This window comes from Balaenoptera acutorostrata, chromosome 18 (assembly GCF_949987535.1).
Source record: "Balaenoptera acutorostrata chromosome 18, mBalAcu1.1, whole genome shotgun sequence".
Lineage (NCBI taxonomy): Eukaryota > Metazoa > Chordata > Mammalia > Artiodactyla > Balaenopteridae > Balaenoptera > Balaenoptera acutorostrata.
Genome location: NC_080081.1, coordinates 80,942,753 through 81,231,110, shown reverse-complemented (window position 1 = coordinate 81,231,110; position 288,358 = coordinate 80,942,753). Strand labels below are relative to the sequence as shown.

General features: G+C 41.4%; 4 protein-coding genes across 6 annotated transcripts; 3 read left to right on the top strand and 1 right to left on the bottom strand.

The window, feature by feature from the left end:
* Window positions 1–36,303: 36,303 nt before the first annotated feature.
* Window positions 36,304–64,677, top strand: ATP12A (ATPase H+/K+ transporting non-gastric alpha2 subunit). The gene is made up of 23 exons (XM_057532907.1): window positions 36,304–36,333; window positions 36,865–37,017; window positions 40,187–40,246; window positions 41,039–41,242; window positions 42,010–42,123; window positions 43,073–43,204; window positions 43,326–43,443; window positions 43,705–43,973; window positions 45,134–45,332; window positions 45,468–45,577; window positions 47,203–47,337; window positions 50,707–50,899; window positions 52,565–52,740; window positions 53,450–53,586; window positions 56,268–56,418; window positions 59,472–59,640; window positions 59,735–59,889; window positions 61,035–61,158; window positions 61,289–61,434; window positions 61,854–61,987; window positions 62,116–62,217; window positions 62,623–62,714; window positions 62,799–64,677. The coding sequence occupies exons 1-23, from the start codon at window positions 36,325–36,327 to the stop codon at window positions 62,825–62,827; spliced, it is 3,111 nt and encodes a 1,036-aa protein (XP_057388890.1). The 5' UTR covers window positions 36,304–36,324; the 3' UTR covers window positions 62,828–64,677.
* An 8,132-nt stretch (window positions 64,678–72,809) lies between these two features.
* RNF17 (ring finger protein 17) lies at window positions 72,810–196,691 on the top strand. Its single transcript, XM_057532722.1, has 37 exons — window positions 72,810–73,036; window positions 78,819–78,997; window positions 81,945–82,039; window positions 86,688–86,779; window positions 88,646–88,757; window positions 89,902–89,982; window positions 91,352–91,452; window positions 101,093–101,264; window positions 102,476–102,552; window positions 102,830–102,904; window positions 106,858–107,168; window positions 109,645–109,803; window positions 114,194–114,383; window positions 115,642–115,810; window positions 117,137–117,327; window positions 118,219–118,360; window positions 129,789–129,942; window positions 133,304–133,419; window positions 134,683–134,803; window positions 137,426–137,546; window positions 145,578–145,805; window positions 146,462–146,612; window positions 146,753–146,871; window positions 159,813–159,903; window positions 161,138–161,253; window positions 162,895–163,184; window positions 164,484–164,647; window positions 182,355–182,474; window positions 183,455–183,535; window positions 185,834–185,959; window positions 187,109–187,165; window positions 189,281–189,397; window positions 190,525–190,693; window positions 192,354–192,489; window positions 194,352–194,541; window positions 195,978–196,077; window positions 196,562–196,691. The coding sequence occupies exons 1-36, from the start codon at window positions 72,810–72,812 to the stop codon at window positions 196,074–196,076; spliced, it is 5,139 nt and encodes a 1,712-aa protein (XP_057388705.1). The 3' UTR covers window position 196,077; window positions 196,562–196,691.
* A 95-nt stretch (window positions 196,692–196,786) lies between these two features.
* CENPJ (centromere protein J) lies at window positions 196,787–260,500 on the bottom strand. 2 transcript variants are annotated; one of them, XM_007164249.2, is made up of 17 exons: window positions 260,409–260,500; window positions 252,147–252,656; window positions 251,313–251,436; window positions 245,087–245,386; window positions 235,191–235,302; window positions 234,307–234,409; window positions 232,547–234,176; window positions 230,647–230,779; window positions 226,986–227,151; window positions 212,485–212,727; window positions 209,221–209,305; window positions 202,929–202,990; window positions 202,546–202,665; window positions 200,767–200,907; window positions 200,603–200,687; window positions 200,398–200,518; window positions 196,787–198,889 (listed from the first exon to the last, which is right to left on the bottom strand). In XM_007164249.2, the coding sequence occupies exons 2-17, from the start codon at window positions 252,588–252,590 to the stop codon at window positions 198,694–198,696; spliced, it is 4,065 nt and encodes a 1,354-aa protein (XP_007164311.1). In that variant the 5' UTR covers window positions 252,591–252,656; window positions 260,409–260,500; the 3' UTR covers window positions 196,787–198,693. The 2 variants fall into 2 exon arrangements, with proteins under 2 accessions (XP_007164311.1, XP_057388735.1); XM_057532752.1 differs by lacking the exon at window positions 260,409–260,500 and adding an exon at window positions 259,999–260,334.
* A 151-nt stretch (window positions 260,501–260,651) lies between these two features.
* PARP4 (poly(ADP-ribose) polymerase family member 4) lies at window positions 260,652–286,681 on the top strand. Of its 2 annotated transcripts, none has more exons than XM_057532753.1 (9): window positions 260,652–260,876; window positions 266,948–267,023; window positions 267,801–267,923; window positions 270,595–270,744; window positions 271,239–271,349; window positions 272,194–272,367; window positions 275,675–275,830; window positions 282,084–282,221; window positions 284,527–286,681. In XM_057532753.1, the coding sequence occupies exons 1-7, from the start codon at window positions 260,866–260,868 to the stop codon at window positions 275,822–275,824; spliced, it is 795 nt and encodes a 264-aa protein (XP_057388736.1). In that variant the 5' UTR covers window positions 260,652–260,865; the 3' UTR covers window positions 275,825–275,830; window positions 282,084–282,221; window positions 284,527–286,681. The 2 variants fall into 2 exon arrangements, with proteins under 2 accessions (XP_057388736.1, XP_057388737.1); XM_057532754.1 differs by lacking the exon at window positions 284,527–286,681 and adding an exon at window positions 282,664–282,824.
* Window positions 286,682–288,358: the final 1,677 nt, after the last annotated feature.

Below are 288,358 nucleotides of genomic sequence, written 5' to 3'. Positions count from 1 at the left end.
GTGCGTCTGGGCCACCAAGAGTGGGCCGGGTGGCTGGTCCGTGGCCGCCCCCGGAGGGGTCCCACCGCTCTCTCCCTCCTTCCCCTGCTGGGTGTGAACACGCGGGCAAGGCAGAGTTTCCCGCCCCCTGGCTCCCGGATTGTGAGGAAATCCCCCCGCCACCCTGCGGCTTGCCTCCCCTCCAGACCTCGTGCGAGAAATAAACTTCACTTGTGCTAAACCACGAAACTTTGGGGTTTATCGCATACAGTAGCAAGGGTTTGAGCAATCTGTTGAATTGATGTGAATTTAACTGAATTTTTTATGCCCAGCAGTTGTACATGTCCTAGGTCTAGCTGGAAGGAGGGGCTGAAGCATCACCCCTGAGAGCATCTCAATGAAAGGAGCACTTGGAAGGGTCCCAGCTACCACCAGGGGATCACCCCGCATGGGAGGGTTTGGCCCCTTCAAGGAATTTCTTGTAATTGTATTCAAGTCTGGTCTCTAAGGCTTTTTACAAAACTTCAGGCAGATAAATCATGTGGGAGGAGATTTTGAACTGCCAATTGCCTGCAAAGCGTTTACAGGCCAAGGGCAAAGTCTTCTCAGATCCTTCTCTACCCAGTATTCTTCTGGAGGAAACAGGTCACCCACAAATCCTAACCCTGAATTCAGCATTAAAAGTAATCATTGAGCAAGACATTCCCACACAGCACAGAGGTTCCCGGGAAGTCATAGAAAGAAGCAAAAAAGATTTTTTTATCCCTTTTCACAAAAAGAATCAAGATTTCATGACCTTGGTCCCCAAGTGGTCCAGATTAATAAGTCAGAGAACCATGTCCAGCCCTTTACAGGAGAATCATCCCTACTCATTCTTTTTAAGCCAGTCTTTCTACCCGGACTTCTTTCTGCAGCTCTTTACCAAAACATCAACACAGCAGGGTATTCTTGCAGCGTGCCACCCAAAGTAAATTATTCTAGCTTGAGTGGCGGGGAGCAGGTGAGAAGAATGCATTCTAGATGCGGAGGAGTAGAAAGACCCCGAATCACAGAAATGATAAAGAGTTTGTAAATACCAGGACTCCCTCTAAAGGACGGTAGTATCACACCTAATGAAAACCAGGAACTTTAGCTAACAGCACCCAGCACAACTCTGGCACAAACTCAGCTCTTTGTGTTAGTCCCTTTCCTCACCTTTCTGTCTTCTGATTCACGGGGCTTTCAGGGGAGGGTTTATGGGGTGAAGAGACACAGGAGGTGGCCTGGCAGAAATCTGAGTTCTCTTAAAATTTGGGTCAGGAGAATCATAGAAGCTGGAGCTGGAAGGTGCCCTAGAGTTCATCCAACCCTTCGCTTTACAGATGAAGAAGCCAAGCTCCCAGGTGGAAGTGACTTCCCTGAGTTTACACAACTTGTGAGTCAAGGGGAAGAGGAGGCCCTGGACCACAGGTCCCCACTGGACTTTGCAGGCTGACAAGGAGCAGGACGCGGTGAACCGGGAGCCGTGTGAGACAAGGGACATAGCCGAATCCCTTGGATCCTCTGACCCTCGGATCCTCTGACCCTCAGCTTCCCATCTGTAAACACGTGTACGCTAATACGTGTGGGGCGGAGAAGTTGGGAGGATGAGAGGGGCCGCGGGCTGCCACAGCTCGTGCACAGAGGCTGTCACGAGGGAGAGGAGAGGACGGCGGCCAGTAGACGGAGGCAGACTTGGCGAAGCTGGGGGTCTGAGCAACCAACTGTTGTAGCTCCAAACCCACATCCAAGCGAGTCTGTCCTGACTTAACGCGACTGCTTCCCCTACTGCCCAAGGGAAACTCTTGAGCCCTTGAGAAGGAAGAATTGCTTTCATCTGTGATAATTCTCCAGTACCTTCCCTCCTATTGAAGTGGAAATGTCAAGTTCAAGATTCTTACGTAAAGTAGAAAGAGAATCACGTCAGTCTTTCAAGGTCTCCACACCCTTTGCCAGCTCCTCAGAACTTTTCCATCTTCAGCCCGGTGACTCAGCTTCCTTCTGGGCCTCTCCACCCACCGCGGGGCGGGCCTGAGTCAGGGCTTCAGCATGACTGACAGGTCCCTGGTGCTGGCTTCTCCTGGGACAGGGGAAAGATAAAGAAGATGGAAACAATGTCCCCATTCCTGTGGCCACACACAAAATCAGTTCCTGCAGGCTTTGCCACTGTCTCCTACTGCCCTGTGTCTCATTTCTCCTTCCTGGTTTCATCCCTGGTTCCATCCATTCAGCCCGGTGTTCACCAGACTGGGGTGGCACCGGAAGGTGTGAAGGGTCCCGGGCTCTGTTGCCGAGGGCGTGCAGTCCTGTGCTTGGCCCAGACTTGGCAGAGAGCCGTGCGGGCCTCTCCACACGCGTCCTGCAGAGTCACCCCAAAAGCAAGAGGCTCCGTCCCCAGGGTGCAGCGAAGGAAGGCGAGGCCTGGGGAGGCTGTCCCGTACCACAGCCGGCACGCAGCCGAGCAAGGCTCTGAACCTAAAGCCTGTGACCTCCTCATCGCCCACACTTACCTTGGATGACTCGGAAGACATAAAGCAGAGAGTCAGAAAGTTGGACTATAAAACTGAGACATTATTGAGCTTAGAGATGGTTTTATCACCAGTCTTAGTCTCAAGGGAGGAGAGGGAATAATGGCAAGAATACTTACCATTTATTGGCGGTAGTTACTATATCCAGGCACCATATATTCTTTTTTTTTTATTGAAGTAAAGTTGATTTACAATGTTGTGTTAATTACTGCTGTACAGCAAAGTGATTCAGTTATACATATAGATACATTCTTTTTTTTATATTCTTTTCCACTTTGGTTTATAGAATATGGAATATAGTTCCCTGTGCTATACAGTAGGACCTTGTTGTTTATCCATTCTCTATATAAAAGCTCACATCTGCTCACCCCAACCTCCCAATCCACCCCTCCTCCAACCCCTCCCCCTCGGCAACCACCAGTCTGTTCTCTATGTCCATGCTTCTGTTTCTGTTTCATAGATAGGTTCATGTGTGTCATATTTTAGATTCCACATATAAGTGATATCCTGTTGTAACAGGGAAGAGCTAAATCGGACTCCATGTTCTATCTGTTTCTTTGACTTTAACCTTTGCTTTTCGTTGCTTTTGTTATTATAATCATACAAAATGGCCTGCCTCAGGGAACCCTGGCCACCTGTGAATGGCTGCAAGAAAAAAGAAACTAACACTTCCCCTCACAGAGGCTGGTCATTCCAGGAGATGTTTTGCAAGACTGATGGCCCTTTTACTTTACTTCCTCATCACCTCTCCCTCTCTGAGTCTATAAAAGAAAATGGCATCCAGACCCCAATAAGGTGGTTTTTCAGAGACACTAGTCTGCCATCTCCTCGGTCAGCCGGCTTTCCGAACAAAGTCATCTTCCTTGCCTCAGCACCTCGTCTCCGACTCATTGGCCTGTCGTGCAGCGAGCAGAGCGGGTAACAATATGGTATTTGTCTTTCTCTTTCTGACTTCACTTAGTATGATAATCTCTAGTTCCATCCATGTTGCTGCAGATGGCATTATTTTGATCTTTTCTATGGCTGAGTAGTATTTCATTGACCACATCTTCTTTATCCATTCATCTGTCGATGGACATCTAGGTTATTTCCATGTCTTGGCTCTTGTGAATAGTGCTGCTATGAACATAGGGGGTGCATGTATCTTTTTGAATTATAGTTTTGTCCAGTTATATGCCCAGGAGTGGGATTGCTGGATCATATGGTAGTTCTATTTTTAGTTTTCTGAGGAAGCTCCATACTGTTTTTCACAGTGGCTGCACCAGCTTACATTCCCAACAACAGTGCAGGAGGGTTCCTTTTTCTCCACACCCTCTCCAGCGTTTGTTATTTGTAGGCTTTTTGATGATGGCCATGCTGACCCGTGTGAAGGCACCACGTGTTCTAAGCACTTTATACGCAGGATCGCATTTCATCCTCACCATGACCAGGTGAGGCAGGTGTTATTGTCCCAATTTCATATCTGGGAAGACCAAAGTTCAGAAAACAGTCAGCCCACAATCTCAAGCAAGATTAGTGACAGACCTGGGGCTGAGACCCGGAGGTGAGGAACACCCGCGCCTCTGCTCTGAGCTGCTGTGGCACTCGGCCACCTCCCCCGGGCACGGCAGGGGCACAGGGGAGGGCGTCCTCACACTTCCTGAAAGCTGGCTTGGGTATCAGCATCTCGACCTGAATAGATACAGACGTGCAGCATTTATAGCGTAGAATGATGCAAAACATGATTTGAAGACACCGGCAGCTCAATCCAATCACCTGGATTGGCCCGTCAATCCGATCACCCCTGATAAGCAGAAACAGCCATAATACATACACTTTACCCAACTTTATTGGTGAGGTTTCTATGTCTGGCGATACAGCTGACTTAAATTGCCTAAAATTCTTAGGACTGCTAAAAATAGAGCAACCTTTAAGCAAGGCTGATCTTGAAACAGGGAAGTGCGGGGCAGGGTGGGGCAGGGTAATTCCCAGGTGTCATAAACTAGGAAGGAAGTGAGAACTGGAGCAGGCAGTGTGTGCGCTGAGCTGTGGCCGTCCTCAGGGCAGCGTGGTCCCAGTGCCCTCAGAGCTGGAACAGAAAACAAGATTTAAATTCTCACAAGGAGGGCTCCCCTGGTGGCGCAGTGGTTGAGAATCCGCCTGCCAGTGCAGGGACGTGGGTTCGAGCCCTGGTCCGGGAAGATCCCACATGCCGCGGAGCATCTAAGCCCGTGAGCCACAACTACTGAGCCTGCGCTCTAGAGCCCGCGAGCCACAACTACTGAAGCCCGTCCGCCTGGAGCCCGTGCTCCGCAACAAGAGAAGCCACCGCAATGAGAAGCCCGCGCACTACAGCAAAGAGTAGCCCCCGCTCGCCGCAACTAGAGAAAGCCCGCGTGCAGCAACGAAGACCCAACGCAGCCAAAAATAAATTTTAAAAAAAAATTCTCGAAAGAAAGGTAACTGGAGCTGAGAACACAGCCTATACAATACTTAGTTCCAAAACCCCTCCTCACATCAGAGGAAAAACTCACGTGCTTAGGAACAGGCTGCTGGAAAGAAGTGTATCTGCTCTAGGCACTGGGTGAAAGAAATGTTTCCCTGAGAATTCAGGACCCCAGGCCTTCTCCTCAAAAAGAGGTGGAACTTGAATGTATGTTACCCTGGGATCCCCAAGCCATGATATTATCATAAAACTGGTTGCAAAACTGGTCGAAACTGGTCTGGGAGGACTTTCACAACAAAGCTTCAAGGGATTTTCATGGTGGAAACAAGCCCCACTAAAACAAGCTCATTACCAAAAATGAAAAGACACACGAGGAAACAGCCGATGTGAGTGACAGCACACAAAATGAACAGCAAGATTAGGGCAGTAAATACTGGAGGTAATAGAATGGCAGCGTGGAAGAGAATGTAAAAATGTGTTGAACCATTAAAAATCAAGTTTCTAAAAAAGAGTAAGGTCCTATTTAAAAATAAGAGGGGAGGGGGACTTGAAAAAATACCAAATAGAACTTTCAGAAATGAAAAACATAGGGTCAAATAACAGAATATACACAGCTAAAGAGAGATTTGGTAGAACTGATAGGTGCCTTTAGGGAAACTGCAGCAGAGAAAAGCAAAGAGATCAAAAATCTGCAAGTGACGGGACAGACATGGGAACCAGAGTGAGAAAGCCCATCACACTCACAGGTAACTCCCTGGAGAACAGGGAAGGGGCCACGTACAGAGAGACAGTGACAGACAAGTTTCTTAAATCTTCAGATTCAAGAACTTCAAGTCCAAAACAGTATAAATAAGTAGAAATCCTAACTGACGAAGTGAAGAAAAAAGGAAGCACACTTCAAAACTGCAGTCCTGCTGTTGATCAGGTGTATCTCTGTTCACTGAGGATGAATTTCCGTTTTGTCATCAGCAGGACAGACCTTGAGAGCAGAACTGGGAGGGAGAAGGGAATTGGAGTAAAAGGAGCTTCAGGAAGGCAACCCGATGGAAGAAGGGAGGAAGCAAAGGAAGGTGGGAAAGGGGTCAGGAAAGGAAAGGAGTGGAGGGGGGCTTTCTCTGCAGGAGCCGCTGAGTCTGGGTGTCAGGAAAGAATAAAGCAATGTGCACAGGAGAAGAGGCTGGGAAAAGTAGCATGGCTTAATGAAAATAACATTTTCATTAGCATTTACCAAATCTTTATTACTGGGAAGGTGGCTCTCCTCTTTGCCATACTCGCTGGGCTCCTACTGTGATTATTAATGGTCTTTATTCCTGCAAGTCTGGACACATTGCTGCTGACAGGTTTTTAGGGTTTTTTTGTTTTTGTTTTTGTTTTTGTTTTTGTTTTTGTTTTTGTTGTGTCTGTGTCCGGTCTTAGTTGCGGCATGTGGATCTTTGTTGCAGCGGGAGGGCTCTTCACTGCAGCACGTGGACTTCTCTCTAGTTGTGGCACGCAGAGAAGCCACAACTTCTCCAAACAGGAGAAATTATGTAACGATGACAAATAATTGTGCCTACGAGCCCTTTCTGTGGGAAAATGCACTGGTTACTTTTATTAATAAAAAAGCTTGAGTGAAAACGGCTACACTTTCTCTACTATGAAGTGGGGGTCAGACACGGATTCGAGCCCTGGTCTGGGAAGATCCCACATGCCACAGAGCAACTAGGCCTATGCACCACAACTACTGAGCCCACGCGCCACAACTACTGAAGCCTGTGTGCCTAGAGCCCATGCTCTGCAGCAAGAGAAGCCACCACAAGGAGAAGCCCACGCACTGCAACAGAGTAGCCCCCGCTCGCCGCAACGAAGACCCAACGCAGCCAAAAATAAATAAATTAAATAAATAAATTTGTTTTAAAACTAGACTATAAATATGTAATTGTCCCCAAACTGGCCTCTAAAGAGTGCTTTAGTCATGTTTAAATGACTGCACATAAATGTGTTTCCATTTGTATGACTAGGATTCCAGTAAGAGAAAGCGTTTCTTTCTGAAGTCAATTAACAAACTGATAAGATCACTATCATATATAAAGTAACTGCTGCCATTTAACACACAAATCTTCTGAGATGGACATATTCCCAGTGATACCTCTTTTGTATCAGATATTGGAGTATGTTTAACAGAGTTTGCTATTCTAGAAAGGACACAATAATAGCTACGTTGACGAGCTCTCACTACCTCCCAGACCGTGTGCTGACACATTCCAGGGAGGTGAGTACGTTGGCCCCTGTGCAGGTGAGGATGTTAGGTTGTGAAAGAGCCGTCTCCACTGGGCACGGCACACGACCATCTGGGGCTGGAAAGAATGTATACACGGCAAGACACAAAGACTCCAGAAAACGCTTGATTCCCATCTCCCTCGGGCTAAATGAGCATCTCAGCTCATCTAGTGAGCCATCTCAGCCCACAGCCCCAGGGACTGTGGGCTTCTCCTTCATCCGCCCGAGTCTTCAAGGGTCAGAGGACTGAGTGGGTGGGGTGATGTGCAGCCTCGCAGAACTGTCTGCATCAGGGAGAACGGCCCGCAGGAAGGCAGTGCTGCAGATCGGAGATCGCTGCTGCCTAAATGAAGCCTGAAGCAGGTGGGCCAGGAAGCACTGCCATTCCTGCGCGATCGTCCGCTGGTTCTCCTCTGTTCAGTCAACAGTGCGTCACGACACAGTCACGAAGCCGACCTAGACGGTGGGCAGCCCAGCACCGTCCGTCTACACAGCTCCCCCGCCAGGAGCGCAGACCGGACCAACTCAGACAGCAGGACAGGCTGAAGCATAAACCAGCTTCTATTCGCTGGCCATTCCTCGGGTTTGAGGCTATTTTTATAAAAACTGAGGGTAGAGCAGTTAAATCTGCTGTGGATTTAACTGGGTGAGAACTGGAGAGGAAAAACACTGCCGGTAAATAATTATTTGTGAACATTTCGCAAATGTTTAATCTCTTAAGCCCTGAAGTGGGTGGACAGGGAAGCGAAGGGAGGTGAGGTGCCTGGAGGCCTGTCCGTGGCACGAGGAGGCCCCGGACCGGTTTGCGCTGGCCTGTGTCCCCGGATGGGTGTGGGTGTTTGCTCGTGTGGACTCTCCCCATGCCTGAAACAGCCAGCTCTCAGAGAGCGGCTTTTTTCACTTCGGGGGTCACCACTGAGCAGTTACAGCACGCACCCTCAGTCTCTCTGCAAACCCACGACTTTGGCCGCCGGAGAGCTGGGGAGGGGAGAGTGGAGGCTGGGTCCCAGGGCTGGCGTGACGCACCGGTGCGCCCCGGGGGCGTTGGTTGCCACCCCTTCTGTTCTGCTCCGTATCTTACTATCAACCCTGAAGCAGGCGACCCCATCGTCCCACACCAGCACCATCCGCCAAGTGACAGAGGCTCGCCACCCGCTGGGGTGCAGGGGCCCTGCCCCTGCCCGCTCGGCCCCGTTTCCCTCCGCCTCCGCACAGAGCACCCCTGGCGGCCCTGCCTAGCCGCTGCTCAGCCCTCACCTCCTCACGCCCCGTCCTGAGAACCGCCCGCACCTGCCCGCGCTGCAGGGTCCCCCTCAGCCTGGTCCTGGTGCCCCCAGGCTCCTTTGGGGACAAGCAGTGCGGACGTCCTTCGAGCACCATCACAGCCGCAGGTTCAAATCCACCGAGGCTGTCATTGTGCCGGCTTGCCGTCCTCCTCCTGGCGCATAACGGGGCCTGTTCCAGATTCTCCAACTCAATCAAGGAGAGACCCGGGTTTATTCTGAGGCCACCTTCCACTTGCTCTTTGGGCCCACTAGCCTGTTTTCCACGTTCTCAAGAAAAAACAGGACACAATTTACAGATAACTTTAATAATGTGTTCTAGCACATTCCCTTCTAATGTTTGACATTGGAAGTTTTAAAATTTGTAGAGACAAATCTATTGATGTTTTCTTTTTGTGGTCTCTTCCATTGCTTATCCCATCCTTCCCTACCCCAAGGTTAGCCCTATTGTCTATTTTTTTGTTTCTTTGTTCGTGTATGGTATGAGGTAGGAATCTAATTTCATTTTTTTACATGTAATATTTTTCCTCTACTTTTAATACCTTCCCTATCTTACATCAAGTTCTTATATAAACAGAATATTTTCTATTCCATTGATCTCTTTTTGATCTCTTGTCTTTCATTTGCCTACTTTGATTCAATACCACTGTGTTTTAAATACTGTAGCTTAATGATAATTTCTTACATCCAATAAATCAAGCTTTCCTCTTACTTCTTCTTTTTTTTTTCAGAAACATTTTAGCTATTCTTAGATATTTTACTATTTCATTGGTGACATTCCACCAAAAATTTGTTGGAATTTTTGTTGGAATTGCGTTGGATCCACACATCAATTTCTGTAGAATCTACATTTCTTGGATATTGATTTCTACATTCATGAAACCTGGCCTATTGCTCTATTTATTTGGATCTTCCATGTCTTTCAATAATATTTAATAATTGATTCCATAAAGTTCTTGCACATTTTTGTTTGTTTTAATTTGAAGTACCTTGTAGTTTGTTGCTATTGTCTTTTTTTTTTTTTTTACTATATTTTCTATTTGGTTATTGCATTAAGGTGTTATTAATTTTTTAAAACCAACTTCATTAAAGTATAATTTACACAAAATAAAATGCACACATTTTAAGTGTACAGTTAGATGAGTTTTGACAAACATATACACTCATGTAACCGATACCTCAATCACAATACAGAATGTTTCCATCACCTCATAATGGTTCCCAATCTTTACCCATAACCCGGAGCACCACAGATTCACTGATCTGCTTTGTAGCACTACAGATCAGATTTGTCTTTGCTAGAATTCTACACAAATGAAATAATACAGCATATACCTTTTGTCTCTGGCTTCCTTTGCTCAGCATAATGGTTTTTTTTGTTTGTTTTTTGGGGTTGTTTTGGCTGCATTGGATCTTCATTGCTGCGCGTGGGCTTTCTCTACCTGCAGCAAGCGGGGGCTACTCTTTGTTGCAGGGCGCGGGCTTCTCATTGTGGTGGTTTTTCTTGTTGCGGAGCACAGGCTTTAGGCGCACAGGCTTCAGTAGTTGTGGCAATTGAGCTCTAGAGCGCAAGCTCAGTAGTTGTGGCGCATGGGCTTAGTTGCTCCGCGGCATGTGGGATCTTCCCCCACCAGGGCTCAAACCCGTTTTCCCCGCATTGGCAGGTGGATTCTTAACCACTGCGCCACCAGGGAAGTCCCAACATAATGTTTTTAAAAGTCATCCAGATTGTGTGTATCAGTAGTTAGTTCCTTTACATTGCTTCTGCTGTGTAGATGTACTGTGAATTGTGTATCCACTTACCTATTGAGGGACTTTTGGGTTGTTTCCATTTTGAGGCTATTTTAAATAAAGCTGCCATGAACATTCATGTACAAGTCTTTTTGCATAAGCAAACATTTTCATTTCTCCTGACTAACTAGAAGTGGAATTGCTAGGCAATATGCTTAACTTACAAAAAGTTGCCAAACTGTTTTCCGAAACAGTTGTTGTATCTTACATTCCACCTGTAATGCCATTTAGCTGCTCCACATCTTTGCTAACAGTTGGCAATTTGAATCTTTAGTGATTTGATTTGAATCTTTCAGGAAATTTATCCACTGCATTTAAGTTTTCAAAAGTATTAAACTTTAATATCTATCATCCTTTTCTTTTTTCTTAACCAGTCTAGCTAGATTTACCCATTTTTATCAATTAAAAACAGCTTTATGTTTTATTTTCTGTATTACTTGTCTGTTTTGTATTTCAGATTTCTATTCCTGTCTTCACTTTTCCCTTTCTACTTACTTTGGGTTTAACTTATTCTCCTAGCACCTCAAATTGGAAGGTTAGAAGGTGACTTTACACCTTTCTTTTCTTTTCTAATATAAACATTTAAAGCTAAAAATTTTCTGCTTTTATGCTGCGCCCCATAAATGATACCTTGTGATTTTAATTTTCATTTTTATTCATTTCAAAGTATTTTTCTAATTTCCCTTGTGACTTTATTTACCCATGGGTCATTTAGAAGTTTGTTGTTTGGGGGGGGGGGATGAATTGGGAGATTGGATTGACATATATACAATATGTATAAAATAGATATCTAATAAGAACCTGCTGTATAAAAATAAAATAAAATAAAATTCAAAAAAGAAGGAAGTATGTTGCTTAATTTCAAAATATTTGGGGGATTTTCCAAATATTTTTCTGTTATTCAATTCATAAAATATCTATCCAACAAATTGTTGAACTCACTTATTAGTAGCCATGGTTCATAACCAGATTTTCTTAGATTTTCCCTATGGGTAAGTATTTCATATGACAGTACAAATTTTACACTGGCCAGATCCTCCAGTGTCACGTTAAATTGCAGAGGCGATAAAAGGGGTGTCACGTCTCTGATTTTTCTGACACTCTTCTAAGATTTCACCATTCAGTATGATGTTTGCTATAGGTTTTGAGGCATTACTGTTTAACAGATTATTTATATGAGCAAAAATTGGATATTTGAGTGCATTTTCTACATCCTCTGATATAACATTATGGGTTTTTTTTCTCTTTTAATTTGCCAAAGTGATGACTTACACTGAAGATTTTCTGACATTGTATCACTTTTGTAACTTTATTGCTCATTTTTAAAAATACAATTCTGAGTTCATTTTTGCTTGCTTTTTGTTATTGTATTTTGATAGTGATTTTAATATACCTGAAATGTATTTGGGCATACAGTGTGAGGTGAAAACCAAAATATAGTTTGTTTGTTTGTTTATTTATTTTAATATAAAGCTTTTATGGTGACTTAAGGAATCACAGAGTGAGCCTGTGGCCTTCACTTCACGCGTCCTCGGCTCCCTGGTTCGGGGCCTCTGTCCTCAGGTCCAGCGACTCCCACGTGGATGTGGGCTTCCAGCTGACCGCGGGCCCGCGCGTCCAGCGGGGGCGCCCAGCAGGGGTCTCCCCGCGACCAGAGCGGACCGCCGGACCTTCGGCCGGAACCGGACCGGCTCCTCGGCGCCGCTGTGCAAGGCGCCCGGGGCCGCCCGCCCTGAACCAGCCGCCGCTCAGCGGAGGGATCCCCGCCGCCTCCAGGCACCGCTCCGAGTAGGACGGGACGCGCCGGACACGGGGGCTCCTGGGGCACCGGGGCTCCTGGGGCACCGGCTCTTGGGCCCCTGCTGCCCTCTGCTCCCGGGGTCCCCATCCCCCGATCCCCCCAGCTCGGCCTCCAGGGCGGCGGGGGCGAGGGCCGTCCCGAGCAGGACCTTCGTCGTGAGACAGTTCTCAGTGACGTGGACACTTTTCCTTCTTCGTCTTTCGCGTGCAAGTGTCCAGAAGGTAGGAAACAATTCCCGCACCGCCGGCGCCGATGAAAGGGCTCGCCCTGGGTGGGCGGAAAAGCTAAACGCATCCCAGCTGGGTGGGTACCAGCCGCCTCGAAACACCGCACCGGAAGTGGTGAAACCTTCCGTCCCCCGAGGAGGGGCCCGAACAGCTCCGGGGGCTCTGCTGCTCCGCGGGGCAGTCGCGGGCGTCGTCGGGGGCCCCTGGGCTCCGGCCGGACCGGGCCGGGCCGCCCCACCCGCTTGGCCACCTGTCGCCTCTGGGCCGCAGATGGACCTGGACGTGGCCTCTCGCTGTGAGTAAGCGCGCCCACTAGCAAGTGTTCCTCCATGAGAGCAGTGACCCGGGAATGTTTCCAGTCACCCTTGGGTACACGCGGGAGGGAGACCCTTCAAGGCTGCCGTGTCTGGTTTAGAATCATCCTCATGAAGACCGTCCAGAGAAGCGGGTCATATGCACACCTCACTGGCTTTTTTTTTTTTTTAGTAAATTTATTTATTTATTTGTTTGTTTATTTTTGGCTTCATTGGGTCTTCATTGCTGCGCACAGGCTTCTCATTGTGATGGCTTGCTTCGGAGCACAGGCTCTAGGCGCGCGGGCTTCAGTAGTTGTGGCTCACGGGCTCAGTAGTTGTGGCTCGTGGGCTCAGTAGTTGTGGCTCGTGGGCTCTAGAGCGCAGGCTCAGTAGTTGTGGCGCACAGGCTTAGTTGCTCCGGGGCATATGGGATCTTCCCCCACCAGGGCTTGAACCCATCTCCCCTGCATTGGCAGGCGGATTCTTAATCACTGCGCCACCAGGGAAGCCCCTCGTTGGCTCTTTGGTTGCTTCATCACCCATGTCTGTAACTCCCATCACGGTGATGAGGTTGCCCAGAACCCTGGTGAGGATCCTCTGAATCAAATCCAATCCAGCACACGAGCAGGTACGGCCCAGGTGTGTGTGCTCCAGACTGCTGGTCCACGGCTGCACCGGTGGGCGGCGTCATGCTGCCCGCCGTCCGAGGGTCTTCCCTCTGGGCGAGGCTGTCGTGCACCAGGAAGCCTGTGTCACAGCCCGCAGGCTGCAGCAGCCGGGCCGGCGCCCCCAGCCCCCGGCCCGAGGAGCCAGGAGTCCCGGCCGGCCGCCAGCCCCACTGAGCAAAATATAGTTTATCCTATAGCTAATTTTTCCTGTATCATCTATTGAATAATTCATGTGTTTCCCATTGGTGTGTGATCTAAATATTTTTTGTCTTTCTTTTAAAATATTTTAATTATCCTGTGGTTTTTTTTTTGTTTTTTTTTTTAAACATCTTTATTGAAGTATAATTGCCTTACAATGGTGTGTTAGCTTCTGCTTTATCCTGTGGTTTTAATTAATGTATTTTAACGTTATTGTCCACTTCAGATTTTTCTTGAAAATAGGTTATAAACAAGATATCAAAGATTTTCTCATACAGGAAAACAAAACTATCACTCTCATAAGAGTGTTTCTTGACCAGAAATACTTTTCCTCAGTGTAAAGGTAATTTTAGGTAAAAGGGAGCTCTGCGTATCTATCTCTGCAAGAATATTTACTGCCTCCTATTACCATAAATGCATTTTAATTGACGGGAAGGAAAGCAAGTCCAGTCTGGTCCACCTAAATGATAACACCGGTTGAAATCCAGCTTGAGCTGGGTCTGGGTAAGTGATCTCGTTAGGAAAAACTCTCCAAGGACAAGGCTCTGACCCTCCAGAGCAGGCAGGATTGTGGCCAGTCCCAGGCCTTTGCCAGGACGTGACCACTGTTCTCAGTTTGTGTGTATCCTTCCAGAACCAGGATGCATTCGCTTACATCTGTGTGTGTTGATCACACATACCTTCAAGAGTACAGAGGAGTGCTGCAGGGACGGGCATGGCCCGCTTTGCACAGTGGCGTTACTTATTCTTTTTTTGTTTTTAAAGCATTCCCTTTATTTTATTTATTTATTTATTTATTTTTAAATTTGGTCGTGCCAGGTCTTAATTGCAGCATGTGGGATCTTCATTGCTGCATGCAGGATGTTTAGTTGTGGCATGTGAACCCTTAGCTGCGGCACGCGTGCGGGATCTAGTTCCCCAACCAGGGATCAAACCCAGGCCCCCTGCATTGGGAACGCGGAGTCTCACCCACTGGACCACCAGGGAAGTCCCTGGCGTTACTTACTCCGGATGGTTTTACTCAACAATGCCTTGGAGATCTTTCCATGTGAGTTCACCTAGGTCCAAGTCAATCTGCACAGCTGATGAATGGTGTGCCCTCGATGGCCAGCATCCTAACTTATTTAACCACCCCTGATTGACAGCCGTCTGGGTTGTCGCCAGTCCTTCACTGTGACACTGAAAGAGCAATCTCTCAAGATGAAGTTGAAAGGTATCCCATGGCATTTGAGGTTCTCTACCATGTGTCCTCCATCTGTCTCTGAAGTCTCACCTCCCAGTCATGCAGCATTCCCGGAATAGTACGCTCCAAACTAGTCTAACACGATTTTCTGGCCTCCAAAGTTTTGTGCACATCAATCCTTCCCCCAGAAGGCCCACTCTCTTCTCCCCTTCTTTCTAAATTCGGCCTATGTTATGAAACCGTCTCACATCCCCACTCTTTGTGAAGTCTTCCCTCTTCTTGGCCTCCCAGCCTACAATAATCTCTCCTTTTACAAATATCTGCTACATTCTGTACCACTCAGTCAATATTTGTACAGTCGCTTGAATTGTATTTCGTGAGGTTAATAATCCTGGTTAATCCTGATGTCTCCAACTAGAAGTACTTGAAGTCAGAGAAATTCTCTCCCCTTTAACTGACCTGCCTGGCTCTGTTTCCTTTCCTCTCCAGGCATCCTTTTCTCTAAATCCAAACAAATCTGTCCCCATTATTCCTCTGCTCACAAACTGACAATGATGCTGTCATTCTCCTAAGGGACATTCCCAGCCTTCCTCAGATTAAGTGTCACAAAAAGGTGACCTGACTTGGGCCCACAGAAGCCCTTGCCGTTTCCATTTCTCCACCCCCAGTAGATCCCACACGCCATCGTCTGTGCACCCGAATCATCGATCTAGACAAGCTCTACCACGTGGAAACAACGAGTTCCCAGCTAGCACCACAAAGGGTTTTCCGCGTCATGCCACGCCAGGTGTGGGTCCGGTGGCCTGTTCGGCAGCTCCTCCAGTGCCTCTGCTGCCCCAGGTCCTCACATACAGCCACTCAGATGAAAGAAGGAGCATGCTGAAGGCTCACACTTGCTCCTAACTGCTCTACCCAGTGGCCCCCGGCCTCCACTCAGCCCAGCAGCACTGCCTGTCACATGGGCAACGTGACTGGAAAGAGACTGGGGCACGGGGCACAGGTAAGATGTGGGAAGGGTACCGGCCGCCTCTCAAGGCAAAAGAGCCTCAAGAAGTTGCTCGGGAGACAGTCTCCCGTGTAAGCCTGGGGTGGGACCTCTGATCCAAAATATCTCCCCCACCCGATGGGAGAACCTTGACCACGTCCGTCACTCTGCCCAAGATCCTACCAATGACAGAGGCGTTTGGCTTAACGAATTTTCTTCTTGTAATCTGCAGCAACTTTGAGGAATCTAAGTGGTTGTGTTCTCTCTCTCTCGGAATTAATTCAAATAAGGTTTTCCCCACAAGCCCTAAGTGCGGTCAGTGAGAGAAGAGGCACTTTGTTGGGAAACATGAAGAGGTCATTTTGGAGAGGGATTATGAGAAAGCAGGCACCGCTGGGCAAGGCACCAGCGGCCCAGAGGCCTGTAGGGAAACGGGAGGGAAGAGCCCGCAGTGGGAAACAGCAGGACCCAGATTTCCACGTTTCCACTCCCGCTGCTTCTCCTTCAGTCACTCACTTCCCACTTCTACCTCGTCCTCCTTCTCCTGGAGCAGATTTCAGGCCGCTCCGTAGGGAGACGGAAATCCCTTTGAGAAACATGGCAGAGCTAATAACTAGATTAGCCTTATATTCTCAATTACTTTGTAGATTATATAGAATTTTATGGTCTTGCCTGGGGATCCAAACAGCAATTTTAACTGTTTCTAGAGAAGAAAATAATAATGATCTAAGTTCCAAACACCTGGGTTACTTTTGCTTTATTTCTTCATTCTTTTCCAGTTTTATTGCAATGTAATTGATACACAGCACTGTGTAAGTTTAAGGTGCACGACATAATGATATGACTTACAAACATCATGACATGATGGCCACAATAAGTTCAGGGCATGTCCATTATCTCATATAGATACATATAGATTATGTCTCATATAGATACAAAATAAAAGAAATAAAGAAAAAACATGTTTTCCTTGTGTGCATTACATTTTTTAACTGAGATGTCTTGCTTGTTTTCTGATTAAAAAGTAATACATGTAATAATAAACGGAAAATATAAAGAAGTTAATTTAAATCATCCATAGTTTCACTTTAGAAACACAACCCATGGGGGACTTCCCTGGCGGCCCAGTGATTGCGACTCTGCACTTCCACTGCAGGGGGCACGGGTTCAATCCATGGTCGGGGAACTAGGATCCCGCATGCGCAGTGCAGCCAAATAAATAAGTAAATAAATAAATAACATGTCATATCATTAAAAAAAAAAGAGCGAAACAAATGTGCGAGAGCTCTCTCATCTAAAAGAAATCAATAAAAGTGTAAAACACAACATTGTAAATCAACTGTAGTTCAATTAAAAATTTTAAATTTAAATTAAAAAAAAAAAGAAAGAAAAACAACCCATGCTTTCACTGGGGCAGCACACACTGCCAGCCGCCAGCCAAAAGTCATGTTTTTTGCCTCCCGGGCCACACAGCTGGAACTCATTTCATCTGTTGCTGTCAAATGTGGCCACGTAACTAAATCCTAGCCGACGAGCATAAAACTACACGTGCCACCTCTGGGCCTGGCCTGCACATCAGTGTGCCCTTCCTGTCCAGCTGGCTGGAGTGGACATGGTCTCCGCGGCAACCTTGGATGCCACACATTCAGGGTAGAAGTACCCCTATCAGCCTCAGTCCTCTGAGAGCTTTATAGAGGAGGGGCCCATGCCAACCTGCACATCCACCCACTAGCGCTAAGTAAGAAAACGTAATCTCCCGTAGTACAGTCTTCATACTTTCCTACAGCTCACCGGCCCTAGTAATATACCTGAAGATTGCCTGGATCTCTCTAGTAACCTGTAAACTGTCTACCACAGGCCTAGCGTATATAATAGGCCCTCAGCAAAACTTCTTGTTTGATTACTGATCAACTGGTCGACTGAACATGTAGATTCTCAATGAAACGATTCCTATAGGATCCCTTTCTTTCTACAGCTGCAAATTTTTAAATACGAGAGTTGAGGCCTTGCTATCCAAGAGCCCCATTGCCAGCCTGGCTGGGAAGCCTTTGGTGGACTATGCAGTTCTCCAGTTCTTCATTTCCTCCACTGAGAAACATGACCGTAAACCTTTCAAAACACAGTGAGCTCTAACAAGGAAAGAGTTTAATACTTATTTTACAAATCTGGAGTGTCCAGGGGGAATGTCATATCATCACATCTAAATTCTAACAAGTATCTCCCAGTAGCAGTTTCGTACAACATGCATGCATTGATGGATCGATCTGGATACAATTTTCCCTGCTAAAGCACATGTCTGTTCCAAGCATGCAGACAGGTGGCTTTTTTTTTTTTTTTTCTGGTTGCGCTGGATCTTAATTGAGGCAGGCGGGCTGCTTAGTTGCAGCTCACAGGATCCTTAGTTGTGGCTTGCCTGCTCCTTAGTTGCAGCTTGTGGGCTCCTTAGTTGTGGCATGAGAGCTCTTAGTTGCAGCTCCCCTGCATTGGGAGCTCAGAGTCTTAACCACTACACCACGAGGGAAGTCCCGACAGGTGCCTTTGAGAATACAGACAATAAGCAAATGTCCCCCACAAGTAAAGAAAAAAACAATGGGGGGACTTCCCTGGAGGTCCAATGGTTAAGACTCCATGCTTCCACCGCAGGGGACACGGGTTCGATCCCTGGTCACGGAACTAAGATTCCACATGCCGCGTGGTGTGGCCAAAAAAAAAAAAAAGGGAAAATGAAATTAGAGGACTGAAAATGAGGAGCAAGAAAATGTAAGAAAGAAAATGCTGAAACTGAGAAAATAAAGATTAAAAATGAACAAATGTATATTTTAAAAAAATTAAAAGATGGGACATAAAACGAAAGCCAAAGATCCAGGTAAAAGCCTTGAGATTTTCCAGCTTCCCAGTGGCCACCGGCTGGGCGAGGCTGGATGGAGCCTGGTCCAGGTCAGCAGGGGCGGGTCTTTCCACAGTTGCTAGATTTAATGGGCATCCCAAGACCTTTCACCCGCTTTCTCCTCCATAAACATACCTCAGTGTGGAATTATGCTAACTATTCTGGAATTGCCTCTCCAGACCAGTTTAACAGTTTGCTTAAGTCAGAGAGATGCAGGGCTGAGATTCATGGAAACAGGAAGTGGTCCAGGATCACCACTCCTGCGGTGTTACCCCCTCTGCCACTGAACAAACATGAAGGGCATCTCCCAAGACAACTCATGGCAACCCTACGCTGCCACTATATGCGTTTGTACCAGCAGCTTGGCATTCCAAGGTCTTTCCAGAAGCCCACATCACGGCAAGGGTGAGTCTCATGCCTGCCAGACCACGAGTCTTTGAGCACAGAAGCGGGCTTGCTCCTGCCCTGATCCCCACTCTGTGTATCTCAGTGCTGTTTTGTGTGGACATAGTGGGAAGTACCTTACATCAGCAGTCCCCAACCTTTTTGGCACCAGGGGCCAGTTTCGTGGAAGACAATTTTTCCACAGAGCGGGGGTGGGGGGATGGTTTTGGGATAATTCAAGTGCGTTACATTTATTGTGCACTTTATTTCTATTATTATTACATTGTAACATATAATGAAATAATTGTACAACTCACCATAATGCAGAATCAGTGGGAGCCCTGAGCTTGTTTTCACTTGCCACTCACTGATAGGGTTTTGATATGAGTCTGCAAGCAATTGATTTATTATGGGCTCTGTGCAGTCAAACCTCTCTGCCAGTGATAATCTGTGTTTGCAGCTGCTCCGCAGTGCTAAGCCTCACCGCCTCAGCTCCACCTCAGATCATCAGGCATTAGACTCTCACGTGGAGCGCACAACCTAGATCCCTCACATGCACAGTTCACAGTAGGGTTCGCGCTCCTATGAGACTCTAATGCCGCTGCTGATCTGACAGGAGACAGAGCTCAGGCGGTAATGCAAGCGATGGGAAGCAGCTGTAAATACAGATGGAGCTTCACTCACTTGCCCACTGCTCACCTCCTGCTGTGCAGCCGGTTCCTAACAGGCCATGGACCGGTACTGGTCCGTGACCCAGGGATGGGGGACCCCTGCCTAACATGATACAAACTAAGACCAGGACCAGCCTTCAACAAAATTGGGAAGCAAGCAAAGTTTATCTTGCCCGTTCTCCCCACTTCTGTGCCCCATGACCCCACCTTCACCCTTCCTGTCATGGTCTTGTCTTCAGATGACTGGCGTCCCTCTAAAATGACCAGCTGATAAACGCTCAAGGGTATGTATGTTTCAAATAGGGCTCTTAGAAATCAAAAAGCCTTCAAGGTCCATGAAGAGGAAACTATAATGATAGGATTTCAAGCCCTTCACAGATATTGGAGAGGAATGGAGAGCTGCAGAGCCTTCCCAAACCACACCCCGTGGGTACTAATAACTCAGTAAATGTTTTAGACCATTTGTGCCCCAGGACACGAGTCCCTAGAGCCAGCACCTTTTCCTGACCCCAGATCATCTGGCCAGTCTCGCTGTGGAAGTGGTGGCCATGCAGTAGCCCTAGGAGTGCAAGCTGTTGGCTCCTTGTCCTCCCAGCTGACAAGAGAGGGCATGTGTAACACAACTGACTCTGAATGCTCCATGCAAAGAGTTCCTTGGTGAAACCGTAAGGTGACTGAGCTCAAAGAAAATGCGAGCAATTTTTATTATGGCTTCCACTCCCTCTTCCCCCTGGTCAGCCACTCCCAGAGTTATCCCAGCAGAGCACCGTGAACAGGCCCTTCCAGGTCTTGAGCCTTGCTACACTCTACAGGAGACTCACAAAAGGAGAGTGACAATCAAAGAGGAAAAGCAGGAGGAGAAGCCAAGGGCTGGTGATAGATGTGTGCGCAGCCAGCCTTGAGGACCACGGATCCACCCACCAGGTACAAGCTCTTGCAGAACACAAAGCATTCCATCCTTGTCTCATCTGATCCTCAGGCAATCCTGTGAACTAGGCAAGGCAGGTATTATTCCAGAAGGAAATGGGGTGAGTCACACAGCTACTAACTGACAGAAGAACACAGGTTTCCCAGTTTCTTATCCAGTGTTCTTTTCTCTATATTAAACTATCTCTTGGGCAAATATGTTTGACTCTGGACAACTATTTTCCCAAATGAACTATAAAGATGCCTGTTGAGAGGGTGATTCCTAGCCCCAACTCTAGCCAGAAAAAGGCCATGGACCCAAAGGCCAGGTGGGAAGGAGCCATCATCCCACCTCTTCCTCCTCGTTGCCTGTTTCTTGGGAAAGATGTATCCATCAGCACAGTTCCCGCGTGTCGGAGTCTGCAGTGATTCAGGACAGGGTGCAGTTCCAAAGTAAGAAGGTAGATGTAAGTAGCCAAAATAAGTTGGACAAAATAAAATGGACTAGAAGACTTCCCTGGTGGTCCAGTGGTTAAGACTCCACGCTTCCACTGTGGCGGGTACAGGTTTGATCCCTGGAAGGGGAACTGGGATCCCGCATGCCGTGCAGCGTGGCCAAAAAATAAAAATAAAGTAAAATGAATAAAATGGGCTAAACTCACATATAAAAATCAAACGCTATCAGTCTGTGTTGTTTTTTAAACCCACCTATGTATCACTTACGAGGCAAACCTTAAAAGAGATTGACAATGATTGAAAATAAATTAATGGAAAAAGATCTACCAGACAAATACCAACCAAAAGAAAAAGTGTGTCACAATATTAATACCAGAAAAATAGAATATAAGGCAAAAATTATTAATAAAGATAGAAGGTGCCTACCTAATGATGAGAGGGAACATTCATTGGGAAGATATAATAGCACTATTGAGACTCTAAGCCATATAGCAAAAACTGGCATAAATTACTAGAAGGCATGAACAAATCCACAAGCATAATGGGAGATTTTAAGACACCTCTAAATCAGAAACTGAAAGATCAAACATGTAAAAATAATAATAAAATTATAGAATGACTGAGCAACACAATTAATGAGCCTAATCCCAAGGTTCCCAAACTCTACACCAAGGCACCCCAGGGTGCTCGGTGCAGAAGAGGAGTTATGAGGACGCCCTGGGACAGTTCAAGCTTCAAGGAAAACAGCCACACTCAACATCCGGTCAGACACTCAAGGCCTGAGCTTGAGAGAGTTCACCGTTTCAACGTTAGATCGCATGACATTCTTTCCACAACCTCGTATCTTTGTGAAGCCGGGGTTTCAGCACTTGTCGTGATAAAAACCAATTACCGTGGGGACGTAAAGCTGGCTGGGAAATGAGGGTGGCAACAGCATTCAGTCTGCTTCCAGGGTTTGAGAACTCATGCAGGCCCAACAGGCAGCTGCATCCCATTCCTAAGCTACGTGGTGATTGAAGTTAAAAAAATTTTTTTTTCTTTCAATTATATGTATTATTTTTTCAAACAGCTACATGTTGTTAGAACACAAATACTTATTAAGTCATTTGGATCTAACTACTTAAACAGACCTAGTAGGCATTTCTTTTGGTCTAGGGGTGCTGCAAGGAAATTACCAAGACACCAGGTGCTGAGAAGTTTCGGAAGTCTCTGGCCTAATCTAGTAATATATGTAGAAACCTATACCCCAACGTCAAGAATAAGGGAATATACGTTCTTTTCAAGTGTATAAGAAATGTTTTAGAAAATCTGATTCTGTGTTAGGTCACAAAGGAAGTCTGCAGCTAGTTTAAAATTTTTTTGATACTCCACAAACCATATGTCTGATCATAATATCTTTAAATTAGAAATCAATAATAAAAATGGTTTTAAAAAGCACCTATATCTAGAAATTGTAAAGCACACTTCTAAATATCATTGGCTCAACAGAAAAACACAATGAAAGTTTTGAAATATTTCTAACTTAAAAAAGCCTGCATTTTAAGAACCTGTGGATAATACCTAAGGCAAGCTCTAGAGAGAATTTAAACTTTATATGCATTTATGTGAAAACATGAAAAACTGAAAACAAACACAGTGAACTGGGGAAAGAACAACAATGTAAAGAAAGTAGTAGGAAGAAAATAAATAATACAGATAAGAGTAAAAAGTAATGAAATTAAAAAATACAAAAATAATAGAGGAAATCAACAAAACCAAAGCTGGTTCTTCACAATGAGTATTAAAATATACAAACCCTTTGCAAGATTACAGATCTCACAAATTTAGAATGAAAAGGGTGACACACTTACATATTCAGTAGAGTTTTAAAAATCATAAATGAATACTACAAATGACTTTTATGTCAATAAATCTAGAAACTTCAATGAAATAAAAAATTCCTAATAAAGTATAACTTACCAAAACTAACCAAAAAATGAATAGAAAGAAAAATAAAAGAATAGAAAGAAATGGACTCAGTACTGAAAATATTGAAGGAAAAAAAAAAAAAGATACCAGGAAATAAATGAATAAATGGGGGAAATAGACAAATCTCTCATGCAGAAGAATCCCAAATCATTTATTTAGCTACTCCACCGTCAGGGAAGTGAATTATAACTCCCCACTCCTCTCGTGTGTGCTGCACACAATGATTTCCTTTTAAAGAGTACAGAATGGATGGCAGGGGTGGGAGAGTAACCTTACAGTGGAGAAACCTGAAAGCACGACCTCAGCCATGTGATCAAGGTCAATATCATCAGTGATAAACCATGTTGACAGTGTGTACTTTTGATGTGATGTGATGAGGATGGCACTTCACCTTTATGGTCCTCTCCCCCCAGACCCATACTCCCAGTCCAATAATAAGAAAAAGCATCAAAGGGAACCCTTGTGCACTGTTGGTGAGAATACAAATTAGCGCAGCAACTATGGAAAAAAGTATAGAGGTTCCTCCAAAAATTTTTGGAAGAACTACCATGTGATCCAGCAATTCCACTTCTGGGTATTTATCTGAAGGAAACGTCAACACTAACTTGAAAAGAGATCTACACACCTGGGTTTATAGCAGCATTTACAATAGCCAAGCCATGGAAACAACCTAAGTGTCCAACAGCAGAGGAATGGATAAAGAAGATGTAGTCTGTATTCACAGTGGAATGTTACTCAGCCATAAAAGACAAGGAAATCCTGCCATTTGCAACAACATGGATGGACTTCGAAGGCATTATGCTAAGTGAAATACGTCAGAGAAAGACAAATGCTGGGTGATCTCACTTATCTGTGGAAGCTTAAACAACTGAACTCAAAGAAACAGAAAACAGATCGGTGGGTGCCAGAGTCAGAGGGGGGTGAGGATGAGGGAAAGGGATGAAGAGGGTCAAAAGGTACAAACTTCCAGTTATAAGATAAATAAGTCATGGGGCTGTAATGTACAGCACAGTGACTATAGTTAATAATACTGTATTGTATATTTGAGAATTGCTTAAAAAGTAGATCTTAAAAGTTCTCACCACACACACACAAAAATGTGTAACTATGTGTGGTGATGAATGTTAACTAGACTTATCATGGTGATCATTTCACAATATATACAAATATCAAATCAGAATGTTATACATCTGAAACTAATATAATGCTATATGTCAACTATATCACAATTCATTTTTGAAATAAATAATTTTTAAAAAAGAAAGGAAAAACTTCAGATAAATTCCAACTGAGGGATATTCTACAAAATACCTGACTACTGTGCCTCAAAACTGCCAAGGTCATCAAAAACAAGGGAAGTCTGAGGAACTGTCACAGCCAGAGGAGCCGACAAAGACCTGACAGTTAAGTATAGTGTGGTGTCCTGGAAGGGATCCTGGAACAGTAAAAGGACACTGAGAAAAAACTAAGGAAATTCAAGTGAAGTATGAACTTTAGTGAATAATGATGTATCAATATTGGTTCATAAATTGTAACAAATGTACCACACTAAAGTGAGATGTTAATAATAGGGCAAAATGTATGTGTGGGGTAGAGGGTAAAGGGAATTTTCTGTACTGTACTACCTGCTCAATTTCTCCGTAAATCCTTAATCTCCAAAATACAAGCAGCTCATGCAGCTCAATATCACAAAAACAAACAACCCAATCCAAAAATGGGCGGGAGGCCTAAACAGACATTTCTCCAAAGAAGACATACAGCTGGCCAACAAATACATGAAAAGATGCTCAACGTCACTAATCATTAGAGAAATGCAAATCAAAACCACAATGAGGTATCACCTCACACCGGTCAGAATGGCCATCATCAAAAAATCTACAAACAGGGCTTCCCTGGTGGCGCAGTGGTTGAGAATCTGCCTGCTAATGCAGGAGACACGGGTTCGAGCCCTGGTCTGGGAAGATCCCACATGCCACGGAGCAGCTGGGCCCGTGAGCCACAGCTGCTGAGCCTGCGCGTCTGGAGCCTGTGCCCCGCAACGGGAGGGGCCGCGATAGTGAAAGGCCCGCGCACCGCGATGAAGAGCGGTCCCCGCACCGCGATGAAGAGTGGCCCCCACTTGCCGCAACTAGAGAAAGCCCTCGCACGAACCGAAGACCCAGCACAGCCAAAAATAAATAAATAAATAAATAAATAAAATTAAAAAAAAAAAAAAATCTACAAACAATAAATGCTGGAGACGGTGTGGAGAAAAGGGAACCCTCTTGCACTGTTGGTGGGAATGTAAATTGATACAGCCACTATGGAGAACAGTATGGAGGTTCCTTAAAAAACTAAAAATAGAACTACCATATGACCCAGCAATCCCACTACGGGGCATATACCCTGAGAAAACCATAATTCAAAAAGAGTCATGTACCACAATGTTCATTGCAGCACTATTTACAATAGCCAGGACATGGAAGCAACCTAAATGTCCATTGACAGATGAATGGATAAAGAAGATGTGGTACATATATACAATGGAATATTACTCAGCCATAAAAAGAAACGAAATTGAGTTATTTGTAGTGAGGTGGATGGACCTAGAGACTGTCATACAGAGTAAAGTAAGTCAGAAAGAGAAAAACAAATACCGTATGCTAACGCATATATATGGAATCTTTAAAAAAAAATGGTTCTGATGAACCTAGGCGCAGGACAGGAATAAAGACGCAGACATAGAGGTTGGACTTGAGGGCATGGCTGGGGCAGGGGGGAAGAGTAAGCTGGGACGAAGTGAGAGAATGGCCTGGACATATATACACTACCAAATGTAAAATAGATAGCTAGTGGGAAGCAGCTGCATAGCACAGGGAGATCAGCTTGGTGCTTTGTGACCACCTAGAGGGGTGGGATAGGGAGGGTGGGAAGGAGGCTCAAGAGGGAGGGGTTATGGGGATATATGTATACATATAGCTGATTCACTTTGTTATAAAGCAGAAACTAACACCATTGTAAAGCAGTTATACTCCAATAAAGATGTGGGGAAAAAAAATTTCTCTGTAAATCTAAAACTATTCTAAAAAGTAGCATAGTCACAAAAAGCCACATAAATAATCAAAATTCAACAATTATTCATTATTTGTTAGATAGTATTTTCTATTTACTGAACTATTGCTGAATAAATAAATGAATTATTTTTATTAAAGCTCTTGGCAAATATGGAATAAAAAAGAATTTCTTTAACCCGATTAAGGACATGTTCTAAACACATCAAACCTAACTGTGAACATTAGAAGTAGTGCATTTAGGGCAGCGGTCCCCAGCCTTTTTGGCACCAGAGACAGATTTCGTGGAAGACAATTTTTCCACGGATGGCGGGGTGAGGGGGGAATGGTTCAGGCGGTAAGGGGAGTGATGGGGTGCTGCAGCTGAAGCTCCGCTCTCTCACCCGCTGCTCACCTCCTGCTGTGCAGCCCGGTTCCTAACAGTCCAAGGACCGGTACCAGTCCGGTCCGTGGCCTGGAGGTTGGGGCCTCTGATTTAGGGAATTCCCTGGCGGTCCAGTGGTTAGGACTCAGCGCTTTCACTGCCTGGGCCTGGGTTCAGTCCATGGTCAGGGAACTAAGATCCCACGAGTCACATGGTGCAGCCAAAAAAAAAAAAAAGAAAGAAAGAAAGAAAGAGAAGCAAAAGCTATTAGGATCAGAGGTTGACATCTCCTTCCACCATGAGACCATCAAGGTCACGACTCCAGGACCATCCAGGCCAGGAGAGCAGTTGTGCGGCAGCCTCATGTCCCCAGGTGCCTCCCCACCAAGCCCGTAACCCTAACGATTCAAACTCAGGGCTTCCCGTCTCCCACCTCAAGCAACAGCAGGTGTCCCTCTAGGAGGACCGAAAACTCCAGGAGCAGAACCTGGAGCTGCACAGACCCAACACCAGGGATAGTTGGGATAACCCCATCATAACAAAACTGACTTTCCACCACCTGGCAAATGGATCTTGAAAGAGAAATTATACCTTAGTTATAGAAAATAAAGTTCTTTTTCTCACATGCCCAAGTTTGTGATCTGAGTCTCATTCCCACCACCTGAACACTATTGGTGCTCAATGAGTATTCAGGGGTCACGAGCCTTACCCTCAGTCACAGACGCCGCAGCTTGGGTGATCTCCATGAGTGGCAGAAATGTGTGGCCTCTTGAAACTGTCTTCCCCAGCGACGTCAAGGTGATGATTTCTGAGAACAAGGATGGAGGGGGGTGGCACTTTATACAGTGCTATGTTACTTTTGTAATTTAAAATTTTTGATTAAAAAAGAGCTTTATGTCAATTATACCTCAATTCAAAAAATTTTAATAAAGTTATATTTATAGTATACCTATCGCATAAGAGCACTCACTAAACGATAGCTACCAGTGGAAAGATCAATGTGAAACAGTGATTCTTACAAGACAGGAAATTATGTCCTTTCCAATGAAGATTCGCTTTTATTATTATTGTTGTTTATTCTGCCCAATCTTTAGAGTATTTTGACTCACCAGTCATGTATTTCATCAATTAATTAATGTAAATACTAACAACTTCTAAACAACAGAACATAATACATAAATTCAAATAAAATCTGATACTTAAGCGGGTGCTTCCAAAGATTACAAGTGTATCTCTTTTTTTATTTTGAGAACATTTTTAAAAATATTTTATTTATTTATTTATTTATTTATTTATTTGGTTGCACAAGTCTTATTTGAGGCAGGTGGACTCCTTAGTTGAGGTGGGCAGGCTCCTTAGTGTGGCATGCACGCGGGATCTAGCTCCCTGATCAGAGATCGAACCCAGGCCCCCTGCATTGGGAGCGTGGAATCTAAACCACTGCAGCATCAGGGAAATCCCTATGTATCTTACTTTATGGAAGAATGAATTTTTTTAATAAAGTGATTCCTAAAATTATTTTCTTACTAATTTCCCATAGTTTTCTATTGTAAATGGCAAGGAGTAGGAGAAATAATATGCTAGTCTGAAAATTTTTTGTCTAAGGCTATTAACATGCTTGTCATGGAAATCAAATAACTGAACACTAACCAATGATTCCAGTCGCCTCTTCACAGTTTGAGTTTCCCACAAACATCTTTGTCCCGAGCATCTTTGTTCGCTCTCAGCTACCTGTTTTCCTTCTTGAACCACAGAATTTCCCACGATCCCCAACTTTACACCCACTGCTTCCATCTTTGTGGCCTTGCCCTCCTTCATTACCTAACAAGGCTGCGTAGTGCTCTCACACCTTACAGTCTAACACATGGCATTTTAATTTTCAGGGTGGAGAATACATAAATTATTTCCCTGCTTTATTAAGCATAGAGTATTGTATGTTGTGTTTACTTAAAAAGAGAATTACTCATATTACATATAACATGCAAAAATGTTGTACGAAGGCCAAGCTTTCCTTATACAGTCAGGGCCATCATAAAATTCATTTCTATCTTTCCATCTTTCCTGGTTCTTTGCTCCCCAAGTGAGAGGATTAACTAGAGGAAACTGAATCTTCCTTGCAAATCATACATCTGGCCTTGAAGATATAATTTTCCAACCTATGTTAGAATCCATATTTACACAGACTTTACGAGAATACAGATGGAAATTCTATTTTAAGAATACAATGAACTCATAAGGAAACTACAAAGTTTAATCCTAAGTATGTATACTTGGGGCGTCCTCTCCCTTCTTACTTACGCCCAGGGTTTTTACCTGGTTTGAGAGGAACTATATCCCTCTGACGTGGAAGGATAAATTTAGTGCCTCATTACATACAAACTCATTTTTCCTGGAGGGAATTTTCCAAGACTTTCCAATCTATCTCCCTGCCTCTAGAGTTAATGAGCTTTCCGGGTTTCTGAGAACAGAATGCTGCGTGTTGCCTGTGAGAACACGGCTTCCACTCCTCTCTGCCTTGTTCTTCCGCCACCTGCAATCCAGTCAAGTCTGGGGACTGTGGGCACTGACTTTCCCGTGTGGCTACAAGGCGGGAAGCGAGCTTACGCAGCTGTAACCGCCAGCCCCCCTTGGAATCCCTCTTTGCCACCTTTCCCTCGGACACTGCCTGTCCGGTCCTGGGACCCCGCGGTGTGGCTTCCTGCCTTCACCAAGGTGAGCAGCAGTGAAATGGGTCCCTCGAGAGCCTGTGCTCTTCTCCAAGCGTGAAGCGGGGAGGGGGCTGGACACATAGTTTCTAGCATTTCAAAGGCAGTTCTATCAGCTCTCATAAAGCTTTCTGTGGAACTTTACAAAGAAGGTTCAACAAGGCCACCCTTCCCTTTTGCCCCAAGTCAGAAAAATGAAGAAGAGGCTGTATAGCAGAGATAACTCCAGGTTGCAGGTCTGGAACGTCCTCACCGTCACTCACGTGCTCTGGGCTCCCCACTGAGTTTCCATTTGCCACCTCTAACGTGCTTCTAGCAACTTAGTCCAAATTCAACCGCAGGAGTAAAACCAGTAAGAGACAGGTAAGTAAGAGACCCGGCTCGCGACATTGTGCGGGCTGGAAGGGCAAGCCTGAAGGCCGTCAGGGCGCGGGCTGGGGGCCACAAGAGCTGCTCTCAAGGCCTTCGGTCTGCTTGGACGGGGCCCACCCAGATTATCGAGGACGACCTCCCTAAAGTCAACTGACTCTCGACATCAGTCCCTGCTTCCAAATGCCTCACAGCAGCACCGACAAGGGCATTAGATTGAATAACCCGAGACTGCAGTTTCGCCAAGCGGACACATCAAGCTGACCCCAGCGTGAACGTCTGTCCTTGTCCAGCCCCAGGTACGTGAAATGACAGCCCCCACTTCACATACTTGGGAGGCTTTCCACTGGCTCTCTTTTAGAAACTTGAGTAGTTGGGTAAAAAAAGGCCGATGAATATTGCATTCTAAACCAGCAACCTCATTCAAATTCTCTCGTGTTTGCTAATGTACATACATATAATTCCGCATAACGGTAATCATTGTACACATAACCTATTTTCTGCTATTTTCACCTAACTTTATTTCATTTAAGCATGTCCTCATATTGATGTTTTCTACATGATAGCCATATTTTCCAATTAATTCATAACATTCATTCATGTTACTATGCTATAATTTTAATTCATAGCCCCTTTTTTGACATTTGAATAGTTCCAAATGTTTGCCACTTAAAAATCACAACTGTGGGGCTTCCCTGGTGGTGCAGTGGTTAAGAATCCGCCTGCCAATGCAGGGGACACGGGTTCGAGCCCTGGTCTGGGAAGATCCCACATGCCGCAGAGCGGCTGGGCCCTGTGAGCCACAACTACTGAGCCTGCGCGTCTGGAGCCTGTGCTCCGCAACAGGAGAGGCCGCGATAGTGAGAGGCCCGCGCACCGCGATGAAGTGACCCCCACTTGCCGCAACTAGAGAAAGCCCTCACACAGAAACGAAGACCCAACACAGCCATAAATAAATAAATAAATAAATAAATAAATAAATAAATAATTAAATTAAATGGAGATTTCTTTAAAAAAAAAAAAAACCAGCTTAAAGTAAGTAATACGCCCAAGAGACATATCTGGGGAGGCAAATTCTGCTCCCCTACACTATGAAAGCATTAGCGCCTTGGAGAAGGTGGCGGGTGAAGTGGGCTGCTCCTCAGAGAATGCCTCAGGGAAGAAGCAAGTCTTGGAAGGTTGAATGTGATGTTTCCAAATCCCATCCAGCCGTAGGAGTAGGGAAACCGTGACAGTTTGCTTTTTCTGGTAATGGTGTAGTTCACTGTTTCTTTGTGGTAATTATCACTGGAGTTTTATTGTTGCTTCTTTTCTTTTACTGGTGTTCTTTTTTTAATGGTTTGTTTGGGACTTGTCTTTTACCAAGTTGTCCTTCGCTCCATCAGAAATGAAGTATTTGGCACGAAGTAGCCAAGCCTGGGAGTGTTCTGTAAATTCTTGGTGCCTGAGCGACTGCAGGTGGCCTGGTGGTAGGTGATGAGCTCACCAGGGATGCCGAGACCAGGTGTGGTGGTGGGATGTGCGCCCTCTGCTGGTCGCTTCTAGAATTGACAGTTGGTCTTGAGACGGCACCGAATTCCCTCAGTTCCAAGAATGTGACCCCTGCACAGTGGTAAGAATTTTCTGGCTAAAGAGATAGGTGATTAAAGAAAAAAAAAAAAAAACTTACTTCCACACCTATTCTAGTTGACCATCTTAAGACGACTCCAGGACTGGCACGACAAAAAGAGAAAGTCTGAATGTTTTTATTTTTTATTTTCCTATCTGGTGGAGAAACGGAAGACAGGAGAGCTTGGACCAGGGTCCCTGTTGTGCCTGTTGATGAGCAGTAAGGGGCCCCACGGCATCCAGAGGGAGCCAGTTGTCAACGTTTGCAAACAACATCTGATTATATTTGCACTTTAGCTCAACAATGAATAATTGTAGTGTAAGTATGTCGTATGTGAAATTTGAGACATACTAAAGAAGTATTCACTGTTTATCTGAAAGGCAACACTAACAGGTGCCTGCGTTTTATCTGGCAACCCTAAGAGGGAGGAGAGAGAGACTAAGATGAGGAGAAAGGTCAGTCCAGAGTCTCAGAAGGCCGGAAGCTGGTGAAGGCTGAGCCATCAGACCCGAGGAGTTTCCCCGGCTGTCCCGCTGGTCGCAGGTTCATTCACACAAGCTGTGCGTCGGCAGCCGGTGGCCTCCTTTCTTCAGGGAACACTTTGGCAGCAGCAGTAGGACCTCCTTAAACGTGCTCGTGTTCCTCCTGGCTTTCCACCTCTCCCCGGGGCCCAGCGGCACGTTACCCAGCAGGTCCGACCCCTTCCCGCGTGACGGCAGACACAACTTCAGAACCTCAGTTGCGCACTCGCCGCTTCAGGGAACTTCCCAGTAGGACGTGCAGCCAAGCAGCTGCCCGTTTCCTCACGCTTGTCCCTGGAAAGCAGTTTCTCAGTTCCTTCACTTGCTTTCCTCTCCTCAGGCTTGTGTACGAAACGCCCAGCCTAGCCACGTTGCGGAGTCTGCACCACATTGTGGATGGCCCATTCCTGTGCACCTTTCTGCATCAGCAAGGACTAAGTCGGGCCCTGGTGTGAATGAAGCCGGGCATTTGGGCTGTCTTCCTTCTCTTTTATTCCCGTTTGCTTCTAGAGTAAACTTTTGGAATTTTGAAGCGCTGATCCCAGGAGAGATGCGTTCATGGAGCTAGGCCAGCTTACTTCAGGCTGACTTAAGGTGCTGGGTTATCACAGACAGTTATTTAAAGTATATCAGAGAGGACGAGAGGTAACCAAGATGAGGAAGCGACTGTCCTCTGTGCCTGGCTTACGTGGAACCCTGACCCCATAAGGGTCAGGTCGTTCTTCTCACCCCAAAACCGAGCCTGGCATCTCACAGGGACAGATCAGGCATGAAAACTGGGGGAGATGAACACAGTTCTGTTAACATCCCTGGGGAAAGGTCACACTCTTTTTTAATTAACTGAGATCTTTGTAAAGGATGACAGCCCCTCATCACTGTTATGAGGTTGGAGCTGATCTTTGTGGATGAGACAGAGCATGCCTCTTATGATATTCTTTACTCCCATAGCTCCCCTCCCCCCAGACCTTAGAACAGCTCAGTTCACCCTGGAAACACAGGATACATGTACATTTATGGGGGGTACCCAGAGGGGAGAGCCTAGAAACTCCTCTAACTTAGATTGGGTGACCATCGTTTGCCCTTCCTTCCCTTGTTTCATTTCAAAGACTCTTGACAGAACAAACAAATTATATCTGAAATAACGGTTGCTTAGGGCCTAGACGTGTTCAGGGCGTCAGGGTGCCAACACTCAAACCTCGCTGACGCTCTGCTGGCTGACGGGAGCCTACGATGGGGGCAGCTGGGCTCAGGTCTCATGTCGTCGGGGCAGCTGCAAGCCCGGCCCTCCGCTTTTGCTGCAGAACCTCTCATCTTCCCAAAACATCGTTTCCTTTATGCCATCTCATCGTCAAGCGTCCCCCAAGGCACACGGATGGAGCCCACCCTGACAGCAGGGCCTCCTGCTACTCCCTGAAACACTCTCGGTCATGTCTGTGGCATGTGCCAGTGCCCTCCCCTGCCCCCCTTGAGTCAGGTGGCCCAGCCTTCAAAATGCACTGGCCCTCAACCCACTTCAGGAAGTGCCCATCATTCCACTGCACAGTTCACTCCTTCCTCGGCTGTTCTGGAGTCTGGCTTCTGCCCACCAACTCAGTGCTGGACCTCGTCAGGCCTTTGACTGTCATATGTGAATATTCTACCTGGGGTGATGTAGCTTGCCTCCCCAACCAGGTGGAAAGCTCTTTCCCAGGAAGGACCTGGTGTGATGCAACATACATATCACAAACCTCCAATAAATATTCCAGGAATAAATAAATATCGAGTGTCTGCGTTTGGCTCCCTAACTCTGAAGAATGTGGGAGCTGGTGGCCAAGAGAGCATCACCTCACTCATCAGAAGAGGCAAATTCCTGCAAAGTTAGCCCAACATATTTGTATGAATGATATCCTTCATATCATACATATTATGCGTCTTATATGTTACATATGTATATATGTTATAACTTCCATGACAAAGATGAAGATGATTCAAGTGGGGAAAATCTGTGTTCCCCCTAAGATTAAAAAACAAAAATCAAAGACTTCAGAATGCAATCAGTATTTTTCAAACACTTATTAAAAGGAAAATGGTAATCTTCTGAAAAGGGCTCTTATTACCCAAAATTAGTCACAGAGAACGAATGCCGTAGTGCCCTAACATTTGGGGGAGCGTATCCACGAGGAGAAAGGTGAGTGTGGCTGACCCCAGCCCGCCTGAGCCCCCGCAGGAGGTTTAAGGAGCATCTTGCCCACCTGGCCCTGGGCTTCGCAGGCAGGGCGATAACCACAGCACAGGTGCTGATTTCTGGAAGCCAGTTTCCTTTCTGCAGGATGTTCATACGCCCATATAAATGAAGAAATGAGGAAACAGTGCAGAAGCCTGCTTGATGGAAGGTTTGTTTGTTTTTGTTTTTTCATTCTGACTGCAACTCCAGGAGGCCCTCACAGGTGGAGAAATGCTGTTCAGTCATAACCTGGCAGGGCGGGTGGACACAGGTGTGTGGGGCTGCCGTGTGCATGGGAGACGAGGGTGGTGGGTGTGAGGCCGGAAGGGAATCTTCCTCGTCCAGTTGTCGCCTGGATCCTCTTCCTCCACCTCGGGAGCCAGAGGGCGAGGTCCGTCCCCCAGGACTGCAGCAGGAGGGGCCTCTCAGGGACCAGGAGTAACTGACACACACAGGCCCACCTGCCTCTCGCCCACCTCTCATGGAGGCTGCTAAGGGAGAGAAAAAATCTGGATAACTAATTCTAAGTAATGAGATCTTCCCATCTTTAAACGCCTAAAGCACTTAGAACCTATACCATTTAGTGCTAAATTCTGTTCTTTCTGGGATCACTTACAGTCGTTTATTTGTTAAGTTTGGGTCTTCAACTCAAGTGTAACTTTCTCCAGGGCAGAGAATAACACAATGTTAGGACCATTTCTCCCAACCACCCCCTACGTCTAGTGCAATTTCAAATACGTTAAGCGCATTAACTGATTAAAATGAGCTAGGAATAGTTACATATATTATGACAGCCTGTCCCAATATGTAATATCTGTCACTTAGAAAAGTCCTAGAAGAGACCCAGCGTGGATATGCTTCTTTTCAAAGACAGGAGAACCCAGCTTCAGTAGAAGCTGCTACTGCAGGCTCGGGCTGAGAAGATGTCCCAGGCTGTACCTTGGCCTTTCCGGCCAGCCCAGGAGAGGTCACCAGACTGGGTGGAGGTCAGGGTCGCTAGGCCCTGGGGCCTGAGAGAGGTGAGTCTGCGTCTCTCTCAGGTGAGGACTACTCCAGGTGCCTGCATCACACACAGCCGGAGGCCATTTCCTCGCGGGACTCTGGGGCAAGGTGACTGGCAACGGCGAAGCAGTACGTCTGGAGTTAGGGTGGGTGTGGGGCAGTGGCAAAGGTCACACCCAGGACACCTGACGGCATCAGAGGCTGCCACAGGGGCCACAGCAGCAGTGGCTGAGACAGACACCTGGCGGAAGCCGGGATCTCTGCGGGACCATACAGTGTAGGACAGGGTTCTCTGCCGTGCAGCTGGTGGGAACTGAGATCTTCTCCAAACTTGACACCAACAAGATTAACAGCAGTCTTCTGCGAGGGGGTTGCTTCCACTTATTATTTATTTATTTATTTGTTTGCTTGTTTGGCTGCGCGGGGTCTTCGTTGCCGCGAGCGAGATCTTCATCGCAGCATGCGGGATCTTTTTAGTTGCGGCATGCGGGCTCTTAGTTGCAGCGTGCATGTGGGATCTAGTTCCCTGACCAGGGATGGAACCCGGCCTGCCTGCACTGGGAGTGCGGAGTCTTAACCACTGGACCACCGGGGAAGTCCCCAACTTACTCATTTTTAAACCTGCGCCACCTCCTCTCCCCACCTCCCTCTCTCCTGGCCCCCTCATCAAGTCAGCGTGAATCGGGTTTGCTCCGGGAGCGTGCACTCCACTGGAGCCCAGGGCCCTCTCTCTAGGCGTCCTCTACTCCTCGTGTCTCAGAACATAGAGCAGGAACAGCCCCTGTGTGCCTGCAGGACCCCTTCTCCCGGGTTCCCAGCAAAGTGGGAACAAGTTTCATACCAAGTTTGCCTCTCCTTACACAGACCTCCCCAGCAGTACACTGCTGCTTGAGGTGCGACGCTGGAGAACCTGTGATGTGTATCTGTAACCAGATGTCGCCGCAGTCTTCCCGTCCCTTAGGACTCAGTGACTCACTGCTGTTGCCCTGCTGCACGGGGGCGGGGGGAGTGGGAGGTTGAGGGGGTGGGATTTGAGTTCAAACTCTGCCCTTTCGGGAAGAAGGGAAGGGGGGTGATGGCGACTGTGGGGCAGCCCTTGCGGAGGAGGGGAGGCTCCGTCCCCACGGGGCGCCACGTCCGGAGCCCTCGGGCCTCACAGCGCCTCCATCCCCGTCTGGACCCTGCAGAGGAACGGGGCTGCCCGTCGGAGGGTCTCCAGGTTATCCCCCGGTTCGCTCTGACCCCATACCGCCCCCTGAAGCCGATTCTACGATCGTCCGGGGCTTCCTACTGCCGGGACACCGGGAGCTGCAATCCCCACCTGCGAGCAATTAGGTCTCAGAGAGACGGGCGGGCGGGGTCTCTCCCCGGGGCGGGGCGCACGGCAGGTCGGGGCGCGGAACCGCACTGCCCACCGGGCCCATGCTCGCCGGGCGCGCAGCCCGCTGGAGGGGCGGGGCGGGCCGGGCCGCACATTTAAGGCCGCACCGCCGCCCGAGCCAGACAGGTAGGCGCTCGGCTGCCGCAGGAGCGAGGAGCACGCCGCCGGCCTCGGCCCCCGCCCGCCCCCGGGGCCCCCGCCCGCGCCATGAGGCCGGTGCGCGCAGCCGGGGCGCGAACGCGCGGGGCGGGAGGAGAGGGTGGGCGGGCTCCGCGCGGCTCCCTCCGCTGCGCGGAGACCCAGGGCTGCCGGCGTGAAGACGCGACGCCAGACGCGGGGCAGGGGCCGCGGGGGTCCTGATTCGCAGGCGGCGCGGGGCTGGGGACTCCGCCGGGGCGCTGTGGCCCGGAAGCCGCCCCGGCCTCTGAGGCCCAGGAGTTCAGTGGGCGCCCCGCCGAGGAACGGCGCGCTGGCGTGTCCCGTGGGGACCAGGCACGAGGGAGGCCCTGCCCTCCTGGGGGAAATAACTTGCCCAGCCCTGCGCGCGTCCAGCCAGCCCTGCGCACCGCAGCGGAGGAGGGAGGCGGCGCGGGGGGGGCTGCTCGCGGGGCGGGGAGGGAGCAGCTCCCGGGAGGAGCGGCCGGAGGGAGGGCGGCGCGTCTTCCCTGCAGGTCCCGCCGGGGAGGCCTCAGCTCCGCTTTGGAGAACCCACCTCGGGCCAGCACCGTACCTCCGCTTCTCTTTCAGAAAACAGAAATTTACTCTGTGGAGCTCAGTGGAACCGGAGACATTGGGAAAACTGACACGGGGGATGGCGAGAAGTACGGGGGCCTGAAAAAGAACTGCTTGGAACGCAAAAAGCATCAGCCGAAAGAGGAGCTTAAGAAAGAACTCGATCTGGTCAGTTGAGCCAAACGGGTGCCCCTGGGCACTGCCCTCCCCGCTGAGAGCTCGCCCCTATAACCCACCTCCCACAGAAGAAAATTCAGTCTCAAGAATTTGAAAAGCCCTGAGACTTGTTTCCTTGTTTTTTAAAAAAAAATGGTGTGATAATATCTGCCCGGGGGTCAGGCCTCTGAAAGCTCCGTGCATTCAGGCTGTAGGCGCGCCCAGGTGGGACTCTCAGAGCGGAGTCTCTGATTCCAGTCTCCACCGGCATGGATGGCCCAGACCGCTCTCCTTCCCGGCGGCTTCGCTGAGATGATTTAAGCAGCCAGCTGCCACATTCTAGCTGATAAGATTGAACTATGTGAGGCAGAACCACCCAGGAGGAAAACCAAAAGCCCTACACTTGCTACGTTTCTGGGTATATTTGCCTCACGAGGAAGAATTTCAGCGGTAAGAGAGTTGGGCTTGGCTTCAGACAACCTGAGGCTCAGCTGAGGTCCAGTTCTCCGTGGCTGGTCTGTGACTCGGAGCAAACTTCTCAGCTTCGCTGAAGCTCCATTTTCTTTACGTAAAATGGGAAATAAACAAGTTTTGTGGGTCTGTCAGGGGAAAAGTGAGATAGGAATGAGAGTGTTCTTAATGGAAGTGTTTTGTGGACGTGCAACCCTGTTTCTAGTAAAGCTGGCTGCCCTGGAAAAGAGCTGCCCTAGAACTGAAATGTGACACTGCATCTCAGGAATGCCAAAGGGGAAACTTCTACCGTGAGTTTGAGATTATGCTAGATTGTCCCTGCGCTTCACTGCAGACCTTAAAGCTGTGATTCTTTGAGCAGCTGGTAGTACTGTGTGCTCACGTGTGCTACTGAGCCAATTGTTAAACACTCAGGAATTCGGCAAGCTGACTGATACTGTATTAGTAGCCTGAAGTGTGACTGGGGTGAGAAATCAGTAAATGCTACAAATCGGAGCTCTTTATTTATTTTTCCTGGAGAGCTCATTAAACAGCACACACCACTAGGCATTTGTCCATGTATCTTCTGATGACACTTAAGACCACACCCCTGGAACTGGACTGACCTGAATTGAAATCCCAGTTTGACTGAAATTCAGTTCCCTGTTTTGAAAAATTGGAATTAGAAATGGTACCTACCTCTTGGAGTTGTTAAGAGGGTTACAGAGAAAGCAGGAGAAAGAGTGAGATAGTCATTCTTATTTCCTACGTATCTCAAGCAGTTAGGGGTGAAGACATAACTAGTCTTACTTGAAATTGCTAATCATAACGTGAATATATATCCATTGTATCATATGCCTGTAAATTACAATGAGAACCTCCCTTGAGATTGGAGCATTTTGTGAAGATGTATAATACAGAAAAATAATTTCCACAGTATTGGCCAAAGTGTTCCCTTGCTTCCTTGCTGAGATACATCTTTCTTTCCCTCTTTTTTCACAACCTTCTCACAAGAATCCTATAATTTGTGACTGCATACTTTGATGCCCTTGCATCCCGACCCCTCCAGCAAGTTAGAACCTTGATGAGAACTATAGCATCCCTGGCTTCTGAAGGCCCAGGCGGATAGTGACTCAGGCCTGAGCCACCTGTTCCAGCAGAGTTCACTCCCGCACCCTGCCCTGCTCTCATCCCCAGAGCCGGGCTAGCAGGAGAGGATAGTGCAGTACAGCCCCTTAAAGTCTGAGGTCCATCCATGGAACCAATGGCTCTAATCATCCTTTAACTTTTCTCTGCCCAGGACTTGGTGTACTGTGCACAGAACTGTGTCTTAATCCTTTGACTCCCCAGCAATATCATATTCAGTTGATATTGGTACAATGAACGAATGAGCAAGGCAGATCTGGCTGAGGAGAGAGCAAAAAGTCTCTTTTGTACCATGAAACGTTTTTGCATATACTTGAGAAAAGAGATGGTTCTGGTACCAGTCACAGTATAAATTTTTGTTTCAGACAATCAGAGTTTTAGAATCCTGAATGTTGGGTTTTCTAGATGGGGTGAGGAAGACTTAGCCCTGGGTTTTCCGCCACAGGAAGAGGCTTCTATCCTTTGGCCCAGAGATTCTCAAAGGGAGAGGAGAGGGGGACTTTGCTCCCCAGGGAACATTCAGCAATGTCTGGAGACATTTATGGTTATCACTTCTTAAGGGAGGGCGCTGGTGGCTAGAAGCCTCTACAACAGAGTTATTGGCCCAAAATGTCAATAATGCCAAGGTTGAGAAACTCTGCTTTAGCCTAATGATTCTGTGGAAAAATTAGCAAGTGTGGGCCACCCCCCCCCCGGCCCCGGTATTTATTTGGCAAGTTTTTATTTTTTATTTTTTTTAATTTATTTATTATTTATTTATTATTTATTTTTGGCTGTGTTGGGTCTTCGTTTCTGTGCAAGGGCTTTCGGCAAGTGGGGGCCACTCTTCATCACGATGCATGGGCCTTTTCACTATCGCGGCCTCTCTTGTTGCGGAGCACAGGCTCTAGAGCGCAGGCTCAGTAGTTGTGGCGCACGGGCCTAGTTGCTCCGCGGCATGTGGGATCTTCCCACACCAGGGCTCGAACCCGTGTCCCCTGCATTGGCAGGCAGATTCTCAACCACTGCGCCACTAGAGAAGCCCCTTGGCAGGTTTTTAATCTGAGGGCTTCTCTGACAGTGAACTGAGTCTCAAGTACTGGAATAAGGAAAGGCATGCTTCTCTCTACCAGACCGCCTGCCCAGTGAGGGCTGCGTGGGTAACAGCTGTCAGGACATGAAGTGGTTTGGCACTGCTCATAGCCCTCCACTGATCCCACAGTTCAGGTCTGAGTTAAGTGTCCAGATCACTGGTGCCTGGACAACAGGTGTGCTAGGATTTGCATGTGCTGGAGACCAGACTGAGGTGAAATGCATTGCTTTGCTCATAAAAACTAAGGACAGCTACTTTGTGGTAAATGGCAAGTTAAGTCTGAACTATTCAGGGATGGCCAGAAAATCCCCTGGCCAGTGACCGCTCCTGCAGCCAGGTTCTCTTCTCTCACTGCAGTAGCCCCTGGGACAAAGGTTCCTTCTTTTCATCCCACACTCCCTGGCCCCTCTGCCTTCCTCAGTGCTACTCCCAGCTTTCATGGGCTTGTCAAGGCTTAGGGTTTGAGTCTCGGAATTATCTAATTCACTCTGTTCTTCTTTTCATGGGCTTCAGGATGACCACAAACTCAGCAATGAGGAATTGGAAACAAAATATGGTACAAACATCATTACGGTAAGTCATCAGAGAACCAGTGACAGGGGAGAGAATCCCGGGACTGTGCTCAGGGTTTGTGGAAAAGAATGAGTGGCCTAAAGCTGCAACTTTGAGAATGCCAGCCCCCCACATGCCCACCATGTGAGACAGGGCTGGTTCCCCTCAGGAGCTGGCCCGTCTGAACCACAGCCCTGGCCAAGCCCTCCGCTGAGCTGTGCGCTTGGTCACAGACAGTTCTTTGACTGTGACCGCAGCGAAGCTGTGGTGACCCCAGGAAGGTTTGGATGCTTCCTCGTTGTCATGGTCAGGGGTTGCTTTTAAATCCTGTGCCCAGGACGTATTAGGGTCTTATCAAGCCCTCCTTCCGGAAAGGGACAAGGCTGCAGGGCACACCATGTGCCTCATAAAATCTCCCACCGCAGAAGTAGGGCTTCCTTCTGTGAATTCAAATCTCAGATCTCAAAAGTTTTGGTGTCTTAACATCAGGAGATTTGGGTACACCTGTTCAAGTCAACAAGGACACCTGCAGTGTGAGGAGCAGGCGATGCCTGGGTTTCAGGAGTTCGCAGTGGGCGGGGGAGGCAGACGTGTAGGAAGGCACGCAGCAGCCACGCTGCTCCCCGAGGCGGCATCTGAGAGGCCGAAGGGCACGCTGAGGGAACGGCGGAGTCTGACAAGCGAGGCTTCCTGGGTGGCGCAGTGATTGAGTTGGGACATAGTAACCCTTACCCACCCTCTGCAGAAATGTGACATCCAACCCAAGGCGGGGGAAACATCTGATTTCTGTTTCTTTTGGCTCTGCTTTCTCAGGGTCTCTCCAGCACCCGGGCTGCTGAGCTCCTGGCTCGGGATGGGCCCAACACCCTGACCCCCCCCAAGGAAACCCCGGAGATTATCAAGTTCCTCAAGCAGATGGTGGGGGGGTTCTCCATCCTCCTGTGGATAGGAGCCATCCTGTGCTGGATCGCATATGGGATTCAGTACTCCAACGATAAGTCCTCCTCCCTGGACAGCGTAAGGCCCTGGGGCTCCTCCTGGGTTTGCTGGTAACGGGGTGGGGGGCGGTGAGGGGTCAGCACCGTAACGCAAGGGCAGAGCATTGGGCTGGGGTCAGGGGTCCACCACTGATCAGTCACCACATGAGTTTGAGAAAATCAGTCATTTTCCCAAGTGTAAAACAGAAATTATATCTGACTTTCTGGTGTCTCAGAGGCAGTATGAGCATGAATTTTTCAGAGAGAGAGAGAAACACAAAAGTTCCTACGTGGAAAAAAAAAAATCGATATCCACGTGAAGTGTTTTTAGGCTTTCTCTCCTCAAAGCTAATTCTCTCCCTTTACTGTGGAGAGTTTCTGTGCCTGCTGATAACGGAGAACTGAAACACAAAACTGTATTGGCCGACATGATGCTGAGAGAAGGAAGCCAGATGCGAAAGGCCGCATACTGTACGATTCCATTGATGCGAAATGTTCAGAGCAGACCCGCCCTGGATTCAGAAAGCAGATCAGTCAGTGGCTGCCAGGGCTGGGCTGGAGTGGGGAACGATGGCCAGTGGGCTCAAGGGGACTTATGGGATGATGGATTGTGGTGATTGTCGCACAACTGTGTACATTATTAACGATCACTTAATTATATACTTCAAATGGGTAAATTGTGTGGCCTGCGCATCACACCAGGACACTACTGCCATCTCTCTCACTGGCCGTGGAGCACCCTGGCCCTAGGATCTGGCCCATTCCTGATGCTTGTTTTTCTGATTGACGCCTGTCCTCCTCACCCAGGTGTACCTGGGCTCCGTGCTTGCCCTGGTCGTTATTTTAACCGGGGTCTTTGCCTATTACCAAGAGGCGAAAAGCACCAACATCATGGCCAGCTTCCACCAGATGATTCCACAGGTGAGTGCGGCACCCTCCGTGGTGTCTGCGAGACTCGAGATAAGCGAGCGTCAGGCTGGGGGAGTGGAGGAGCTTGGAGGCCTGGGCCCCCTCCCTGCTGTCTGCAAAGTCTTGGGCAAGTGACCTAATCTCTGTGGAGCCCCTGTTTCCCCCCAGGGTTTTGAGATGATCAGTGAGATAAGATGGAGAAAAGTGCTTAGTCGAGAGCAAAGCGGGGCAGGAACATGAGTCGTTGCACAGCCTCTCCTGTGACTGCGCCTCAGCGCTGGTGAACTGTTTAGACAAAAGCAGTTCAGGTGGTTCTGAGCGTGAACCGAGGAGGCCGACCTCTGATTCTTTAAGTGTCACCCTCTTTGCTCCCATTTCTGAGCCTCCCCGCGTGTTGCCCCAAAGTGCCCTCAGTATGGGAGGCCCCCCATCCCTCCGCCCACAGGAACCCAGGAGGGGTCCCCTGGGAAGACTGCGCACTGCTGTCGGCACGGCGGGAAAACCGCTGCCTCGCTGGTCTGCAGGGCTGCTGGACAGAGGGGACTTCGGTTGGGATCCTTTGTGCTCGGAAGTGGAGAGCCTTCTCTCACTCCATTAAAGTTTTCCCGACCTGAGCAACATGATTAAACCCTTTGGCTCAACCTTCAGGAGCCTTCCTGGACCTCCCAGCAGGATCGTTCATCCTTAATGGTCTCCCTTTCCGCCAGGCCCAGGGCTGTCGCTTTGCTGGGCCCTCCCATGGCAGAATTTTCTGGGTCGAAGAATATCTCCATGAGCTCCTACTCAAGAAAAAATAGTCTTAGGGTCTTAAGGCCCCAAGTAAAAGTCTTTGTTTCATTTTCTGCTCTTCTGACAGCTGTGGATCCTAGCGCCTCCCTTCCTGAGGTTTGGGGAGGGTGCAGGAGGGCCAGCATCATTCCAGGAGGGAATCTGAGGCCTGGGTCATGATTTTCTTTCACAGCAAGCGCTTGTCATTCGAGATTCAGAGAAGACAGTTCCTGCAGACCAGCTGGTGGTGGGGGATATAGTGGAGATTAAAGGAGGAGACCGGATCCCTGCGGACATCAGGTTGCTGTCTGCTCAGGGGTGTAAGGTGAGTGTCACAGGCACCCTGAGGATCGTGCTCGTGACCAGCTGGCTTGCTGTGGTCTTTCCAGGTCTCGGTGTAACTGGGGACAAGGTGCCTGATCCTGAGCTTGTTTCAAAACTTCTAGGTAGATAACTCATCTCTCACTGGGGAGTCTGAGCCCCAGCCCCGCTCCTGTGAGTTTACCCATGAGAACCCCCTGGAGACAAAGAATATCAGCTTCTTCTCCACAACCTGTCTGGAAGGTAAGTCCAGCTGCTTGCGGGACCGCATGTTCCACTCATAGCACTTCTCCGTCTTCAGGCTTTGTTTTTCTCTCTTTACCGTCACTTGCTGCAAAGGCTTCTCCAAGAGAAAACGAGGAATTGAAGAACCCAGAGAGCTGGTGTTCGGCCTTAGTCATGTCATGTGCTGACTGGCCACGTAAGCCACCAAAGAGAGGTCCGTGAGGCTGTGGTCCCTCCTAGCTGAGGAGCCCTGGAATAAAGTGTCTGCTCCACCTGTAGGCACAGCGACGGGCATGGTCATCCACACGGGCGACCGCACCATCATTGGGCAGATCGCCTCGCTGGCTTCGGGGGTCCAGAACGCGAAGACGCCCATTGGCATCGAGATCGAGCACTTCGTTCACATCGTGGCAGGAGTGGCGGTCTCCATCGGCGTCCTTTTCTTCATCATCGCGGTGTCCATGAAGTATTATGTCCTGGACTCCATCATCTTCCTCATCGGCATCATCGTGGCCAATGTGCCTGAGGGTCTCCTGGCCACTGTCACCGTGAGTCCGCGCTACTAGTGGTCGCACCCTGACCCTGCTAACGTGCCATTCTGCTGTGCTGGGTGGGCGCCCGCCACGGCTGAGTCTGCTCCGGCAGGGGCGACCGTGGTACATTCTGAACAGACTGTTTCTTAGAGGGACAAAAAGCATTGTGGTTTGTTAATATTTGAATGCATTGTCCTTGAAAACTTACATTTTCGTTTTCAGGAGATCTGTCTGCAAATCCCTTAAGATCTAGATAAGACAGTCTTGAACCACCATTTACGGATTTTCTAGAAGCCGGATACCTTCCCCCACATTTCCACTGTTCTTAAAAGGAAAACAAACAAACAAACAAACTCCTTTGGCAGTTTCTACAGCTGAGGGACTTGAGCACACTTTTCACCTCGCTTCTCTTCCCTCTCAGACTCGCACGGACACACGCAAATGCCCTCCGTGTGTTCCTGCAGAGCAGTTCAGCCCTTCCCTGTGCTGACGTCCAGGTTCAGCTTCGGTTCTCCCTGCTTAGCTCACCCTTGAACGAGGCCCTCCTCTGCGGTGCAGGCCCTACAGGCGGGGAAGAGGGCTTCGTATCTTCAGTCCTGTGTGAGGGTGGCTTGGCGCCATCCTGAGCAAAGACACAGGTTTTTGATTCCAGGTCTCCTCTGACTCCAGCAGAGAGTAATTTGACAGAATTGGAGGCAAACAGAGCCCTTTGAGATCTGCAGGGTTCAAAGAGAGCGAAGAATGTTTGCATATGGAGCTCTTAAAGTGAAACAAATGCTTCCTGATTCCCCAAAGCAACAAGGTAGCCCTTTGGGACAAGCCCGTTGGCAAATAGCGGCCGAAGTCCGTCTCACGCGCTCTTGCTTGTGAATGACAGCCAAGGCCCCCTTTGTAATTACACGTGACTTGCCTGGCTCTGCGACCTGTGGGTGCTTTAGGATCATTTTCCTCAAGGGGCAAAGGGACAGAAGAGTGTTCCACATTTAATAGAAGAAAGGACTGTGGCATATCGTGTATAGGGCTTTGTATGCTTTCTCAGTCACTGGGGCTGATGCAGCTTTACTGCATCTGTAACCATACCTGACACTAGGCCAGCTCTACCTGTTTCTACGTTATTGAACCCGAGTTCAAAAGGGTGGTTTTTCTCCCAGCTTCTCCCTCTCTCCTCCGTCTAGGTGGCTCTGTCACTGACGGCAAAACGAATGGCCAAGAAGAACTGCCTGGTGAAGGGCCTCGAGGCAGTGGAGACTCTTGGCTCCACCTCCATCATCTGCTCAGACAAGACGGGGACCCTGACCCAGAACAGGATGACCGTGGCCCATCTGTGGTTCGACAACCAGGTCTTCGTGGCGGACACTAGTGAAGACCAGTCGAGTGAGTCTTCGGGCGCATCCAGCCGGGCCCTGCACTGCGGACTCAGCAGCGGGGCTGGTCTGCAGCCCTGGGTTGAATAGTGCTGTTCGTGGGTGCGAGCCCAGCACCCTTGGCATCCACTGTTCTTCTTTCCAGATCAAGTCTTTGATCAAAGCTCTGCAACCTGGGCCTCCCTGTCAAAGATCATCACGCTGTGTAACCGCGCTGAGTTCAGACCAGGACAGGAGAGCGTCCCCATCATGAAGGTGAAGGCCCTGCGCACGGTCTCAGTTGCAGCCAGAGCCAAGGCACTTTCTCTCTTCTGATTTGGTGCTTGACTTAATCTCTCCAGCTGAGTAGGGTTTATACTGTAAGAGCCAGTCTAATCACAAGACCTGTAGAAAATTTTTTTCGCTGTAACTAGCTTCGAGAAATCTAAAAGTTCTCAGAATATTCACGTGGGCCTTTTGAAAATTCTGTCTCTTTCCAGAAAATGAATGTGCCTTTAAGTTACTCTCCTAACTTCTTTACCAGCTAAGAAGATATAATCAAAGGTTCCTTATTACATAAATGCCATTCACTGATGGTTAAAATGTAATCGGCTAGAAATAGAAGGAGGGGTCTTAGAGCGTATTCCTCTGGGCTGCGTGGAGCTCTTGTATAATTGCAATATATGAAACTTCTCTCTCTCCTCCCCTCCTTTCCTCCCTCTCCCTCTCAGGAGTCACTGAATCTGTGCTCTCCTGGCTTTTCTGTTTGCCATCTGTTTCCTTCATTGACTTACTTATATTTTTTGTTTGCTTTTCTTTATCAGCCAGCTCATTAATTGGCCAATCACTTCTCTGTATCTTTCAAGTCCTTATCTCCAGTTCTAATTTCTCACCCAAACTCCATGCATCTCCAGCTAGCTGTGTGTTTCCACTTAGAGGTTTTGCATGCTAGACACTCTAACAAATTATGTTTTTCACCTTCCACCTGTACCCAAACTTGCTCCAAATTAATATCCCAAATTTTCTATTTTTCTATGCCATAACCATTTTACTTGTCATCCTTTTGGAAGTCATCTTTAACTTTCTCCTTCCCAAATATCTAGTGAGTCACCAAGGCCTATTACTCTTGTTTCAGAATATCTAACTTTACATTTCTGTTATCACTAATACCTTGCATTGGAACAATTGTACCAACCTCTTAATTGGCCTCCATGATTCTGGTTTATCCCTCCCCTGTCTTTCTTGCATGCCACTAATTTTCCTTAAATACTTCATTAGTTAGATGGACTACTTCATCTAACTTTGCTCAAGAACTTTCCATGCGTCTGTATTTTCTGCTTCTCGAGTGTAGGTCTCAGCTTGCCTTTTGGGGTTCTTTACATCTGCCACATCCTCCGTGTCCACCTGTGCTTCAGCACTCACGATAGAGTTTCCCCAACACGTGCCTTCCTTCACAGCTTTCTGGTTTCTAGAAGGCTTTCTTCTGCTCCTCTCTCTGTAGGTAACCCACCTGTCTTTCTTTCTCTTTTTTTTTTTTTTTTTTTTTTTTGTGGCTTGCGGGATCTTACTTCCCCGACCAGGGATTGAACCCGGGCCCTGGCAGTGAAAGCGCTGAGTCCTAACCACTGGACCGCCAGGGAATCCCCACCTGTCTTTCAAGATCTAGTTCATAAGTGCTTTTTTCATGAAAACTTCCTGCTCTCAGAGCTCTCACTTTTCTGAACTCCCCTAATGCCAGCAGGTGGCGCCCTGCGGTTAACAGTCCTAAGTCAGTCACCAATTGTGGGGTAACTGTTTTCTCTCTCCAGTAGACAAGAAGCTTAGGTTACGTGTTGGTTCGTTGCAAATGATCAGAGAAGAACCAGATTATGTGCTGCAACTATTTATCTCTTGATTCGCAGAAAGCTGTGGTTGGAGACGCCTCAGAAACTGCTCTTTTGAAATTCTCGGAGGTCATCTTGGGTAACGTGATGGAAATTAGGAAAAGAAACCGCAAAGTAGCCGAAATACCTTTTAACTCGACCAACAAATTTCAGGTGAGTGTTTCGTCACAACTGAATCTTTATCATCACTAGAACGGCATTTCCACCTGTGTAAGTATCTTTTGGTTAATATGTATTGTGAATGACACTTGACTTCAAAAATAGTCCTCAGAGATGCAGGGCCTGGACGTCTGGTAAACCCAGAACAGGTGTCCCTGAAGTAAGTACAGAAAAAGAACGGTGAAGGTCCTGCCGTTCCCACGCGTGATCCGTCTGTGTGACGTGCACGCTCACATGCGCACAGACGCACCGGCGCCCGCGCTGGGTAACTTCGGCCAAGGACGGGCAGCGGTCACATCCCAGAGGACGGGAGAAGGGTGGGGCGTGGGGAGAAGCGGCGCTGCCCCTCGTCTGTGTCAGGCACTTTACGTGCTTTGTCTCATTTAATCCTCATGATAAGCCTGTGAGGTGGGACCAAGTAACCCCAACTGAAGGGTGAGGAAACAGGCCTTAGAAAGCGCTGAGGTGACAGAGTCACACAAGCATCTAAGTGGCACAAGCAGTTTTCACACCTCTGACTCCTGAGTCTGTGCTTTTTCTACCACAACACAGAGTCTGGGCAGTTCAGTTCAGGCCATGTTGGTAAGCCTTGCCCTTCGTGAAGACCACTGGGCACCCGCCACACTGCTTTCCCCTTCTGCCCCATGGGCAGTGCATGGCATCTCCTCTCCCCCGTGGCTCAGGAAGAGAAGGGCGATCCTTGCCTAGTTGTCACCCCTCATGCCAGGGGTGCCCAGCAGTCAGGTTAGGACAAAGGACAGTTTCTAGCCCAAGGTGCTGGCACAGGTGGGATTCCCTGTAGACTCCAGAGCTGAGAGTGGGGCATCGTGACTTGGTCTTTGCATAACAGTAAATTATATAAATAGGATAACCATGTTTGTGTACAAGTTTCTGGTGATTACCCACACATTTTCTTTTTTTAAAATTAATTAATTAATTTATTTTTGGCTGCGTTGGGTCTTTGTTGCTGCTCGTGAGCTTTCTATACTTGCAGTGAGTGGGGGCCACTCTTTGTTGCGGTGCACGGGCTTCTCATTGCGGTGGCTTCTCTCGTTGCGGAGCACGGGCTCTAGGCGCGCGGGCTTCAGTAGTTGTGGCTCGTGGGCTCAGTAGTTGTGGCTCGCAGGCTATAGAGCACAGGCTCAGTAGTTGTGGCTCGCGGGATCTAGAGTGCAGGCTCAGTAGTTGTGGCCCACGGGCTTAGTTGCTCCGCGGCATGTGGGATCTCCCCGGACCAGGGCTGGAACCCGTGTCGCCTGCATTGGCAGGTGGATTCTTAACCACTGAGCCACCAGGGAAGTCCCACCCACCCACACATTTTCTTTGGAAGGAATTTAGCACTGGAAAATAACTGTGGAGCAAACATCTTTGTGGATGATTGACCAGTAAAAAATCATGGTTAGCAAAACAGACAACTAACAAAATGTATGATGTAAAATGTAGAGGAAATCCGATCTCTGTTCAAAACAGTGAAAATAGAATGAGTAGCAATTCTAAAATAATAATTGTAACAATACCTATCATGTGCTAATTTCCACACTTCTCACAACAATTCTGTTAGGCAGTAGAGAAGGAGGAAACAGGACACAGCCAGCAAGGGCCAGAGCCAGGACTCAGGCAGACCCAGGGGACCATGCTCTTAGGACTAGGCAGGATGGCCTTCCAACCTTGACCGAAACTCAGAGTCGCCCCGGGGCTCCGTCTCCTCCAGGGAAGGCTTCCTCGTCGTGTGAGATGTGAGGAAAAGCGGGTTCTGTGAGGCCTCGTGTGCAGAATGCTGAGGGAGAAGTGGGTTCCCCAGAGTTGGTCTACAAGGAGAGGGTCCTTCAGAAGCGGCCAGAGAGCCTCTGGGATGCTATTAGTGCCATTTTACATCCACACACGAGCAACACTCAGCACTAAGCAAGGTGGCTGGGGGTCATGACCTTGGAGGGTCTCTGGGGCATCGTTCAACCGAAGGAAACAAAGTGGACAGTCTTAGAATAGCAGTTCCCCAAACTGAGACTGGTCCATTAAAATATTTTCCATAGTTTATGGCAAATTGGAAAATTAGGACAATATTTTATAAAATTTTATATGGAGATGAAAGTATTGAATTTAGAAGATTATCCTTTATGTCCTGCATGGTTAGGGCAGGGACTCTGGGGCCTGCTGGCCAGAATTCAGGTCCCAGCTCAGCCCCCTGCTAGCGGTCACTGAACTCTCTGCACCTCAAATTCCTCCCTTGTAAAAGGCAGTAATCATGGTACCCATGGCCATAGTTTTGAGGACAGTTTTGAGAATTAAATGAGTCCATTTAATTTCTGGGCACTCAGAACAGTATACACAGTAAAAGTATTTATTATTCCTACTTTAAATGTTAAAATGCCCTACCTTTCAGAAAATGATAGTGACAGTAGATGGAGGTTTTTGGTTTGGTTGGTTAGTTGGTTTTTTTAATGTCGCTACTTGGCCATGTGAAAAAAGTTGCAACCTTACGTTTGCCCTCTATGGTTTGTTTTTTTTTTTTTTGTACTCATCTCTGATATCCGAAAGTCTATAAACTACTGGTTTAGAATCAACTGGTAGACCCAAAATGATAGAATTTTTCTTTGTAACTTACTCATTCTCTCCCAAACACTCCAGCTTCCTAAAATTCTTTCCAGGGCTTAGAAGGGTAAAATAAGGTCTAGACTTAGCCACTTTATTATTGTCTATAAATTTTTTCACATTTTTCCCGATTATCTTATTAGGGTGCATCTAGAAGTAGAATTGTGAGGTCAAAGGGTAACGATGATAAAGTTGTGATTCCTGTTACTTAGTTGTCCCCCCGGAGGCCCGTGCATGAGAGGCCGTCCTCACAGCCCTCGCGTCCTCTGTCACATCCAGGCAGTGACACTGCCCACGTGCCTGCCTGAATGCAGGACGGCTCGGGTCTGCAGGGAGGGCAGTCAAGGCAGGAGGTGAGACAAGGCGGCTCCCAGCCCTCTGACCCCACGGTCGCCCCAGGAGATCGTGTTCAAGGCAGAAGGTTTCACAGGATGACAGCGCATCTGGCCTCCCTAAAGCAGCCAGTTTCTGTATGAGAGACAGGCTGAGTTTCCCCCTGCGAGACACCCTGATTCAAATTCAGCGTGTCCCCCTGGGCTGGGACAGAGTCTAGCTCTCTGCATATTGCTTGGGCACAAAGTGGAAAGGACAGAACGCGCCTGCAGAGAACACTCGTTCTTTATAGATCAAGGACCAGTAGCCAACAGAGAAAGGGGTGTTTTTAATCTTGTCGTGTTGCTCATTTAAAGATCTGTCCAGTTCAGGCCCTCAGTAGTAAAGACGGTGTCATTGCCCGACGCCACACTGAACATGCTCGACCCCTGTCCCCCGCAGCTCTCCATACACGAGACAGACGACCCCAGTGACAAGCGTTTCCTCGTGGTGATGAAAGGGGCCCCCGAGCGGGTCCTGGAGAAGTGCAGCACCATCATGGTCAACGGCCAGGAGCAGCCTCTGGACAGGAGCACGGCCAAGGCCTTCCACACGGCGTATATGGAGCTGGGCGGCCTGGGGGAGCGCGTGCTGGGTGAGCAGAACCCTGATCCCGCCCGTGAGGCCCGCGGCTCTCTGCCGGCCCCCGGCACACGAGGAGACAGGCCTGTGATGTAGCGGAGTAGCTCTGGCGTCCACTTGAGTCATAAAGGAGAAATGGTCAACGTACAAGAGACACTGTGTGATGGATAGTGGGCGGGGCGGTCCCTTCCAGGTCAGGGAAATCTGGGAAGTTACCGTGGGAGGGGTTGCATTTCATTCTGGACCTTGAGTGAGGGAACTTGGAGGGAGGGAGGGAGCGCACTCACGCAGAGGGAACCTCGCGGGCCAGAGCACAGCGGTGGGAACGGATGGAGTGGCGCGCACCTTGTCGAGGCTGCAGGTGGACGAGGTACCACGGTCCTGGGAAACAGGGCTAGAAGGGTCGTGTGGAGGTCGGCTTGCAGCACCCTTCTTGGCGGGGACAGGAGCGGAGTGGGTCTCAGCAGGAGGTGCTGCCCTCACTCAGGCGAAAAGCGATTTGATCCCAGACAATGGGAACGTGAAGGTCACACACAGAGACTTTGTGGAGGCAGAAATGGTAAGACTTAGCAGCTAATTAGAGGGGAAAAGTAAGTTTAAAAAAAATGTTGACGTTTCCCACTGAGCAGTTAGGGGAAAAGTACTGCCAGTAACTGAGAGAAGGGGGCGTTAGAGGTGGAAGGAACCTTAGAAGCACAGCCACCGTGGCAGAAGCCTGTCAGTGGCAACGTAAGGGGTATCACAGGACATGTTCTGCTCGGAGAATCGGGGGCCGACGAAACAGCAGCTCTGAACTACAGGGTGATGGATGGGCTCAAGGCAGCAGAAGTTCATACTGACGATAAGGCTCATTAAACATCGTGAAAAAAAAAAAAAAAAAAACATCGTGAAAGCTCTTGCCAGTAGAGATGGAATCTGTGGAATGTGTGTTTCTACAGGACATTTGAGTCTGTAAAGCAAATAAAATACATAAATGAGTTGATAATGCTTGAAACGTGCCCCACAGCACCAGGTAGTCTTTCAAGGCGGGATTGCTGCCCGTCTGAGTTGCTCTAGGACCCTCACGTTTGACCTCTCCCTCACACGTGACTGAAGGCTGAACACCATGCCCTTCCCCTGATGCCCCAGTTCCTTCCCTGGTTTGTGCAGGAGCACACGCTGTCTTCTCTGCCGAAAAGGGCCTTCCCACCGCCCATCCGTCCCCCCTTCTTTCCCCGGAAAACAGCCGGCTCCTTGCTCAAGAGTGAGCTCACATGACCTCCTTGGCGCAGTCTTTCCTGTTCTCGGGTGACTGAGCGTAGCCCTGCTCTGTGATGCTTGCCACGCTCCGGGCTTTTCGTCTCTTTGTGTCTGTCCCCCACTAAACTGCAACCTCTTGAGAAGTAAAGGCTGTCCGCTTCTGGGCTTTCTGTTTCCAGAACATAACAGAGAACCTAATGGGCACAGAGTAAATTATTTGGGGATGAAACATGTCTTTCCTAAAAACAACATGTGTTATGGAACTGAAGGAATTAAACAGTCCTGGTTAAACTCTAAAGTATTGGTAAAATACAAAAGACTGAGAGTGTATGAAAATGTTCCTTCTTTCTTTCTTTCTTTCTTTTTTTTTTTCATTCCCTCTTTCTTGTGTCATTTCTTATCCTAGTTTCATTGACTCCCAAATTTATACCCATTTCAGGTTTCTGTCATCTCTACCTGCCAGCAGACGAGTTTCCAGCAACCTATTCATTTGATGTAGACACAATGAACTTTCCCACTTCCAACTTCTGTTTTGTGGGCCTCTTATCGATGATCGATCCGCCTCGGTCCACGGTCCCTGATGCGGTCACCAAGTGCCGGAGTGCAGGGATCAAGGTGGGACTTACACATTCCTGAATTAACAAGTCCTCCATTGATGTTGGATCCCTTTCTAGGAACATTTGTCATGGGAGAGTCAGTATTTAGGTCTCTTCAACTAAATGTCATAATTCCCCTTTTTTTAGTCTCCACTTTCACTGTACTAAGATTTCAGTAACTGTCCCATAAAAGCAAGGTGATTGTGTCTGTGTGGCATAAACCACAAGAGTAACTGCAGTGAGCAGAAAGCTGTGTCCCTGTGCCATGAGGTGGTCACATCTTGCCCTAGACTGTGATAGACAGTAATAGGTTTTATTACTTAATCTCGAGGTCCAGCTTCCATACTCCATTTCCCTCATGATATAAAAGCCAAAATATGAATTCCATTACCGTGTGAATTCCAAGGCTGTGGAGCGTCGTGAAGCTGCCCAAGGAGACATCCTGTCAGCCCTTTCACAGATAAAGTTATGTCCAAAGGAAAGGCTGGATGTCAGAGGAGGAAACGTAAGAAGCTTAGGAGCAAGGGTAGATCTAGTGGGATCAGTGTGCCCTTCAAAGACAGCTGTTTCTTTGACCTAAAGATCAAGGACGGCTCATTAGGGCAAACCACAGTCACCCCTAGCCGTGCTGTACGGGGCCGTGGTGGAGCAGGCGATAGCGAGCTGTCCCTGCTCGGGTACCTGAGTCCCTCACCGTCCACATGCCCTTCTCGTTGTTTGTGTCCTAGATCATCATGGTTACAGGCGATCATCCAATCACAGCCAAAGCTATTGCCAAGAGTGTAGGTATCATTTCCGCCAACAGTGAGACAGTGGAAGACATTGCAAAACGCCTCAACGTTGCTGTGGAGCAGGTTAACAGGCGGTGAGCTCGGAACCCACCCCCCCCCCAGCGGAACTCGGGTTCTTAGCCACGGGGCCCTGTTGCCTCTAAAGAGCTGTGCTGTGGGTGCAAAACCCCCTTCCTGCCAGACATCCTCTCAGGGTTATGCGAGGCTGCTTTACTCTCTAACGTATGTATCCATTCCTTCCTCAAAATTTGATTGAGCACCGAACACGTGCCAGGCATGGTACTGATACCATGAGGGTTACCTGGATGCATGTCTTGTGTGAAATTTCAGCCCAATGAAGTAGATCTGAAAACTTCAGTGCCTAACTTAACGTGAAGAAACTGAAGCAAAGACTTTACAGGAAACTACCAGCCATTGATGCAGTTGTATAATCAGGAATCTTGAGAACCCTTTGCGTTCCATGTGCCCTCCTAGTCTGCATCTTGCGTATTTATTCCGTTGGCGTCATAATGTGTAGCTATGGAAACATACTTCTCTTTGCTTTTTACTTGGTAGTAAATAGAATGGAAGCTTCGTAAGGAAAGACTGTTCTTCTTGTGTCTCCTAATTCTTTAAACCATGTTCATCCTTTAGTCCAGTCATCTGTCCATTTATTCTGTATTCTTTCAACAAATGATTGTTGAGTGCCTAGTGTGTACCAGGCACTGTGCGAGACACTGGAGCTATAGCAGAAACAGACCAGACACTCTCCCCACACTTGGGGAGCTTTCCATTGAGCCAGAGGGGAAGAAAAATAAATTAATTGTGATGCGGTAAGTTCAGTGAAGGACGCACAGGGACAAAGGAGCTGGCAGTGGGAGCCTGGACTGTTGATCATTTAAATGAGTCAAAGGCTCCAAAGTGTTAGTTTGGAAATTAGTGTCATTGGCTTTATTATACTTTCATGCATGTGGGGAAAAAAGGGAAAAACCAAAGAACCTCTTCTAGTTTACCCAAGCATTTATGCCTTTTAGGAACACAGAGCTGTCAGGTAGTGAGTTACTACCAGGGCAACAAATTACCAGTTAAGACAACCGAACAGTTGAACAGCCTCTGGGCACAGCAGCAATATCTGAAGTCTAAGGGTCTTCCACTGCTCCTTTGTGTAAATAGCATTCATCTATGAAGACAGGTTTGGTGCTTTTGTTTATCTGTTTGGATTTTTTAAATAGTAGGATTATACTTTTTCCTACAAGTTACCACACAGGAGAGAGGGGTGTATGCTTTGTGAATGTTTTCAATTGTCCACTTTATCAACTCCAGCTTCATGATCATAGAATAACTCTTTTTGCAGCTCTGGGGGGAAAGGAAACACCCTTTCTTTCTTAACTTACTTTTATTTATATATATATATATATTTTAATGAATTTATTTATTTACTTTTTTATTTATTTATTTTTGGCTGCATTAGGTCTTCATTGCTGTGCGCGGGCTTTCTCTAGTTGTGGCGAGCAGGGGCTACTCTTCGTTGCGGTGCATGGGCTTCTCATTGCGGTGGCTTCTCTTGTTGCAGAGCACGGGCTCTAGCGGTGCGGGCTTCAGTAGTTGTGGCACACGAGCTCAGTAGTTGTGGCTTGCAGGCTCTAGAGCGCAGGCTCAGTAATTGTGGCTCGCGGGCTTAGTTGCTCCACGGCATGTGGGATCTTCCCGTACCAGGGCTCGAACCCGTGTCCCCTGCACTGGCAGGCGGATTCTTAACCACTGTGCCACCAGGGAAGCCCCATATATATACGTTTTCTTACCAGAATATAGGAAGACCTGTAGTTTGAGTCAAGTGCTAGAATTCCAATATTTAGCACCGATAGGAAAGAACAGACCTAAAAAAAAAGAAAAAAAGCTCAGAACTTTAAGAATGAATAAGGCATGCAGTGTTTTGTACTTAAGGATGTTTAAGCTGAGATTGGAAGGCTGGAAGGCTGAAATGTGGAGTGTTCGCCAAGGGAAGGGAAGTCGAGGTAGAAGGACGTGTGAGGCCTTTGCGTGGAGAGTCGGGGGGCTCAGAACTGAGAAGCCCAGTGGGCTGCGGGCAAGAGTCAGAGGGGACAGATGGTATGGGCTGCACCCAGCCCTGCAGACCGAGTAGGGATTCCAGGGTCTGCTCAAAGCACTGCAGACCGAGTAGGGATTCCGGGGTCTGCTCAAAGCACAGCAGAAGCCTTGGAAGAGTGTTCACAGGGGACAGCACAGTCAGATCTGCACACTCAATAGTTTCTAGAAGCTCACTTTTATAGTCAGCAAATAAAAGCTTTCCTCAAAGAAGACCTCAATAAACTTTTCTCCCTGCATAGCTCATGGCATAGCAGACACTATAAATAGGAAATAAACAACAATAAAGAATTGTTACTCATGTGTTTAGGCATACGCTGGATTCTAGGACCCAAAACGTACAAACAGGCAGTTTTTTTTACCCTCCTTTTACTTGTTAAGTAAAGCATTGCCCCAGGAAGTACCACCTCTCACACATTCCTGGAAGGAAATGGCTAATTGGCTTTTTCCTACTGTTGAGTGACGCAAGGAAATGCCTTATTTGTCAGCCTTAGTTCACTGTCTTGAAATGAGACCAAAGTATCCCCAGTACCCACACGCCCGGTTATCCCACCAGAGGACTGGGTGTCAGGACTTTGGGTTCCAGGTAAAATCAAAGAGGTTCAGCCCACCTCCCGCCCAGAACAGTGTTTCAACCTTGGGCCTCAGCCAGTTCCTGCTGCCCTTCTAGGGACGCTAAGGCCGCTGTGGTGACCGGCATGGAGCTGAAGGACATGAGCCCGGCGCAGCTGGACGAGCTCTTAGCCAACCACTCGGAGATCGTCTTTGCCCGGACGTCCCCCCAGCAGAAGCTGATCATCGTGGAGGGCTGTCAGAGGCAGGTGGGTGGACGCAGCGCCGGGGGAACCTTCCAGGTCTGTCACCATCCCGCGGGGACATGCAGCGCTGAGCGCTGGGCCCCCATCCTCACCACCCCACATCTCCACCCGTCGGGGCTGGCTGTCTGCTCACTTTGGGGCCTTGCTGCAGGCTCCCCAAGGGCCTTGCGACAGGGAAGTTTGGAGCTATGGGGGATGTGAGTGGACGCAGGACAGAAAGCTCAAAGCGGTAAGACAGGGTACCCACTGTCGCCTGCACACACACTGGGTTGTTTCCTTCCAGTTTTGTCGAGATCTAATCGACACACAGCACTGTATAAGTTTAAGGGGTGCAGCATAGTGATCTGACTTGCGTATGTCATGAAATGATTATCACAGTAAGTTTAATGAACAGCTGTCTCATATAGATACAAAATTAAAGAAAAAGAAAAAAAATTTTTTCCTGTGATGGGGACTCAGGATGAATTCTCAACAACTTTCCTGTAATGTTGTATGTTACATCCCCAGCACTCCTTGTAACTGGGAGTTGGTACCTTTGACCCCCTTCCTCCAGTTCCACCTCCCCTCACCCCCCCACCTCTGGTAACCACAAATCTGATCTCTTTTTTTAATGTGTTTGTTTGTTTGTTTGTTTTTACGTATAATTGACCTACAACACTGTTAGTTCCTAGTGTGCAACATAATGATTTGATATTTCTTTACAATTCAAAATGATCACAACAATTTATTCGATTACCACCTGTCACCTTACAAAGATGTTACATATTGACTGTGTCTCCCATGATGTACATTTCACCCCTGTGACTCATTTATTTTGTAACTGAAAGTGTGTCTTCATCCCCCATGCTTGTTTCACTCAACCCCTCAACCCTCCCCTCTGGCAACCACCTGTTCTCTGTATCTATGACTGTTTCTGTTTTGTCACGTTTGTTCATTTGTTTTGTTTTGTAGATTCCGAATATAAGTAAAATCATACGCTATCTGTCTTTCTCTGACTTATGTCACTGAGCATAACACCCTCTAGGTCCATCCACGTTGTTGCAACTGACAAGATTTCATTCCTTTTTTTTATGGCCAGCATATTTACACATCACATCCTCTTTATCCATTCACCTGTTCATGGGCATTTGGGTTCCTTCCATATCTTGACTATTGTAAATAATACTGCAATGAGCATTGGGGTGCATGTGTCTTATCTAATTGGTGCTTTTGTTTTCTTCGGAAAAATGCCCAGAAGTGGAATTGCTGGATCCACTGGTAGTTCTATCTTTAAATTTCTGAGGAACCTGCATACTGGTTTCCACAGTGTCTGCACCAATTTACAGTCCCATCAACAGTGCACAAGGGTTCCCTTTCTTCCATACCCTCACCAACGCTTGCTATTGGTTGTCTTTTTTTTTTTTTTTTAAGTCTTTATTGAATTTGTTACAATATTGCTTCTGTTTTATGTTTTGGTTTTTTGGCCACGAGACACGTGGGCTCTTACTTCCCCAACCAGGGATCGAACCCGCACCCCATGCACTGGAAGACGAAGTCTTAACCACTGGACCGCCAGGGAAGTCCCTGGTTGTCATTTTGATAATAGCCATTCTCACAGGTGTGAGATGGTACATCACTGTGGCTTTGATTTGCATTTTCCTTATGGTCAGTGGTATGGAGCATGTTTTCATGTGCCTGTTGCCCACCTGTATATCTTCTTTGGAGAAATGTCTATTCAGGTTCTCTGTCCATTTTTTAATTGGATTGTTTATTTTTTTAATGTCAGGTTGTATGAGCTCTTTGTATAGTTTGGATATTAACCCCTTGTCGGATATATCATTTGCAAATATCTTCTCCCATTCAGTAGGTTGCCTTTTTGTTTTGCCGATAATTGCCTTTGCTGTGCAAAAGCTTTCTGGTTTGATATAGTCCCACTTGTTCACTTTTGCTCTTGTTTCCCCTGCCTGAGAAGAGAGATCCAAAAAAATATTGCTAAGACTGATGTCAAAGGTGTACTGCCTATGTATCCTTCTAGGAGTTTTACAGTTTCATATCTTATATTTACATTTAAGTCTTTAATCCATTTTGAGTTTATTTTTGTATATGGTGTGAGAAAGTGGTCCAGTTTCATTCTTCTGCATGTAGCTGTCCAGTTTTCCCAACATCATATATTAAAGAGGCTGTCTTTCCTCCATTGTATATTCTTGCCTCATTTGTTGTAGATTAATTGCCCACATTAGTGTGGGTTTGTTTCTGGGCTCTCTGTTCTGTTCCATTGATCCATGTGTCTGTTTTTTGTGCCAGTACCATACTGTTTTGATTACTGTAGCTTTGTGGTATAGTTTGAAATCAGGAGGTGTGATACCTCCAGCTTTGGTGTTCTTTCTCAAGATGGTTTTGCCTATTTGGGGTCTTCTGTGGTTCCATACAAATTTTATAATTACTTATTCTACTTCTGTGAAAAATGCCATTGATATTTTGATAGAGATGGCATTGAGTCTGTAGATTGCCTTGGGTAGTATGGTCATCTTAACAATATTATTCCAGTCCAGGAACACAGTATATCTTTTTATCTGTCTGTGTCATCTTCAGTATCTTTCATCAGTGTCTTATAGTTTTCCGAGTACAGGTCTTTTACCTCCTCATTTAAATTTATTCCTAGGTATTTTATTCTTTTTGATGCGATTGTAAGTGGGATTGTTTTCTTCGTTTCTCCTGAGAGCTCGTTGTTAGTGTATAGAAATGCAACAGATTTCTATTTACTAATTTTGTATTTATTCGTTCTAATAGTTTTCTGGTGGAGTCTAGGATTTTCTTTGCTTAGTCTCAGGTCATCTGCAAACAGTGACAGTTTCACTTCTTCCTTTCCAATTTGGATTCACATTGGTTTTAATTATTCACACACATCTTGTTTGGAGCTTGTTGCTCTTGCTTCTGGGATTTCCTGCCTTAATCTTTCCCCCCAAACCCAAAGTGGGCCTTCATTTTGGCTCTGGCTGACCTCGCAACCTCAAGACAAAGGGAGTGGGTGGCCCCTGCCCAGGCTGCTCACTCACCTCCTCTTGGTGTCCCCACAGGATGCTATTGTCGCTGTGACAGGGGACGGAGTTAATGACTCCCCGGCTCTAAAGAAGGCAGACATCGGGATCGCCATGGGGATAACGGGTTCTGATGCAGCCAAAAGTGCAGCCGACATGGTCTTGCTGGATGACAACTTCGCGTCCATCGTCACAGGGGTGGAGGAAGGTGAGTGGGGTCTCAAGGGGTCTTAGCGAGGGCTGGGGCCACCTGCGAAATCAGAAGCGAGTCCTATAAGGAGAAACGTAACGTCTTTGCCTAGGTCGCCTGATCTTTGACAACCTAAAGAAGACTATCGCGTACACCCTGACCAAGAACATCGCTGAGCTCTGCCCCTTTCTGATCTACATCATTGCTGGGCTTCCTCTGCCCATTGGCACCATTACTATCTTGTTCATCGACTTGGGCACAGACATAGTAAGTAGCCCTAAAGGGAACAGCGTCTGATAACTTCCCCAGGTGATGGAAACTTCAGAGTCATTACCTTCAAGAGCAAGAGATGCACTAAATCCATGCTTCTCAAACCTCGACGTGATGGGGCCTGAAGTTCTGCCTTTCTGACAAGCTCTTAAGTGATGCCGAGTCTGCAGGTCCGCCAACCACACTTCAAAGCAAAGGACTAGAGAGATCTGTCATATGTTTGAAAATTAAAACCACTGCACTCCATATAAGAACTTTTCAAGACATAAGTTCTTCACCATTCCAAAAAAGCATGCCATTGGTCAGTTTCGGCTCACATGCCTCCCTTTTCTTTTGAGAAGATGCATATGTCACCAAAGTAGTCCCTGTACTGCTGGGGGGCCCAGGGGCTGAAGTGATAACTCACAGCCGCCCCTTGTTAAGTAAAGGAATCTGTGACCTGGAAGCCCCTCACCAAACACAGTAAGAAGTAGCCATGATTAACACTCTGTAAAGCTGCACACTGACCTACAGTCACGTCACCTAAACCCTCTCCCCTTCTAGGACGAATCCCTTTAAGAAAGCTTCGTGGCGGTTATTCCCGTGGCTCTGGCTTACACAGGGGACAGGCCGCGAGCAGAACTCATAGCCCTGCAAGTTGCCGTCCCTCCCTCGTCTCATAGGACACCTGCAGGGCACCCTCCACGCTGCAGGGGGCTGGGGGTATCTTTACCTTAGCGGGGAGCTGAGGCCCCAGAGCCTGCAGTCAGATCACTTTCCAGGCCGTTGAACTTTGCTCATTTTCTCCACTCTAGTGGTTCTTCCAGGCATCACCGGGGAACTGGTTAGAAATGCAGATTCTCTGCCCTCCAGTGGGGAGGACCTGTGAGAGAACCGCTGGTGAGTGGCGGGGCGAAGCGGGAGAGGACAGAAGCAGAGGAAAGTGCTTTATAACTAGCATTGTTTAGAGCTGGAAGCGCAAGGCAATGATCAGAAGCAGACTGATTCTGAAATTCTCTACGGACGCCGCACCCCGTGGCCTGCACCCTGGAGAGACCAGTTCCCTAACCCCACTGCCACGCCCAGGCCCCTGGCTGTGCTGCCCACATTCCCTTCTGTCATAGTGTTTCAGGCCGGGCCTCACGGGGTCTCTCTCCCTCTAGATTCCCTCCATCGCCCTGGCTTATGAGAAAGCTGAAAGTGACATTATGAACAGGAAGCCTCGCCACAAGAAGAAGGACAGACTGGTGAACAAGCCACTTGCCGTGTACTCCTACCTGCACATTGGTGCGAGGAGGGGCCGCCCAGAGAATTCTTTTTGCCTTGTGGGGCGGGGTTGGGACGTGAGGAGGAACCCAGAGGAGAATGAGGTCGGGGCAATTCTGAAGTCATTACAGAACCTCTTCTGTTCTTTCAGGCCTCATGCAGGCCCTGGGAGCTTTTGTTGTATATTTCACCGTGTACGCACAGGAGGGCTTTCGACCCAGCACTCTCCTTAACCTCCGGGTGGAGTGGGAAAAGGGCTACGTCAACGACTTGGAAGACAGCTACGGACAAGAGTGGGTAAGGGCGGGGCCTCCAGCAGTGTCCTCCCGGGAAGGCCGGAAGGGTGCAGAGCAGGTGACAGCCTTCTCGGTTGACAGGGCTTGCGGGCCCCTTGGTCACGGCGGTTTGCCTCTGTCGGGGCTCAGCTCATCTCTCGAGTTAGGTGCCTAGAGCTCACCTTTTCACATCAGCTTTGCGATAGGTGTGTAAGAGTAACCAGCCGACAGTGCCACAGTTGGGCCAAATTCATTAAGTTAGCGTCTTTTCCTACTCACCAGGTTAAAGGAAAGAAGGGTTTCTTTCCAAACACAAGGAGGTGATCCTCCCTCAGTCTTGGTGAGGGGGAAAGAGAGTAGAGGCTTACAGAAATGGGCTGATGCCTCCCTAAAGTTTCCATCTGGGGCCTCATGGTCTTCTCTTTCTCTGGCCGTTGACAGACAAGCTACCAGAGGAGATACCTAGAATGGACGGGCTACACAGCATTCTTTGTTGGCATCATGATCCAGCAAATAGCAGATCTGATCATCAGGAAAACCCGGAGGAATTCCATCTTCCAGCAGGGTCTCTTCAGGTACTGCCGGCATCCACCCTCGTGCTTCAGCCCGGGCCTCTGCTGCCGGGATGGTGAGGCGTTGACTGCGCTGGGTGCGTGGGGCTGAGCCCGGGAGTTCAGAATCTGTTCGCCTTTGTGTCTTACAGAAATAAAGTCATCTGGGTGGGGATTGCCTCGCAGGTTATCATCGCGTTAATCCTCTCCTACGGCCTTGGGAGTATCGTGGCCCTGAACTTCACGATGCTCCGGTGAGGTTCCCTTCAACAGTGGGGAGGGAGGAGCGAGCCCCGATCTGCTGTCACGGCCTAAATAATCACTAGGGTTCCAGAAGCTCTTTTCCCTCAAGTCTTTCAAAAGAGGTAAAATGGAACCGGTTTTATATTCAGTCTGAGTCTTTGGCCTGCTAGTTTATTCCAGAAGAGGAGGTGGGTTTTCCATCCCTCACCATCCCATCTCTACCCTCATCCGGCGGATCACTTCCCAGGCAGGCATTGTTTCTAGTGGCCACAGGCCAGTGCAGTTTCACGTTGTGTGACACAGTGGAGTCGTTCTCCCCAGTGAGGCAGGGAAGTGAACGGGAAGCTCGGCCGCCTGTGGGGCGGGCCCCCCTCTGGGTGCGTGGGTCTCACCTCCCTCCCTCTGCCCCCTCCCAGGCCTCAGTACTGGTTCGTGGCTGTACCACACGCTGTTCTGATCTGGGTGTATGACGAGGTGCGGAAGCTTGCCATCAGACTCTGCCCTGGAAGTAAGTAGTAGTATGATTTGGGGGACTCTGCCTAGTGCAACAGAATCCCCTCCGTTTCTAGCTTACTGTTTTCTACCTCTACAGGCTGGTGGGATAAGAACATGTACTATTAAGACCACCTTACTTCCCGAGCCCACAGCTGCACGTCAGAATGTTCTTCATCTTCCGGCCTCCAGCTGGGCGATTGCAGCCGTGGGGACATCGTCAGTACGCATTTAAGAAATGACAGAACTGTAGGAAAGATACTCACTAATGTTTTGTAATTTAAAGCAGAGATTTAACTGTTTATACATGATTTTAATTTATATATCTATCTCCTTATTTTAAAATATGTGAATTTCAAGGTAACGGTGTAGGGAAGCATGGCGTGTTTATATGTATGTAAAGGTCAGTCGTGTTAGATAATCTCGGGTAATCCAGACATCTGCTGGGGTCTCGCTGTCCCTTAATTCTAGACAGGACTGCTCAAACCTCCATTCCACACTCTATTAAAAGTCCAACGACCTCCCTGAGATTCCTGTGAATTCCCAGGGAATTTATTACTTCACAGTCACCTTGCTCAGAAAAGGCTAATTCAGCTAGAGGTTTGCAAGGGATGAAGCGATGGCACGTTTACATCACAGCAACTTGGACCACCTCAGTTTGACCCTGAGGCATGCTGAAAGGTCCGCATCCCACCTCTCAGCTCCTGGCGGTCCTTTGATGCCCTCCCTCCTCCCGAGCTGCCCACCCTGACCACCAGCTCCAAAAGGGAGCTCCCGGGGCGTTGGCATAGGCTAGTTCCAGGGGCTCCCCTGGCCCAAAGGGGTTTTCATTTACCAGGACTCATCCTCAGTGGAGGACCATGGTGACTTAACACGTAATATTTATTTCTTGTAAGACAGTCGCAAAGCACTCTGCAGCACTAATTTTATGTTTCACGCTTTAATTTAGGTTTATTCATGTGTAACATGTGTGCTCACACCCATATTGACACCCCAGAGAGGCCTCGTTTTTAAGTAAAAGTTGTTTTATAAAACTAGGCCTGAGAGTGGTGTTCTAATTAGTTTGAGTTTGTCTAAAATGCACAGCATAGGACAGAAAAAAATGAGATGTGATTTCAATTTTCTTTTTTTTTTACTTCTTCTGGTCATTTTACTTTTCCATGGAAGGTCTGAACTCTTCCCTCACCAACATCGCTGCTTTGTCCCCTCTCTGACGTGCGCACACTTTTAAGGCAGAATTTCTGTGGAAGGGTCTATCTGTCAGCAGCAGCGCAAGAGAAAGCTGTTTTCACAGCCTTTCCGTCATCAGCTGCACGCCCAACACAAACTGATTTGACAGGATGACACTTGGTAAGCTTTTCCCATTCAGTAGCTGCCCCTCCACCTCTTCTCCATCGTTCATGCAGGCAAGGACATTCCGCTGCTCACGGCGCTAGGTTGTGTCTCTGGAGCAGGAAAAGGGAGTCTGGGATCCATGGTTCTCTGCCGTGTTCTCAGGGCCATCATTGTGACTTCATGTAAATAGATTTTAATGTACTGTGTCACTGTGTATATTTAAGTTAAAATAATGTATTTAATCTCGAGGGTTTTAATCTCTGTCTTCAGCCACAATTATCACTAGACTAATCTGACGTTAGTCATTCAGTGAACCGGAACCCTTTCCAGGCAGCGTCATGACAGCCTTCTCTTTCCAGTCCTGGCAGGGCAGTAATGCTTCCTAAACTTCAACTAAGAATAATCTGTCCTCACTCTTTTCCCTGCCAGGCTGTCCAAGTGCCCCTAGCTGTGATGGCTGGCAGCTCATGGTCCTGCCAGAGCCAGTGGGAGAAGGCTGTAAATAGAGCACAAAGCTGTAAGGGGTTTATGGTGGGTTGGATTACACTTGAAAGGAGTTAAGTTTGAAGTAGAAGTCTCTTCACAGCAGGAACCCTGTCTGGAATAACTTTCATATTGTACGCACCTACCCTCGCAAAAAGCTGACACTCAAATGTTTGTAAAATGAATAAATAACAAATTTAAGGAATCACAGAAATTATATCAAGTTATATCAAGTAGCTTGATTAAGTTTTAGACAGAAAAGAGACAATAAAATCTCATATCAGAGGGTTTTTGTTTTGTGTTGTTTTAGAGAGACTGCTTCATTGACCCGCTAAGGCCTAGACACTTTTTAGAAAAAATAACAGTTAATTTTAATCTAATTGGTGTGGCAGAGTAACTCAGAGATACAGAGATGAGGCTGGATTTACAGAGCATTTTTTAAAACAATCTGTTTTATTCTGATTATAAAATTGTAACTCATTTTAGAAAATTTGGAATATCCAAGAGTAAAAAGAAAATTAAAACCACCGAGAATCTCACTACCTAGTTATATACCTAAACAAGAGTAGTTATTTCTTTAGGGTTTTTCTATACATATATTTATTTTTAGGCAGAATTGAAATATAAAGTTTTCCATTCTGCCTTTTTATTTAACATGGAGGGGCTATGGTTCTAATGACTACACATTATTCCATGTTGAGAGTGCTTTTACCATATCCCCACTGTAGGATGGCTCATCTATTTCCTACTGGTCATCCTTTTTTTTTTTTTTTAAGCTTGCATCTTGTCACTAAATCTTATACCACATCTCTCTTATTCTTTTCCATAAATTTATTTATTTTTGTTTATGATTTTTGGCTGTGTTGGGTCCTCGTTGCTGCACACAGGCTTCTCTAGTTGTGGCGAGCAGGGGCTGCTCTTCATTTGCTGTGTGCGGGCTTCTCATTGTGGTGGCTTCTCTTGTCGCGAAGCACGGGCTCTAGAGCACATGGGCTTCAGTAGATGCAGTGCGTGGGCTCAGTAGTTGTGGCTCACAGGATCTAGAGCGCAGGCTCAGTAGTTGTGGCACACGGGCTTCTCATTGTGGTGGCTTCTCGTCACGGAGCATGGGCTCTGGAGCGCACAGGCTTCAGTAGATGCGGCACGTGGGCTCAGTAGTTGTGGCTCACAGGCTCTTGAGCACAGGCTCAGTAGTTGTGGTGCACAGGCTTAGTTGCTCCGCCGCATGTGGGATCTTCCCGGACCAGGGCTCAAACCCGTGTCCCCTGCATTGGCAGGCGGACTCTTAACCACTGCGCCACCAGGGAAGCCCTATACCACATCTCTTATTATTTTATAATAGATTCCTCGAAATGGAATTAAGGGGTTAAGAGTATTTTTAAGGCTCTTGATAAATAGTGCCAAATTTATTTTCAGATAAGCTGTAGCAATTTATATTCCTGCCAGCAATAATAAAGTGAATATCTTGCCTGTCAATAGGATATGAAAGATCTGTCAACTATAAGAGATTTTTATTCATTCAGTGTCTGCCGTGCAGTCTGAGAAAACAGCAGGGGCAAGACAGACTCATGGAACTGGTGCTCCAGGGGAGGGGCAGAAAAAGTATCATAACTTGCGATCAGGGTTTTAATAGGTGGAAAGAGGCTTAGACAGTTATCGGATGGGGCAGTGGGTGAGCCCCCTTTAAAGGGGTGGTCAGGAAAGTCCTTTCCAAGGTGAATGAGCACAGAGCAGAATTCCAGGTGTGGCAGGAACAGGGATGCAGCAGGAAGACTGGTTCACCAGGCAGCTGGAGAAGCAGGTGGGAATCTTAGAGCACAGGGTCTCCCAGGGTTTCATTGCAAACACCAGGCTGCTGAAGATTATTAACAAAGGCAGGGACTTGCTCCAGTTCACATGTTCAGGTCACTTTGGCTTCTGTGAGGAGGGTGGGAGCACGTCCAGGCAAGAATGGACACGAGCAGGTGAGTTAGGAGCAAGGGAAATGATGATTAGACTGTGCAGGTGTGACAGGTGTGAGGCCCACACGTGAAGCCCTGGGCCCGTGTGTGTGTGTGTGTGTGTGTGTGTGTGTGTGAGATGTCTCCTAACAGGACAGTGTCAGCAGCTGGTAGTTATCAGATACCTATTATGCCCCGGGTGCTGTGATAACCTAAAAGCACCGTCTCCTTAATGCTCACAACAACCCCATCAGTTAGTAGTGCCAACCTTGCACGACTGTCCAGCACTGTCAGTTTCCCTCCACTAAAGCGGCTCAGCTTTAGAATCTGTGAGGTCGTGTCAGGAGAATCTGTGCTTGGACAGAAAACTGCACACTGCACAAAGCACACCCTTCAGGCACGCTTTGCAGATCCGAGCTTATGGAGAACTGATAGCAGCTCAGAATAGTCCGTGTCTGTGATATGCAAACACAAGGGACAGCCCTCCTTCCTCTGGAAAAGCCAGTTTTGCTGCACTTGCACAATCCTCTGGCATCTTCGACTCCAGATGAACGTGTGCCTCTCTGCTCCCTTGAACCACTTCTAGCAACTGCCTAGTTGCCACATGCAACTATGAGTGGAATAAATTTAACACTTGTTCATTTTATATCTGGATGGGAGCCATGATTTTACCTTTTCTTTGAAAATTATCCTTTCACACTGAAAAGAGCGGCAGAAAACCAGTATTTACTCCTTTCAGGGGCGCTGGGCCTCGACACAGACACCTGCCCGCTCCAGCTGCTGTGCAGGATTGGGGCTCCCCCCGCCGGCACCCGCGCGGGCTCCGGGGCCGGCTCTGTCCTGCACTTTCGCTTCACTGATGCTGCTTGTTCCGCTTCAGACCAGATCTCTGGGCGGGCTCGCTCTCCTCTGTCCCCATTCCTGGGTCCCGGCCCTCCCCGCGACATACCAGAACCCAACTCAGGGGATTTTATCTTTTTGGTCCAGAGGTTCTAAGATAAAGCGTAATGGAACTTTAAGGCAAAAGCCTGATTCATTTTAAAGGGATAGAAACTCCCTTCTACGGACTTGTGAAGATGAACTGAGATACTGCGGAGAAAAGTATTTTGTAAGCCTGAAAGTACTCGAATTTATTAGTTGGTGTTTTTGCCTACATTTTATATTTGCAACATGGGATTTCTTCCTCTTGCTTTCACTTGTCGACAAATGAAGCACCTGCAGGACAGGGCACGAGGCTGCAGGGTGCGAGCGGCGCTGAGGATGAGCAACGTGGTGCTGCCCCGGAGGAGGAACGGTGAGCCGGGGAAGGCAGACTGTAAATAAACTGGAGACGACTGGAGGCCACAGCAGAGACACGGAGGGTTGTGGAGTTCAGGGGCCACCCTCAGGGGCCCAGCTCAAGTTTTACGAGGTGGGATTTCAGTGGCAGAGATAAGGGAGAGCCTCACAGGCACCGGGAAGGGAAGGGGCAGGGACCAGAGGTGCACACACGGGGGGCTGTGGTCACTGGCCCTGGAAGCCGGCGCCCTCGGGGCAGCTTCAAGCTCCGGGGGGAAGTGACGGTAGGGTGGAGACAGCTCCGCCCTCAGAGCCCCCGTGAGCCTGGACCCATTACTGCCCCCTGTCGTCCCTGGGGGGCTGCGGTATCTGTGACCCAAACCCCTGAGAGACAGAAATGAGCTTCCCTGTGGGGTTAACACCCTAACCCACGCACCCAGAGCCGGAGCAGGGATGGTAGAGCGTCCCCATAAATCGGGAGGCTGATGGCAAAGCCTGTCGGTCAGAAAGCGGCCATCCTCAGTGGCCTCCAGCCCTGCAGTGAGCCTCTGACCCCTCCTGACCTGTCCACACAGGCCCTGGTCGCCCAGCTCGGGGGGACTTGAGCTGGCTGCTTGCTCCACTGAGACGCCTTCTCCCAGACGCCCCCCAACCCCCGGCTCCTTCCCCTTCCACCCCTCCCGGGTCTCCTGACGAGCACCCCTTCTCCCCGACACTCCCCTCCCCTTCCCGTCTTCCCTTTTCTCCATAGCAGATCCCAGCATCTGTCCTCACGTTTTACAGTTGATCTGCTTTTAGCCGGGAGTGTAAGCTCCAGGAGGGCAGGGACTGCTCAGAAGAGGGCCTGCCTGGCACACAGTACAAGCTCAGGAAATGTTTGATGAATGAATGGCTGGGAGAGCAAGGAACAGACCGTCAACAAGAGAAAGAGGCAAGGGACTTCCCTGGTGGTCCAGTGGGTAAGGCTCTGCGCTTCCACGCAAGGGGGCCCGGGTTCGATCCCTGGTCAGGGAACTGGATCCTGCATGCCGCACGGTGCAGCCAGAAAAGAAAAAGAGAATGAGGCATGAAAAGAGGCTGAGAAACAGAAACATGTAAAGACCTACACTCAGAAGGCAAAGGAAAGAGGGGGCGGACTGATCCCACAATTTGCGAGCAATTTTTCACAGAGTAAAGTGTCCTGGGCACTGGCGCCAGATAGAGCTGGTTTGAACACTCGTTGTCACGTATGTAGTTCTGACGCTCTCCTTGGAGTGTTGTCAGCTCCAGCAGAGGGATAATAATACCTGCCTCATGGGGCAGTTGAGGGAATTAACTGTGAACACAATACCTACTCGGCACCCCACCCAGTATCTGTCCTCTGCTCCTCCTTTTTTCACTCTATGTCATCAGATATAGATTTATTTTTTCATTAATGCTCATATACACATATAACTTTAATAAATGGGGTCATGTTATACTACGTATATTATACTTTTTATATATGATCTTTTTCTCTCTTTTGCTTTCTTCTCCCTGCCGCTCCTCCCCAAGTAACCTATATTAACAAATTTGTGTGCAGTCTTCCTCACTTTCCTTCATGCTCATATAATCACAAAGAAATAAAATTCCAAGAGTAGCAGTAACACAGCATTAACTTGAAAGCACTCAGAATGGAGTAAAACTTAACTTAGCAAATATGTAGAAAGTAGCAAATACAGGTAATGCCCTAACTTCCTCATTCACCCAACTCCGGACTTTGAGGAAAATCTACTCTAGGCCATCCCAGGGGTGACAGCCTGTGCATGCTTTCCTTCAAGGGGATAGAGAACAGATTTATTCAACTACTTGACTAGCAGGCATAGTGCCTTTGGGGAGTTCCCTCGTGGTCTAGTGGTTAGGATTTGGCACTGTCACACTGTCACTGCTGGAGGCCCGGGTTCAATTCCTGGTAGGGGAACTGAGATCCCCCAAGAGGTGCGGCCAAAAGAAAAGAAAAAAGGAATAGTGAGTTTAGTTCTTTCACCATCCTCATGTAGCTCGGCCTACTTTTAGACAAATAATAGGCTCTCAATAGTCATCAAAAGAAAGTGAACAAGTCAGAAAGTACACTGAACCCAGACTGGGGGTGACAACAGGAAGGGTGTCAGCATTGCATTGCAGGGGATAACGTATATGCTGGCTATCTTTAGGAAAATGCAGTTTGCCTCAAAAAGCAAGGCTAATCATGTGAAACAAAGACCAGAAAAAAAGAGAGTAATTGAACGCTAAAATGGATGGTGCAGAAAAAGAGATTTGAAAAGAGTGTTTGGTGCTGCTGGGAATACACCACCCGGGTTCGGCCCTGGTGGGGAAGGTTTGTGTGCAAAAGGAAGCGGCTTTATGTATAAAAACCATGCTGAAATATGACATTTAATATACTGTTTTCACTAAAATGAGATGGGCCAGTGAATATAGGAATGAGTGTACTGGTTTCCAGAAAATTCCTGTCAGTTCAGATGTGAGTTTTATTTGCCATTCAGATAAAAGGTGAGGAGGTGGGAGAAGGTAAGAGGAGAGCGTCTGAGACAGGCTGAGAATTAAATTTCCCTGGTGAGCCTCCATTCCTCATAGCTCTCAAATCCCCCTTCACCACAGCGAGCTTAATTAAACACGCCTCCATCGTTTGTTCATCTTCTCCCAGAAGCCATCATCCAAAGGGAGGCCATCCCGTTAGAATCAGAACCAGAGTTTGTGAACCGCATTTAATGGCATATCTGACTAGAGTGTGGGGAGTAAGGGTGCATTTACAACCAAAAGTGGCAGCTAGAAAATACCATGGCAGGACCACATCCTCCCGAAGAGGTGACTGTGCTTCTCGAGCTTTGCGTGAAGGGTTTTTATTCCATCGAGAGCCTCTGCCTGTGAGAAAAGGGCAGGTCAGAGTTCGTAAAGGTCGAGGGCACCCCTCTGGCCAGGTGCCTTACGGCTAACAGCACAGCAGCGCCCTCAGGGATGGTTAGAGCCTGAAACAAGGGGCTGTCGACCCCAGCGCACTCCCCTTGGCCTGCCTTACCCCTGAGGGATCGCAGAGCCCTGGCTTGTTGCTGACTCTGCCCCCTGGGGATTTCCTAATCATAATTCCTTGCCTCAACGCAAGCGAGCTAAATCTCTGAAAATATGAGTGTTGTTTCTTCCTTGGTGTCTACAGCTTTATGTTTCCAAAAGAAGAAAATCTGATAGCAGTGAATGTATGTCTTGGAATGGGAGTCGCTAGAGAAATGCACGTGGGCCACAGAGGAGTCAGGAGAGACCTCAAGAGTGTAAGGCGAGGCGAGTGAGAAAATGTCGCTGCCACGTCAGGAAACCAAGCGTGCTGCAGCCATCAGGCCGTCACAGTACAGCGGCCCAGCGGTGAACCCTGAGGGAACCAGGATGGGCCACTGCAGCCCTCCCGCACAGCGAACCAAGAGGAGTTTCCAGATGGGAAAACACAGGGTACTGGCCCCAGGTAGCCGAGGAATGATTTCAGGGAGCCCAGACTTCTGCATCTTCCCATACATAGAAAAGCACCACATTCATTACCTTGAGGTGTCTGGTTTTCTTTAACTCATAGTCATCGTTTGATGTTCCAACTACCTAGTCTTTGTGGCAAAAATGCCCCGACCCCTTCAGGGCCGCCTGACACCTGCCTCCCCCCAGGCTGAAGCCCTCAGGTTTGTTTTTTGTATTTTTGAATTAATAATCTAATCTATTATACATTTTAGAAGAACTCATAAGGCTTGTATTGTACTTTATTGTTTACAAGTCCATTCATCTATTATCTTGTTTAATCGGCACAGTACCAATATCGGCCCCATTTAGCAGCGAAGGAAGCTGACTCTCAAAGATGCAGAAATCTTCCTCCAGGTTGCACTGAGAAGGGAGGATTTGAATACAGCCCCCGGCCCTCAGGTGCCAGGGTTGTGACCAACTGATGAGGTCTCTTGATAAATTTTTTGCATATCTGGGAGCTTTGTTTTAAAAAAATGAAAAAAATACCTTCTTATCTTTATTTAGCAAGTGCCTTGCATTGGTCTGAATGGTTTTTGTACTCTAGTCTCATTAGAGTTGGGTGATTTAGTTTCTTTTGCTGACCCTTGATATAGTTCTTTAGGGAATTAATTTCTCTGGCATTGTGAACTTGAAGCCCTCAGTTTTGTCCACCGAATAGAACATAACTCTCAACTTTTAGGTTGTGCATTTTTTTTTTTCCCGTCGACAGCAATCTGTCTCTCAGTGTGGGACTCGGTCCAATTACAGCCAGCCGCAGGACGGCTATTAGATAGCACAGGCCTGGGCTTCACCCTGACCTTCTGAGTCAGAACCTCTAGGTCCTAGGCCTCTGCATTCTCATAACCTCTCAAGGAATTCCTAAGCTCACCAAAGTCTGGGACCCACAAGTCAAGCTCTGCTGGTTAAGTTGAGGCCAGAAGTGTCTTGAGCTCTGCAACTGAGGGCCCACACGCAACTCACCCAGGCAGGCGGCCACCTGCCCTGACGGTGACGAATGCAGGTGGAGACGGCTCCCAATTAACAGACTCCTGAAGACAGCAGGGGAGGCGCTCTGGGGGCCGCTAACACCCTGCTGCCCTATAGGGAGGCTCACGGGGGTACATTTCCTCAACTTTTAGGGCCCCAGAGCTCTCCTTGGGACTGTTTTTCAAGAAAGGACACTGCAGACCCCATCCTGTCCCCTAACTCTTCATAGCAGCAAGGTTGAAGCTTGCTCATCCCTACAAGGGCCCCCAAATCTGGCCTGGAGCAGCACAGATCATCTGTCCATTGGTCTAAAATTTCATGTCTATGCAGTGCATCTCTGTTATAATTCCCAAAGTAGAGTTTTCTGAAGGTGGACATGGGAATTGGTGTAGTAAAGTCCAGGAGCGCGGTCCAGAAATCAAAACACTGGAACTCTAGCTCTACCCAGGAAGGTCAGAGCCTTGGCATCCCCGTCCTCAATGAGGATGTGGGATTCAGTGATCGCTAAAGGTCCTTCCTGCCCCATTGCCCTGTAATTTCTCGGGACAAAGCCAGAGTCACTTCCTGAAAGAGGGGAATTCTGCCCCCTCCAGAATATGCATGGAAGACAGCTTGTACCTTCTCACTGCACACCTCTGCTAGCAGTGACTCAGAACAGAAAGGTCAGAGGCAAAGGAGCAGAAGACCTGAAAACCACCTCCAAAGGTAAGAAAGCCACCAAACTGCAAACGCTGTTTGGCATGGGCCTGGCGCCCTCTGGTGCACTTGGAGACCGTGTCACGCTGGCTGGCGTGTCCTCCCTACTGCCGGGTTTTGACACCAAGTGAGCGTTCGCAACTACATTTCTACTGGGCACATACCGTGTACCAGCCTCTGTGAATGTTGTATAATCAGTTATTTTCATGACAACCTGATACTTTTAGTGAATCTAGAAGGAAAACCCAAGGTTTTATCGAAACAAAAGCAGAATCGAAGTTAAAATATACTTGATCCTTTTTTAAAAATCATAATAAAATGCCATCGTGGAATATCTGTCTCTATGTTCTGAGGTGGCACTACACCAACAGTGTACAGGAAAAGGGTAAATCAAGGTTCATGACCCTGCCTATCCAAATTACTGGGTTCCATCGCACCCCACTTCCTCCCACTCCTATGCATATACCACCAACAACAAAACTGAATTTTAAAGTAGAAGGGAAGGTAATACAGCTTATGGAAGATAATGAATCACATGAATGTTTAGCTTGGGGAAAGACTTCTTAAACAATATGCAAATATTGAAAGTCAATGAAAATACCATAGTGAAATAAAACACCTTGGGACAACAAGAGATATCAAAGTGAAAAAACAAGTCACAACCTGAAAAGGATGTTTGCAATGGAATCCAGAATAAATAAGGAATTGCTACAAATCAATAAGAAATAGACAAACATGTCCCCCCACCAAACAAATATGAAAGCCTGAGTGACCAATAAATATGGCATGATGCCAGCCTTATCAGTCTTTAGAGAAATGCAAATTAAAGCCACAAGGAGATATCAAAGTACAGCCATGAATTAGCAAAAAATAAAACTGATGCTAATCCAAGCATTTGCGAGAAGGTTCATACACTGCTGGTGGGCGTGAACAAGTTGGCTAAAAGGCAAAGAAGTTTGTCTATCTTGTATACTTTTGGGTGGGGAAAATACCTCCCCAGGTAATCTAGAATACACACCTGCCTTCAGGGGGGCTTGGGATTCAAAATATGCTATTGGAGTAGTCTAGGAAAACACAAGCCAAGAAATTAAAGTGGTCCTAGATCCATAGTTCTTTGGGAACTATGTTCTACAAGAAGCAAAAACATGATCTGGAGAAATACATCCTTAATGCTGGCTTCAAAGGGTTCCCTGGGAATTCCCTGGCAGTCCAGTGGTTAGGGCTCTGAATTCTCACTGCCAAGGGCCTGGGTACAATTCCTGGTCAGGGACCTAAAATCCCACAAGCTGCACGGTGTGGCCAAAAAAAAAAAAAAAAAAAAAAAAGGATTCCCACAGATAAACACTCCCAAACGTGAGTTTAAAATCCAAAATTACCAAACACGTGAGGAAACAAATCACCATGAATGAAAATCAGTAGAAATAATAAATTGCAGAATTAGACCCTTCAAGAATGTCAGAGAAAGAAATTTGGAGGTACATAATGAAATAAGTGTTTAAAATATTAAATTAATAAAAGATAGAATCAAAAACATGAGAAAGGTACACAATACTATCCAAAAAGATCAGGCAAATTTGGAAATTTAAAAAAAAAGAAAAAAAGAACATCTAGAATTAGATTAGTCGTTGAAAATTTAACTCAATGGTCAGATTAAATGCAGATTAAATCCAGGTGAAGAGAGAACTGATTAACTGGGAGATGCATCTGAAAAAAACCATGCAGAATGCAGCACAGAGAGATAAAGAGTGGAAAATATGAAAGAGAGGTTAAGAGAAATAAAGGATAGAAAGAGAAGGTCCTGTTATTGTCTAAAAGGAGTTCCAGAAGAAAACAACAAGGAAGAGGTAGTATTCAAAAAGACAAATGGGGCTTCCCTGGTGGCGCAGTGGTTAAGAATCCACCTGCCAATGCAGGGGACACGGGTTAGAGCCCTGGTCCGGGAAGATCCCACATGCCGTGGAGCAGCTAAGCCCATGCGCCACAACTACTGAGCCTGCGCTCTAGAGCCCGCGAGCCACAACGACTGAAGCCCGTGTGCCTAGAGCCCATGCTCCGCAACAAGAGAAGCCACCTCAGTGAGAAGCCCGTGCACCGCAACAAAGAGTAGCCCCCGCTCGCCACAAGTAGAGGAAGCCCGCGCGCAGCAACAAAGACCCAATGCAGCCAAAACTAAACAAATTAATTAATTAAAAACAACAACAGCTGTCACTTGAAAAACCTTCTAAAAAAAAAAATGACAAATGACTGAGAATTTTCCAGGCCAGTATGATAGGAATGAATTCCTCAGATTGAAGAATTGCAATCAATCTCAGGGAGGGCAAATAAATATCCACACCTTGATATTATAACGAATATATAGAACACCAAAGAAAAACAACAACTTACCTATAAAGAATGACAATTGGATTTACAGTAAACTTCTCAATAGCAAAAATAAAGGTCAGAGATCAAAATGATGCTATCTCCAAAGTCTGAAAAAAAAATAACTGTCAATTTAGAATGTTATGTTACTAAATGATCATTCAAGAATGAAGATGAAATGAAAGTATCTTCATTCAAATAAAAGCTGAGAGCATTCACCGTTAAGATACTTTCACTAAAGACATTTCTTCAGGGTGTCCTTGAAGGAGAAAAATTATCCTAAAAGGAAGGTATGAGACACAGGAGGAATAAAGAATTGGCCAGTATGTGAGTAAATGGCCAGACATTATAAAACTAGATTACCTGAATAAAATTAGATTATTTCTTAAGCTAGTTGGAGCATACACGATCATTCATAATTTTATTTTTTATTTATTTATTTTTTTGGCCGTGCCATTCGACTTGCAAGATCTCAGTTCCCCCACAAGGGATCAAACCTGGACCATGGCAGTGAAAGCGCCAAATCCTAACCACTAGACCACCAGGGAACTCCCCATAATTTTATTTATTCCTTATTGTGGGGCTAAAATATTTTATAATAATTTTTTTTAATAGTGCAGGGGAGGGAATTCCAGGCAGAGGCCCTAAGGTTGGAAAGAGCTTGACCTACTTACAGAAGTGAAAAAGGCCGGCGTATCTGGAACATAGTGAGGAGTAGTGGGGAAAATGAAGCTAGAGAGGAAAGCAGAGGCCAAATCATAAAACCTTTGAAGGCCGTTTCAAGGATTTGTCCCAGTCAGTGGGAAACCATTAAAGGATTCCAAACAAAGGATTTAAACAATCTAAATTAAATATTAAGATAATTCTGGCTGCTCCATTTGAAAGGTCCAGGAGGTACTAAGACCTATTATATGAGGTCTAAACGTGTCATTGTATTTCTCACTGACCCCGATTTACCCAGAATTTATTCAGCTGGGATTACCAAGGCATAATTCCCTCCATTCGGCCTGGTGATAATCAGAGTTAATTCCTTTGTACTGCACCACATTCAATTCACCTTATGGCGCAAGAAAAAACCCCTCTGCAATGAGATTGTCATTCAAATTACAGTGGAAAAGGAGATGTGGCTAATTGCTACAATGTTGAGTGCAGGGAGAAATCTGAAGGTTTCGAGGAGGGGTAGGTGGCTCTAAAGCTGACCCATGAAGGATGAGGAGAATATGAATTGATGAAGAGGAAAGAGTGGGCATTCCAGATGAGGGGAACAGGTAATACCACTCACAAAACTGTAGAAAAATTAGCAGGCTACGTGGGAATACTGGCTTGATTGGTACTCAAAATTCCGTTACGGATTAGTAATAGAAGCTATTGGTTGGGCAGCGTGGAGATAGGTTAAGGAATCAGTACTTTTTCCTGAGGGCAACAAAGTATAAGGATTTTTGAGTACGGGTGAGCTTTTTTTAAAATTGAAATATAGTTGACATACAATGTTGTGGTAGTCTCAAGTGTACAGCATGGTGATTCAGCTTTTGTTCTTTGTGGGGTTTTTTTGCAAATTATATTCCATTGTAGGTTATTACAAGATATGGGGTGTAATTCCCTGTGCTATGCAGTATATCTTTGTTGACTTTCTACTTTATGTATAGTAATTTGTGTCTGTTAATCTCATAGTCCTAATTTGTCCCTCCCACCCCGTCCCATTTGATAACTGTAAATTTGTTTTCTATGTCTGTGAGTCTGTTTCTGTTTTATATATAGATTCATTTGTATTATTTTTAGATTCCACATATAAGTGATATCATATGATATTTGTCTTTCTTTGACTTATTTCACTCAGCATAATATTCTCTAGGTCCATCCACGTTGCTGGAAATGACAATATTTCATTCTTTTTTATGTTTGACTAATAGTCCATTGTATATATAGACCACATCATCTTAAGCCAATCGTCTGTTGATGAGCATGGGGGTTGCTGCCATGTCTTGGCTATTGTAAATAGTGCTGCTATGAACATTGGGGTGCATGTAACTTTTTGAACTAGAGTTTTCATTTTTTCCAGATATATACCCAGCAGTGGAATAGCTGGACCATATGGTAGTTCTTTTTTTAGTTTTTTAAGGAATCTCCATGCTGCTTTCCATAGTGGCTGCACCAATTTACATTCCCACCCACAGTGCAGGAGGGTTCCCTTTTCTCCACACCCTCTCCAGCATTTATTATTTGTAGACTTTTCGATGGTGGCCATTCTGACTGGTGCGAGACAATTCCTCATTGTGGTTTTTATTTGCATTTCTCTAATAATTAGCAATGTTGGGCATCTTTTCATGTGTTTGTGAGCCATCTGTATGTCTGCTTTGGAAATGTCAATTTAGGTCTTCTGCCCATTTTTTTAAATTCAGTTGTTTGTTTTTTGATATTGAGATGTATGAGCTGTTTGCATATTTTGGAATATTAACCAGGAGTGAGCTTTTGAACAGAATACCTGTTTCTATTTCCAAAAAAACATAGAGGGAAAAAGAGAAAATGAAGCCTATGTGCTGGTTTTTATTCTTAGCAGCTGAAGGCACCCTGCCATCCCCAGGTGCTTCATCCACAATATAGTTGCCAAATTGCTACCAGATTACTTCATCCCTTGCTCACTCAATTTCCCCAGGACGCTACTGCTTAAAGGGTAAGTCCAAACTCCTTAGCCCAACATTCAAGACTCTTTAAAATTCGACCCCAATATACCTCTCCAAAAAAGCTCACTTTAAGGAAATTAAAACTCTGGCCAAATGGTCTATAAATTCCGAATAGGCCACAGCATCTCCCACCTACTTTCCCTTGTTTACGCGGTTCTTTCTCCCTGCAATGCCTCATTTCTTCTGTTTACCTCTGTAAGTTCTACCCAGGTTTTAAGGTCTAGTGCAAACCCCATATTCGCTAGGAAGGCTTTTCATACAACGCAGACAATTCTTATTTTCTCTAACTTTCCTCTGGCATTTAATACAAGCTGCCTTAGTAGAAGTTACCCTTTTAGGTAGAGGGCTACATACCTCTCAAGCAGGAACCTGTTAGTTTATAAATTCTTAGCAGCCCCAAACTTTCTCAGCAGAAGGCCTTGTATATATACCATTAGTGTCGACAGCTGTTAGTAATAATGACCACCCCTTTGGTTTGAAATTGTTAACCAAATCTCCCCACCGATGGGTAGCTAGATTGGCTTCTCCACTAAGACCGCTACGATCCACTAGGGAAGGAAGTCAACTTCAACATAAAGGATCATTCGCTACTTGCGACGTGAAAAGCAATATAATGAGTAATGCGTGGTGGTGATGCTTTCGACACTGGTTGGGCATGAAACGCTTCCTGAGGACCACGCGGCCTTGTGTGGACCCCTCAGGGTCCAGGGGGTAAAACAAAGAACAGCTTCGGGCAGCCGGCTGCCCCGGGCTGACTGGGGGGAGGGCTGACTGGGGGGAGGGCTGACTGGGGGGAGGGCTGGAGCTTCCTCGCCGCCGATTGGCTCCCTGGAGCCGCCGCCTCCGGTGATTGGCCACTGCCGCGAGGGACGCCGGGACGGCACGCGGCGCGGGGCTCACATCCGAGGCGGCGACGAAGGAGGCCGCGGCGTCGAGGGCTTCGTGCTTCGCGTCCTCTGGCGGGCAGGTGGAGAGCAAGGGCCAGGCCTGGGGAGCCGCCGAGGCCCTGTGCAGCCGGTGTGGAAGAAGGTCGTCCGGAGCTCCGGGTGAGGGGCTGGCGGTCAGCCCTTGGCCCGCCGGCCGGCGGGGGAGCCGAGGGACAGGCGGGTGGGCAGTGGCCGCGGCAGCGAGAGAGAGCGGGGGAGCCTAGGCCCCTAGCCCGAGTCCGCAGGCCGCCTGCGAGGTCGGGACGCAGAGGCCTGGAGGGCAGCCCTCACCCCTCCCGAACCCCCCCTTCACCCTCCCCCTCAACCCCCTCACCGCCCGCCCCCACTCCCCACCCCTCCCCCTCACCCCCTGCCCCCGTCCACTCAACCCTCACCCCCCCAACTCCCCACCCCCCGCCCCGCCCCCACTCCATCCCCCTCCTCCCCCCACCCCCACCCCTTGCGCCGTCCCGTTCCTCACCGACCGGTTCGAAGGTTCGGGAAAGGGGGGATGTGGGAATTTGGCCGTCATGCTGTGGTGAAGCAGCAACGACCTGTGATTTTGTTGTGTGGCTCTTTTTGTGGTAACGAAGTGTTCCTGAAATTAACAGACGGGGCGGGGGCGGGGGGGCGTGTTGCTCCGTTTGGCTTCAGGCGTTGTTTGGAAAACAGCCCGTCACTTTTGTGCGTCTTGTGTTCTTCTGTCCTGGGCCGTCAGGGGCACCGTGCGCTCTTGACCCGCCCACCGAGACTCTCCTCCGCTGAAAACAGGTTCAGGTTACTTGAACGGCACCTAACGGCACCTCTGCCGGGGTGAGTTGTTGACTGTCAGCGCCTGGAGCTGCCAGAAAGTCTTAACGTCGCCCTGTGTGACTTGTCACATCTTTGTACTTGCAGAGCAAAAGTCAGTTTTCGCAGTCTCTCCGGGACGGACTCCGCTTGGGAGACCTGGGAGTGTAGAGAAAGTTGGTGTGTTTTCGGGGGGAAGAGGCAAGTTTCTCCTGCCCGGATTTCGATCGCTGCTGTTCCGTAGAACATCTCCATTATTTGAATGATGTAGTACTGCAGAATAGAGTTTTAGAACGTGACATTTTTAAAACCACCGGTTCTTTCATACATTTGTACTGTCGTGCTGAGAAGTACTCAGTTGGAAAGATGGCGCCTCTGCATGTAGAATTGTCAAAGTGCTTTGTAAGCTGTAATGCAGCACACGTTATCTCGACTTGTACAGTATCAGAAATCTTATAAACGTAAAAGCGTTTTGATTTCCTTAGTAACATTATCTCTGGAATTTAAATAGAGCTTTAAAATTTAGCTTGGTTGTGAGAAAGTTTAAGATGTTTCCTTGGCTTAAAAACTAAAGCTCTTTTTTATCAAAAGAATGCAATTATTATAATATAAATCAGCAGGAACACTAATTTTATAGTAAATGATGACTAATTTTATTTAGCTACGTTTCCCTTTTTCTTGCGAAGTCTTTTAAAATGACAACCGTTTGAAGTGACATAGCTATAATAATTGTTTATTATGATAAAGTTCTGCTTAGAGTATTAAAATCTTGGCATTAGATTTTTAATCAAGATTATGGTATTTCCCTTCATACATGCTAAGTTTGTGAAAATGATCTTTATGTGGGTCGTGTGTGTGACAGTGGTGGCATCTGACTTTTGCCCTGGTTTCTGTCTTTGCCAATGTCTTAGATCATTAAGGGGGGGGGGGGTGTCTTTTTTTTTTTTGGAGTATATTTGATTTACAATGTGTTAGTTTCAGTTGTAGGGCAAAGTGAATCAGTTAAACATATACACATATCCGCTCTTTTTTTAAGATTCTTTTCCCATATAGGTCATTACAGAGTATTGAGTAGAGTTCCCTGTGCTATACAGCAGGTTCTTATTAGTTATCTATTTTATATGTAGTAGTGTGTATATGTCAATCACAATCTCCCAATTTATTCCTCCCCCCCATCCCCCGGTAACCTTAAGATTGTTTTCTACATCCATGACTCTACTTCCGTTTTGCAAATAAGTTCATATGTACCCTTTTTTTAAATTTATTTTCATTATTTATTTATTTTTATAAATCTGTTTATTTATTTATTTTTGGCTGCGTTGGGTCTTCGTTGCGCGCGGGCTTTCTCTAGTTGCAGTGAGCAGGGGCTACTCTTCGTTGCGGTGCGCGGGCTTCTCATTGCGGTGGCTTCTCTTGTTGCGGAGCACGGGCTCTAGGTGCGCGGGTTTCAGTAGTTGTGGCTCGCAAGCTCTAGAGCGCAGGCTCAGTAGTTATGGCTCATGGGCTTAGCTGCTCTGCGGCATGTGGGATCTTCCCGGACCAGGGCTCGAACCCGTGTCTCCTGCATTGGCAGGTGGATTCTTAACCAGTGTGCTACCAGGGAAGTCCCTATACCCTTTTTTTTAGATTCCACATGTAAGCAATATCATATGATATTTGTCTTTCTGTGTCTGACTTAACTTCACTCAGTATGACAATCTCTAGGTCCATCCATGTTGCTGCAAATGGCATTATTTTGTTCAAGAGCGGGGTTTTGCCAGTTTCTCATGTCGGCTCTCACTGTCCCCTTCACAGGATGGGAAATACAAATTAACAGAGGGAAGTGTGATCAAGTAGAAAGAACATTAGACTTGGAAACAGAACTAGGTCGGAGTCTGGATTATGCCATTTACAGATCACCAAAATGTTTATCCATCTCTAGGTCGAATAAATATTCCCAGCCTACTTAGCTCTGATATTTACAATGACCAAATGAAGTACGTCAGAGCACTTTATATGATTATAAGAGATGGCAGATTCAAAGTATTATAGGTACCAAATAACTATATAAACAAAGGCAAACAATATTACATAGCTCTGCCTGTTTTTTCTTCTGATTTTTCTCCCTCCTTCTGAGTTGTATTGTTTCTCCTGAATTTTGTTTAATCATCCATTTCTAACTAAGCTAGATATCCTTTCCTATACAAGAGAATTCCCTTTAATTTTCTCCTCTGATTATACTGAATATTCAATGTTGACAAACTGAAAAGTTTAATTCACAATAGAATTTCATCAGTAGGTCACCACCATGAACTTCAATGTGGACATGCTTTTTGTGAACTGTGCTTGTTAATAACTGAAGAATACAGCACAATTACATGCCCTGATTGTGAGGTAAGTTTTATTGTCTTTCATACTGAATGCATTACAACCTAACGTTAAAGGTAAAAATGTTAGAGAAATAAAACATACTTCTAGTTAGGAACTAGAAACTTGCATTTTTGCTGCTGAGTCTTTTAAGTAAAGAAACCTAGCAAAAGGTAAAGCTTTTCACATCCATTTTATAATTGTTCAAAGAGATCAAGAAGAATGCAAGGTTAAGGTCATACACTTATTAGCCTACATATTTTGACTCTGGAGATTTCTGTGGAATATTTCCTTTTTTTATTTATTTTTATTTTAATGTAGTATATTCCTTTCAAATCTCTACACCCCCCGCCCTTATTTTTTGGCCGCGCAGCGAGCGGGATCTTAGTTCCCTGACCAGGGATCAAACCTGAGACCCCTGCAGTGGAAGTGCAGAGTATTAACCACTGGACGGCCAGGGAAGTCCCCAAATCTCTACTCCCCTTTTCCACACCAATACCATGCAAGCAAATTTTGAATTTCCCCCTGACCCTCAACCTTTGTGTGTCATCTAATTTACATTTGTGGAGATGTGTAAAAAGCCAAAACAAAACAGGAGGCAAACAACGGCCTAAAGTTAATGTTAACTTCAGAAGCGCTAAAAATAGTACAGTTGCACTAAAATCTGTGTGCCCGTAATAATGAGAACAAATTAAGGATTTAAAATAAAATTTACTGAACATTCTTTGCATTTACTACAAATATAAATGTTGCTCAGTTTATATAGTATGTTCCTGGAAAGTTGTCTTAATCTCTAAATTCATAATGTTCCACTTGAGAGATCAGAGTTTGGGGATTTGTATCCATTGTTTTCTATGGCAATTAACATAGAGGCAGAAGACCTGGAATGCAGTCCTAGTTCTGTCACCCTAAGGCTGAGTTTCCTCATTTGTGAGATGGAAATAATACCTGCTTTTTTTATCTCATAGGATTGTAAGAGTCAAATCTGAATTATGTGAAAGTTCTCTACAAGCTTTAAAATAAGTGTGATAGTCGACCCTTGATTATTTAGGTGTGGATTAACTGGTTTGCAGGTTAAACGTGATAAAAATATATATAATAATATGTATATAAACATATAAATGTATAATTTGTGAAAGTTTCAATTATAGCATAAACATTTACATATAAGAAAACATCTGTTTTGGAATTACATACTTTACAAATCATGGCCTTTATTGTGGTAAATTCCTGTCCCCTTTCCCTTTTTTTTTTTTTGACAGTCGGTTCCTCAGATGTGGCTAGCTACATAGTTAAGACAAAGGGGAACCTAGCTCCTGTGGTTGAAATGGAATATCCCTGACACATTGAGTCTTGTGGTGGGTTGACACATTGAGTCTTGTGGTGGGTAAAGAGTGAAGGGAAAGGGAAGAGGCAGAACTGTCTCTGCTCATATCCATCCTGTTCTGATATTCAAAAAACAGCAAGTTTATTAGAACTGTAACCTCTTGCCTTTTGTGGCAAATGACTTTGTGTTTAATGGTCTCTTAAGTCAGTATACTTGTATTATTTTTATTGTTTTGGGTAACATATAATGAAGTGTTTATAGTATATTTACAAATATTGGTTTTTGATTTTAGGGTTGTAACAAATCTATTTTGTATCATTTGACTAGTTCTGACTCTTACTTTGGGGGATATGTGATCTGTCCCATCCTTCCCTCCTTTTCCCCTTTCCCCCTGTGCTGAGTCCTTCAAGAAACCGTCCTGAAATTGTTACCACTCTTTTATTAGTTTTTAAAGTTTAGATTTTTCCTGATATCTTATATTTGGAATAAGAGATAATGGAAGAATCACATCTAAATTAGTGAAAAGTCTGAATTTATAGACTATTTCAGGATTGAAGTTTATTACTTTTAAATAATGTATATTGCTCTAAAAAGTAAGATTTAGGTACCTATATTCACATTAGACATATTTATAATTTATCTTTAATGTTGAAGGCCTAGGTAGTGCAGATTATTTCAAGCTTAAGCCTAAAATGATTCCATTCGGGGTTAATGGGTATACTTGTGTTCTTATTTCTGAGTTTGGGTGAATATGAATTTATCTATCAGTCTTTATCTTTTATAGTTGTATGGGTTTTTTTATAACATCCCTTCTCTGCTTTTGATTGATATTAATGGTTAATAATAACCATTCTATAATTATATACAGCAATATGGCAGGTTTTGTTCAAGGATAGGATCATACTTAGGTACCATTCCAAAAATACTGGCATTTTATTGATAATTTAGACCTGAGTCCAAAAATATATTGGGCCATGAGGAAATGATAATTTATCCAATCAATAGGTAATTAATATATATTAAAATCCCATGTGGATTGGAAATGTTAATAACATGCAAATTGAAAATGTAGAATAGAAGAGACTATAGATAATTGTGTGATCTTGGATGGGGAAGCCTTGTTAAATGTATCACTGAAGTCAGAAACCATAGAAGAAATGCCGGTTAAATTTGACCGCATTTTTTCATTTACAAGTAGAAAAAAACAACCAAGCAAAAACACCACCATACATAAAACTTAAGTGACAAGCTGTGCTGGGGGAACGGGGAGAAGATCTTTATTATATATATTAGAAGTTAAGACTCTTTACACAACTTTAACTGAAATCTTTTAAGTCAGTTGTATTTAATATTTTCTTAAATTTCCTGGGAGAAATGTCCTGTATCAAATGTACTGGTAGTAACATTGACTTCTTACTATGAAATGACAAGCCAAAGGAGCATAAGTGAGAAGGTGGATAGAAATTAAGGTTTTAGCCCCCAATTTTGGGGGGGTGCTCTTAAAAATAACATTTGATCCAATGTGATTTTTTTAAAGTAACGCTTTTCTCCTAATTATCTAATAATAACTGTCTTTGGTACATTATACTTGAAACTTGCTAGGACATCCTCTTCCCACCAAAGACACATATGGGAGACTATAACATTTAGTAGTCTGCTTTATTTCTCTCAGCATTAACCTATCCTCATGAGAGTCTCCTACGTTACTTTTAACGGCTGCATAATAAACCCTGGTACATAAGTGCTGTAATATAATCTCTCTATGAAAAACACTTAGGTGGTTTTCAAATTCTTTCACTATACTTTTGCATAATTCCTCAAACCCACTCCCACCAAAAAAAAAATCCCATCAGCAGGTTCTGTTAATTTCTATGTCTTAAAAAAAAAATAGGTGTTTGTATTTGTCACATTTTAAAAAAATGTTTGGCAATTTAATGGGCAAAAAAATGGGCATCTGCTTGTTTTAAATTGCAAATCCCTGATTACTAGTGAAATTGAGCAATTTTTCATATGTTGACTTCTCAGCTCTTCTGGGAGGATCTTTAACAGATCCTTCCAGGTCCTTGCCATATTTTCCTTTTGAATTGTCTTTTTTCCTAACTTGTAAGAATACTTCATGTGATAGAAATATTAACACTTCGTTCTGTGTATTTTAATTATTGATATTTTCTCCCAATTTTTCATTTTTAATTTTATTACATTTAACCATTCAGAAATGTTTCCTTTTTCAGTTGTTTTTTTTCCCCCTCCTTCATGGCTTCTAAGTTTTCTTTGATTAGGCAGACTTTTCATTTCAGAGTTATACATATTTATTTTTTTAATACTTATATACGTATTTTAAAAAGGTGCATATTAAATCTCTTTCTGTTCTATATGATGTAAGGTGAGTATGTAACTTTCTTCTTCAGAATGATTAGCTGGCTTTCCCACACGATTTATTGAATAATCCTTCGTCTGTTTAATGAAAATGCCATTTATAGTCTGTATGGAGTTCCCGTATATATGAGGATCTGTTTCAGGGCTTTGTTCCGTTCATGTACAGTTGACCCTTAGACAACTCAGGTTTGAACTGTGTAGGTCCATTTATACGTGGTTATTTTTCAGTAGTAATTACTACAGGACTACAGGGTCTGTGGTTGGTTGAATCTGAGGATGCAGAGGAACTGCAGATATGGAGGGCCAACTGTAAATTATATGCAGATTAACCCCGCATTGTTCAAGGGTCAACTTGTATTGTGCCACTACCCTAGTGTTTTAATACAGTAGCTTTATTATCTGGTGGGATAAATCTCCACTGAATGGTATGTTAAAATTTTTGTAATTCTTGCACATTATATTTTCCATATGAACTTTAGGTTTATATTAATTTTATATTAGATGTGTTTTAGGGTATTAAATCTTTGTCTTCAGGAACCTAACATAATTTTCCATTTATTCAGTTTTTGTTTTATGATCCCCAATAAGTTTTTTTGGTTTTCTTTTCTTAGGGCTTATATTTTTCTTATTAAAGTTATCCCCAAGTATTTTAGAGTTTTGAACATACCTTAAGATAGCACTGTAAAATTTTTACAGTAAATTTTTAAAGTAATGTTCCAAGTATTTCCTTTATAAGTGTGGTAAATATTTTAGTTAATGTTCTGTTTAATTAATAGCTGCCAAATTAACTGATTCCCTCAAAAATTAAAATAGGATAAAAATATCACATAAGTACAATTTTTCTTTGATTTAAAGAGGATTTAAGGATCTTTTCATTTATCTATGAATGGCTCACTAGTTTTTTGAATTCTGGATAAACAGAATTTATTGAATGACTTTTCTGTTTTTTTGTTTTTAATCTTTTGTCCTAAGGTTGCTTCAACTATAAATACAAAACAAGAATACTGCCCAATAGGTGGATGTATTAAAGAAGATTCTTTTATGGAAAAACTTCAGCCTAAAAAGTATGTTCCATGTGCACTTATTTTAGTATTTAAAGTTCAGTATGTTTCTGAAAGAGTTATTTTAGAATTATTTTAAAGGTCATTCTTAGTGTTTCTAACCCATTGTTTACAGAGAGCTCTTTAAGTTTATAATTTAAGCTGTTAATGAAATGGAGAATCCAGCTCCTAAAGAAGCAGCATTAGTTTGTCCTTATTTAAAGTGAGGCAAAAAAAGAATGCAAGATTTACCATTTCTACACCCTATTTAATTGTTTTAGTCTCTTTTACCTACCTTGAGCTCTTCCAGACTCTTCCTGTTCTGTGGTTCTTCATTGCCTGTCCAAATAAAATCCAAAATCCTTTAGGCTAGCAGTCATGACTTTTCACATTACTACTGCAGTTTCTCTGTCCAGATTTAAATGGGTGCTGAGAAACCAACAGAAGAGTTATTTCTTTGGGTACTAAAACCACTTGGCTGAATTCTGGCACCTGGTTATTGATAGAACCAGAGGTAGCACTCAGGCTCATTGAATGCAGGTACTGATCCCAGCTCCTCTCTTTGTATTCCATCAGTCACTTCCTCCATAAGCTCTGAGTGGAGTGATTAGAATAGATCGTTAGGAATCTTTGTGGCTCTGTGTGAGTCATAACATATAGGAGCACCTACATATCTAGCAGATGACTTACTGTGTGAGGGAGACCGACTTTAAAAGGGCAGTAAAGATTGTGCACCCGCTCCAGAGGAGGGAGCCCCTGCTCAGCTCCAGCCGGTCACTGGAGCCGTGTGTTGAGACCATCCCAGTGGTCCCAGATGATCCTTTTCTTTTCCAAGACAAAATAGAAATCTGGACTTCTACGTGAAACTTCCTTACTTTTTAAACATCATGCAAGTCAAGTCTGATTGTACTTGTCTAGATATGCGTAATGTCAAATACAGTTGCAAAGTAAAATTTTACTTTCAGAAGTAGATGAATCTGTTTTAGGTACCCCAATTTTTTTCCAAATTGCCATTTTTTAATTAGTTCTCCATGTCGAGTGTACTTACGTTAGAAACTCCTATTTCCTAATTTCGGTAGAGTTTGGTTTAAATAGTCATATATTTTAAAATAGAAGTATTCCTTGATACATGATATATTTCCTTCCTGATTTGTCTTTAATATTTTGAAACAGGAATTGAATGATGGACTCCTTATGGCTAATGCATTCACATATGTTTTCAAAAACATAAATATCCACTTTTTAAAGTAATTGAATGTTTAAAAATTACCTAGTGTATTATTTCTTTCTGTGAGAGTAACATTTAATCATAGTAAACTATCGTAGGCTTATGATTAACTTATTCAACAAACACTGAGTGCTTACTGTGTGCCAGCCAACATAGGGGTATAAAGATAAAAATAGGCCGAAACTCTAGCATCTGTAGACGAGAAATGCAGCTTACTCTTCGGTTGAAATTAACTTGCCTAGTAAATTCATTACCTTTATGTACATTAGGCAGGCCTATAAGTACATTTTTTAATAGCTGGTATTTGTGTGTATAAATACTTTAATTGAGCTTAGGACAGTTCAATGATTATCAACATCTCTACCAAAAACTTTCCAGGAAGGAGAGATGATTAGGAAATTAAAGCACAATTTATACTGTAAGCTGTTATTTTTAGAAATTTGTTAAGAAGTTGAATTCTTGATTAAAATTGTTTTATGTGAAAGCATATTTAGTCATGGTTTTCCTCTCTTTGCATATCATAGATGATTGAGAACCCACTGTAAGTGTTCTTATAAGTCATCATAAGAATTATTTTTGATAGAGGGTAAAAATCAGAATAGAAGATTTAAATCATTATATAAATGTTGATACTTAAAATAATGTACTTGACATTTTTCCAGGATGAAGAGTTGTTCTCAAGACTTCAAAAAGACTGCTGATCTACTAACTGTTGGTTTAAAACATTCAACCTCCACACACAGGACTGTTTTGAACCCATCAACTGTAATAGAGGTATGAAAAATGTAATTCATGAAGTGAGATGGGGCCAAACATTTTTACTTTTCTCTGGTAGCTTAACTTTCCTCTCCTTTCAAGGGTCCTATAATTATAGATTGTTTTGGAAGCTTAAAGGTAACAGAGGTAAACCTACACTCCTTGCATGAATCTCTTGTTTTATTCTAAACTATGTCTCAACAGTTCTCTTTTCTTCCCAAGGCAGCCCATTTTACCTTTGACCAACTCTGTTAGTGCTCTTGATATTTACCTGTATGTAGCTGCTTCCCTTTGAACCTAGTTACTGAATTCAGATTCTGTGAAACTTGTATAAAGTACAAGTTTCTAAATTCGTTTCTTCTTTAAGATTTTTTTTTTTGATGTGGACCATTTTTAAAGTCTTTATTGAATTTGTTACAATATTGCTTCTGCTTTATGTTTTGGTTTTTTGGCCGCGAGGCATGTGAGATCTTAGCTCCCCGACCAGGGATCGAACCCACACCCCCTGCACTAGAAGGCGGAGTCTTAACCACTGGACCGCCAGGGAAGTCCCACAAGTTTCTAAATTCTAAGTGTGATTTTCCAGTTGTTTTAATGGCAACTAAAAGGCCTAATGGCACTTGTTGATGATGATGTAATTGTTGTTGGAAGATTTGAATTTTACCAGTTACTACTTTTGATGACTTTAAATAATGTATTCTTTTAATTGAAGGTTAGAAACAGAATAAACTCCAAAATGCAGTTGAATGGAGTATTAAGTTTTTTTGTTAAGGAGATCATTAGTGGGCTGGGAGAGGAGAGAGCACTGTCTTCCGTGTTTAAATCTTAACGTAGCCTAATCATAATCTTGTTTTCTTAAAAACTATTACTTTTTACATGTATATATTTATGGCCGCGATAAAATTTTCAGGTAGTTTTAAGTTGCAAAATGTTTATAGGACATAATCCCATTTATTCAAAAAGACAGCTAAAAAAAGAAATCTGGAATGCTATCACCAAAACTCTAAAATGTTCACTGTTGCTTGTTTTCAGATTTCTGTAATGGGTCTATGTTGCTTTTGTAACCAAAACGGTAGCTTGATGTTTCTGCAACTAATACAGTATATCTAAGCATCTATTTTTATATTTTGTATTTGTATGTGGTCCTCCTCCCCCTTCTTAGGAGACTGAAACTGGGGAAGAAATTGATGAAGCATTGAAGGTGGCAGCCCAAAATTTTGAACAATTAAGTATTGCTGTAAAAGTAAGCATTCTGAATGATTAAATTCTATCATAAGTTAAGGCATGTTCTCCTTAAATGTGTATATTTAGATGTAACATCACTGAAGGTAGAGCTTAGCACTGAGTTATTAAGTATGATAATCTAATGAGAGAAACGTACATAAGAATGGAAAACTGTAATGGCCTGCTAGGATTAGTCTCCTAGCATTGTTGTGCTAGCAACCTACTGAAATTGGAGCTCTATTAAGGAACTCTCATTTCTGCTTGTTGTGAGCTGAATTTTGTCTTGGAAGCATTGCAGATCACCCTTCTAACATTGCTCATTATTTGGCTGTATACTGCTACACTGAGTCTTATGCTCTTTTCTTTCTTACCTCATCACCCAAGAGAGAGACTCCCTCATTTATTGACAAACAGCAAGCTCCTTGAACCTAGCAATGGCAAATTTAACAACCAAGGCATTCAAAAGGTTATAGCTGATATGAAATTTAAGACTTCAACAGATGAATTTGGGAGGGGGGTAAAAATTCAACCCATAAAAGGTTCATGTCCTTCTCACATGCAAAATACATTCAGCACATCTCACACCCCCAAAATTCTTAACCTATTTCAGCATCAACTCTAAGTCCAAAATCTCATCTGAGTATCTTCTAAGTCAGGTATGGGTGAGACTCAGGGTATGACTCATGCTGGGGCAAAATTCCTCTCCAATCTGAATGTGTGAAACTAATAAATTATCTCCTTCTAAAATACGTTGGTTGGGCAAGCATAGGATAGACATTCCCATTCCAAAAAAGGAAAAATTGAAAGGAAAAAAAGAAAGATCTCAAGCAATGATTCTTTGTTTAAAAATATAAAGAAGTATGTAGAAGAGTCAACATTTTAATTCAAGTATTTTTAAAATACTTTATATAGGTATAAAGGTTTTTTTTTTGGCCGCGGCATGCAGGATCTTAGTTCCCCGACCAGGGATTGAACACATGCCCCTGCACTGGGACCGCAGAGTCTTAACCAGTGGACTGCCAGGGAATTCCCTAATATTATATTTTAAGTTTTTATGAATTTAAGGAATCCTGCCAGAGAGAAACTCAGCTATCCAAAATGATCCATTTCCTGTACTGATTAAAAGTGATAAGAAGTTTAGAAAACTTAGTGGATTTTCTAGGCCTTTTTGCTAATTTATCAGTACAGAGTGCTAACAAAGATGTGATCTTGTTGACAAGTACCAGGATTTAAAGTTTAACCTTGTGACTTATTTTTATTATCTGATCTCTTGTGTTGTTATTTTGAAAGGTCCAAAAAGTACCTTTTACTTTCAAAATTATGTTGAATAGTACAGTTCCTACAAAATAAAAATACCAAATTAGGTCTTTGTATTATGTTCTTCCCAGATGCTCGAACACATATACAATCAAACAAAAGAGGAGACAGTCAGTCTTATAGAGGTTCTGGAGAAACAGTTTGATCAGCTTTTCACTTCTCTTGATTCCAGGTAATAAGTTAAAAATATAGACTCAGTGCAACTGAAGCTTTTAACATTAACTTGTCATTTTATTCCTTTGTACAGACTGAAGAAATGAGTAAATTTTAAATGAGTTTGGAAGGTAATGGGTGGTCCCTACAGGCTGATGTTTACAGCTTCAAAATGAAGAACTATTTATTTATTTATTTAGGCTATTTGTCTTCTGATCCCAAAGCTGTTAAAATAAACAATTTCTTTCTTAAAGCAGTTAGCACAGAAAAGTACTTTCTAATTCTGAATCCTGTTGTAGAATTCAGCATACTTGGGAAAATGCAAACATACATTTTCATGTGGATAGTTCCATCATTTTTTCAGGTATTTGCATCAGAGCAAATAATACTCTAGTGATTTTTCTAAACAAATACCATACTGTTACATATCCATTCTTTTTAAAAACGTTGAAATATATGATCTCAAATAATCTTTAATCACACTTTGCATTTCAAGAGACAGGCTCATAAAAGTTGTGATAAATATATTTAGAAATGGTACTTGTCTATTTGGCTCTTAGTTCTTTTTTTAGTCTGATTAGGATGACTAGAACATATGCTCAACACTGAATGAATCAGTTGATATTCTTTATTCCTCAATGCTGATGGTATCTCACATTTGGTATTTAATTATAACACTTAAGCGATAGGTCATGTGCATGCATTTAAAAAATATTTCTTAAAAGTAGTAAATATACGTAATGAAGTTTACCTTTTTAACCATTTAAAAATACAGTTTAGTGGTGGGGGGAGGGGTAAATCGGGAGCTTGAGATGAACATACACACACTATATAAGATAGATAACCAACAAGGACCTACTGTATAGCACAGGCAACTGTACTAAATATTCTATGGTAACCTTTTTGAGAAAAGAACCTAAAAAAGAAAGAATATATGTATATGTATAACTGAATCACTTTGCTGTATACCTGAAACTAACACAACACTGAGTATCAACTATACACCAATAAAATTAAAATTAAAAAAGTAAGTTTAGTGGCATATGGTAATTTTATGTTTAACTCTTTGAAGACTGCCAAACTGTGTTCTGTGGTGGCTACACATGTTACCTTCCCACCAGCAGTGCACAAAGGTTCCAATTTCTCCACATCCTCACCAACATGTGTTGTTTTTTTTTTTTAAAGATGAGCCATTTTCAGAATGTGAAGTGAGGTCTCATTTTTGGATTTGACTTACATTTCCGTAATGGCTGGTATTGTGGAGCACATCTTTTCATGTGCTTATTAATTGACCATTTGTTTATTTTCTCTGGAGAGGTATGTATTCCAGTCCTTTGCCCAATTTTGATTTGGATTATTTATTTTGTTGTGGTTGGAGTAGGAGTTCTTTATACATTGTGGATGTTAGTCCTTTATCAGATACATCATTTTCAGATATTTTCTCTCTTTCTGTGGCTTACCTTTTGTTTGTGTTTTTTAAAAAAGTTTTTTATTGGAGTATAGTTGATTTACAATGTTGAGTTAGTTTCAGGTGTACAGCAGAGTGATTCAGTTACACATACATGTATTCTTTTTCAGATTCTTTTCCACTATAGGTTATTACAAGATACTGAATATGGTTCCCTGTGCTGTACAGTAGGTCCTTGTTGTTTATCTCCTTTATATAGGGTAGTGTGTATCTGATAATCCCAACCTCCTAATTTATCCCTCCCTCCCTTTCCCCTTTGGTGCCATAAGATTGTTTTCTATGTCTATGAGTCTGTTTCTGTTTTGTAAGTTCATTTATATTATTTTTTAGATTCCACATAAAGGTGATATATGATACTTGTCTTTCTCTGACTTCACTAAGTATAATATTCTCTAGGTCCATCCATGTTGCTGCAAATGGCATTATTTCATGCTTCTTTATGGCTGAGTCGTATTCCATCGTATACACATATCACATCTTCTTTATCCATTCATCTGTTGATGGACACTTAGGTTGCTTCCATGTCTTGACTATTGTAAATAGTGCTGCTATGAACATTGAGGTGCATGTGTCTTTTTGAATTAGAGTTTTCGTCTTTTCCAGATATGTTCCCAGGAGTGGGATTGCTGGATCATATGGTAACTCTATTTTTAGTTTTTTAAGGAACCTCCATACTGTTCTCCATAGTGGCTGTATCAATTTCCATTCCCACCAGCGGTGTAGGAGGGTTCCCTTTTCTCCACACCCTCTGCAGCATTTATTATTTGTAGACTTTTTGATGATGGCCATGCTGACCTATGTGAAGTGATACTTCATTGTAGTTTTGATTTGCATTTTTCTAATAATTAGTGATGTTGAGTATCTTTTCATATGCCTGTTGACCATCTGTATGACCATCCTCTTTGGAGAAATGTCCATTTAGGTCTTTTGTCCATTTTTTGATTTTTTTTTTTTTTTATATTGAGCTGTATGAGCTGCTTGTATATTTTGGACATTAAGCCTCTGTTGATCACATCGTTTGCAAATATTTTCTCCCAGTCTGTAGGTTGTCTTTTGTTGTTTTGTTTATGGCTTCTTTTGCTGTGCAAAAGCTTGTAAGTTTGATTAGGTCCTATTTGTTTATTTTTGCTTTTATTTCTTTTGCCTTGGGAGACTGACCTAAGAAAATACTGCTTCTGTGGCTTGTCTTTTCACTCTCTTGATAGCATTCTTTGATCCAAAGAAGTTTTTAATTGATAAAGTCCAGTTTATCTGTTTTTTCTTTTGTTGCCTGTGTTTTGATGTCATATCCAAGAAATCATTGCCAAATCTAACATCATGAAGCTTTTCCCCCCTGTGTTTTCTTCTAAGAGTTTTATAGTTTTAGCTCTTACATTTAGGTCTTTGAGTCATTTTAAGCTAATTTTTGTATATAGTGTAAGGGAAGGGTCCAACTTATTCTTTCCCATGTGGATATCCAGTTTTCCCAGCACCATTTGTTGAAAAGATGGTCTTTTCTCCATTGAATGGTCTTGGCACTCTTGTCAAAACTCAGCTGAACCATATATGTGAAGATTTATTTCTGAGCTCTCTATTCCTTTGGTCCATCTGTCTGTCCTTGTGGCAGTAGCACACTGTTTTAATTACTGTGGCTTTGTAGCAAGTTTTGAAATCAGGATGTGTGAGCTCTCCAACTTTGTTCTTTTTCAAGGTTGTTTTGGAAGTTTAGGGTCCCTTGAGATCTCATGTGACTTTTAGGATGGGCTTTTCTATTCTACATGAAACATCATTGGGATTTTGATAGGGATGGCTTTGAATTGTAGATTGCTTTGGGTATTGACATCTTAACAATATTAAATCTTCTGGTTCATGAACGTGAGAGATCTTTCCATTTATTTTGTCTTCCTTAATTTCAGCAGTGTTGTGTAGTGTACAACAAGTGTACAAGTCTGTTGCATCCTCGGTTATGTTTATTCCTGAGTATATTCTTCTTTTTATTCTGTTGTAAAGTGAATTGTTAATTTCCTTTTCGGACTGTTCATTGTTAGTGTGTAGAAATGCATCTGTTTTTTTGTGTGTTCATTTTGCATCCTACATCTTTGCTGAATTTGTTTATTAGACCTACTAGTATTTTTGTGGCATCTTTACCTATAAGATCGTCATCTGCAAAAAGAGATCATTTTCCAACTTCTTGTAAATTTGGATGGCTTTTATATCTTTCTTTTTTTTTGCCTATTTACTCTGGCTAGAACTGACAATGATATATTAAATAGCAGTGGCAAAATCTCACATCCTTTTCTTGCTACCGTTCTTAGAAGAAAAGCTGTCAGTCTATCATCTAATGTAATGTTAGCTGTGGGTTTTTCTTATATAGCCTTTATTATGTTGATGTAGTTTCCCTCAATTCCTAATTTGAGTGCTTTTATCCTGAAAGGTGTTGAGAACGTCACATCCTTTTTCTCTATCATTTGAAAGGACCCTATGGGGGGTTTTACTTGTTTCTGTTAATGTGGTGTATAACATTAATTGATATTCATATGTTGAAGCTTCCTTCATTCCAGGGAATAAATCCCACTTGGCAGGATGTGGTGTTCTTTCACTATACTGCTGATTCAATTTACTAGTATTTTATTGAGGGTTTTGCATTAATACTTGTAAGAGACGTTGATCTATAGTTTTCTTGTAGTGTTTTCATATGGCTTTGGTATGAGGGCAGTGCTGGTCTCATAGACTAAGTTAGGAGATGTTTTCTCTGGCTCTTCAGTTTTTTGGCAGAGTTTGAGGAGGATTGGCGTTAATTCTTCATAAAACTTTTGGTGAAGCCATCTAGTCCAGGGCTTCTCTTTCTGGGGAAGCTTTTGATTACTGATTCAATCTTATTACTTTTTTTTGGTCTGCTCAGATTTTCTATTTCTTCATGATTCAGTGTTGGTAGGTGGTGTGTTTCTAGGAATTCGTCCATTTCGTTTAGGTTATCCAGTTTCTTGGCATACAGTTGTTTACAGCACTGTTTTCAAATATTTTTTGTTTCTGTAAAATTGATCATCCTATGCCTACTTTATTTTTGATTTTAGTAAGTTGGCTCTTCTCTTGTTTTCCCAGATAGTGTAGCTGAAAGTGGTCAATTTTGATCTTCTCAAAGAATCACCTTTTGGTTTCTTTGATTTTTCTCTATTTTATCCTATTTATTCACTTATTTCCACTCTAATCTTACTACTTCTTCCTTCTGCTAGCTTTGGGTTTAGTTTTTTCTTTTCTGGTTCCTAAGGTGTAAAGTTAGTTTGTTGGTTTGCCATGCCTTTTTTAGTGTGTTTACAGCTGTATATTTCTCTTTTAGCTCTGCTTTCACTGCATCCCATAAATTTTGATACTTTGTTTTTCCATTTTCATTTGTCTCAAGATATTCTCCTTGTGTTTTTTTTCTTTGATCCATTTGTGTTTAGTAGTATGTTATTTAATTTCCACATATTTGTGAATTTTCCAGTTTCCTTCTATTATTGATTTCTAGTTTCACTCCCTTGTGATCAGAAAAGATACTTTGTATACTTTCAGTCTTTTAAAATGTATTAAGAGTTCTTTTTTGCCCTAATATGTGGTCTAACGTGGAGAGCGCTCCATGTATGCTTGAGGAAGATGTGTATCGTCTGTCATTGGGCGGAGTGTTTGTATGTTAGGTCCAGTTGGTCTACAATGTTGTTTAAGTAGTCTGTTTCCTTACTGATATTCTGTATGGTTTTTCTGTCCACAATTGGAAGTGTAGGATATTGAAGTCTCCAACTATACTTACAGAGCTCTCTATTTTTCCTTTATTACATCAATGTTTGCATCATATATTTTGGGCCTCTGACGTTTGGTACATATGTATTTATAATTGTTTTATCTTATTGGTGAATTGACCCTTTTATCAGTCTATAATGTCCTTCTTTGTCTTGTAACAGTTTTTGACTTAGTGTCTATTTTGCCTGAAATTAGCATAGCCACCCTAGCTCTCTTTCAGTTACTATTTGCATAGAATATCTCTTTCCATCCATTCACTTTCAACCTATGTTTGTCTTTAGATGTAAAATGAGTCTCTTATAGACCTAACTATATGCTGTCATTAAAAAAAAAATCCCAGGCTTCTCTGGTGGTGCAGTGGTTAAGAATCCGCCTGCCAATGCAGGAGACACTGGTTCGAGCCCTAGTCCGGGAAGATCCCACATGGCGTGGAGCAGCTAAGCCCATATACCACAACTACTGAGCCTGTGCTCTAGAGCCCACGAGCCACAACTGCTGAGCCTGCGTGCTGCAACTACTGAAGCCCGGGCCTCTAGAGCCCGTGCTCTGCAACAAGAGAAGCCACGGTTATGAGAAGCCCGTGCACCACAACAAAGAGTAGCCCCCGCTCACCACAACTAGAGAAAGTCCACGTGCAGCAACAAAGACCCAACGCAGACGAAAATAAATTAAAAAAAAAAACAACTCACTTTTCTTCCCTCTGTGCCTTTTTTAAAATTTTTATTTATTTTTATTTTTGGCTGCGTTGGGGCTTCGTTGCTGCACACGGGCTTTCTCTAATTGCGGTGAGCGGGGCTTATTCTTCTTTGTGGTGTGCGGGCTTCTATATATGTCTCATAGCTTTTTTTGTCATTCATTTCCTCTATTACTACCTTCTTTTCTGTTTACTTGATTTTTTTTTTGGAGGTGACACATTTTGATTCCCTTCTCATTTCTTTTTTGCATATTCTATAGTTAGTTTTTTTTGTGGTTATCATGGGCATTACAAATAACATCCTCACATCTATTTCGAATTGAAACCAGCACAACTGAATTGCATACAAAACCTCTACTTTACATTTCCACCCCTTCTTTATGTTTTGTTGTCACAGTTGCGTCTTTATACATTGTGTACCCATTGACATAGCTTTATAGTCATTTTATGTATTTGTTCTTTAAATGCTGTGGAAAATATAGAGGAGTCATAAACCAAAATTACAATAATAATACATTTTGTATTTGCCCATGTATTTACCTTCTCCAGAGATGTTGATCTCTTTCATTTTAGCCTGAAGGGTTCCCTTTTGGAAAAAACCCCGAACGATCTGATTTAAAAATGGACAGAGGGACTGAATAGACATTTTTCCAAAGAAGACATACACCTGGCCAGTGGGTACCTGAAAAGGTGCTCAACGTCACTAATCATCAGGAAAATGCAAATGAAAACCACAATGAGATATCATCTCATACCTGTTAGTATGGCTATTCTTGAAAATATAGGAGATAACAAATGGTAGCAAAGATGTGGAGAAATGCAAACCTTTGTGTATTGTTGGTGAGTATGTAAATTGGTGCAGCCACTATGGAAAACGTATGGAGGTGCTTCAAAAAATTAAGAATCCACTCATTCTAATTCTGGGTATTTATTCGAAGAAAATAAACACACTAATTCGAAAAGATATATGCACCCCTGTGATCAATGCAGCATTATTTACAACAGCCAAGATAAGGAAACAACCTAAGAGTCCATCAATGGATGAATGTTTAAAGAAGATGTGGGTGTGTGGGTGTGTGTACGCACACACACGTATAGATGTCTGTGTACGTAATGGAATATCACACAGCCATTAAAAAGAAGGGAATCTTGTCAGGCCCTAGATGCAGAGAACAGATTGGTGACTGCTAAGAGGTGGAGGCGGGTGGGCGAGGGGGGTGAAAGGAGGCAGGAGGTGCCGCCTCCCAGTTACAAAATGAGTGCGCCGTGCGGGTGCAGCGCAGAGCGGGTGGCCGCAGTTGCTACCGTGGTGTCACGTGTTTGAGAGCCACTAAGAGAGCAGGTCTCGAACGTCCCTGTCACAAGGGAGACCTCTGTAACTGTGGTGGTGGATGGCAGCTGGGCATTTTGCAGTATATGCAATTATCAGTTCATAATGCTGTACCCTGAAATGAGCACAATGTCATGGGTCAACATACCTCAGTTTTTTTAAATAAAATTTTTTAAGTTAAAATTAAGTTTTTGAAAAAGAGAATTGGACGTTTGCAAAAACAGCCACCTCTCCCAGTCTTTGCAGACTGTCTGCCTGTGCAGCTGAGTTTTTGGATCAGCCTGGGTGAATGCTTAAGGTACTTTCAGGTCTTCTCTGAACATGTATCTTGCATAAGTGTGGCTTGTTCGACTCCTTTGTATTCTTAGCTGTTTACAATGTCTTAATTTCCTAAAGCATCTCACCCCAGCTTCTCCTTTGAGCCTCAGGCAGGCTGTTGTGTGTCTGTATCTGTGGTCTCTGTTGCCAGAGCACCTGTAGCTGTTAGTCTCTCTGCAGCCTTCCCAGCCCACTTTCTCTTGCTGCCCGAGTTCCGCATTAGGTAAAACAGCTCTTCAGGCAGCCCCCAGACAAATGAGGACGTTGCGAATAAGGTTTGCTGCGGCCCCTTCGGAGGGAAGGCATTGGGAACTGCGCTACTGTCTCCAGACCAGGACTGCAGCACACTGAGCAGGGGTCTGGGCGAGGTCAAGAAATGAAATTTCCTAGTGATTTGACTGTGGGTTTCTCTCAGTTGCACATTTGCTTCATTGCTGTATACCTTTGTCCACTTCCCAGAGTCCTATAAGATTGTTTTAACCAATTTTTGGCTCTCATTTGAAATCTCCATTGGGGAACGAGGGCTTAGAGTTTCCTAGTCTGCCATTTTGCTGACATCACTCCCTAGGCATGATTTTTTTAGGAATCATCTGGAACTTACCAAAATGACCACTTATCCCCTAAAGAAATGATTTTCATAAAGTATATATATAATTGCTAAAAGTTTTTTGGAATACTTCTTCACCTTCAGAGCCTTGTCACATTCTTACTACTCTTCAGTGTGGCAAACTCTCCTTTTTTGAGGCCAGATTTGATTTTGAGGAAATCGTTTTATTTATTTGATGAATAAAATAAGCAAGTTAGACACTATAATTTTTTTTTTTTTTTTTTATGACACTATAATTTTTGGTCAAAATATCTTAATTTCCATAATAATTCCACTGTAGGCACAGAAAAATTTTTGAGAAATGCACAAATAATGAAGGAATAACTCTGTAAGCTTCGTAAGTGATTACTTTGAAGATTATAGTTACTCGCTACCGAAGTTTTGGTTTGGTGAAGTCTATTTTAAAGTCTCATTTTATTATTTTTTATATAAATTTATTTATTTTTAATTTTTGGCTGTGTTGGGTCTTCATTGTTGCGCGTGGGCGTTCTCCAGTTGTGGCGAGCGGGGACTACTCTTCGTTGCGGCGTGCGGGCTTCTCATTGCGGTGGCTTCTCTTATTGTGGAGCACGGGCTCTAGGTGCACAGGCTCAGTAGTTGTGGTGCACGGGCTTAGTTGCTCTGTGGCATGTGGGATCTTCCCGGACCAGGGATTGAAACCATGTCCCCTGCGTTGGCAGGCGGATTCATAACCACTGTGCCACCAGGGAAGTCCTGAAGTCTCATTTTAAATTCATGTAATATGTATCTGCTTATGAAATTCTAAAATGTGCAGTAGGTCCTTGTGAGAAAGGAGTACAGATATGTCTTTGTAATGGCACAAGTGACTGCAAGATAGCCAGGATTTCTCTCTTACTTTTAAAAGTGATAGAATCGTCTGGAGTCTGTCATACCTCTGCAGTTCTGTGACAGCTGTATCTGTGACATGATAACTATATCCTTCTACAAAATTTACCTTTTTTCTAGTTATACGTACGTAGCTTTCAACTATAATAGATTTCAGGGCTTCCCTGGTGGCACAGTGGTTAAAAATCCGCCTGCCAATGCAGGGGACACGGGTTCGAGCCCTGGTCTGGGAGGATCTCACATGCCGTGGAGCAACTAAGCCCATGCGCCACAACTACCAAGGCTGCGTTCTAGAGCCCATGAGCCACAACTGCTGAAGCCCGTCCACCTAGAGCCTGTGCTCCGCAACAAGAGAAGCCACCACAATGAGAAGCCCGTGCGCTGCAACGAAGAGTAGCCCCCGCTCACCACAACTAGAGAAAGCCCGCGCACAGCAACGAAGACCCAACACAGCCAAAAATTAATTTTAAAAAAAAAACTGTAATAGATTCCAGTTCAATTGAATGCCTCATTAACCATGTTATATTATTTAAGTTCGTAAAGTAGTGGATTTACCTTTTCAATACTGTTGAGTTACTTTAAATTTACTTTCATAAAAATGTTTATGAAATACTGAAAAATAACTTTATCTTAAATGAAGGAAAAAGAACCTGTGTGAAGAGGTAGTAAGAAATACGGATGATTACTTATCAAATATAATAACGGCTAAAAGATACATTGAAGTGAAAAAAAATGATTTGGATGCAGCTATGAAGATAGCAAGAGAATTAAAATCCACACCTTCTCTAAGAATATACTGTGACCTGAATCAGGTAGTTTTAACAGTTCATAATGTGAATTATTTCTGTGATGGCTTATATTACCTACTTTGGAATATAATATTTAAGACTTAACAAGAAGAATTTGTTTTTCAGTTTATCCTAATTTGTATTGGCATCAATTTAGAATTCTTAGGTGTTGGAATTCTAAGATAAACATTAATAAACTTCTTTGACCTTTTATTATTTTTTTACCACTTAGAGAAATGGTGCAGTAAAGTCTTTATAACACACAGTCTGAGAACAAGTAGGATGACATTGAGTCGAAAGTTGTTTCTAGGACAGTTGGATAAAAAATGAGACAAGTAAGAGTAGCAAAGTAAATAGGAATATTTTCTTTTTATAAACAGTTAGGTTTGACTGTCAACTCTTGACTTAGAAACTTATCAAGATGCCATTTAGGTTTTTCTCCCAACCCCCAGCTGTGCACCTCAGGAGACAAGGTGATTCAACTCTGCCCTGTCATCTAATCATGTGCCTAGAATTAGGCAGCAATAGAAACATGTTTCTTATGAGATTGTTTGGCAGGACGGGGTTATCCATCGATCCTCTTTGCTAATTTCTGTCTTGCTCCCTTGGGGTGTAGATCCTACTCTGTTGTCTTTGAATCTTCAGGGCCTCATGACCCGTAGATGATCAGATATTTGGATTGAACTGAAGTATAAAATAGAAGCCATTGGTTTACCTGCCTCCAGAGTCTTGAACTTTGAAGGAGAAGAGTTTGCCATCATCTTACTTGACCAGGCCTCCCTCCAGCTGTAGTTCTAAGAACAGTAATAGTTCCTGTGTATTACATGTGAGGCATTAGGAGGTGAAAAAAAGTAAAATTTGGTCTTTACCCTAGTTAGCTGCATTAGGAAGATGGGGAAAAAAAAAAAAAAGAAACGTTTGCGAACAGCAGTGCAGGTGCAAAATGAATCTGACCAGAATTTTCCCTGATCATGTAGCTGTGTCCCATTTATTAACTAGTGTCTTTTGTTATCTGTTAATACATATCTTCAAAAGATTTTAAATTTCTTTTGGGGAAAAATTCATAAATTCTTATTTGCATCCCTCCCTTTGCTTGCCTAAAATCAAACACTGAGCACATTAATTAGTGAAATACCTAAAGGGTATAGTTTTCTTTCTAAAATCTTACTCTGTTTCAACGGTATTTATAACAAAGCAAAATGCACATATGAGTGATACTTCTCTTTTGATTTTAGATTATCTGGACTTTGAAATTAACATTTGAGAGTGAATTGTCACAAGTCAGCTCTCTAAAACTAAGGAACTCTCCCAAGTAAGTAAGTTATAATTCAGGAGAGCGTGGTAATTAAATATAAAAATGTATTAGAGGCTAGATTTATTAAAATAACAAGCAGTTATAAATTGAAAATTTGGGTCAAAAAATGTTTCCCAAATTAGCAACCAAATTAAAATAAGTGTAATTTGTAATAAATTAGAAAGTTATTTAAATGTTCTGTCTTTCAGAGTTTTTAATGTTAGCAACTAATTTTTATTAGGGAAAGTAATAAACTTGTATTAGAACATTTTTTATGCTAAGTATTTAATTTTAGGTTGAATATGAATTGCAGTGAGATCATCTGTATGTTCAACAATATGGGAAAGATTGAATTTGAGGATTCAACAAAGTAAGTATGAGAATGGCAATATGCTATTAGTGTCTGACATGGCGTAAGGGACAGACGTATTATTTGAGACAGAGAAATTGATGTTCAGTGTAATATTTATGATTCAAAAGCTGAAAAATAATATAAAGGGCAAAATGGTTTCTATCAGTTAAATTCCACATAAAATATTTAAGAATGAAAAGACCTAGAAGGGGTCAGTATTCAGTGATATATGTCGGAGTCATCTTTTTTTTTTTATTTATGTATGGATGGATGGATGGCTGGCTGGCTGCGTTGGGTCTTCATTGCTGTGTGCGGGCTTTCTCTAGTTGCGGCGAGCCGGGGCTACTCTTTGTTGCAGTGCGCGGGCTTCTCACTGCAGTGACTTCTCTTGTCACGGAGCACAGGCTCTAGGCACACGGGCTTCAGTAGTTGCAGCATGTGGGCTCAGTAGTTGTGGCTCGTGGTCTCTAGAGTGCAGGCTCAGTAGTTGTGGTGCACAGGCTTAGTTGCTCCGCGGCATGTGGGATCTTCCCGGACCAGGGGTCGAACCTGTGTCCCCTGCATTGGCAGGCAGATTCTTAACCACTGCGCCACCAGGGAAGTCCTCCGAGTCATCTTTGAGATTCATTCATTCAGCTAGCATTGAACACTGATGTTGTGCTAGGCACTAACACCCTAGATACTGAGATTTATGCAGAGAAGTTAAACTAAGTAGAGAATGATACACATAAATAGTAAAGTACGTAATTGCTATGATAGTAGTTTGTGCAGAATTTAATGGAGATGCAAAGGAAGGGAATGATCAGTTCTTTGAGATGTAACAGGGGTCTTGGAAAGAGGAGATTTTATTTTCCCTCATCCATGAAAAATGAGTAGCAGTTGGAAAGGAGGACAAAAGGGAGGCAGGCATCTTTGCAGAAATAACTGTATGGGTAGTGAGATCACATACTACATTCAGGGACCTGCATGTATAATTCCATACGGCAGAGGATACATAGAGGCTGAATCCTAAAGACTTTGTCTGTTGTGTGGTGGTATTTGGACTTTATTTCTTAGACCTGTGCTATCCAGTATGGTAGCTGCTAACCATGTGTGGTCATTTAAATTTAAGCATAAATTAATTAGAACTAAATAAAATGAAAAATTCAGTTCTTTGGTTGCAGTAGCCACATTTCAGGTGCTCAGTAGCCATATTTGGTTAGTGGCTATCGGATAGTGCAGCACAATTTCATTATTGCAGAAGGTTCTGTTGGACAGCACAGCTGTAAATAATAGAAAGCCACTAAAAGATTTTTAGCATGAAAATAAAAATAATTAGGTTACATTTGTAGAAGATAACTCTAGTGACCATAGAGGGTTCTTTGGAAGAATATGAGGCCGAAGGCTGAAGGATGGGTTAGGCTGTTATATAAATAGTCTCATCAAATGATGAGAAACCAAATGTAGGTAGTAGCACTGGAGAGGAACAGATAATGACAAACGCTGAATAGGGAAAAGTGGTGTAACTTAGTAACTGTTTGGGTGTGGGGAATGAGGAAAAGGGAAGCATCCTCAGTGATTTATAGTCTATATTTAGTGATGAATTGTGGTATTATTCACCAAGTTTGGAAATACAGGAAGAAAAGAAGTTGGGAGGGGGAAGATAGTGGGGTATGTTGAGTTACTGTTGTTTACTAGCTATCTCGGGAGAAATGTCCAGAGGGAAGTGAGTGTATGTGCTGAAACTTAACAGGAGGTTCTGGATTTCATTCTTGGTTTAGGAGTAGTCAGAATGTAAATGGTTTAGAAACCCCCAAAAGAAAATAAGTTTATTCAGTTGTAGGTGGTATGACCCCTAAGGAAATCATCCCCTAACAAGCATCACGTTCATTACTCTGAGGAAATAATGAGGGTCCAGCCCCCAGCCTTACAAGTTGAGAAACAGACATGAGCAGATCGTACTCTAAGCCAGGTAAACTCATGAAAGCCAAGTTCACAAAACTGACATATAGTCAGAATGCCAGTTTATTAACTTAAGGGGCAAATATAATTGCCACAGGGACTAGAATACTTATGTTGGCATTCTTTTCCAATATCCAGACAGACACAAGAAGCCAAATCATCAGAAGTTGCTTTGTTTGAGGTGTTTTCCGAATAAAGGGAATAAGGTTTATCGAATAGCTGAACGGTGTTGGTCCTGGACAGCCCGCTACATTCCTTTCCTCCCAGGGGAGACCTTGCCAGAGGCCTCGAGTACCAGTCTTTTGGCTCAGCTCGTCTTCCCCACATGTGGAGCCCTGGCCTCTCTTTGCCTCTGTGACTTGACTTTTTGCGCTTTCGTGGATGATCATGCTTTCCAGTCAGTACGTTCTTCTAGGTATTTTCATAACTTGAATATGGTTACTCTCAAATATTTTTAGTACCGAAGGGTATTGTCTCTTTAAGAGTCTGTATTGATCTTGCCTTGGTTTTAAATTTAACTCAGAAGTCTTTTAAGTTTCTTCCTAGTTTTTAGGGAAAGTATCACTGTAGCCTGCCTCTACTGATAATGGGTGGTAATTAAAGAATGGGTTTGCCCAGTGAGAGCAAGTATTGCAGTGGGTCAAGGACAGTGCCCTGGAAAAAATATTAAATTTTAAGACAGGGAAAGGGTAATCTGCAAAAAAACAAAACAAACCAAGAAGGGGTAGGAGAGAGTCGTGTTCTACAAGTAAGAGGAGAGGTCTGTGAGACAAGTTGATTGACGGCGTTAAATGTCTCAGTAAAGCCAGACAAGAGTTACTGTAAAAAGAAATGTTTTAGGTTACAGAGTTGTCATCCCATATGAATCCTCAGAAGGTGTTTGGACCTCCAGTCAGTGTGCATCAAGAGATGGGTAAGATAGGTCTGCTGAGTCCAGTTGGCTTTCTAGGTTCTTATTTCTCATTTCATTTGGCTTCTTTTTTTTAAATTTATTATTTATTTATGTTTGGCTGCGTTGGGTCTTCATTGCTGCACGTGGGCTTTCTCTAGTTGCAGCGAGCGGGGGTTACTCTTCGTTGCAGTGCGCGGGCTTCTCGTTGCAGTGGCTTCTCTTGTTGCGGAGCATGGGCTCTAGGCGTGCAGACTTCAGTAGTTGTGGCTCGTGGGCTTAGTTGCTCCTTGGCTGTGGGATCTTCCCGGACCAGCGCTCGAACCTGTCTCCCCTGCATTGGCAGGCAGATTCTTAACCACTGCGCCATCAGGGACGTCCTCACTTGGCTTCTTAAATGGTGATCTGTGAAGAAGCTAAATGTGTCATGGGTTAACGAAAATTAAAGCTTTTGAGAATCTCGTTTTTTTGATAGAATATCTATACTTGTAGATTTGATAGCCCATATCTGTGTGGATTTATGAAGAAGATAGAAAAATTTGTAGATTAGTGGCTGTTGAATAATCATACCCAAAGGATTCAGACTGATGGTGATTTTTAGCCTAGATGGAGATTTCTAGTAATTTTCTCAGGATTGTACCTCTCACTGCTTCCTACACTTTATTTTTAAGCCAGTGAATTAAAAGAAGAAATAATCTTAGCATAGTTTAAAATCAAACACCTAAGCCAAATCAAAATTTGGATAATTGAAACTGAAAACCTATATCCACTGTTCTTTTAGGATCAGATCATTGTGACATGACTGTATATCAAGTTCTTTCTTCAGCTTCTCATTGATTTTACCTCTTGTTGACCTTTTAAAACCCTTGGGCTTGGGAATGGGCAGAAGTTTCGGGATAATGGAAATGTTCTAAAATTAGATTGTGGTGATGGTTATCCAACTCTAAATTTAGTAAAAATCAATTGGATTTTATAGTGTGTAAATTTTATCAATACAGCTGTTTAAAAAAATACCTGTGGGACACCTATATAACTTTAACTCTTTGTATGTGTCACAATACTGTCATGTGGAAAGGAAATGGTTTTAAGGTGGTTATAAAAAATTATGAAATGATTTAAAGTAGCCTCTATTTTTAAACAGATTTGATCCTCAAGAAAGTGAAATGGGACAGAATGTTCAAAAGAAATATAATCGTAAAAAGGAATTTTCTTGTAGTGGTACATACCCATCACTAGAAAAGAAAAAGGTTGACATTTCTATCCTAACTAGTGCAGCTCCCCCACCAACTCCTTTGCAACGGGAAAGCAGTGATACGCATTTAGAAGCAAAACACTTCCCACCACAGAACGAGGTTGTTGCAATAACCCCCTGTGAAACCGTTGCTGCTTTGCCTCAGGCGGGACCGAGCCCTGATGTGATCATCGAAGAAGTCATCGAAGAAGACCTGGAAAGTGAGTGAAAATAGAAAAGCAAGGAAACAATATATTGTGTCTGGAATTAGAAACGAAGTTAGTTCCTTTTTGTCACTATACTTAACAAACATATTGCTGTTACCTTACACCGCATTCTGAGTTAATCTGTTGATTGCATGACCCTACTTTCACATTTTCCAAAATTAGGATAATGTTTAATGCAATAATATAGCTAAACTCTAATATTTGGTTTAATTAGGGCGTTTGACTGTTTAATGTTCCACATACAAACCTCTATAAAAGATGAAAATACTATAAATAAATGACAGCCATATTAGTAGAAGCAGTCTGATGACTTTGTCCTTAAATTTAAGAACAGCATATCTTAAATCTTTGTTCTGAGATACAGTCCTTTATAAAATGAACTATCATGAATGTAGTAGCATCTGTTAATAATGTTTGTTAACGTTTAAATGTGTCATAATTGTTTGATTAGATTTCCAGTGTTGGTGTTCTCCCCATCAACATCAGGGTGAGATACTACTGTGTGTAGTTACATTGTCAGTCTTCTTTAGGACCATTTTCAAGATCTTTGGTTTTCTCCTCCCCCCTGCTCCCAGTCTATTTCATTGATTGAGTTTCCAGAATGGTATTTTGAATGCAAAAAAAAGGACATGCTGTTTTCTCTCATTTCCACAATGTTATTATTATCACTGATTATCTCAGTGAGTTAAGAGAACTATCTGGACTTTGCCTGCTGATACAAGGGGGTCTTGCCCTTCCAGTATTTTGCCCATTCAAGTACAGCTTTTTAAACAGTATGTTAAGTATGCCATTGTCAACGTAATAAAACTAATAACAGTTGCCTTTATTTTCTCTTTTGACGAAGCATGCTTCACAGATTATCTTGTGGAGACACCTAGATATCCAAAAGAGCCTCTTCAGAAAAAATCGTCTGTTCCTTTTGGATCAAAAGCAGGTATGTTAACAACTCTGAACTTGATGCAGCAGAGTTGATACATAGTAACTCTTATGGAGAGGGAGGCAGTGAGTAAAATGAATTTTACTAATAACTAAAACGTATTTATTTATTTATTTTTGCCACGCCGCGCGGCTTGTGGGATCTTAGTTCCCCGACCAGGGATCAAACCCAGGCCCACAGCTGTGGAAGCATCGAGTCCTAACCACTGGCCCTCCAGGGAATTCCTAAAACTTCTTCCTTTTTAACGTTAAAAGTTCTGGCTGTTACTGGCAAAAAATATTTCTGAAATTTATAACAGTGCTCTCAGCTGTCTCCCCAGTTACACATACTTATCTCTTTACCTCATCCTCAGTATGGGTATTATTCTGTGTGATCTGTATTGGATAGGTAAAATGATCTATTTGTTCAATTTTTATCATCTATCTATACTTCAGTTCCTCCTAATCTTTGTTTTTTAAACATTTTTACTAGATATACTAGGACACCTACATTGTTCAAAAATTAAATATATATATATTAAAATACCCTGTGAACCTTTTCGCTTAACCTATTCCCATTCCATTTGTCTCTTCCTCCCTTCCAGTTTCTTTATTAATATTTGAACAAATACACATATATTATTTTTCTAATTCTCATTTTTGGTTGTTTTTGTACACAAAACACAGCATGCCATATACACTGCAGTGTTTTTTTAATTCCTTTCTTTTTTCCTTTTTTTTTTTTTTTTTTTTTTTGTCTTTTTTTTTGGCCACGTCACATGGCGTGCAGGATCTTAATTCCCCGGTCAGGGATCGAACCTGTGCCCCCTGCAGTGGAAGCGTGGAGTCTTAACCACTAGACGACCAGGGAAGCCCCTTAATTCTTTCCTTAACATTATGTTCTGGAGATCTTTTCATATCAGTAGAAACACTTGGCTTAATTACTGCTGTATACAAAAAGTTTCTCACTGTCTTTTATTCTGCCCCACCCTTACTTCCACCAAAACACACATATCTCCCCCTAAATGCTGCTCAGTATGTTGGCTTTCCCAGACTTTTTTTCATACTTCTCCAGCCTGATAAGATTTAAGATTCAAAGTGGCTATGAGCTAATTATTAGTTCTTTCAGTTTAGTATAGTTTAAACAGGATTTTGGGGGCTATATTAGAAACATCGTTATCAATGGGGTTCTGAGTTCCAATTATGTTTATAAATAAATTCTGAAGTTTTGTTGTAATACAGTAGAGTTACAGCATATACTCTGACTTTAGAACCTAACTAACTACTTGAACTTCAATTCCACTTATTTAACATATTTTGCAAATAAAATAAAATGTTTGCAGTTCAGGTTGCTGAAGAAATCATTGTGGAAGTGGGATGTGTTTGTTTTATCAGTCTAGTTACTGTTTGGGGTTTGGGTTACCTTTTGTGGGCCTAGGTATTCTAGAGTTTGCAGTGCTACAAGACATATTCTTTCAAAGGATACTGCATTCAGTTTCTGTGAATTCTTTCCTGACTTTTGGCTTATTAATGTGGTTTAAATATTCTCATCCAGGTTCTCCAGAGCTAGTTTTTGTAAGCCACGTAATACATCCTTGCCACTTCTACATTCGGAAGTATTCACAGATAAAAGATGCAACAGTATTGGAAAAGAAGGTGAATCAGTTTTGCAGTAAGAGTGCATACCTTGATCCTTCAGACATTTTGGAGCTAGGTAATGAAATATTACTCTAAGTTAAAATATGAAGCTTATTTAAATATTGTAATATTGGCCAACCCCTATAGACTTTTTGTAATACAGATTTGTGCAAGCATAAAGGTTTTGGAATTATTTAACATAGGTTAAATTTTATTTAGGTAACTTAGCTAAGTATAAAAATCGACTGTTGTTTTTTTTTTCTGCTCAGAGATACCTAGTAGTAATAATATTACAGTGTACAGTATACATAATTCCAGTATTTTTAATGTCATTTTTAAATGATTTTTAAATATTTTTAGTATCATTTGCCAAGTTTAACTGGAGTCATAGTAATTTGGAACTTGCTTTCTTTTTTTTAATGTTCTTTTCCATTATGGTTTATCGCTGAATATAGTTCCCTGTGCTATCCAGTAGGACCTTGTTGTTTATCCATTGTATTTGTAATAGTTTGCATCTACCAACCACAGACTCCCACTTCATCAAATACCAAATATGGTATTTGTCTTTCTCTTTCTGACTTCACTTAGTATGATAATCTCTAGTTCCATCCATGTTGTTGCAGATGGCATTATTTTGATCTTTTCTATGGCTGAGTAGTATTTCATTGACCACATCTTCTTTATCCATTCGTCTGTCAATGGACATAAAATTGACTGTTGAATGAGATATACACAAAAACTCCATTATGGAGTAAGGTGAGATATTTTTTAAATTACAAAACCCATGATGGGTTATATAACTTGTCCCCTCATCTCCAGAGGAAAGTATTCCTCTAAGTGTTCCTTGTAGTATGACTACCATCCCTTGCTGTCTGCATGTGAACGTTGAAGATGTCATTGAACACCTGAGTGAGATAGATGCAGGGCAGTGGCATCCGTTTCCTAGGGCCACACAGAGGGTAATTGGTAAATTTAATCAGTCCATCTTAATTCTAAGGCTGTGTGTAATTTGCTGTAATTTAGGCTTTCATTACAAACGTTTTCCTTGTAGCACTTGATTAAATTTGATTGTACTCTGTAATAAGATGAAGCTATGATTTGTTTGATTTATTAATAGAGCATTTTTCTCATTCTGTTACTATCAATGCCTATATATAACTAATATCAAAAACTACTATATTGTCTGTTCAGCTTTATATATTAGGTTTTTTTAAAATTTTTTTTAATTTTTTGGCTGCGTCAGGTCTTGGTTGCGGCACGTGGGACCTTTCATTGCAGTGCGTGGGCTTCTCTAGTTGCAGTGCACGGACTTCTCTCTAGTTGTGGCATGTGGGTTTTCTCTCTCTAGATGTGACGCGTGGGCTCTGTTGCTTGTGGCACTCGGGCTCTCTAGTTGAGGCACGTGGGCTTAGTTGCCCTGTGGCATGTGTTATCTTAGTTCCCCGACCAGGGATTGAACCCACATCCCTTGCATTGGAAGGCGGATTCTTTACCACTGGACCACTGGGGAAGTCCCTATAGTAGTTCTTTAAAAGTGTTACTAACTCTCAGCTCATCTTTGTAGCTTATCAGAATATCAAGACTAGAATCATCATATACTTCTGATAAAAATGAATAATAATTTTTAAACTTAAAAAATAGTGTTTAGGGCTTCCCTGGTGGCGCAGTGGTTGAGAATCTGCCTGCTAATGCAGGGGACACGGGTTCGAGCCCTGGTCTGGGAAGATCCCACATGCCACGGAGCAGCTGGGCCCGTGAGCCACAATTGCTGAGCCTGCGCGTCTGGAGCCTGTGCCCCGCGACGGGAGGGGCCGAGATAGAGAAAGGCCCGCGCACCGCGATGAAGGGCGGTCCCCGCACCGCGATGAAGAGTGGCCCCCGCTTGCCGCAACTGGAGAAAGCCCTCGCACGAACCGAAGACCCAACACAGCCAAAAATAAATAAATAAATAAATAAAATAAATAAGAAAATCCTTTAAAAAAAAAAAAAAATAGTGTTTAGGGACTTCCCTGGTGGCACAGTGGTTAAGAATCCTCCTGCCGGTGCAGGGGATACGGGTTCGAGCCTTGGTCCAGGAGGATCCCACATGCCGCGGAGCAACTAAACCCGTGCACCACAGCTACCGAGCCTGTGCTCTAGAGCCTGCAAGCCACAACTGCTGAAGCCCGTGTGCCTCAAGCCCGTGCTCTGCAACAAGAGAAGCCACCACGGGACTTCCCTGGTGGCGCAGTGGTTAAGAATCCACCTGCCAATGCAGGGGACATGGGTTCAATCCCTGGTCTGGGAAGATCCCACTTGCCACGGAGCAACAGCCTGTGTGCCACAACTACTGAGCCCGCATGCCACAACTACTGAAGCCCGCGTGCCTAGAGCCCTGCTCTGCAACAAGAGAAGCCACCACAATGAGAAGCCCATGCACTGCCATGAAGAGTAGCCCCCGCTCGCCACAACTAGAGAAAGCCCTCATGCAGCAACGAAGACCCAAAACAGCCAAAAATAAATTTAAAAAGGAAAGAGAAGCCACCACAATGAGAAGCACATGCACCTCAACGAAGAGTAGCCCCCACTCGCAGCAACTAGAAAAAGCCCATGTGCAGCAACAAAGACCCAGCGCAGCCAAAAATAAATAAATAGAATAAATTAATTTAAAAAATAGTGTTTAAATTCTGAATATCTAAGGAGGGAAGGGTGTAGCGTTAAAGTTAATTTTTACAGCTGCAAATAATTCTCTAAATTTAATATATGCACAAAAGAGCTCAGTTTAGATTTAGAAAATGTTCTAAGAAAGCCAAAAAGTCATCCTTTAAATTGTCAAGGATAATTATTCTTTCAAGGTAGATATACATGATTTAAATACTCATCTATCTTTTTTCTTTTTCTTTCAATTTTTTTATTTTTGGCTGCGTTGGGTCTTCGTTGCCGCATGTGGGCTTTCCCTAGTTGCAGCGAGCAAGAGCTGCTCTTCATTGCGGTGCACGGGCTTCTCATTGCAGTGGCTTCTTTTGTTGCGGAGCACAGGCTCTAGGCGCGTGGGCTTCAGTAGTTGTGGCTCACAGGCTCAGTAGTTGTGGCACACGGGCTTAGTTGCTCCAGGGCATGTGGGATCTTCCCAGACCAGGGTTCGAACCTCTGTCCCCTGCATTACCCTGGATTCTTAACCACTGTGCCACCAGGGAAGCCCTCATTTATCTTTTGAGAAATTAATGGTAAGGGAAGAAATGTAATATAATGCTTTAGCAGAGTATCCTCTCGTTCCCTTTTCCTACCTGTGTTCTTCATTATAAAGAACAACAGATGACTTCAATAGACTTTTATCTCATCTATTGCAAGAAAGAATAGTTTAATAGCATATAGTTTAAAACTAAGAATATTGGTTATATGGTATATCAGCATAAGAGAAGGGTTGATGACAATCTCAAGGCCAAAACACATGTTTTGGTGGAACTTAAAAGGTTGCCCTGATGTGCCTCTCAACTATCCTGTTTTTATTAGCCTGCGTAGAGGGGATTGTACAGCATCTCTCTGTATATAATCAGTGATCAAGTCTTACCAGGTGTATCTCTCACGCTAGCTGCGTTTTTAAGAGGATGGGCTCTAAGACTACCTGGGTTCTCTTCCTACCTCTTCTAAATAGCCATGTGGCTTGGGCTGGGTTTTCAGCCTCTTTTTGCCTAGTTTCCTCACCTATAGGATGGAAGCACCATCTCCATGGGGTTGTTGTGGGGAGGAGGTGAATTAAAACACAAAATACTGAGAACATTGCTGAGCCTATAGTAAAAATAAAAATTCTTTCTAACTTGATCTTTTTTTCTGGTTATTAATTTGTAATTCATCTGATCCCTCTATAAGGGAAGACCATAAGGTCTTCCTCTGCTGCTTGGTCCTTGGTTCATCTTCCCCTTCTCTGAACTCCACTGTGTATTAATTTCTTAATTTTGGCCTTTACACTCTGCCTTTCTTGGTTTCTTTACTTACACTCCCCTTTTACCAAGAGAATGTCATTGCTGCTTCCTTTATGCTACTAAAGTATTTTATAGATTTCGGTATATATATATCTGCACTTGCATGTGTGTACATGCACAAAGATAGGTCTTTATTGTTATAAGTACAGTGTATTATAGTCACTTACTTGCCTGTCTCCTTTCCTTTCTTGAGCTTCTTGATGGCAGGACGGTCTTACTCATCTTTGTTATAGTTTATAAAACACAGGTCCTCAGTAAAGGACTGCTGGCTTTGTTTTCTTTGTTTTTACCTCCCCGTCTAGGTCATAAGTTTCTGTATAACAGAAACTGCCAAAATACACTACCTTTTAATCCCTCTCATAGCACTTGACACAGTACTGTATCATCAGTTAATAAATGAATTAAGACTTCTTAGTGGTGGAACTAATGTACATGTTTGTAAATTAGAGCTAATTAGATATTTTTCTTCATAAACATCGATAATGATTTGTCTCCATTATTTAGGTGCAAGAATATTTGTCAACAGTATTGAAAATGGAATGTGGTGTCGAGGAACTATTACTGAATTAATTCCAATAGGAAGTGAAAGTATTAGAAAACCTTGTATTCCAACCAAATTCTCAGTCCACAAAGTTGCACTAATACAAATATTCATGGTAGATTTTGGAAATTCTGAAGTCCTAATTGTTGCAGGGTATGTTATTTTATAATTACTATGTATTCGTGGTCTGCTTAGAAACACTTGTGATGGGGGAGGAGGGGAGATACTAAAGAATAAAGAAAAGTAGGAAGAGGTAGAGAGGAATAAGTTATCCTTCTTCACTTCAAAGGCATATACCTTTTATTTTGCTCTGTAATTTGCCTTACTAATTACTAAATTAGTAAAGTATTAGTTATCAGTGTTACTAGATGGGGAGCTTGGAAAAAGAACTTTTTGATGTTTCAAACTTAAATGCTCTTCTATATAGCCTCAAAGCAGGAAATGAGGCACAAAAATGGTTCTTTTAAATGAAGTGTTACAGTTAGTTCCCAGATGATTGAGTAAAATTTTTAATCATATTTCTGTAATTTCACTATTGTCTGTTAAAGTGGCATAGTGTCTAACTCTAGGTGTTCAAAACTGTTTCCCTCAGTCTTCTAGGAAAGTAAAACAAACTGAAAATGTTCTTCTAGTAAGGACCAGTATTAACTCTTGCATGGTCACTTTATTAAATGGTCACAGCTTTATAAATAGATTTCTACTTGAGGGTGTCATCATGCCTTTTAAATTTAAACCAAATAGGTATATGAAAGACAATCCAGATGAAGGCAGTTGAGATTTATTTCTATAGGTAGAAACAGTGTCTGTGTTTATAAAAACTAGATTAAATCTATATAGTGAGATAGTATGAATCAGAATATAACTTTCTAAGAGAAAAATACCATATATTAACACATTTATATGGAATCTAGAAAAATGGTACTGATGAACCCAGTGGCAGGGCAGGAATAGAGATGCAGACGTAGAGAATGGACTTGAGGACACAGTGGGGGAAGGGTAAGCTGGGACGAAGTGAGAGAGTAGCATTGACATATATACACTACCATGTGTAAAATAGATAGCTAGTGGGAAGCAGCTGCATAGCACAGGGAGATCAGCTTGGTGCTTTGTGACCACCTAGAGGGGAGGGATAAGGAGGGTGGGAGGGAGACGCAAGAGGGAGGAGATACGGGGATGTATGTATATGTATAGCTGATTTACTTTGTTATACATCAGCAACTAACACACCATTGTAAAACAGTTATAATCCAATAAAGATGTAAAAATAAATAAATGAATTTTTAAAAGAGTGTAACTTCCTAGAAGATTTAACTTAAAGAGAGTATCCTTAGAAATGCATACCTTTTGTGGGGTAAGGCAAGTTTGGGCTTGAAGCATTATTTTCAGTAAATATTGCTTGAATTCTTCCCAGAGTTGGTGATACTTACATGAGATCAGAACACATTGCTAAGCAGCATGTCACACTAAATGACTTGTGTCTGGCTCTGAGGAAGTCTGAGCCATATATTGAAGGGCTGCTGAAAGACATCCAGCCATTAGCACAGCCGTGCTCATTGAAAGACATTGTTCCACAGAATTCAGTAAGTGAGACTTAAATTATTTCTTATTCAGGGGCCAGATAGTCCAGTTTTAGCTATGCATTGCTGACCAGATTACTGAATGTAGGTTCAGTTCTCTTGTTAAATACATTTTGTATAATAAACTATTGGTGCCAATAAAAAAGGAAATGAACTTCAGTTTCTACAATTAGAACCGTTCTTAATGGGATATTGAGTTGAATATGCATATATGAACATAATGATGGGTGAAATATCCAAGTAAACCATAAAATTTTGGAGTCAAATAAATATGGAGAGAAAAATAAATTTTAAATGTTATGTGGTATGTGTTTCCATTCATTTCTTCACTATTTCCATGGCCCTTTGCTCACTACTTACAGCCTATATTGCATTCTGCTTTGTATTATTAATGAATATTTATTCCCCAGAAAGATTTAAAACTCCTACGAGACAGAAATTGTGTGTAAAAATACTTGTTAAGTAATTATATTATTATAAAGTCTGTGAAAGCAGGAGTCTGCACCTTTGCTCATCTTTGTATTCCAGCACTTAGCAAATCACTGAGCACGTCATAGGCATTCAGCAAATATTTGAAAGAATGAACAAATGAATAAAAAAGTAAAAGGAAACACATAAACATATTAGCCCTGGTATTTTCCTCAAAATGGGAAAATTATTTTGGCTTTAATTTTATCTTTTTTTTTTTTTGCCTTTTCTATTCTGAGTGGGCTTTACTTTTATACTCACAAAATCTTTAGAAGATGTTTTATTTTTAAGGAATGTGTAGTTTTGGCCCGTGAAATTTACTTTAAGTATGAGTACTTAAAGTTTCAAAGTTCAGTGAGACATTTTTTTTTCAATGGGTGAGTATTTTTCCTTATTGTTTAAGTAGCATTTACCTCATATATTGCTAGTAATGGAAACTAAGTTACCTGGTAATGATTGTAAATATCTTTAATGTATTACATGGCTTCCATCATGCTTTCAAAATTACCTTTTGGATTTCATCGTTTAGGTGGAAAATTCGTATATAATACTTGTTTTATTTTTAAATTTTTATTTATTATCTTGATATTAATATTCAGAAGTAAAACTAAGTCCTGAAGTGTAACAGCTTATGGTCATCTTGAGACCATGTTTATAAAATCTAAGTGTGATCCGTACATTGTGCATACATAAAGACTGTCCTTGGGTTTGTGGGCCCAGCTGCTTCTAAATATCTATGGTTGGTTCAGTGCCTTTGTTTGAATTTGCAGACTTTGGCTGTTACAAAGCTAAATCTACAACGTTGTACCATTAGAGCTAATTATAATTACTGAATACACTGGAATTTTACTTCTTCCACAGACTGAAGGCTGGGGAGAAGAAGCTAAAATAGAATTTTTGAAAATGGTAAATAAGAAGGCTGTTTTAATGAAAGTTTTTAAAGAAGAAGATGGTGTGCTAATTGTAGATCTACAGAAGCCACCAACAAATAAAATAAGCAGTGATATGCCTGTGTCTCTTAGAGATGCATTAGTTTTTATGGAACTAGCAAGGTAGGTAACTTACTAAAATGTAAATATTTTCAAGGTTATAGCTATAAATTGGAACAGCAGATTTTACCTTTAAGAGATATGGGCTCTAAAGTGAACTGTAACATACACTAAGAGGGAGCACCAAATCCTAACCACTAGACCACCAGGGACATCCTAACATACTCGAAGAGGTTAAAAATACTGCTGTCAGAGTTTTCTAAGTACGGTTGTCTGTGAAAATTGCATTCAGATCATTTGATTTAAGGAAATAGAAAAAATTCAAAATAGAAACGATTGGTAGATATGGAACATTTCTTTAGACTCTTGCTAACTTTTACAAGTAGCTCCATAACCTTTGGAATAAGATCATGATCACCACTCTATATTTAATGTATGAATCTAGAGTAGATACTTAAATTTCTTTCCTTTCTCATCTCTGATGAACAAAGTAAGATGACTAAGTAACCACAGAGATAATGGAAGATACTACTTTCTGTCCTGAGCAATTACACGACTCTGGAAGTGACCCAAGTAGATTCCATTCTGGAAAAATAAAACTTAAGTAGAGTATTGGAGGTGAAAGGGGTCACAGAAACCCCTCAGCTGGCCTTTCTGATTGCTACCATAGATGCTGGGTATTGTCAACCAAAAGAGTAGAAACTTTGAGTAGAACATACAGGCCCAACTCAAAAATGTTCCAGCACAAACTTGAAGGTTAATTATTGAGTTTTGAGACTTGACCTCTTATTTATCCTGGTTTGATAATTGGAGACAATACTAAGACAATACTAAGAAATGTTGTAGATAAATTTATCTTGGTAGATAAATCAGTATGTGTGTAAGTCCTTTTTCTTCAGATCAATTCACTGAGAGAAGAGAGACTTAATGGCTCTTGCTTATGCTTTTAATTAGGTTTAGGTCTCAATCACCAAGAAGTCACTCTGCAAAAAATACGACGTTACACTATCATCCACCTGTTCTGCCTAAAGGAATGACAGATGTTTCAGTTATGGTTTGTCATATAAATAGTCCTACTGATTTTTATCTTCAGTTGGTAAGTATACAGCGGTCCTTTGAGACAAAGTATTTTTTCAAATTTTAAGTAGAAATTTATAATAGAAATGAGGACCCAGTATGAATTTAGAGCAAACCACTATCAACCTTCTGTAAATTTAAGTTTCTTAGTAGCTTAGTAGTTTCTTGTTTTTAAACAAGAAATTCATGTGATTCATAGTAAATTGAAGGAAATCTTTATCATGCAAGTTAGTGAAGTATGGAGGGGAAGGAAAATGAAGGATCCCTAATGTGTAAATGTTTCTTGCTACCTTCTGCAATCTAGAAACCAGGAGAGCACATAGAGCTGGCAAATCAAAATAAAATGATAACACCTGCTTCTGATGATGTATGAGAATTTACTTATTGTTCCTAGGTAATTTTCGAATACCAAAATAGATTCAGATTAAAGGCATTCATAGAAAATTTTGGATATATGACTGATGGGTTTGTTTTAGATAGCTACCAGCATTAAGGTTCATCTTTATTGATCTCTTTGTGTTCATGCTTTATGTGTCACACAAAGCATTACGCCCCTTAGAATGAGTTAATTCCAGTCCATTGCCCATTTTTGAATTGGATTATTTATTTTGCTGTTGTTGGGTTATAGGAGATCTTTATACATTATGGATATTAATCTTTTATCAGATATATCATTTTCAGATGTTTTTTCTTATTCTGTGGCTTACCTTATCACTCTCTTGATAGCATTCTTTCAAAAAGTTTTTAATTGATAAAGTCCAGTTTATCTACTTTTTCTTTTGTTGCCAGTATTTTGATGTCATATCCAAGAAATCATTGCCAGTCTAACATCGTGAAGCTTTTCCCCCCTGTGTTTTCTTCTATGAGTTTTATAGTTTTAACTCTTACATTTAGGTCTTTGAGTTATTTTGAGCTAATTTTTATATATGGTGTAAGGGAAAGGTCCAACTTCACTCTTTCCCATTTGGATATCCAGTTTACCCAGCACCATTTGTTGAAAAGATGGTCTTTTCTCTATTGAATGGTCTTGGCACTCTTGTCAAAACTCAGTTGACCATATACGTGAATGTTTATTTCTGGGCTCTCTATTCTATTCCATTGGTCCATCTGTCTGTCCTTATGGCAGTAGCACACTGGTTTTTTTGGTTGTTTTTTTTTTTAATTGAAGTATAGTTGATTCACAGTGTGCCAATCTCTGCTGCACTGCAAAGTGACTCAGTTATATACATATATACATTCTTTTTTAATATTCTTTTCCATTATGGTTTATCCCAGGAGATTGAATATCATTCCCCGTACTGTACAGTAGGACCTTGTTGTTTATCCATTGTAAATGTAATAGTTTGCATCTGCCGACCCCAGACTCACAGTCCATCTCTCTGCCTCTCACCCTCCCCCTTGGCAACCACAAGTCTGTTCTCTGTGTCTGTGAGTCTGTTTCTGTTTTGTAGATAGGTTCATTTTTGCCATATTTTAGATTCTGCATGTAAGTGATATCATATGGTATTTGTCTTTCTCTTTCTGAATTACTTCACTTAGTATGATAATCTCTAGTTGCATCCATGTTGCTGCAAATAGCATTATTTTGTTCTCTTCTATGGCTGAATAGTAGTCCATTGTATATATATACCACATTTTCTTTATCCTTTCATCTTTCAATGGACATTTAGGTTGCTTCCATGTCATGGCTATTGTGAATGGTGTTGCTATGAACATAGGGGTGCATGTATCTTTTTGAATTATAGTTTTGTCTGGATATATGCCCAGGAGTGGAATTGCTGGATCATATGGTATATCTCTATTTTTAGTTTTCTGAGGAACCTCCATACTGTTCTCCATAGTGGCTGCACCAATGTACATTCCCACCAACAGTGTAGGAGGGTTCCCTTTTCTCCACAGCCTCTCCAGCGTTTGTTATTTGTAGACTTTTAATGTATTTATTTTTAATTTTTTTGTTTTTATTTACTTTTTTGGTCACACCACACGGCATGCAGGATCTTAGTTCCCCAGCCAGGGATCAAACCCGTGCCTCCTGCAGTGGAAGCACAGAGTCTTAATCACTGGGCCATCAGGGAAGTCCCTATAGACTTTTTTTTTTTTTTTTAATGGCTGTGTTGGGTCTTCGTTGCTGCACGTGGGCTTTCTCTAGTTGTGCCGAGTGGGGGCTACTCTTCGTTGTGGTGCGCAGCCTTCTCATTGCAGTGGCTTCTCTTGTTTCAGAGCACGAGCTCTAGGCATGCGTGCTTCAGTAGTTGTGGCACACGGGCTCAGTAGTTGTGGCATACAGGCTGTAGAGCGCAGGCTCAGTAGTTGTGGTGCGTGGGCTTAGTTGCTCCGTGGCATGTGGGATCTTCCTGGACCAGGGCTCGAACCCGTGTCCCCTGCATTGGCAGGTGGATTCTTAACCACTGCACCACCAGTGAAATCCCCCTATAGACTTTTTAATGGTGGCCATTCTGACCAGTGTGAGGTGGTACCTCATTGTAGTTTTGATTTGCATTTCTCTAGTAATTAGTCATGTGGAGCATCTTTTCATGTGTCTACTGACCATCTGTATGTCTTCTTTGGAGAAATGTCTATTAAGGTCTCCTGCCCATTTTTCAGTTGGGTTTTTTTTGTTGTTGTTGTTGAGTTGTATGAGCTGTTTATATATTTTGGAGATTAAGCCCTTGTCGGTTGCATCATTTGCAAATATTTTCTCCCATACCGTAGGTTGTCTTTTCATTTTGTTTATGGTTTTCTTTGCTGTGCAAAAGCTTGTGAGTTTCATTAGGTCCTGTTTGTTTATTTTTGTTTTTATTTCTATTACCTTGGGAGACTGACCTAAGAAAACATTGGTACAGTTTATGTCAGAGAATGTTTTGCCTATGCTCTCTTCTAGGAGTTTTATGGTGTTATGTCTTATAAAAGTCTTCAAGCCATTTTGAGTTTATTTTTGTGCATGGCGTGAGGGTGTGTTCTAACTTCATTGATTAACATGCAGCTGTCCGACTTTCCCAGCACCACTGCTAAAGAGACTTTTTCCCATTTTATATTCTTGCCTCCTTTTTGAAGATTAATTGATCGTAGATGTGTGGATTTATTTCTGGGCTCTCTGTTCTGTTTCATTGATCCATATGTCTGTTTTTGTACCAATACTACACTGGTTTGATTACTGTAGCTTTGTAGTATTGTCTGAAATCTGGGAGAATTATGCCTCCTGCTTTGTTTTTTTTCCCTCAGGATTGCTTTGACAATTCTGGGTCTTTTATGTTTCCATGTAGGTTTTTGGATTATTGTTGTAGTTCTCTGAAAACTGTCATGGGTAATTTGATAGGGATCACATTAAATCTGTAGATTGCTTTGGGTAGTATTGCCATTTTAACAGTATTAATTCTTCCAATCCAAGAATGTGGGATATCTTTCCATTTCTTTGATTCCTCTATAATTTCCTTTATTAATGTTTTATAGTTCTCAGCATATAAGTCTTTCAGCTCCTTGGTCAGGTTTATTCCTAGTTGGGTTTTTTTGGTGCAATTTTAAAAGGTTTTTTTTTTTTACATTCTCTTTCTGATATTATTTTATTGTTAGTGTAAAGAAATGCAACTGATTTCTGAATGTTAATCTTGTATCCTGCTACTTTGCTGAATTCATTTATTAGATCTAGTAGAGCTTTTTTTTTTAAATATTTAGTTATTTATTTAGGCTGCACCAGGTCTCAGTTGCAGCATGCAGATTCTTAGTTGCAGCATGCAGACTCTTAGTTGCAGCACGCATGTGGGATCTAGTTTCCCGATCAGGGATTGAACCCAGGCCCCCTGCATTGGGAGTGTGGAGTATTACCCACTGGACCATCAGGGAAGTCCCGGATCTAGTAGTTTTTGTGTGGCATCCTTAGGGTTTTCTATGTATAGTATCATGTCATCTGCATATAGTGACAATTTTACCTCTTCCCTTCCAATTTGGATACCTTTTATTCCTTGTCTGAGTAGCACACTGTTTTAATTACTGTGGCTTTGTAGCAAGTTTTGAAATCCAGATGTGTGAGCTCTCCAACTTTGTTCTTTTTCAAGTTTGTTTTGGAAGTTTGGGGTCCCTTGAGATCCCATATGACTTTTCAGATGGGTTTTTCTGTTCTACCTTAAACATCGTTGGGATTTTGATAGGGATGACTTTGAATTATAGATTGCTTTGGGTACTGACATCTTAACAGTATTAAATCGTTCAGTTCATGAACATGGGAGATCTTTGCATCTTTATTTTGTCTTCATTAATTTCAGCAGTGTTGTGTAGTGTACAACAAGTGTACAAGTCTGTAGCATCCTCGGTTATGTTTATTCCTGAGTATATTCTTTTTATTCTGTTGTAAAATGAATTGTTTTCTTGATTGCCTTTTCAGACTGTTCATTGTTATTGTGTAGAAATGCATCTGATTTTTTTGTGTGTTCATTTTGTATCCTACATCTTTGCCAAATTCATTTATTAGACCTACTAGTATTTTTGTGGCATCTTAGGGTTTTCTACCTATAAGATCATGTCATCTGCAAAAAAGAGATCATTTTCCTACTCTTTGTCAATTTGGTTGGCTTTTCTATCTTTTTTTTGCCTAATTACTCTGGCTAGAACTTAAAATAGTATATTAAATAGCAGTGGCAAAAGCATGCATCCTATCCTGTTACTGTTCTTAGAAGAAAAGCTGTCAGTCCTTCACATACAAAATTTGCCCTCCAATTTAAGATGTACATTCAGTAGTTGTTCACTATATTCACGTTGTTGTACAACAGATCTCTAGAATCTGTTCATCTTGCAAAACTGAAACTCAGTACCCCTTGAACGATAACTCCGTTATTTCATTCTACCCTCAACCACTGACAACTACAGTTCTACTTTCTTTTTCTATGAATGTGCCTATTTAGATACTTCATGTAAGTGGAATCATACAGCACAGCTTTACCCTGCTTTTCGAAAGTTCACTTTACACCAACTTCGCTTTTCTGAAAGACCTGTATTAGTATCTGTTTTTACTAACTGAAAGAAATCTGAAGAGAATTTTTGGTCTTAGCAAAAAAAGTGAGCTTATTTGCTTTACTACATTTTGGCTTACAAAAGATTTCATAGGAACACTCTACTTTCAGATAGCAGGGATACCTGTATTTGTCCTTTTGGCACTGGCTTTTTTCACTTAGCATAATGCCCTCATGGTTCATCCATGTTGTAGCATGTGACAGGACTTAACTTCTTTAAGGCTGGCTAATATTCCATTGTATGTATATGCCACATTTTATTAATTCATTCATCCATTGATGGACATTTGGTTTGCTTCTACCTCTTGACTGTTGTGAATGATGCTGCAATGAACATGGATGTGGAAATACTGTAGTGTCATGTTTTGGTTCCCTTCTTATTTCCTTTTGTGTATCTATATATTTATCTGTTGTTACCATGGGGATTACATATAACATCCTAAAGTTATAGAAATCTAATACGAATTGATACCAACTTTAATTGAACAAAACCCTACTCCTGTATAACTCCATTCTCCTTTTATATTATTTTTTTTTTTTTTTTTTTTAAAGTTTTTTTTTTTACTTGATTTTATTTATTTATTTATTTATTTTTTGGCTGTGTTGGGTCTTCGGTTCGTGCGAGGGCTTTCTCCAGTTGCGGCAAGCGGGGGCCACTCTTCATCGCGGTGCGGGGACCGCTCTTCATCGCGGTGCGGGGACCGCTCTTCATCGCGGTGCGCGGGCCTTTCTCTATCGCGGCCCCTCCCGTCGCGGGGCACAGGCTCCAGACGCGCAGGCTCAGCAATTGTGGCTCACGGGCCCAGCTGCTCCGTGGCATGTGGGATCTTCCCAGACCAGGGCTCGAACCCGTGTCCCCTGCATTAGCAGGCAGATTCTCAACCACTGCGCCACCAGGGAAGCCCCCTCCTTTTATATTATTGATCTCAGAAATGAATCTTTGTACATTGTGTGCTCAATAATGTAGATTTATAATTATTTTTATGCATTTGTCTTTTAAATCCTGTAGAAAATAACAGTGGAGTTACAAACTAAAGTTAATAATATTGGTTTTCATATTTGTCCATGTATTTATGTTAACCACAGATCTTTACATTTTAATGTGGCTCTAAGTTACACTCTAACACCTTTCATTTCCTCCTGAAGGACTCCCTCTAGCATTGTTCACAAGACAGGTCTAGTGTTAATGAACTTCCTCACTTCTTGTTTATCTGTGAATAGCTTATTTCTCCCTCTCTTTTGAAGGATAGTTTTGCTGGATCTATAATTCTCAGTTGATGCTTTTTTCTTTCAGCAGTTTAAATGTTATCTTCTGACCTCCAGGATTTCTGATGAGAAGGCAGCTGATAATCTTATTGATGATCCCTTATATATGACAAGTCACTTCTCTCTTGCTGCTTTCACAACTCTCACTTTGTCTTTGGCTGTTGACAGTTTGTTTATCATGCATCTAGTGTGTCTCTCTTTGAATTTATCCTACTTTGCGTTTTTTGAGTATAGTAACTTTCTAAGGCTGCTATAATGAAGTGCCACAGGGAATTGCCTGGCGGTACAGTGGTTAGGACTCTGCGCTTTCACTGCCAGGGGCCAGTTTCAATCTGTGGTCAGGGAACTAAGATCCCACAAGCTTTGTGGCATGCCCACTCCCACCCCCCACCCCGTGCAAAAAGTGCCATATACTAGGTAGTTTAAAAAAACAAATTTATTTTCTCACAGTTCTGGGGTCTGCAAGTTTAAGATCAAGGTGTTGGCAGAGTTGGTTCCTTCTGCGGTCTGGGAGGGAATATCTGTTCCATGTCTCTCCCCTAGATTTGGTGGTTTGCTGGCAGTCTTTAGCACTCATTGGCTTCTGCTGCATCATCCCAGTCTCTGCTTCCTTCACATGGCACTCTCTCTGTGTACTTGTCTGTCTCAATTTTTTAATACAGACAACAGTCATGTTGAATTAGGTCCCGCCTAAGACTTTAATTTAACTTGATAATATCTATCAAGGTAAAACCCTATCTCCAAATAAGGACACATGCTGAGGTACTGGGGGGTTAGAACTTCAACATATTTTGGGGGGAGGACACAATTCAACCCATAAGCAGTCCACTTTCTGCTGTATCAAAAATTTCCTCCCCACATGCAATAACCCCATCCCAACATTCCAAAAAATCTTAATCATTCTAGCATCAAATCTAAATCCAAAATCTCATATAAAATCACTAAATCCCTGATTATCTGAATCAGGTATAGGTAAGAATTGTTTAACTCAAGCTGAGGCAGAACTCCTCTCTGTCTCTGAATCTGTGAGACCAGACAGTAAGTCTAAAACCTAGCAGGGAAAATTCCATTAGATTCTTATGGCTTGAGAATAACCCTCATTGACTGGATGCTCTGTCCTCCAGTCCCACTAGGGTGGTGGCCCTACCCCTTCAGTCATGGCAGCAACCTCACCCATTGGAATTGAGGATTTATCCTAACCCTCTGGAACCCAGGAGGAGGCCCCATCCCTGGAACAGAGGAGGAACCAGCCCTGCCTCTCAGGTCTGTGCCCTCTGGGCCTGAGTAGCAGTTGCAGATACACTAGCCTCTGAATCTCCTTCAGGATCAGTCTTCCCTTTTCTTGAAACATATGTTCATAACCGAATAGCTCTGTCAGCTCACTTCCTGCCTATAGAATCCCACAAGCCCACCGGCCCCCCTTCATTTCCTCTCACCTCTGTCCCCTTCACTTCACACTGGCATTGTTTCTGCTGAGATGAATGATTAGATCCACAAGTCATACACCCATAATCTCTTGAGCGGACACTGCCCAGCCATGCCCTTGGTGTTCTCTCCAGAGCTTGCTTTCTCATTTTTTGAACTACAGATAGGCTGAGAATTTTCTAAATCTTCAGATTCTGCTTCCTTTATGTTTAACAATTTATTCTTCAATTTATGTCTGTCCTCTCACATCTTATTATAAGCAGCAAGGAGAAACCTGGCTGGCACTTTGACACTTTGCTTAGCAGTCTCCTCAGCTAAATATCCAAGTTCAACTTTTCACCCAACAGAACATAATTCAGCCAAGTTCTCTACCACTGTGTAACAAGGATTGCCTTTCCTCCAGTTTTCAGTATCATATTCCTCATTTCTGTCTGAAATCTCACCAGAAATACCTTTAATATCCATATTTCTGCCAGTAGTCTTTCCAAAGCAATCTGTTTATTTTCATTCAAGTACTGCATAATTCTTCCTCTTCTTTCTATTCATTACCCAATTTCAAAGTTTCTCCCATATGTTAGGTATTTATTACAACAGCACCCTACTTTCCCATTCCAAAATCTGTATTCATTTCCTAGGGGTGCCATAAGAAAGTTCCACAAGTTAAGTGTCTTAACATAAATTTATTGTCTCACAATTCTGGAGTCTGGAAGTGTGAGATCAAGTTGTTAGTAGTGTTGGTTCCTTCTGAAGGTTGTTAGTGAGAATCTATTCCATGCCTTTTTCCTAGCTTCTGGTGGTTAGCTGGAAAATTTGGTGTTCAGTGGCTTCTGCCTCACTCCAGTTTCTGCCTTCATCTTTACATGCATTCTCCTGTGTATGTGTCTTTGTGCCCAAATTTACCCCTTTTAATAAGGACACCAATCACATTGGATTAAGGCCCACTTTAACGACCTCATTTTAACTTGATAAATACCCTATCTCCAAATAAGGTCATGTTTTGAGGTTCTGGGGGTTACAACTCCAACATATCTTTTTGGGGGAGACATAAATCAACCCATAACATTGAACTGCTTGGATTTGTAGATTTGTGTACTTCATCAAATTTGGGAAGTTTTTGGTCATTATTTCTTCAAATACTCTTTCTGCTCCTTTCTTTCTCTCTTCTCTTTCTGGGGCTCCCATAATGCATGTTAATGATATCTCACAATGATAATGTGAGATTAATGATATCTCACAAATACCTTGGTCTCTGTTCACTTAATTCTTTTTTCTTTCTGCTCCTCACTATTTCAGTTGTCCTATATTCAAGTTCACTGACTCTTATGCCTGCTCAAATCTGCTATTGAACCCCTCCAGAGTATTTTTTGTTTCAGTTATTGTACTTTTCAGCTCCAGAATTTGATTCCTTTTTATAATTACTGTCTCTTTGTTGATACTTTCATTTTGATCCTTTATTGTTTTCCTGGTTTTCTCTAGTTCATTGTCCATGTTTTCCTTTAGCTCTTTGAGCATATTTAAGACAGTTGTTCTAAAGTTTTTGTCTAGTAAATCCACTATCTGGTCTTCCTAAGGGCTGATTTTTGTCTGTTTATTTTGTTCCTTGGAATGAGCCATGTTTTCCTGTTTCTTTGTATGCCTTCTGATTTCTTGTTGAAAATTGGGCATTGACTATTATATAACTCTGAAAATCAGATCACCCCCCACACACATACTGGATTTTTTAAAATTGTTGAAGACTAGTAGTTGGTTTATTTTAAGACTTTTTCAAACTATTCTTAAATACTATTCCTAGTATGTGATCACTGAAGTCTCTCTGTTCTTTTAGCTTGTGTTCAGCAAATGTTTATGTTGATTTCCTTGAATGTTGAAAGCTTGATTGGGTGTTTGCTTGGGTGCTGTAAGCCTTTAACTGTTTCCCAGAGCTCTAACAGAGTTGGTTCAGATGGTTTCTCATTTTTTCAGTGTTTCTGTGGGGGAACAAGAGCTTGGAGCTTCAGAGTCTGCTGTTTTGCTGATGTCATTTCTCTATTGAATTTTCCAATGTTCCATTTGGATAATCTGTTAATGGAAGAATATGAATAATATCTACTTAGAAATAAAGGTTTACAGTCTGTGCATCCAGACCTCCGTCCATTTCCTCCATCACATATAGTAGTCCCCCCTTGTCTGCAGGGGATACAAGACTCCCAGTGGACGCCTGAAACTGTGGACAGTACTGAACCCTGTATATATGATGTTTTTTTCCTATACATGTATACCTAAGATACAGTTTAATTTATAAATTAGGCACAGCAAGAGATTAACAACAATAACCAACAATAAAATAGAACAATTACAACAATGTACTGGGGGGGGAAAAAGAAAGGTTTAAAAGGTTTAAAGTGTTGTGAAAATAATTTATATGAAATAACAAAGGATTCAGAAAATTTCCACTTGCATTATTATACCCACAAAAGCGAAAAACTTCATTTTTTGACCATTTGAGATGGATTTTAAAATATTTTTCATCTTAAGAATTGGTATTTGGAAAAATAAACATTTATCCTTGGTTTTGGTTTAGGAGCTGTGTTTTAAGTAGTATAAGAACTTCAGGAACTATGTTTTAAAGTAACCAAATAGTCCCACTTAATAAGGTAAAGCTCTATTCAATTATGCAGTCATTTCACAAACTCTACTGAAATGATTGATTTAAAGAAGATTTATCAATTCACATTAAAACCATTAGATGGATGGCTGATGGGAAATTGGACATTCATACAATGCCAAAGTAGTACTACATGAATTACTTGGTGACCACAAGGGAAAAACGTAACTGTATAATGAAGGGATGAGAATCACCAGCCCTTTCCGTAGGTGAATCTTAGCATATCATTAGTGAGTCAGTAATATTATGTCTTGATGTGTTGCAACTTGATGTATTCTAGCCAAAAGGTTTGGCTTGAATCCATCAAACTTGTAGATGTAACTCTCAGTTTGGGGGAAATTCCAGGGATAGGCCCTACTCAATGGAGGAACAAGATAAATAACAGGATGAAAACATAACCACATAAATCCAGAAGATGGGGCATTCTGCAGAAAAATAGCACACTGTCTTTAACAAGACAGGGTCATTTTAAAAAGAACACTACACTAAATTATAAGACTTACTGAGATAACCAAATATAACATGTAGTCTTACATTGGATACTGGGTTTGGTCAGTTAGGGAAATCTAATATGTTCTAGAAGTACTAGTAGGAACACTTACTGAAGCAGAAAAAGTGAGAATTGATAGAAAAAAATGCAGATTATCGAATTATATGTATGATATGGTCTCATTTTTGGTACATACAAAAGTATGGAAAGTGTGCTTAGAAAAAGATCTAGGAGCGGGAGTTCCCTGGTGGTCCAGTGATTAGGAGTCAGCGCTTTCACTGCTGTGGGCCTGGGTTCAGTCCCTAATCAGGGAACTAAGATCCCGCAAGCTGCACAGCACAGCCAAAAAACTAAAAAGAAAAAGACCTAGAAGCATGTACATTTTAGATATCTGGAAGAATATGATTTTTAAAAAATTTTGTTATGTTTATATATGCTAATTTTATATACTACTTCTGTAACAAAATATTTCAAATATAAATTACATGACAGTTTATATCTAATTCAATTCTAATATTTCATAATTTTATGAGCAGTGCCTATAAACATGCAACACTTAAATTTTAAGTTTCTATGAAACTACAGTTCTTTTAATCCCTGCTTTAACTCTGTTTCTTAGATAGAGAGCCTGGATTTTTTATTTCTATTAAAGACAATTGAGGAATTCTATAAAAATGAAGATGCAGAAAATCTGGAAATCCTCTGTCCAGTTCAAGATCAAGCCTGTGTAGCTAAATTTGAAGATGGAGTTTGGTACCGAGCAAAAGTTGTTGGTAGGAAATTGCACACTATTTCCTCAGTGAAATGTTATGCTTAAAAATTGATACCATTTGAGTCAGTACAAATTAAATCATGGAAGTGATTATTATTTGATCTTACAGTTTTGCTCTTTAGAAAGCTAGCAATAGTGTTGATAGATGAACCTCTGGCTCCTTAGATTTCATTCAATTTGACTAGGACTTAACCATTTTTTTTTGTTTTCTAACGTTCGCCTTATTTAAAAAGTTAAATAGTGCTAAATGACTTACACATACTCTACTCTCCTCCAAAAAGGCAAATACTTTTTGTTGTTTATCTATGTTGTTTTTTCTAAATAATATGTTATACTTTGTAGGTACTTCAGTCTTAGGTATTAATTATGTTAGATGAATTTTAGATCTCTTGTAGCTCTTTTGTCCCTTCTCTCCCCCCACATAGTTATTGATGTATCACAATTTTTAGTTATATTCTTATTCTATGTAAGTATTTTCAGTGCTACTCCCTAAAGTATACTGTAATTCTGAGTTAATAATTGCATCAATTTTTCACTTTATTTTCTTTTATTGGGTTGGCCAAAAGGTTCATTTGTTTTTCCCGTAAGATGGCTCTCATAGCACTTAGTTGTCTTTAACTTCATTTGAAACAATTTTGTTAGATTGTATTGTGACAGCTGTCATATCAGCATGCATTTAAAAAAAAACTTATCAAAATTGGTGAAATTTGTGTAGCTATTTTAGTTTTGAAGATGGAAGAGAAAACAATATTTTCGGCATATTATGCTTTATTATTTCAAGAAGGATAAAAACGCAGCTGAAATGCAAAAAAAGATTTGTACAGTGTATGGAGAAGGTGCAGTGACTGATAGAACGTGTCAAAAGTGGTTTGCAAAGTTTCATGCTGGAGATTTCTCGCTGGACGATGCTCCACTATCAGGTAGACCAGTTGAAGTTGATAGCAATCAAATAGAGACATTAATTGAGAACAGTCAACATCATACCATGCTGGAGATGCTTTTGAGTAGCTGACATACTCAAAACATACAAATCAAGGATTGAAAATCATTTGCACCAGCTTGGTTATGTTCATCGCTTTGATGTTTGGGTTCCACATAAGTTAAGCGAAAAAAACCTTCTTGACTGTATTTCCGCATGCAATTCTCCACTGAAACGTAACAAAAACATTCCATTTATAAAACAAATTGCGACGGAGGATGAAAAGTGGATACTGTACAATAATGTGGAACGGAAGAGATCGTGGGGCAAGCGAAATGAACCACCGCCAACCACACCAAAGGCCAGTCTTCATCCAAAGAAGGTGATGTCGTGTATATGGTGGGATTGGAAGGGAATCCTCTATCATGAGCTCCTTCCGGAAAACCAAACGATTAATTCCAGCAAGTACTGCTCCCAATTAGACCAACTGAAAGCAGCACTTGACGAAAAGCATCTAGAATTAGTCAACAGAAAACACATACTCTTCCATCAGGATAGCACAAGAACCGCATGTTTCTTTGATGACCAGGCAAAAACTGTTACAGCTTGGCTGGGAAGTTCTGATTCATCCGCTGTATTCACCAGACATTGCACCTTCGGATTTCCATTTATTTCGGTCTTCACAAAATTCTCTTAATGGAAAAAATTTCCATTTCCTGGAAGACTGTAAAAGGCACCTGGAACAGTTCTTTGCTCAAAAAGATAAAAAGTTTTGGGAAGATCAAATTATGAAGTTGCCTGAAAAATGGCAGAAGGTAGTGGAACAAAAAGGGTGAATATGTTGTTCAATGAAGTCATTGGTGAAAATGAAAAATGTGTCTTTTATTTTTAGTTAAAAAACTGAAAGAACTTTTTGGCCAACCCAGTAATCTATGGCTACATTTTCCTAGTAGTTTAAAACAATTTTCCACATGATTAGGCTTTTCAGATAATGCTGGTTTGATTTTTTTTTTTTGTAACAGTGAAAACATCCTTCTATTATCTGCTCCAATTAGACTGCTTGTCCCCTAGGCTTGTTATTCTGGGAGTTTATTTCACTTGTTTTCCTGAATTGGATTGCTTGTTTTCTGGATCCCATTTACCTTTTCGGTTTACTTCCATATTTTGGTGGAGCATTTTCCTCAGAGAGCATAAATGGAAGGGAAATTTTGAGACCTTCCATGTCTCCTGATTCTACTCACACATGATTGACAATTTGGGGAAAACTGTTTTTTAAATCCCATCCCATATCCATTTGTTTGTTTTTGTTTAAAACCGCATCTGCATTCAGGGACTTGAGGAATGGTAAGAATCTAATGGTGTCATTACACTTGAGATTTTCTTTCTTGCTTGAGGATTCCACTGGAAACAGGGCAAGGTCCCCTCACCTCTTTACCTTACTCTTAGGGTACACACGTCTTCTCAGGTCCCTGAGCTGCTTGAGTGCCATCTCGAGCGGTGCCAGTGTTGTTCCATCTGCTTTCACTTCTACCAAGGGGCAGAAAATGCCCAAACTTTTTCCGTTTTGAAATTATATGTACTGTATTAGTTTTTAAATTTGAAAGTAATGGCAACAAGTTTGGTAGCATTGTACATACGTGTGCTTAGGGGACTAAAGTCAGTCATATTCTGAGTATTTACAAAAAGGTCAGTTTAAGATAGATCTTTATTCAAACTTCGGTGTGTTCAAACCTTCCAGAGGTTTCTTTGGTATCCTTTAAAATATGAAAACTAGTTTCACATAGAGGTCTGTTTCTGCTCATTTTTCACAATATCCCCAGATAATTTTTTTAAATTTCACAGTTAGATATTATTATACGAATGAACCTGTGTCTTGATCATTAAGTCTTTTGCCTTGTTTGATTACCTATGTTGACTAACAAACATTAAGTGCTTATTTTGTGCTTGGTTCTTTGCAGAGTATTTTAAATAGGTGAGTCCTCAAAAAGAGTCTTAATAAGATTTGATTCTATTGGTACACCCACTTTACAGGTGAAATAATGAGGCCTACAGAGAAAAAGTAACTTGCTCAGGGTAGTATCTTAGAGATATTAATTAGCTTTCTCAGAGTCACATGTCATTTAAGTGTCTAACTCCAAACCTAATTCTTAACTTTTAGGCCGTAACACCTAGCATTTGATGGCTATTTTGTTATCCTGATTTTGGCTGTCCTTTAGCTATCTTTAAATTGTTAGTTTCTCATTCACCGAGTCTGAACAGGTATGCATTATGGTTGATTTTGTGAAGTTCACATATTAGAGATATTTTTTACATTAAAAAAATATTAAGTTTGTATGTTGAACATAAAGGCGTTCGAATCTAGTTGATTGTAGATCAGCCTAAATTTTGCTAGATAATTCTTTTTTTTCCAAGTTTGTGATTTCCAATTTCATAATTTTTGAAGGATTGCCTGGACATCGTGAAGTTGAAGTTAAATATGTGGACTTTGGCAATACAGCAAAAATAACACTTAAAGAAATGCGTAAAATAAAGGATGAGTTTCTGAATCCTGCAGAGAAGGTAATCTACTTATTATAAATCATAGGGTTAGAATATTAGCACAAATATGAAAGTATTTTTAGAAGTTATTTTCACCGTAGAAATGTTCTTTTAACTTCACTTTTTCTGTAAATAATTTCTGATTCATGGGCTATAGAAAAGAGTCTCTGTAGTTACTGTTTAAAAAATAATATGTATCTTAGCAAATAAGCATTAATTATAAACGTGTATATATTTGTGTCTTTATAAGTACTTACTGGTCTGCAGCTTTTAGTGTTATTTTGAAATATCTGTATAAGGTAGTAAGAATATGATATGTGAAAAAAACTGATTACAGAAATGATTTTACTGTGATCCCATTTATGTTTAAGTATATATAACGTGTGCCAGAGAAAGAGAGAAGTCTGGAAGAATAAGTATCAATAAAAAACTTATCCTTCTCTTGGAATCCTACTACCCAGAGATAAGTTTAAGGAGGTTTATTTCCTAATTCATATACTCCTAGTATTTGAATTGTTATTAAGCAGTATTTTTCATTTAAAAATGGGTAAAATGATACAGGAAAAATTTGAAAATACAGATGAGTAAAATGAGGGGGAATCACTCAGAATTATTCAATATTTTTGATATATATACTTCTAAGATACATCATCTGTGTTTTTAAGAATTATGGGATTAGACTATATATAGTCCCATAACCTGATTTTTCATTTAACAATGTGTCATAATTCTTTCAATGGATGCTTATTATTCCAGTATCTGAGTATACAATAATTCATTCAACAAAATTAATTAATTTTCAACAGATTAATTAATCTGTTTTTTTGTTTGTTTCATTTTTGGTTTGGATTTTTTTTAATAGGTTATTGGGGATTTTATTTTTTTAATTGATGTACAGTATTATATAAGTTGCAAGTGTACAATATAGTGATTCATGATTTTTTAAAGTTATACTCCATTTATAGTTATTGTAAAATATTGACTATATTCCCTGTGCTGTATAATATATCCTTGTAGTTTATTTTATACATAATAGTTTGTACCTCTTAATCCCATACTCTGTTGATTCCAACTGTTTGCATTTATAAAAGTACTGTTAGAGACATCTTTGGACATTTATTTGTTTTCTAAATATGTATTAAATTCAAATTCAAATATGTATTAAAATTCAAATATGTATTAAATTCAAAGTTTAGTTTTGTACACATTTAACACTTTATTTTAATTCTAAAATAACTGTAAATTAAGTTTACTTTCTTAATGGTGCAATTTTGTTTGACACAGGCAATTAAATGTAAGCTGGCCTATGTTGAACCATGTAAAGGGACACTGCAGTGGTCAAAAAAAGCTAAAGAAAAATTTCAAGAAAAGACTCAAGATAAGTTTATGACATGTTCAGTCATTAGTAAGCTATTTCCATTTTTATTTGTTGCTATATGATCATAATTTTAAATAAGACTAACATGATATAACATTTGTCAGATCTTATAATAAATTCAGTGTGTCATCAGTATGAGTAGTGAGAGAGGACATTTATTGAGAACTGGGGACAATGGAATAATATCTTCTGCAGGCTCTAGAGCCTAAAATCAGCACATGAGGCAAAAATTTCCATTGAAGATCAAGTCACCCTCAGCGTGGCCTTTTGAAAGCCCTAAAGCCAGGAGTTAGCTTCTCTTGTTTCTCTTTGTTTTTGTCCTGGGTCTCTGTCCCTCATCTTGGAGTGATGGATGCTAAGGTATAATTTGCAGGAAAGTGAGGGGAGATGGGACATAACTGGTAAATAGTTTTTTTTGTTTTTGTTTCATTCTACTTGAGGGAATTTAAGTATAGGCTCTCGGCATATTTTGAAAAATAGTTGCTTCTTTTTTGGAACAGTTTGGGTCTGAGGTACACAGGCTGAGCGCTAGCCCACAGTTTGGTAACCCAGCAAGTTTAATGGCAAAATCTGATCTGAATTTACATGAAGATACAATGCTATATGTTGTATTGATCTCCTTTACAGTGAGATATATTCCACTTCAGGATAGTCGTGTTCGCTTCTGAGCTGCTGCCTCAGAATCACTGTGGGTATTACAGAGTAAGCAATGTATGTTCTATATAGCTTTTCTCATTTTGAAGAATTCTGAAACATGTCTGGCCCCAAGGGATTTGGACAGGGGATTTGAAAGCTGTTATTATCTGGGATTTTGATCTTTTCCAAAGCTGTGACCAACGTGGGCTGTGTTGGTCTTAACAAGTACTAGTGCAGGATACACACGAGCATGGTTACTTAGGGTTGACTTAAGGGACTTCCAAAGGTACTTTTTACTGTATCCATTTTTTTCATTTTCATCATACTCCCATCTAGTAAACCCAAAATATCATGAGATTATTAGCCTGTTTTATGAGGGAATTGAAGCTTAAAGATCATTGCTCAAGGCCACATAACCTAGAAATGATTGCATATTTGTGTTAATTTATTCACTTTAACATAAGACATTGTTCTGACGTAGTAGTTCTGTTGCAGAGGAATATGATGATAGAAATTGTACCCTTAGTCTATAGAATTTTTATGTCTGGATTCTCTGATATAAACAGAAAATTAAGGGCCTCTTAGTCTTGAGTAATCTCCACTGATTTTGAGCTGACTTCAACGTGCTTTAATTCTGCTTCTCAGCTTTCCTTTTGGTATTTTATTCTGTTGGTTCTTAGCTCTCCCTTTAACGTCTCCTCCCGAGGTTAACCCATGAAGACTTGACTCCTGGGTTTCTCTCTTGACTCCCCCTTTTTCATTCTCAATTACTTGTTATACCAGTAATATCTAAACACAAGTTGTAGTGTATCTTAACCTAGAAAATTTGATTTAAGGAATGCCAGAAGGCCCCACCGACCTAAAACATCTTTCCCCATTAACCTGCACAGTGATGAGATTAGTATACATTTTTACCTTACAAAGCAAGAGATATTTAAATTTTAATTAGGAGCAGAGCAGGGAAGGTGGTGAAGGTACAGCACCATGGGAAGCTGGCCCTGTGGAATAAAGAACTTGTGCACGGGCAGTATGAAATCAAAGCACTAAAGGGAACACAAGAGATAGAAAGTGAGGAGATTAGCATTTACTGAGGCTCAGAGTTGCTTAGCTTTTTGTTTCTAGATAATTTATCTGGTCCATTAAAAAAGTAGTCAGGAATCATTTTTAAGCTCTTGAAAAAAAGCTTTCTAACATGTGTTCTTATAACTGGGTAATACAGGATGTTACTGCTGGTAATGACTTATCTTTTTATTTGGAATCATCATTCTCTTAGCACCTGCCAGCTACTGTTATATAGAAGTATAGGCATAAACCGATCTCAGTGCATAGAACTGTGTGTTTCCTAAAGAAATTCCTCTGTCATTTATTCAAATGCATATCGAGCAGGCCCTCTATGCTATGTACTATAAATAAGTAAATAGGCACACGAGGTGTAACTTCACCCTCAGCTAACTCCCAGTTTAGATTAAGAAATAGACCTAATGGTTTGTCCTAAAAACAGAAGGACGGGGAAAAATTCCACTTAATGCTCTGGGTTGAGTTTTTGTTGTTTTAAACTTTGTGCTTTTTTTTTTTGTCGTTGTTTTTTGGTGCCATTCTTACAAAAGCTGTAAAACTTCGCAAATAAGCACTGTCCTGAATTAACTTTCATTCATTTCTTTTGTCCTCTGGAACTTGGCAGAATCGAATAAAACAGTTTAGAAACACAACAGAATGCTGCTTCAATAAATGTATGTCACTATGTTTTTTCTGAATCTAAAAGCTTTAAGCTACTTTTGGTTCATTATGGAACAGTGCACAGTAACCTAAAATGAAAATTTTATTAACATTGGCAGTTCTTTTATGTGTGAATAATGCTACTTTTACCCCAGAGAGAGACTGACATTATTGAGCAGGAAACCTCATGGATGCAAAATGAAGGAAATTAAGTTCTCAGGTTTTTTAAAATTGCTTTTTAGTATATTTTGGGACATATTTATTTCTTTCCCCAAACTAGTCTTAATGGTTTTACAGAAATTCTGGAAGACAATGTGCTCTTAGTTGAGCTTTTCGATTTTCTTGGTGCTCCTGGAATGACTCCTACCAGTATTAATGACCAGCTAGTCAAAGAGGGCCTAGCATCTTATGAAGTAGGGTAAGTGAACCTGTAAACTTATATTTTTAGTTCATATGTAACACTTCACAAGAAGGGAAACTGGCATATCATTCCCCATTGATTATCTGCTTAGGCTATAGACTTGGGAGCTTTTCCCTGTTAATGGGTCAGTAAAAAGAGAAGGAAAAATAATTGGAGTCTTTAGCCTAGTGGGAATAGAGTGGCTTTTTCCTTCATCTATAAGGGATTCTACAACAACAAGAATGGCTCCTGGAGATGGAGGGTGCTTCTAAGAAAAGGAGACTGGCATCTTATTCTAGGTGGGATGTCTGCTTAGGTGGCCTCCTGAACCTTTTGTGAAGAGGATCAGGAAGAGAAACGGCAGGGTAGAGCGTGAGCATAGTAGTAGATAAGCCCATGTTCTCATCTGGAGAAATGTGAATTTTTCCTGGGTTCAAGTAGATACTTTCAAAGAGACCCAGGCTTGAGCCATTGTGCTAATAGGCCAGGCCAGTGGTTGAGGCGACCCCAGAATCAGAAGAGCAGAGTGGTGCTAGGGAGGGTGGGAGGGTTTGAAGTCAAGACACAGCAGGTCTTCCACAATAGTGACTTGTGCAGTGAGGTTGGCCCCTGAGGGGTCTTCTGAAGAACTCCCTCTCACAGCCATTAAGAAAAAGCCAATATTTGATAACACCCACCCGTGATGCCTGCCAGGGTAAGCCAGAGAAGCAGTGACGTGACAGCCAGCAGAGGCCTGCAGTGGCATGCTCAGCATGTGGTCTGGCTCTCCCCCCGCCTCCAGCCTAACGAGGGAGGAATGGAGCTAGGAGCAGAAGAGAGGGCCTGCCCTTCCTCCACTGTAGGTCCTAAGCGAGGGAGGGAAAGAAAGGACGGGAAACATTTCAATGTATTGGACTGAGTTTTCTTTTTTTTTTTTTTAAAGTAGGGTTACTGAGATATATAACATATACAATAAGAAATTCACCCTTTTTAGGTACAGTTATGAGTTTTGATAAATACATATAGTCATGCAACCATCATCACAGTCAAGATGCAGACTATTTCCTCACCCCTCAGAGTTCCCTCTTGTGCCTTTACGTAGTCAGTCTCCTTCCGCCACACCCGCTCCTTGGCAGCTACTGATCTAATCTCTGTCTCCATAATTCTGACTCGTCCACAACTTCATATAAATGGAGTCATATAATATTTTGCCTTTTTTGTCTGGCTTTTCCATTTAGCACAATGCTTTTGAGATTCAATCATGTTGTTGCCTATATCAGTAGTTTTTATTGCTCTGCTCATTTCATTGTATGGATGCACCACAATATTATATATTCACCAATTGATGGACATTTGGGCTATTTCCAGTTTGGGGAGATTTTATGAATAGAATTTGCATACAGGTGTTTGTGTAGACATATGTATGTTTTCTTTTCTCTTGAGTAAATACCTAGGGAAATTGCTGCTTGTAAGGTAAGTTTATTTCTAACTTTATGAGAACCTGCCAGATGTTTGTGTATGAGAGTTCTATTCTCCATTCTTACCAGCACTTGAATTTATCATTTTGTGTTTATATTAGCCCTTCTGATAGGAGTATTGTGGTATTTCATAGTGGTTTTCATTTTAATTTCCTTAATGACATTAAGGATCTTAACAAGTGCTTATTTGCTGTCTGTATCCTTTCTTTGGTGAAGTATCTTTTCAGATGTTTTGCTCTTTTAAAACATTGTTGCTTATTGTTATTGAAATATGAAAGTTGTTTATACATTCTAGATACAAGTCTTTCATTAGCCATATGTTTGGCAAATATTTTCTTCCAATCTGACTTCCTAAAGTGTCTTTCAAAGAGCAGAAGGGGGACTTCCCTGGTGGCGCAGTGGTTAAGGATCTGCCTGCCAGTGCAGGGGACACGGGTTCAATCCCTAGTCCGGGAAGATCCCACATGCTCTGGAGCAACAAAGGCCGTGCGCCACAACTACTGAGCCCGCGTGCCTAGAGCCCGTGCTCCGCAACAAGAGAAGCCACCGCAATGAGAAGCCTGCGCACCGCAACTAAGAGTAGCCCCCACCCGCCGCAACTAGAGAAAGCGCACACGCAGCAATGGAGACCCAACGCAGCCAAAAATAAATAAATAAATAAATTTATTTTTTTAAAAAAAAAAAAAGCAGAAGGTTCTGGTTTTGAAGTTCAGTTTGACAATTTTTTTTCTTTTATAAATTCAGGCACTTGTGTTTAGGTAAGAAATCTTTGCCTAACCCCAGGTCATAAAGGTTTTCTCCTGTGTATTCTTCTGAAGTTTTATAGTTTTTTGTTTCATATTCAGGTCTGTCACCCTCTTTATTCTGTTAGATAGGCTTTGTTTTCTGGAGCAGCGTTGGGTTCAGAACGTGGAGCAGAGGGCACAGAGTCCCCGTGCGCTTCCTGCCCCGCGCAGGCACAGCCTCCCCGCCGTCATCAGCCACCAAGGGGTTGTGTGCGCTGCTCTCAGTGAGGCTGTACTGACGTGTCAGAATCATCAAAGTCCATGGTTTATATCAGTGTATGTTCTGTGGGTTTTAACATATGTAATGACTTGAATCCACCATTGTAGTATCATGCAGAGTATTTTCACTGTCCTAAAACTCTGTGAGAGCCTATTCATCTTTCCCTCCTCTCTAGCTTCTGGCAAGCACTGATCTTTTTACTGTCTCCGTAGTTTTTTCTTTTCCACATTGGAATCATACAGTCTGTAGCCTTCTCAGATTGGCTTCTTTCACTTAGTAATATGCACTTAGGGTTCCTCTGTGTCTTTTTCTGGCTTGACAGCTCATTGCTTTTTAGCACTGAATAATATTCCATTGTCTAGTTGCACCACAGTTTATTTATCCATTCACCTACCGAAGGACATCTTGGTTGCTTCTAAGTTTTGGCAATTATTAATAAAGCTGCTATAGACGTTGCGTGCAGGTTTTTGTGTGGACATAAGTTTTCAACTCCTTTGGGTAAATACCAAATAGCACAGTTGCTGGATCCTATGATAAGAGTATGTTTAGTTTTATAAGAAACCGCCAAACTGTCTTCCACAGTGGCTGTTCCAGTTTGCGTTCCCACCAGCAGTGAGTGAGAGGGTTCCTGTTGCTCCACATCCTCGCCAGCATTTGGTGCTGTCGGTGTTCCAGATTCTGGTGGCTCTAGTAGATGTGTAGTGGTGTCTCATATTTGTTTCAATTTGCATTTGCATAATTCTTACCTCACACTATACAAAAAGGCTAGCTCAAATGGATTATACTCTTAAAATTAAGAGCTAAAAGTAAACTTCCAGAAGAAAAAAGGAGGAAATCTTCAGTACAGTGCATTGAGCAAAGATATCTAAGACACCAAAAGCACAGTCCATAAAAGAAAAGAAATGATAAGTTTGTCCTCATCGTATTTAAAACATGTACATTTCAAAAGACACTATTAAGTAAGTGAAAGACAAACAACAGACTGGGAGAAAATACTTGCAGAACGTATCCTATAAAGGACTTGTATTTGGAATTCCTAGAACTCTTAAAACTCAATAAGAAGACAGTCCAACCAAAGAAAATGGATAAAATATATGAACAGACATTTACCAGAGAAGATAATACAATTGGCTAATCGGTACATGAAAGATGCTCAATGTCATTAATCATCAGGGAAATGCAGATTAAAGCCATAATGAAGTACCATTTCTCCCCCACTAGAACAGCTGTTACGTATAAGAGGCAATTACAGATGCTGGTGAGGACGTGGAGTAACCCTCATTACTGGGCGGCATAGAATGGTGTGTAGCTCTTTGGAAAATGGCTTGCGGATGTCTCAAAATTTAAACATAAAAGTACCATAAAACCTAGTAATTCCTCTCCTAGGTATCTACCCAGGAGAAATGAAAACATATGTCCATACACAAACTTGCAAGCAGTTGTTCGTAGCAGCACTATTCATATTCTAGCCAAAAATTGGAAACAATGTAAATATCCAGTGACTGGTGAATAGACAAAACACAGTATATTCCTGCAGTGGGATATTGTTCGGCCATAAAAAGAAACAAACGGACACGTCTACTTCATGGATAAACCTCGGAAATTTCTTTTTAAATATTTCTTTATTTATTTGGCTGTGCTGGGTCTTAGTTGCAGAACGTGGGATCTTCGTTGCGGCATGTGGCATCTAGTTCCCTGACTAGGGATCAAACCCAGCCCCCGGGAATTGGGAGCACAGAATCTTAACCACTGGCCCACCAGGGAAGTCCCTAAACCTCAGAAATTTTAATCTAGGTAAAAGAAGCCAGAAACACGAGATTACTAATTGTATGATATGTCCAGAAAAGGCAAACTAATAGATACAGAAAGTAGATCAGGGGTTGCCTGGGGCTAGAAGTGGGCACAAGGATTAAGGGTAAATGGACGTGGGGTGTCTTATGGGGGTGTATGTGTGAAAATGTTCTAAAACTGATTGATGCTGATGGTTATACCATTTGGTAAAGTTACTGTCATACACTTGAAATGGGTGAACTTTTTGACATCTAAGATATACCTCAATAAACTTGTTTTTTAAAAAAAATAGCCCATTAGCTAATAGTCCTTCTTATTGTTCAGTTATATAAGCGAGAACTATTTACAGACTGACTTGTTATGCTGTACTCAGTGGTGAGTAAGGTTGGTTTGTAGTAGGAAAGGAGATGGTCAGTCTGACCTTTCAGTGCCATAAGGGCTGTGCAAAGGGTAATTACAGTGCTGTGGGAATCCTGGAGGGCTCACCAGTGGAGCTCTCACTTAAGCTGAATTCTTTACTACAACCAGGAGTGAAGGCCTGCATTCAGGAAAAATAGGTGTGTTTGTGTATTGTTAGTACAGTCACACAGCTAACGGACAGGAAAAAAGGTAGTAGTGGCTGGTATGGCGGGAGAAACGCAGAGACTATGTAATTGAGGAACCTCAGTCACTGAGAAGTAAATTACAGTACTTTTCAAACGCTTGAATGTGTTTGCACTTTATCCCTTGAAGAAAGGGGAGCTACTGAAGGATTTTAAACAGAGGACTGAGAGATTTGCATTGTAGAAAGCTGTCTCTGATGGCAAGTTTTCGAAAAACACCTGGAGATGGAAAATGGCTAGATGATGAAACATAAAGGAGGTGAGCATCACAAGACCCTGCTGCTCATTGTAGGTGAGGAAGAGGAGGGAGTTGAGGTTGACTCTGAGGATCACTGGCCTGACCACCAGTGACTGGTGACACTGTTCCCTGAGAACAGAGCACAGGTTTGTGGGGAGAGTGAAGGCAACACCCGCTCTGGGTGTATTGTGTGAGGTCCTGCGGCTATTAAAGCAGAGGGAGAATCTCCGAGCAGCAAAAGCATTGTGCAGTGGTCGGGAGCCGTGGGTCACGCCCTCGGCCGTGGGACCGCGGGGGTCGCGTGATGAGAGGGAGGAGCAGGCATTGCAGTGGCTAAGGAAGGTGGGTGAGGGGAGCGGCAGGCATGTTCACTCACCCTTAGTGCTCAGGCTTGTACTCAGCAAGCGCAAATCCAGGTCTCCTGGGTCAGCCTGAAATTTGTACCATTTGGGAGACCCCATTTTAAGAAAAAGAATACAAAATTGTAACTATAGAATTAAAAAAACAAAAGTAATATTTATGTAGACTGGCAAAAGAAATCAACGAATTACAGATTTTCAAAAGTTGACAAATACCACAAATGTTAGAAAATTCAGACTCATCTGTAAAATACTTTCTTTTTTAGCTGTATACTGATTACCACATGAAATGTCAGATTTTGTGATATCCCTATGGAGAGAACAGAAAAGTAATCCAGTCTTTTCTCTAGTGTGGCTGATTGAAATTTGTTTATTGGTAATTTTTTTTTAAGTTTTTTTTTTTAGAGCCATAGCTCAATTATTGGTAATGTCATGTAAATTTCTAAAAATCAGAGTTAATTTTAGGAGAATCTATTATTTGTTTCATGGATTATACATATATATATATACATAATATTCAAGACACTTCAAGTTTTATTATAATGAATCTTTAATACAATTTGATTTGACATTTATTAATGTATTGATTTATGATTTAATTTGTTTATTAACAGGGTAACCCTATTTCTCATCCAAACTGGGACATGTTTAAGAATGAAAGAGAAGCACTGTTATGCCAGAAAAACAAGTGTACAGTGGCTCAGTTACTCATTACACATAGTGGTGCATTAGCTTTGTATTGAACCTTGTTTTCATGTGTGACACTAAGGTTATGGGAGCATTTCTGGAACCCTCTGCTGCACCAAGATGGCTAGCAATAGCATAACTCCACAGGACGTGTCGTGAGCCACAAAACTGTATCCCACTAAATCCAAACTAAATGTGTCTCCAGCTCAGCTTCCCCTTAGCCAACCCAGAATGCTTTGGCCAACACCCAAGATGAGAAAAAATAGGACAGAGGAAAAGTGGGAGTGGAAAGAGCCCGTGATCTTAACTAATTGCAGTTACAATATTTACTTTTGAAAATTTTATAAAAGCACATTGCTTTGCCCCTCCCAAGGTACCAGTTTTCATAAACCACCTCTGCTGCTCTGGCAGCCCAGCCGGTCTCCTTGCCCTTCCACACCCGGACTGCCGATTCCTGAGGACAGCAGCCAGTCCCACTGTCTTCATAGAATCTACTGCCTGTCCTCAGAGTAGCACATGAGCTTCCCTGGGTCAGTGCGTGCCCTGAGCGCCTGAGGCCTAAGAGGAAAAGAGCTGTGAAGTCCCACAGTCTAGCCTGTTGGGCTCAACTATAGCATGTATGCACACCATCCTTTATAAAATAAAACATGATGCTTCCCAAATATTCTGGCCCCTGTCTACCTTAAGGTTCATGCCGTGTCCTACTGCTTTACTATGTCAAAGCTACGTGTTTTCTTTTGGTTTCTGGAATGCCTCACTAACTTCTGCTTCTCCTTTTAAAATCTCAATTGAAATGTCATTTAATCAAGAGACACCTTCTCCAACTCACAGACTGGGTTAGATTTCGCTGGCCTATGCCCGTTCTGTATAATTTTTTTTGTGTGTAATTATGTGATCTCTCAGTATCACAATAGCATAAACTCCATGAGGACCAGAACCCTGCTTATTTTGTCCACTGCCATATCTCTGGGATCTAGCATTCTCGGCTCACAGTATGTACCCAGGAAATATTAGTTGAATGAAAGAAATGAGTACCTGGGTCTGGAAGGTACTCTCTTCTGGAAGAAGAGAGACCTGGTTAGGTGATTCAGATGGCGAGTTAACATATACATAATAAATGAGTCCATCACTTTCATCAATCATCCCAGTCTTCCTAGGTGAAGATGCAAGTCTGAGCATTATCACTTACAGGAGAGAGAAGTTAAAAAAAAAAAAAAAAATAGATCGGGAACCTGAAACTAAAGAAAAACCAGGAACCAAAGAAAGAGAACATTTCAAGAAGGAAAGAGCTAGTTTAGGCTCAGAGTTGATGTTGAGTAAGGACTGAAAACTGTCCATTAGATTTGGAAGGAAAAACTGTTAGTCTCCTTGGTTAGCAAAATCTCAAGCTTATTGTGAAAGAACTTAAGTTTTTTCCTTTAAAGAATTTTGACATTAATTATTTGTGATTAGAATCTGAACTAATCTGATTCATTAAACATTCTAAACACTTCATTAATTTTGCTTATTAAGATATTTTAAAATAGCAGTTGTTTTCCACTTATATTCTCAAATGGATTGATACTTTTTAGTCAAGGAGAAATATTCAAGTTACCAAAAAAAAAAAAACACTGAATAATTCTGTTCCTTTGTGAGTACAAAATATCAGTGGGAAATTGTGTAATTGTGAGCACACTTGGTATTTTAAACTGTTTTTAAAAAAGAAAGTTAGGCTTTTACATTTTTTTTTCCTCTTTGTCCTTTGTTAATCATTAAGAACTCTTTTGAAAAAAGACTAAAATTTCTGTTAGTATCAAAACTGCAAAGCAGTGAATCATATCTAAAAATTATTCATCTCTAGATCTAAGCAAATACAAACATAAATATTTTGCAAACTACTCTTTTTGCTAATGGGTTTTGTTATTTTTCAGATATACCCTCAAAGATAATTCCAAAAAGCATACTGAAGTATGGGATCCTTCTCCAGAAGAAATTATTTCAAATGAAGTAAACAACTTAATTCCTGTATTTGCAAAATCTCTACCTAATGAGGATCTGCAGTCACTTTATTATAAGGAACTGCCTGTGTACATCTGCAGTGTAGTGTCTCCTGAGAAGATTTATGTTCAGTGGTTATTAACAGAAAACTTACTTCATAGGTATAACATTCAAAGAAAACATTGTGCATGTAGCTTTATTCTTTTTTCTATATTTCGTGTCAAAGATCTAGAAGTCATAAATGCAGAATTTTGAAAGTACAAAATTATTTCAGCTAGATATTCACTAAAAAACCAGTTAAAAGTATACAAATAGTATTTTTACTGGTTATTTTCACTGTGTTAGGGTTTATAAATTCCACAAATGCTTACTGAGTGCCTATTATTTGACAGCCAGTATTATAGGTGTTGGGGATACAGTGGTAAAAACATGGACAAGCTTGTGCTGTCATGGAGCTTAAATTCTAGTAGAGGGAGTGACAGTGAACAAAGTATTCAGTGCAGCAGATGATGATGAAGACGAGAAAAATCAAGCAGTGGGGGAGGAGGACCTCACAGAGTCAGTGACTCTTGAAATGGACCCTGAAGGCAGGGAGGGAGGGAGCCACGAAGATGCCTGGGAGAAGCTCACGTCAGGCAGAGGGAAGAACTAGTTCCAGACCCTGCAGTGGAAATGTGGTTGGGTGTCCAAGGAAGAACAAGGTAGCCGGTTTGTTTGGAATAGAATGAGGGAGGGAGGACAGTAGAAGACAGGGAGTCAGGGAATTGTACGTTACAAGAAAAGGTTTCGAGAGTTAAAATTTTTTTTCTTTACATAGTTTAGGGGAAAAGATGGTCGCTGCTTATGAAAACTCAAAATGGGAACCTGTTAAATGGAAGAATGATATGCACTGTGCTGTTAAGATCCCAAATGAAAATCAGTGGCAAAGGGGCCAGATCATCAGAATGGTTACAGACACATTGGTAGAGGTAAATGCAGCGTTAAAAATATAATCATGAAAGTGAATACATTTTGTATGTTCATCCAATTTTTATTATGCTTTTCAGTTTGCAAAAAAAAATTTTTTAAGCACTGTCTTTCCATAGACTTAAAGTTATTGTTTTCTTAGGTCTTGCTGTATGACGTGGGTGTTGAACTAGTAGTGAATATTAACTGTTTAAGAGAACTTGAAGAAAACCTAAAGACAATGAGAAGATTATCTTTGGAATGCTCTCTTGTTGATATAAGGTAGTTTTTAGCTGAGTAAATTTTCTCATTATTGAATATGACTTTATGTTTCTTTTTGGGTGGATTCTTATCAGTTTTGATTTTTCTGACATATTCTGAAATTTTCATAAGATCTAGTTGATTTATCTAGTTAATTTTAAGGTTTTAAGAAGCAGGAAAGAGCAACTTCCCTGGCGGTCCAGTGGTTTAGACTCTGCACCTCCACTGCAGGGGGCGTGGGTTCAATACCTGGTCAAGGAACTAAGATCCCACATGCCGCATGGTGCGGCCAAAAAATTAAAAAACAAAAACAGGAAAGATAGAAATATGAAACACATAAACTTTGGTGACATCTAGAAAGAATTCAAACTGTTAAAACAAAAAAACCTTGAGGCACACAAGCAGGTAGAAATAAAATGTATTTCATAAGCTTAGAATTGCATGGAAAGCTAAAAATGTGTAAATTACCAGAAAGAGTGAATTAGGATTCTGGGAAATGGCAAGGCATAATTGTAGAGTCTGCTAGAATCCTACCATAAACACATAAACATGGATGCAAATCTGCAGACTGCATGGTCAACATCTACAATGAAAGTAGGCAACACAAGCAGGTGGGGTGCTCCACAAACCAGACCCTGTGGTGTCACACTTGTGGGGGAGGATGGAGAAGGAAAGCTGCCTGGGGTCCTCACAGGTCTGAAAATAAGAATTGGCAACAGCATTTCACTGGAGCACGCGGGCCAACTTGAGAACAGCAACCAAAACTGAGATGCAGGGTGCTCTTTGTAGTTGAATGCGAGAGCTCTGTGACAGGCCAGTGTTTCATGGTACTGAAGCCTTCTTAGCCATACAAGCTCTCTTCCAGGACCCCCAGACAGAGGAGAATCTGCTGGGAAGAGAGCCTGATTTGAGCAAGGCAGACAGTGGGGCAAAGGAAAGAAAAGATGCAGATAAAAGTAGAGAGCAAGGTATGAAGCCATGTTGTCTGTCACTTTGGGAGAATGACACAAGTCAGAGTTCCAGAGCCATGAAGCTCGGAAAGCATTTGTGATCCCCCCCTTCTCCTGAAGTACAGGAAATTTTACTTCACTTAAAACATTAGTGAAAGAAAGGATTACAGTCGAACTCCTTACAAATTATTATGAGAAAAGAGAATTAGGAGCTAAATAATATCCCTAGAGGCAGTGGAATCCATGAAAAAGACAGGCTTACAAAACAGTGATATTTCAAAGTAAACTAAAAAATTTAGAAAATGATAGACACTATGAAGAACAACATAAAATAGAATTAGAAAAACTCAGAAATAAGATTGATTACAGAAAAAGGAAGATTTGAAAAGAGATGATAGCACTCAGGAAGGAAAAGAAAATCATATCAGAATGTAGACTAAACTAGAAAAAACACAAAGCAAATAAGTAATAGAAAATGTCTTAAAGAGAAATACAAGGGACTTCCCTGGTGGCACAGTGGTTAAGAATCCACCTGCCAATACAGGGGACACGGGTTCGATCCCTGGTCCGGGAAGATCCCACATGCTGCAGAGCAACTAAGCCTGTGCGCCACAACTACTGAGCCTGCATTCTAGAGCCCGCAAACCGCGACTACTGAGTCCACGTGCCACAACTACTAAAGCCCGCGTGCCTAGCTCCACAACAAGAGAAGCCACCGCAATGAGAAGCCTGCACACCGCAACAGAGTAGCCCCCGCTCACTGCAACTAGAGAAAGCCTGTGCACAGCAACGAAGACCCAACGCGGCCAAAAATAAATAAGTAAATAAATTAATTTAAATAAATAAATAAATGTTTAAAAAAAGAAATACAAGATCAAAAGGAGGGCAGATCTTTTTAATTAAAAAATTAAAAATCAAAGGATTTAAAAGAAAACAAAAGATACATAGAGACCTAATATACATGTAATAGGAATGTCAAAGAACAAGACTAAAAGAAATAGATCAAAATAAATACTAAAAACCCAATTTAAAAAAGTGTCCCTAAAATAAAAGACTATCTTAAAAAAATACATTGAAAAGGCACACTGCCTACCTTGGAAAATCGGTTCAGGAATGCCAACACTGAGAGATTATCTAGTAAAATCATTGATTCACGAGAGAAATAAAATAACATTGTCATCACCAACAGTTTATGCCAGAAGGTAAGAGAGTAACATTCTAAAAATACTCAAAAGAAAATGGCAAGCTGTGGGTTTTATATCCAGCCAACTGACTTTCAGGTATTGATATAAAGACCACCGAATACTGATTTCATCACTCAGGGAATACTGTTTGCAGGAACGGTCCCTGTGAGAGAACAAGTTTTAGGTAACCAACAAGAGAGATTTTGACATAAGGACTGTGGTGAGCATTACATTTACTTTACCAAAAGAACCAAAATTAAATGATCGTTATTAGGGAAACAGTATAGAATGCAAAGTACATCAGCCGCAATTTCAAAGAATGGAGGGAGAAAAGAGTATATGTGAGAAGTTGAATCAACTTCCTGTTGTCACATTGGTGTTAACTGGGAGTAAGTACTTCAAATAAGAAGTTGGGGAAAAGAGAAGAGGTTACTAACAATATCGATTTAACGTTAGAACAACATTAATATTTTATGCAGACAAATCAGTAAAAATAGTAAGTAAAATGAAATGAACTGTATGTAGTGGTGGTATAGCCTCTCCGAGAGGAACTTTTTCAAGTGACTTTAAAACACAATAAGTTGACTGTACATGCTTACCAAAATATATCCTAAGGACAAGAAAAAACTGCCCCCCCCAAGTCAGCTGTTTTTATTAATCCCAGAGTTGGTTGTAGTGTTACTGAAGCTGTTGGGTGTGTGTTGTGGGATAATTCAAAATAGTAATTATGTACATATCATTAAGAACAGGTGTGGTTGTTAGATGGTAAAAATGTAAGATTAAGGTTGATTTACCTTGTACTCCTGATTTTGAATTCAAAGTATCAGTAGAAACTGATAAGGTATTTTAATTATAAAAAATCCATATTATTTAGCCTTGTAACATGAAGGACCCAGTAGCAATGAGCCATGCTGGTGCACAAATTGTGGTCTCCAAATACCATTTCCCACTAAAAGAATTTAGTGCTCTTTGGGAAAATGTCTGATTCCAGGTCTTGGGCAGGAAATACACAGTGTGAGCCTAGAATATCTTGACCTAGCAAAAAGCAAGAAAGCTATAAATAGATAGATGGATGGATAGATAGATTATGACAAAAGGACTCAGTAGCCAACCTGAGTAAACTTCCACTGACCAAAGATGGGACAGTTTGAACAGCAGTAGGATGGTTATTATGTTGTATCAAAGCATTTGATATGTTTAAGTCTCTAAATTCATAAAGTGATTTAAAAAAAAAACTTACTGATCACTTTTAGAGGATTCTAGGGAACTAGTTCATTATTCTGAAAATTGGTAAATAAGGGAAATGAGCACTTGTTTTTCCTGTACAATCTATATCTCGAGATAATCAATTAGGTGATAAGGGATCTAGACAAAACTGTTGGTGGCTGCTAACATCACAAAAAGAGAATCAGACATTATGTACCTCCTGAGGGAAGTACACAGCACCATCTCTGAATAGTATTGCTGAAAAAAGAAATATGCAAACCTGAATCTGACCAAGACTCTAGACCTAACTATGAATTTAAAGGAAATACAAGAGACAGATGAACATGTTAAACACCATGAGAATGCAATCAGCTAAATTCAGACCATTGAAACTGCAAACCAACTCTGTTTATTCAACAGAAAATTACAAGGGAAAGAGATGGAAGGGGCACTAAAGATACATATTGCCCATGCATGATGTATGGATTTTGTTTACTTTACCAATTCAGACTGTTTTGAAACATCAGGAAGAAAATGGACACCATCTGAATAGTTGATCTTAAGAAATTATTAATTTTTAATGTGACAACAGTACTGTGGTTGTGTTTGTTTAAAAACATTTAGTTTTGGAAATGCAAACTAAAATCTTTTCAAATGAAATAATGTTAAATCTGGGACGTAAAAATAATCAGGGGCTTCCCTGGTGGCACAGTGGTTAAGAATCCGCCTGCCAATGCAAGGGACACGGGTTCGATTCCTGGTCCGGGAAGATCCCACATGCTGCGGAGCAACTAAGCCCGTGTACCACAACTACTGAGCCTGTGCTCTAGAGCCCGTGAGCCACAACTGCTGAGCCCACGTGCAACAACTACCCATGCTCCGCAACAAGAGAAGTCATCGCAGTGAGAAGCCCGTGCACCGCAACAAAGAGTAGCCCCCACTCGCTGCAACTAGAGAAAGCCTGCATGCAGCAACAAAGACCCAACTCAGACATACATACATACATACATAAATAAATAAATATTTAAAAAAATAAATAATCGGATGGGAGTGAATACATGGGAATATGATGAAATAGAATTGGTCATGTATTGACAATTGTCAAAGCTGAATGATAGATGAGATTTATTATATTCTCTCTGCTTTTGAATATGTTTGAAGACTATAATTGAAAAACAAATTGAAAATTTTTAAAGGTGAATTCAGATTTTTTTTATTATATAAATTTCAGGCGTACAGCATTATAATTTGACATTTGTATTCACTGCAAAGTGATCACACCACAAGCCTAGTTACCATCCATCACTGTTATAATTGACACCCTTCACCCTTTGCACCCATCTCCCAACTCCCTTCCCCTGTGGTAAGCACTAATATGATTTCTGTATGTATGAGTTTGTTTTTCTTTTGTTTGTTGGTTGGTTTTTTAGATTCCACATATGAATGAAATCATGTGGTATTGTCTTTCTCAGTCTGACTTATTTCATTTAGCATAATATCTTCAGGGTTCATCCATGTTGTCAGAAATGTCAAGATTGCATTCTTTTTATGGCTGAGTAGTATTCAGTTGTGCATATATCACATCTTCTTTATCCATTATTCCATTTTATGGACCCTTAGGTTGCTTCCATATCTTGGCTGTTGTAAATAGTGCGGCAGTCCACATAGGGGTGCAGATATCTTTTTGAATTAGTGTTTTCAGGTTCTTCTGGTGAATACCCAAAAGTGGAATAGCTGGGTTATATAGTAGTTATGTTTTTGAGGAACCTCCATACTGTTTTCCAATAGTGCTGTACCAATTTACATTCCCACCAACAGTGCAGGAAAGTTCCCTTTTCTCCACATCTTTGCCCACACTTTTTATTGGTTGTCTTTTTGATAATAAGCATTCTAACAGGTGTGAGGTGATACCTTCTTGTGATTTTGATTTGCATTTTCTTAATAATTACTGATGTTGAACATCTTTTCATATATTTGTTGGCCATCTGTATGTCTTCTTTGGAAAGATGTCTATTCAAATCCTCTGCCCATTTTTTAATCAGGCTGTTTGGGGGTTTTTGTTGTTGAGTTGTATAAGTTCTTTATAATTTTGGATATTAACACCTTATTGGATACCTGATTTGCAGAATATCTTCTCTCATTCAGTAGGTTGCCTTTTCATTCTGATGGTGGTTTCCTTTGCTGTGCAGAAGCTTTTTAGTTTGATGCAGTCCCATTTGTTGATTTAGTTTCCCTTGCCTTTGGAGTCAGATCCACAGAAATATTGCTAAGCCTGAGGTTAGTGAGGATACTGCCTATGTTTTCTTCTAGGAATTTTATGGTTCAGTTCTTACATTCGAGTCTTTAATTCTTTTGGGGTTAATTTTTGTGCTTAACATAGTGGTCTAGTGGTCTTTTTCATGTGGCTGTTCAGTTTTCCCAGCACCATTTATTGAAGAGACTATCCTTTCTCCATTGTATGCTCTTTGCTCCCTTGTTATAAAATAATTTTCCATATATGTGTGGGTTTATTACTGAACTCTCTATTATGTTTATTGATTTATGTGTCTGCTCGTGTGCCAATACCATACTGTTTTGATTACTGTAGCTTTGTAGTATAGTTTGAAACCAGAGAGCATGATACCTCCAGCTTTATTCTTCTTTCTCTAGATTGTTTTGGACATTTGGGATCTTTTGTGGTTCCATACAAATTTTAGAATTACTTGTTCTAAGACTTCCAATACTATGTTGAATGAGAGTGATGAGTGGGCATCCTTGTCTTGTTCCTAATCTTAGAGGAAAAGCTTTCAGCTTTTCACCATTGAGTATGATGTTAGTTATGGGTTTGTCATATATGGCCTTTATTATGTTGAAATACACTCTCTCTACACCCACTTTGTTGAGAGTTTTTATCATAAATGGGTGTTAAATTTTGTCTAATGCTTTTTCTGCATCTATTGAGATGGATTATATGGTTTTATCCTTCATTCTGTTAATGTATGTACCACGTTGATTAATTTGTGGATGCTGGGCCATCCTTACACTGCTGGAATAAATCCACTTGATTGTGATATATGACCCTTTTAATGTATTGTTTGCTAATGTTTTGTTGACAATCTTTGCATCTATGTTCATCAGAAATATTGACCTGCAATTTTCTTTTCTTGTGGTGTCCTTGTATGGTTTTGGTGTCAGGGAAATACTGGCTTCATAAAATGTGTTTGGAAGGTTTCTCTCCTCTTCAGTTTTTTGGAAGAGTTTGAGAATTCTTCAAAACATTTTTCTTTGAATGTTTGGTAGAATTCACCAGTGAAGTTGTCTACTCCTGGGCTTTTGTTAGTTGGGAGATTTTTTTTTAAATTACTGTTTCAATTCCCTTGCTAGTAATGAGTCTATTCACATTTTCTATTTCTTCATGATTCAGTTGCTAAGATTGTGTGGTTCCAGAAATTTATCCTTTTCTCCTAGGTTGTCCATTTTGTTGACATATAATTGTTAATAGTCTCTTATGATCCTTTGTATTTCTGTGGTATCAGTTGTTAACATCCCCTCTTTCATTTCTGATTTTATTTATTTGAGTCTTCTCTCTTTTTTTTCCTTGGTGAGTCTAGCTAAAGTTTTGTTGATTTTGCTTATCTTTTCAAAGAGGCAGTTCTTAGTTTTGTTGGCCATTTCTATTGGGGGTTTTTTTTGGGGGGGGGTCTCTATTTCATTTATTTCTGCTCTGATCTTTATTATTTCCTCCCTGCTACTAATTTTGGGTTTTGTTTATTCTTCTTTTTCTAGTTCCTTTAGGTGTAAAGTTGGTTTATTTGAGATTTTTCTTGTTTCTTGAGGTAGGCCTAATTGCTATGAACTTCCCTCTTGGAGCTGCTTTTGCTGTGTTTTGTAGATTTTTGGTATGTTGTATTTCTGTTTTCATTTGTCACTAGGTATTTGATTTCTCCAGTGACCTATTGGGTGTGCAGTAGCATGTTGTTTAATCTCCACGTTTTTGTGGTTTTTCCCATTTTTTTCCCTTGTGATTGATTTATAGTTTCATACCATTGTGGTTGGAGAAGATGCTTGATACGGTTTTATTTTCTTGAATTTATTGAGACTTGTTTTGTAAACTAACATGTCATCTACCCTGGAGAATGTTACATGTGCACTTGAGAAGAATGTGTATTCTGCTGCTTTTGGATGGAATGTTCTACATATATCTGTTAAGTCCATGTGGTCTAACGTGTTATTTAAATCTGCTGTTTCCTTACTGTTTTTGGTCTGGATGATCTATCCATTGATGCAAGTGGGGTGTTAATGTCCCTTACCTTTATAGTATTGCTTTCAATTTCTCCCTTTAAGTCCATCAGTGTTTGCTTTATATATTTTGGTGCTCCTCTGTTGGGTGCATATACATTTATAAATGTTACATCTTCTTGCTGGATTGACTCCTTTATCATTATGTAATGCTCTTCTTTGTCTTTTATTACAATCTTTGTTTTAAAGTCTCTTTTGTCTGAGTATAGCTACTCCAGCTTTCTTTTTATTTCCATTTGCATGGAATATCTTTTTTTATAACTTCACTCTCAGTCTGTGTGTGTCCTTTCTTCTGATTAATTTTACTACTTTTATCTTTTAACCTTCATGCTAGCTTTATAAATGATTGATCCACTACTTTTATTATACCATCTTCAGTGAGATTTTTACTTTTGTATGTTTTCTTATTATTAATTAGTGCCATTTCTTTTCAGCTTAAATCCCTTTAACATTTCTTGTAGGGCTGGTTTAGTGATGATGAACTCCTTTAACTTTTGCTTATCTGGGAAACTCTTAATCTCTCCTTCAATTCTGAATGAAAACATTGCTGGGTAGAGAATTCTTAGTTGGAAGTTTTTTTCTTTCAGCACTTTGAATAGTCATGCCACTCCCTTCTGGCCTTTAAAGTTGCTGCTGAAAAATCTGCTCATTGCCTCATGGGGATTCCCATGTACATAACAAGTTGTTTTTCTCTTGCTGCTTTTAGGATTTTCTCTTTATCCGTAACTTTTTCCATTTTAATTATAGTGTGTCTTGATGTGATCCTTTGGGTTCATCTTATTAGAACTCTCTTGGGCTTCCTGGACCTGGGTGTCTGTTTCCTTCCTCAGATTAGGGAAGTTTTAGCCGCTATTTCTTCAAATAATTTTTCTGGTCCTTTCTTTCTCTCTTTGTTGTCTTCATCTTCTAGGACTCCTATAATGCAAATGTTTATTCCACTTGTTGTCTCCAAAGTTTTGTAAGTTATCTTCACTTCTTTTTTTCTGCATTTTGCTGCTCTGTCTGGGTGAGCTCCACTGCTTTGTCTTCTGCTTGCTGATTCGCTCTTTGTCCTCATCCTGTCTGCTGTTGAACCCCTCTAGTGCATTTTTCATTCAGTTACAACTTCTGTTTGGTTCTTTCTTATATTTTCCGTCTCTTTGTTGAAGTTCTCATGGTGTTCATCCATTCTTCTCCTGCGTTTGGTGAGCATCTTTATGATGATTACTTTTCAGTCTTTACCAGGTCCATTGCTTATCTCTGTTTTGTTTAGTTCTTTTTCTGAGGTTTTAATCTGTTTTTTTGGTTGGAACATATTCCTGTGTCTCCTCTTTTTGCCTAATTCTCTGTTTGTTCGTATGTATTAGATAAATCAGCTATCTCTTCCAGTCTTGAAAGAGTGGCCTTATTTAGGAGATGCTCAGTGGGACTCAGGGGTACAGTCTTGCCTGGCCACCGCAGCCTGGCACTCAACGGGTGTCCCCTCTGTGGGCTCTGTGTGCCCTCCTATTGTGGCAGGGCAGCGGCTGCTGTGGCGTGCTGGTGGGCAGGGCTGTTGCTCGCGTGGCTGTGAGGCCCAGCTGAGGCTCAGGTGGGCAGGGCTCTCAGCAGGGCAGACCCGTTAGTGCTAACAGGTTAGAGGGAGAATTTCAGTGCTAGTGATAGCAAGGTAGCCTGAGATCACAAAAAAGGCTGCTGCTAGTGTCTCAGTCCCTAGGGGGCATCCCAGCTGGTTTCTCCCTCTCCAGTAGATGCTTTAAGATTTAGTAAGTGGGTCCTCTTCATGTGTGGCCCATGCCCTTTTCAATCTGGTGTTTTTGCACTTGTTTTTAGGTTGAGTGAGTTTGGGCACAGGCCCTTTAAGAGCAGGTTTTTCTGTTTAATACCAAGCAGGGCCCTATGGGGCTCCCGGGCACAAAGACTTTCTGTGTCCCCCATTTCTTTGATTACAGGAAATAGCTTTCATTCAGCCTCCATGACCTGAGTTCCAACGGGCAGATTCAAGCAGTTGTTAATTAGGGAAGGGAGGGGATGCGAGACCAGGGAAAAACAGTCAAGAGAAACAATAGTGCAGCCTTGGGGCAAGGTCCTGGTTCCCCATCAGTGGATAAACAACAATATCTTTGAGCTGTTTTGAAGATACTGAAACCCCCTCCAGGTGGGAGAAGTTAACGATTAATGATGGTATGCTGCCCACAAGCCTGTAGACCTCAGACCAGTTGGAACCTGAAGGTTGATAATGCTGATGCTGACTTATGTCACTACCAACCCATCAGAAGAATGTCCATGAGCTGATCACTCCCTCTTTGAACGATTGTTTTTTTTTTTTTTTTTGGCTGCGTTGGGTCTTTGTTGCTGCATGTTGGCTTTTCTCTAGTTGCAGCGAGCAGGGGCTACTCTTCGTTGCAGCGCATGGACTTCTCATTGTGGCTTCTCTTGTTGCGGAGCACGGGCTCTAGGTGTGTGGGCTTCAGTAGTTGTGGCACACAGGCTCAGTAGTTGTGGCTCGCAGGCTCTAGAGCGCAGGCTTAGTAGTTGTGGTGCATGGGCTTAGTTGCTCCACTGCATGTGGGATCTTCCTGGACCAGGGCTCGAACCTGTGTCCCCTGCATTGGCAGGTGGATTCTTAACCACTGCACCATCAGGAAAGCCCTGAACCATTACTATAAAACTTCTCAGTATCCTCTCCAAGTTGGAACACATAGTTTTTCGAGGCAGTAGCCCTCTGTTTCCCCCTTTGCTTGGCAAAGTGATAAAGCTATCCTTTTCTACTTCACCAAAAACTCTGTCTCCAAGATTCAGTTCAGCACCTGTGTACAGAAAAGCTGAGCTTTCAGCATCATGTTCTCTGCAGTTCTGTAGTTTTCCTGGTCATTTTCCCTATTGGTTTTCAAAGCCAGGTGTTCTGGGGACTCTGTCCTGTACAGGATTTAGAGGTCGTGATGCCAAGTGAAGGGTAGTTCCTATAATCAAAAAAATGGGGAACACAAAGTTTTTGTGCCCAGGCACCCTACAGGACCCTGCTCAGTATCAGTTGGCATGCCTCATGTAGAGCTCAGATCCCTACCTCCTTTGTGGTCCCTCCTGATTCTGGATCGCTGCAGCTGGGGCGTGGGTCTTTCCTTGGCGAGAATGTGTCTCTGTCTCTCCTCCCTATCTTGATGCTGTCCTTTTACCCTTTGTTGTGGAGACTCTGTTCATTGATAGAACAGAATTCTATCAGTCCCTTAATTGTACCCGATATTGTAGAGCAGCAGTCTCCAACCTTTTTGGCACCAGGGACCGGTTTCATGGAAGACAGTTTTTCCATGGACAGGGTGGGGGGTATATTTCAGGTGGTGATGCGAGCGATGGTTCAGGTGGTAACACGAGCAATGGGAAGCGGCAGATGACACTTTGCTTGCTCGCCCACCACTCACCTCCTGCTGTGCGGCCCGGTTCCTAACAGACCGTGGACCAGTCCGCACCCTGGAGGCTGGGGACCCCTCTTGTAGAGAATGCATTCCTATTGACACCTTGAATTATGTCTTATGGACTGTAATGGAATACCACCGTTTCAAGAGTCTAATAATAGCTAACCTTAAGCATGTCTAGACCCTGTATTAATTGCCTTAACAGGCATTATTTTACTTAATCATCACAGCAGACCTTTAAGCTATATAGATAAAAAGTATTATTTAAAGATAAGGAAATTGAGTCTTCAAGAGGTTAAATATTTTATAATCCAGAGTAATACACCAAACTGTTGAACTAGGATTATAAAAGTTCTGATTCTGGAACCGGAGTTCTAACCACTATGGTTTGCTACCCTTCCGAGAAATCTTTTTTATAGATTTCTTTTTATAGTGGTAAAATATACATTAACATAAAATTTATCATTTTTAAGTGTACAGTTCCATGACTTTAAGTAATGGAACCTTTACCACTGTCCATCTCCAGAACTTTTTTATCTTTCTCAACTGAAAACATACAGTTTCATGGATACATGCCATAGATTTTTTGAAATGTTGTAAATACTTTCAGATGTTCAAAAGTTAATATTTTAAAATGTGTATTAATAAATCATAGGAAAACCTTAATGATGTGTGTATGCTGATATTATCTGTATACCATCATAAATAAAAAATGATAACTAATTCAAGGCGTCACTGATAATATAAGCTTCTTATTAGCTCATAAGAACACTGGGCTTCTTAATAAATAGTTTTACTAAATCCTATTTGGTCAAACTGCATACACAGTTGATTTCTTTAGTTCACTCACGTAAACCATTTAATGTGAAAAGATTGGCCACGTTGGTCATTTACTCAGAGGATGGGGCAGCTCTAATGAAACTCCAGATCTAGAAGCCATTTCTAGAGAGCCTTCAGAGCCTGCAGTATTTACCTGTAATCTCTTTAGTGGTACTAATTCTTTATTCTTTGGGGGTGGATTTGATGGTTAGAAACATCTAAAGTCACTCAGTTTCAACTTTGCAAACTAAAATAGATGATGAAGTTGATACTCTGCTCTTCATTGATCTGTCAAATATTTATTGAACACTTTTTACCATGAATATTAAAAATAAATTTTCTAAAAATAATTGAGGCTAATATTCATGGGTAGTAATTCATATTAGCTTTAAATTCCAGAAAAAATCTTCCAAAAATATTTGGGCAGAGAAATCATCATTACAAAGGGACTGTTCTATTTGTATTTCCATTAAATATTTTTGGCGTGCCTTCTGTGAGCTGGGCACTGTCCTAGGCATTGGAGATGTGATGGACATGACACATACAACACATAATATACAGATGACCCTTAACTCAGGTTTGAACTGCACAGGTCCTCTTATACGTAAATGGTAAATACATACTATGGCACTACATGTCCGTGGTTGGTTGTATCTGGATGCAGAACTACAGATATGCAGGGCCGATTGTGAAGTTACGCACAGGTTTCTGACTGCACGGGGGGTCAGCACCCCTGACCCCCACATTGTTCAAGAATCAAATGTGTGTACACATAACACACAATACATTATCCCTGCTCTCTGAGTTTATAGTGTAGTTAGCATATATAAAGTGTATATAATAGCTTTAAAAAACTTAAAACACATCTACTTTTTTAAGAGTTCTCAGTGTAGCTTCAGAACAGATGTACATAAATAACTTAGCATGTAACTTGGGCCGTAGCTAGAATAGAGGGATGAATAAAAAGGCTATGAAAATGGGGAAGAAAATTGTGAGAATAATACAAAGCCATGTTTAAATTGACTTCTCACTACGTATGTAGTTGGTTCAAATATATTTGTATATGATGGTTCTTTTATGTTTCTATATCCTATGCTATTTGTTATAAAACAAGTTGTCATTTTTTGTTTTAGACCAGCTGGTGGGAGTGACAAGTGGACAGCGACAGCCTGTGACTGTCTCTCACTGTACCTCACTGGAGCCATAGCAACCATCATCATACAGGTGTGTGAACAGGTGCAGTAGATGTGTACTGGTTATTTCATTGACATTTTCTACAAGACCATTTATTTTGTTGAGAAAATAATAGTAAGCTGTTTGGATTATTTTTTTGGCTGTGTGGCATGTGGGATCTTAGTTCCCCGACCAGGGATCGAACCTGTGCCCCCTGCAGTGGAAGCGTGGAGTCCTAACCACTGGACCGTCAGGGAATTCCCTATTTGGATATTTTTTTGCAACCTTTTTTTGGTCTTCAAGTTATCACACCTGTTTGGGAATTTGCTGGCAGTCCAGTGGTTAGGACTCCATGCTTTCACTGCCAAGGGCCCAGGTTCTATCCTTGGTCAGGGAACTAAGATCCTGCAAGCCGCACGACCTGGCCAATAAAAAACACTGTAACTCCTGTTTCATAATAGATATGTACTGTAAATGATTATATGAGTGAATCAAAACTTTTCTAAACTAATATTCTTGAGTTTATAATTTGCATATTAAAAACCAGAAGGTATGTATGCTAGAGTGCAGTTCTGAAGCCTTTGATATTCTTTACAAATTGGTAGTTAGGCTTCTAGTGAAATCATATTAACTGTACATCATAAAAGGTGTTTGTATGAGTGCCGATTTGAGAAGAGGATACGTATATAGGACATGTCCTTTCAGAACACTAAGAAATATTCCTTGTCTCCTTAACTTTTTTCTAATTTGATACATTTTATTGCATTAATGATTAGAATTTTCTTGTAAGTAATTCTTTCCATGTTAATTTTTTCTTTGTGTACTTCCCCCATTTTTATAATTCCATATAAAACAGAATATACGTTTTGTAGTTCTTTCTTTGGCTTTTCACAGGAGAAAAAAGGCACACCTGTGAAAATATATTTTAGTTCTATAATTACAAAGAATTCAGGAGAATAGAGAACTTGTAATTGAGGATGTTTTCCTCCCTCCCCAATCTGGGATGGAAAACAAAGTTTTCAGTTGTCCTTTTTTCTCCTCCACTTGGTATTTTTCACCTGGACAGTGAAGTCTTCCTGATAGACTTCACAAAACAACTGTCTTTCTCTGTTGACTGTCTTCCATGCTGTTTTCTCTCTGATATGTTCCGATATCAAAATTACTTGGTTGGGAATTTTTCTTTCTGGCATGGAGAAATGTGGAGGGAATACCTGTGAAAAGTGTAATGTTTATACGAAGTTGCGTTTTTGTGTCTCATATTTACTCTGCTCTTAAATCACTGCAGGAAAACAACACAACATGGCCATTACCTGTGAAAATTTTCTGCAGAGATGACAAAGGAGAGTGTGTTGATGTTTCCAAATATTTGATTAAAAAGGGTTTGGCTTTGAGAGAAACAAGGTATAGACTATTTTTTTAAAACATCATTTTGTGATGGAGGCTTCTTATTTGCCTGCGTAAATCTTCGTATCTGTGTGTGCTCAGACCTGAATTGCCTCTTGTTTGCTCTTAAAAATGATTTATAACCTAATCCTGAGGAGCCAGCTTAGAAGTAAATTCATTCAGAATTGCTAAATGTTTAAATCCCTAGACATTTTTGCCTTTATACTTTCCCCTTTGCTCTGGCATTTATCAATACACTTTAAACCAAAGGAAAAGAGAATTACACGGTGGGTACCAGATCTGAACCCTTTGGCCTCATTTGCTTAGGCAGAAATGTTTAAGCTTTATGTTGGAAATTCTGGTAGGTATATACCAAAATATATTTGTGTGATATAGGTAGCAAATGAGTAGCAAAAAAAGTAATTGAACAATACTTACATGTAAAGATCCTTTCTGATACTAAATTTGGGGTTTAAATACCTTTGGTCCAAGGGGAGAAGGATCAGGATATAACTGTAGCCCTGGTTTCCTCTTTTTATCTTTTTCCTTCTAGAGGTAGAGGTATATTAGAATTGCAGATAGATATTCCAAGTGGTCACCTTCTACCATACATGGCCAGATCTCTTTTTTTATCTTAGATTATTATACCTTACCTTATTTGGATCAGGACCCCAATCTTGATGAAATGGAAGGAGAATGAGAGATCAGAAATAATACGGAACCCGAGGTAGTTGGCCAGGTGTGGTAGATGCTGACTTCACTGCCCGGGCCTTGGCAGGCAGCCAGGCTCTGCATCTAGGCCTGCATTCACTGACTTCAGGCTAACACAGTTCTCCGCTGAAAGAAATGTTAAAGTGAAAAATGCTGGGCAAGTTTATATTAACTAACAATATCTGCCACTAATTTAATGTTGTTTTCTACTTTTCTGGCACTAAAACTACTACCTCAAGGCTGGGGGTGATGAGGGAGCAGTGTTAGTTGAGGAATTATGCAGCTGTTATCTTATCAGTGCTCATTTCCTTTTGAAAGAAAATACAGGAAAGTGGAAGAAACAAAAATCTGCCATAATTTTTCTAACATAAACAATGTTAATATTTCCTTCTAGGGTTTTTTATAGGCATGTTTTTTAATTGGAGGGGAATAACAGGAAGTAAAGCAATTATGAATGAATATAGCATGTTACCACTAACACTTAATATCTGAATAGTATGGAAAAACCACATTTTTTAAGGGACTCATTATCTTTGTATTACTTTATGAATGTTGATAACTTGCCACATGTATGATCTGTCTTTGGGCTAAATTAGAATCAACTTGAAGCTGTTGTATTTCCCAATAACATCTAGTTAATGGTATGATACTTGGGATATACTTAATAGAAGATTTTAAGAGAGAATAGCATGTAAATATGGGATAGTAATTTAATGCATTTAAGTGAAATTATATTGCTTTATTATCATCAAGCTCATGCATAATTTAACATAATTTTCATTATAACTTAAAGTATGCTCATTTTTATGTAACAAATTAGACTAGGATATCCTAGACTAATTAGACTAGACTAATCCTTAAGTATATTTGAAGGATTCTTTTTATATTGTTTTCCCAGAATTTTTTTATTTGCTCATGGTTAGATATATTCTTTTTTACATGTTACAGACCTAATAAATTAGATAACAGCCATTTGTTATCCCAGAAGTCTCTGGAAATCCCACTGGTACAAGGAGAGTCAGTGGTTACTAAGTGTATTAAAATTAACGCTGACCCTGACAAGAAAGCTGCTGATATTCTCAGTGAACACAAGGTGTCTGAATTTAAGGAGAAAATTCTAGAACCAAGAACCACTGGATGCTATAAACCACCAGCTATTCCTAACGAGAAAGTATTTGAGGCAGTAGTCAGCTGCATTGGTGATGATGGAACTATATTTGTGGTACCTAAATTATCAGGTAAGATCTTTCACATTATGCAGTATTCTGTAAAAGTGGTCGCTTTTACTACTGGAGAATTTTAATTGGAAGGGAGTATCTCTAGTAAAATACACATGGATTGAAATTCCTTGGGCAGATATTTAACCTTCTGAACCTCTTTTTCTCTGAGTTGTTGTGAGGTTTAAATGAAATAATGCATGAAAAGTGCTTTGCACAATGCCTAGCACATGAAAATCATTTATTGAGACATTGGGAATGGAAAAACATTGGGCCTAAGATAAGCATGGGGGGACAGGTTCCAGTTTTACAAGTTTGGAGGCTCTCTAAGAAAAAAGAATACAAACGTTTATATTCGTGTAAAAGTGAGAAAAGAAGTCACAACAAATGACTGGAGAGTCAGGGCCATTTGAGATTCAGGTCCTTCCTGAGATCTCTTTAGCTTATGTACTAACGGTTCCTTTCTACAACCTGAGTGTGTCCAGGACACTTGATGACTCACAGCAGCTCTAGCTTTCACGGGACTTAAGCTCCGTTAGCTTCATAGTAAGTCCACCTATGGATAGGGGTATGGGGGCTATGAATTTGTTGAAATTTTTGTCTCGTGTTGATCTGCTAAATACTGTTTTTTAATTTGAAAACCAGACTAAATCTGTGTAATTGGCTATTCTAGAAGTGAGTAGTGTTTCAGACCTCTAGCAACAGTACTTAATCCAGAAACTTTGCTTGACGTGTGTAAATAATCATAGCTAGAACTGGTTGCCAGATGCCTTACTTCCAATCCCCTGCAATACTGATAATGTGGGCTAGCACTATTACACCCAGTTTACAGAGGAACAGACTGAGGCTTATGCCCAGGAGCTCGCAACTAAAGTAGTAGAACTGTTATAGGAACTGACCCCAGAGCTTGCCCTCTCTGGCATCAGTTACGGGCATATAAATTTACTGTGGAAATAATGAGCCAATTAGCAGGAAGTAGCAATATTAGAGTTTTAATATTATACCCGCAGCACGATGCTGTATCTAAGCATCAAATAACAAAGAGCTTTTAATGATTCTTGCACTTCCAAAATAATGCTTGCGTCTGTAACCATAGATCAGAATAATAATTTACATGTTGTTAGTCAGTAGTATGTTTCGAAATATAATGAAGCTATTGACTAAATTAGATTTTTATTAAAGCTCTATTATGTGGGGACTGATTTTTAATTCCTTTTAATGTTATCTAAGTGATGAAGTTACTAAAGTTTGATGATGACTTCATTTGAAAATGGTAGGGAATTTTTCCTAAATGCTTTCTATTTTTAATAATTTCTTCAGAATTTGAACTAATAAAAATGATGAATGAAATTCAAAGTAATTTAAAATGCCTTGGTCTTTTGGAGCCTTATTTCTGGAGAAAAGGAGAAGCTTGTGCAGTAAGGGGATCAGATACTTTGTGGTATCGAGGCAAAGTAATGGAAGTCATTGGCGGCACTATCAGGGTGAGTCTGAAATTCTTTTGTGACTATCTTAAGGCTAAGTGCTATAACATTAAGAGGTCTTTCAAGTTCAAATACATGAAATTTTGATTAAAACATCTTTTAATGAGTTCATTCATGTAGGAGAATCACTTAGATGCATTATATATTTATTTGTAATTAGAATTCCTCTTTATTTTCAAGTATATTTATTAACCTGAATAACAAAGAAATATTTCCAGATAGGGATTTTTACCACTGAAACTTTAATGGTGCCACTTATTTGTAATTGGCAGCCTTATTTGTGTGCATGATGCTAAGTAAAACAACTTATTTTCCAGTATATTCTATATCTCCTTAGTAAATTTGTTTATGGGACCCCTTAATTTAACCTTTCACATTAAGATTAATTTACCCTTTCCAGAATACTAAGAATAGTACTTGAGTTTCATCTAAAATCTTCAGAAAGAGCTGCATACAGTTGACCCTTGAACAGCACTAGGGCTGGGGAGCCGACACTCTGTGTAGCCGACCTGAGTATAATTTATATCATTCTTCCATGTCCACGGTTCTGTGTCGTGGATTCAATCAGCTGTCGATCGTGTAGTGCTGTAGTAGGTTTTTACTGAAAAAATCCATGTGTAAGTGGACCCTCATAGTTTAAACCTGTGTTGTTCAAGGGTCAACTGTACTTTGAAAATATGTGTATATAAAAATATAGATGGAAAATGCCTCCATTTACATTGTACTTTAAGTATAGCAATGAAATCAAGAGACATTCAGCCTGTGAAGATTTTGGTTTTAGGAGGGGTGGAAAAATTAAGAAGAAAAGTCTTTTGTTAATACTTGCACAGGAGATTATTATCTATTTGATGATGATATCTGACAATAACGTAGCACTTCAGGTTTCTAAGCTTTTTTCACATATGCCCGTTCGTATTTTCTTATTTGTTTCCAACTATCATAGATGTAGATTACTATTCCCATTTTACCAGTAAGAAAATTGAAACTCATGTTCAGTGATGTCCCCGAGGTCAACATGTCAGTGGGTGGTGGTACTGGAATTCATATCTAAGCATCTGATTCCAAAATTTCTGATCTAAGCCTTGTGCTTTTTGTGCTGGAATACAGACTACAAGGTTGTTTTTTTTTTTCCTGGAAGGTATCTTTTATTTTTATTTTTAAAAATTTTTATTGCAGTATAGTTGATTTACAGTGTTGTGTTAGCTTCAGGTGTACAGCAAAGTGATTTAGTTATACATATACATTTATTTATTTTCATAGGTTTTTAAAAAAATTTTACTTATTTAATTTATTTATTTTTGGCTGTGTTGGGTCTTTGTTGCTGCACACAGGGTTTCTCTAGTTGCCGCGAGTGGGGACTACTCTTTGTTGAGGTGTGCGGGCTTCTTACTGTGGTGGCTTCTTACTGTGGTGGCTTCTCTTGTTGCAGAACACAGGCTCTAGGCGTGTGGGCTTCAGTAAGTGCAGCACGCGGGCTCAGTAGTTGTGGCTCGTGGGCTCTAGAGCACAGGCTCAGTAGTTGTAGTGCACGGGGCTTAGTTGCTCTGCAGCATGCGGGATCTTCCCAGACCAGGGATTGAACCCGTGTCCCCTGCATTGGCAGGTGGATTCTCAACCACTGCGCCACCAGGGAAGCCCTTCATAGGTTTTTAATAGAAGTAAGATGGTTTCAAATTTTGGGTTAGTATTTAGGTATATGGATACTCAACAGATTCATGTGTTTATATGCAAATGAGTATTTTCACATACATTTGAATTGTTCAGATAACTTTTTTAATATAAAAGTAAATTGAAATTCAATTTTCATTAAGTTATTATAATTCATAATCTTTACATATATAGGATCCAAATAAGATAGTGGTGAACTATATTTTTTTCATACTTTCTAATATCTCTGTTTTTTAAATTTGAGAGTATTTTGATATTTTAATCATCATTTTTTATTTTTTTTCTATGCACTTCAAGTATACACAATAAATTTTTCATTCCTTAACCTGATATCTTTCAAGGTTATCCTATGATCCACATTAAGAAATAGACATTACATGTAATTGTACTTACCCAAACTACCTGTAATGTACTCAGATATTTTTTATTCAATTCTATTTCATTTTTTTAATGCTGACTGCCAAGACAGCCCAATTAAACAGTGATATGTTAATTTCATTAAATTGGGGTAACAGAAGTAACTTATTGACATTCCTTATTCTTGAAACAATTTAGAAACTGAATTATCAAAATTAAATAAAGCATTTTAAAAAATGGACTGTTGAGGACTTCTAGTTTCTGGTTCCACATTTAAGAAGCTTTGAAGTTGCCACACCATCCTAACAGCAAGTAAAAAGCTGAACAAACTGAAAAATCTGTTATTCTTCTTGTATCGGTAAGAGAGGGAGTACAAAGGGCAAACCACTGCCCCAACAGTTAGAGAGTGAGGTGAATGTAGGGAGTCACAGCTCATGGGAGCACAGACTGACGACCAGAACTTTAATGGAAGAATTGCTGGATTTTTTTTTTTTTTGCCACACCACATGGCTTGTGGGATCTTAGTTCCCCAACCGGGGGTTGAACCCGGGCCCTCGGCAGTGAGAGCCTGGAGTCTTAACCACTGGACTGCCAGGGAATTCCCAAGAATTGCTGGAATTTAGTGTGGACAACTCTGAGAGGCAAAAACCTCCAGGGAACCCAGTCATCAGAAGGTTCCACACAGTTCTATGAGATTTATCTCCAAGAGCTTGACCAGGATCTCACATAAATATCAGAGATGCTTCCAGCAGGGGAAGGAGAAAAGGAACCATTTTGAAATATGCTGGAGCATTCTGTTTTTCTTAATAAAGCCTGCACTCAGGAGACAGTAGTTAAGCAGGGCCTAAGCATCTGGGGTATTATCAGAGCCTAATCAACCTGGGGGAAAGGAGATTACCCAATTCCAGTTAACTCTAGCTTTCTACATTGGAAAAAGACCCAACTCCAGCTCACTATATCATCCTTTCCCACTTTAGGGAGTAGAGCAAAAAACTGAGAAACACTTGTGAAGTTCACAGTCTGAAAGCATAGTCTCAATGAAAGACGGAGACGTAATCATAAGACTGTAGAACATTTCCCCTCCCGCCACACCTTCCTACCACATTACTGAAGGCCCATTTATAGCAGTTCCTTTTACACAGTACATGTCTGGCTATCAAGAAAAAATTACAAAACAGTATGATATTGGCATAAAAAAAAGATGCATAGATCAATGGAATAGAATAGACAGCCTAGAAATAAACCTACGCACATGTGAACAATTAATTTATGACAAAGCCAAGAATATACAGTAAGGATAGGACAGTCTCTTCAATAAATGGTGTTGGGAAAACTGGACAGCCACATGCAAAAGAATGAAAGTAGACCACTGTCTTAAACAGTACACAAAAATTAACTCAAAATAGATTATAAAGACTTGAACATAAGACCTGAAGCCATAAAACTCCAGAAGAAAACATAGCCAATAAGTTCCTTGATATACATAGGCATTGGTGATAATTTTTTGGATGTGACACCAAAAGCAAAGGCAACAAAAATGAAAATTAACAAGGTGGACTACATTGAACTAAAAAGCTTCTGCACAGCAAAGGAAACCAACAAAATGAAAAAGCAACGTACTGAATGGAAGAAAATATTTCTAAATCATATATCTGACAAGGAGTTGATATCCAAAATATATAAAGAACTCATGAAACTCAAGCCCAGAAATAAACCCAATTAAGGTCAATCTGTGACAAAGGAGGCAAAAATATACATTGGAGAAAAGACAGTCTCTTCAGTAAGTGGTGCTGGGAAAACTGGAGAGCTACATGTAAAAGAATGAAATTAAAACATTCCCTAACACCGTATACAAAAATAAAGTCACAGTGGATTATAGACCTAAATGTAAGACTGGATACTATAAAACTCCTAGAGGAAAACATAGGCAGAACACTATGATGTAAATTGCAGCAATATATTTTGGATCTGTCTCCTAAAACAAAGGGAAATAAAAGTAAAAATAGGGGCTACCCTGGTGGCACAGTGGTTAAGAATCTGCCTGCCAATGCAGGGTACACGGGTTCAAGCCCTGGTCTGGGAAGATCCCACGTGCCGTGGAGCAACTAAGCCCATGCGCCACAACTACTGAGCCTGTGCTCTAGAGCCTGCGAGCCACAACTGCTGAGCCTGCAAGCCACAACTACTGAAGCCCACTTACCTAGAACCCGTGCTCCGCAACAAGAGAAGCCACCACAATGAGAAGCCCACGCACCGCAATGAAGAGTAGCCCCCCCACCCTGCTTTTGCACAGAGAAGGAAACCATTGACAAAACAATCTACTGAAGGGGAGAAAATATTTGCAAATAATCTGACTGATAAGGGATTAATATCCAACAGCTCATACAATATAAATAATATAAACAGCTGTTTATAATATAAACAGCTCATACGACTCAACATCAAAAAAACAACCTGAAACTAACACAACATTGTAAATCACCTATACCCCAATAAAAATTAAACAAACAACCTGATTTTTAAATGGGCAGAAGAACTGAATAGACGTTTTTCCAAAGAGGAAATGCAAATGGCCAGCAGGCACACGCAGAAATGCTCAACATCACTAATCATCAGGGAAATGCAAATCAAAATCACAGTGAGATATCACCTCATACCTGTTAGACGGCTGTTATCAAAAAGACAACCAGTAACAAGCGTTGGTGAGGATGTGGAGCATAGAGAACTCTCATATGCTGTTGATACAGTGAATTGATGCAGCCACTGTGGAAAACAGTATGGAAGATCCTCAGAAAATTAAAAATAGAACTACTGTATGACCAAGTTATTCCACGTCTGGGTGTTTATCTAAAGAAAACAAGAATACTAACTTGAAAAGATAATATGCTCCCCCATGTTCATTGCAGCATTATTTACAATAGCCAAAATATGGAAGCAACCTAAGTGTCCATTAATGGATGAATGGATAAAGAAATTGTGCTGTGTGTGTGTCTGTGTGTGTGTGTGTGTGTGTGTGTGTATAATGGAATGTTATTCAGTCATAAAAAAGGAAATCTTGTGATTTGTGAAAACATGGATGGCATAGACCTTGAAGGCATTATGCTAAGTGAAATAAGTCAGACAGAGAAAGACAAATACCTAATGATCTCCCTTTGTGTGGGATCTAAAAAATAAACAACAAAAATTGAGATATAGAGAACAGATTGGTGATTGTCAGAGGCAGGATGGGAAAAATGGGTGAAGGGCGTTAAAAAGTACAAAGTTCCAACTCTAAAATAAATAATTCATGGAGATATGCTGTGCAGCATGGCAACTATAATTAATAATCATGTACATGTGAGAGGTGCTAAAAGAGTACATGTTAAACGTTCTCATCACATGAAAAAAAAATTTTTTTTAATCAGTCATCAATTTATTACACATCAGTGTATACATGTCAATCCCAATCGCCCAATTCAGCACACCACCATCCCCACCCCACCACGGTATTCCCCCCTTGGTGTCCATACGTTTGTTCTCTACATCTGTGTCTCAACTTCTGCCTTGCAAACTGGTTCATCTGTACCATTTTTCTAGGTTCCACATACATGCGTTAATATACGATATTTGTTTTTCTCTTTCTGACTTACTTTACTCTGTATGACAGTCTCTAGATCCATCCACATCTCAACAAATGACTCAATTTCGTTTCTTTTTATGGCTGAGTAATATTCCATTGTATATATGTACCACAACTTCTTTATCCATTCGTCTGTTGATGGGCATTTAGGTTGCTTCCATGACCTGGCTATTGTAAATAGTGCTGCAATGAACATTGGGGTGCATGTGTCTTTTTGAATTACGGTTTTCTCTGGGTATATGCCCAGTAGTGGGATTGCTGGGTCATATGGTAGTTCTATTTTTAGTTTTTTAAGGAACCTCCATATTGTTCTCCATAGTGGCTGTATCAATTTACATTCCCACCAACAGTGCAAGAGGGTTCCCTTTTCTCCACACCCTCTCCAGCATTTGTTGTTTGTAGATTTTCTGATGATGCCCATTCTAACTGGTGTGAGGTGATACCTCATTGTAGTTTTGATTTGCATTTCTTTAATAATTAGTGATGTTGAGCATCTTTTCATGTGCTTCTTGGCCATCTGTATGTCTTCTTTGGAGAAATGTCTATTTAGGTCTTCTGCCCATTTTTGGATTGGGTGGTTTGTTTCCTTAATACTGAGCTGCATGAGCTGTTTATATATTTTGGAGATTAATCCATTGTCCGTTGATTCGTTTGCAAATATTTTCTCCCATTCTGAGCGTTGTCTTTTTGTCTTGCTTCTGGTTTCCTTTGCTGTGCAAAAGCTTTGAAGTTTCATTAGGTCCCATTTGTTTATTTCTGTTTTTATTTCCATTACTCTAGGAGGTGGATCAAAAAAGATCTTGCTGTGATTTATGTCAAAGAGTGTTCTTCCTATGTTTTCCTCTAAGAGTTTTATAGTGTCCGGTCGTACATTTAGGTCTCAAATCCATTTTGAGTTTATTTTTGTGTATGGTGTTAGGGAGTATTCTAATTTCATTGTTTTACATGTAGCTGTCCAGTTTTCCCAGCACCACTTATTGAAGAGACTGTCTTTTCTTCATTGTATATCTTTGCCTCCTTTGTCATAAATTAGTTGAGCATAGGTGCGTGGGTTTATCTCTGGGCTTTCTATCTTGTTCCATTGATCTATGTTTCTGTTTTTTGTGCCAGTACCATATTGTCTTGATTACTGTAGCTTTGTAGTATAGTCTGAAGTCAGGGAGTCTGATTCCTCCAGCTCCATTTTTTTCCCTCAAGACTGCTTTGGCTATTCGGGGTCTTTTGTGTCTCCATACAAATTTTAAGATGATTTGCTCTAGTTCCGTAAAAAATGCCATTGGTAATTTGATAGGGATTGCGTTGAATCTGTAGATTGCTTTGGGTAGTATAGTCATTTTCACAATATTGATTCTTCCAATCCAAGAACATGGTATATCTCTCCATCTGTTGGTATCATCTTTAATTTCTTTCATCAGTGTCTTACAGTTTTCTGCATACAGGTCTTTTGTCTCCCTAGGTAGGTTTATTCCTAGGTATTTTATTCTTTTTGTTGCAGCGGTAAATGGGAGTGTTTCCATAATTTCTCTTTCAGATTTTTCATCATTAGTGTATAGGAATGCAAGAGATTTCTGTGCATTAATTTTGTATCCTGCAACTTTACCAAATTCATTGATTAGCTCTAGCAGTTTTCTGGTGGCATCTTCAGGATTCTCTATGTATAGTATCATGTCATCTGCAAACAGTGACAGTTTTACTTCTTCTTTTCCCATTTGTATTCCTTTTATTTCTTTTTCTTCTCTGATTGCCGTGGCTAGGACTTCCAAAACTATGTTGAATAATAGTGGTGAGAGTGGATATCCTTGTCTCATTCCTGATCTTAGAGGAAATGCTTTCAGTTTTTCACCATTGAGAATGATGTTTGCTGTGGGTTTGTCATATATGGCCTTTATTATGTTGAGGTAGGTTCCCTTTATGCCCACTTTCTGGAGAGTTTTTATCATAAATGGGTGTTGAATTTTGTCAAAAGCTTTTTCTGTATCTACTGAGATGATCATATGGTTTTTATTCTTCAATTTGTTAATATGGTGTATCACATTGATTGATTTGCATATATTGAAGAATCCTTGCATCCCTGGATAAATCCCACTTGATCGTGGTTTATGATCCTTTTAATGTGTTGTTGGATTCTGTTTGCTAGTATTTCGTTGAGGATTTTTGCATCTATATTCGTCAATGATATTGGTCTGTAATTTTCTTTTTTGGTAGTATCTCTGTCTGACTTTGGTATCAGGGTGATGGTGGCCTCATAGAATGAGTTTGGGAGTGTTCCTGCCTCTGCAACTTTTTGGAAGAGTTTGAGAAGGATGGGTGTTAGCTCTTCTCTAACTGTTTGATAGAATTCACCTGTGAAGCCATCTGGTCCTGGACTTTTGTTTGTTGGAAGATTTTTAATCACAGTTTCAATTTCATTGCTTGTGATTGGTCTGTTCATATTTTCTGTTTCTTCCTGGTTCAGTCTTGGAAGGTTATACCTTTCCAAGAATTTGTCCATTTCTTCCAGGTTGTCCATTTTATTGGCATAGAGTTGCTTGTAGTAGTCTCTTAGGATGCTTTGTATTTCTGCAGTGTCTGTTGTAACTTCTCCTTTTTCATTTCTTATTGTATTGATTTGAGTCCTCTCCCTCTTTTTCTTGATGAGTCTGGCTAATGGCTTATCAATTTTGTTTATCTTCTCAAAGAACCAGCTTTTAGTTTTATTGGTCTTTGCTATTGTTTTCTTTGTTTCTATTTCATTTATTTCTGCTCTGATCTTTATGATTTCTTTCCTTCTGCTAACTTTGGGTTTTGTTTGTTCTTCTTTCTCTAGTTCCTTTAGGTGTAAGGTTAGATTGTTTATTTGAAATTTTTCTTGTTTCTTTAGGTAGGCTTGTATAGCTATAAACTTCCCTCTTAGAACTGCTTTTGCTGCATCCCATAGGTTTTGGATCGTCGTGTTTTCATTGTCATTTGTCTCTAGGTATTTTTTGATTTCCTCTTTGATTTCTTCAGTGATCTCTTGGTTATTTAGTAACGTATTGTTTAGCCTCCGTGTGTGTGTTTTTTACGTTTTTTTCCCTGTAATTCATTTCTAATCTCATAGCGTTGTCAGAAAAGATGCTTGATATGATTTCAATTTTCTTAAATTTACTGAGGCTTGATTTGTGACCCAAGATGTGATCTATCCTGGAGAACGTTCCGTGCGCACTTGAGAAGAAAGTGTAATCTGCTGTTTTTGGATGGAATGTCCTATAAATATCAATTAAATCTATCTGGTCTATTGTGTCATTTAAAGCTTCTGTTTCCTAATTTATTTTCATTTTGGATGATCTGTCCATTGGTGTAAGTGAGGTGTTAAAGTCCCCCACTATTATTGTGTTACTGTCGATTTCCTCTTTTATAGCTGTTAGCGGTTGCCTTATGTATTGAGGTGCTCCTATGTTGGGTGCATATATATTTACAATTGTTATATCTTCTTCTTGGATTGATCCCTTGATCATTATGTAGTGTCCTTCCTTGTCTCTTGTAACATTCTTTATTTTAAAGTCTATTTTATCTGATATGAGTATTGCTACTCCAGCTTTCTTTTGATTTCCATTTGCATGGAATATCTTTTTCCATCCCCTCACTTTTAGTCTGTATGTATCCCTAGGTCTGAAGTGGGTCTCTTGTAGACAGCATATATATGGGTCTTGTTTTTGTATCCATTCAGCAAGCCTGTGTCTTTTGGTTGGAGCATTTAATCCATTCATGTTTAAGGTAATTATCGATATGTATGTTCCTTTGACCATTTTCTTAATTGTTTTGGGTTTCTTTTTCTAGGTCCTTTTCTTCTCTTGTGTTTCCCACTTAGAGAAGTTCCTTTAGCATTTGTTGTAGAGCTGGTTTGGTGGTGCTGAATTCTCTTAGATTTTGCTTGTCTGTAAAGCTTTTGATTTCTCCATCAAATCTAAATGAGATCCTTGCCAGGTAGAGTAATCTTGGTTGTAAGTTCTTCCCTTTCATCCCTTTAAGTATATCATGCCACTCCCTTCTGGCTTGTAGAGTTTCTGCTGAGAAATCAGCTGTTAACCTTATGGGAGTTCCCTTGTATGTTATTTGTCATTCTTCCTTTGCTGCTTTCAATAATTTTTCTTTGTCTTTAATTTTTGCCAATTTGATTAATATGTGTCTCGGCGTGTTTCTCCTTGGGTTTATCCTGCCTGGGACTCTCTGCGCTTCCTGGACTTTGGTGGCTATTTCCTTTCCCATGTTAGGGAAGTTTTTGACTATAATCTCTTCAAATATTTTCTCTGGTCCTTTCTCTCTCTCTTCTCCTTCTGGGACCCCTATAATGCGAATGTTGTTGTGTTTAATGTTGTCCCAGAGGTCTCTTAGGCTGTCTTCATTTCTTTTCATTGTTTTTTCTTTAGTCTGTTCTGCAGCAGTGAATTCGACCGTTCTGTCTTCCAAGTCACTTATCTGTTCTTCTGCCTCAGTTATTCTGCTATTGATTCCTTCTAGTGTAGTTTTCATTTCAGTTATTGTATTGTTCATCTCTGTTTGTTTGTTCTTTAATTCTTCTAGGTCTTTGTTAAACATTTCTTGCATCCTCTCGATCTTTGCCTCCATTCTTATTCCAAGGTCCTGGATCATCTTCACTATCATTATTCTGAATTCTTTTTCTGGAAGGTTGCCTATCTCCACTTCATTTAGTTGTTTTTCTGGGGTTTTATCTTGTTCCTTCATCTGGTATATAGCCCTCTGCCTTTTCATCTTGTCTGTCTTTCTGCGAATGTGGTTTTTGTTCCACAGGCTGAAGGATTGTAGTTCTTCTTGCTTCTGCTGTCTGCCCTCTGGTGGTTGAGGCTATCTAAGAGGCTTGATGGGAGGCTCTGGTGGTGGGTAGAGCTGACTCGAAAAAAATGTTTTGTGACTCTGTGTGGTGACGGATATTAACTAGACTTATCGTGATCATTTTGCAATATATGCAAATGTCAAATCATTACATTGTATACCTGAAACTAATGTTATAGGTCATATCTAAATTTAAAGTATTAGGCATTCTGAAAGGCAGAAACACAGTTTGAAAAGACACAACAAGCATCAGAACCAGACATGGCAGGGATGTTAGAGTTATCAGAACAGAAACTTAAAACAGCTATGGTTAATATGCTAAGGGCTCTAATGGATAAAGTAGACAACATGAAAGAACAGATGGGCAATGTAAGCAGAGAGATGGAAATACCAAGGAAGATCCTTTGATTTGCTTGTTAGTAGACTGGCCACAGCTGAGGAAAAAATCTCTGCACTAGAGGATATATATAGATAGAAACATCTAAAACTGAAAAGTAAAGAGAAAAACTGAAAAAAAAACAGAACCAAATTCCCAAGAACTGTGGGATGGCTACAAGGGTATAACATACAGATAATGGAAATACCAGAAAGTGAAGAGAGAAGAAAAATTATTACTGAGAATTTCCCCAAATTAATGTCAAACAGCAAACCATAGATCCTGGAGCTCAGAGAACACCAAGCAGAATAAATGCAAAAGAAACCATCTGTCATTTCAAATGACAGAAAGTCAAAATTACAGAAAATATCCTGAAAGAAGCCAGAGAAATAAACCACCTAACTTACAGAGGAGCAAAGATAAGAATTACATCCAGCTTCTCCTCAGAAACTATGCAAGAAGCAAGAAGAGAGTGGGTTGACTCATAAGCCAGTAATTTGAGAGGCAAGTGTCAGTAGAAAGGAGAGGTGCTTTAATCAGAAAAGCCAGCAATCTGAGGAGAAGGTGGACTTGTGCCCAGAAACCAACTCCTAAGATTCTGCTCAGCCAGGACAGTTTTTAAAGGGGAAAATGGGGGTGTGGGGAACAATCTCAGTGAATCATCGAGGCAGGAGGCTGGGTTCTACATCATTCTGCATTGCATACAGGCTGGCTGCCTCTCTCTTCGGATGTTATATTGCCCGAGTGATCTGCCTGCAGGATTGCTTAGGGAGGCTGTTGGTGGTAGGGGGGAGCTAGCCGTATTTTTAACTGCTTAATTCTTCATTCTTCTTTTCATCTAGAAAAAGAATCACCAGATTAGACAGGGCATGGTATGCATTCAGAAGAGCACATGTCAGGAGTTAGGTTAAATTGCCTAGTGATCTCATTCCTGTAATTAGGTTCTTTTAAGGTTAGAGGGGAACAGAAATGTGCAAATGGGAAAGGGGCAAAAGAGCTGCTTTCAGTCTTTTCTTTCAAGTGCTGTTTGCCAACGTTAGTCAAGTTTACCTAAAACCTTTGACATAATAATTAACTGTTTATTGAAAAGTAAGTTGAGCAGCTGAAGCCACTGATATAGGAAGAATGTTCTCCCCACCTCTTTCAGCTAAGAGAACAATGCAAATTGGGTAGAAATCACAGTGTAAGTTCAGCACTTTGGTTCACCCAGAATAGCCCCTCATTTCATACTAATTGAATAAAGAAATAAATGAATCAATTAAAAAAAAAGAGTGGGTTGAAATATTTTAAATCTTGAGAGGGATAAAAACCCATCAGCCTAGAATTCTGTACCCTGCAAAATTATCCTTCAAAACTGAAGGAAAAATGAAGACTTTAACAGAAAAGCAAAAACTGAGAGAATTTGTTGCCAGTAGATGTGCCTTGCAAAAAATGTTAAAAGAAAATTTTTAGAGAGAAGGAAAATAATATAGGTTAGAAACTCAGATCTACATAAAGAAAATAATTGAAAAAGGAATAAGTGAAGTTAAAACTTCTATTTTTCTTATTTTTAATTGCTCTAACAGGTGATAGTTTGTTCAGAGTAATAATAGCAGTAAATAATTATGTTACATGTGCTTTCAGTTATATATATGCTTATGTATGCTTATATATAAGTGAAATGAATGACAATAATATAGGGGATGAGAAGGAGGAGTTAGGATTATTTTGTTACTCTAAGGTACTAATACTGTCTATAAAGTGGTATAGTGTTATTTGAAAGTGGACTTGGATTAGTTGTAAGTGATTATTGCAAACTGTAGGGCAACTACTAAAAATATTTTTAACTATACTGATTCACTAAGAAAAAGAAAATGGAATCATATAAAATCCCTCCCCCAAAAAAAACAGCAAGAGGAAGAAAAACAGTGAAAGACAAAAATAAGAACGAAGAACAAGAGCAGGTAGAAAACAGTAACAAATTTGTTAGCTATTAATCCAGCTATGTCAATAATCACTTCGAAGGTCAGTGGTCTAAATGCACCAGTTAAAAGACCCATATTATTGGAGTGGATCAAAAAACAACACCCAACTATATATTGTCTGTAAGAAACCCATGTTAGATATAAGATAAAAATAGATTAAAAATAAACGGACTTAGAAAAATATTCCATGCTAACACTAATCAAAAGAAAGAAAGAGTAGCTATAATGATTTCAGAACAGACTCAAAGCAAGGCAGGTTATCAAGGAAGAAGGGCATTACATAATGAAAAAGGGTCAGTTTTCCAAGAAGACATAAAATCCTGAATGTCTTAATAAATTCTTAATATGCCCCTAAGAACAGAGAGTCAAACTACATGAGGCAAAAACTAGTAGAACTGCAAGGAGAAATAGGTGTATCCACTATCATAGTTGGAGACTTCAACATCCCCCCCTCCCCAATCAGAAATGGACAGATCCAACTGGCAGAAAATCAGTAAGGACATAACTGAATTCAACAACATCATCATCAACTGGATATAATTAGCATCTATAGACTTCTTCCCCCAACAACAGCAAGATACACATTGTTAAGCTCACATGGAATATTCACCAAGATAGACCACATTCTGGGCCATAAAACACACCTTAAATTTAAAAGAATAGGAATCAGTGTTTGCTCTCAGACCACAATAGAGTTAAACTAGAAATCAGTAAGAGAAAGACAACTGGAAAATCCCAAAATGCATGGAGATTTAACAGCAAACTTCTAAATAACACATGGGTCAAAGAAGAAATCTCAAGAGAAATATTAAAATATTTTGAACTAAATGAAAATGAAAACAACTTACAAAATTTATGAGATGCAGCTAAAGCAGTGCTGAGAGGGAAATTCATTGCATTGAATGCATATATTATAAAAGAAGGAAAGTCTAAAATCAATTATCTATGTTTCTACCTTAGAAAATTAGAAAAAGAAAAAAGCCAAAGTAAGCAGAAGAAAAGAAATAATAAGAATTAGAGCTGAAATCTGTGAATCCCTGAAAATAGGAATTCAAGAAAAAAAATTAATGAGATTTAAAGCTGGTTCATTGAAAAGTTTGATAAAATTGATAACCCTCTAGCCTGGCTAGCCAAGAAAAAAAAAAAAGACACAAATTACTAATATCAGAAATAAAAGCAGAGATATCAATACAGATTTAATGAACATTGAAAGATAAAGGAATACTGTGAACAGCTATGCCCACACATTGGATAACCTAGATGAACTAGACCAGTTTCTTAAATGACACAAAATGCCAGAACTCACACAAGAAGAAATAAACAGTCTCGGCCTATGTCTTTTAAAGAAATTGAGTCAATAATTGACAGCCTTCCAGAACAAAAACCACCAGGCCCAGATACGTTCACTGGTGAATTCTGCCAAACATTTAAGGAAGATATTTTACCATTTCTCTACAGTATCTTTCAGAGGAAAGAAGCAGAGGGCATACTTCATAACTCATTTTATGAAGCAAGCATTACCCTAATTCAAAAACAAAGACATCACAAGAAAAGAAAACTACAGACCAGTATCTCTCAGGAACATAGATGCAAAAATCCTCAGCAAAATATTAGCAAGTTAGAGCCAACACAGTATGTAATGTTTAAAAAAAATTAAACATACTATGACCAAATAGTGTTTATCCCAGGTATACAAGGCTGATTAACCATTTGAAAATCAATTATAGTAATCCATCACATCAACAGTGTAAAAATGAAAAATCACATGAATATGTCCGTAGATGCAGAAAAAGCATTTGAGAAGATCCAGGACTCATTTCATGATAAAAACTCAGTAAACTAGAAGTATAAGGGAACTTCTACAGGTATCATAACACTTAATGGTGAGAAACTTGAGGCTTTTACACCAAGATCAGGTACAAGGCAAGGATAACCACTCACCGATCCTTTTCAGTATTGTACTGGAAGTGTTAGCTAATGCAACAAGACAAGAAAAGGAAATAAAGGGTAATCAGATTGGAAAGGAAGAAATAAAACTGTGTATGTTTGCAGATGACATGTTCACCTACATTAAAAAAAATGCAAGAGACTCATCAAAAAACTCCTGGAACTAGTAAGCAATTATAGGAAGATTGCAGAATATAAGGTTAATATACATAACTCAATTTCTTTCTCATATACTAGCAGTGAACAGATGGAATTTGAAATAAAAAACACAATACCATTTTACGTTAGCACCCCCAAAACAAAATACTTAGGTATAAATCTAACAAAGTATATACAAAGATACATATGAGGAAAACTGCAGAACTCTGATGAACAAAATCAAAGAACAAAATTAATGGAGCAACACTCTGTTCTTGGATAGGAAGACTCAATGATGGCAAGATGTCAGGTCTTTTCAACTGTATTTATGGATTCAGTGCAATCCTAGTCAAAATTCCAGCAAGTTATTTTGTGGGTATCAACAAACTTTATTCTTAAGTTTATATGGAGAGACAAAAGACTCAGGATAGACAACACAATATTGAAGGAGAAGAACAAAGTTAAAGGACTGACAGGCTAGGCTTCAAGACTTAGTATAAAGTTAATCGAGACAGTGTGGTATTGGCAAAGCAAAATACAAATAGATCAATGGAATAGACTAGAGAACACAGAAATAGACCCACGTAAATATAGTCAATGATCTTTGACAAAGGAGCAACGGCAATACAACTGAGCAAAGATAGTCTTCTCAGCAAATGGTGCTGGAACAGTGGAACATCCACATGCAAAAAAATCTAGACACAGATTTTATAAAAATTATAAAATCTTCCATAAAAATTATCTCTAAATGGACCACAGACCTAAATGTAAAACATAAAACTGTAAGACTCCTAGAAAGACAACATAGAAACATAGATGACCTTTAATATGGCAATGACCTTTTAGATACAGCACCAAAGACATGACCCATGAAAGAAATAAGGTACAAGCTGGACTTCATTAAAATTAAAAACTTCTCCTCTGCAAAAGACAATATCAGGATAATGAGAAAACAAGCTAAACACTGGGAGAAAATACTTGCAAGATATACATCTGATAAAGGACTGTTATCCAAAATATACAAAGAACTCTTAAAATTTAACAGTAAGAAAACAACCCAATTTAAAAAATGGACCACAGACCTTAACAGATACCTCACCAAAGGAGACATACAGATGGCAAAGATATGAAAAGAAGTTCCATATCATATGTCACCAGGGAAATGCAAGTTAATACAAGATAGCACTACACATATATTAGAATGGCCAAGATCTGGAACACTGACAACACCAAAGGCTGGTGAGGACATGGAGCAACTGAAACCCTCCACTGCTGATGGGAATGCAGAGTGGTACATCCACTTTGGCAGACAGTTCGGCAGTTTCTCAACAACTAAATCTACTCTTAACATATGATCCAGCAGTCGCACTCCTTGGTATTGTTGACCTGAAATAAACAGACTGCCAGATACTTCTCCAGCAAAGTTGGATTTATTCAGGATCAGCAGAGAATTACAATTCAGGGTCTGCAACCATGGTAAGTCACGTGCAAGTTCCTGCAAAGCAAGGAAAGGAGAACACGTTTATAGAGAAGAAAAGGAAGTGGGTATGGCTCTAGTAAACAAAGAGTCCGTGGCTTTTCATTGGCTGAGTCCTTCCCAGGAAAGAAGAGTCTGTATTCCTCCTTTTGGGCTCTGCTATCATCAAAGGACATGGAGCTCCCCTTTCTGATCTCCCAACTCTGTTTAATTGAGGTTTCTGTTTATTAAATTTTTACAGTATTTACCCAAAGGAGTTGAAAACATGTCCACACAAAAACCTGTTTATAGGAGCTTTATTCGTAATTGCCAAACTTGGAGGCACCCAGAATGTCCTTCAGTAAGTGAATGGATAAATAAACTGTAGTGCATTCATACAATGGAATATTATTCAGTGCTAAAAAGAAATGAGCTATCAAGCCATGAAAAGCCATGGACGAACCTTAAATGCATATCGCTAAGTGAAAGCAAGTCTGAAAAGGCTACATATACTGTATGACTCCAACTATATGACCTTCTGGAAAATGCAAAATATGGAGATAGTAAGAAGATGAGTGTTTGCCAGGGGTCGCGGGGAGGGAGGACAGAGGATTTTTAGGGCAATGAAAACACCCTTTGTTTTCACAGAGCGTCTTTATACATTTGTCAGTCCCATAGAGTGTACATCACCAAGTGAACCCTAACGTAATCTATATGGACCTTGATTTTGACGTATCCATGTAGGTTCATGATTATAACTAATTACCACTGTGGTGCAGGATGTTACAGTGAGGGAGGCTGGGGTGTGAGGGAAATCTCTGTACCTTTCTCTAAATTTTGGTGTGAACCCAAAATTCTTTAAAAAATGAAGTCTTTAGAAAGTTATTTTACAAAATTTGAGGAACACTGGATGACTTAAAAACAAGTTTCTTTCTCATAGGACTTCTCAGAACCTTTATTATGCAATGTGATTCTCCAGGAAGGAAACATTACATGCAGAGTTTCCCAAACTGTGAAACTGAGGAATACTGAGAATTTGAGAAATGTTCTTTTATTAAATGGAAATCAGGACTTCTAAAATACTTGGAAAAACAAAAGAAAAATTTTAAACATCCTCCAAAAAATTGATTATTCTCAAGAAAAGAAAAAGCTTTTGTTCATGTGTAAGAAAACCTTTTGACAGTGAGGTTTGATACACTATGGGATGAGGAAATACAGTGTTACTTTTTTTCTAGAGATTTTTTAAATCCAGATTTATATCTCCTTCTAGGATGTCTTTTTTTTTTTTTATTCTCTTTAATACCAGGGAGTCCTTTCTGTCCCCTAGTTTTTAGTAGTAAGTTTTAATTATGAACTTTGTCCTGTTTCAGGTACAATATTTAGATCACGGATTCACTGAGAAGATTCCACAGTGTCATCTTTACCCTATTTTGCTGTATCCTGATACACCCCAACTTTGTATTCCTTGTCATCTCTATAATACCATACCTGTGAGTAAACAGGGGTTTATAGGATGATTAATTTTAAAATACTGTCTTTTTATTAACAATAGTTTTCTAGAAATTAGAATGTAAAATGAAATCCCTTTCAGTGCAACAAAAATTATATTTAGAAATAAGCTTACAAAGATAGACAAAGGGCCTTTATGAAGAAAACGACAGAATTATACTGAAGGATATAAAAATATCTGAATAAATTGAGAGAGATAATGTCTTCATAGATGGGAATTTTGTTTGGAATTGTTAATTTTTAGTTACGGTTCAAATAAAATTTCAAGAAATTTGAAGCTGGATCAGAGAAAGGAATGGTATATTAATTATCTCTTGCTATATAACAAATTAAGCTTAAAATTTAGTGGTCTAAATCAACAATAAGCTTTTTAAAAATTTCGTACAGTTTCTGTGGCTCAGGCATTGGGAACAGCTTAGCTGGGTGTTTTGGCTCAGGGTCCCTGATGACTCTGCAGCCAAGATGTGCACCAGAAATGCAGTAACCCAAAGGACTGACTGGGCTGAAGAACCCGCTTCCAGATGCTCACTCACAGGGCGCTGGCAGGAAGCTGGGGCTCCTCATGGGCTTTTGGCAGGAGGCCCCAGTTCCTGGCCAAGTGAACCTCTTAACACATAAGACGTAATAGTCACTGCTCCTTAATAAATATACATTGTAGTCAGTATACAAGCACTGCTTTGGCATATTGGCCTTTTTAAAAAGTTTTATGATGCTTTGTTTTTAGTGTAGGTTTATATTTTTAAAGCATAAAATGCTTTAAGAGAGTAACATGGGGGGAAGCTGAGATAAATTATTAGTTTCTTAAGATCATTTTTATCATATACCCATGATATTCTCTGAAAACTGCCTATATATTTTGTCCTTCTCTCTAGTGTTATCTGTTTATGGCTACTTTTGTGTATCTTCATTTACTTCCTGCTCTTATTTTGTGAAAAAATCTGAGTTTATTAATCCCAAATAGGTCGGGAATGTCTGGCAACCAGATGCAGTAGAACTCCTTCAGGAACTGCTTTCAAAGAGAGAGGTGGAAGTTCACATTATGGTAATTTGTATTTAAAGCATATATCATTGGGACTTCCCTGGGAGTCCAGTAGTTGAGACTTCGCCTTCCGATGCAGGGGCTGTGGGTTTGATCCCTGGTCAGGGAGCTAGGATCCCACATGCCTCTCGGCCAAGGGACCAAAAAACAGAAGCAATATTGTAACAAATTCAATAAAGACTTTAAAAATGGTTCACATCAAAGAATCTTAAAAAAACCAACTTCAAAAAAAAATTAAAAATAAAGCATATATCATTGATTTAGTTTATTTGCCATAAAGTGTTACAGGTAATATAATTTGAGGGATTTTTTTATGAAGAACTATGTTCCTATGTGATTATCAATTACTCGTTAACATAAAAGAAGTTGCCACTTTGGTTCCTAGGCTCATTTTAAATAAACCTAATTTTGAGCAAGTTCCTGAGAACTTCCATAAGCAAGTAATTTGGAAGATTCCTTATTAACAACTTATTTTGACACGAGGAGAGTACTAAGGAAATAGAGATGTTTATAAACACACATGGTAGTTTTCAGGATGGTGCTGTGTGTGTAGCACTGTGTTAGGTGCAGGTAATTCCCGTCCTCAAGGGCCCTGTCTAGTTAGTGAAACAGTGAGACACAAGACAAAACCCTAAAGACTTTACACCACAACTTGCTGAGAGCCAGGCGACTGGTAAAAAGAGCGAGTGTAATAGGAATGTAGAAATGGGAGTTGATGAAGTGCTCCTGACAAGGTAGGTGCGGAGACAGAAATGGGAAATGCATTTGCTAGAACAGTAGGAGTTTTGGGAGGAACAGCAGTGTGAATAGGGTTTAAGAGAAGTAGACGTCAGGCAGGAGGCCCCATTGGGGGTTCTTGAGCAGTGAGGCAGTGAGAAGATTCTCCTGGAGCTGTGTTGGAGGGTTCGGGCAGAAAGATAGAACTAACTTTAAGGAAGTATTTCTGTATGAAAGGTGTGATGGTAGGCTGATAAAGACCTAAAAAGAGCCACAGATGCACTTAAATAAGAAAGTGGAGAAGCCTCTCTGGTTATTCACAGCCTCTGTGGACAGTCACGGAAGTCCTGCAGAGATGGGAACTGTTCAGGTTATCCAGGTGGCTTTCTTTGCTGCTTAGCTTAGCCTAGGAAAACAGTGTGGCGTATACCAAGGTACTCGATTTCTCAGAAACCATGCCTGTGCCTGCCCTTGCAGCCCTGCTGCCGTAGCAGACCTTCCCCAGAAGTGCTCCTCCTACCTTACATGCTCATGGCATGGACCCGGTGCCTCTTAACATGCTGGGCTCTGTCCTAGGCCTGCAGGTGCAGCAAGAGCCAAATAGCAACTCCTGCCTCCGTTGAGCTTCCATTTTAGTGATGGGAAATAAAACGAAAAAAATATATATATATAAGGTATGTTAAATAGTAGTGCTGGCCAGAAAAATGAATTAGGAAAGGCTGATAGGGAGGAGATAACATTTTAAATACAGTGGTCAGAGAAGACATCCCTAAAAAGATAAAATTTGATTGAGACTTCTGAGTGGTGAGAGGACACGCCACGCAGTTACCAGATCAGTGCAGAGAGCCGCAGGGCAGGAGATGCCTGGAGTGTCCAAGGAGCAGACGGACGGACGGAGGTGGGAGGCCACCTGTGAGAGGTGCAGTTGTTGCTGCGCGGAGGTGGATGTGATCTGACCTCACAATCTACTGTTTTCACTTTGCACTGGTGAAAACTGGACGGTAGAAAAAGGTAGAAGCAGGAGATCAGCTGGAAGGTGATTACACTAACTCAGCAGAGACATGAGTTTGGACTAAGGTGGTACCGAGTGGAAATAGCGAGGAAGGATCAGCTTATCAGTCATGTGCATTTTGGTACCTAATGTTTGTAAACGGACCCACAGGTTTTAAAGCCACTATATGACTCCTAGACTGTTGTTAATTTCTTCTGATTCCTGCCATTTTTGGATTTTTAACTAAACTTCATTTCTTTACCCCTGAGCATACTTTTTCTTTCTCCTTCTACTTAGTATAAATTATTAGTATTATCTAAAGATGATGTAGAGTAAATTGCTTTCTTTACATAACTGGAAAACTCTCTACCTTATGGACATGTAAATCTATTTTATAAAAACCAGAGTAGTAGCATTATTGCCTCGGTATCTGCCAGAATACCAGGAAGAAAATTTTACAGGACAAATCACTAGTCAAACTAGTAATACTGTGATTGTCAGACATCTAATTTCATTTTTGCCGACTGTAAACTTCTAATCTTCAAACAGACTTTATTTTCATGGTAGTAATCTCCTGTATCGAACTTACGTAGGAGTCACCAGAAGACCCGTGGGAGAAGTTCTCTGCCCGCCTCTACTTGGATGGAATGTCGCTGTCTTGTTTTATGGCGCACCACAAGCATTGCACTTTCGAGCGCTCTGAGGAAATGCTGAAGGAAGTAAGTGGGCTAGTTTTCTATAAAAATCTAAACTATAGAAAGAGAAATTGGGGTTAAAATGTCGTGTTTTGTCTTACGCCTCAAGCCTTCCATATAGTTCTACATGCTGATATGTTAAGAGGGTCTAGAGGATTTGTAAATTCTTTACTGAGAAAGCAATACCCTATATCATGCTTTATAAAGTCCTAGAAAAGACTTCAATTGCATTAAGAGTCACTTAGTGTTTCTATATCTTCAAACCTAATGGGAAGCTCATATGTTCTCTAACGTTGTTTGAATATAGATGTAAATTATGAAATCATAATGGAATTCACTGCCAGAAAACGACTCTCTCCCAAGATAAAATGGTTTTGCCTTATATTCAGTATTATAACATTTCCCCCATTTTGCCTTCTCACAGGGAACTCAGAGCCAGATTTTAAGCTTAGCTTCAGTAAATAGCCCATTCCAGTTGCCTGGTGCTTCTGTTTTTAATATTTTAAAAAACATAATTAGTCTGTTACAGATATGATTTCACATGGCAAGCTGCCACAAATACTTTATAGAAATAGGGTACTCATCATAAATAAGAACGTGAACATTGTATATAGCAAGAAATTTTTAGACTTACAGTTCACTTGTTAAGGTTTTGAATATTCATTTTGGCAATAGTACACAACCAAACAGTGGGTGTTCAGTTCAATATAGGAAACTACTTTCTTCTCTCAAATAGGAAACTATGACATAACTTTGTACATGTAATGCTCACAGCCAGTTGTTTCTTTTGAGCATAGAGGTGTGTGTGTGTGTGCGTGCGTGCCCCCGTGTGTTTGTGTAAAGGGTGTTTCATCTGGTAAACAGGTTTTATAAAGATTACTTAGTCTCTCTGGCAGGTGTACTCTTCAGTGTGAACATTTAAAAGGAAAGGTAAGAGCTCCCACTCTTATTATAAACTAATGACAATTGACATGCTTTTAGCATAATTTTGAGGATTCTTCTTGTTGCAATATTAAGATCACTCAGAACACTAAATTTTCCCATAGTTAAGCTGAAATGAATGCCAACAAGGTCATGCACACGGTTTTTGTGGGATGAAATATGAAAGTGCCTTAAAACAATAGTACATAGTTAAAGATAGTTTTATTCGTTAATAATACTATATTATTTCAGAAACCAACAGATTACAATAAAAAGTATGAGGAAGAGAGATGGGAAATAAGGTTTGAGGTAAGTTTCAATCCAAATATTTTGAAAATTTGGACAATTCATCAATACAAAGAATCTGATACAAGATCAGGAAGGTAAGCATAACAGCTTTATTGAGATAATTTACATACCATAAAATTCAACTTTTTAAAGTGTACAAGTCAGTGGTTTTTAATATATTCATAGAGTTGTGCAATCATCACAACTATCTAATTCCACAACATTTCATCTCAGAAAGAAGCTCCATACCAGCAGCAGTCACTTTCCATTTCCCCTTCCCCAGTTTCCTGGAAACTGTTTCTGTGGGTTTGTCTATCCTGGACGTTTCATATAAAGGGAATCATAGCCCTTTGTTACTGGCTTCTTTCATTCAGAATAATGTTTGCAGGGTTGAATCATGTTGTAGTATGTGTCCTTTTCATTGCTGAATAATATTCCATTATACAGATACACACATTTTGTTTATCCATTCATCTCTTGATGGATACTTGGGTTGTTCTTACCTTTACAGATAGTGAATTAAAGCTACTATGAACGTTTGTGTACAGATTTTTAAGTGGATGTCAGTTTTCAGTTCTCTTGAGTATGGACCTAGGAGTGGAATTACTAAGTCATATGGTGACTGTGTTTACCATTTTAAGGAACTGTGAAACTGTTTTCCAAACCAGCGGCATCATTTTACTTTGGTACTAGGGTTGTACAAGGGTTCCATTTTTTCCATATCCTCACCAACACTTACCTGACTTTTTTCCTAGCCATCTTAGGATAGGTGTGAAGATACAAGTCCCTTATCAGATATGATTTGCAAATATTTTCTCCCATTCTGTGGGTTGTCTTTTCACTTTCTTGATGGTATCCTTTGAAACACCAGAGTTTTAAATTTTGATGAAATCTAGTTTATCCTTTTTATCTTATTTTTTCTTTTGTCACTTTTGCTTTTTGGTGCAAGAAGTGTTTTCATAAGTAAAATTTTATCATTTAAAATTTTAAGTAGAATTTAATTCCTATAATTATAAAAATGACATATGCTTGTTGTAAAGTGTTTTGTAACAAATCAGTAAAATTCAACAGTAGGTAGTCACTTCTTGCTGAAATCTTAGTGGTTCAAATATGTTTTGTTTTGCCACCAGTTTGGAAATGTTAAATAGTAATAAGTGAGTCTACAAATTTGAATATGATTGTTTTACTCTTTATGTTAATCACCATATTCAAGATTTTTTTTAACTTACTAAAAGAAAAATCCCCTATATTTTTTTTTTTTATAAATTTATTTATTTATTTATATTTATTTTTGGCTGTGTTGGGTCTTCGTTTCTGTGCCAGGGCTTTCTCCATTTGTGGAGAGCAGGGGCCACTCTTCATCGCGGTGCGCAGGCCTCTTACCGTCGCGGCCTCTCCCGTTGCAGAGCACAGGCTCCAGACGCGCAGGCTCAGTAGTTGTGGCTCACGGGCTTAGTCGCTCCGCGGCATGTGGGATCTTCCCAGACCAGGGCTCGAACCCGTGTCCCCTGCATTGGCAGGCAGATTCTTAACCACTGCGCCACCAGGGAAGCCCTCCCCTATATTTTTATATGTATATTTCTTTTAACAACTGCTAACTGCCTTGATCCTCTTTGGAATCATAGAACTTTTAATTACTCCTTATGCTTTTATAGAGCTTAAGAGAGAGCACACTTTTTTCATGATTTTTAACTTAAATCTTCCTTTGTTATTTCATATTTTAGTATTTAGTATAAAATACTCTAAAAATAAATGAAATACTACAGAAATGTGAAAAGAAAGAAGTCCCAGTTCTACATCTTGAACACCCCAGTCCGTCCACTAAGCAGCCGCAATTTGTTAATCATTCTTCTAGAATTTTATGTGTTATATGTAAATATTATATATAAGTAAATATTCCTGTGGGGTTTTTTTAATACAAAATCTTTTTTTTTGGCAGGGGACAAAAGACTGCTAAAGATCTTTTGATTACTTATCACATTTTGGTCCCACTACAACAAAATTATTTTGTGATTTTCAGTGTCTCAGCTAGATTTTTGCTAAATGAAAGTAAATTGGCACTGTAATAAGCTTTAATAATGTGGTGGGTTTCTGTAATAGTCACTCTGAAATTGGAATTTATTTTTGGTGTTTTAGGAATTGCTTTTGCCTGAAACAGAGACGCCTATTTTACCGCCATATTTGTCTTCACCTCTTCCTCCCCCTGGAGAGCTCTACGCTGTTCAAGTTAAGCACGTTGTCTCACCCAGCGAAGTACGTGATTCCAGTAATGCTGGTGGTTAAAAACATGACAGGCAGTCTCGGTCTTTAACTCTAGGGTTGATTCTCCACATTTCCATCTTCCTGATTTTCATAGCTGACAGCTGGTGGCCGCTAGGTTGCCTGCCCTATAATGTACTCTTCAGACACTTGTTTTACTTAATGAGGCAAGTGTTCCTTAATCACTGTTGGGTTTTCCCAGTATTGTGTAGCTTTTTCATTCAAATATTTAGATTGTTAAGTTGGAACTTATTTCCACCTGTAAAATCTTACTAAACATCTCATTCCCCTGTCCTCCTCCTACATTGAACTTAGGTGCTCTTTATTCGCTGTTTTTCCATACCACTTATCACCTTGTAACACACTGTGCCACTTCCTTATTTTGTCTGCTTCTTCCCACTAGAATGTAATTCCATGAAGACAGGGATTTTTGTCTGTTTTGGTCAGAGGTGTGTCCCTAGAACCTAGAATACTGCCTGATACATAGTAGGCACTCAGTAAATATTGACTGAATGAGTAAGTACACTAAAGAAAATTCAATTATATATGCTTGGCTAACGAGAGAAAGAAATGACAAATTAAGCGGCCAGGCAGTCTCTCAGCCATTTTTACACAGTAAACCATTCTTTTCACCGGCAAGAAGAATTTGCTCCATAATTTCATCAGAGAACATAGTAGTGCAAACTATTGTTGGTTTTTATGATTTTTAATTGGTTATTAGTCACCACATAAATTACCCCAAATTGAGCAGCATAAAACAACACACGTGAAAGTCAGAAATCCAGGATCTCGGGTTGCAGTCGGGGTGTGTGTGTGGGGTGTGCAGGATCCACTTCCAGAGCCCGAAGGCTGGGCCTGCTGGCGCGCGTCTGCACGCTTCCCTGTTGGGCTGAGCGCCGCCAGGGCAGAGACCACGCCTTTGACAACCTGGGCTCAGTGGTCACATACCGCCGCCACTCTCATGCTTTCCAGTCGCAAAGAGCAAGTCTGGTTTGCTGTGGGGACTTGACTCTGAGGGCTGTGAGGTCGTTGCTGGGGACTGGCGTGCAGTAGTTCTGTCCACATCATGAATACTAAAAATTACAGCATTTGAACTTTTTCCCTTCCCTTCCCCCACTTAGGTGTATATTTGCCTTGACTCTGTAGAAAACTGTAATCTGGTGAAGCAGCATGATGACACAGTTGACGGTGGAGTCAGCTGGGAACCTGAGCCTGAGAGCCTTGAGGAAGCGCTGGGGAGGTTCAATAAGGATGTGGAGACGTTCCCGCCTCTGACGGACTTCCGAACAGGTACTAACCTTTCAGAGTAAAATGGGATTCCCAGTGAAGCCGCTGTTTTGTTTCAGTGCTGATGAGACTGGGTTGTTTCTAAGGTTAACTGGTATTTTTGTCACCCTCACTTGATATGCATGGTCTCTTGCCTTGGGGCGCTTTTGTTTTTCAAAGCTCAGGCCACGCTGTAACATTGACTGCATGAAGGTGGCTTTTCTGAGCTTGCAGTTTTGCCAATAGCTCAGATTGTGAGTTGTTACTTGGACCTGAATGGCACTAATTTTAATTACAAGCCACCTAAGCTGCTAATTGTGGTGTGGGGCAGCAGAACTCAGATTGTGTCGAGTCCTGCCAGCATGGGTGAAATCCTGCTTTTTTCCCTTTCTAATCTACTTCCCTATCTTTATTAAATATATGGCATTCTCCTATGAGGAAAATGCATCTAGTTACTGGTGTTGACGGTTCCTGAATACCAGGAGTGGTGTCTACACATTTTATCAGTATGTGATGTATAGGGATGTATTATTCATCCTTGGTATTTTGTTCATATCAGAGGATACTTTAGCAAAGGAAAACATCAGCCTGACGTCCTATCTGATTTTACTTAATGAGATTTTAATCACTTGTGACCCATGTTTGGCTGATAAACACCACTTGCTGTTCCCTCTGCCTGGAAAGTTCTGGGGTGTGTAGCAGGGTCTCTGCTCAGCTGTCCCCGCATGGCAGCTCTTCCCTGATGCATCCCACCCCACCCCCTCCTCCCGTCCTGTAAGGCAGCACCACAGCAGGGACTCTGTGCCGCGGCGTCATCAGCGCCTAAGGAGGGCACCTGGCTCAAGTAGGTGCTCATAAGTATTTGTTGAATGAGTGAAAAAATAAACTCAGTCACTTTTTCTTTTTGTAAAAACTAATTTATAATCTGGAAGAAACAATCCCTTCCTCACGGTGCTCTTCTCTCAGGGAGGCTGCACAAACAGTCCGTGCGTAATGTGATCATTCATGGAGCTACACATACATGTGTGCATTTTTCTATGGTTATTCTTCAATTAAGTATGCATATGTACAAGTTGATTCATAGACAAGTGCTTATTAAATATGTACGGAATCTATATTGAAGGAGTTGAATAAGGAATCTATTTAGGTAACACGTTGAGGATATGTGGTTGAAGTGGGTTGGGAGTATATTGTGAAGAACCCTGTAAATTGCAGTCTAAGGACTTGGTACTGCAGACAGTTAAGATGCCATTGAAATTTTTTAAACTACAGAGCAATGGAATTGGATTGGAGGAGAAGGAAATTAAAAGTAGGAAAAATAGAAACCATTTTACTATCATTTGCAGAAGACAACTGCCCAAAGGAAAAAAAATCGGGGGCGTATAAGAAGTGGGAACAATGGAAGGATGGTTTAAGCCTTGGGTGGTGGAAGAACTAGGACTCTGAGAATGGAGAGGTGTCTTTCTTCCAGCCTTTTCCTAACTTAGGAATTAGGAAAAACAAGGTTTATAAAGTATAAACAGAAAAAAGAGCACAAGCCAACATGTGGCTAACTGTTGAGTGTTTAATTCTGAATAATGGGTAATTGGTGATTATATTTTCTTTGTACTTTACTGTATTTTTTTTAAAAAACGTTTTTAAGAAAATAAAAGGCAATGTGATTTCCCCCTTTTTGTCTTTTCAGAAATGCCTTGCCTTGCAGAATATGATGATGGCGTATGGTACAGAGCAAAGATTGTTTCCATTAAAGAATTTAATCCTCTGGCTGTCCTGGTACAATTTGTTGATTATGGATCAACTGAAAAGCTGACAATAAACAGGTTAAAAAAACAAAAAAGTAAACTTAGTTGAATTAGGATTCTTAGTTTTCTATTCTTTTTTTTTAAATGAAAAGATTTTGCCTCTTTTTTTAAAAGAAAAAAATCTATTTTAAAGCTACTTATATATTGGGAGTATTTTTTATCTAAAAGTTATTTTTTATTGTAAAATACACATACCATAAAATCTACCGTGTTAAAAAATAAATTTTAAAAAATTCTTAAAGAGAAAAAATTTACCACATTAGCCATTTTTAAGTATACAATTAATTGGCATTAAGTATTCAGTGTTGTGCGACCATTGCTACTGTCCATTTTCAGGACTTTTTCATAACCCCAAACAGAAACTCTACCCCTCAATAACATTCCATTCCCTTTCTCTCAGCTCCCGGTAACCCCTCTTCTACTCTCTGTATGAATTTGCTTATTTTAGGTTCTTCATCAAGTGTAATCATAAGTATTTGTCCTTTTATGTCTGGCTTATTTTACTTAGAATGATGTTTTCAGAGTTCGTCCAATTGAAGCATGTGTCAGAATTTCATTACTTTTATGACTAAATAATATTTCATTGTACGTATATACCACATTTTGTTTATCTGTTCATCTGTTGATGGGCACTTGGTCTGTGAATAATGCTGCTATGAACAATGACATACAAAGAGCCATTTTGAGTTCCTGCTTTCAGCTGTTTGGGGGTATTATATACCTCAAAATGGAATTGCAGGACCATATGGTAATTTTGTGTTTAACTTTTTCAGGAAATGCCAAACTTTTCCATAGTAGCTATACTATTTATATTTCCACCAGCAACGCACAGGAGTTCCATTTTCTCCACATCCTTGCCAACACTGTTATTTTCCAAGTTTTGTTATTGTTGTTTGTGATACTTTTTTAATAGTGGTAAAATACACATATCATAAAATCTACCATCTTAACCATTTTTAGAAGTATAGTTAAGTAGTATTAACTTTCCTTACATTGTTATTGCAACCAATCTCCAGAACTCTCTTCATTTTGGAAAACTGAAACTAACCCTGTGCCCATTAAACGATCCCTCATTCCCTCTTCATCCAGCCCATCAACCACTGTTCCATCTCTATGAATTTGATTATTGTAGGTATCTCATATGTCTTTTTGTAACTGGCTTATTTCACTTAGCATGATGTCAAGGTTCAACCATGTCATAGCATATGTTAGAATTTTCTTCTTTTCTAAGGCTGAATAGTATTCCATCACATGTATATAACACATTTATCCATGCACCCATCAGTGGATACTTGGCTATTGTGAATGATGCTATGAACATGGGTGTACAAATATTTCTTCATGACCCTGCTTTCAATATACTCAGAAGTGGAGTTGCTGGATAATATGCTTATTCTTAGTATTTGGAGGAACCACCAAACTTCCCCACAGTAGCATTTTACATTCCCACCAAATGTCCAAGGGTTCCAGTTTTTCTCTGTATCCTCACCAACACTTGTTATCTTCCATTTTTGTTTGTTTTAAATAGTAGCCATCCTAATGGGTATGGGGTGATATCACATTGTGGCTTTGATTTGCATTTCCCTGATGATTAGTGATGTTGAGCACCTTTTCATTTGCTTGTTGCCCATTTATATCTCTTCCTTGGAGAAATGTCTTTTTTAATGTATATTTTCTCTCATTCTGTAGGTTGCCTTTTCACTCTGTTGACTGTGCCCTTTGCACAGTTTTAAATTTTGATATAATCAAAATTTTTTCTTCTGTTGCCTGTGCTTTTTTTGGTGTCATATCCAAGAATCACTGCCAAATCCAACACCTTTAACTTTTTCTCTAATTGTGACATTCTTAACATTTTAATTTAAGGATTTCTTTTGTGACAGACTTTGTCAAATTCCTGTTCATCTTATGCAGTATCCAGCCCAAGCCATAAAGGTTCTCTTGGCAGGGTTTAAACCTCCCTTAAGAGATGTAGGAAAGGCAAGAATACCGTACTGTCCCAAGTGGAGCATGGAAGCATTGTGGGCTATGATAGACTGTCTTCAAGGAAAACAACTTTATGCTTCTTCCATGGTAAATATCTGCCTTAATTAGCCAAAATACTTTGAAAGCTATTTCAAGGATCCCTGTTAACTTTCTAAAGTGCTTTTTATCTCTGCAGCTCTAGATGCAAAAATGCTTTAAAGCATTTGATGTTGTAAATACTATAGGATTAATTTTAAGGCTTGTTCAAATGTCTGTTTGTATTTTACAAACTTTTGATTAGCCCTGCAATGATATAAAATATCAGTGATGTAATGACTAAGATAAAAAATGATCAAGATGAGTATCCTATAATCAAAGAACTGATAATGAGGAAAACATGTAAACTACTAATACAAGGTAGAATGAAATAAATGCTATAAAAAAGGTATAGGTATCTTTGGGGTGTGCGTGTGGGGAGAGAAGCAGGAGCGATGAGTTCTGTCTGGAGAGATCAGGGTAGGGTGTTTGAGCCCCTGCTTAGTAGGCACTCGAGTGCTTATTCAGTAAGTATGACCGGGAGACAGTGACATTCGAGCTGCATCCTAAAAGTAGAAAAGACCAGAAGGGGGGATTCTGGTCAGAGTCAGAGAAAGGTTCAAATGGTGCTCATATCATAACTGTACTGACTTTGAATTGTTTAATGCAGTAGAAGCTGCATCAAAAGGTCCAAAAAAGAAAATCCAGATCATGCTTGGTATAAATATGCTTTCTACTTGAGGCTTAGTCACAAAGGGGTGGCTCGAAGGCCGTATCTGGCTTGTAACCATGTTTGATTTAGTGCACAGCTGTTTTAAAACTGGAAAATTATACACAAAGTCGTATTTCTAAGTACTATAAAATCTTCTGAAGTGACAGCACCAGTGGTGCAACAACAGTCCCTCTAGGTGGGGACATGCTCTTCGGTTCACCCTAGTCCTCACCACTGTTGTTTCAGCCCAGCTCGCCCTGATCTAGGGACCCGAGATTTGGGGGATTTCTGATATATTGGCTGTGACAAGAATGAGCTCTTAATGAAGCGGTGCTGTTACTAGACAGTGCTTTTTGAAAACCTCTGTACATACCATGTTCCTGTGTATGCAGTGGTGTAAATAGCTTATGCAGGGTTTCTCTCAAGAAGCCAGTGAAAATAACAAATGTTCTTATAAATACATGTGTATTCACATCTATGAGTAACACTCAAAATTTGGTGACTGTGTGCATAAAGGTATGCTTTATGTGTAGAATGTAAATGAATTCTAACAGGAATGGTAGTATTAAAGCCCACTGGCTCAATCTAGGAAAACTTTGGGGAGAGTTACATTTTAAATAAAGTAAAAGATGGAAAGAATGGGACTTAGCAAGAAACCATCAAGATACCTTTTGAAAGTAACAGTGTATAAATTATAAATAAACTTAGAGAATGCCTTGTCCCTCCTGCCAGTTGTAGGAGGAACAGGCAGCAAAGACATGATGGTGTTTTCTTGACATGTATGTGTTAATTTTAGGCTCAGGTACCAGAACAAATAGTGACATTATATGAAGATGAACAGTATCCAGTTCATATGTCATTAGTAGAAATGGGGCTTGCAGACCAAGACGAGTGATGTAAGTACGACTTCTTGTTCACCCTTATAGTCAGCATGATGTAGCAGAGATTCATACTAAATTGCCCTGAAAAGCACCTTTGGCCTTTCCTTGATTTGTCAAAGGAATGACGACAAAGCTCAACCAGAGTCTCTCTTGTAGATCTCTCCTTCATAGGCCCTTCTTACCTATTGAGTACCAGTAACAAAGAGGTTCCATAGCTATAAAAACGCTTGGAACGGCTATCCTGACCATTCATGGTGCCAGATGGTTCTGGGGGCAAGGAGGAGAGCAGCGGGAGGCGGGCACTATAAATAATTTAAGCACAGAATGCTGTGCTACACATGCAGCACTACTGGACAGCCAGTGCCCTGACAACAAGGCTATTAAAGTCCTTCGGTAAACAGCTCACTCTTTATCCATTCACATAAATGTAACATGTGATTCAGTAACTGTATTTGAACCTTAAGCAAAGGTTTAAAATAACACACCTTTTGTTTTTCAGGTTTACAGTACAGAGCATCTATAGCAGCCCAGAAGAAAGTTTTCTGTTATATGTAGACCATTTCAGGCTTATTTTTCTTGACTTGTTCTGCAATAGTGCTGGCCTTTTTTTTCTTTTCTTTACATGTTGAACTGTTAGGAATTATTCCCAAAAAGTTAATAAATATTTGCTTTCAAGTATTTACTTATTTTATTTTACTGTAATTTTTAAATGAAGTATTTTAGGCATGTTAGAAAAAGCATATTTAGTTCATTTTATAACTAATGTACATTCAGCTGAATAAACAAGACATCATCAGCACAGTTGTAGGCCCCTGTTCTACCCTTCCCCAGTCATTCTGTTTCTTACAGAGGAGGTGAATACTGTGAATTTGGTGTTTATCGTTCTTATATAGCTCTTTATAATTTTATTGTATATGCATGCATCCATAAACAAGACATAGTGTTGCTCTGTATATTTTTAAGTGTGTGCAGTATCACACAATTACCTTTTTTCCCTTATTTCCACTATATAATGCATATTGGTATGCATAGCTCTATTTTATTCACTTTCACCGTTACATCCATCTGTGCATATAATTTACTCTGTTGTTAGATATTTAGGTTGTTAACAGTTTTTTCTCAATTACAGATACTCTACTGTACAACCCCTTATGCACCTGTGAGGGGTTTTCTAGTAAACATACTTTAGTGGAATTTAGTACTAGGTCATGCGGCAATTGCTTTCCAAAGAAGTGATTTTACCAGCTAATTCTACCATCAGTAGTCCAAGTTCCTTGCCAACACGTGGTGTGGCCAGACCATTGTTTGCCAGTTTATGACAATAACGTAAAAAGGTACCTCATTGTTGAAATATGCATTTACTGGTTTTAGTCAGTTTATTGCTTATTAATATCCTTTGTTTGTAATTACCTATTTTAACTAATAGGGATTCTTTATTTATTCTGGTTACTAATCCTTTGTCAGATACGTGTTTCTTTTCCTAGGCTGTGACTTTTCTCTCTTTTGTGGTATCTTTGGACAAACAGAAACTTTTGACTCATCAACCTTTTAAGGTTTGTGCTGTGTCTCATTTAAAAATCTTTCTCTAGGGAGCTCCCTGATGGTCTAGGGGTTAGGATTTGGCACTTTCACTGCTGTGGCCTGGGTTCAGTCCCTGGTCTGGGAACTGAGATCCCCCAAGAGGTGCGGCACAACCAAAAAAAAATAATAAAATTTAAAAATCTTTCTCTATTCCTGAGGTAATACATATAATTATTTTCTTTGAAAAGTTTTCAACTTTTTTGTTATTCAGTTTTAAATCACCTGGAATTAATACATGTGGCTTTTTTTTAAAAACTGAGTTACTGCCAGCATTACTGTCAGACTGCACTAAGTGACTAGACCAAACTTACTATGTAAATCTACTTGTAGGTGACTTGGCCCCCCCCTTCAAGGACATCTTGCTTCTGTCGGCCCTGTCTTTCTTACAGGTAATAAGGTCAAGGCACCTGTGGTCTATCAATCAGTTAACACTGGCTGGTTAGTTTTCATGCCCCCACCTTTCTCAGCTGTCACCGTCCTTACAACTGCTTTCTCCTCCTATGAGATTTATCTGCACTCGTAGAATGAACTCTTCTGCCTGTTTTACTGTTTGTTTATTTGTATTCAGTCACTGTTTTAACTTCCAATTCTGTGACCTCTGTGGTAGATAATGCTTTAATTTTAGTACTAATTGAGCACAGTAATATCTTGACTGGAGAAATCCTCTTACTCCTTCAGTAAACTTTCTGAGCAAGACCTTCATAGGACTGGTAGGTGGTGGGAAAATCTGTGATACTGTGTTTCTTGTACTTCTTGGCTCTCATAACCATCTCCAACCAATGAAAGCATCCACTTGTTAAAAGTCTATACTGGTTAGAACCGTAGAAAGACAAGGTAGGTGAACTAAAAATGAAAGCTGTCCCTGTGCATTTCAAACATTATTAAAAAAGGCATCAAGTTTTATTTTATATTCCAAACAATCTTTTCCATTTATATATATACACACACACACAGTATATATAAATTAAACCACAGAATCCACAAGAAATGTACATTTTTTAAAGAAGAAAATCAAGTTAGTGTTATTTCATGATGAGCCATACACAAGGATCATGACAGTTTTGTGTCCATTAGAACATTACCATCCTTGTCTTTAACTCTTACTCGACCAGATGAATATTTGGTTTCTTGAAGACCGTTTGTATACACAGTTTTAACAGTGCCATCTGGATACTCCCGTCTCTTGAACTGGGCCGTATGTAGTTCTCTTTGGCCATTATTAAACTCTATGATTTTGTTGCCATCTCTGTAAATTTAAAGTAGAATTTAATTTCTTTAAAAATATGAAGTATACAGCAGGAGAACTCTGGCAGTTATTCCTTCTCCTAGAGCATCCCTGGTCCTTATATAGGTATAATTGGGACTTAACTTCTCAGCACAGAATGGTTTTTTCTGTTTTGGTTATTTCTCCAATTTTATATAAACACAATGGCTCTGTGCCACATACAAGTGTTAGAGAGCCAGTGCCCTATCAAATGTGGCCCTAGGGTGTCAGCATCACCCGAGGGCTCATTAGAAACGCAAATTATTTGGCTGGGGCCCAGCAACCTGCTCTTGAACAGTCCCTCCAGGTGATTCTGGTGCACCCTGAAGTTTGAGAACCACTGCTGTAAGTGAAAAATGGCAAAATAATCCAGAATGAATGAGAATAAAAGTTTTCATCACAAGAAAAATGTGTAAGTAAGTATGTGTAATGATGGACGTTAACTAGACTTCTGTGATCATCTTGCAATATATACAAATATCAAATCTTTGTTGTACACCTGAAACTAATGTTATATGTCAGTTATACCTCAATTAAAACATGATAATCCTGAATGAATTAATACATGGGATGTGCTTGAGTGTAGATGAAAAAAGACTTGCCATGAGTTAATACTTGAAAGATGGATAGACGGATATGGGGACCTTTTCATATTATTTTCTTTCTACTACAGAAAATTTCAATCATACGAGTCAATTTTTTGAAAAGTTTCTGAAATCAAAGTATACTGTACACAGAAGAAATAAAGTTTGAGGAAAATCTTTAGTTGAGCACCAGATAAAGTTTCAGACCACATTAAGGGAAAAACACAATCATGACCATGAGAAGTTCCTACATTACTGCCAAGTTTATATCATAGAATTCAAGTTAATGGGTACTTAAACTGTTACACTCCAGGAGAGGAGGGTGAAACTAAAAACAGGACTCTCGATTTGACAAAACTCCACCAGGGTTTCAATTAAAATGGTGCTTATAAGATGCTCTTCACTGTGGATTGAATAAGTTGACTTTAACTTCAAGAAATTTAACACTCAGAAGGATAAAGAAAGAAATTGTTGACTTTAAGGAATTGGCTTAGGGTGGCCAGAGGAGTAAAGTGCTTAGGCTGGGACAGAGAGACCCAGATAATCAAAATACAGAGTCTGGTTATTCTTAAAAATTGACAGGGCAGCTTTCCTTCTTTGTGTCTCACTCACTGTTTTCAAATTTCACCGCACTTAATTTCTAAACAAATACTTGCCATTCTCGTTTCGTGAAGTGCTGTTCAGACACCCTTTAGGTCTGTAGGCTAATGACTAACTAGACGTTACAATCCATTTATCTCAAACTCATCCTAAACTCCAGAATGCTGAAAACATGTCTCACCTGCTCTCAAATTCTGAACTCAGTGAAACGTTGAATGACTTACACAAATGTTTTAAGATTTTTACAATTCAACTGGTAATAAAAGTTGAAAACTAGAAAATCTAGAAACAAAACGGGTAACGTACCGTTGCCCTCTGACAATTGTACCATCTGGGAAAATGCTTTCTTCTTGCCCATCAGCAAACAAGTTTTTGATAGTCTGATCAGGAAACGTGATTTCTTTTCTTCCATCTGGGAAATGTTTTTCTGTAGAAAAAGGGGTTACCATAAATATTTTATTTCTAAAGGAAAGGAGGAATTTAATGCTGAAAGGGCGCAGCAGGTTTTCACCTATCTGTCCGCTGGAGAAATGTAAGACTTCCAGTCCTTCTGGGTACGTGGTGTGGGTGGTGTGTGTGGCTGCGTAGTAGTAGATCTGCAGAGACACAGAGTCAGCGCCACCGCCTCTTCTGGGGTGTTTACGCTACGGACAAAACACGCCTGTGGAAACCTACCACTCTCCCATCCGGCGTGACCTGCTTGATGTCACCGTTGAAGAAAGTGACAGTGACCGTCTTTCCATCTGCACTCGCTTCTTTTCGGGTTCCATTTGGAAACAATATAACATGGCACCCATTCTTATAAACCTTTTCTATCTACAAAAAAAAAAAAACCAGGACTCTCAATATGTAAAATTTCCTGAGACCACACGACAAAAATATCCCTAATTCTTTTAATTGCCTACTTTGAAATTTTTCATAATAAAAATTAAAACATTTCTCTGAGAGAAAAGTTAATAAGCTCATAACAATCAACTTCACCTATCTACACATCACTGTTCTTAGGTCACATATTCCCCCCAAAACAACTTGTTAGTAGTTTTTTTGTCAAGCAAACTGCAGACATCACTTCTCCTGTAAACATTTCAACAGACACCTCCAACAGAAGGATTTTTAACATAACCAAACCGTTATCATCCCTAATAAACTGTAATTCATTCCTTCATCACATCATAACCATATTGTTTTCCATAAATTCACACAAAGAAGGCCTTTTACAGTTTACTTGAATCAGGATCAAAACAAGATCCACACACACTTGATGTGTGTCTACCCTCAATTTCTAATGGTCCCTTCCTTTACCCCCTTTTCTTAATGCCAACTGTTGAAGGAACTGGGTCCCTGAATATGTAACATTTCCCACACTCTGCATTTGGCTGATTGCTTTTCCATTATGGTGTCATTAAACATGTTCCCATATCACTGTTTTTCCTTAAAAAACCCAGTAGTTAGCTCTCGAGGCTTGATTATATTCCAGCTGAATTACCCTGACGAGTACTTTTTAGGTGCAGCAGTGGGCTTCGTATGGCAGCACGTCCAGAAATCCAGTAAGTATGCGCTGCCTCATGACCTCAGCACTGACTGGGTGGCATCACGAGGTCCGTCAACCTTTCGTCTAAGGTTTCAGAAGCCACTGATGACTGCCTAGACCCTTCATGTCATCGGAGATTGTAAACTGTTGATTCTCTAATTTTCTCATTCCTCTTCCATTCATTAGCTGCCATTCTTCTAAGAACGAAAACCTTCCCTCATCAACAATTTATCCTAAAGTAGAGTTTGTACAGGAAGAGTCTAACAACTTCCTTCTGACTGTTGGTCTTTGTCCTTCACTCATTCCTCAAGATTTGCAGTGAACTTTGGCCTTCTGATTTCTATTAAAGTGGATCAGATTAGAGTACTTGGAAAAGTACGTGTTCTATAAACCCGAGGAAAAATTCCCTCATCACCTCCTCAGTAACCCTGTTTATGTTCCTCCTCTTGTCATTCACTCTTTAGCTGGAACACCCAGCCAGGCCGTTTTCCCATTCAAAACCTTTCCTAAGCACAAGAATAAAATTGTCAGGCTGGGGGTGGAGAGCAGCTGACCCAGGAAATATTTACGGAAGCCTGCAGGAAGGGTAGGGCCAAGAACAGAGGTTTTTAAAAGTACCAAGGATTACCAAGGCTGCTTAGCTGTGTCTGGAGGAAGAACAAGAAGTTTAAGCAACTGGATTGTATTCCTCTTCTTGTTGCATCATCTCTAAATTAGAAATGGCAACTAAATGCATGCTGTCTATTGAGTATTTTCATAGGGTCCCAAGGTTCAAACCGAGTCATGTGCCAAGGTACTAAGGTCTTCAGCCCCATCAAGTCTTGAAGATCAATTATTTCAGAATCTAAGTGTTTCAACTCTATTTTAACCCATGTTCGTTTTTTATAGTATTCATTGGTTTAAAAAAAAAAAAAAAGTTTAACCTTTCCATCAGGATGGCTGATTTCTCCCTGAATTTCTTCTTTTTCTTCTTTTTCATCCTCTTCTTTACATTCAGGATCTGGAGAGTTCACTGGTTCAGGTGGCTCCCTGGGTGAGGCTGTCTGTAAGGACAAGAGGCTCTTGGTCTGTCCTACATTACATGTAATACACATCTCAAGCAGCTAAAACTTACACTTAGTCCAAAAGCCAGATTCCACTATTATAGGACTCTAGTATGACTAGTATTTGGTGTTGTATAGAAAACATTTCCAATGTTCAGTAAAAAGCTTCCTTTATAAATAGTTTAGAAACTTAAGCCAGTTAACCAGTCAACTTTAAGCCTGAATAATATGCTTTAATATATAAAAACATGAAGAGATTTTACTTGGCCCTTATCCGAATTTCCTAAATCACGAGACACAGACTTGGATCTTCGAGATGGATTGCCTGTTAGAAAATAATTACCAGAGTTAGTTTTATTATTTAATTGAAAGTTTTAAGTTTACTCAATACTATGGTCAAACATCTCCTTAGTTCACTCTTCTTTTGTGAACTGCTGTCCTTTACCCATTATTTAAGGAAGTCTTAGTACTTTTCTTTACTAATTCCTAATTCCTAGGAGTTCTTCACTGTATAAATTCAAATACTTATTCAAATACTTAAGTCCTGATGACCAAGAAAGACAAAGTATCTGTTCTCTGAAAGTGTACAATCTGGAGAAAGGTGCTCAACCTAATAGATGGACCCAAAGGTATTTTGGAGACAATCACCAGGACTTTAGAGGGTAGGAATGGGGTACAGATAATAAAAGCATCCAGGAATACACATAGAATTTGGCTTGAAAAAAAATAACTGGGTATTTAATTATAATCTAGACCTAATGGCTGTGGTCTAAACTTTTTAGATCATGACCAACACACACATCATGTACTGTACATGTTCATACATTATAAAATAAGCATGCGTGTGCATACAGACACCACCACCAACAACAAAGTGATAACTAAAAATACATTGAAGTTCTAATATTTTCTTCTCATATGCGAATGGATATTATAAACAGTCCCAAATTTGAAGGGTTTCAAGCTCAAGTGCCAGGATCTGACTTAAATGTTAAACACTAGAATGGATGCTGGATGCTCCAGGGAGAATAGACTAGAGAAGAACAGAGGCAGAGTCCAATCAGGAGGCTGGTGGGCATCCGTAGAGACGGCAGTGTTGTACTGTGTCAAATCACTGACCTGTGGGTCCCAAAAGGCCGAGTGCGAGCAATGTCATATGGTTCAACCTACTTAATTCAGAAAATATCAACATCAGGATTAGTTTAGGGATTGATGGGAGTTGGGGGTAAGGATACAAGAAAAAAGGAATCAAGGAGTGCACACAGATTTTGGCTAAATGAACACCTTCCTCCACCTCACAGGCACGAAGAACCACAGTGCAGTCTGAGCTCCGTGTTACATCTCTAAATCTTACAACCAGCCTCCACAGAAAAGACTAATAGCCTCATTTTATAGGTGAGGAAATCAAAGCTGAGAGGCTAAATAACTTGCCAAGGTTGTCAACTAATAAAAGTCAAGTCAGAACCAGTATTCAAGCTCATCAAGCTTAATTCTCTCAGCTGTTTGTGAACATCATGAACAAGCCTCTGAGCACATTCTTACTGGGAGGAACAGAGGGGAATGGGTGTCCACCACTGTGAGCACCTTATAAAATTACATGTAACAATTATTTAATAAACAATGCTGGAACAGCTAGATACTTCAGGAGTACATGTTTATGACCTCAGGATAGGTAAAGACTTAAGGCAAGAAGCACTACCCATAAAGGAAAAAGGTGAAATTCAACTACGTTAAAGAAAGAAATTTGGGAACTTTTAAAGGTGAAGTCAGCATCATGGTGGCTAAATCATTCCTCTTTCCTCTCCCTTAGCCAGACTCATCAAGTCAAAAAGGGAGAGGATGCAAATCAATAAAATTAGAAATGAAAAAGGAGAAATCACAACTGACACCACAGAAATACAAAGGATTATAAGAGACTACCACAAACAGCTATATGCCGATAAAATGGACAACCACAAAGAAATGGACAAATTCTTGGAAAGATACAATCTTCCAAAACCAAACCAGGAAGAATTAGAAAATATAAACAGACCTATCACAAGCAATAAAATTGAAACTATAATTAAAAATCTTCCAACCAACAAAAGCCCAGGACCAGATGGCTTCACAGGCAAATTCTATCAAACATTTACAGAAGACCTAACACTCATCCTTCTCAAGCTCTTCCAAAAAATTGCAGAGGGAGGAACACTCCCAAATTCATTCTGTGAAGCCACCATCACCCGATACCAAAACCGGAAAAAGATATCACAAAAAAAGAAAATTACAGACCAATATCACTGATGAATACAGACGCAAAAATCCTGAACAAAAACTGGCAAACAGAATGCAACAACACATTAAAAGGATCATACACCATGATCAAGTGGGATTTATCCCAGGGATGCAAGGATTCTTCAGTATACGCAAATCAATCAATGTGATACACCATATTAACAAATTGAAGAATAAAAACCATATGATCATCTCAATAGATGCAGAAAAAGCTTTTGACAAAATTCAACACCTATTTATGATAAAAACTCTCCAGAAAATGGGCAAAGAGGGAACCTACCTCAACATAATAAAGGCCATATATGACAAACCCACAGCCAACATCATACTCAAAGGTGAAACACTGAAAGCATTTCCACTAAGATCAGAAACAAGACAAGGATGTCCACTTTCACCACTCTTATTCAACATAGTTTTGGAAGTCCTAGCCATGGCAATCAGAGAAGAAAAAGAAATAAAAGGAATACAAATTGGAAAAGAAGAAGTAAAACTGTCACATTTTGCAGATGACATGATACTATACATAGAAAATCCTAAAGATGCCACCAGAAAACTACTAGAACTAATCAATGAATTTGGTAAGGTTGCAGGATACAAAATTAATGCACAGAAATCTCTGGCATTCCTATACACTAACAACAAAAAATCAGAGAAATTAAGGAAACAATCCCATTTACCATCGCAACAAAAAGAATAAAATACCTAGGAATAAACCTACCTAAGGAGAAAAAGACTTGTACTCAGAAAACTATAAAATACTGATGAAAGAAATCAAAGATGACATAAACAGATGGAGAGATATACCATGCTCTTGGATTGGAACAATCAATATTGTGAAAATGACTATACTACCCAAAGCAATCTACAGATTCAATGCAATCCTTATCAAACTACCACTGGCATTCTTCACAGAATTAAAACAAAAAATTTTACAATTTGTATGGACACAAAAGACCCCAAATAGCCAAAGTGATCTTGAGACAGAAAAACGGAGATGGAGGAATCAGGCTCCCAGACTTCACACTATACCACAAAGCTACAGTAATCAAGACAGTATGGTACTGGCACAAAAACAGAAATAAAGGTCAATGGAACAGGATAGAAAGCCTAGAGATAAACCCATGCACATATGGTCACCTTATCGTTGATAAAGGAGGCAAGGATATACAATGGAGAAAAAACAGCCTCTTCAATATGTGGTGCTGGGAAAACTGGACAGCTACATGTAAAAGAATGAAATTAGAACACTCCCTAACACCATACACAAAAATAAACTCAAAATGGATTAAAAACCTAGATGTAAGGCCAGACACTATAAAACTCTTAGAGGAAAACATAGGCAGAACACTCTATGACATAAATCACAGCAAGATCCTTTTTGACCCACCTCCTAGAGAAACGGAAATAAAAACAAAAACAAATGGGACCTAATGAAACTTAAATGCTTTTGCACAGCAAAGGAAACCATAAACAAGACCAAAAGACAACCCTCAGAATGGGAGAAAATATTTGCAAATGAAGCAACTGACAAAGGATTAAACTCCAAAATTTACAAGCAGCTCATGCAGCTCAATATTAAAAAAACAAACAACCCAATCCAAAAACGGGCAGAAGACCTAAACAGACATTTCTCCAAAGAAGATATACAGATGGCCAACAAACACATGAAAGAATGCTCAGCATCATTAATCATTAGAGAAATGCAAATCAAAACTACCATGAGGTATCACCTCACACCAGTCAGGATGGCCACCATGAAAAAATCTACAAACAATAAATGCTGGAGAGGGTGTGGAGAAAGGGGAACCCTCTGGCACTGTTGATGGGAATGTAAATTGATACAGCCACTATGGAGAACAATATGGAGGTTCCTTAAAATACTAAATATAGAACTACCATACGACCCAGCAATCCCACTGCTGGTCATATACCCTGAGAAAACCATAATTCAAAAAGAGTCATGTACCACAATGTTCACTGCAGCTATATTTACAATAGCCAGGACATGGAAGCAACCTAAGTGTCCATCGACAGATGAATGGATAAAGAAGATGTGGCACATATATACAATGGAATATTACTCAGCCATAAAAAGAAACGAAATTGAGTTATTTGTAGTGAGGTGGATGGACCTAGAGACTGTCATACAGAGTGAAGTAAGTCAGAAAGAGAAAAACAAATACCGTATGCTAACGCATATATATGGAATCTAAAAAAAAAAAAAAAACGGTACCAATGAACCTAGTTGTAAGGCAGGAATAAAGAGGTAGACATAGAAAATGGGCTTGAGGACATGGGGTGGGAGGGCGAAGCTGGGGCGAAGTGAGAGTAGCATCGACATATATACACTACTGAATGTAAAACAGTTGGCTGGTGAGACACAGCAGCATAGCAGAAGGAGATGGGCTCGATGCTTTGCGATGACCTAGAGGGGTGGGACAGGGAGGATGGTAGGGAGGCTGAAGAGGGAGGGGACACTGGGACATATGTATGCATATGGCTGAATCACTTTGTTGTACAACAGAAACAGCATTGTGAAGAAATTATACAGCAATAAAGATGTATTAAAAAAAAAAACTAGGTAGTGAAAGAAGACAATGGAATACATACAGTACAACTCTATTCAGAAAGCTCAAAAACAAGTAAAACATTTTTTTAGAGCTGTACCTATGAAAGCAGAAACTACAAGGGAAAGCAATGTAATATAATCATGGAGGGGTCAGTTCTGGGATGCTGCTAATCTATTTATCTAGGCAGTGGTTACCCAAGTATTTCCTTTATAACTGCCAAACTGCATATGTTATATCCACTTTTATAAATTTAATTCACAGAAATAATTTCTAAAAATGCCAGGTAGATCTTAAAGACCCAGTTGTGAAAACAAAAGTTCATGGGAGAAAATAGCGTATTTGTGACCTGACGATTGAGAAGGATATCTCAGTCACAAAAAGCAAAAAACATTTTTTAAAAAAATTGATTAACTTTGATATTAAAAGGAAAAACATGTATATAAAAAACACAAACCAGGGACTTCCCTGGTGGCACAGTGGTTAAGAATCCACCTGCCAATGCACGGGATACAGGTTCGAGCCCTGGTCCGGGAAGATCCCACATGCCGCTGAGCAACTAAGCCCGTGCACCACAACTACTGAGCCTGCGCTCTAGAGCCCGCGAGCCACAACTACTGAAGCCCACGTGCCACAACTACTGAAGCCCACGCGCCACAACTACTGAAGCCCGCGCGCCACAACTACTGAAGCCCGCGCGCCACAACTACTGAAGCCCACGCGCCTAGAGCCCGTGCTCCGCAACAAGAGAAGCCACCGCACCGCAACGAAGAGTAGCCTCCGCTCACCACAACTAGAGAAAGCCCGTGCGCAGCAACAAAGACCCAACACAGCCAAAAATAAATAAATTTATTTTTTTTAAAAACCCACAAACCAAAAAGCTACATACAGATTGGCAGAAGATATTGGCAGTGCTTACAAATGACAAAGGATTAGTATGCAGAATAACTAACTTCAATACGGAAAAACATATACACACATACACAAACACACAGAGTTTTAAATGGGCAAAAGAAATGAACAGGCAATTCACAAAAGAGGAAACCCAAATGTCCACTAAATATGAAAAGATGCTCACATTACCTCATGAGTCATCAGGGAAATGCATATTACACTGACCCACCATTTCACACCCATCTGACTAGCCAAAATTTTATAAAGTCTGAGCAGATCAAGTGTTGGCAGGCACAAAGAGCATGTTCTGCTGACAGTATAAAAAGAAACTGGTAACCGCTTTGCAAAGGGAAAGCCTCCTAAAGTGGCACAAACCTGATGTGACCCAATAGCCTACTCCTGCCATGTGTCTGAGAGAAACTCACACGACTGAGACTTGTTCTGCAGCCCTTTTCATTCTCTGACAAACTGGGGGAAAACCTGAATGCCCACCAACAAGAAAATATACGGTGGCAAATACACATGGGATCTGTACAGCTAGAGTTTATATGTATTAATGAGGGTAGGTCTTAAAATACTGAGAAAGCAGCAAACTGCAGAGGGATGGACTATGAAACAACACTGTATTGATTTATGGACACAATGTAGTAAAAGAATGAAAAATAAGAAAGGGAGTGCTGTCAGGGTGCACATTAGCTGGGAGTAGGACACACAGGGGCTTCAATTATATCTACAATGTTTTATTTCTTAAGTTGGGTGTAAATTCTCCACTCTTTAAATTCCTGAAATATTTTATAAAAAGATCATGCAACTGTCTTACCTTGTGTTGGCAAATAGTTTTTTTTGTACTTTTCTACCTGGGTTCCTGAAGAAACTTGACTCTTTTGAAATCGAACTGATGACTTCTATAGTATGAGAAAATTTTGAATATAAAATTAGTAATAGTTTACACATTAGTACAAGGAATGAAACTAACAGAACTCAGCTTGCAATGGGAATGTTTTAAGTGTGTTCATTTATGCTGTTTTCGTTTATTGCTACAGGCCAGAGTGAACGAACAAGCTGCTACTAGGAATGAACTACACACATACACACATGCCGCCTCTGGAAATACATGCATTCCTCAAGTGAAGGCATAACAGACAAGGTAAAACAGAACGGTTTTTTGTGACTGTTACCAGAGCGGCCAGAGGAGAGGAGAGGAACTCATGGTCAGACAGCAGAAGACTGCTCACACTGTCCCTTCCGCAGCCCCCAGGTTTAGAGGTCAAGGTGGATGTCCTCCTTGCTCCCCACCACCACCTCCAACCAGATCTCCTTCTCTCCTCCCTACCCACCCCTGCCCCAGCAAGTCTCGTGTCCGTGTACCCCGCTTGCCAGGAGAAGCCACCCCAGTACCTTAGCTGCCATCTCTAGACCTGTTCTCTCCCACCCTGGCCATGCGCTCCAATGGACAAAGTCTAGAACTAGTCATTATCAATATCTGCAATTATTAAGAACTGCAAAAATATCAATTTCAAAGCATTCGAATCCAGAATGTGGGACATTGTACAAAATAATTAAAAATTATCCAAAAAGCCAGTGCCATTTAATAAAGTGCCAAAGTATTTAGGAGTGAGTTGCCACAATTTCTGCAATTACCTTCAAACGGTTCAGCAAAATACCTATACAGCAATATGGCAAAATGTGAACAATGGTTGGATCTAGGTGAGGATTCAGGTGTTCATCATACTATTCTTTCAACTTTATTTGGGGCAGCTTTCATAATAAAATGTTCGGGGGGGGAGAATTCCATCTTCTGACTACCATGTCCCGTCCTTCCAGCGCATCCCTCTGAGACCCTCACTCCAACAATGCTTACAGCCTACAGGGTCCCAAAATTCACTGATGCACATGTTTTCTGTGTCCCCCAAAACCTATGCCCTCCTTGAGCAGCCTGAATTCATGGTTCACTGCAGGCACTCCTGCTGTATTTACATACTGTCAACTTCCAGCCCCTCACTCTGTGGGATTCACCTGGATGACCACACCTCTACTAAAATATCAACAGTACTCTCCACCACCCTACACCCAAAAAGCTGAAAAAGAAAAAATAACGCAAACAATTCCCACTTGAAACATATAATCTCTAACCTGCGTGGGCCCCTAGTGCAGCCCAGGAGTCAGACCACACTTCACCCTTTGCTCTCCACTCTCGTGGACCCCGATCCACCGCCTCCAGCCTCCCAGAGTGTCCTCTGTCCTCACTCTCAGCAGATGCCCGAGCCCCCATTCCCCGAGGGAAGCTAGAGGGTTAGGGGGGAACGTCCCACCAACAGACCCCACACATCCAGCCCCAGGTCCACAGCTGAGGCCCCGTCACCAGGCACGGACATCGAGCTCCCGGCCGGGCGGGCGCCTCCACTCCCCCTAAACCCGGTCTCCTCTCCTTCGTGCTCGCAGCTTCGGCAACCTGCCCACTCTCTCCTGCATCCGTATTTTCCTACTGAATCAATCCTACCAATACATAAGCACGTATTGATTTTCCCATCTTAAAAAAAAACAAAAACTACTTCCCCTACAGCTACTGCCCCATTTCTTTACTGTTACTGCAAAACTTCTCCACAAAGCTTTATACTCTGCCTGAAACCTCTCGCTCTCTTACCCGGTCAGGCTTTTACCCGGCGTATCCGACGACCCATCTTCAGTCCCCCGCTTACTCGGCAGCAGCCTCTGGGGCACCGGCCTCTCTGCTGCTTTATTTGGCCCTCAGGACACCACACTGGCTTCCTTTACTTCAGACTTGGGTTCATTCTCCTCCCCGCCATCTTCTCACAACCTGGCCAGGACCCGGGACCCTTCCCCGTCCACGCCTTCAGCCCGAGTGATCTCTCCAACACGTTCCGAGGGCCCCAAACTTCTCGCTCCGACCTGAGCTTCTCTGGATACACGCACAGCCCCACCTGATGTCCACCTGATGTCTAGTAGGCATTTCAAGCTCACCTGATCAAACCTGAGCTCCTAACCAAAACCCACACCCCCAGGAAAAGCGTGCTCTCTTCTTGTGGGGACTCAGGGTAAAGGGCCAAAAAAACCACACTCAACTTGGAAGCCGTTCCCGCCCCCTCTCCTGCTGTCACACCCCATCCCCAGTTCATCACTAAACCCCGTCCACCTGCAGCAATCCCCCAGCTGGTGTCCTGATGGCGCCCAAACGCCCACTTCAGGCCACTCGTACGTCTACAGCAGGGAGGGTGGGCTCACCAAAACAGAGGCGGCAGCCACCCCTTCCATCCAAGCCCTGCAAGGGCTCCCCGTTTCTCTCAGAGGGAAAAGGCGATGCTCACAGGTAGTTACTAAGGCCTAACGAAAGCGGCACCCACCACCCTCGAGCCCGTCTCTGATCCCATCCCCTGCTCTGCTCCTCCCGGCCTCGGGGCTCTGGGCCCACGTCTCAGCCTGGCTCACTGCGCCCTCTTCGGGCCATTATTCCAACGGCGCTTTCTCAGGAGGGCCTCCCCAGCTGTCCTGTATAAACTGCAACACCCTCCCCCCACCGGCAGTGATCCCACCTCCTCGCTTTCCCTCCCGAGTTCTCGCCACTACTTCCCACACCATATGCTTCACTCATCTTTCTCCCACGGCTGGAATCCAAGCTCCAAGAGGACAAGCAAGTTTGTCTGTTTTATTCATTGCTTGATCTCCAGTGCCTCAAAGCCGTGACTGGTACATCACAGTTGTGAATACAGATGAATAAAAAAACAAATACTTGATTTAAAAGGATCATATGCAAAAAAAAAAAAAAAAAAAAATCTCTGCAAAAATTTTACTTACCCTGTTTTAACTGAGATTACCTGCCTATTGTGTTATAATTCCTTTATAAGCATTATAAAAATGAATTTGAAAACTATCTGTATAACGATGCACAAAAGTATTTAATTGTGGTAAAATACACATAACACAAAATCACCATCTTAACCATGTTAAGATGTACCAACAGCTTCTCATTCTCCCCTCCCCCAGCCCTGGCACCCACCCTTCTACTTTGCTTCTACGAATCGGACTGCTCAAATATTTAGCCTCTCCCCAACGTGACGAAACCTACCGTGGACCCGTCTCTTCTCGAGGCCGTCACACACTGACCCATCCTGGTGCTGCTCTCAGTGGCTTCGGCTTTCTTCCAGGCATCTAGTCGGAATCGTTCCATCACTTTTATTTCCTCCCGGAGGTCTGTGTTCTCTTTGACCAACATTTCTATCTGGCTTCTAAGGCGGCCATGTGTACTGGACCATTTTGCTTCCTTTCTTTTCAAATCTTCCTGTAAATCTGCTATCTGCTGCTTCAAAGCCTCTCGGGGCGGGGGGGAAAAAAGCATTACTAGAACTGAAACAATGCAAGAGAAGAGACAAGACACATCAGCAAAACAGAACTGCCAGCCTATCACAGACAGCAGAAAAGGGAAGCCTTAGCTAATCACATGTCAGTAACACTGGGTTTCTCAGGAAAAGGAATGGGGTTCAGGTTAGAGTCTCACCTCATGCCATCCAGAAGTCAGGAGAAAGAGGAGGCAGACACCACTTAGGAGCCAGCACATTACACGGCCATGAGGTAACAAAGGTCTAAGCTCAGACAGCAAGTGAAACAGAAAGAGATGAATGGGGTTATCTGGTGAAGAAAACAGTAACAGGAATCCGTGACCAACTGAAGCAAGAGCAGAAGCAAAAGGAACACAAGATTCCAAGTCCGAACGCCCAGCCCTGAAACTGGGTCTCTCTGGAATCCATGAGGAGAACCGGGTCTAAGAAAATGAGTTGTTTCAGACGGACTGCATGACCTAAGTGCAGAAACTCCTAGAAACGCCTGGAAGCTATTTGCAACTGTATGAACAGAAGTCAGTCACCTGCACCCACCTGGGTACAAGTTATGGCGAGTGACTGAGAGTGGAGGAAAGTTTAGACAGAAGCAAGAAAGCGTCTCCAGCCCCTGGGAGCCCCCTCGGGCCGAGCCTGCCTCACGAACACGCGTGTGCCTGGATACCACCCGCCCTCTCGGAAGACTCACGACAGTCAGCAGAGCGGCGCGGGCAGCAGAGGGAGGAACTAGGGCTCAAAGGGCTCCTGCTCAGGGTGTAACACCACAGAGGTGGCTGTGCACCCGGCTGAGCTCTGTGCCTTGCAAGCGCTTGGAGCAAGGTCATTACCTTCCTGAGCGCCCGCCTTCCTATTTATACATTGTGGGTGCAACCGAGAGACGAGCGATGTCTAACTGGCAACCACTGCCATCGTGCGGGAAAATAAACTCGTTACTACTAAAACGGTAACGCGTTAAGTCTAAATGAGTTAAGAGTTCAAAGCCAGATAAGCCAGAGGTAGACAAATGCTATATGGCATCACTTATATGTAGAATCTTAGGGGGAAAAAAGCTAACTTCAAAGAACAGAACGGTGGTTTCCAAGGGCTGGGGGGAGAGGGAAATGGGGAGATACAGGTCGAAGGATACAAACTCTGAGTTACAGGAAGAATAAGTTCTGCGGAGCCAATGTACAGCACAGTGACTGTAGTTAATGACACTGTGTTGTATAGCTGAAAACCGCTGAGAGCAGATCTTTCTTAAGTGTTCTCACCACACGCACACACACGCACACACAGAGTCAACTTGATTGTGGTCATTATTCCACAGTGCATACGTATATCAAATCATCACACTGCATACTTTAATACATACCATTATATATTTCAATTATTCCTCAATAAAGTTAAAAATGCAAAAGCAATATTTATAACATATCTACTATCTATCAGGTACTGTTAAAAGTCCTTGAATACGAAGAACGAAACACGGATCGCAGGGGACTTCTGTTAGGAGGTGGCAGGGGCCTGGGAAAGAAGCAGAGCAGGCGGGAGGGGTCAAGGCTGCTGGGCAGGAGGCGCGTGCAGAAGGCCAGCCGTGGTCCCAACTACGGGAGCCTCGGCGAACGGCGTGCTGAGAGAGGCAGAGGACACGCTGTGTGCTGGCTGCCCGGGGACGCACGTTCCCAGAAGCACCAGCGACGCACGTTCCCAGAAGCACCGGCGGACACACCACGAAGAAAGGTGCCAGCCCAGCCGCACAACAGCAAGAGGCCAGCCAGCTGGGGAGGGCTGTAGATGATGAGAAAAAGGCAGAAAGACACCAGATCTTACAGGAACTCGAGGCCATCGTAAGGGCTGGGGCTCTCATTACAAGAAAAAAGTGGAGTCGTGGAAGGGCTGCAAGCAGAGGGGACGTGGCCTGACTTCCTTCAGGAAGGATCGCTGGCCACTGTGTGGGGAGAAACCACGGGGACAAGGGCAAGAACAGGCCGGGCAGCCGGCGAGTCCAGTAACTCGGACATGGAAACTCAGATCTGGGCAGGTGTTCTGACAGAACAGCATGGGGTGTAGGAGAAAGAGGAGAGAAGGACTCTAATTTCTGGCCTGAGCTGGAGATGGCTGGGGAGGGTGATGGGACAGGGGATGTGAGCCGTCCAGCCGCCGGTCAGACACATTGGTCACGCAGAGAGCGGTCCAGGCCGGGGCTGACGTCCGGGAGCCTTCAGCATATTAAGCATTATTTAAGCCAGGAAACTAGACAAGACCATCGAGGAAGGACAGATCGGCCTCCCTGCTGGATGAACTCCACCATGAAGTTAAAGAGGAGGAAAAGCAAGAGGAGACGAGACGGTAACCCGAGCATCCGGCGCCCCGGGACCCACGAGCTGCTAAACTGCCGCCGGGGCTGTCCTGGGAGGGGGGCTGGCAGTGCCACAGGAGCGGGTTCAGAGCAGCAGTGTGGACGGAAGCCCAACGAAAGCACAGAGAAAACAAGAGGCAAGACTTGAAGGCAGAGATAAAGACAACACTTTCGAGGCATCTGCCGCGAAGAACAAAGGAAGAGGGGTGTGGCCGACAGGGGGCGTGGCGTCGCGGTCCAGCAAGCGTGTACACTGAGCGGAAGGTCCGGCGGCGTGAGGATGGACGGCGGGGGGCAGCGCCGCGCGGGACCTCGTGTGCACGAGGCGGCCCCGAGGGGAGGACCAGGGGCAAGTCCTCAGCCAGGCCGCGAAGCAGGGCCTTCGGGGGAGCGCGAGGCCACAGCGTGGGAGGTCCGTGTAGGGGACTATGGCGCAGTCCTCCAGGGTGTGGCGTGGGAGGGGACAGAGCAGGACAGGCCCGCCTCGGGCTGCGCTAACGACTTAAAGGGAGCCTGCTCCCCATGGCATCGCTCTTCCAGCTAAATAAGTGCTATGGGCACAGAGGTGGCGTAGGCAGGAAATGCCGGGGATGTAGTTTTGCCACACAGAATATGACCACTGGGGAAAAGGGAGCACAGAATACATTTAAAGTAATGATTACAGCGACAGACTCTGGGGTTGAAGGACACAAGAAGGTAAGTAAGACCAGCTGGTTTGAAAGTCCTAATGGGAATAAAAGGTTACTGGGGTCAGAGTAATAAAAGGAGTGACAAATATTATGGACTTGGTCACAAAAGGCTAGGAAATAGGGTTTAAAATAACAGCTGGAGTTTGCAAGCATTAGTAACTGGGGGGAAAGAGGCTCTCCGGTCTTAAAGCCGTGGGAAACAACATCAAAATAAGCTCACTGAAGCACGTTTTCACTAAAAGACCCAGTAAGCAGAAAGAGAAAGGTTACTATTAGAGAACATATACAAAGGTGGAGACGGAAAAAGGGCTGGCAGAGGGGCTATGCAGTGTCTAGCACGGCAGGCTGAGGGGTCTGCATTCTACCCCAGGAGGAAGCCGGCGGGTGCTGGAGGAAAGGAACAAGACAGACACTGAAGCTAAGAGATCAGGACAAACACAGGTCAGACAAGAAAAGAGGCGGGAGGGAGAGAAAGGGTCAGGATAAAAAAGTTAGAGGAGGTAAAGTCAAAGGAACTTATTGTCTGACGGGATTTGAAAGTGAAGGTGTCCAGATTTCCAGCCTGAGTGAATGTGCAAAAAGTCAGAAGGAAAGGCAGATCCAGTAGGGACGGGGCGAGTTAAGTTTGAAACACCCAAAGCAAGCCGGCCAGCTCACCACAGCACCTCACAAGTCATGGGCCCGTAAATATCTGCTGGATGAGGAAACAGACGCGCAGGTCTGTGGTCAGCGGAGGTCTGACTGAACACCAGTGTGCAAGTGGTCAACGAAACCTCACGGTATGAAAATCAGAATAATACGGGACTAAGACACAAAAGTCAGTGGGAACTCATGACCTCAGAAAGGCCTGTGCCCCCAGCCCTGTCGCCACCACAGGCTCCAACAGAAAGGGGGGCACTGAGACCCTGCGCCCACCCTCAGGCAGACCCAAATGCTAAGATGAAAGAAGAGGCCTCCTCACAGACAGCTGATTTCAGACCTGCGGCAGGTTTGAGGGGGGAGAAACGCAAAACACCAGGTGGTCTGAAGTAATCGATTATCACAGAAAGCAGGGATAACTTTTGAAAATTCAAAGCAACAGCAGTGCTAAAGGACAAGGAAGCTAATGTACTTAACGGGTTCCCACTGGTCAAGTTGGGACCAACTGATTATCAATAGGAACTGTGATAATTAGTTAGAGCAACCCGAGTCTGCGGCAGGCTATAAATGTAAATTCCAGGAGGACAGAAACGTCTCATGACAATTCTCCACTCCCACCCCCATCTCCAGGAGGTGAGGCCTCTAGACCAACACTGCCCAGGGCTTTCTGCAACGGTGGGTGTGTCCTAGACCCGCACTGTCCAACGTGACAGCTACCAGGCACCCGTGACTATCAAGCACTTGAAATGTGGCTAATGTGACTGGGAAACTGAATTTTTAGTTTTACTTAATTTCAACTAACTTAAATTTAAGTAGCCACATGCGGCTAATGGCTAGCAGACTGGACAGAACAGGTTCACAGAGGAGAGGATACATTTCCTGAGGGAGAGGCACCAGGTTACAAGAGAGTAAAATTTATGAGTTATTCACATATAATAAAGTCAAACTACAGCAAGAAAGCTTGTCTGCTCTTGTTTGAATCACTTTGGAAGAAGTAATCAGGTCCTGAGCTATGAGAAAGAGGAAAAGGTGCAGGAAATCAATCTTAATGGGTAGTCAAATATATCGGGTGGTCTGAGAAGGTTGGTTATTTTTTTAATCTCATAAGATTTTGATAACATAGCAATGTATCAAGTCAGTACTGCTTTACTCCTAGGAGATTCAGAAACAAGAAAAATGAATGACAAACTCATTGTGCAGATATTTTAGGCTATGGTTTTAAATTCAGTAAAAAAGTTTTCTGATAGCTAAATTTGGTTTTCGCTACTGCTTAAAATATGTGAAGTGTTAACACACACAAAAAAACCACGTCAAATTTGTATTATTATAGATTATAATAGTAATCTATATTATAGCCTATTTAAAAGAAATTCAGGGACGTCCTTGGTGGCCCAGTGGTTAAGAATCTGCCTTCCAGGTGCAGAAGGGGAGGCAGCGCTTCCAAAGGAGGGCCTCTGGAGCGTGGAGTTTCGGAGCTTGGAGATAAGGCCCTGGGAGCATCGTGATTAACTCACCAAGACCAAAGGTTTGCATGAGCCTGACTTTTCTGACTGCTGCTTTGGCTCTACTGCTCATCATGGCCCTCAATGACTGGATGATGCCCACCTGCACTGACAGACTGGAGACCAAGATGGCGGAGTAGCAGGACGTGCTCTCACTCCCTCTTGCGAGAACACCAGAATCACAACTAGCTGCTGGACAATCATCGACAGGAAGACACTGGAACTCACCAGAAAAGATACCCCACATCCAAAGACAAAGGAGAAGCCACAATGAGACGGTAGGAGGGGCGCAATCACAGTAAAATTAAATCCCATAACTGCTGGGTGGGTGACTCACAGACTGGAGAACACTTATACCACAGAAGTCCACCCACTGGAGTGAAGGTTCTGAGCCTCACGTCAGGCTTCCCAACCTGGGGGTCTGGCAACGGGAGGAGGAATTCCTAGAGAATCAGACTTTGAAGGCTGGTGGGATTTGATTGCATGACTTCGACAGGACTGGGGGAAACAGAGACTCCACTCTTGGAGGGCACACACAAAGTAGTGTGCGCATTGGGACCCAGGAGAAGGAGCAGTGACCCCACGGAAGACTGAACCAGACCTCCCTGCTAGTGTTGGAGGGTCTCCTGGAGAGGCGGGGGGTGGCTGTGGCTCACCGTGGGGACAAGGACACTGGCAGCAGAAGTTCTGGGAAGTTCTCCTCGGCGTGAGTCCTCCCAGAGTCTGCCGTTAGCCCCACCAAAGAGCCCAAGTAGGCTCCAGTGTTGGGTTCCCTCAGATCAAACAACCAACAGGGAGGGAACCCAGCCCCACCCATCAACAGTCAAGCAGATTAAAAGTTTTACTGAGCTCTGCCCACCAGAGCAACAGTCAGCTCTACCCACCACCAGTCCCTCCCATCAGGAAACTTACACAAGCCTCTTAGATAGCCTCATCCACCAGAGGGCAGACAGCAGAAGCAAGAAGAACTACAATCCTGCAGCCTGTGGAACAAAAACCACATTCACAGAAAGACAGACAAGATGAAAAGGCAGAGGGCTATATACCAGATGAAGGAACAAGATAAAACCCCAGAAAAACAACTAAATGAAGTGGAGATAGGCAACCTTCCAGAAAAAGAATTCAGAATAATGACAGTGAAGATGATCCAGAACCTTGGAAAAAGAATGGAGGCAAAGACTGAGAAGATGCAAGAAATGTTTAACAAAGACCTAGAAGAATTAAAGAACAAACAGAGATGAACAATACAATAACTGAAATGAAAACTACACTAGAAGGAATCAATAGCAGAATAACTGAGGCAGAAGAACGGATAAGCGACCTGGAAGACAGAATGGTGGAATTCACTGCTGCGGAACAAAATAAAGAAAAAAGAATGAAAAGGAATGAAGACAGCCTAAGAGACCTCTGGGACAACATTAAACGCGACAACATTCACATTATATGGGTCCCAGAAGGAGAAGAGAGAGAGAAAGGACCAGAGAAAATATTTGAAGAGATTATAGTCAAAAACTTCCCTAACATGGGAAAGGAAATAGCCACCCAAGTTCAGGAAGCGCAGAGAGTCCCATACAGGATAAACCCAAGGAGAAACACGCCAAGACACATAGTAATCAAATAGGCAAAAATTAAAGACAAAGAAAAATTATTGAAAGCAGCAAGGGAAAAACGACAAATAACATACAAGGGAACTCCCGTAAGGTTAACAGCTGATTTCTCAGCAGAAACTCTACAAGCCAGAAGGGAGTGGCATGATATACTTAAAGTGATGAAAGGGAAGAACCTACAACCAAGATTACTCTACCCTGCAAGGATCTCATTCAGATTCGATGGAGAAATCAAAAGCTTTACAGACAAGCAAAATCTAAGAGAATTCAGCACCACCAAACCAGCTCTACAATAAATGCTAAAGGAACTTCTCGAAGTGGGAAACACAAGAGAAGAAAAGAACCTACAAAAATAAACCCAAAACAATTAAGAAAATGGTCAAAGGAACATACATATCGATAATTACCTTAAACATGAATGGATTAAATGCTCCAACCAAAAGACACAGGCTTACTGAATGGATACAAAAACAAGACCCATATATATGCTGTCTACAAGAGACCCACTTCAGACCTAGGGACACATACAGACTGAAAGTGAGGGGATGGAAAAAGATTTTCCATGCAAATGGAAATCAAAAGAAAGCTGGAGTAGCAATACTCATATCAGATAAAATAGACTTTAAAATAAAGAATGTTACAAGAGACGAGGAAGGACACTACATAATGATCAAGGGATCAATCCAAGAAGAAGAAATAACAATTATAAATATATATGCACCCAACATAGGAGCACCTCGATACATAAGGCAACTGCTAACAGCTATAAAAGAGGAAATCGACAGTAACACAATAATAGTGGGGGACTTTAACACCTCACTTACACCAATGGACAGATCATCCAAAATGAAAATAAATAAGGAAACAGAAGCTTTAAATGACACAACAGACCAGATAGATTTAATTGATATTTATAGGGCATTCCATCCAAAAACAGCAGATTACACTTTCTTCTCAAGTGCGCATGGAACATTCTCCAGGGCAGACCACATCTTGGGTCACAAATCAAGCCTCAGTAAATTTAAGAAAATTGAAATCATATCAAGCATCTTTTCTGACAATGCTATGAGATTAGAAATGAATTACAGGGAAAAAAATGTAAAAAACACAAACACATGGAGGCTAAACAATACATTACTAAATAACCAAGAGATCACTGAAGAAATCAAAAAGGAAATCAAAAAATACCTAGAGACAAATGACAATGAAAACAAAACGATCCAAAACCTATGGGATGCAGCAAAAGCAGTTCTAAGAGGAAAGTATATAGCTATACAAGCCTACCTCAAGTAACCAGAAAAATCTCAAATAAACTATCTAACCTTACACCTAAAGGAACTAGAGAAAGAAGAACAAACAAAACCCAAAGTTAGCAGAAGGAAAGAAATCATAAAGATCAGAGCAGAAATAAATGAAATAGAAACAAAGAAAACAATAGCAAAGACCAATAAAACTAAAAGTTGGTTCTTTGAGAAGATAAACAAGACTGATAAACCATTAGCCAGACTCATCAAGAAAAAGAGGGAGAGGACTCAAATCAATAAAATTAGAAATGAAAAAGGAGAAGTTAAAACAGACACCACAGAAATACAAAGCATCCTAAGAGACTACTACAAGCAACTCTATGCCAATAAAATGGACAACCTGGAAGAAATGGACAAATTCTTAGAAAGGTATAACTTTCCAAGACTGAACCAGGAAGAAACAGAAAATATGAACAGACCAATCACAAGTAATGAAATTGAAACTGTGATTAAAAATCTTCCAACAAACAAAATTCCAGGACCAGATGGCTTCACAGGTGAATTCTATCAAACATTTAGAGAAGAGCTAACACCCATCCTTCTCAAACTCTTCCAAAAAGTTGCAGAGGAAGGACTACTCCCAAACTCATTCTATGAGGCCACCATCACCCTGATATCAAAACCAGACAAAGATACTACAAAAAAAGAAAATTACAGACCAATATCACTGATGAATATACATGCAAAAATCCTCAACGAAATACTAGCAAACAGAATCCAACAACACATTAAAAGGATCATACACCATGATCAAGTGGGATTTATCCCAGGAATGCAAGGATTCTTCAATATACGCAAATCAATCAATGTGATACACCATATTAACAAATTGAAGAATAAAAACCATATGATCATCTCAATAGATGCAGAAAAAGCTTTTGACAAAATTCAACACCCATTTATGATAAAAACTCTCCAGAAAGTGGGCATAGAGGGAACCTACCTCAACATAATAAAGGCCATATATGACAAACCGACACCAAACATCATTCTCAATGGTGAAAAACTGAAACCATTTCCTCTAAGATCAGGAACAAGACAAGGATGTCCACTCTCACGGCTATTATTCAACATAGTTTTGGAAGTCCTAGCCTCGGCAATCAGAGAAGAAAAAGAAATAGAAGGAATACAAATTGGAAAAGAAGAAGTAAAACTGTCACTGTTTGCAGATGACATGATACTATACATAGAGAATCCTGAAGATGCCACCAGAAAACTACTAGAGCTAATCAATGAATTTGGTAAAGTTGCAGGATACAAAATTAATGCACAGAAATCTCTTGCATTCCTATACACTAATGATGAAAAATCTGAAAGAGAAATTAAGGAAGCTCTCCCATTTACCACTGCAAGAAAAAGAATAAAATACCTAGGAATAAACCTACCTAGGGAGACAAAAGACCTGTATGCAGAAAACTATAAGATACTGATGAAAGAAATTAAAGATGATACCAACAGATGGAGAGATATACCATGTTCTTGGATTGGAAGAATCAGTATTGTGAAAATGACTATACTACCCAAAGCAATCTACAAATTCAACGCAATCCCTATCAAATTACCAATGGCATTTTTTTACGGAACTAGAACAAAAAATCTTAAAATTTGTTTGGAGACACAAAAGACCCCGAATAGCCATAGCAGCCTTGAGGGAAAAAAACGGAGCTGGAGGAATCAGACTCCCTGACTTCAGACTATAATACAAAGCTACAGTAATCAAGACAATATGGTACTGGCACAAAAACAGAAACACAGATCAATGGAACAAGATAGAAAGCCCAAAGATAAACCCATGCACCTATGGTCAACTAATCTATGACAAAGGAGGCAAGGATATACAATGAAGAAAAGACAGTCTCTTCGATAAGTGGTGCTGGGAAACCTGGACAGCTACATGTAAAAGAATGAAATTAGAACACTCCCTAACACGATACACAAAAATAAACTCAAAATGGATTAGAGACCTAAATGTACAACTGGACACTATAAAACTCTTAGAGGAAAACATAGGAAGAACACTCTTTGACATACATCACCGCAAGATCTTTTTTGATCCACCTCCTAGAGTAACGGAAATAAAAACAAAAATAAACAAATGGAACCTAATGAAACTTCAAAGCTTTTGCACAGCAAAGGAAACCATAGACAAGACGAAAAGACAACCCTCAGAATGGGAGAAAATATTTGCAGATGAATCAATGGACAAAGGATTAACCTCCAATGTATATAAACAGCTCATGCAGCTCAATATTAAAGAAACAAACAACCCATTCCAAAAATGGGCAGAAGACCTAAATAGACATTTCTCCAAAGAAGACATACAGATGGCCAAGAAGCACAGGAAAAGATGCTCAACATCACTAATTATTAAAGAAATGCAAATCAAAACTACAATGAGGTATCACCTCACACCAGTTAGAATGGGCATCATCAGAAAATCTACAAACAACAGATGCTGGAGAGGGTGTGGAGAAAAGGGAACCCTCTTGCACTGTTGGTGGGATGTAAATTGATACAGCCACTATGGAGAACAATATGGAGGCTCCTTAAAAAACTAAAAATAGAATTACCATATGATCCAGCAATCCCACTACTGGGCATATACCCAGAGGAAACCACAATTCAAAAAGACACATGCACCCCAATGTTCACTGCAGCACTATTTACAATAGCCAGGTCATGGAAGCAACCTAAATGCCCATCGACAGATGAATGGATAAAGAAGTTGTGGTACATATATACAACGGAATATTACTCAGCCATAAAAAGGAACGAAATTGAGTCATTTGTTGAGACGTGCATAGATCTAGAGACTGTCATACAGAGTGAAATAAGTCAGAAAGAGAAAAACAAATATCGTATATTAATGCATGTATGTGGAACCTGGAAAAATGGTACAGATCAACCGGTTTGCAGGGCAGAAGTTGAGACACAGATGTAGAGAACAAATGTATGGACACCAAGGGGGGAAAGCCACAGGGTGGGTGGGGATGGTGGTGTGCTGAATTGGGCGACTGGGATTGACATGTATACACTGATATGTATAAAACTGATGAGTAATAAGAACCTGTTGTATAAAAAAATAAATAAAATAAAATTCAAAAATTAAAATAAAAAAAATAATAATCTGCCTTCCAGGGCTTCCCTGGTGGCACAGTGGTTAAGAATCTGCCTGCCATTGCAGGGGACACAGGTTCAAGCCTTGGTCTGGGAAGATCCCACATGCCGCGGAGCAACTAAGCCCGTGAGCCACAACTACTGAGCCCACATGCCACAACTACTGAAACCCGCACGCCTAGAGCCCATGCTCTGCAACAGGAGAAGCCACCGCAATGAGAAGCCTGCACACCGCAACTAAGAGTAGCCCCCGGGCTTCCCTGGTGGCGCAGTGGTTGAGAATCTGCCTGCCAATGCAGGGCACACGGGTTCGAGCCCTGGTCTGGGAAGATCCCACATGCCGCGAAGCAACTGGGCCCGTGAGCCACAACTACTGAGCCTGCGCGACTGGAGCCTGTGCTCCGCAACAAGAGAGGCCACGATAGTGAGAGGCCCACGCACCGCGATGAAGAGTGGCCCCCGCTTGCCACAGCTAGAGAAAGCCCTCGCACAGAAACGAAGACCCAACACAGCCAAAAATAAATAAATAATTCCTATTTAAAAAAAAAAAAGAATTCTCATGCCCTCCAAGCTATTGTAAAAAAAAAAAAAAAAGAGTAGCCCCTGCTTGCCGCAACTAGAGAAAGCCCACACGCAGCAAAGAAGACCCAATGCAGCCAAAAATACATAAATAAATACAATAATTTTTTTTAATTTTTAAAATTAAAAAAAGAATCTGCCTTCCAATGCAGGGGATGTGGGTTCGATCCCTGGTCGGGGAACTAAGATCCCACATGCTGTGGGGCAACTAAGACCACACGCTCTAGAGCCCACGCGCCACAACTAGAGAGAAGCCCACGCACCACAAGGTAGATGCTGTGAGCTGCAACAAAAGATGCCACATGTCACAACTAAGACCCAACGGAGAGGGTTAGGGAGAGAGGGAGAGAGGGAAAGAGAAAAGAAATTCAATTAAATTTAACACGAATTTTAATCTTTTACCTTTCAGGCAAAGAGCAAAAAACACTCTTAAAATTGCTAGTAGAATTTTAAATTGGCATGACAGGGACTTCCCTGGTGGCGCAGTGGTTAAGAATCTGCCTGCCAATGCAGGGGACACAGGTCGAGCCCTGGTCCGGGAAGATCCCACATGCCACGGAGCAACTAAGCCCGTGAGCCGCAACTACTGAGCCCACATGCTGCAACTACTGAAGCCCATGCGCCTAGAGCCCGTGCTCCGCAGCAAGAGAAGCCACCACAAGGAGAAGCCTGCACACCGCGACGAAGAGTAGGCCCTGCTCGCCGCAACTAGAGAAAGCCTGCGCGCAGCAACAAAGACCCAATGCAGCAAAAAAAAAAAAAATTGTCGTGATATTTATGGAGGGATAATCTGGCAACATCTACTAAGTACATACCCTTTAATCTGGAAATTTCATTTGCAGGACTTTATCTCACAGATATGCTTGCGTACATAAGCTACAAACAGGTAAGGATGAACTTTGTTCACTGCTTCGTTCCCCGTACATGCCTGCTCTACAGGCTGTACTCAATAACCACATGTTAAATGACTATGCAGGACGATTACGAGAGGCGAGGTACGCGCGGGGTTCCTCAGGAGAGCGCTTCTTATCCACAGAAAAAGAGCAGAAACGACGTAAATGCTGGGTTAGGTAAATTATGGTGCTTCCATATAATGCAGCTTTTATAACGCATTTATTTTCAGTGGTAAAATAGAGGCGAACGCTCTTCATGTTAAGACGTAAGATGATTTTAGTATACTACCATTAATTTGTTTTTTGGTTTCTTTTTAATTGGGAGTATACATATGTATTTGCTTAGAATTTCTCTGAAAAGATACAAAAGACTGGTAACACTGGATGCCTCAAAAGAGAGTTAAATCAGGCGCCCGGGCACGGGTGAGAGGGAGAGGTTTCACAGCCCATCTTTTTGTGCCTTGTGAATAGCAATATATTACCTTTTGAAATAAAAACTTTAATAGATTGTTAAAGTCTAACGTATTAGATATAATAAACCAAGCATGAACCAAAACATAATGGCACGTTTCCGCCTACAGAAATACATAGAATTAAAGACCCTAATAGACACGGCATGTGGTAACTTAAGCTACAGCTGTGTACTAAGACTAATCAAGGATGGTGCACTATATGTGAAAGGAAGGAAGCAAAGGACGGGACTCAAAAAAACTAGTATTTAAAATATGAAAGTGGAAGATGAGTTTGTATTTTATGCTATAAATAATAGAAAGCCTTTTAAAATTTTTCTTTTGGTAAATTGAAGTTTTACTTTTGATGAAATTCAGTATATCCATTTTTCTTTTATACTTAGTTCTTTGTGTCTTCTCTTGGAAACCTCTGCAGATGCCACTGTCGCAAATATATTCACCTACATTTTTTCCTAGAAGGTTTATAGTTTTAGCTAAAAATGCATTAGTTCTTTTCAACTACTACACTCCTGTGATCATGTCCATTTCTAACTTTGAAATGAACAGGACTGATGATTTGGCTTATCAGTTTACAAGTTTTAGAGTTAAACACCTAGTTAGTATACAAGCCTTAAATTATTACAAATGAACAGAACTAACAATGTGTGGTGGGTCAAACAAATTAACACATTCCACTGGTGAACCTCCAACTCCTGGCTTGTTAATACATCCATGTCATTATCGGAGTATTTTCTGGGGAAGCCTTCAGTAAGAAAAGAACTGATATATTTTACTCTTTAAAAGTCAAGACGACAAGACTTCCCTGGCGGTCCAGTGGTTAAGACTCCGTGCTTCCAATGCAGGGGGCACGGGTTCAATCCCTGGTCGGGGAACTAAGATCCTACATGTCACATGGCACAGCCAAAAAAAATTGAAAAAAAAAAGAAAGTCAAGACTACAAAAGATGTTCCTGATGTCTCAGATTATTTGTTGAGTCAATGGATGATTAATAAACTGATACCCAATTTCTCTTTGACACATCAAATAATTAGAAGATTCTTACCAGACTGTCATCTTTACTAACTTATATGAGTATAATGTAAAGAACTGACATACTTGTATTTCTTCACGTTCTTTTTTATCCGGAAAAGTTCTCGCAACTGTAGAATACTTTTCAAAAACTTTGCGTTCCTTTTGTAATTTCCTCATTTCCTCCTTTTTAAACTCCTCTACTCGAGCCAATTCTTTTGCTTTCTGTTGCTCAAAGTCAGCAATTTCTTTCCTAAAACAACCAAACCACGTTATAATCTAAGGAGACCGCCTCAATACAGTAATCCACATGTGGTACCAAAATGGAACACCAATGACAACCTGGAATTGAGGAGCTGCTAGTTTTGGTGAATCCATCTTCAACCCACAGCAGTGAAATAACAGTCAATTAACTCAGTAAAGCACTACTCAACAAGCATTCACTACATACCTACTATGATTCAAGTACTACACTACATACTGGAGAAACCACAGTGAAAAAAATAAACATCCTTACTCCTATAAAGCTTCTTACATTCTAGTGGGAGCGACAGATGACAATAAATAAGATTAACAAGTAAAATATATGGAACACTGGAAATGTTAAGAAGAATAAACCAAGGAATAAGGTTAGGAAATATGGAGGTTAGGAGCCCGAAATTATGGACGGAGTCATCTTGCTGAGGCAGTATTTGAGGTAAAACCTGAGGGACATGAGAGAACAGCCATGGAGGTATCTGGACAAAACAGTTCAGGCAGAGGGAACACCACATGCAAAAGCCCTGAGATAGGGACATGCCTGATGTGTTCAAAGAACAGGCAGGAGGCCAGTGTGGCTAAAGAGACAGAACAGTGGGAGAAAACGTCAGAAAAAAAGGGGGGGTGGGGCGGGAGGCGGGGGGTGATTAATTAGGGTCTGTGGACCACTGTGAAGACCCTGGTATTTAGCTTAGGAGCACGCGGGTCGGAGGAACTGCCAGGACCCGGGCTCCTTCTGGATGCTGTGTAAGGAGCATGGGGAGAGCGACGACAGCAAGACTGTGGAATGAGAGGTCCCTGGCTCACATCCTTCCACACAAATGCCATCCACAGACAAAAGTGCCTCTGTGGGAGCTCCAGGATCCAGGCAGGAAAGGAGAAACGCTGGTGAAGCCTAAGATCAAGGACAGCCACTCAGAGAAGGCAGGCCCATGCCCCAGTGCCAAGCTTACCAAATGTGGTCTTGATGCACTGAAAACAGCCCCACTGCCAAAGGACCCAGGAGGAGCCATGCCCATTCATGCCCCTGGAAAGAGACCCACGGACCTTGGTCCTGCCTACAGATCCTGATACAGCCCTGTGACCTAGCTCCAGCCCTGCTCTATGTGGTACGGAGTCAGTCCTGCCCACCCAGGGGCATGGTGGAAGCTGCTCAGAACCCTGGCAGGAGCCCCACCCATCCTCACGCCTGGAAACACACCTCCTGTCTACAGACTCAACAGTGGACCGGGAGGCAGCCCCATGACCTAGCTCCAGCCCCGCCTGACTGTGGCCCAAAAGGTAGTCCTGTCCTACTGGGGATCCAGCAGGTACCACAGCTGGCTGCAACCCTGGTAACAGGCCTACCGACTGGGGACCCAGCTACAACCCCACTTGACTGTGATCCTGGAAGTAGACCCACCAGTCCAGGGATCCAGCAGACGAAGGTCTTTACCTGCCAAAAACCGTCTGTAAAGACAGGAACAGGTGTTTGTTCTTTCAAATGCAAAGACATCAACACAAGTCCACATAGATCACCAAGAATCAGGCAAACGTGACACCACCAAAGGAAACGAATAAAGCTCCAGTAACCAAGCCCAAAGAAATCGAGATCTACAAATTACCGGACAAAGAATACAAACTAATTGTTTTAAGGAAGCTCAGCAAGCTACAAGAAAACACAGATAAACAACTCAACGAAACCAGGGAAACAATACGTGAAACAAAACAAGGAGTTCGGGCTTCCCTGGTGGCGCAGTGGTTGAGAATCTGCCTGCTAATGCAGGGGACACGGGTTCGAGCCCTGGTCTGGGAAGATCCCACATGCCGCGGAGCAGCTGGGCCCGTGAGCCACAATTGCTGAGCCTGCGCGTCTGGAGCCTGTGCCCCGCGACGGGAGGGGCCGCGATAGAGAAAGGCCCGCGCACTGCGATGAAGAGCGGTCCCCGCACCGCGATGAAGAGTGGCCCCCGCTTGCCGCAACTGGAGAAAGCCCTCGCACGAACCGAGGACCCAACACAGCCAAAAATAAATAAATAAATAAATAAATAAGAAAATCCTTTAAAAAAAAAAAAAAAAAAAAAAACAAGGAGTTCAACAAAGAGCTAAAAATCATTAAAAAAGAACCAAAAAGAAATTCTAGAGCTGAAGAATACAAGGAATGAAGTGATAAATGCAACAGAGAACTTCAACAGCAGACTCAAGCAGAAGAGAGAATCTGTGACTTCGAAGACTGGTGATTCAAAGTTATTCAGTCAGAGGGGGAAAAAAGGGAAAAGAATGAAAAGGAGTGAAGAAAGCCTGCAGGATTTATGGGACACTATTGTATGAACCAATACGCATTATGGGAGTCTCAGGAGGAAAAAAATCAACAAATCTTTAGCTAGACTAAGAAAAAAAGAGAGAAGACTCAAATAAATAAAGTCATAAATGAAAGGCAAGGCATTATAACAGATGCCTCAGAGATAAAAAGGACCATATACGAATAATTATATTCGAAACCACTGGATAACTTAGAATGGTTAAATTCCTAGAAACATACAACCTACCAAAATTGAATCCAAAAGAAACAGAAAGCCTGAACTGACCAATAACAAATAAGGAGACTGAATCAGTAATCAAAACCCTCCCAAAAAAGAAAAGTCCAGGACCAGATGGCTTCACAGGTAAATTCCACCAAACAGTCAAAGAAAAAATTAATACCATTCTTTTTTAAACTCTTCCAAGAAAAGAAGGAATACTTCCAAACTCATTCTGTGAGGCTAGTTATCACTCTGATACCAAAGGCAGACAAAGATACAAGAAAGGAAAACTATAGGCTAATGTCCCTGATGAATACAGTGTATAAATCCTCAAAAAAATACTAGCAAACCAAATTGAACAGCACAGTAAAAGCATTAAATACCATGACCAAGTGGGATTCACCCCCAGGATGCAAAGTTGGTTCAACACACGCAAAGCAATTAACATGATGTAAACTGGTGCAGCCACTGTGCGAAACAGTATGGTGGTTCCTCAGCATTATTCACAATAACCCAAACATAGAAACAACCCACTTGTCCAGCTGTGAGCCAAGGAAGGCTAAGGATCGCCAGAAACCAACAGAAGATACAAGAGAAAGCATGGCTCTGCTGACACCTTGACTTCAGGCTTCTGGCCTCCAGAACCATGAGAAAATAAATTTCTGTTGTTTCAAGCCATCCAGTTTGTGTATATTTTGTTACAGCAGCCCTAGGAAACTAATACACTGGCCAAGGTGGCCCTTGAATTCAGAGCTCCACACTGATTTTCAAATTTCAATTTATGACCTCATCACAACAATTCTCCTTTTAAGACATCTTTGACCACAGTGGGTCATTTTATTTAAAAATTCTTATGTGGTATGTATTTCACTTCCTTCTCTCACTTATATTGTTGGATTAATAAGAAATGTTTCAAATAGTTCAGATATAATCTTAAAAATAAAGCTGAATCACCATACATTTTCCCCCACTTACAGATGCAAACTGACCTGAGTTTTTCCAAGGCACTTTCTCGTTCAATGCGAAGTTTAGCTAAAGATGTGTTCTCAGCTTTAAATTTTTCTATTTCTGTCTCCAATTCAGTAACTTTCTCTCTCAAAACTTGAGATCGAGCGTTGTCACCTATAAGATAAGCCACAAATACTGAACTTCACAAAAAGCTTTCAACAGCAAAACACTAGCTAGCTATTACACTAGGAGCCAAAAATATGGTAAACACCTGTACTATTAAAATGCATTAGAAACGATGCTTCTAAAAACAAAGAAAAAAAATTATTATAGTCTAACTTTCCAGATGGAACAGCTTAAATTTAAGAAAGAATCAAATCATTCTACCTCAAGAGTATCAATCTGATGACAAATGAACATTATATATTAAAAAAATCAAATAAATTTTTTAAACAATATACATAAATAGCTTAAGAACATGAATAAGTATTTGCAAGAGACTTAAAGCTCTAATCAACACCAAAATCAAAGTTTACCCCCCACTAATCAAAGAAATACAAATTAAGATCTTTTTCTGTATCAAATTTGCTACTTAAGAAAACAGCCAATGCTTTTGTCCTTCAACTACCCTTCTGGAAAATAACCCTGATTTGTAACACAAGGCTAAAATACACATTATCTATCCTTAGACCCACTTCTAAAAATCTAGTTAAAGAGCGAACTTATAAAATCATACAAATCATTTTGCACAAAAATATGCATTGAAGTGTTATTTCTAATAGTGAAAAATAATTTGTATCCAACATTAAAGAAATTACTAAATAAAGTTATGCTACATTCATATAATGCTCTGCAACCATTTTTAAAGTATACGAAGAGTTTTAATGATATGGCCAAAGCATATTATACACCTGGTCAAAAAGGATGAGGCGAGTTATATGTCTCTACCATATGAAAAATACACAGGAAAAATGAATGGAAAGAAATATCCCAAAATGATATCACAGTTACCTTAGGATAGGTTATAAACATTTTTGCTTCTACACTTTTTAACTTCCAAACTTCCTGCAAAAATTACTATTTTTAAAATCGGAGTATTTTTAAAAATTACCTTAAGTTATAATTTCTATTTTAAAGCACCTATGCTTTGCTAGACACTCAGAGTTTATAATATAACATGACATAATGGAAAACTGTTTTCAATATAAGTTAAAAAAAATCCATCACATAAACTAAATACTATATAGCCACTAAATGGAATGAGACAGATGTGTGTGCATTAGAACAATCTTCAAAATTTATTATAAGCAAGGTGCAGAACAGTATATAAAAAACATGTTTTCATTTGTGCAGAAAAGAGGATTATATATACATTCACACATATGCTTTCATATGCATGGAATCTTTGTAGAATACACAAATGAAATGGGAAAGTTGATGTCTCTAAGAGCCCAGATCTGGGGAAGAAAAGAAACTTGAATTTTACTGTATTTCTTCCTCATTATATTTGGCAAGTCAATGCATGAGGTAGCAAAAAAAAAAAAAAAAAAAAACTAATTAAAAAAATACACACACACAGAGGTAGCACAGTAGCACAAACCACAAATTGGGTATTCCCCAGTTATAAAAGAAACTTAAATGTTATCTCACTTCATAATAATTAATTTTAAAGCCTTGGCAATAAGACACAGGCTAAAATTTGAAAAATCTGAAATCACAATTCTTCCAAATCTCTTATACTAGTGACTATTACATTATTCAGACTCACAAAACAAATCAAATTTTAACAAATTACCTACTAAACTTTAACAAATCACCTACTAGATTTCCACTGAGCAACCAGAAAGGTTGGGATTTTAATAAGCATTCTGACAACATACTGATAAAATAAATATTAAACCTGTAACATTCCATTACATATTTTACAATGCTCTGACTTACCAGGTGGTTGGTCTTGATTTATGTTTAACTTGGGTTCATTTCCCAAGCGTGAATCTGATTTTGATTTTGGTTTCAAAGAAGGGAAGAATTTCATCATCAGATCCGAGGTAGGAGGAGGACTTGTGCTCCTACTGGATTTATTCAAGCCTTCTCCCTTCTTGACCGGTGCAACCTTCCTTTTTATTGTTTTGTCCAGTACACATATTTCACTCTTATTAGGGTAGGTTGTCTGGGGAATCCCATAAATGGCTTCATTCCCAAGAATAACATCATGTTTAAATGAATCATCTTCAAGGTCAGTCCAAGTTCTTTCATCATCAAAGTCAATTTTACTCATAGATGGGTGTCCTCTTGAGGAATCAGAAGCTTTATTTTTCAAGCTTGTTATTATGATAGACTCGTCACTACTGTAATCTTTATCAGACAAATCTAAATCAACATCTCTCCTCTTATCTTCTTCTTGAGTCCTGGTGTCCCTTAAAGGTCCCCTCCCATCACAGACTTGTGGACTATCTTCTCTGCTGCTGAAACCCCTCTCTTTATCCTCAGTTGATGGTTTTATGGTGACATCAAGCTGTTCCTCAGAATCAGTGCTATCACCACTGTCTGTACCACCTCCGTCATCGCTTGCATTCCACCTAGTTGGACTTTCACAAGTGCTCATTTGGAACACTTTCCTACTGACCTTACAGGACTGCTCCTGCGGTCCATCAGGTGAGGACACTGAATCAGGCCGCTGGGGTGCAAGCTCACACTCAGCCTGACTTTCACACTTGGTACGGTCTGGACCCTCATTTTGCTTGCACTCACTAATGGGACCTGGTGGTGGTGTCTTCTCTTGCTGCACAGCTTTGACAGGAGTAGAAGACAGCCGGTGACCTCTGCAGATCTGTTGGTCCCTCTCTAAGATCTTCAGTACAAATGAGGAATTACTAGAAAATGATATTTCATCAGCAGCTTGTTCTAAAAACAAAAATTCATCTAATTCCAAATTTTCCTTTTCCTTTTCTCGTTCCCAATTCTCTAACTTTTTCTCTAGAGAAATGTCAAGAGAAGATTCTGACTCTTTCAAAGTCTCACTTACTGGGCTCTTAGAAGCCACGCAGCTGGCCAGCCCTGTCGAAAGGGGAAGTCTGTCTTTACCTTGTGTCTTATTCCAGATTTTGCAACCAACGTCACAAGGTTTTGTACACTCGGGTACATTTTCTTTATTATTAGATTCTACCTTTTTTTCTAAATTGATCTGACCTCTAAATTGCCCGTCACATTTCTTCCCTGCCAGTATCTTCAATCCTGCTGGAGAGAGACTTTTCCTATTGTTACCCTTAAGCACTTTCGGCTTCTGACTGAGTGTGACACAACCACTCTTTGTTCTGGTTTTACTGTTCTTTTTGACAGGAAGGTTCTCTGTACACAGTTCTTTACTTATGAGAGCAGTTTTCCGCTGGAATTGTTGCTTATCTAATTTAAACACAGGTTTGTCCTCTGAAATGCTCTGAGTAGTGACTAGTTTACTTTCTCTCCCCTTCTGAAACTTAGATTTAGCATTAGTAAATCTAGCTAAACCTTCTCCTCGTTTTAAGAATGGTTGTTTTGGTTTTGCTTTGATTAGCAAGGATCCTTCTGCTTCCTAAAATAAAAGAACAATATTTGAATTAATTCTGGTATATCCAAGTAATCTCAAAGTTATTTTTAAAGCAAATTATAAACAAATCTCTAAAGCCTTAAGATAATTTAATCAAAATAGTAGAAATGCTAACCCTTAGCTGTTTTTGTTTCAGTTCTTGTTCTTCCAACCGAATTTGTTCTTCTAAGTAGTCTTCAAAGGTTTGTTTCCTTTCTCTAATAGCAGCTTTAATAGGCCTAATCATAAAAGTAAAGTTATTTAACATTCAAATCATGTGGTGAATACTTTACACTTAGTGTGCCTGATACAGACACCTCTAACTGAGAACTAACCTTTTTCAAAGTCACAGATCCCCTTTGAGAATCTATTAAAAGCTACAATCCCACTCCATCTCCCAAAATATAGAAATACACATCACTCTACAAGTGATTTGAAAAACCCCTCTGAAGTCCACCTACTGACCTCAGATTAACTTTTGAAGTAACATATTCATTACATAAATAAAATATATTTCAAAAATAGTTCATTAAATACATTCTTTAAGATCCTTAATAATATAAACAAAACAATCAAAAGTCATTTACCATTCCATAATGTATATTAAAATACTTAAGAAAATAATAAACAACCTCACAGTTGATATTTTATCTCTGACATAAAATTTTTAAATTCTGTAACCACACCCACTCAATTATTATTTATAAGTGATACCACGTGTGAGACTCCAATATATGATTTTTTTCTCTTCTCCAAAACAGGATTTACCTATCTGAGAGAAGATTAGTTTTATCCAGATATTTCCCTTAGGTGAAAAAACTTTGCTCAATTTTTCCAGTACAATGTCAAACTGATGTATCTCCCCAACCTGCTTCTGTTGCTGACAACATGGAATATGTTGGACCTTCAACCCTTTGCTTAAGAGCATACCCAGGCAAAAACAAGAAAACTATGGATCTTTCAAAGAAAGTACCAATAATAACGACTATTATATTAAATTCCTTCCAACATGGATGATACCTTTCTTCAATATTAACCACTTCTGAGGAATCACCAATTTTTTTTAAGTTCGTATCGTTCCCTTCCTGAATCTCTTCCGTCATTTTCTCCGAACATGGTAAAATACCTTCTCCTAGGATAAAAATTAGGAACAATTTAGTTCAAAAAAAAGCAGATTAAAGTCTTAAAACTTGAGAATTTTACAAGTTACTGTATTAAAAAAATATTTAGTTAAACTTAATGTATACCAAAGATTTTAGAACTCTCAAGGATTTCTTTAATATGATAAAGAAAAACTACAAAACGCCAATGAAAACACAACATTCTGCTCTCCTTTCCAGTCGACCTCTCAGAAACCCGTGCCATAGTACTGGCCTCTGTGACCTTCTGACAGGGAGCCCTTTGTTCGGTCACACTGTTACCTGACAGATTAAATGCGGAAGCAAGTCCTTTGCTAGGACTGGACTTTATTCAAAGTATCTGGTGTTGAGTTCTCAATTCAGATGAACTTCGCTGGCGAGCTACTGAGGACTGAGACCCCCAAAATAATCCGGAAGCCATTCTGTGAAGTTGACAAGTGAAAGTCTGCAGACAGGAAAACCTCTCCCTTCCCACACTGAGAATTCCCACTGCAGTGAATGGAAGATCTGTGTGCGTAAAGAGCACGTGAGCAGAGGGGGTTCAGCCCCAGAGAAAGAAGGTGTCGAGTTGCCTTGGTAAAGAATTTATACACCACGTGGTCACAGCTTCTTAACAGGGCAGCAAGAGGAAACTAACAGAGCTGTAACGACAAAGTACTTTGAAGCATAGGGCACTGTTTTAGAGGTAATTCTACAAAATAAAACTTTACTTGGGGACCTTCAAGATGGCAGAGAAGACGTGGAGATCACCTTCCTCCCCACAAATACATCAGAAATACATCTACATGTCGAACAGCTCCTACAGAACACTTACTGAAATCTGGCAGAAGACCTCAGACTTCCCAAAAGGCAAGAAACTCCCCACGTACCTGGGTAGGGCAAAAGAAAAAAGGAAAAAGAGAGACAAAAGAATAGGGACGGGACCTGCGCCAGTGGGAGGGAGCCGTGAAGGAGGAAAGGTTTCCACACACTAGGAAGCCCCTTCACGGGCGGAGACTGCGGGTGGCAGAGGGGGGAAGCTTCGGAGCCACGGAGGAGAGCGCAGCCACAGGGGTGCGGAGGGCAAAGTGGAGAGATTCCCGCACAGAGGATCAGCGCCGAGCAGCACTCACCAGCCCAAGAGGCTTGTCTGCTCACCCACCAGGGTGGGCAGGGGCTGGGAGCTAAGGCTCAGGCCTCAGAGGTCAGATCCCAGGGAGAAGACTGGGGTTGGCTGCGTGAACACAGCTTGAAGGGGGCTAGTGCACCACAGCTAGCCGGGAGGGAGTCCGGGAAAAAGTCTGGAACTGCCTAAGAGGCAAGAAACCACTGTTTCAGGGTGCACGAGGAGGGGGGGGTTCAGACCACCACCTAAACGAGCTCCAGAAATGGGCACAAGCCGCGGCTATCAGCGTGGACCACAGAGACGGGCATGAGACGCTAAGGCTGCTGCTGCCGCCACCAAGAAGCCTGTGTGCAAGCACAGGTCACTATCCACACACACACACACACCCCGGGGACCTGTGCAGCCCGCCAAGCCAGGTCCTGTGATCCAGGGACAACTTCCCGGGGGGAACGCACTGCACGCCTCAGGCGGTTGCAACATAACGCAGGCCTCTGCCTCAGCAGGCTCACCCTGCATTCCATACCCCGCCCTCCCCCGGCCTGAGGGAGCCAGAGCCCCCGAATCAGCTGCTCCTTTAACCCTGTCTTGTCTGAGTGAAGAACAGATGCCCTCAGGCGACCTACACGCAGAGGCGGGTCCAAATCCAAAGCTGAACCCCGGGAGCTGTGCGAACAAAGAAGAGAAAGGGACATGTCTCCCAGCAGCCTCAGGAGCAGCGGATTAAATCTCCACAATCAACTTGATGTACCTGCATCTGTGGAACACCTGAATAGACAACGAATCATCCCAAGTTGAGGCAGTGGACTTTGGGAGCAACTTGGGATTTTCTTTCTGCATCTAATTTGTTTCTAGTTTTATGCTTATTTTAGTTTAGTATTTAGAGCTTATTATCATTGGTAGATTTGTTTATTGATTTGGTTGCTCTCTTCCACTTTTTTTTCCTTTTTCTCTTTTTGTGAGTGCATATGTGTATGCTTCTTTGTGTGATTTTGTCTGTATAGCTTTGCTTTTACCATTTGTCCTAGGGTTCTGTCTGTTTTTTGTTGGTTTTTGTTGTAGTATAGTTTTTAGCGCTCCTTATCATTGGTGGATTTGCTTTTTGGTTTGGTTGCTCTCGTCTTTCTTTTTCTTTCTATTACTTTTAAAAAAATTTTTTAACAATATTTTTTATTTTAATAACTTCATTTTTTTTCTTTCTTTCTTTTTTTTTTCTCCCTTTTCTTCTGAGCCGAGTGGCTGACAGGGTTTTGGTGCTCTGGCCGGGTATCAGGCCTGAGCCTCTGAGGTGGGAGAGACGAGTTCAGGACATTGATCCACCAGAGACCTCCTGGCCCCACATAATATCAAACAGCAAAAGCTCTCCCAGAGATCTCCATCTCAATGCTAAGACCCAGCTCCACTCAACAACCAGCAATCTACAGTGCTGGACACCCTATGCCAAACAACTAGTAAGACAGGAACACAACCCCACCTGTTAGCAGAGAGGCTGCCTAAAATCATAATAAGTTCACAGGCACCCCAAAACACACCATCAGATGCAGTCCTGCTCACCAGAAAGACAAGATCCAGCCTCATCCACCAGAACACAGACACCAGTCCCCTCCACCAGGAAGCCTACACAACTCACTGAACCAACCTCACCCACTGGGGGTAGACACCAAAAATAACGGGAACTACGAACCTGCAGCCTGCAAAGAGGAGACGCCAAACACAGTAAGTTAAGCAAAATGAGAAGACAGAGACATACACAGCAGATGAAAAAACAAAGTAAAAACCCACCAGACCAAAAAATGAAGAGGAAATAGGCAGCCTACCTGAAAAAGAATTCACAGTAACGATAGTAAAGATGATTCAAAATCTTGGAAATAGAATGGAGAAAATACAAGAAACATTTAACAAGGACCTAGAAGAACTAAAGAGCAAACAAATGATGAACAATACAATGAATGAAATGAAAAATTCTCTAGAAGGGATCAATAGCAGAATAACTGAGGCAGAAGAACAGATAAGTGACCGGGAAGATAAAATAGTGGAAATAACTACCACAGAGCAGAACAAAGAAAAAAGAATGAAAAGAATTGAGGACAGTCTCACAGACCTCTGGGACAACACTAAATGCATCAACATTTGAAACAGAGGCCTCCTAGAAGAAGAAGAGAAAAAAAAAAGGGACTGAGAAAATATCTGAAGAGATTATAGCTGAAAACTGCCCTAATATGGGAAGGAAATAGTCAATCAAGTCCAGGAAGCACAGAGTCCCATACAGGAGAAACACGCAAAGACACATATTAATCAACCAATCAAAAATTAAATACAAAGAAAAAATATTAAAAGCAGCAAGGGAAAAGCAACAAATAACATACAAGGGAATCCCAATAAGGTTAACAGCTGATCTTTCAGTAGAAACTCTGCAAGCCAGAAGAGAGTGGCAGGACATATTTAAAGTGATGAAAGGGAAAAACCTACAACCAACATTACTCTACCCAGCAAGGATCTCATTCAGATTTAACGGAGAAATTGAAACCTTTACAGACAAGCAAAAGCTAAGAGAACTCAGCATCACCAAACCAGGTTTACAACAAATGCTAAAGGAACTTCTCTAGGCAGGAAACACAAGAGAAGGAAAAGACCTACAATAACAAACCCAAAACAATTAAGAAAATGGTAATAGGAACATACATATCGATAAGCACCTTAAATGTAAATGGATTAAATGATCCAACCAAAAGACACAGACTGGCTGAATGGATACAAAAACAAGACCCATATATATGCTGTCTACAAGAGACCCACTTCAGACCTAGGGACACATACAGACTGAAAGTGAGGGGATGGAAACAAATATTCCATGCAAATAGAAATCAAAAGAAAGCTGGAGTAGCAATTCTCGTATCAGACAAAACAGACTTTAAAATAAAGACTATTATAAGAAACAAAGAAGGACACTACATAATGATCAAGGGATCAATGCAAGAAGAAGATACATCAATTATAAATATTTATGCACCCAACATAGGAGCACCTCAATACATAAGGCAAATGCTAACAGCCATAAAAGGGGAAATAAACAGTAACAAAATTAGTAGGGGACTTTAACACCCCACTTTCACCAATGGACAGATCACCCAAAATGAAAATAAATAAACACAAGCTTTAAATGATACAGTAAACAAGACGGACTTAATTGATATTTATAGAACATTCCATCCAAAAACAACAGAATACACTTTCTTATCAAGTGCTCATGGAACATTCTCCAGGATAGATCATATCTTGGGTCACAAATCAAGCCTTGGTAAATTTAAGAAAATTGGAATCGTATCAAGTATCTTTTCCAACCACAATGCTATGAGACTAGATATCAATTACAGAAAAAAATCTGTAAAAAACACAAACACATGCAGGCTAAGCAATACACTACTAAATAACCAAGAGATCACTGAAGAAAGCAAAGAGGAAATCAAAATACCTAAAAACAAATGACAATGAAAACATGATGACCCAAAACCTATGGGATGCAGCAAAAGCAGTTCTAAAAGCGAAGTTTATAGCAACACAATCTTACCTCAAGAAACAAGAAACACCTCAAAAAAACAACCTAAACTTACACCTAAAGCAATTAGAGAAAGAAGAACAAAAAAAAACCCAAAGCTAACAGAAGAAAAGAAATCATAAAGATCAGATAAGAAATCAATGAAAAAGCAAGGAAGGAAACAATAGCAAAAATCAATTTAAAAAAAAGCTAGTTCTTTGAGAAGATAAACAAAATTGATAAACCATTAGCCAGACTCATCAAGAAAAAAAGGGAGAAGACTCAAATCAATACAATTAGAAATGAAAAAGGAGAAGTAACAACTGACACTGCAAAAATACAAAGGATCATGAGAGATTACTACAAGCCACTCTATGCCAATAAAATGGACAACCTGGAAGAAATGGACAAATTCTTAGAAAAGCATATCCTTCCAAGACTGAACCAGGAAGAAATCGAAAATATAAACAGACCAATCACAAGCACTGAAATTTAAACTGTGATTAAAAATCTTCCAACAAACACAAGTCCAGGACCAGATGGCTTCACAAGTGAATTCTATCAAACATTTAGAGAAGAACTAGCCTTCTATCCTAACTATCCTTCTCAAACTCTTCCAAAATATAGCAGAGGGAGGAACACTCCCAAACTCATTCTACGAAGCCACCATCACCCTGATACCAAAACCAGACAAAGATGTCACAAAAAAACAAAAATACAGGCCCATATCATGGATGAACACAGGTGCAAAAATCCTCAACAAAATACTAGCAAACAGAATCCAACAGCACATTAAAGGGATCATACACCATGATCAAGTGGGGTTTATCCCAGAAATGCAAGGATTCTTCAATATACGCAAATCAATCAATGTGATACAACATATTAACAAACTGAAGGATAAAAACCATATGATATTCTCAATAGATGAAGAAAAAGCTTTCGACAAAATTCAACACCAATTTTTGATAAAAACCCTCCAGAAAGTAGGCATAGAGGGCACTTACCTCAACATAATAAAGGCCATATATGACAAACCCACAGCCAGCATCATTCTCAATGGTGAAAAACTGAAACCATTTCCACTAAGATCAGGAACAAGACAAGGTTGCCCACTCTCACCACTATTATTCAGCATAGTTTTGGAAGTTTTAGCCACAGCAATCAGAGAAGAAAAAGAAATGAAAGGAATCCAAATAGGATAAAAAAGAAATAAAACTGTCACAGTTTTATTTACTGTCACTGTTTGCAGATGACATGATACTATACATAGAGAATCCTAAAGATGCTACCAGAAAACTACTAGAGCTAATCAATGAATTTGATAAAGTGGAAGGATACAAAATTAATGCACAGAAATCTCTTCCATTCCTATACACTAATGATGAAAAATCTGAAAGAGAAATTAAGGAAACACTCCCATTTACCAGTGCCACAAAAAGAATAAAATACCTAGGAATAAACCTACCTAAGGAGACAAAATTTCTGTATGCAGAAAACTATAAGACACTGATGAAAGAAATTAAAGATTATACAAACAGATGGAGAGATATACCATGTTCTTGGATTGGAAGAATCAACATTGTGAAAATGACTATACTACCAAAAGCAGTCTACAGATTCAAGGCAATCCCCATCAAACTACCAATGACATTTTTCACAGAACTAGAACAAAAACTTTCACAATTGGTATGGAAACACAAAAGACCCCGAATAGCCAAAGCAACCTTGAGAAAGAAAAACGGAGCTGGAGGAATCAGGCTCCCAGACTTCAGACTGTACTACAAAGCTACAGTAATCAAGACAGTATGGTACTGGCACAAAAACAGAAACATAGATCAATGGAACAGGATAGAAAGCCCAGAGATAAATCCACGCACCTATGGTCACTTTATCTTTCATAAAGGAGGCAAGGATATACAATGGAGAAAAGACAGCCACCTCAATAAGTGGTGCTGGGAAAACTGGACAGCTACATGTAAAGGAATGAAATTAGAACACTCCCTAACACCATACATAAAAATAAACTCAAAATGCATCAAAGACCTAAATGTAAGGCCAGACACTATAAAACTCTTAGAGGAAAACATAGGCAGAACACTCTATGACATAAATCACAGCAAGATCCTTTCTGACTCACCTCCTAGAGAAATGGAAATAAAAACAAAAATAAACAAATGGGACTAAATTAAACTTAAAAGCTTTTGCACAGCAAAGAAAACCATAGACAAGACGAAAACACAACCCTCAGAATGGGAGAAAATATTTGCAAACGAAGCAACTGACAAAGGATTCAATCTCCAAAATTTACAAGCAGCTCATGCAGCTCAATATCAAAAAAAACAAACAACCCAATCCAAAAATGGGCAGAAGACCTAAATAGACATCTCTCCAAAGAAGATATACTGATTGCCAACAAACACATGAAAGAATGCTCAACATCATTAATCATTAGAGAAATGCAAATCAAAACTACAATGAGGTATAGTACAATGACCTCACACCAGTCAGAATGGCCATCATCAAAAAATCTACAAACAAGAAATGCTGGAGAGGGTGTGGAGAAAAGGGAACCCTCTTGCACTGTTGGTGGGAATGTAAATTGATACAGTTACTATGGAGAACAGTATGGAGGTTCCTTAAAAAACTAAAAATAGAACTGGCATATGACCCAGCAATCCCACTACTGGGCATATACCCTGAGAAAACCACAATTCAAAGAGTCATGTACCACAATGTTTATTGCAGCTCTATTTACAATAGCCAGGACATGAAAGCAACCTAAGTGTCCATCGACAGATGAATGGATAAAGAACATGTGGCACACATATACAATGGAATATTACTCAGCCATAAAAAAGAAACAAAATTGAGTTATTTGCAGTGAGGTGGATGGACCTAGAGACTGCCATACAGAGTGAAATAAGTCAGAAAGAGAAAAACAAATACCATATGCTAACACATATATATGGAATCTAAAAAAAAAAAAAAAAAATGGTTCTGAAGAATCTAGGGCCAGGACAGGAATAAAGATGCAGATGTAGAGAATGGACTTGAGGACACAGGGAGGGGGAAGGGTAAGCTGGGACGAAGTGAGAGACTGGCATGGACATATGTACACTACCAAATGTAAAATAGATAGCTAGTGGGAAGCAGCTGCATAGCACAGGGAGCTCAGCTCAGTGCTTTGTGACCACCTAGAGGGGTGGGATAGGGAGGGTGGGAGGGAGGCTCAAGAGGGAGGGGATATGGGGATATATGTATATGTATAGCTGATTCACTTTGTTATACAGCAGAAACTAACCCAACACTGTAAAGCAATTATACTTCAATAAAGATGTTAAAAAAAAAAAAAGAAAAAAACACAACAGTCTTCAAAAGGTTAATGTTATCGAGAAAAAGGTGTGGGCTTTCCTAAGTTAAAAAAGACTAAAGAGGACTTCCCTGGTGGTCCAGTGGTTAAGACTCCACGCTCCCAATGCAGGGGGCACAGGTTCTATCTCTGGTCGGGAAACTGAGATCCCGCACGGCTCGTTGTGCAGCCGGAAAAACAAAACAAAACAAAACAAAAAGATTGAAGAGTTGTAACAACTGAATGTAATACATAAACCTTGACTGGATCCTGTTTTTAAAAAAACACCTTTAAAAGGTAATTTTGGGATCATAGGGAGAATTCTAAATTGTATTTGCATAGATAAGGTCCCTAGGTATAATAATAGTATTGTGGTTATACAGAAGAATGTCCTAATTTTTACTTGATATTTGAAATGATATAATGTCTGCATATTATTTGCGATGAAATGACTCAGCAAACCATATACAGATGTAAATAAAGATATAAATTTAAGTATAGATACAGATATATACACACACATATAGATAGACAAAGTAAATATGGAAAAATATCAACTGTTGCATCTAGGTGGTGGGTATACTGGTAATCACGGCAGTGGTCTTTCAACTTTTCTGGATGTTTGAAATTTTCCAAAATAAAAGGTTAAGGGGACTTCCCTGGTGGTCCAGTAGTTAAGACTTTGCACTTCCACTGCAAGGGGCGCGGGTTTGATCCCTGGTAGGGGAAGTTCCGCATGCTGCACAGTGCGGCCAAAAAAAAAAAAAAAATTGAAAAGGTTAAGGGAGAGTACTGTTTAAAAAATAAGGAAAAGACATTTGACCTCTTTACACCAAGGAATTACTCGAAATTAGGAATAAGTTTTTATCCCAAAACTGCCCAATCCTAAACAGTAAGTATAGACATCTTTTGCCATATCATTTGTGTTTTCTATAACTTACTCTAAGGAACATATACATAAAAACACCATTAAAATTGAAAACTAAATTAAAAATAATGGAAATGACTCAGTCCTACCACAAAGGACATTAAATATTGATATATTATTTGATGATCTGCATAAAGATGACAACCATTAAAATTACAGTTATGAAGGCTACAGAACGTACCATAAGCATTTTCCATGTTGAGTGGGAAAAGAACACAATTTATTTTACAGTATTTTATGATTACAAAATGTGGAGGGGGAAAAAAAGGCCAGGGAGTGAGCACAGCAACAGGACTTAAAAAAATTTTTTAAAAAGGACCAGAAGAAAATATACTAGAAATGCCTCGAGAGCTCCATGAGTTTGGACCATCAGACACTGAGTGCCAGTTCTCTGGCAGGAACGTGCCGGGAGCTGGGAACACAGAGCGACAGCGACAAGTGTCTGGGTTAGGGGGGATTCCTCTTGTGAGTAATAACTCCCATCACCAACCTACAGCTCACACTTCACATCTTCTATCCTGTGCCCCACCACCAGCACACACATTTTAACTCAATTTTAAACTTTTCTAAGCTCTCAAGAAAAATGGTGCATGCAGAACTCGCTGCCTCCCTTTTTGAAGACCCACGCTGCCACGTGAGGTTTGAATTTGGCGTGAGTTGTCCTGCAATTTGTTCCTGCAAAGTCACAAATTCTATGTCTGGTTCTGTGTCCCATCCAGGCTCAGCGGCTGTGTAGCAGGTAGGATCCCACAATTAAAGATGCAGGGGACAAGGAAAAAATGCAGAAAGGACTTGTCTTGTCTTACAACAACCAGGTGACACTCAGTTAACTACAGAAGAGAGAAAAATAAGTAACTCACCTTTAGGATGGTTATGGTTCTCTTCCTTCAAATCATTTTTTTTCACAAGTGCTTCTTGATATTGAGCCTCATAAAACAAATTGGGAGAAGCACCACTTTTTGAAGTTAAGACAACATCTTGATGCGTAGTTCTACGGAAGTTGTTTTGTTCATCGGATAAAATGTTGGAAGTGTGTTTTTTTTCTTGGGTTTGATTCTGGTAGATATATGATGGTAAGAAGGGCGTGGGTTTCTCTACAGTGGCTGAATTTCCTGGAGATCTGTACTTCTGGCTCTGGTCATCAGGCACTAGAGTTAAACCTTATGATTAAGAAAATCAACAAAACAGATGACTTTCTATAACATTTTCTGTACTACCTGTTACCTCTACTATTGAATACAAAGTCTTCTCCAAAGTGATAAAAGTATCTTTTCCTGGTTAGTAGGAAACTATGTTTAACAAAATCATGAAATTGTAAGACTCCAAAGTGACCTTTGATTTTTGAGTATATTTATACCACGATTCATGTGCAGACAGTCTGTACGTGGCAGAGCTGCAGCACCGCCTAACTCTGGAAGGCACCAATCACGCTCCCTCCAGGAGCACCGATGGGAGATGTCAACTCTACAGCCCTGTGACGAACACAGTGAAATGGAGAGCACCAATGCAGATAGCTACAAATAATCCGAACTGCTCCTTGATGATCAGTAACTGCTCTGTGTCACAACACATAAACGCATTTTCCCTTTTTATTACCATTAACATGTTGGTAACCTCAGGTGGTGGAATTATCGGCGACTTTTCTGTTTTGTACTTTTCTGAAGTTCCTAAATTCCCTGTATTACTTTTTACCTGTTTTGTTTCTGAAGTCTCTACTTCTGAAATCACCCAATCAACAGGGAAAAGAGAGAGGACTCCCTTTCTGTGCACCTCCAGGGTGTAACTCTCAGCGGACAGACGGCAATACTAGCCGTCCTGCCTGCTGTGCCTGTCCCTCGAAACCCTGCTGCTTTCCTCTGTTCCCCCCGATTGTTTCAATCAAACAGAATTAAAAGAAACAATGGCAAGTGTTTCATAGAAGAGGCATGCCACCTATGTCCTATACCATCTGCCTCATCCCCAGCCCACAAATAAAACTGGAAATCAGGTAGGTCCTCATTGAGTATCAGATTCAACCTCCCTTCCTTAATAACAATACTCTCCCACTGAATATTTTTAACGAATGGTCAACCCACTTCAGCCTGACGACATCTTTGACAGAAGAGCAACAACCCAAAGCAGCAGTTCTCATAGCATGATCTATAAACCCCTGGAGGTCTCCAGGACTCTTTCAGGGCATCCACCAAGCTCTAAACTATTTTCAGAAATATTAAGACAGTACTTGCCTTTTTCACTGTGTTGACATATGTACTGATGCTGCAAAGGCAAAATAGAAACTTCCTGGAGACTTCATTCAAAAGCAGTATAGCAGCACCCACTGCGCTAGCAGTCACTGTGTTCGTCACCACCATGTACTCTCAGTTTAAAACCAAAAAACAACAGTTTTGGGCTTCCCTGGTGGCGCAGTGGTTACGAATCTGCCTGCCAATGCAGGGGACACGGGTTCAAGCCCTGGTCCGAGAAGATCCCACGTGCCGCGGAGCAACTAAGCCCGTGCGCCACAACTGCTGAGCCTGCACTCCAGAGCCCGTGAGCCACAACTACCGAAGCCCGCACGCCTGGAGCCCATGCTCTGCAACAAGAGAAGCCACCGCAATGAGAAGCCCGTGCACCGCAAATAAGAGTAGCCCCCACTCACCGCAACTAGAGAAAGCCCACGCACAGCAACAAAGACCCAACACAGCCAAAAATAAATAATTTTTTTTTAAAAACCTTAAAAAAAAGTTTTACTTAAGAATGTCCTAGATAAAGCAGCAAAAATTATTAAATTTTTAAATTAAATTTTAAGCCTTGAGTACATGAACATTCTACAGGACAAAATGAGAAGTACGCATAAATCACTTCTGCCGTAAACCAAGACACGGGCTGTGAAATTTTTGAGCTATAAGCTCAACTAGAGGAACTTCCCTGGCAGTCCAGTAGTTAAGACTCCGAGCTTCCAATGCAGGGGGGTAGGGTGCCCTGGTCAGGGAACTAACATCCCACATGCCGCGTGGCGCAGACAAAAAAAAAATCTGCTAAGCTCAACTAGACACTTCTTTCAGGGAACATCATTTTTACTTGAAAGAATGATGACAAATCATGATGATTTAAACCTCAGTACTTGGCAGGCATTTTCTCAAAGATGAAACAAGTGAGCCAGTTACTTCAAGGAAGCTGACAATACTTGTTGCCAATGATAAAATTTGAACTTCCAAGTAAAAATGAGAATGTTGGAAAACATGTCCATCACCATGAGCTTGACAACTTTATAATACTGTTATGATGAGATCTGTGGTAGTATTAAAGGATATAAATTTTTATAATGAAATATGTCAATATTTTAAAAACCTACATAACTCAGGGAACTATTATTTTCCAAATAACCAATGTATGATTTTAGCAAACCAAAGGTGATGAAAAATCCATTCAAAATGCCAAGATAATTAATGAAAGCATAAATAATCATAATAATTTACTACCAGGTTTATATAAAACATTTTGAAAGGCACAGTAAATTTTCAAAATGTATGTGTTAAGTTCAGGTATTTTTTATATTAAAAAAAAATTATTGACCACTTGCAGTTAACTTAAATTTGTTCCCAGAAAACATCACTTAAAAGTTTTACTTGTATAGAGAATGGGCTTGAGGACACGGGGAGTGGGAAAGAGAAGCTGGGACGAAGTGAGAGAGTGGCATGGACATATATACACTACAAATGTAAAATAGATAGCTAGTGGGAAGCAGCCGCATAGCACAGGGAGATCAGCTTGGTGCTTTGTGACCACCTAGAGGGGTGGGATAGGAAGGGTGGGAGGGAGACGCAAGAGGGAGGAGATGTGGGGATATATGTATATGTACAGCTGATTCACTTTGTTATAAAGCAGAAACTGACACACCATTGTAAAGCAATTATACTCCAATAAAGATGTTAAAAAAAAAAGTTTTACTTGTTTATTTTCGTCTTAAGGAAGGATAAATGCACAGTGCTTGCCAAGTAGAGTTTGATGATTAACTCCTGAGTTTCTGTGACTTCCTTCTGGAATCCCTGCTCTTGGGGTTATCTGACAAATTAGATGATCTGCCTATGACTTTATCTTTTAATGTGACCTTTCTCTTATGCCATGTGCACCTGAGAGAGTAAGATGTCAGTAGAAACCCAGACTCTGGAGCTCAACAAACCTCACTCCAGGTGTGGAAATTAAATACAGGTTGGGTACAGCAAATAAAAGAGAGATTATTGTCATTCTACTTAGAACTGTACGATCCCAGAGTTTGAAGGAAATGTACACTCAGTTTATTCCAATCACTCACAGAATGCATAAAGGTATAATATAACATCCCACTGAGTGGTATGGTTTGTAATTACTGTTATTTATTTATTCATTTCACTTAATTTGATGTTTTAAATTGTGGAAGTAATTCTTGCTTATTTTGGCAACTCAAATAATTTGAAGTATAAAGTTAATAATCTGCATAAGTCCACATCTTCTTATAAAATTAATCCCTTGGAGTAACTATTATTAATATTCATGTACGATTTCACATCCTTTTTTATGCTTATACAAACGTCTACAGGCATACTCAAAATTACTTTCAAGAATAAATCATTCTGACCTTGAATGATTCTGACTTTCAGAAACTTCCTAAAATTTTATGATACTTTAGAAACTGAGATCTAAGGACTTCCCTGGTGGTCCAGTGGTAAAGAATCCACCTACCAATACAGGGGACGCGGGTTTGATCCCTAGTCGGGAAACTAACATCCTGCATGCCACAGGGCAACTAAGCCCACATACCACAACTACTGAGCTCGCACACCCCAATGAGAGCCCTCACGCCCAGGAGCCCACACGCCACAACTAGAGAGAGAAAAAAACCTGCACACCACAACTAGAGAGAAGCCCGAGTGCTGCAACGAAGAGCCCATGCACCACAACGAAGAAAAAAAGATCTCGCATGCCTCAACAAAGATCCCGTGTGCTGCAACTAAGACCCGACGCAGCCAAAGAAAGAAAGAAAAAAAGAAACTGAGATCTATTTTAATTAATGCAATAATTATTTTTAATAATCTTTATTTTTAAAGAAAAAAATGCCAAGATATTCTAATATATTTTAGTGTAACAGAGCATGAAAATTCATTAATATGATTTCAGATTCCATATTGTGAATAACCGCTAAGAAACGACCACTTGTTGAGTTTGGTGCAGTATCAAAGAAATAACCAAAATTATTTGAAAAGCCTATTAAAATACTCCTCTCTCCTTTTTCCAATTACATGTCCATGTGAGGCTGGTTTTTTTTCACATACATCAACCAAAACAACATAACTGAAGAGACGGGAGGCAAAAGTAGATACGAGAATCAGCTGAGTTCTTTAAGCCAGAAGTTAAAGAGATTTTCAAAAACATTAAACAATGCAATTCTTCTCACTAATTTTTTAGAAAAATTTTTTTCATTAAAAAATGTTATTAGGACTTCTCTGGTGGTGCAGTGGTTAAGAATCCGCCTGCCAATGCAGGGGACACAGGTTCGAGCCCTGGTCCAGGAAGATCCCACGTGCCGTGGAGCAACTAAGTCTGTGCACCACAACTAGTGAAGCCCACTCAGCCTAGAGCCCATGCTCTGCAACAAGAGAAGCCACCGCAATGAGAAGCCTGCGCACCACAACAAAGAGTAGCCCCTGCTCGCCACAACTAGGGAAAGCCCGCATGCAGCAACGAAGACCCAACGCAGCCAAAAAAAAAAAAAAAAAAGTTATTTATAGCATATAAATGGTTATTATTTTAAATGAATTAGTTTTTAAATTTCTATCAGTGAATATCAATAGCTGTAGCCCATATAACACAAGCTCTTTGGGGTCCTCAATAATTTAAGAGTGTTACAGGGTTCTGAAACCAAAAAATGTGAAAATGGCCCGAAAGCAACTGTTCCATAACTCCATGGAGGTAGTTCTTATATTAATAAGTTTGAAATCTACTTCCCTATTGCTCTACCATAGTGCTATTTCTACCTTAAAAACTATCACAGGCTATTGTTAAGTGATTTTGATTATTATTTTTATGTATTCCATAAAGGCACTCAATTATTTCAAGATACACACCACGTTCTCTATATTCTCTAAGATGAACATCCAAATTCCCTAAACCATTCTTCATTTGCTACAGTTCTCATCTCCAGCACTACCACCACTCCCCGAGTACCATCCAGCCACACTCTGCACATCCATTTGCCAATATCTTTTCTTCTTTGTATTCTCAGTGTCCAGCGCAACCTCTGAAGAGAACAAGCACTTTACTGAATCAGTAAAGCGTGTCTCTTAAAAGGCAGCACCAAGAAGCAAACACACTGCTCCAGATCGCTGTTTTTCAAACTGCGGGACATAATCCATTTTATCAGCAGACGCAACAGATCATGAATGGCATTTTCTTTTAATGACATAGAAAAGAATAAACAAAATAGAAAATATCCTTGTTACCTGCCAGGCACACCAATAAGAACTGATTCATGAAATTTCTTGCAAATTATGAGTCATCATTTAAAATGTTTTTGTTACTATGCGGCATGGTCAAAAAACTTTCAAAACTACTGCTCCAGATCACATTTCCACCGCTTTCCCGCCACTGATAAGCACATCATGCTTTCTATTAACTGATCTAGCATACAAGAAGAAAACCGTCCTCTACGACCACAGAAAGCATTTCTGGTATGGCTCTTCAGCTGAGCAGAACGGCTTCTACACATACTCACCTATACGACCCTGAGCAGTTTTTCATTCATCAGGCAGGGCTTGTAAACCAGTAGCCCTAGGCCAAATTCAGCTCTGGATCTTTTATTCTGCTGGGTCTTTTTAAAATTTTATTTTATAAATAAATATGAATGCCTTTGAGCAGCGCACACGTGCTCCAGAATGGCACAGAGCCCTCATCCCAATTATGTTACACCACCACCATTCCACAGCTGTCTGCTTGGCTTCTTAAGAAATTGGAGTTTGCAACGTATGATAGAGAAATGGTAGAAATAGCCTGTCAAACAATGAAAGATAGGAAGTGTAGGTAACTGTCCATCGCTGTGCTAACCAAAGGTCTCGTGTAAGCACATAATACCTGGGAGTGTATGCTGCCCAGACACCATGGCGAGCAGCTTCTCCTGTTCCTCCATGAGCCTTTGCAGTTGCTCTAACTGTTGCCTCTTCAGTTGTTCCTGCTTCTTCTGTTGTACTTCTTTCAGCTTTTTAAACATAAAATTAACTTGATTAAACTAGCTTATTATTTCTTTATGGGCCTTTGCCCCTTACATTTATCTTGATCCCTCCCATCTCCCTTCTCATAGTTTCTAATAAAGAGCCTAGGGCTCTCTAGGGACTTCCCTGGTGGTCCAGTGGTTAAGACTCCACGCTCCCAATGCAGGGGGCCCGGGTTCAATCCCTGGTCAGGGAACTAGATCCCGCATGCTGCAACTAAAGACCCTGCATGCCACAACTAAGACCTGGCACAGCCAAATAAATAAATAAAAATTTTAAAAGTTTAAAAATTAAAATAAAAAAAAGAGGGATCTCTAAGTAACTAAATCTGCCACCAAATCTCTAAACTCTCAACTAAGAAACTGAAAAAGTCACATGAATCCTTTGACTCTTAAAACAGGATAGGTATCAGTACATTTATGATCAACTTTTCCTCCCTAATATTTGGTCAACCATTTCCAATTTAGTTTTTACAAAATGAGGGAGAAACCTAAAGATGTTATCGTAAGTGCTATATTTATATCTTACATATTAAACATGCTTTAATGTTTCATATCAAACAAAAGGCAAAATATGGTATCATGAGGCTTTCACAGTAAAGAGGAAGAAACAAAAAGACCTGAACAGGTGACCTTCCATCGTACCTGCAATAACTGTGCGATAACACAGATACATATTAAGTCAAATCCCATTTTACCTGTTCAAGCTTCTTAAAAAGTGGGTCTTTATAAGCCACTTCTTTGAATTCACTCCCAGGATCTGAAATAAAGTCATTTTTGTTATCTTCCCAGTGTCCAGGAGCATGCTCACATGCCACTATTTGTGTTCCCTCTTTAGTTGAAGGAAAGACTCTCTGTGTTTCAGATTTATCTGTTTGTAACTTATAAGGGCTGTTGGGCTCCAACTTCTGTTCTTCATGAAGTGAATCTTCTTCACTTATAAAGCTGAAGCTATTTGAAAAATCTGTGGGTTTAATAGGAGAGTTGGTAGAAATGTTCACATTTGCTCGCTTCTCTTCCTCTGCTTCCAAAATAGGAAATCCACGATTTAATATGACCCCAGCCCTAGAAGGACTGGTCATCCACTGGGTTAAGAAGTTCTGCCCACTGTTTAACTCTGAAGAGGTTGACATCAGGAACATTTTAGTCCAATGACACTACTGTATTTAAATAATGTAAAAGCTAGAAGAGATGTTAATTTCCAACACCTGTAGAAACAAGACAGCCAACAAAAATTATTAGTTAAAGCTATTCAACCCAAACCTCAACCTACTGAATACACAAAAACCTATTGAATATTTCTTACATGAAAGACTTTAACTAGCAAAGCAATCAGGCAATAAGTTACATATTTTTAAAACGTCTTTAAAATATCCAAATTGAGGGGATCAAAACTCAAAGTTCCCTTCTGATTTAATCAGTTACTGATGAATTTACACAAGTGCTCAATCAGCTGACCAAAAACTAAGGGAGCTAGAGCATCTTCTAAGTTATTTGATTACCAAAGGAAAAACAGGCCACTATCAATATCCACTTTAACCACTTGCATGCGTCTGACCCTAGTCCAGTACTGCTTCTTTGCCCAACCGGGGAACCCGTGTTCTCCCTAGTCCCAGAACAGAAGTCACCACCACCCCATGGCTTCACCTGGCACTGTCTGCTACTGTCCGTTACTCCTCTTCTCCCTTATAATCCCTTGCCCACCAGACAGTCTCTCATCTGCATTCCTAGAGGTCTCTGACATCACTGCTTTGGCAGTCATCTCATTATTAGTGCTATTTCGCTTCTGTGTTCATAATCTACCAAGCTGTGAGTCCCTTGAAGGTATCTATATTCACCACTGTCTAGCACCACCCATCCCTGGGAGATAGAAGAAACTTGATAAATGTTTGCTAAAAGTAAGTTAAAATTAAATCAGAACTAAGGTTATATTGTTGAAAATAATTCAGTTTTATAAAGTATTGTTTGTGTTCATTCAATGCTCAACAATAAAAATTTCATTGGTTCATAGCATGGGACAGCTATGCTGTATGAATCATACCCTAAAACAACCAAATTCCTAGTGTAACTCTGTGACTGTGCAACAGATAAGCAACTAACATTTATTGCGTTCTTACTCTGTGCCCAGTACTGTTGTAGGCACTGGGTAGACAGCAGTTAATAACTCAGAGTCTAGTGGGGAATATACACACAAAAGCCACGTGGGGGTAGGAGACTGCAAGTTTAGATGGGGTGGACAGAAAGGCCTCACTTAGAGGAAAAGCTAAGGACCCGGTGGAAGAGGTGCATGTGGTGCAGCTATGAGGGGCAGAATAAGAACCAGTCATCCAGACTTCATAACTCCCACCTGCAGGAAGCCCCCACCAATGCCCCATTCCTCCCGAAAACCACCAGTTCTTACAGCCCATCACCACTATCCACCTTGACTCCTCCAGGGTTCATGTCTTTACGTTTGGGAATCTATTTATGTCAGCGCCCTTCATCCCTGCCACGCTCATCTCCACGCATGTGCTTACCCTGTCTCCGTGTCCCAAGCATCCCAATGCCAAACACTCACTGTGCGTCACAAGCAAAATCTATTATTCTTAACCTCTTCTCTCACCTTCCTGAGAACACTTCCTCCTGTGGAGCCCATACCCTTGGAATATGTATCTGCTTTATTGCTCTTTTTTAGACCTGGACTATTCTCCCTTCCTCTACCATCAAAGTCCCCAATTTTGAACCTCGTATGATCAGACTATACAACCTACTACTCCTTTATTGTCTACCACAACCTACAGAGTTTACTGGGATCCTCTCCTTCATTCCTGAAAATTCTCTGGCTAAATAACTGGAAGAACAGAGATGCCATTAACTGAAATGGAGAAAACTGGGAATAAAACAAAACAAAACATAACAAAACAAAAATGGCAGTGTGATTTGTTTTCTCACTGATATCACACTTTGAGAACCACAGCTATTACGGCATTTAAAAAAAAAAAAAACCTACTGCTATAGGCAACGACATGGATGAGAAAATTTGAATCAAAGTCTGACACGAATACTGTGTGATTCCATTTAGTATGAAGTTCGAGAATAGGCAAAATAAGTTCACAGCTCCAGAAGTCAGAATCATGGTTGTCTAGGAAGCTGGTATTGCCTGGTAAGGGGTTTCTGCCTTCAGGGATGATAGGGATGTTCTTTATCTGGGTGGTGACTACACTGGTATTTATGTTTGGGCTGTACACTTAAGATTAAGGCACTCTGAGAATTCCCTGGCAGTCCAGTGGTTAGGACTCCGCACTCTCACTGCCAAGGGCCCAGGGTTAGATCCCTGGTTGGGGAACTAAGATCTGGCAAGCCACATGGTGTGGCCAAAAAAAAAAAAAGATTAAGGCACTTTACTGGATATCTCTTACTCCTGAATAATTTTTTTAAACTGTGGTAAGCAAACTAATTCTAACTACTTTTGAGTTGGAAACCTATGTAAAAAGGCAACAACTCTTCATCAGAATCAACCAAGTAACCTTGATTGAATTTAAATGACCTCGTCAGGAAACCCATGAAATCCAAATTTAGAACAAAGACAAGCTACAAGGTCATTCTGTAACATCAAAAAACAGAGAAGGAGGGGCTTCCCTGGTGGCACAGTGGCTGGGAATCCGCCTGCCAATGCAGGGGACACGGGTTCGTGCCCCGGTCTGGGAAGATCCCACATGCCACAGAGTGGCTAGGCCCGTGAGCCACAACTACTGAGCCTGCGCTCTAGAGCCTGTGCTCCACAACGGAAGAGGCCACCACAGTGAGAGGCCCACGCACCGTGATGAAGAGTGGCCCCCGCTCGCCGCAACTGGAGAAAGCCCTTGCACAGAGACGAAGACCCAGCACAGCCAAAAATTAATTAATTAATTTTTTTTTAAAAAAGTAATAAGCTTTAAGAAAAAAAAAAAAAGAGAGAAGGTTTTTTAAAACAACAGAAAAGATCAATGAAACTAAAAGCTGGTTCCCTGAAAGGATAAACAAAATTGATAAACCACTGGCCAGACTCATCAAGAAAAAGAGGGACAGGGCCCAAATCGATAAAATCAGAAACGAGGGACTTCCCTGGTGGCGCAGTGGGTAAGAGTCTGCCTGCCAGTGCAGGGGACACGGGTTCAAGCCCTGGTCCGGGAGGATTCCACATGCCACGGAGCGACTGGGCCTGTGCACCACAACTACTGAGCCTGCGAGCCACAACTACTGAGCCCATGTGTCACAACTACCGAAGCCTGCGCATCTAGAGCCCGTGCTCTGCAACAAGAGAAGCCACCGCAATGAGAAACCCGTGCACCACAATTAAGAGTAGCCCCCGCTCACTGCAACTAGAGAAAGCCCACGCACGGCAGTGGAGACGCAATGCAGACAAAAATAAATAAATAAATAAATTTATTTTTAAAAATTTAAAAAGAATGCATTACGTTCCTTAAAAAGAAAGAAAAAATGAAAGAGAAGTTACAACCAACACCACAGAAATACAAAAGATCATATGAGACTATTATGAGCAACTATATGCCAATAAAATGGACAACCTAGAAGAAACGGACAGATTCTTAGAAAGGTACAATAATCTCCCAAGACTAAGCTGGGAAGAAGTAGAAAATATGAACAGACCAATTACCAGTACTGAAACTGAATGAGTAACTAAAAAACTCCCAACAAGCAAGAGTCCAGAACCAGATGGCTTTACGGGTTAATTCTACCAAACACTGAGAGAAGAGTTAACACCTACTGTTCTCAAACTATTCCAAAAAATTGCAGAGGGAGGAACACGTCTGAACTCATTCTATTTAAATGTGCCACCATCACCCTGATACCAAAACCAGACAAAGACATCACAAAAAAAAGAAAATCACAGATCAGTATCACTGATGAACATAGATGCAAAAATCCTCAACAAAGTTCTAGCAAACAAACTCCAACAATACATTAAAAGGATCATACACCATGATCAGGTGGGATTTATCCCAGAGATGCAAGGATTTTTCAATATCTGCAAATCAATTAATGTGATACACCACATTAACAAATTGAAGAATAAAAACATTATGATCATCTCAGTAGATGCAGAAAAAACTTTTGATAAAATTCAACATTCATTTATGATAAAAACTCTTAGGAAATGGGCACAGAGGGAACATCCCTCAACATAACGAAGGCCATATATAACAAACCCATAGCTAACATCATACTCAATGGTGAAAAGCATTTTTTCTAAGATCAGGAACAAGAAAAGGATGCCCTTTCTGACCACTTTTATTCAACATGGTTTTGAAGTCATAACCACAGCAATCAGAGAAGAAAAAGAAAAGGAATCCAAATAGGAAAAGAAGTAAAACTGTCACTGTTTGCAAATGACATGATGCTATACGCAGAAAATCCTAAAGATGCTACCAGAAAACTACTAGAGCTCATCAATGGATTCAGTAAATTTGCTGAATACAAAATTAATACACAGAAATCTGCTGCATTTCTATACACTTACAATGAAATGTCAGAGGGAGAAATTAAGGAAACAACCCCACTTGCCATCACATAAAAAAATGAAATACCTATGAATAAACCTACCTAAGGGGCACAAGACCTGTACTCCAAAGACTATAATACACTGATGAAAGAAAATGAAGACAACACAAAAAGATGCAAAGATATACTGTGTTCTTGGATTGAAAGAATCAATATTGCTAAAATGACCATACTACCCAAGGCAATCTACAGATTCAGTGCAATCCCTGTCAAATTATCAATGGCATTTTTCACAGAAGTAGAACAAAAAAATTTTAATTTGTATGGAAGCACAAAAAAACCCGAATAGCCAAAAGAATACTGAGAAAGAACAACAGAGCTGGAGAAATCACACGCCCTGATTTCAGACTATATTACAAAGTTACAGTAATCAAGACAGTATGGCACTGGCACAAAAACAGACATACAGATGAATGGAACAGGATAGACAGCCCAGAAATAAACCCACACACTTATGGTCAATTAATCTATGACAAAGGAGGCAAGAATACACAATGGAGAAAAGACAGTCTCTTCAATAAGTGGCGCTGGGAAAACTGGACGGCTACATGTAAAAGAATGAGATTAGAACATTCTGTAAGACCATATACAAAAATAAATTCTAAATGGATTAAAGACCTAAATATAAGACCGGATACTACAAAACTCCTAGAGTAAAACACAGGCAGAACACTCTTTGACATAAATTGTAGCAATATTTTTTCAATCTGTCTCCTGAGTAATGAAAATAAAATCAAAACAAAAAAACAAAATGGGACCTAATAAAACTTAAAAGCTTTTGCACAGCAAAGGAAACCATAAGCAAAACAAAAAGATAACCTGCAGAATGGGAGAAAATATTTACAAACGAAGTGACCGACAAGATATTAATTTCCAAAATATAAAATCAGATCATACAGCTCAACATCAAGAAAACAAACAACCCAATCAACACGTGGGCAGAAGACCTAAATAGACGTTTCTCCAAAGAAGACATACAGATGGCCAACAGGCACATGAAAAGATGCTTAACATCAGTAATCATCAGGGAAATGCAAATCAAAACCACAATGAGGTATCACCTCACACCAGTCAGAATAGCATCATTAAAAAGTCTACAAATAATGAATGTTGAAGAAGGTGTGAAAAGGGAACCCTCCTACACTGTTGGTGGGAATGTAAGTTAGTGCAGCCACTATGGAGAACAGTAAAGAAGCTCCTTAAAAAACTAACAGTAGAGCTACCATATGATCCAGCCATCCCACTTCTGGGCATATATTCACAGAAAACCCTAATTCTAGAAGATACATGCACCCCAATGTTCATAGCAGCACTATTTACAGTAGCCAAGACGTGGACGCAACCTAAATGTCCACTGACAGATGAATAAAGAAGATGTGGTACATATATACAATGGAGTAGTAGCCATAAAACAAAATGGAAAATTACCATTTGCAGCAACATGGATGGACCTAGAGATGACCATATTAAGTGAAGTCAGACAGAGAAAGACAAATATCATATGATATAACTTACATGTGGAATCTAAAAAAAAAAAAAAAAAGATACAAATGAACTCATTTACAAAACAGAAACAGACTCACAGACACAGAAAACACTTATGGTTACCAAAGTAGATTGGCAGGGGGTGGGGGTGGGAGGCATAAATCAGAAGTTTAGGATTAACAGATACACACTACTAAACATAAAACAGGTAAACAACAAGGATCTGCTGTACAGCACAGGGAACTCTACTCAATATCTTGTAATAACCTATAAAGGAAAAAAACCTGAAAAAGAATATGTATGTACGTATAATTGAATCACTTTGCTGTACACTTGAAACACAACATTGTAAATTAACTGTACTCCAATTAAAACAAAACAAAACCAAAAAAAACTAGCAAAGTTCCCTACTAGACTGGCAAGCGCAAGCACCGTTGTGATGCAGCACTCAGACGTCTGCATCTAAAAACAGAGCAGGACCCTATGGTCCCTGCCCCCCATGTCCTCAGCCTGCCTTTTTGTCTGTGGAAAAACTTTAGCCAAAGAATAAGTTTAACCAGAGAAGTGAGAAAATGCAGAAGCAAAGAAAAGCAGTCAAACAGGACAAAACAATAATAGTTTAGTCATTAAGCAAAGGCAAGGCACTTTAGCTCCTTCTCAAGGGCTGTCGCTAATATCCTGAGCCCTCTCCGGTGGGCTGTCTTGTAGATACTGAAACCCCCATCAGGTGGGAGAAGTGAACTACATTAACTGTAGCCATGACAAAAGCTGCCGCAATTCTAAGAACTGGCCTCAAGAAAATGGGAACAAACCGACTTTGGAACCGAAGATTAACTACTTAAAACAGTCAAGATGACGCTAGCCAGAGCACCGCATGACCAGCTTCAAGATGCCTGTCCGAGCTGCCTGCGCTGCTTCCACGTGGGCCCCTCCCGCCGCCTATAACAGCTCTTGACCCACGACTGTCGACTGTCGCCGGGGAGGGCGGGGGAGGGGAGTCGGCCTTTGGACAGGAGTCGCCCTCCCCGCTCCCGGCACCCAAAAGAAAGCAAACTTTCCTTTCCACCAGCCTTGCCTCTTCACTGGCTTCTGAGTAGGAGCATCCGGAACTCACTTTCGGTAACACATCTCTCGCCCACGTGAAAAAGAAACCTCCCCTGCTTCGTTACAGCGTCATCACTATGATCCTAGAGGTATATTTACTGTCAGCATGACGCACAGAAATACAATTCCACCTTAACCTGTTACTTAGTATTGATGCTAAGGCCTTGGTAAAGGGAACATATACAGCAAAATGCCTAGGATTATTAGCAGGTGGACTCAGATCTTCCTGATATCAAAATCTGTTTGAAATGAACGAACAGCCTTGAAACCTCCAAAGACTGCCACGTAAACATTCTTTAAAGCAGCGGGGCGGGGGGGGGATAAATTCTCTACCTCGAGAGGCGGAAAGCGTAGACGCAAACTATTCAAAGCCTCCCTCAGGCCTTGAGCAGTAACTGGTCGCTTAGGAAGGTGACTTACCGGTCTCCCAAAGTACACGTCCTTGAAAGCCACCAACCCACAGCAAAGCTTTCAAACCCGAAGCTTTGCAAGACCGCACCTGCCGGCAGGCAGACCGGCGCTGACCAGCAGGAAGGTGACGCACCGACGCGCTCCTCGCGCAGCTGCGGCCCCGCGCCTCCGCGCAGCAGCTCAGACCGCAGACGAGACCACAAGCGGCGGGAGCCCGCGAGAAGCCGCCGCGGAACAGCGCTCGCAGGCCCGACACTGACCCAGAGGTCCCCCCGCCGCCCGGCGCCGCTCCCCGCGCGCCCCACCGTCCCTCGTGGATGCAGGGCGACGAACACACCAGCTCCTCCGGTCCTCCCCACCCCCACCCCAACCCCGCCACGAAGTCCCGCTCCGCGGCCCCAGCCTCTCAGTCCACTCACGCCAGGGCCCGAGCCGTCGTCGTCGCCGCCGCTACCCTTACAAACCACCCGCCACAGCCTCCGCGGCCAGCCCGGCTCCGCCCGGGCCCGAGGGCTCCTGGGAAATGTAGTTCCCACCTGCCCCTCTGCGCTTGCGAGAGCGCGTAGCTGGACTCACGCAAACTACCACTCCCGGCGACCCGGCGTTCCACGTTACTAGGCGCTCACGGCCCGGCGTCTTCCGCCCGGGCGCGGGCAAGGGGTGGTGGTGGCGGGCGGAGACGCGGGGGGAAACAGCTCCCGGAGAGAACTTCCGGGACAGACCGAGCCCCTCCCCTGCCATTCAAAACTTCAGCTGGCCCCCTCGCGGTTGGGGCGGGGGTGTCTGTCTAGTTCCGCGTCTTTTGTTTTTTGTTTTTGTCTTCTGTGCCACGAGTGACCAAGTAAAAGAAAAAAGGACAGTCGGCCACACTCTTTGATGAGTCAAAGGTAACCTTGTGATGAATTCACTCCTAAAGTAGCTATCGCTCGTCTTTTCTGCCTAATGCGTATTTGGCTCTGCGCCCATTAGATAATAAAGCCTAATTTTATTTTGTTTATTTTTTATTAAAATAAACCTAGTTCTGTTTTGAACACTAAAGTGCAAAACTCAAAAACCGTTTTCTTAATTGCCACTGCAGATGCAGACACTGCAGGTTACCATTGTGTACACATCCGGGCTTTGTGTCTGTTTAAATAAATATTTAAAGAAAGCAAATGAAGTGCTATTTGTAACAACCGGTACAGTCTAAGAAATGAACTACTGTTACCAAGTCCAAGCTTGTATTGCTTGCGCCGCAGGAGAGGCCAATAATCCCAAAAAGCAGTACTTGGGGCAAGGACTAACGACTCTATTCGGAAAGCCCGCAGACCGAGAAGATGGTGGGCTCGTGCCCCTAAGGAACCATCTTGCCTGAGTTAGAATTCAGGCTCCTTTTATACTCAAAGGGTAAAGTCAAACATCTCCTGGTTCCCATCAGCCTCTGGAGGGGATGGGTTAATTTCTTCCTCCCTGCAGTCAGTCATTCACAGGTGAGCCTGGTCAGGAGGTTTGTGAGCTAAACAAAGGTATTTTAGCTTAATGCTCATTACCTGGCAGGCAGGGTTCCCAGAGATGGGCCATTGTGTATAACTTAAGCTTACAGGCAACATCCCTTTAGTGATTCACTTGTAATAGAATACAGAAGGTTCTTTCCTATTACAGTCCCCCACTGTCAATGTCCATTCCACAATCTTGTGGAAAAGAAACGAATACCATTCTGCTGAACGGAGGTGACGAATATTCCTTAGAATCTTTAGTCAGTCCTTTTTACCCACAGCTATTTGAACCCAATGAAACTTAGCACTTGTTGTCTAATTTGTAACAACTTGGGGTTTTGGTTCCACTTCCTAGTACATATGCTAGATTCCTGTATTTCTCTGGACAAAATTAAACAAATTGATTGCTCCTGCTCCAGTGGAATTCCCATCTAGTTCGGTTGGATGGGCAGACTTGTTGGAGGTAAACTCATGAATAGTATAAGCGCCCAAAGTTTTAATGTGATTGGCCACTGCTACCTCTTTAGCATTATAGATTCTCCTGCATGGGCACACACCTGCAATGGCCTGCCATACAATATTCTAAAGGGGCTTAATTTAAGCCTGCTTCTGGGAGCCACTGATCAGGAGCACGACAAGGTTGTCCACTCTCACCACTATTATTCAACATAGTTTTGGAAGTTTTAGCCACAGCAATCAGAGAAGAAAAAGAAATAAAAAGAATCCAAATCGGAAAAGAAGTAAAGCTGTCACTGTTTGCAGATGACATGATACTATACATAGAGAATCCTAAAGATGCTACCAAAAAGCTACTAGAGCTTATCAACGAATTTGGTAAAGTAGCAGGATACAAAATTAATGCACAGAAATCTCTTCTGTTCCTATACACTAATAATGAAAAATCTGAAAGAGAAATTAAGGAAACACTCCCATTTACCACTGCAACAAAAAGAGTAAAATACCTAGGAATAAACCTACCGAAGGAGACAAAAGACCTGTATGCAGAAAACTGTAAGACACTGATGAAAGAAATTAAAGATGACAAAAACAGATAGATATACCACGTTCTTGGATTGGAAGAAACAACACTGTGAAAATGACTCTACTACCCAAAGCAATCTACAGATTCAATGCAATCCCTATCAAACTACCAATGGCATTTTTCACAGAACTAGAACAAAAACTTTCACAATTTGTATGGAAACACAAAAGACCCCAAATAACCAAAGCAATCTTGAGAAAGAAAAACGGAGCTGGAGGAATCAGGCTCCTGGACTTCAGACTATACTACAAAGCTACAGTAATCAAGACAGTATGGTACTGGCACAAAAACGGGACTATAGATCAATGGAACAGGATAGAAAGCCCAGAGATAAATCCACGCACATATGGTCACCTTATCTTTGATAAAGGAGGCAAGAATATACAATGGAGAAAAGATAGCCGCTTCAATAAGTGGTGCTGGGAAAACTGGACAGCTACATGTAAAAGAATGAAATTAGAACACTCCCTAACACCATACACAAAAATAAACTCAAAATGCATCAAAGACCTAAATGTAAGGCCAGACACTATAAAACTCTTAGAGGAAAACATAGGCAGAACACTCTATGACATAAATCACAGCAAGATCCTTTTTGACCCACCTCCTAGAGAAATGGAAATAAAAATAAACAAATGGAACCTAGTGAAACTTAAAAGCTTTGCACAGCAGAGGAAACCATAAACAAGACGAAAACACAACCCTCAGAATGGGAGAAAATATTTGAAAACAAAGCAGCTGACAAAGGATTAATCTCCAAAATTTACAAGCAGCTCATGCAGCTCAATATCAAAAAAAACAACCCAATCCAAAAATGGGCAGAAGACCTAATTAGACATTTCTCCAAAGAAGATATACAGATTGCCAACAAACACATGAAAGGATGCTCAACATCACTAATCATTAGAGAAATGCAAATCAAAACTACAGTGAGGTATCACCTCACACCAGTCAGAATGGCCATCATCAAAAAATCTACAAACAATACATGCTGGAGAGGGTGTGGAGAAAAGAGAACCCTCTTGCACTGTTGGTGGGAATGTAAATTGATACAGCCACTATGGAGAACAGTATGAAGGTTCCTTAAAAAACTAAAAATAGAACTACCATATGACCCAGCAATCCCACTACTGGGCATATACCCTGAGAAAACCATAATTCAAAGAGTCATGTACCACAATGTTCATTGCAGCTCTACAATAGCCAGGACATGGAAGCAACTTAAGTGTCCATCAACAGGTGAATGGATAAAGAAGACGTGGCATATATGTACAATGGAATATTACTCATCCATAAAAAGAAACGAAATTGAGTTATTTGCAGTGAGGTGGATGGACCTAGAGACTGTCATACAGAGTGAAGTAAGTCAGAAAGAGAAAAATACCATATGCTAACACATATATATGGAATCTAAAAAAAAAAGAAAGAAAATGGATCTGAAGAACCTAGGAGCAGGACAGGAATAAAGATGCAGACGTAGAGAATGGACCTGAGGACACTGGGAGGGCAAAGGGTAAGCCAGGACGAAGTGAGAGAGTGGCATGGACATATATACACTACCAAATGTAAAATAGATAGCTAGTGAAAAGCAGCCGCATAGCACAGGGAGATCAGCTCGGTGGTTTGTGACCACTTAGAGGGGTGGGATAGGGAGGGTGGGAGGGAGACGCAAGAGGGAGGAGATATGGGGATATATGTATATGTATAGCTGATTCACTTTGTTATAAAGCAGAAACTAACACACTATTGTAAAGCAATTATACTCCAATAAAGATGTTAAAAAAAAATCTTACTGGTGAAAAAAAATGTTTTCCAAGAATGCTTAATAATACAGTGTTAAAGATAAAATGCTGACATAAAATGCAAGATAGATATTATGAATATAGCATGGTTTCAATTTTGATAATCCTATATTCCATTACAATACATACATATAGAAAAAAGCCTGGAAGAAAAAGCAAAACAAGAACCCTAGTTTTGAGATTATTTTGTTATTGTTACACAGTTCTGTATTTTCAGTATTTTCTGAGGTGAACATGAACTACTTTTCTATTAGAAAATATTTTTTAAAGACCAGGCCAGAGGACTTAAGAACTCACCCAGGACAAATCTGGATCCAGAGGTGGGTCTGAGCAGCCATGCTGGCTTCAGCCTGCCTTGTCCAGCACAGGCCGGGCATATGACACAGACTGTTCTGAAAACGGTGAAAGATTCATTACAGAGTTTTGTTTGTTTATTTTTTGTTTTTTAACTGTTGGGCATTGAGAGCAAGACAGATTAACCTACATAGCGTAGTCTAATATCTTTCACAGTATCTATCATCATTCCCATCTACATACTGATAATTTTGAATCAATTTGAATGTAAAAGACAATCAATACCTATGAAGTTAATAAATATTAATGCGAAGGAAAGGCAGAGTTAAATCAAGGGACTTCCATTTAACCCGACCTCATAAGAAAAAAGAAATGTGGAGCCCTCGTTCGTTAATTTTTTGGGCGGATACTACATCCTGGGTGGGATACACAAGTGTGGGTAGGGTAGGGGGAAGGGTCCTGGGCAGAAGGAACAGCTGTGTGAAGGCCCTGAGGGTTTTGCCAACCTGAAGAAAAAGCCACCTCGGCCAGAATGAGGCTGGGGAGAGGCCAGGCCTTGAACCATGATAGGAAATTTGAATTTCATTTGGAACATAATTTTCAAAATAAAAAGGTTGCTCATGCTTCAGTGTGGAGAAGAGATGAGGGGCAGAGAGGGGAGACAGTCAGGGCTCTGCTGCTGGGTGGAGGGCCGGGGCCAAAGGGATGGGGACAGGGCCTGGCTCCCGGGGGTGGAGGGGCGGTCAAGGGCCGAAGCCCAGGACAGAGCCCTGGCGGTGGCTGTCCAGGAGGAGGCTCTGCATGTAAGGAACGTGCTGGGACGCAGCGGACCTTCTGCCCTACACTGGGGATTGTCTGCACACAGATGGCACTTAGGGCCTCACATGGGCACTACTGCCCAGCATGGGCCTAGGGTGGGACTACAGCCAGGGGAACCGGGCAGTCAAGGGTTAAGAGGCCGTGTGGAGAGAGACACCTGCTCGCTGACCCTCCTTAAACCAGTGGGACCCACCGCCCTTCAGGAAACACCAGCTTACTGTGGACAAGCTGCTAGAACAGACTCCAGGTTCAAAGACCAACAAAGAGCTACTGTGAATTAAACCCGGTATCTCACCATTCATTAGTTTATTGTTTCTTTTTATATATATATATATATATATATATATATATATATATATATGTTTATTTATTTAATTATTTATTTTTGGCCGCGTTGGGTCTTCGTTGCTGTGTGCGGGCTTTCTCTAGTTGTGGCGAGCGGGGGCTACTCTTCATTGCGGTGCGCGGGCTTCTCATTGCGGTGGCTTCTCTTGTTGCAGAGCACGGGCTCTAGGCACGCGGGCTTCAGTATTTGTGGCACATGGGCTCAGTAGTTGTGGCTCGCGGGCTCTAGAGTGCTGGCTCAGTAGTTGTGGTGCACGGGCTTAGTTGCTCCCCGGCATGGGGGATCTTCCCGGACCAGGGCTCGAACCCGTGTCACCTGCATCGGCAGGTGGATTCTCGACCACTGTGCCACCAGGGAAGTCCCTCTAACTCTTTATTAAGTTTATTTATTTAAGACTTACTCCAACTGCTATAGTGATAACTATTTTTATCTTGTCAGTGTTATATGAGATTAGATGTAATTGTTAGATTGATTTTAAAAAAGAAAAACCACTGGAGATGAGATTTGAGCAGTCTGCTCACTCTGTTACCTTCCTGAACAGCCTTCAGAGTAAAGACAGTTCATTACTCTCTACCTGATATTTAAAAAAAATGGAAGTAACACAACCTTCCCCAAATGGAGTATATGAGTCTAAAGTTCTACATGGCTTCTTAAAGCATACGTACCCCAAACTGCAATATCAATTAGACATCACATTTGATCTTACTTTATTTGTTAATCTTTGTGTTAAAGGAGAGAGCAAATATCAAAATTAAAAGTACAAATTATAAGTCTGACACCTTTAATTAAAAAATTAATTAGTTAGTTAATTAGTTTATTTATTTTAAAGCAGAGCTGACTGTAGTCTAGAGAGGTGGGGGTCTGTCTGGAGTGACTGGCTTCTAAGGGCCGGAGCCCAGACTGAACACAGGTCTCCTGCCTCTGTGAGGGGCCTCTGCTTCTGCTTCACATCACCTCCGCCGCCACTGCAGCCTCGCTATAGAATCAGAGCTCTAGAATTATGTGAAGGAGGAATCCAGATCATTCCACAAGACCTTTTAACCATCTTTAGAATATCTAAGGGGGCATTAGGGACTTATAATGTATTTGGTATAGAATTAGGAGATCTACAAGAAAAATTTTATGAAAATTCTGCTTAAAAGTTCATTTTAATGTTAAAATTTTATTATACAAATTTCAGGTTTTATTCAGAGAATGTTGGAATTCCTCATTTTCCTCAAGATTTTGAAGTTGCAAAATATAACACCTTGGAAAAAGTAAGAGTCTGATTTCTATTTGGGGGAACAGAACTGTTTGAAAGTTCTGTTCTAATTATTTTTCCTGTTTGATAATTTTTTTGTTGTTTGAAAAATTGTGCATATCCTGAATAAATATTCCTTAGTATATGAGTTGATTTTTAATAGTCAAGAAAATTTTTACATTTAAAATTTAATGTTTAATTTTTAGCTTTTATTGTAAAAGAAATGCATGCTTATAATAAAAATGTAAACAGTATAAAATCTTAATATGACATTAAAAAATAAAGGTACTCCTCCCTGTTATTAACAGTTTCTTGTATTTTAAGAGTAGACACCAAGTCTACTTTGGCACCAAGTATTTATACTATGTTGAATTTCCATTATTTTTCCTTAAAAAGAAAAACAAAAAACTTTTCCTTGGACGTCATACAAATGCAAAATAGCACCAGCATTCAAAATGATGTTCCATTTGTATCTTTTAGGTATTTTAATAAAATGTTACTTGAAAATAACATTTCCTCTGTGATTAAGAAAATATGAAAATTGGTACAGTTTAAACATATTCAGGTGTATCTATAGCAAAAATACTGGAAGGAAATATAACAAAATATTAATAGTGATTATATATCTGTAGTAGGACTTCAGATGATTTTTATTTTTTCTATTTACTTTCTATATTTTCTAAATTATATCTGCAAATGAACATGTATCAGTTTTATAATCAACATTTTAAAATGGCGTGTATGGTTTGTTATTTAATGAATGCAGCTTATGAAAGAACAACCTGTTTTCCAGGTAGGGACAGAGGGAGGTAAGGAGACGGCCATGGTGGAGCTGAGGTGCCCCCAGAGCCCCGAGGACCCCGGGGACCACGGCTTTCTGATATCCGCACACTTCCTCCTGGCCGACGGCGTCGAGGTACAGCCTTCCTGTTGACTTCTATGTGTTTCCCCACCTTGCTCATAGCTAATTTCACTAACACTGGTCAGTTGAACCAGCCAATCTGTTAACTTTCTTCTTTTTAGCTGGTAAACAGTTTTGAAAAGTGGAGATGTGCTCTTTGGGATGTGGAAGTGAGGAGGGCAGGGTGGGAGCAGCATGAATTCTCGGCAAAGGGAAACATTCCCTTGGGTGCACGTTCCTGCTCCCGTTCTGAGTCACTTCTGGAAACTTTCCTAATGTCCACACCTCACAGAGATCCCTTCACACACTTCATTAAGCACCTGCTGTGTACCAAGCAGCCAACTAGAGGCCAGGCCCAAAGATGAAAAGACTTCATACCCCGCCCCTCGGAAACTGCCACCTGGGAGGGACAACACTTCATGATCCCACCCCCCATGACTCACCTGATCCTGAAATGTACGCGAAGTGCCCTGGGCTCAGGGACAGCAAGGAGGACTGCACAGAGCCCACGACCTTCACTAGGTCTGTGTCAGGTCAAGGGCATGGTTCCAACCTAAAACAATAATGGAACAAAAACAAACCCAACGCCAATACCTAAAGTTCCAGTAAAATCTGCAGCCCATGTCAGAGTGTCTTCTGTCCAGACCCTCAGACGTACGGAGGGCGCAGGGCTCCTGAGCAGTGTCCGCACAGCAGTTCCCTCAGGCTCTGGGCGCTCCTCACTTTGCCCCACTCGAGGTGTCACCTCTGGTTTGAGGAAGCAGATTCACATCTTTCCAGGGGCCCAGACCTCCCATGATGCAGCCCAGGGAAGGGCGGTTATGCAGGGCCCCGGGCCCAGGGCTCAGGCTCGCCGCCCGCTGTCTGCATTCACTCACTGACCTCCAGTGCCGGGACAGGTTATTAAGGAGAGGTCTCTGATACCCAAGCAATTTTGCCTGATGTTACATCTGGCATCCACCCTTATCCAGATTCCATGGAAACATATAAAAAGTTAACCCAAGGTCAAATGTGTCCAAGAAGAAGAAAGGCTTTTGTTAACCTTTTACCTAGAAATGTATACCATATTTTGTGGAGAATTTACTTGTGTGGGTAAAAAGTAAGTAAAAATCAAGTTGAAAACCATGATAGGATGTGTTGGAGTTTTTTCTTCATTGGAAAGGAAGCCGTCCCTTCTGGCCTCCCTCACTCACCTCGTGCTCGACCGTGAGTCTGTTCCCTCGAAGGGAGCGACCCTCCCTGACCAGATGGACAGAGCTTTTCTGTACAAGAGGCTTTGTGCGCTGGCCCTTCTCCTTTGTTAAAAACCATTTTGGTGGAAATCTTCCAAAATTGCGCTAAATTTTACCTTCCTGAATGAAGTGACTTGGACGTGGTGTGTGCCCTGCAGCCAGCGCAGGGGGGTTATGCTGGGCAAGTCCTCCACGTTCTCCAGGGTTGAGGCGGGGGCGGGATTCCGGGTGGACAAACACCCCATCAGGACGGCTGGGATGACGGAGGCGTTGGCCTATGCAGGGGCCCCTCCGGCCTGCCTTTACCTTCGTCTGCATGACGTGCCGGCAGCCCTGCCTTTCTCCTTGCCGAGGGGGATACTTTCACTTAGACCGTGTCCTGTCTCTAACAGCGCCTCATTTCCTTTTTTTTTTTTTTTTTTTTTAATTGCGTTATAAAAGACACTATCCAGAACACAGAGCTACTTGCCAGAGAAAATTATAGACAAAAGATCTGAACACATAATTTGCAAAAGAAGGTATATGAATGAAAAATAAACACATGAAAAGATGCTCAACATTATTAGTAATTAGGGAAATGTAAATCCAAACCACGATACGATACCATTACACTCCTATCAGAATGGCTAAAATAAGAAAACAAAAAAATCCTGATAATAGCGAGTTTTGGCAAAGATGCAGAGCATTTGGAACTCTCATACACTGCTAAGGAGAATGCAAAATAGTTTAGACACTGGTAAACAGCTTGGTACTTTTTAATGAAGTTAAATATACACTTACCAAATGACTCAACTATCCTGGTCCTAGTTATTTACCCAAGATAAATGAAAACATATTTTTTTTTTAACAAATGTTTTATTATATTTGAATGTTTACTGCAACTTTTTTCATGGTAACTCAAACCCCAAAACAACTCAAATGTCTATCAACCGGTTAATGGACAAACAAATTTTGGTATATCCGTATCATGGAATATTATTCAGCAGTAACAATAAAACTACTGACACACATGACAACACAGATGGATCTCAGAAGCATTATGCTGAGAATGACTCATTTCTGAGGTACGTCTCTCCTTCCCCTTGCCTGATTTTCTGTTCCCAGAAGGCCAGACTTCAAGCAAATTAGAGTAGTGTCTAAAGCAATAGTCTGGGCCTGAATGAGCTGAACAAACATTCAAGAGGCTCTTCCTTGAGTCCAGTGTGTATTTTCCACCTGTTGTGCCTCTCAGGCTTTTCCCCACAACTTTCAGGTTTGAGGCTGTTTGGTGAAGAATTGAAGATGTAAGTAATCTTGAAAAAACTAGTTCCTAAACTCCTTTACGGCAGGGAACTAATGCCTTACTTGTATTCCTGTTCCCCATGGTACATAGTAGGTGTTCTTTAAAGACTGATGTGCTAACAGGTTACCGTATCCTCAGATCCTAACGCTTTGCTATGGACTGTAATTCACAGACCAGGAGGCAGTTCTCTGTAAAGAAAACCTCTGCAGATGCGAGTGAATACTATGAAAATTACATTGAAGAGCTGAAGAAACAAGGGTTTCCACTAAGAGAACATCTGGCACCCGAAGCAACCCAGCTAGCATCTGAAAAACTGCAAGCAGTAAGGTTGATGTCTACATATTATTTCGTGTTATTGATTAAATATATTTAATAGAAACGTTTTCTTCATGACAAATCAAAAGCTGGCAGGAGATGAGAGCAGGAGTTGAGAGAAGGAAAGGTGAGCCCATAGAGAGGCCTGGAAGCCGCGTGGGGAGGGAGTTCCAGGATGAGCCACTAACCTCCCCGCTTTCAAAAGATTTCCTCGTAACCCAGGCCAGGGGTGTGGGTCCTCAACCCCTAATGCCACTTAGCCTTCAATGCTGCTGGCAGGCCTAAAGCTAACGGGGCGAAGAAAAAGGCAGGAGGGAAAACAACATGGGGGTAACGAGAAATGGGGAGAGGGGGAGACCGGCAGAGAGGGCCCCGGGGTTAAGGCACCCTCTCCCGGGCTGTCACCTCCTGGCTCTCCTCACGCCTCTGCTCATCTCAGTGTTAAATAAACCCACTCATGAACTCTTCTTGTTGGTGTTTCTTGTTATTCTGTGGTTGCAGCTCCTTTCAGAGGAGGCCGTAAATTCAAGCGTTCTGAGCCTGTGGGCGGAAGCTCTCGGCCGCCTGGGGCACACAGTGCTCAGACCGGTGCACAGGACGAGCCTTAATGACGTAAGTCCAGTGTCCTTGAGGCCGACTCTGATGGGACGACCTGCTTTTCCTGACTCTTCTTCCTTCTCACCTGGAGAAAGGGACACTGAGGCCACTGCAGGGAAATGAGCTTCCAAGGGAATAGAGCCCCTGTCTGTGGAGTGTCAAGCTCAGGAGCTGGGCAGCCAGCTCCTAGGCCAGCAGGTTTGCGTCAGGCCTGGGACATGGGCGCTCCTGGTCCTCAGGGAGAGGCTCAGGCCCTGATCTGCTTCAGAGTGACCATCTTGTGTCTTCGACCATCTTAGGGAGAGGCAGGCACACCTGCAGCGCTCAGAAAGCTCTTCTTAATTGTGTACAGTTGAAGGAGCAGGTGAAGAAGGTATTCTCAGTGGTACAGCTTGGACAGCTGCACCGTCACATTAAAATAATACAGACCATCTCCTCCTTGGAGTTAAACGGATTCATTTCATGGAGAAAAAGGTTTCCTGGGGTAAAGTCCAAAAGCACTTGTGTAATTAGAAGTGTTCTGGTGGGTTTCATTCCTAGTCTGACCTGACATCTTTCTAAATTTCTTGTGTGAAAAGCGGGTCTCCCGCGTGAGGATTCCTTTCTCTGTGGACGCAGGTGTAGGTACAGACATACTGATATTCAGGACTCTGGTTCTTTCCTCTAGTTAAGCCGATCCCAGTTTTGGAAATGAGATGCATCTTCAACAATACGGCGTTTGTTTTATGACGGTGTCCAGTAGAATACTAGTAGTTGTGATGTACCTAACAACCATTTTAGGTATTTTTATACATGTTACTTTACTTTTTCTAGATTATCAAGATTGTTTTAATAATCATATGTCATCTGCTATTTAAAGGTGAGCAAGGCAGAGGGAATTCTCCTCCTAGTAAAGGAAGAGCTGAGAAATGGAGAAACAGAGGAACAAGTGCAGACGATGATGGCTGAGTTCTACAGGTTAATACCTCACAGAGCCGCCCCGGCCGAGAAGGTCAGCCTGAGGCTGCTGGCTAAGAAAGAGGACCTCTGCCTGGTCAGCCTCTGCGCCGTGGAATTCAGTTTACAGTTTGTTGGGGGCAGGGAAGAGGGGTCTTTTCACATCTGATGACTAAGGTAACATTGAATCATGAAAGTTGCCTCTAGAGTTTGCTCAAAAACAAACCGTGAGCCGTTTTGGAATGAGTTGGGTCCTTACGGAAGTTATCTGAACCACGCTCCCGAACGAGCCTGTGTTGGAAGAGTGGTGAAGAGGCAAGTGTTCAGAATTGCTGTGCTGTGAGATGATTTTCCAGGTCAGGAGATGAGTTAGGGTTCTTTCCAGGAAGAAACAGAAAGCTGCTCCTGACTTGAACAACGAGGAGGCTTATCACCCTGCAGGACGAGAAGTCCCGCTGTGGGGCGGCCGCTGGTCCAGTTCACTCAGAGGCAGCGTTGGCCTCAGGGCCCGGCTTGCTCCCGTCGCCGTGCTTCCTGCAGGGACAGCTCCCACCCCCAACAGCCGCCCCCCTTACCATCAGCTCACAGCATCCCAGCTGAAGCGTTCCTCTCGTGTCTCTAAGAGGAAGCCCCCGGCAGATTCTTGCTTCTTTTCTTTTTTTAATTGAAGTATAGTTCATTTACAATATTGCATTAGATTCAGGTGTACAGCAAAGTGACTTGGTTTTAAATGTATATGTATATATATATATATATACACACACACATACACTTTTTCAGATTCTTTTCTGTTATAGGTTACTATAAGATAATGAATATAGTTCCCTGTGCTATACAGTAAATCCTCGTTGTTTATTTCTTTTATATAGAGTGGTGTGTATCTGTTAATCCCAAACTCCTAATTTATCCCTCCCCCCTCCCCTTTGGGAACCATAAGTTTGTGTTCTGTGCTTGTGAGTCTGTTTCTGTTTTGTCAATAAGTTCATTTGTATTATTTTTTAGATTCCACATATAAGTGATACTATATGGCATTTGTCTTTCTCTGTCTTACTTCACTTATTATGATAATCTCTAGGTCCCTCCATGTTGCTGCAAATGCCATTATTTCATGCTTTTTTATGGCTGAGTAGTATTCCACTGTGTATACGTACCACATCTTCTGTATCCAGTCCTCTGTCTACAGACACTTAGGTTGCTTCCGTGTCTTGGCTATTGTAAGGCTCCATCTCTTTGGCCAGAAGTGAGTCATGTGTGCATTCTTAAGCCAGTCACTGCTGAGGAGGATAGAATCACTGCTCGGAAATGGGCCGTCTCCCTCCAGCTGAGGGGGGGAAGGAGAAGCTCAGTTCAGAGACGCCGCAGGAAGGCAGACATGGTGCCCACCTCGCCTGGGATGAGGCCAGTATCCCTCTCTGGCTCTGGGTTGCCGCATCTGAGCATGAAGGCTTTGGGACAAAATCAGAGATCCATGACCTCTAGACTTCAGAGGAGTTTGTAGATGTTAAATTTTGCATGTTTGGGGGAAATTATAGCTTCCCACAGATTCCCAGAGGAGTCTGTAATCCAAAATAAGTGCAGAACCAACAAATGAGATGAACCAGTGAATGCGATGATGAAGGACGCTTCCAAATTTAAAATTCCATGATTTTCCTAACACCCTACGTAACCTCAGTTGCTGGTTTTCCTACTGAGAGGGTATGTGTGGTGCCCATCCGAATACTTTTAACTTAGATTTTATATTTTCAATGGGTAATACATCTTCGTGATTCAAAAGTCAATATTATATTTAAAAGGTATCCTCAGAGCAACCTCTGTCCCTCCCTGCCCCCGCCACCCTATTCCAGCTCCTCCACCCCAATACGTAACCATTTCTGTTAGTTTCTTGTTTGTCTTTGCACCATTTCTTTATGCAAATAAATATGAATATGAACATATATGCTTAGTCCTCCCCGCTTCTTTTTTACATAAAAAGTCGTATACTCTCTTTGCTGTTCTGCACCTGTTTTCCTCACCTAACATACCCTGAACGTAGAGATTTCCCTCATTCTGGTCCACAGTGGGATGTGCTCCCCTTGGTGGGCATCCCCTCCTGCCAGACATGGCGATTGTTTCTGGATTTTGCTACTGCGAACAATGGCACAGGGAATAAATACTCTGTATATTTGGCGTTTCACACTTGTACAGGGGTATCTGTGAGATGTGGTCCCGGAAGTAGAAGTACAGGCTGGAAGAATAAATGCCTATGTAATTGGGATAGATTTTCTCTGCTTCCCTAAGGGTTGTTCTGTGCTGCCCTCTCACCATCAGTGAATGAGGGTTTCTATTTCCTATCGCCTTACCAGCAGTGTCTTTGTCAAACTTTTAGACTTCACCAAGTGTACAGATGAGAAACGGCATGTCGGTGTAGTGAGTCTGAGCACCTTTCCAGATATTTCAGGGATGTTTGTGTTTTTTCTTCCGTGAACTGTCTGTTCGTGTCCTTTGCCTCTTTTTCTCTTGGGTCTTGATATTTTTATTCATGATTTTTAGGACCTCTGTAAGTTAAGGAGCTTAGTCTGTGAGATGAATTGCAAATATTTTCTGCAGTTTATTTGCGGTTTTTTCTCTGCTTATGGTGAGTTTGTTGGTGTTGGTGGTGGTGGTTGGCTTGTTCTGTTTTACCATAAAGAAATTTTTTACTTTTATATGGAAAAGACTGCACCAATCTTTTATTTTATGGCTGGTGGATTTGAATTATAGTTCAAAGGCCTTCCCCGCACTAGTGGCCGCAAAATGGCTGATGCTTCCCTTCTGTCTCTTTAGTCTCAAAGATGCTGAAAACAACAAATCCTCATGAAAAATGTAACTCAGATTATCCGGAAGCCATGTTCCCTCATCCAAGCTCCGTGACCTGTGGAACACTTGGGTTCCCTCCCAGGGAAAGGCATGCGTCTTATTCATCTTTGTATCCTTCAAACCTAACAAAATGCACACAGAACATGCTTAATGAATTTTTGTTAAGGAGTTTGGACTTGAAGTCTGATGATCTGAGTTCCTGTTTAGTCACTATCCCCTCCTTGTTGTGGAAACTTCTCACAGGCTCGCTTTCCTCATGTACACAGTGAGGATAATGAGATCTAATAAGACAAATGGAGTAGTGTGGATTAAAGGAGTAACGTACCTGAGAACACTCGATAAACAATCATGTCTATACTAACGTACACTATTATTATTATTGTACATTGTGCTGTCACTGAGGCAACTGTGTCAACTTTAATACACCACTCATAGGCCAGGCAGGTATTGATGAAAAGCTTTAGGGAAAAAAAAAGCTTATTTATCCAATCTTTTTGAGAAAGTACAATATGATATAAATATTTTAATATGTGGTAATTCTAACGTGTATGAATCATTTCTACCTACAGCTAATAAGAGACATGGTTAACCTCTGTGAAACTAATTTGTCCAAACCCAACCCACCATCTCTTGCCAAATACCGAGCTCTGAGATGCAAAATTGAGCATGTTGAACCGAACACTGAAGAATTTTTCAGAGTTAGAGGTGTTGCAGAATAATCACAGGTAAGCATAAAGGAAATAGGTGAGGATCTGCTCTTATGTGATACTGTTTCAGATGCTGTTAGAGCTGATCTCCACACACCTAGATATTTAACCCTCACTATCAGAGTAATTATGGTGTGATGACAAATGCTTACTTCTGGGTCTGTAGTGGGGCTTGGAGCTGTACTCTGTACTTAAACACTCCCCACGATTTCAGTCCGTTGCAGGCTTACCTAATCTTGCTCAGAATTAAATTTTAAAAATTTAGATGATAGAGTATTGGAGTTTGTTCTCAAATACAGTGTTTGAGTTCTGAAGGGTATTGTACAGGAAAATCCACTCAAATTAAGATTTTTAAATGTGGAACACATGTGTGGCCACTTCTAAACTGGCCACTGCATGGCATGAAAACAAGTGAAACCCTGGAAAACATGCCAGGAGATACGGCGCCCCTAACCGTGGGTCTCGTCCATCTCCTCACGGGCCATCCATTCCCCTCTTTCTTGCACTGACATGCCTTCTGCACGTCAACCCGGGGCAGCAGCAGTACAGCAAACACAGGTGACACAGCTGCTCAGACAGGCCCTCGCTGGGTCAGGACCCCTGTGGAATCACCGTGGCTAAGAGTCTGGACAGCTTCAAGGTTCAGAAACTGGCTTCCACTGGTCTGCTCATTCGGGCCACTGTCACAGCCCTCTGCCCCATCTTCCTCATCCTGGGTCTCACCGTAACGGGCCAGCTTCCCCTTCCTCAGCCGCCATACTCCTAAGCACCAGCAGTGAACTGCTGCCCTCGGCCCAGCTTGCAGGGCCCAATTGTGAAACGTTTAGGAATTTTGTGAACTGATTGTTAAACCATTAGTAAGTTGATATCAGCTATGGTGGGAGGATCAGCAAATGCTACAGATCAGGGCTGTGTGTGGGTTTTGCTGTTGTCTTGAGAGCTGGTTTTCCAGCACCCACCAGAGCTATACCCAGCCACACCTCCCTTACGGACTAATTCGGACCTTTCTGAAATTATGCTCTGCATTGCTTGGTCAGTCGTCCCCAAATGCCATTCCCGATATTTCTTCACATCCCCTAAAATGGCTTTTTTTAATGGAAAATTATAAGTGTTGATGAGTATGCAGAGAAATTGGAACCCTCATACATCGCTTGTAGAAATGTAAGATGGTGCAGCTGCTGCTTGGCAATTCCTCAACAAATCAAACACAGAATGACCACATACCCAGCAGTTCCACTCCTAGGTATAGACCCAGAAGAACTGAACACAAGTACTCAGGTACTTGTACCTGAATGTTCGTGGCAGCACCACTCACAATAGCCAAAAGGTGGAAATAATCCAAAGGTCCATCAGTGGATGAACGCATTAACAAAAGATGGCATATCCATGTAATGGAGTGGTATTCACCCATAAAAAGAAGTGAAGTACGGATACACACTACAACATGGGTGAACCTCGAAAACCTCCTGCTAAGTGAAAGAAGCCAGACACAAAAGACCACATATTGCATGACTCCATTTATATGAAGTACCTAGAATAGATAAATCAACTCCCTGGAGACCGAAAGCAGATTGCCTGCTGCCAGGGGAGGGAGGAATGGAGCCCGACTGCTGAAGGGTGTGGGGCGTTCGTTGGGGTGATGAAACGTTTTGGAACTGGATAGAAGTGGTAGCTGCATAGCATTTTGAAGGCACCAGATACCACTGAGCTGTATACTGCAAAGCAGTGAATTTTATGTTATGTGACTTCCACCGCAATTTAAAAAAATCCATTCCCGCAGATTTTCTTCCAGATTTTCTTTCTGTATATAATCAAATTAGTTTGATTTCTTTTGATTTGAATTGTTATTGAAGTATACTTGATTTACTATGTTGTGTTAGTTTCAGGTGTACAGCAACGTGATTCAGTTATAGAATCTTTTTCAGGCTCTTTCCATTACAGGTTATTACAAGACACTGAATATGGTTCCCTGTGCTGTACAGTAGGTCCTTGTAGTATATAGTAGTGGGTATCTGTTAATCCCAAATTCCTGATTTGTCCCTCCCTACCCCTTTCCGCTTTGGTAATCATAAGTTTGTTTTTTACTACGTCTGTGAGTCTATTTCTGTTTGTAAATAAGTTCATTTGTATTATTTTTGAAGATTCCCTATATAAGTAATATCATATGGTATTTGTCTTTCTCTGTCTGACTTCACTTAGTATGATAATCTCTAAGTCCATCCATGTTGCTGCAAATGGCATTATTTCATTCTTTTTTATGGCTGAGTAATATTCCACTGTACATATACCACATCTTCTTTATCTGTTCTTCCATGGATGGACATTTAGGTTGCGTCCATGTCTTGGCTATTGTAAATAGTGCCTCTATGAACATTGAGGTGCATGTATCTTTTTGAATTAGAGTTTTCTCTGGATATATGCCCAGTAATGAGATTGCTGGATCATATGGTAGCTCTATTGTTAATTTTTTAAGGAATCTCCATACTGTTCTCCATAGTGGCTGCAGCAATTTACATTCCCACCAACGGTGCAGGAGGGTTCCCTTTTCTCCACACCCTCTCCAGCATTTATTATTTGTAGACTTTTTTTTTTTTTTTGCTGCATTGGGTCTTCGTTGCTACGTGCAGTCTTTCTCTAGTTGCAGCAAACGGGCTGCTCTTCGTTGCGGTGCGTGGGCTTCTCATTGCGGTGGCTTCTCTTGTTGCGGAGCACGGTCTCTAGGTGCTTGGGTTTCAGTAGTTGTGGCTCACGAGCTTAGTTGCACCATGGCATTTGGGATCTTCCCGGACCAGGGCTCAAACCCTTGTCCCCTGCATTGGCAGGGGAATTCTTAACCACTGTGCCACCAAGGAAGTCCCAGTAGACTTTTTAGTGATGTCATTCTGACTGGTGTGAGGTGATAACCTCATTGTGGTTTTGATTTGCATTTCTCTAATAATTAGTGATGTTGAGCATCTTCTCATGTGCCTCTTGGCCATCTGTATGTCTTCCTTGGTGAAATGTCTATTTAGGTCTTCTGCCCAATTTTTAACTGGATTGTTTGTTTTTTTAATATTGAGCTCCATGAGCTGTTTGTATTTTTTAGAGATTAATCCTTTGTCTGTTGTTTCATTTGCAAATATTTTCTCCCATTCTGAGGGTTGTCTTTTTGTCTTGTTTATGGTTTCCTTTGCTGTACAAAAGCTTTTAAGTTTAATTAAGTCCCATTTGTTTAGTTTTGTTTCTATTTCTGTTACTCTAGGAGGTGGGTCAAAAAAGATCTTGCTGTGGTTTACGTCAAAGAGTGTTTTTCCTATGTTTTCCTCTAAGAGTTTTATAGTGTCTGGTCTTACATGTAAGTCTTAAATCCATTTGGAGTTTATTTTTGTGTATGGTGTTAGGGAGTGTTCTAATTTCATTCTTTTACATGTAGCTGTCCAGTTTTCCCAGCATCACTTATTGAAGAGGCTGTCTTTTCTCCATTGTATATTCTTGCCTCCTTTATCAAAGATAAGGTGACCATATGTGCGTGGGTTTATCTCTGGGCTTTCTATCCTGTTTCATTGATCTATATTTCTGTTTTTGTGCCAATACCACACTGTCTTAATTACTGTAGCTTTGTGGTATAGTTTGAAGTCTGGGAGCCTGATTCCTCCAACTCCGTTTTTCTTTCTCAAGATTGCTTTGGCTATTTGGGGTCTTTTGTGTTTCCATATGAATTGTAAAATTTTTTGTTCTAATTCTGTGAAGAATGCCATTGGTAGTTTGATAGGGATTGCATTGAATCTATAGATTGCTTTGGGTGGTATAGTCATTTTCACAATGTTGTTTCTTCCAATCCAAGAACATGGTATATTTCTCCATCTGTTTATGTCTTCTTTGATTTCTTTCATCAGTGTTTTATAGTTTTCCGAGTACAAGTCTTTTGTCTCCTCAGGCAGAGTTATTCCTAGGTATTTTATTCTTGTTGTTGCAATGGTAAATGGGAGTGTTTCCTTAATTTCTCTCTCTGATTTTTCATTGTTGATGTATAGGAATGCCAGAGATTTCTGTGCATTAATTTTGTATCCTGCAACCTTACCAAATTCATTGATTAGTTCTAGTAGTTTTTTGGTGGCATCTTTAGGATTTTCTATGCATAGTATCATGTCATCCACAAACAGTGACAGTTTTACTTCTTCTTTTCCAATGTATATTCCTTTTATTTCTTTTTCTTCTCTGATTGCTGTGGCTTGGACTTCCAAAACTATGTTGAATAAGAGTGTTGAGAGTGGACATCCTTGTTCTTGTTCCTGATCTTAGGGGAAATGCTTTCAGTTTTTTACCATTGAGTATGATGTTTGCTGTGGGTTTGTCATATATGGCCTTTACCATGGTATATTCTTGCCTCCTTTGTCATAGATTAATTGACCAAAGTGTGTGGGTTTATTTCTGGGCTCTGTGTCCTGTTCTATTGATTTATGTGTCTGTTTCTGTGCCAGTACCATACTGTCTTGATTACTGTAGCTTTCTAGTATAGTCTGAAGTCAGGGAGCCTGATCCCTCCAGCTCTGTTCTTCTTTCTCAAGATTGTTTTAGCTGATTTGGCTTTGAGCCTCCCCTAAGTATCTGAGGAGTCTAGTAATAGTGACAGTAGAATCAGGAGAGGAGTCACCAGCTTTTTCCAGGGAGTCAAAGGGAAGGAGCAGCTGCATCTTCAAGCCCTGGGGAGGGAGCAGCAACCATCTAATGTAACTACAGCAAGCCCTTGGCGATCTCAAACCACCCCACCCCCAAGTATTAAAGAATTCATACATCAAAAGTGGGCCTCTCCCTAGGGAGAGATTCCACTGCTGTGAAAAAGTAGACTCTCTCCATTTCATTTCACGAATAATGACATTTTCATATTAATTTTTTTCTAGTTATAAAATTCACGTTCTTTTCTAAAAGTTTACAAAGTATGTGAAAACATGAAGAAAATTAAAGATCGCCCAAAATCTCACCACCCAGCGATAACGCAGAGATAATATAACCACTGTTAGCATTTTGGCATAGAACTTTTCCCCAGTTGGATCACTGATGCTTCTCTGCACCCAGAGGGTGCTGGGAAGCCAGCTGTCTGAAATAAAAGTTGTGGTTAGTAACATTTGCTGATTTGCTCAGCAGGCTCTGGTAACCAGCCAGCCCCCACAGCCCGGTCCCACGGCAGCCCCCCAGTCTGTCCCCACACTCCCCATCTTAGTCACCCCGAGCCATCGTCGATCCTCTCTCCCTTGTCCCCGCATCCCCATGCTGTCAGCTCTGCCTCCAAAAGCCGTTTACTCCTGGCTTCTTGCCTTGAGCGGAGACCACGCCCCTGCAGCAGCAGCCTTCCTGATGTTCCTTCCATCCTGGCCATCCAGTCAACTTTCCCCAAACAACCAGTTAGATCTTAGCACACGTATTTGGCCACATCCAATAAATGTCACCTCCAAAGAGAGGCTTTCTTGGCCACCCTCTCTCTGAACCTGGCTGGCTTGCTGAGTAGCACAGAAAATCAGGTGTTTGTCACCTTCTTGACTTCTGTCTCTCTCATCAGAATGTAAGCTCCACGAGGTGGAGCCCATGTTATCTTATTGCCAGTGCTGGTAGAGTACTAGGCACTGGGTGTACTTGTTAAATGAATGCATGAGTGTTGAATGAATGAACTTATTTATTAGTATGTTCAATATATTATATATTCGATAAAATATGGGATCATATTTTGCTTAATGTCTTATAACCTACTTTTTTTTAAATTAATTAATTAATTTATTTATTTTTTGGCTGTGTTGGGTCTTTGTTGCTGCACGTGGGCTTTCTCCAGTTGCGGTGAGCGGGGGCTACTCTTCGTTGCGGTGCGCGGGCTTCTCATTGCCGTGGCTTCTCTTTGTTGCGGAACACAGGCCCTAGGCGCGCAGGCTTCAGTAGTTGTGGCACATGGGCTCAGTAGTTGTGGCTCGCGGGCTCTAGAGCGCAGGCTCAGTAGTTGTGGCGCACAGGCTTAGTTGTTCCGCGGCATGTGGGATCTTCCTGGACCAGGGCTCGAACCCGTGTCCCCTGCATTGGCAAGCAGATTCTTAACCCCTGCGCCACCAGGGAAGCCCCCCTTAATTATTTTTAAGAGTGTGATTTTTTAATGGCTGCATAGTATTTCCAAGAAATGTTGCATTGTGATTCATTGAATCAGTTCTCTAATAATAGACATTTGGGTTGTTTTGGGTTTTCTGCTAATAACAATTTTTTATTTTGCTTTCAATTATGTAATCTGAAGATTTTCTTCTAATTCTTACAGTAAGAGTCCAGTGGACATCTTGCAGATATTTAGAGTTGGCAGACTGAGTGAAACCACGGAGTTTTTGAGCCACCTTGGCAATGTGACGCCCTCGCTGCACAGGTCCCCTGTACAGAGCTTTGTAGGAATCCTGTCCTGGTAAGAGCACGCCATCTTTAGTTTCCAAATTTTTCAGCCTCACAAATGTGCAGTGTTTTACTTTTTTTTTCTATAGTACATGGATCTGTTACATTAAAATCAGCCAGCTTATTGAATTCCAGAGAAAATTGAACACTTTAAATTATAATTAAGTATGTGATTTAAGTCATAGATTAATTATTATACATATTTTAAAGTGTAGTGCATGGATATGAATTGCTTCTCGAAGACAGTATCATGCGAATAGGGAACTCTATTTCCTGACTCTTCTGTGTGTATCTAGTCTAGGGATAGTCCAGAAATTAGAGTGCCCAGATACCATGAATTATCTATTCAAAACATAGCTCTAATTTTCTGTTTGCTTTGAATAACACTTAATAGTGTGGCTGAAACTGAAGTTACAAGGAGCAGGGGGAAAACATGATTAAATCTGTATCCTTAGTTAAATACCTAAGCAGAAACGTAAAAAGAGAGACTTCCCTGGTGGCACCGTGGTTAAGAATCCGCCTTCCAATGCAGAGGACGCGGGTTCAATCCTTGGTCGGGGAACTAAGATCCCACATGCCTCGGAGCAACTGAGCCCGCCGGCCACAGCTACTGAGCCCACGCTCCACAAGGAAAGATCCCACGTGTGGCAACTAAGACGCAACACAGCCAAAAAAGAAGGAAAAAAAAGAAACATAAGATCCATCTGGAAGGACTTCCCTGCTGGCGCAGTGGTTAAGAATGGTACACACACACACACACACACACACACACACACACACACGCACGTAATTTGGTTATGTTTTTTCAAAAGGCAAGATAATGGGAAAACTAATAAAACTAATAAAATATTATCTCTAGGGGGAGGGGGAGGAGACAAGGATGGAAGTTAAGTTTCTCCTAATGTACCTTGTTTTATGGTTTTGACTTTGAAACTATGTAAGTATTTTACATAATAAAGATCAGATATCAGAGAATTGAGATTGAATATGTTAAATTATGCAGCGGGAAAGTAGTCAGCAATGTCTGGAATACGAGGAAATAAATGGCAGGAGAAAAAAGAGGGGAGAGGTGAAACCTATAACTTAAAGGATGTTTGAAACGAGGCAATATGTAGCCTTTGTTTGGATCCTGATTTGAACAAAACCCATTGTACTAAAAACAAAACAAAACAACAATTACAGAAATTTAAACATTACCTGGATATTTTGTGATATTAAAGAATTATTCATAACTATTTTTAAGTTTCATGCTTAGGAAAAAGTTCTTATCCCTTAGAGATAACATACTTACAGATGAAATTAAAATAAATTAGTAGGTCTATTTGTACCCTCTCACAAGGACTGATTAAATTCTCTACTCCCAGGGAACTCCCTGCCGGTCCAGTGGTTAGGACTCCGGGCTTTCACTGCCGAGGACTCGGGTTCAATCCCTGGTCGGGGAACTAAGATCCCACAAGACGGGAGGCCAAAAATAACAAAAAGACAAAAAACAAACAATGTCACACAAGCAATATTGTGTAATTGCAGAGGCAGGATTTGAACCCATCTCTTAACCACCACACTACTCTGATGGCCCTTTCCCAGTTCACAGGGGAAAAAAATCAAAGATGGAGAGAATTCTCCAAATTTTCAGTTTCCCCCCGTATTCTTTAGTATATGTTACCGTTTGTTTGCTAACAGGTTCTAGCAGATAACAAAACAAATGAGGAAGTAGCTAATTAATATTAATGAAAAATCTCAGAATTTTTCTGAGTCTTCAATAGACTTGAATATTCGACACCATTTTCTGAACACAAATTTGAAGTTTTTACGTTATGCACATTTTACTAGTAAGTTGTTTGTGGTTTGTGTGCTAAAATTAAATATATGCCAGTTTCTTGGGTGACTTTCGGGTTCTTTACAAGTAAAGAATCCAGTTGAGAATTCCTGGGACAGTAGAAAGCAGTTTGTAAAGTAGCGTTGAGCCTGTACTCAAAGAGTGGAAAGGGGGTGACAGCAAACAAACATATGAAGGGGAGAAGAAGCTTGAGTTGTCCTGGAGGCAACAAGAACGTCTGCAAAGCACCTGGAAGCCGGGCAGCGAGGAGGTTACTGTATATCAAATGTTTTGAATAAGTTCAAAGCACCATGTCAGGCCGTTGGAAGAACTTTCATAAAATGTCAGAAAGGAAAAGAAAAAAGTCAGAGAGAGCTGCTTTTACTAAGTTTCATAATTTTTGACAGATTCTATCTGATATAATGTGCTGGATTTGGTACCACGTTACATTTCATATGTAATTATATTCTGAAGTTGATGGAAAAATGTTTTTTTAATCTAGGAATATTCCCTGGGATTTTGAGAAAATAAAGAAAGCAAGTGAATGGCTAAGAAGAACTGAAGGGCAGTATCCATCTATCTGCCAACGGCTCGAGCTGGGGAAAGACTAGGACTCTGCCACCAAACAGCTGCTGGGGCCCCAACCCGGATACACCCCTTCCCCTCTTCACAGACTTCTTAAGTACAGTCAAGGCTGAAGCACATGAAGTTGTCTTTTAAACCTTTTTCATGCTTCCATGTATACAATAATCAGATACTAATAGACACCTATAATGAAATCTAATTATGATTTTATTCAGTGTAGCAATCACTTTAAAATAAGTGGAAGCAGTCTATTGTTTTAATGAACTAACCAGCAATTATAAAAATTCCAGGGAATTCCCTGGCAGTCCAGTGGTTAGGACTCTGAGCTTTTGGTGCCGGGGACCTAGGTTCCACCCCTGGTTGGGGAGCTAAGATCCCACAAGCTGAGCGGCACAGCCAAAAAAAAAGTTTTTTTAATAAAAAAATTAAAATTCCGGTATTACAGACTTTTTTGTGTCTGAATACTTTAAGGTGATGAGAGACGCATCGGGATGGAGCTGGAAGCGTAGTTCCTTCTCCCCTCTCAGGAGGCTGGCAGGGAGCTGGCGCAGCCAGGCTGAGCAAGCTGGGAGGAAACAAGCCTGTTTCTGGGCCGGGTGTTGAACCTGGGCCCACCTGGCACTTGGGGTGCACGCTCCCTGGTGTGGGCCCTCATCTGCAGATCCCTGCACACCTTTCTTTTTTTTTTGGCTGCACCACGCAGCTTGTGGCATCGCAGTTCCCTGACCAGGGATCCAACCGGCCCGGCAGTGAAAGCACAGAATCCTAACCACTGGACCACCAAGGAAGTCCCTGGACACCTTTCTTATTGCGTAGAGAAACTGGGTGTCCCGAGCAATTCTTTGGTGGATCTTGCTTTTGGTGTTGCATCAAAAATCTCACCACCAGACGAAGGTCATCTAGATTTTCTCCTATGTTATGTTCTAGAAGTTTTATAGCTTTGCATTGTTTGTTTAGGCCTCTGATCCATCTTGAGTTTTCCTTGTGAAGGGAGTGAGGTCTCTGTCCAGTTTACTCCACGCGACCCCTTCCAGGCCGTTTCCGCTCTGCCTTTATGTAGAACCCCAGTGTCTTTGACATTCAGTCCTGGCTGTCCTCCCACCTGTCCTGCCCGTCACCCCTCCCGCACATAGGTGCAGGGTTTCCTTCCTGCTGCGGGGTCTGCCCGCCTCTCCAGTGGCTCCCAACACCCTGATGAGGGACCCTGTGAGCCTGCTGGTGCCCGAGGCAACGGGCCTCCTCCCACCTTCCTCCCCGATGAGGCATGAAGCTCAGGACCTGTCCCACTACTCACACTGCAGACGTCCGGCTCCGTTCGGGGCCGTGGGCCCAGGGCCAAGGGGAGCTGGCATCTTCGACTACTCTGCCTTTTGCTGTTTATATATATATAAACCATCTAAATCTGAAACGGGCTTGTTATATCTTTACTGGCCAAATCAGTCAGGTCTTGGCCCTGGCCTGCCCTGCTTGTTTGCTTGGTGTAATTACAGAAGACAAACCGGGTACCTCCTTACACTGTTACTGGAAACATATACTAGTCAAACAAAATTTTGCAATGTTTATCAAAATTTAAATCACTGTGCAGTGGTCATTTCATAATGTATAGAAATATCGAATTACTATGTTGTGCACCAGGAACTAATATAGTGTTGTAGGTCAATTATGCTTCAAAAACAAACAAGCAAACTCATGGAAAAAGAGATCAGACCTGTGGTTACCAGAGATGGGGGTGGTGGGAGGGGAGAGTGCGCGAAGGTGGTCCAAAGGTGCAAACTTCCAGTCATACGACAAGTAGGTACTAGGGCTGTGATGTGCAGCATGACGAATAGAATGAGCGCTGCCGTGTGTTATATATGAGAGTGGTTCGGAGACTAAATCCCAAGAGTTCTCGTCACAGGAAGAATAGTTTTCTTTTATTTTGTGTCTATGTGAGATGACGGATGTTCACTAGACTTACCGTGGTCATCATTTCATCGTGTATGTAGGTCAGATCATTATGCTGTACATCTAAAACTTACACAGTGCTGTGTGTCAGTTATATCTCAATAAAACTGGAAGAAAAAATTAAATCACTACCCTCTTTGACCTATAAATTCCACTAGTAGGAATTCTACTTCTAGGAATTCATCTTACAGAAATATGGACACACCAACACATGCATGCATTATATGTGCATACGTACACAGTGCAGTGGCAGAGCATGCGCAATAGAGCTCATTTCAAAAGTTGTATAAATGGGTGTTTATATATGTACGAGATAAAAATCTGTCATGTCATATTCCAAACTAGTTACCTTTGAGGAACAGGAACTTTATTTCTATCTTATACGTTTTTGAATTAATTGAAAAAAATTTACAATGAACATATGTACTTAAAGTTTTTATTTCAAAAATACATAAAAGCAGAGTAAACAGTGTAATGAACTCCCTCAAGACTTAAAATGCGTTGTCAAGTTTTTGGACACTTAGAACAGCCTTCTCTTCCCTCTTCTTTTGCTGCTGAGGAAACGGGTTGGCTCTCCTACAGGATGTCCCACATTCTGGACATGTCTGTTTCCATTTCTCTTTCCCCATATTTCTTGTAAACTGGAAATTAGATCTAAAGTCCTGAGTAGATTAAGGATCAGCATTTCTGTCAACATGAGCCACGAAGGCTGGTGGTTCTACTTTAATAATGCTAACGTTGATCCGCAGGTTTCCACTGTGGAGTTGTTTGCCTGCAGCCAACACTCACCTGTGGACAGATCCTTTGGCATCCAGCTCCTCGTCAGTCTTTCAGCTAACGATTCTGTTGTCTGAATCATGTTATGAAATATTGTGGTTCTCTATTTTTTCTTCTATACTTGTTAGCTGGAATTCTTGTGAAACAATCAGCTGTCCCCCATCAACTAATGTTGCTTTATAATATTTTTTAAACTTATTTTAAAAAATATATGGAAGCATTAGAATTGCTGTGTGTCTTCCCGTAGACACTGAGAGTGCCTGGAGGGCAGGCTATGGTGTAGCGATCTCTGTGTTCCTAATGCCTAGGATGCGTTCCGTGAGCCAACTCAAACACCTGGCGCTGCTCTCAAGAGGCGCCTGCCAGATCATAGTCTTAAATGAACTCAGGGAGTCCAGTTAAAAGAGTTAATTTTGTAAATTAAGTTGCCAGCTGAAAATTGTCACTCGAGGATGAGGTCATTAGCCACCACAGCTGCGGACCTCCAAGGCCCCCTGAGAGGATCTCAGGGCGGAGATCAGGAGTGAGGCGCTCTGTGCTCTGGGAAAAGCCGGAGAAGGTTTTAGGAACCCGGTTCTCGCCTCCCCTCACATCTAGAAAGGCACAAAATCATTAACGGGGCGTCCGCTCCTCGTGGCCAGCAGCAGCGCGTGCTTAACCGCTCCGTCTCCTGGCCGGTCACCCAGGCCCTGAGCTGCTGAGGCGCTGTCCCCTGGACATAGCTCTCATTTTGCCCCAAATAAAACCCAACTCGCAACTCTCACCTTGTGCATTTATTTTCAGTCGACAAAGTTCACTGTTAAATAAAAAGCTCGCTGCTACAAAGACTTTATGTGCTTATTTGCAATTCAAAGTGAGAAAAATATTTCACCTAGCAACTCTGGGCGACAATTCATTTTGAGGGGTGACTATTTTTGTCAATCGTTCATAACGTGTACAAATTACTTTTATCACCTCCTCTGATTTTTCTCAGTGGGAATTAAAAAAACAAAACAAAACCCTACTAGAAATTGGAAAATAGATGTTTT

What these genes read in the sequence shown, in the direction of transcription:
- ATP12A (XM_057532907.1), top strand. An exon ending in AGAGCGTCCCCATCATGAAG is followed by an intron (nt 45,578 to 47,202) that starts GTGAAGGCCCTG and finishes CTTGATTCGCAG; the next exon opens with AAAGCTGTGGTTGGAGACGC. An exon ending in CATCAGACTCTGCCCTGGAA is followed by an intron (nt 62,715 to 62,798) that starts GTAAGTAGTAGT and finishes CTACCTCTACAG; the next exon opens with GCTGGTGGGATAAGAACATG.
- RNF17 (XM_057532722.1), top strand. Translation starts at nt 72,810, where the DNA reads ATGCATGGAAGACAGCTTGTACCTTCTCACTGCACACCTCTGCTAGCA. An exon ending in AAGGTCGTCCGGAGCTCCGG is followed by an intron (nt 78,998 to 81,944) that starts GTGAGGGGCTGG and finishes TTTCATCAGTAG; the next exon opens with GTCACCACCATGAACTTCAA. An exon ending in TGCTCTCTTGTTGATATAAG is followed by an intron (nt 146,872 to 159,812) that starts GTAGTTTTTAGC and finishes TTTTTGTTTTAG; the next exon opens with ACCAGCTGGTGGGAGTGACA.
- CENPJ (XM_007164249.2), bottom strand. Translation starts at nt 252,590, where the DNA reads ATGTTCCTGATGTCAACCTCTTCAGAGTTAAACAGTGGGCAGAACTTC. An exon ending in TCACGCCGGATGGGAGAGTG is followed by an intron (nt 200,688 to 200,766) that starts GTAGGTTTCCAC and finishes GTGTCTCTGCAG; the next exon opens with ATCTACTACTACGCAGCCAC. An exon ending in ACAATTGTCAGAGGGCAACG is followed by an intron (nt 198,890 to 200,397) that starts GTACGTTACCCG and finishes TTAAATTTACAG; the next exon opens with AGATGGCAACAAAATCATAG.
- PARP4 (XM_057532753.1), top strand. An exon ending in ACAGGACGAGCCTTAATGAC is followed by an intron (nt 271,350 to 272,193) that starts GTAAGTCCAGTG and finishes TGCTATTTAAAG; the next exon opens with GTGAGCAAGGCAGAGGGAAT. An exon ending in AGAAAGAGGACCTCTGCCTG is followed by an intron (nt 272,368 to 275,674) that starts GTCAGCCTCTGC and finishes TTCTACCTACAG; the next exon opens with CTAATAAGAGACATGGTTAA.